Here is a 288,358-nt window from a genome sequence, read left to right as displayed (position 1 = left end):
ACAAATTACAGCTCCGTTTAACCCTTTATGAAGCCCGATCCTGATTAAGAATGGTATCTTATTACCAAAAAAAGGGTTTTATGACTACGTGCAAATTTAGGCGGCCACGCAGGCGGACAGACACATTAGTGAACGTGTCGTATCAGAAGGTGGAGATTTATGTTGGAAATATTTTCACTGTATTTGAAGTGGCTGTTACATTTTTTTTTTAGCTCTTAGGAAAAATTTTAGTCCGCATTGATAGTTACAACGAATGGGCTGAGGGTTAAGAGACGTTCAGCTTTGGTCTCATTTTATATAACATGAACTTTTGATGAATAAAATGTAAAATAGTGCACACTGTCCTTGGTCACATTAAATGGTCTGCTATTGGCTTGTACTTTGAGGACCCTGTTTTTTTTTTAACCATGTTACATATTTGATGGTTTCTCTGGTTTGTTGCTGCTGTGTTTGAGAATACACGTACTTGCGTACGAAAATCAAGGGGAAAATGTTTTCCCTCTTCAAGGGGAAGAGGAGAGAATTGTTCTTTATGTGCTTTGTTATTATTGCTGATTTTATTGAGTACACTGTTTTCATTTCCTGTGACATACAAAGATGGTCAGAGTCTTTTGTGAAAATGGAGTTTGTTTCAGTGAAGTGCTTGCTGCCAGCTGCTTTCAGTACAGTTTGGTTCTTTGATTAAGAGTTTTTTTTCACATTCAAACTGTTGTAGAATCTGTGCCAAGGCAATCAGAAAAAAAGTACTGCTGTCAAAAAAGGGAAAACACAGCGGCATGCAGCTGAAATGCAAAGAGGCTGACAGGGACGATTCTTTACTTTATTTCTATATTGAATAAATGGTTTTGGTGATGTTTACCTTTTTTCTCCACTTGCATTTAGCTTCCTGTGAACCTTCACACTTCTCTCTTGCACTCACACAGATTATGTAACCCTTCTGACCAGCTATTATTGTCAGTGCTGAGGTTCCAATACAACACACAGAGTAGATTCTGCTTTTCTTGTTCATATAAGGATGGCTCTACTAATAACAGCCTTTCGTCTACGGGAAGTACACAGCTGTGTTTTCTGCTGTTGTCTTGCTCACAGACGAAGAGCAGCAAAGGAGATGAGAGGGATTTCACTTGGAGCCTGAATTAAATTTGCGATGGGTGACAGGTGTCATGTCAGAACAGGAGCAATGTGTCAGTAAGTAATGAAGAACACCGCGGGAGCCACTTTTATTTTGTCTTCCAACTGCCATAATGCACAATACAGCAATGTTAGCTATTTAAACAAACGCCAACTGCAAAGTCACTGTTTTAAGAGTGCAATGGAGATATTCACTACTTAACTGTAACTCAAAGTGCTGTGAAAAAATATTTCCCCCTTCTTGATTTCTTGTTTTTTTGCCATGCATCCTCTTAATCATAAAAGTCCCCCTTGCCCACATTAACCAAAATAATGGACTAAATGTTAAGATCAAACAAGTTAAACATAGCTAGATGGGAAAAGGCATCAAAACCCTTATTTAACACTTAGAGACAACTTATCAATATTTTATTGATAGGTTTTTTTATGTACTTGGTGATTAAAAAAAACAAACTATAAATACATCAGTCAAGAACTATGTTATGCAGCTCGACTGATATGGGATTTTTAAGACTAATACCAATATTTGGTTATTGAAAAAGCCAATATTCCAATATTTTGGTGGATATTTTTTTAAATAAAAATATCAAATAAAAGGAAATAAACAGATTTTCCTTTCATTTGTTACGTGTATTATATATTCACTCGTTTATACTCTGCTCGACTGCTTAGCAAGTTGCATTTGTGGTGTTCAAACACGTGTGTTGCCATCAGGGACGAGGATAAACTATGGAACACCAATATTCAATTGTTGAATATGGGTGTTTCTCCCAGCTCTACGTTGCTTTTTTATTGTCATTAATCAGCTGTTATAAATGCCAATACCAATATATTAGCAGATAGGTAATATCGGCCGATAATAACATGTGACAAACAGGTCAGGCTCTATTAACTTGCACATAATCATTTTCAGTGTATGAAGAAGTCTTCACATCCTACTTAAGACTACTTAAGACCTGTGGGGGATCAAAACTGCCAACTAAGAAAGAAAGAAAGTTACATTTTATCAATGTGTTAAAAATAAATAAATAAATAAATAGACGAGGATTTGTTTTTAAAATGTAACATGGACTGATGTTTCTATGTCAATTTTCCATTACTTGTATTCCTCTTTTCTAATAATTCCCAGATTTAGCTTTTCTTTATTTTCTTCAGTAGGCAAATGATGGGACTGTCATAGGTTCAGCTTTGTACCTATTAGTTGGTCAAGAAAAGCTCAAGACAGAAATGAGTCAGGAGACTGATAGAGTAAGGTGCTGAGCTAATGTAGCTCAAAGAACAGAGAAAACAACACTCAGTACTGTAAAAAATACTAATGCTAATTAAACTAAATCATCTTGTTACGTTTCTTAATTTAATCAGTGCCAAATTATATTTGTTTTTGGTGCACTTTTGGTTTATCCATATATATATATATTTTAACTTGGTCCTCTTTACATTTACAGTTTCAATTTGTTCTCTACACCTCGCCAAGTTTTTTTCAAACTTCTTGTTCTCACTAAGTAGCCTTAATTAGGTTGATGCTGAGATTCCCACGACACATTAACAGAATTATCAAACCTTTCATTGTACAATAAATCAAAGTAGGCTTCACTGAGGACGAATCTATCCCTCTGGCTCTAATCAAATGGATTACACAACAAACAGCCAATGAGTGCGAACAGTCTAGTTCCCAACTCAATACCCAGCAGGAGCATCCTCATCACAGAGGACAGCTATCAACCTCCACAGACCGAGCACAGCAAATGTAAATGCACTCTTCCTCAGCCCGAGCTACTTGCTTTGATCTTTCGTGGTTTAAAATTCACATACGACCTGCATGCAAATTATGTTGTCACTCTATAGGAGCAAGCCCAAACAACACTTTCTGGCAATCAGCCGCAACCTATTAAACACAGTAAGTTGAAGGAAAAAGCAGCACAAGCCTTGTCAGTATATCTAGGTCAGAAGAATGCAATGTTTTCTAGTCCGTATCCACTTTCTAAGCTGTGAAGTGAGGTAGTCATAGTAGCACGAGCAACTCCACCTTAATGTACTCTTTTAGCACTGCCATATGGAAAAAATACAACACATACACACACACTATGTAATTTACAATTACAATCACCATGGTTATCACCTCTTTTAACGCAACACTTGCACTCATGGGCTTGCATACGAAGCAAAGAATTACACAAACAGAAACCAGAATTCTAACACTGAAGTAAGGAGAGGAAACAGGATGAATAGTGATGACAAGAAGTGGGAAGGAAGGCAGAGAAACACAGATCTTATTCTTGCCTTTACCTGACAGGGAATCAGAAGACATCTTTCCCTGCTGCTGCATCTTGAACGCTTGATCCAGATTGTGTGGCTGTAGAGTGAGCGAGCCAACACGCCTCACTGTGTGTGTTTTGATGACGGAGTCTGTGTAGCAGCTCGGGGAGTGAGCGAGCGAGGAGTGAGCGAGCAAACAGAGCCAGGAGAAAGGTGCGGGAGAAGAAATGAGCTGCTTTTATTGCCTCGTCAAGTGTCTCCACTCTCATTCTGACTTTCTCTCATTCCTGCTCTCACTTGCTGCGAAAGTGGATGTGTTGGACTTACACGGAGCACGTGTACTGCAGATGAAGATTTATGAGGTACACAGGGGCAGGGAAATGGGAGGAGCACGAGGAGAGAGAGGAGTTGCAAAGGTTGAAGAAGAGGAGGTGCTGAGGAGAGGAAGAAAGCAATCACCTGCTAGTGTGGGCTTACTCAGTCAGGCACTGAGACATTATTCTTTCCTCTCCTCTGTGTAACCTTGCAACGCAGAGCGCTAAGCCAGTTCACAGCTTACATGTACTGCATCACTTTGGCTGTGTGTGACAGATCCAATCTTTAGTGAAACTGCAGTCTAAATGGTATAATACCAGCATGTCTACATGAGGGCACGTAGGAAATCCACATGCACATTCTTAAGGCTTGGGGAGCTTAGTATAGTGCACAAAGAAGAGCCGCAAGTGCAGAAAGCTTTGTTCTGTTGTCTTAAGCTGATGTTTGTATGGAGACAGGTCGGTTAATGTTCTGTTGTTCAAACTCTGTCTCCAGTATGAAGCGAGATTAGAACTGAAATTCTTAACAACCTTGGCGGCTTGTAGGATGAATGACTTTTCGCTTTCACTTGATTAAAAAAAGGCGTGACCATTAGATGACATCAGATGTGCACTGACTCTACAATTCAAGGAATGCGCCATGTTTCTGAAACACTGCGGGATTTATTTGCACCTGCGAACATACCTGTTATTATGCATTAAGGCTGTCAAAACTGACCAAAAAATGTGATTTAATTGTTCTTTAAAAAACACAAACATACATAGTTTAGACTATTTGCCTCCAAATGTCTAACAACAGGAGACACGTGTGCTTATATATGTGTGTCTATGCTCACCGGTGACTTTGTTAGGTACATCTGTTCAACTGCTCATTAATGCAAATATCTAATATCTAAGCAAAAAACATGACAGTAACTCAGTCCAGGCATGTAGGCATGAGCTGCTAAATTATAAACTGAGAATCAGAATGGATCATTTAAGTGACTTTTAACGAGGCGTGCTTGTTGGTGCCAGGCGGGTCTAAATATTTTAAAAACTGCTGATCTCCTGGGATTTTCCCACACAACCATCTGTAGAGTTTACAGAAAATCAGTTTGTTCTTGGCAGTTCTTTGGGTAAAAATGCCTTGTTGGTGTCGGAGGTCAGATGAAAAATGGCCAGACTGCAGCAAGCTGAAGTCAACAGAAACTCAAATAACCGCTTGTTACTTCCAAGATATGCAGAAGAGCATCCCTGAATCCATAACATATTGAAACTTGATGCAGATGGGCTACAGGAGCAGAAGACCACAGTGGTGGCTCCCCTGTCAACTAAGGACATTAAATCAGGGGTACAGTTCTGACACAACTGGAAAAATGTTGCCTGGTCTATTGAGTCTTGATTTCTGCTGTGACATTTGGATAATAGGCTCAGAATTTGGTATAAACAACATGAAAGCGCCATCGTGCCCTGTAGCAATGGTTCAGGCTGCTACTGGTGGTGGAATGGTGTGGCTCTCTTGGTACTCAAATCACCTCAAATTGTTTTTTTTAAACGAAAAATGAGTTTCATCACTAACACGGTCAGTTTATAGATGATGTGGTGAGATTAATACACAAGGCTGATGAGTTTGCTTACAGGAATGAACCGTCAGTATGGTGCTCCATCAATTACCCGGCACTCAGTACCTCTAAAAGAAAAAAGCTGATCCTGAGCTTAAGGAGACAGAAGGAGAAACTTGTCACATTACACATGGGTGGAGACACTGTGGAGAGAGTGTCCAACTTTAAATTCTTTGGCACACACACATCCCTTCAGGATGTCACATAGAATATAAATACAGCCTCTCTGGTAAAGAAGGCTCAGAGGTGGCTCAGCTTCTTAAGGATGTTTATGAAAGCCAAAGTGTCCAAACAGCTGCTGGTGTCCTTCTTCCGTAGCTCAGTGTAAAGTGCACTCAGCTATGGAGTTTTGGTGTGGCATTCCTGCTGCAATGAGGCTGACAACAAGGCTCTTAAGAAAACCATCCAATCGGCACAGACAACCAACAACACTCACTCACACTGCACTTGAGGAGATCTACAGAAGCCCTCATGTCAGACCCCGAACATCATCAAGGACTCTTCTTATCCTGGGTGCCGCCTTTTCACTCACTTGCCCTCTGAAGGATGCTACAGATCAATAAAAGACTGCGGCTCCAGACTACAGAAAAGCCTCTGTCCAAATGCCATCAAAGTGCTCAACTCTGTCTCATAACACTCAACTCAAAACATCCTGTGCAGTATCACTAGGGGCTTCTCAGCGGATGTGTGTGTATTTCTTGTAATTCCTATGTGCGTGTGTGTGTGACCTTTCTTTCGTCATTGTTGATGATGATGCTCCCTTACTGTATTTCCTCGTTTCAGTTGGACTAACATTGCATTTCACTCAGTGTAAGAGAGATGTTTTTGACTCCTTCATGCTTTCAGGCTTTATACCACTGTACTGAAAGGCCAGCAGCCTGACCTCTAGTCAAGCCTCAGGTAAGTTTGTAGGTAAAGATATTTTGTTGAAATAAGCTGATACATTTCAGTTAACTACCATATGTTGTTGACCTTCCGATAACTGTTAAATAAAAGTTTATGTAAAAGTTTTAAAGAAAGAATAATGAGAAAGTATAACCAGCTTTGCGTCATTTGCAGCTCAAGAGCAGGGAGTTGGAAATGAATATATATTTTTCTTTTCACAAATCTATGTAAGGTTTGCTTTTTTCCCACCCCCACATCACTATTTATCATACTTCTGTTTTTTATTTGCCGCAGAACTGGAAGGTTTTTTTTTCCTCTTTGCCAACACAGATTTATTTAGCTTTGGGAAATACGTGCAAAGTTCCTCTTCCTCGGTAAAAAGTAAAAAGCCCAAAAAAATTGGGTTGAATTTGACAACTGGATTCATGTTACTTTATGTGCTACGGTTATGAAATATAAAAGCTCAGCCTTTCTAAAAGTTCCATCTTGGTCCACTGTGATAGGATATAATTTAATACAACATTAATAAAACATTTAGATTTTCTTAAAGCAAAGCTTTACAGAAAGAATTTTAATGTGAATGCATTGTTCTAAATTAAGAGCAGACTTTCTGCTCTGGGAAGCAGATCTGGAGTTCTCCCTCCCATCCCATTACTAAAGTGCGTGTGACTAATATATTCCTCCTACCTACGATGCATTCACCCGACTCCTTCACCCTGATTAGAATGTGCCACGATAGTATACATATAACAGGGTCAAAAGAAATGACTTCATTTAAACATGTTCTGGGAAACATATACAGACTCAGAGAGTCCAAATGGATTTTATTGCAGGTTAATGCAGATACAGTACAGTGCTCCTCCAGGGAATTTAAAATCAGGCAAAGAACAACATAAATAGCCCATTTTCCCCACAACTGATGAGAAACTTTTATCTCAGAATATATTAAAATTAAAATTCTCATTTTTATCAATAAATATGCACCAAACAATGTGGTGCTTACCATGCCGAGGATCCAGGCATCTAAAAAAATTGAAGATCATGTGCTATTAGTGGTAAATGTTAAATTCTGTGAATGTCACTGCATGCCATTTTGCTCACTGTCATCTCTCCATAGGTTATATATAGCCTCAGGGCTGAGCCTGTTTCTTTAATCTACCCCCGTGAATGGCAGACCGATGAACTGAGCAGACTACTGGCACAAATACAGCCAGTGTCAGTGTTTGAAAACCATATAAAAAAATATATCAGGCGAGTGTATAATGTGTTTGAGTTTTCTAACTTGTATGGGTTTGGAAACACCAGTGGACCACTTGTGCAAAAGCAACACCATATTGACATATTGACACTATGTGGTGTGCTGTGCTGAATGGTTGCACGGCCAGCAGTTTGTCGAATTCTTACTGTTCAGAGGTCATTAATAAATCGGTCCTGCATTTGCCAATTTCATAAGAAAGCAGCTTTGTTGTCTGCAGTTGAAAATGTTTAATAACTAATTTATAAGTGGGGTTTTTCCCACAGATTCCCCACAGACCTAGAGTGGTTACTGTAAGTAGTGACTTCCAGGGCTGCAGTTCCTACTATTGCCATTTAAGGCTGGCTACAGAAGCAAGTTTAAAGGTTTAAAGCAGGTGAGTTATACATTTTTTTTTGTTATTTTACGATAATGGTATAGGTTACATAAGTGGCTGGTGGTTCCTTTTGTTATTTTCATATGTACTAAAATATACTTTGAGTAGTTTGCAGTTCAAAGAGAGGTTGCAAAGATGGAAATACTTAGAGGACAGGACGAATGAAGAAAAATGTGAGAGTGCTGAGGACAGATAGAAGAAAAGATAAATAAGGGCGTGTAGAGGATTAGTAAGGCGGAAGTCAGGGCGGCTATGAAGAGGATGTGGACTTGAAAGGCAGTTGGTCCACATGACATAGCTGCGGCGGTATGTTGATGTCTAGTAGAGAAGGCAGTGGACTTTTTAACCAACGGTCTTGGCAAGTGAGTAGAGATAAAGTGCACTGGTACCAATCTTTAAGAGCAGGGCTGGAGTGACCACAGAAGGATAAAGTTGATCAGCCATACAATGAAGCGATGAGAAAGGGTTCTTGAAGCCTCAGCATGGTTTCAACCTTATAAACAGTACATTTGCATGATGACTGAAACTAACACCACTGAGGGAACAATGGGCTGGGAGGTCAGTTCCTTGATCAGCGGACAGCTGGAGCTTAAGTGAAAACCCGAAGTGATCCCCGACACAAACAAAATAATATAGTGTACTCTGTAAAGTGCCAGGATAATTGCCATGATTTATACATCGGGGAAACCAAACAACCTCTGGCTAAGTGGATGGCACAACACAGAAGAGCTACCTCGTCAGGCCAGAACTCTGCAGTCTATTCACACCTACAGGCCAGTGGACACTCTTTCAATGATGAGGATGTACACATCCTGGACAGGGAGGAACACTGGTTTGAGCGGGGAGTCATCGAGGAGGGGGCCCGAGGGTACATCTTTCACCATCTTACAATGGTATGATTGCAGCTATTCCCCAACTCTCTGTGAATGGTACTCATGACCATTGATCAGTGGTGTTTGATCAATGAGCCTTGATCAGTGGTTGTTGTCATGAGAATTTGCATATTAATGATCAAGGAACCAGTCCATTGTTCCCTCAGTGGTACTAGTTTCAGTCATCATGCAAATGTGCTGTTTAAATGTACTGTTAAGGTTGGGGAAACCTGCAGTCAGCTGAGACTGAAGAAGTCACTTGGGTGAGTGACGAAACGTTTCTCCCACAAAACGCTACATCAAGATGAACAGAATCAACTTTTGGGGATTTACTTACCTGAATGATGATGCATCAAAACTCATAAGATAGAAAGGAGGGTGGAGGAATTGTCCGTTTCACTCACTGTTTGGTCTTATTTTACTTTTCGTTTACTTTTACTTTCACTAACTGTTTGATTAGGTTTATTGCTGTATTAGCAATTATATATATTATTATATATAATTATATATTAGGTATTGCTGTTTGGTTAGAGTCAGGAAAAGATTATAGTGTGGGTTACATACAAAAAAAGATTACACTCAGACCAAAAATCTCAAATAAATAATATAGTATATAAAATGTTATGCGCAGTATTGTCATCTAAATACAGTTGATCTTGTCGCTTATCAGCTGTGAAACAATACATAAGAGAAACCTACCTTTATACTAAAATTTGAAACCACTGTGATATACTATATAATAATACAAACAATTACAATAACTAGTAAAAACACTCAATTTAATAACATATCAGCTATAAGGTACTAATCAACATAGCAAAAAAAATAAATAAATCAAAATTTGGGAAAATGCTGACTACTTGGACATCTTGTTGTCTCTGCATGTGTGCTATCCTCAGTTTATTGAATTTCTCAGCGGGAGCGTCATGTTAGAAGCGTCTGTTTCTTACAGATTACTTTTAATTATCATGTTCTGAGCTCTGCATCCAATGGAGAACTTAATCAAGCACAGGAAGGAAAAACAGCCAGCCATATGTCTCTGTGTTGACACAATTTATGACAATATTCGTGCAAGGATATAAATGGTGCTTCTTCAGTTGTCAATTAGTTAAAGGATAACTCTTAATAGTCACATGTATTAAATATTAATAGCAGAGATTTTATAGTGTCTCAGTACATTATAATAATAATGATATCATTACGTGGGACAGCTATATTAAACACTTTGTTGAATGTGTCTTATAATGAGCACACTGTGCAAGAGGGCTCATTATTGAACTTTATGTCAAAATACTTAAAGTAGCACTGACTAATACTGGGGCCAGACTCTTTAACTAATAAGAATTACACTGACTGGAAATGAATAGATTATATTTGAGCTCTATCACTGCAAAAACTACAGGCATTCATTCAGTATGACTCACATGTGATTGTTTAAGAATGATGTCGAGTCTGTTTGTGTATTAAAACACTGCCATCTAGTGAACATTTAATCAAACTGCATGATAATTATTATTTTTTGTCACAACGTGAACTGCAGTTTATATTTTATATAGCATCTTTTGTTATTGCACAACCATATTTACCAGCCAAGGCAAACACTGTATACACATGCATAAGTATGAATGTGGCTTACTAAAAAACATGGGATGTATACCTATGCATTGGTGTGGGTGTAATTACAGTTGAACAAGAGGAAATTCATTGAATTAACAGCCACACTTGCACACTACCACCAAATGGCCTAAACTCTGGACCTGACAGGCAGGATTATTTTGGCTCCACAGACACAACACCAAACTAAACCATGTCTGCAGTTCCTTTGTTGAGGCCTCATGCCGGAAACACTTTATGCACACTCAGGCTTAGTGCATACTTTGGTTTAATGAGTAAGCTTGCACGGCTGACAAATTTTTGCAAAAGTGCAAATGTGGGGTGGTACACCTATCAGATTAGCTAAAATTACCTGGTTTTGAAATTGAATGAAGTTAAATTTTAATAGTATCTGAAAGGTTACAGGCAGCATATTTGCTCATGTACACTTTGTAAAATTCATAAGGGCAACAAGACTCTTACCTGGTCTGTTCACATAATGTGCAAGTGCCGTTTATTAGAAAATTAAATAAAAAACCTTTTGGACTCATCTATGAAGATCAAGGACAGATCAGCAGCAGTTCTTTCAGCTTTTAGAATTAGGAAGGAGTGCTAAAAGTGGAAAACTGATATAACAATCAAATAGATGAACTTACCCATAGTAAGTTAGATAAAAAAGACATATTTTTATCTTTAGGTGAGGTTGTGCTAATTGGTAGTAGATGTTTTATTAACACAGGCAGAGCTAATCTGGGACACTTATGCAACATGTAGGCGTGCTGTTCTTTGTTGTGTTTCAGTTCACACTAATAAAGGATGTGCGCATGTGGACAAGTGTTACTCTAGAGCCTGACAGATAATCTATAAACTGTGGGTACACACAGATTGCTCTGATACCCTGTCTTGCTGCATGCACAGATTTCTCAGTGTGCCTATGCTTTTGGGAAGGGCTTTAAAAATACATAACTCATAACAATAAATATATTATAGGGTAATATTTCACCGTGGGCCATGGTATGTTATCTAGGTGACAGTGATTTACTAATTACTTTGGTACTGAGCTGTTTAAACATTTCTTAATGCACATAAATTACATTAAGTTAAGAAATAGGTTATTAAACCTGTATTTTACCATTATTTCATTATACACAGCATATGTATGGATGACAGGTATGGAAATATCGGAGAGAAAAGGTTTGTCCTCGAGCGGAAAAAATAATTCAAGAGATACAGCGGAATAGTATAAAATATAGATGCATTTATTACAGACAAGAGATGAGCCAATAGGTTTACAGCGAGTGTGAAGTTTAACCTTGCATAGAGGGTTTTCTTTATGCATTCACCCAAAATAGGGTGAAACTCAGTGGCCTTCTACATTATTGACATTCAGCTGGTCTCTCCTTGAAGCCTTTTGCAGATGCAAAATAGAAAAAATTGGGTCTAACAAAATACAGGGGTCAACTCAAAAACTCTCTAAAAGTTGAGACAAATTATGTAAATGCACACAGGCTACATTCCAGTGTGTTTAATTCCTGGCCCTACTGGACTGGTGGGCATAAAGAGAAGTGCTGCAGACTGTGGTTCCATAAAATTCACTTTTTTTTTCACTTCCTATATGACAATAGCAGTAAAGCATATACGCAAGGCCTTTACCATGTAGGTGAGTTAAGGCAAAGTGGAAATAAGGGGCAATTTGACTGTACTTTTTATGACTTTTATCACATTATAGGTCTTGATTATTGATTATTATTGTTATTTCATATTATTATTATTACATCTTGGTTATGTGACTTGCCACATACTATACTTTTTTTGTTTTTTTAAACTGGAGAGAATGATCTGGTAACATACCATAAAAAAGAACTGATATGCTTAAAAGCACCATAAGAGTTCTTGTCCATTTCCTTACAACAGATTACCTGAGTGGAACTTTGACTCTTTCATGTAATTTTTTTTCTTTTTACAAGCAGTGTTTGAAATCCAATCTCTGCAGTACACTTCCGGTTAAGAAGGTCAGGCCTACAAAACTTCCTTGTATTAAACGTTAATGCTACAGAGCACTTCCTGAACTTTTAAAACTCTCCAAATCCTGGAAAAAAAAAGTTAAGAGCAACAAACACACATGGCTCAGTTTCCTTGTTTGACGGCAGTCCTCGCTGAGATTAGCTTTGGCCTTAACGAAATATCAGTCATCTGGAATGGCTTCGTCCATCCATTTCATGTATGCCAAGCTGCCGTCATCTACTGCAAGACTGAGGACTTCTGGGTTCCCGTAGGGATGTATAGACCTAAAGGCACGCAAAGAATGTGTTCGTATAAACTCAAATCTGTATAAAGTGGTTCTTGATTCAATTTCCCATCACCTAGGACTAAAAGCACTGCAGTGCTTTAAAAGCCTCACAATGCTGACAGTACACTGAAGATGTGTGCATATATTGCAATTATGCAGTGTTTTTAACGCTCTAATACTGAATAGCCCGAAAACGTGAATTGTCATGTAGAATGAGCCAATCTCTAATTATAAATAGTGTGAAATATTGATGCAGAATTGCAGAAGCTGACAAGAAAAACCTCATTATCTATTACTTCTAGTTTTTTGTCCAAACATGAAAGTATCAGTGTTTGAATGTGAACGTTTGAACTGAAAATAATGTTCAGACTGAAGCCACGAACCTGGCTTTTTTCTCCCTTTAATAACTCTTCTTCACAGAGCACAAGGCACAGTGTCCAGTGTGAATTTGACAACGTGACAAGCTTACCTCACGTAGTCCACCACCTTCTGGATCCTGGAAGTCTTTGTTTTCACCAGCTGCAACAACAAACACATCTCATCTCACCAGTCTTGTATTTCGACATGCCCGAGTGCATGCTGATCACAGAAGGAATTGTCTCCGAGAGCTTACCATCAGGATTTCATTTGCATCCTGGATTTCTCCTTTCCAATAGAACCTAAAATGACAGAAAGTATTGGAACTGAAGCACTGCAGGGCTACTGACCGGAAAGTACAAGTAGACAAATGGAGCCTTCAAATTTAACAAAATAAGAGCTTTCATGCAAAGAACTAATAATAGTTTATTACACCCTACAGTGGCTGTCGGACTGTTCTTGATATGCTCCTGTGGTGTCAGGTGCAAAACCCCCTCTTTGTTTAAAAAGTGGTTTTAAAGCACAGGAATGTCAACAAGTTTTATGCTGACATTTAAGATACGAAGATAACCGAAAGCTCACGGCATACCTGCAATAACACACCACGCCAAGTCCAAGCCAAACCTGTATTTTCACCTCTATTTTGTAAACAGGTGTTAACACTGACATTTCTATTCAGTTACTCTTATTTGTCCAAAGTTCAGCTTCCTCCCCCTGCCCCCAACCTAATCGCCCCCCACCCCCCACCTTTGTGCTGTTATGCATTGACAGGAAAGCTAATCCATGCATGCAAAAACACGCCTACTTTGAAGGCTAACTGCCATTCAAGTTTCCAGTAGCCTTCCAATAAGGCTAAACAAATAAATTCAGGTGAAGCCCATTTGCTTTGTGGTTTGTGAAGAAAACAGCTTCCCCTTTGTGAACAAAGAAGCATGTGCATTCATTGTATTTATGAGCGCATACATGTGATGGACACGGTAACTAAGGGGAGCTTTTGTGATTGTGTGCCGCCTGGGTAGAGAGGCGTTTCAAAAATGGAGGTCAGGTGTAATTTACATTGTGGAGGTCTTGGAGAGAATGTTAACGCTGGCCGCCAACCGCCTTTCCATGATTGCCCTGGAAGAAAAAAACGAAAGAGAGAATGGCGAGAACGGTTGGATGTACTGGTGGAAATGAAATGAAGGGGGCTAAGAGGGAAAAGAGAAAAAAAAATCAAACACAAGCCAACAGCTGTTTGTCTATTAAAACTGGGCCCTTCATTGTCAAGACTCACGAAGCAAGCTGAAGGGGAAGGACATCTGATGGGAATTCAAGAAAAGAAAAAAAGACGGTAAACTAAATTTTATTACCACCTTTGCATTGCCCCCCTTCCCTGAGCGAGGAGCTGTGAAGGAGGTGATTTACATATATGGAAAGCGCACTGTGGCTATTTTCCATGACACGTGGTTAATAGATGGAATCTCATCTGCATGCAGCTAAAATGCCAACAAAGGGAGATGAGAGTGCAAACACAGTGCTCTGCTCCACTTGTTGGTTTGACAGAATTGTATCTCTTCTCCGAGCAGAAAAGTCAAACTTATGTCAGGGGAAATCACTTCAGTCACTTCAAATCTTTCACAAACCACAAGTCACACGCCAAAAAGGAGATGAGCATCAATACTCAGTTATTTTATTCTTTTTACAATTAGAAAAGTATTTTTCTTAAATCAGATGGGAAGATTGGAAAGGCTCTGTTTAATAAATGTGAAGCTATTTGGAACTTCTTGTTGCCTGGCAGCAAATGAAACTTCTGTTGTTGCACAGTTTTATAAAAACTAAACAAAACTAATAATTAAACAAGAAAATGTGAGCAAAAGTGCTAATTAATAAGTGTTAGAGGTGTTTCCAATTTCTTAGCTAACTGGCTGCTGGCACTTTTATAATTACTGCGCACGCCAAACAAGGGTGATAATAATGTTTTCAGCTGAACAAGAAAAGGCATAAATATTCTTTCACTTTGTGGAAACACTGAAAAAAAAAAAAACGGTGTATGACACCTTAGGAGACTGCAAAATGCAATGCAAGTGTTTAAAAAGACAAAAAAAAAAAAAAAAAGCACCATACCTGCCAACGTCCTTTGCTGTTTGCTCATTGGGAGTGTTGATGACAAGGACAGAGTAGTGCCCTGGTACATAGCTCCCTGTGCATACAGAATGAAGCTGGACCCCAATGGACCACAGCCCGGGGAACAGGCACGCCAGCAGGATCAAGAACTAGAAGGGGATTTGTGAGTGCAATAGGACAGGGCTGTCAAATGCTGACATCTCAAGACACTGCAAGAGCTGGGTAATGTTTATAAAGCCTGTCTATAATTATTATCACATTTAGATGTCAAACTTCTTTTTTTCCCTCTTTTTTCATGCTGGGATGAAGGAAACTTATAACTCAATTTAATTATCCACTGGCCTCTGTAGGGATTGCCATGTTTGGATTGGATTCAGTATTTATCCTCTTATTATTTGGCACTGTCTGTCACAGATAAATTAGTATTGGACTTGGCTTGGATACAGTGACCAATTTATAAGCTGCCCTACTTCTCCGTATAGCGCTGCTTCACAGCCCGGCACAGATGCACGTAAAATCCTCCACCTCCCCCCAAACAAGTCATTGTAAAGCAGGCAGTTTTTTTTTTTTTTATAATTTTAAATTAGCGGCCAACATTAAAGCACCAGCTGTCACCAGGGAAAGTCACAACTTTTACGAGACTTTTCGAAAACAGAAACGTTCATGTAATTCCACAAAAACAGTATCTCACCAAACACGACACGAGCAGTACGGAGCGAAAGCTCAAGACGACCTCTTTATAGCATCGCTGGAAGAGCCACTCCATCCTGCGGGCTCTGACTAATATCCTCCTCCGGAGACCGGCCAGTTTAGACAGTGCAGGGGGGACTAACTGTGCTGAACTTCGCCCATTTAAACCGCTAACACTTTCACTCGTTGTAACTAGTGTTACGACATTATTTTTTAGAACTTTGTCAGTCCTGTTTAATACGAGTTTAGTGAGTGAAAACACGCTTGCTAACGTTAAATAAGAAGGGTATACAGTAAAGTTGACAGGTAGGTTGAATGGAGAAATACAGTGACGAATCTCTGCCCCTTTCCATTGGTTGCCTATGACTTCCTGCCACGCCGGCGACCAATAAAATTGCTAGTTCACGTCCAGTGCGCTGCCTCCGGGCCTGGAGCATAATCGGCTTTATCTTGCTAGATAAACACGTCTCCCATGGATTTTACTTAAAACACTATGATAAATCCATAAATCTTTACTTTAATTTATTTCAAGCTGAAATAGAAAAATAAAGTCCTTTTGTCAGAAGACCTTTTTTCTTATTTAATCTCCTATAATGCCCTCTTATCCACAACCCCCGAAAATATATGACGTTTTATATACATCAAGCTTATAGGCTTGTTTTTATATTACCCTATCCATTTAGGGACATATTGACTTAGTTTACTATTTATTTGTCAGGCACCATGCACAAAATCACTGATCTCGCAGGACAAAAGATGACTTGTTAAAATAAAAGTACATATTCAAGATGTGTAACAAAGTCAACTATGCACAAGTATTCAAAAACAAAACAAAACAAAAACAAAAAAACCTCCAAAAAACAATCACCCACAAAGTCTGCAGAGCTGTGAAAAACCTGTTCTATTACTTCCTGATTTCATAGTTGTTGTTCTTTAGTCCCACTTGTACCTTTCAGCTCATCAAACAAATCTGAATGTTAAGATATAATGAGTTTATAAGTGCAGTTTTTAAAATTATTATTTCATGTATTAGGGGAAAACCTACCTTACCTTTGCGTGGAAAAAATACCCCCCTTTATTGTCTAAAGGCCAAGAAAAATGCCCCGCACATTTACTTTCCCAAGTGGAGCTTTACGCCTTTTGCTATACCCCTCCACTTGATAGTCATAGTTTATTAGATTTTTATTAGGGGTTTTATTTTATTTTTAGTTATTATAATCATAACAGAGAACTGGGGACTGGAAAGAGTAAGAAAAGGGAAAGAAACATTTAGAAAGAAAGTTAACAGAAGGAGAGGGAGAGAAAAATAGAGAAGAGGGATAGAGAGAGGAAAGACTGAAAATCTGAATCACCAACTGCTGAAAAGAAAACAGCAAACAAAAACAAAACAAAAACAACACAGCAGGGAAACCACAGCAACAAACAACATATGCAAAAGGAACAGTGAGTAATAAATATATTGAATGTTACTGAGCAGCACACAGTACCAGGATTACATGATATGTTTAGAGGCAGCAGCCTCTAAAGAGCGCCTGTGCATACCTGTTTGTACATCTGTTTGCACACCTGTGTGTGCTTGTATTCATAGGATTTTTTCATGTAAATGTATAATAGTGAGTGTAGGGAGCTAGATCTGGCTCCCAGACATCCAGAGGCACGAGAGCCCAAGGAGGATCATTGCAGGGACAATTGTGCCACCCACCAAGAGCTGAGGGGTACCTTCTGCACCCAGCAGCCATGGTGTAGAAGACACAGGGGCTGCAGCCCCGAACCCGCAGCCTGCCACAATCTCAAGAAACTCAAATCATTGACCTCTATTGGTCTGGACAGGGTTATAAAGCTATTTCTATGGTGTTGGGACTCCAGTGAACCGTGGTGAAAGTCATTATTCACAAATCTTAGAACAGTGGTGAAACTTCCCAGGAGTGGCTGGCATATTAAAATTACTCCAGAGTTCCAAGATGAAAACCTCTGCTGACAAAGGCTCATCTCACGTTTGCCAAAAAAATCTTGATAATCCCCAGGACTTTTGGGAAAATATCCTGTGGACTAAAGATTTCTGCTTTGTTAGCTAGGCTACCTGCTGTAATTAATGAAAAAATAATGGCTAAAATGATGGTTTTGGAGTGACCTTGTCAGACTGAAATCCAATTGAGATTCTTTAGCAGGACCTTAAACAGATTGTTCATGCTCAAAAAGCCTCCATTGTAGCTGGATAAAAACCATTCTGCAAGTAGGAATTGGCCAGAGTTCCTCCACAGCGAAAGCCTCATTGCCAGATATCGCAAATACTTGATTGCAGTTCTTGCTGCTAAGGGTGGCACAACCAGTCATTAGGTTTAGGAGACAATTACTTTTTCGACACAGAGCCGAGTAAGGTTTGCATAGCTTTTTCTTCTTAATAAATGAAATGATCATTTAAAAACTGCATTTTGTATTGACTCACTTTATCTCTGTGTAATATTAAAGTAGTTTGTTAATTAGTGTGACAAATATGCAAAAAACAAACAAGCAGATTTTCGTAGCATTGTATAAACATCCTTACTGAGCATCAACTATCCTGGCATAGTGTTGAGAAAAGATAAAAAAAAGTAAGGATCTTTACATGACAACTCTGTCATTCAGTTTGTTTTCTGATTAAGCCCTTGCCTTGTATTATCTTGTAAAATATGATACATTTTGCAACATATTTTGCATCATAAACTGTGCAATAATATGTCATGTAAAGTTGTTGACTATAGAGTACCTTGATTTGTGGCAACACTGAAATGCTGCTCGAACAAATATCACTGTGAGTGCTTTTCATAAACAAAACTGTTAAAGACATATCATGAAAGTGCTGCGTGATTGTCTGAAGAAGGCTCTTTAAGTTCTCGGCTACAGTAGAAAAGTGATCTATAAGTACCAGCATATTTACTGTTTACCTTAAACTGCTCTGTTTAGGTTCTCTACATTATCACCTGCCAATGGTGCAAACTGAACATTTGGTTGCCATAGTGCTTTTCTACATGCATGTGGTTAAAAAAGGTCAGACGAGGTTAAATCTTCAGCAACACTTGCAGCATAAAGAACAACTTTCCTCCTCGACTGACGCATTTCGGCTTATCATCGCAGACCATATGATGACTCTGAATCCTGTCAAGCATTAAAGTTTTTCTCTATACTGCAAGTGCTGCTACAGCTTAACCTCTTCAGAGTTTTTTTTTCATGCACCTTGAAAGGAGATGAAGTTCTGCCAAAAAACCTCTACTAACAAAAAACAAAACAAAAAACACAACCAAGAAACATCTTGGTTCCCATTCCTAATACCTAGAAGTTTTACGGCTGATTTAAAAATAAAATCAATATGACAACAAACTGTCCACATATAATATTAATAAGGCAGTAAAAAACAATAAAACCATCAGCATCACACCTCTAAACAACCCCCTGCACTCAACTTTAAAGAATCGAAACTAGTGCTCAGATGTTAAAATGCCAAAGACACCTTTAAGGCAAATACTTTTTCTTTTTTTGGATAGAAGGTATAGAAGGATAGGAAATGCAGTAGTGAGCCACAGGTTGGGTTTGGACCCAGGCCACTGTGTTCCAGCCACGGGATTGTGTTTGTGGAGCTAAACGAGCACCAACAAATGCTTTTTAATGTATAAAGTATACCAGCAGCCTGACAGTCTGTTGCGTTCAGTGGCATGTGGTGATAAACAAGCACATTTATTTCACATTTTCATCTTCTTAGAAAATAATCAGTACTTACAAAACACAGACACAAACAAAAATGCTGTGCCAAAGAAATCCTAATCTTACATTTTTGTGACTCACTCACACGCAGACATGCAGACGGGGATACGGGTACCGCGCGGCTTCACAGAATATGCGAGTGAGCAACGCCTCACATAACATATGCAGAAAACAAGGGGGGAAAAAAAACTTCAGTTGGCATGTGAAACTGCCAAGTCTGGTGGAAACAGTTTATAAATAGAAAAAACAGAAAGGAAATTACGTCTGCATGACACTAAATTTGTCTGCGGGGCATAAATTTAATATTAGGCCCTGACAAGATGCCGCTGATACAAATCAGTAAAAAGATTTATATACTTTTTTTCCCAAAAAAAGAAAAAGAGAAAAAGAAGCAGTTTTGTACAGGATGCCCACATGGGGGAGTTGTGGATTCATGCATCTACAAGGTCCTTGTCGCCTCCTCTACTTCCACTGTGAATAAATCAAATGCAGAGCGCTCATTTAGCTTGTATAAAACTCTCGACTAAAATGAAATGTAAATGTTCCAACACATGACTCATCTCATTCCAACCCCAGCTTTTTTTTTCTTTGACCTCTCCCACTGCTGGCTTGTGTATTTTGTTTTGCTCATCCCCGCCACTCCACCCAACCCTTTCAATTCCTCCATCGGACAAGCACAGATCAGAGCTTGAACAGCAGGGGGCGCCACAAGAGACAACGCCTCAGAACAAACCAATTTATTTCCCCGAAGCTCACGCAGGCTTCATTTGAGAGCCCATGAGAGAGCTCCAATAGAGCCACTTAAGCCACTGTTCCCCAACATGAATGAAAGAAAGCAACCAAAATAGAGCGAGATAGAGGAAGAAAGCTGAGGAGCTGGCCGAAGAGGCGTTTGATCTGCTTGTTCTAGGGCGCCACTCAAAGCCCTCCCCCCGGAGAAGCGTAGAGGCCTATTTGTCCCTTAGAAGTCTAATGTGAAAAATAAGATAAATTTTTATTTCTGTCCGTGCTTCTTGACTGTTTGTATGTAATGAGGCCACAAGGTCCACGGTACAAGAGCGAAGAGAGGGGGGGAAAAAGAAGGAGGAAAAAAAAGCACAGAAGGACGTGGCAACGGGTGCCATTTCTAATTTGCCATTAAACTGAATCGCTGAAAGAAAACAAATTATAGCCACAAGAACTGGAGAGTTTAGGAGAGAGAGAGAACAGATAACTCTGTGTGAACAAGGAAACAGGGGTTACGGAAAATGAAAACTACAGAGCTACAGTTCCAAGAATTCTGCAGCCTGTGTCTGCTGTTGTCTTCTTCCCTGTGTGGCAGTGCCATTACAGCATTGATTGAGGGTGGGAGGGGGTAGAGGTAGGGAACAGGCAGACAAAGAAACTGGACACACTACTGGACACTCAAAGGTCAGATAGGTCCTAATTGTTGGACTTTCTAGGCTGTGATTACCTAGGCTGGTCCTCCCAAAGAGGTTAATTAAAGAAGTCACAGGGGCTGGAGCAGGGAAGTGTCTCTATCACTGCTGCAAACCCCGGAGACCCCTCCATCCTCTCAGAGAGACATGGCTATCCGTCACAGCTGATTTCTGGGCTGCCTTGGCTCCTGCTGGTTCTACAGAAATCCCAGAGTGGCTGAAAACACAGGAGTGCATAGCGGCGCCACAACACTGACAAGCAGCAAAAAAGAAAAAAAAAAGAAAAAAGAAGACATCCCCTGCTGAAGTCCCTCAGGTAATGAAACCCATCCTCTCTCAAGGATCAGAAAAACACCATATCTTGTCATCTTTTGCCTATTCTCTCCCTTCTCTTTTGCCCCCTATGTCACAACCGGTGCAACACACAAAGCCCATTCCTCAGAAAACTGAACTGTCACATTATATATTTCTTCTGCACTTGTCAAAAATCTTGCAAAAAGAAAACCCAGAGCTTTTTTAGTTTTTTTTTTTTTTTTTATATCTGTAGAGCAACATAGCCACATTTTTCCAGATCCAGAGCCTGAATTTAAGCTCGGTGCTTTTCAGTGAGCAGAATGAAGGGAAGATTAAAAAAATAGAAGAGACAAGAGAGAGATGTGCAGCAGTTTTGCTTCTTTTGGTTTGAGAGAGGACAAAGTGCCCTGGAGCAGTTTTACAGGGAAAAAAAAGAAAAGTTAAACAATATAATTCTGTTCTTGCAGAGTTCACCTGCAGTGACGGCGACGGGCTTAAATCACATCACTCTCGTTTGGTCGACAGGGTGAAACCTTTCTTGAGAGCAGGCGGCCACCTCCGCCACAGAAAGACCCGGGCTTCCTTATTACACTTTCTTCACCGAGCCGTCTGCAGCATAACCGTTCCTTGTGCTGACGCAGGTAGAATGAGCTCATTCCCCCTCTCCATTCACAGGCTGAGTGCACCAAAATTCAGAGAAGGGAGAAGGCATAATAAGTTCAGGCTCCAAGTTAGTGTAGCTGCAGGCAATAACATGTGGACTTAAAGGGCTGTGTGCATGTGTGAAAGGAGGCTACAACTGCAACAGAAAAAAGAGGAAAAACCTAGTTCACTAATCCTTAAGTGTACTTTAAATATTTTTCCACGGCGGTCGCAGTGATTGATGATATCTGAATTTGAAATCATGAATTGAAATCTATAATGATTTTGGTGGGGATTTTGAAACAGGGGTTTATACTTCTCGTGTCTCCATCACTGCACATAATAAGTATTTCCTGCAAAAAATGTTTAAAGGTTCCTGTCTGCAAAATATCTGCCTGCAAAGGCAAGGTCACTTGGAAAAAAACATGCTGCTTAAAAAAAAAAAGAAAAAATCAATACACTCATTGACGCACCATCCAGTGCAGATCTAACTTTGAGCTTTGTGTGTAGTCAAGCTGGAAGTGCATGTGTGTGAGAGAGACGTTATGTTATGGAAATGCTGGAATCACCATAAAAAGGGCAGCCAGAGGCATGCTTAGGGCAACCTTTTAGAGACCGTAATCAGCCTGCCAACTGCCTTTGCTCCTATTTACCCTATTTATGAGTCACCTCTAAACCTGCAACCACTTCATCTAATCTCCCCGCCTCCGTCTTCATCCTCTCTGCAAAGAAAGCAGCAGTTCCACTCCTGGATAAAGTTTTTTCCACAACAGCTTTGTTTAGCTCAGCCTATTATTCAGACCTTCACTGCTGGTCAGCTGATAACCTCCAAGTGCTGTGAGCAATTAAGAAGACTTTGCCTCTACTGTATAGAGTCAGGAAGGAAAAGAGCCCTTTTGAGCCAGAGGAGAAATAGAGCAGTTAAGGCCAGGAGAGAACCAGGAGGAAAATGGGAACAGAGAATAAAGAGATAAGTGGGTGAAGGGATGGACAGAGGACCATTTTGTGGTCATTCAAAAGGAAATCGATGCTAATGAATGGGTTGGTTCAAGCTTTGTGGCGATAAGGAAATGACCAGCTAAAGAGGATGCTGCAGAGTGTGTGTGTGAGTATCTGTGTGTGACCAGAAACCAATAAGGATGTTTGGCATCAAGGAAGGACAACAGCAGTGTTGCAAAGTACAGCAAACACAGGTGTCCAGACCCATTAGGAAGCAGTCTAAACTAAAGGCCTGGTCAATATCTAGAGTGTTGCATTGATTAAGTGACTTTGACTGGTTTGCTGTGGTTGAAATGTTTCAGCTGATGCAGATTATTATTAGTTTCTGATAAAAACATAACACTGGTGCTGTATTGATTGAGCTTCAAAAGTCCTTTTCATATTGTAGACCATTCTATACATTCTATGTTAGAAACAAACCTGGAAGATATTGACTTAGATGATATATGTTTAATGTGGTTTAAGTCTCATCTGGAAGAAGGAAAGCAGTATATGGAATTAAACAATAATTCTACAGTGTTACTTTTGGTGTACCACAAGGATCTATTTTAGGTCCTTTACTTTTTCTATGTATATTAATATATCTCAGGCTTTTTCTTGTTTCTTTTCTTTATGCAGATGATTCTACTCTAATAGTTACTGGAACAAAACTCTTAAGGATGTTGAATTTAAATCGTCTCCAGAATGTGTTAGGAATTGGCTCAAAAAAAGCTAAAAAAAAGCTAAACAAAAAAGAAGCTTTCGTTACATAACTTTTGATAATAACAATAGAGCAATAATAAATATGTCATATGTTATTTCAAGGGCAAAACCACAAAACTTAGATGCAGTGCTACAAAATTTAAAATATAATATAATAAATATTCCATCCAAGTATATGTTTACAGTTAAGATGTAAAGAATTACTTAGCAAATTGAGGAATGTGGCTAATTTACCTTGCTGTTGCTTGGCATGTTTTCTTATCAAAAAATGTTTCAGAAAAAGGTCCAAAAATGGATCTTTATGATTACTTTTAAGTGCTCCTTATCCTGGGAGTATCATGGTCTAAATAGTTCTAAACGTGTCTGTGATATTTTGTTGGTTTGTGATGTGTATTGGAATGAAACAAAATGAATAAATCAACCATTCAACCAATAAAATAAAATAAATATGAACTCATACCAGAGTTAGAATTGAAAGAGCCAAACAAAACATGTTTGGAAAAGCCTTAGTTTTATGTCAACTTTCACACTTCTTAGTCTCATCCAACATGGACAGATTGTACTTAAAAAAAAAAGAAAGAATAAAAAAGAAAAAGCTTCGGTTTGCTCTGCCTCTCAAAATCTGTTATGTTTTGTCATGTGGAACAATACAGTGGATCTTTATCCAGCTGCAGCTTGTTCACAAACACCATCCAAGCTGCATCGTGAACATGAGAAACACCACACATTTATTTACCTTATAATAGGTTTGTTTGGCTTAACGAGATTCCCGTGGGGAGGATGACGTGGCTACGATTTGCCAAGCTAGACTGAATCAGGTGCAGCTGCCGTGCTGGGGTGAGGTTGTTCTCCAGAAAGTGCTAATTAAAGTGGGAAGGTGTTTAAAAATGCTACAAATTAGCTGTGTCCCAGTGGTATCAAGAATTTTGCAGGTTGCACGAGAGGGGAAAAAAAAGAAAACGTTTCTTAATTCTGCCTATTTATCTGCGCGTATCTGTTGGCCTCACCACATTCACAGTGCTACGATGATTAGAGTTGGGCGGGTGGAGGTTTTGCAGGAGATAACAATGGAAGCAGGAGCGGCGGAGATCAAACGATTTTTATTTCTGTTGTAACTGGGAGAAGGGGGCTCCTTCGGTGTCTCTTGTGGGACTGCTGCTCCAGATTCTGATACCCATTTTCCCTTTGTTTTCTCTCTTGGCCCTTTGAAATATTTAGCGTGAATCTGTGACTAACACATACAGACATTAAGTGTGCGCTTGTGTATGTGCTTACACATCGTCTACGGTCGCTACTCTCCCTCCAGGCGTCAGACATCAACTGTGCCTCACAACATCTGGATGTGGACAGCCTTTCCCTCAGGACATACAAGAGCACTTCTCCATTTTAGCATAGCATCCTGGGAGACTGCTTCTCTCAGCCCACCCCTTGGCCTCTCATTCTATTTTACCACTGGAGGCTCCACTGAGGAATATTCCCTCAACAACATTTCATCTCCCATTCTTTATTTTCCATCTATCTTGCTCTTTTTTGAAGCATTGCTACCACATCCTCCCCTCATGGCTTGGCCTGCCTCTCTAGAGTCTTCACCAAACAGCCACTAACAGTGTGACCTCATAGTTGACCTGTTTAAAAGGTGGCCATATTTACTGTTTGCAAAAACAGGTCAAACATGAGCTATTTGCAGGTCTTCAGTCTGGAGCATATAAAATATGACCTCCCACAAGAGCGGCACATCACAAGTCCACCATGCTGCTGTAGCTCAGCAGTCCCAGGCATGGCCTTTAACCTCAGCAGAGCGTAACCTCGACGGACCTCCCTGCAATCTGTACCACCTTGTTAGTGCACAGTCACCATCTGAGGCCTGTAGTATTAGGTATTCTAATGCATGTCTCGTTATCCATATAGATGAGAGAAGGAACAGAGCAACAGATGGCTGGGGAAAGTGGGAGTCACAAAAACAGAAATCATCCTCCAGAAATGGGAAGATCACATGCATCCTCTGCACACACCTAGAGACTCACACACGGACACACACGACACACTCCAGCACCAAATGTTTCACCACTTTCCAATTCTGCTCGATTCTTTGCAGCATCTTGGCGGTGATCCAGTCAGCCGATTGTGTGTAAAAGTTGCACAGGGGGCTGCCAGCTGAGATTTAATCTCTGCTCCCTCTCTCCACGAGCTTCCTGCTGGATCTATTATCGCCACGTCTGAGAGATATTAAAGAGTATCAATAATATGGTTATTTCGCAGATAGGAATCTTCAGAAATTATGAGCGCTCCAACGCTATGCCCTGTAGGCTTTTAAACCACCAGAACATTTTATTAACTATTTGCAAACATGGCTAGCTTCCATCGCTGGAGGAATCCCACATCCAATTTCAAAGAATTTATCTTCTCATAAAAGACATTTGCAAAGGTAATTGGGGATTTATTTATAAATGCAATGCCACTTGATTTGTTTAAGATTAGCAAGATGTGCATATATGTATACAGAAAAAAAAAATCTTGTCAGTTTATGGACCACGGCATTGCAAGCATTACCTGACATGTGTTTTTATAATTTAATAAATAAAACCAAACACATGCAAACACAAACGCGCAACAACTCTGCACTTACATTCTGTAGGAAAACCTGCCTATCATTTTTTTTTAAAGACTGATAGTCATAAATTGTTTATTAATCCCGTATAAGACATTAGGTAAGATATGCTCTTAGCTGGAAAATAGATCCATTAGTGTGTAACTGCATGAAAGGAAGGAAAAAGAGAAAGGGAAAAAAAACAACCTTAAAAGGTTTTTCTATTGCATCAGTTAGCTTATATTTGTCAGAGCTGCCTGGCAAGAGGGGAATGTCAACAGCATGAGCAAACAAGACAGAATGAGCTGCACTGTAGGTAAAGTCGAGGCTATGTACAGTATAAGGTGTTCTTTAGAATTTTCTTGGCTTGTCTACACGACATCAGCTTCATTTTTAATGCGACTCTATTCAATTCAATTCAATTCAGTCCACTTATCCAATTCAGGGTTGTGGGGAATCTGGAGCCTATCCCAGTTACCACAGGGAGAGAGGCAGGGTACACCTAGAACAGGCTGCCAGTCTGTCACAGGGCTAACACAAAGAGACAGAGAACCATTCACACTCACATTCACACCTATGAGCAATTTAGAATGACCAATTAACCTGACCCTATCTGCATGGCTTTGAACTGTGGGAGGAAGCCAAATTACCCAGTGAGAACACATTCAGATATGAGGACAACGTGCAAACTACAGAAAGTAGATTCAAACCCAGAAGTTTCTTGCTGTGAGGCTAACCACTGCACCACTACTGCCATAACACCCTGGGCATGCATGATCTCGTCAGTTCAGTTCAGATTAATTTTATTTATATAGTGCCAAATTACAACAACAGTTGCCTCAAGGCACTTTATATTGTAAGGTCAAGGTCCTCCAATAATAGAGAGGAAAACCCAACAATCAGACAATCCTATGAACAAGCACTAGGCAACAGTTGGAAGAAAATCTCACTTTTAACAGGAAGAAACCCCAAGCAGAACCAGGCTCAGCAAGGGGCAGCCATCTGTCGGTTTGGTGTGAGAGGAGGAAAACAGAACAAGAGACACGCTGTGGAAGAGAGCAAGAGTTTAATATTAACTAATGATTAAATGCAGAATGGACTATAAACACACAGAGAGTGAAAAGAGGTGAGTGAAGAAGAAACACTCCAGCCCTAGCAGACTCGGCCTATTACAGCATAACTAAGGTAGAACACAGGCCCTAACTACAAGCTTTATCAAAAAAGAAAGTTTTAAGTCTATTTTTGAAAGAAGAGGGTGTCTGTCTCTTGAATCTAAACTGGGAGATTATTCCACAGAAGAGGGGCCTGAAAGCCTCCCATTCTACTTTTAAATACCTTGAAACAACAAGTAAGCCTGCAGTCTGAGATCGAAGTGCTCTAATGTGTTGACACGATACTATGAAGATAAGATGGGGCCTGATAATTCAGGACTTTGTATGTGAAGGGATGGATTTTAAATTCAGTTCTGGATTTAACAGGAAGTTATTGAAGAGAAGCCAATATGGGATAAATGCGGTCTCTCTTTCTAGTCCTTGTCAACTGGAAGCTTTTCAAGGAGTTTGTAGGACATCCTGATAATAATGAATTACAATAGTCCAGCTTAGAAGTAATAAATGCATGAACTAGTTTTTCAGCATCAGGCTGAGACAGGATGTTTCTAATTTAAGAGATATTACACAAATAAAAAAGCAGTGGTACATATTTGTTTAATATGTGCACTGAAAGACATATGACTCCATGATTCCTCACAGTGGAGGCAAAGGTAATGCCACCCAGATTAAGTACTGGGTTATAGAGACCATGTTTTTAGAATTTTTTGGCCTGAGTGCAGTGACCTCAGTTTTATCTGAATTTGAAAGCTAAAAATTAGAGTTCATCCAGGTCTTCATGTCTTTAAGACACACGGTTTAACTAAAAACTCTATAGCCTGCTTTTCCAATGTGACACAATGAAGACGGCCGAGCTGCCCCGAGATTTGCTCTGTGCTCTGTTTTGTTCAATCTTTCCCTCGGAGGGTTTCTGCTGCCACACGCCTGCTTGGGCTACATTTAAAATGTGTTCCTTTCTGGACTCTATACAACCATGGAACGCTTGTGAACACTTACATGAGAAATAAACACACAGAGACACACACACAGCCCTCTGCATAAGTGTGCCATGCTTACCTACACACATAATCGGTAATGATTGACTTTCACATCATGTCTTCCTGCATGTGTGTCTTTAAAAATTAATAGTGAAAATGGGATTTTAATACATGTATATAAAGAGCAAATTATGTGGAAAAACGGCTTTCACTTGCTTGATCAATCATATTTACCTTGGATCGAGCTCCATGTGTTATTAATGTCTCAGATAATCAACCTGTAATGTAGGCTACATTATGAATGAGTGCAACTCATTGGCTTTGAGTAATGAAGTGAGGATGTACTTCACACTCCGAGGAAGTAGCTACGCTCCAAGTATAGCTTTTGATTCATGTGTTTGGCCTACTCCTAGCCTATTGGGACTGATACAGAGGACCATTAGTTTTGTTGTCATTGCTAAGTGCATCACACAGGAGACTTTGCTACATAGCCAGAATATTGCTTTTGCAATTTCACTTTCTTTTGGATGTATGGACTCCTGATATACAATGAGTTCATTGATTTCCACTCAAACCTTAAAATAATCCGGAAAAACCTTGCACGTAAGGACAAACTGCAAAAAAACAGCTATCAACAGTGTTTCATTTTCTCTCTCAGCTCTTTCACGTCAGTCCATCAGTGGCTCATTCCACCCACTCAATCTCATCACTTGTCAAAATATTTTGCTGACTGCGGCGATCCGGGCAATAAGTTTTGCCGGGTGATGCAGTCAATAACATCAAGTGGACTCGAGGATTGCCGCCACCGTCTCCTCATCGGCAGCGCGCGTATTGAAAATCGATGTCTATAATAATGAAAACCTTTCGCCACTCCCAGCGTTTTCTGTTTAGAGCAAAATACATCAACTGACCCACCATCGAACATATCAGTGATTCGTTGACACCTGAAGGGATTTGGCACCACTTGTTCACAGTTTACTGAAGTTTAGAGAAATAAGGGCCGTAACACAAATTCAGTCAGATGTGATAGCCTCTGACTCTGTTTACTGTGCAAATACTCTAACAGGAAAAGTTTCCCAGCCTGAGCATTCCACAAAATAAATAAATATATAAATAAAGCAAAACTTTCACAGGCTCTTTGAGAAAAAAAAGAAGAAAATCTTTGTAGAACATATTGTGGCATAAGACTGGAATAAAATCACAATCCAAGTGAAAATTAGAGATGGCAGTACTCCCCGGCTGCCCTGTAATAGGGATTTTATGTGCGGCGGTATAAAAAAGAAACGTAGTGATCTGTGGAGAAAAAAAGAGAGCGAAAAAGAGAAGAGAAATTACAAAGCGCCTCTGAGGGCCTGTCTCGTTATTATTAGTTTTAGATGAAAAACACAAGCGCTACCCGAGAGGCAGTGGCATGCAGCAGGCACGCGTTCTCTGACATTTGAAGAGGTGGCAGATTAGGAGTGGGAGATGTTGGAAAAACTGCTAAACCGCCCCACGAATGAAAGAAACGGGGACATTACGGCTGAGATAATGTTTTCTCGACACATTGCTGAGTCATGCATGAGACTGCCCCGATGACCAGATTTCCTGAAGTCAGAGCTTCAGCTACAAGCTACAAAACATACAGAAACAGCCATCAGCTCCAGTTCACCATCTTTTCCTGTAAGTGCACCATATATACTATAATGCTCATGGGATTTCCATACGTTTCCCAAAGTTAACGGGAAATTTTCAATCGTGCAGCTGAAAAAAAAGTAGTCCTGAAAGGTGTAAAGGCATGATGGGAGCTTGTGATATCTTGCCCGAAGACATGCTTTGCCAGCGTCTGTGCATAATAATGGATTGGATTTATACAGCGCTTTTCAAGGCACCCAAAGCGCTTTACAATGCCACTATTCATTCACTCTCGCATTCACACACTGGTGGAGGCAAGCTACGGTTGTAGCCACAGCTGCCCTGGGGCAGACTGACAGAAGCGAGGCTGCCATATCGCGCCATCGGCCCCTCTGGCCAACACCAGTAGGCGGTAGGGTAAAGTGTCTTGCCCAAGGACACATCGACCAGGACAGAGAGGCCAGGGATCGAACCTTCTGGTTACAGATACGCTTCCCAACCCCCTGAGCCATGGTCGCCGTTGCAGTTGAATCAGTAGTTAAAAATGTAAATTTTTAAACTTAAAGGGGAGTGAATGTGAAAAAAACAAACCATTGTCAGGCTCAGCTGTCATTGCCAGGGTTTCGTAAACAAATCTTATCAGATATTATAAAGAAAAACAACTAAAAACTCTGTCAGTCATTTTAATAAGCAGACTCAATAACACAAAATAACTTATATAATGTATTATCTAACAAATATCCAGTGCATTTACTATAACAATACACAGTCCACGGTCTTAGTTACTCAAATCCCACGTAGGTTGCTATGAAAACCCCTATGCAGCAGTTCAACCCCACCAGCATGCTAAGCAGTCAGCAGATGGTTTGCAAATATATATTTTCGTGTGAATATCAATCAAGCATTACTGGCACCAGCTTATTCCTATTTTACTTCATGTCTGCTAGACAAAAGCAAGGTACTCAGCAAGCTTCTGCTAGTCTACACATGTCAGTCATCTTGTTATGTGTTAAAAACACAATCGTGTGGGTAGTACTAAGTGTTGACTGTCAGTCATTTTAACGGAGACATAATACAGCGAAGGCAAATGGAAATATATTTTGGTTAGTAGCATAAACAGCGTGCAAAATAAGTATGGAACACTTCACAAATTTTCTAAGGAAATATGTTTCTTAAGGTGCTATTGACAAGAAATTCTCACAACCAATCCATACATGCAAAGAAATCAAACCATAGATGTCCATAAATTAGGTCATGTGTAAGAATGAGAAATGATACAGGGAAAAAGTATTGAACACATGAAGAAACGGGCAAAAAGGCATGGAAAGTCATGGCACCTGCTGCAACCTCTCAGTAATTAGGAAGCCATTATGCCAATTTGTGCAAATATCAGCTGGTTCAGTCTCACACCATCCCATGTGTTGGTTTCCCATGATGCACTGAGTATTTTTTTCTTCAGTCACCTTCTTACTCACAGTGTGTTAATAGACCTCTGTGCACTGAATCATACCTGTTATTAATCTCTGTCTCTCTTCCGCAGCATGTCTTTTATCCTGTTTTCCTTCTCTCACTCCAACCGGTTGCGACAGATGGCCCCGCCCCTCCCTGACCCTGGTTCTGCCAGAGGTTCTTCCTGTTAAAAGGGAGTTTTTCCTTCCCACTGTTGCCAAAATGCTTGCTCATAGGGAGTGATATATGATTGTTGTGTTTTTCTCTGTATGTATTATTGTAGGGTCTACCTTGCAATGAAAAGCGCCTGACGTTGTGATTTGGTGCTGTATAAATAAAATTTAAATGAACTGAATCCCACCCTTTACGCCATGTTTGCCGGTCAAAGTAACTGCATATTACCCCAAAACATCATAGCAACAGTGAAGTTGGGAACATTAGGTGGGAACATCATGGTGTGGGGCTGTATTTCAGCATATGGCACTGGCACACTTCATATAATTGAAGGACGGATGAATGGAAAAATGGACAGAGACATTCTTGATAAAAATCTGCTCCCATCTACCAGGATGATGAGGATGAAATGAGGGTGGACAGTTCAGCAAGACAATGATCCCAAACACACAGCCAAGGAAACTCTCAGTTGGTTTTAGCGAAAGAAAATAAAGCTGCTAGAATGGCCCAGCCAAGCACCTGACCTGAATCCAATTGCGAATCTCTGAAAAAAACAAAACAAAAACTAAAGCTCAGCGTTCATAGAATTCAGGGCCCATGAAGCCTTCAGGATTTGAAGGCTGTTTGTGTGGAGGAATGGGCCAAAATTACACCTGAACAATGCATGTGACTAGTTTCTCCCATACTCCTCCATACAGGAGGCGTCTTGAAGTATCATCATAAACAAAGGCCTTAAGCGTGTTCGATACTTTTCCTCCTGTGTCATTTCTCATTATTACACAGCATTTATGGACATCTGTGGTTTGATTTCTTTGCATGTGTGGACTAGATGGGTTGTTACTGACATGCAGTGAAAACTGCTGGTTTCAACTTTAGAAAATCTAGAACAACTTCAATACATATTTTAAATCAAATTTAATCATGACAGAAAACGTGACAGGAAGTAAGAGGATGAGCTGTTAATGGTGCCTTGCACTTTAACATCTATACGCCCAGTAATGAGACAAATGAATGCTAATATTCTGCACTTGTTAGATTTGTGAACATTGGTGTTTTTACCTGGAAAACGTTTGTGGCGAACACCTACTTCTGCACAGATGTGACGGAACTGAGGAATTAACTGTTTTCACATTTTGACGTGATCTGCTGTGTTGATGGGATGAACCCACACAAGCACCATTCTCTCTTTCTCACTGGCTCAGCCTTGTCAGAGTAATGCTTGCTTTGGTAAGTCTTATTTTGCCTTTATCTGGAGATGCCATCCTCCCAGATAACACATTGGAGGCAGATGTTGACAAGCTTAGCATTTAGCCATGTTAAATTGGATCTTTTTTCTTTTTAACAAGAATTTTGGTTAATAATAATACCCAACAGCAGGTGGATCCTGATGCATCAGGTCTGAGATTTTCTTCCAAAGGCCTGCTTTGAAAAGTGATATAATAGACATGGGGCCATCGTCATGTAGCAATCTATCCAGCTCACTGTAGTTTCAAACACCAATGTGAAACTCCAAGGCATTATAAAGCAGAGTACAAGTAAACTGTGTCCTAATAAACAATTAGTCTCTGACATATATTCCCTCTCAACTTAAAAGATTACGATATGCCAGCATTAGAGTTCACATCTCATTCCCAGGCTCTCTATGTGACATAGCAGCCAAGGTTAAAGCGAGGTCAAGTGAGCAAGGCCCTCAAGGCAAAGAGCGACCCATTCCCTTTTTGACAGGTTTTGTCTAGTCAGTACATAAATACTAAATTCCATGCATTATTTATAGGAAATGCAGACATAACAGCAGCCTTCACATTAGAGAATGTAACCCTGTTATCCTACCTACCGAAGAATTCTGCGAAACCGTCACCTTGTCCTTAAATGAAACTGACGTAAAGATTTTAACTAGTCATATTCCTCTAGTGAAACAGAGATGTCCTTAATAGGGCAATGTGAGCGATCAAGAAAGACAAAACATAATGTAATAATCCCCCAAAGTGGGGCGTTATAATCATTACAAACACAGCAGTCCAGTGTGTGCACGTTCACATTCACATCAAGTAAATATCATCTATTTAGATAGTGAGAAAGAACATGCTACATTAATCTTAAGTCTACATTAAACTATAGAGTAACTACTAGTATATATAAAATGTGTAGCCCTCATGCTCTCAGAGTTTCAAAGAAATGCCTTGAATTCTCCTTTAGAAGTAATGACTGTATAACGAAGGGGATCATTAAGCCTCAGCTGTGCAGTGGCTTTTACAATCTCTTAACTTGCTGTTTTGGTTTAACGGCCAGCAGTTTTACAATTCTGGACTCGATCCTGATCACTTTAATTGACTTCTTTTTAAACCATAGTACCTACTCTAGTTGTTGTTAGCAAAAGAGGTCTCTGAAAATATATCTTGATGCATTCTCAATCACCCAGGAAAGTAAATCTCCAGTACATTTGCATCATTATGCAGATGTACTGTTTATAAGATTGGGGAAACCTGCAGTCAGCTGAGACTGAAGAAGTCACTTGGATGAGTGACGAAACATTTATCCCACAAAACGCTACGTCCAGATGAACAGAATCAACTTTTGGAGGTCTCAGAAAATATTTTACGCAACTTGATGATGGCTTTAACGTGGCTGTTATATGGTGAAATCAAATTTACTGCAACTTATGAAAACACCAGCAAACATAAAAACACTACAAACGCACACAAAACTTAGACATTAGCTGCAGAAGTGAAAGAAACCCAAGGCTCTGTGGCATGGTTAAAAGAAACAGAGGATTCAGTGCTGGGTATTAATCGTATGATACATATAATACCATAGGTACATATGCTATTAGCTTGTGACTTCAGGAAGTGTTCTCTCACATTGTTGTCTTCCCCAAAACACTTTTGTTGCCTTTTCTGAGCTGTTTTTTTTTTAAATTCTGTTTTTTTTTTTTTGCTTTTGCAGCACTTTTTTTTTATTTGATGGTGTTTTCTTAATTTGCACTGAATTTGACCTTTCATGGCTACTGCACAGAGATAGCAGAAATGAGTCAGAATGAGTCATATAAGCACAAAGTTCTGGGCCACCTTCATATTGCACCTCAGGGAGCTATTTGGCCACTGAAACCCATGCACCAAAACCTGGTGCACAGGTTTTGTGCTAATGCTAATTTGGAAATCTTGAGTCCGCAGAGTGTTTTTTGACTTTTCCAGTCTGTGTTCCTAAGCACTCAGCAACCCTGCTCTGTATTTTAATGCAGTCATGTTGCCATGGTCCCTAAACACTTCCACTTCACAGTAATACCACTTAACATATTTTATTTCTTCTTGGTTAGATTATTGTAATAGTCTTTTACCAGGTATCAATCAGAAATCATTACATATAATTTAGATCCCAACTTCTCCCAAGAACCAAGAAAACTGGCCACATTATACAAGCCTTCCACTTAAGTTGCTGTTCCCGTGTTGTTGTTAACCGGTTGCGGCAGATAGCCACCCCCTCCCTCCCTCCCTCAGCCTGGTTCTGACGGAGTCAAGTCAAGTCAAGTCAAGTTTATTTATAGAGCACATTTAAAAACAACCAAGGCTGACCAAAGTGCTGTACAGTAAATACAGATAAAAATACAATAGAACACAATTTCATAAAACACCTCGCTGAGCAAATAAAAAATAAATAAACAAATAAATTAAACCTTTCTAAAAGCCAATGAAAAGAGGTGAGTTTTAAGAGCAGTTTTAAAAGTTTCTAGGCTTTTGGAGAATCTGACGTGAGGAGGTAAACTGTTCCACAGTCTGGGTGCAGCCACAGCAAACGCCCTCTCTCCCTTTGTCTTTAATTTATACCTGGGAACATCTAAAAGCATCAGATCGGCTGACCTCAAAGATCTCCTGGGGCGATAAGTACTAAGGAGTTCTGACAGGTAAGAAGGTGCAGTGCCATTTAAAACCTTAAAAGCCAGCAGTAAGATTTTAAAATCAATCCTAAAAGCAACTGGGAGCCAGTGGAGAGAGCAGAGAACCGGAGTGATGTGGTCTCTTTTTTTTGAACCGGTCAACAGGCGAGCGGCAGCGTTCTGCACCAGTTGAAGGCGATGTAGACAGGAACGATCTAGGCCAGCATAGAGGGAATTACACTAGTCCAGCCGTGAAGTAATAAAAGCATGGACCACTCTTTCTAGATCGTTCCTGCAAAGGTAAGACTTGACTTTGGCTAAAATCCGTAAATGATAAAAAGATCCCTTAACTACAGAGCTGATTTGTTTATCAAGTTTAAAAGCATTGTCAAAAATAACTCCAAGACTCTTAATGGAAGAAGTGCAATCGGAGGTTAGGGGTCCCAAAAAGTCAAGAGAGAAGTTGGGATCTTTAGGAAGCCCAAACACAATGACTTCAGTTTTGCTTTCATTAAGGTGTAAGAAGTTAAGAGTCATCCAAGTCTTAATGTCAGACAAGCAGGAGAGTAGCGGCTGCAAAGAAACATTGCAGTTTAACCTCAGAGGGAGGTAGATCTGAATATCATCGGCAAAGATGTGGAAGGACACATTATGTTTACGGAGCACATCGCCCAGAGGGAGCAAGTACAGCATAAACAACAGGGGGCCTAGTATGGACCCCTGAGGTACGCCACAGGTTAAAGGAGCTCTGGGAGATGACAGTTCACCAAGGTGAACAGAAAAACTCCTATTATTCAAATAGGACTGGAAAAACTTTAAGACAGTGCCCTTTAAACCGACACAGTGTTGAAGGCGGGCTAGCAGTATGTTGTGATCTACAGTGTCGAAGGCTGCTGTCCTTTTAACAGGAGGCTTCTTCCTGTTAAAAGGGAGTTTTTTCTTCCCACTGTCGCCAAAGTCTTGCTCATAGTGGGTCATATGGTTGTTGGATTTTTCTCTGTATGTGTTATTGTAGGTTCTACCGTATGGTATAAAGTGCCTTAAGGCGACTTGTTGTGATTTGGTGCTGTTTAAATAAAATTTATCTGAACTGAAAATTGAATAGAAATTTCACAAAGTGACTTGCTGCACTAGCAGCATCCTATTGCAGTACCATAGTCTATAATAGGTGTTTTCCAGTGAACGACTCATTCTTTCAAAAATTTTGTAAAAGCATGCGTGGCTAGGAGTTTGAGTTTATACACCTGTGCCAGTGGGGCCATATAATGTAGTTCTCCCAGGAGTTGATGAAAGAACTGAAAGAGAGGTAAAAGAAAGTAGGCTCAATGTTTACCAGGTGTATCTACCAGGTGTATACCATTCAAGTATAAAAAAGGGCTCTTTTGACACCGCTCTTTCTTTCCCTTCAATCATAGCCCAAGTCTATCTCCATAAAAACAAGCCAGGTCATCAACATTACAATAAACTGTGAACCCTGAAACATTAAGTCCATCTTTACAAACTTTCTTTTTTTCTCCCCACCGACTGTACTTTTCAAGGTCATAGATGGCATACTTTTTTGAAAATGACACCATAACTATTCATTTCTTGTGGTTTTACATTTAAGCCGAGCCTCTAGTACACTGGGCTCTGCTATCTTTTTGCATACAGAAGCATGGAAAATGGGTAGGTCACCACGGCATAACTCCTGCCTCACTGCAAATTTACCTTTTTAACAGAATTCAGTCTGGGTTGGGAATGTAAATCTCTTTTAATGTTATTCTTTTTTTTCCAGTATATATTATCAATGCTACTAATAGCAGGTCTTGGAACTCTTCAAATCCCACACACTAGACATTTAGGTAAAACTTGGGAACTAGGGAAAACTTGTCTTTATCAGCACAACATATAAAGTAACTCTGTGAAAGCACAGCAGTCTCTGTGGCATTGGTAGAAGATTGCTGTTACTGTAGCAAAATCATGTACTGCATAAAGTCCATTATGAACATTATTCCTGCAGCGGCTCGGCTGGTTCTCTTATACTGCAGCTGTTGACTTTCTCAGATGTAACAGTGGTTTTGTGTGTCTGTTACTGAGAAGAGAAGTAGGCAACAAAACACCAACTGCCAAAGTCCCATTTCTCCTTTAACACTGTAGGCGGCTGACTTGCGCCAAAATGAGAACTGTTAAAAATGAACACCATCTCTAATTGAACTGAGTGGCATCATGCAAAAAAGCATTACATCTTCTCATTGTACCACGGCAGTCCGAATGACTCTGTCTCGACAAAAAAATGCAAGCAGAAGCAGAAGGGAAGAATACTTCCAGGACTAATTTGACCTTACAGATTGGGACTTGTGGTTCTGTGATGCACCACTAAACGATCAATAGCAATACAATGCAAAGATGTCCCCAAGTTACCCGGTGAGTCAGTTCAGTATTGTACCAATTGAGCTGATGTAAAAGACATTGATGTTTCTGGTGTCAAGCACTGAAAGCTGTGGAGGTTTTCGAAGCAGAGAGTACGGTACCACTTTATGGCACGGCTTGTAGGAAAATCCTGTACTTATCCTAATTGACTTCATACACATGCATAATTAGACTGAATGCTGGTGAAATATGAAGCATGTCAATACACATCTGGGTTCTCATGCTAAGATTTTCGGCATGTGAAAAAATACACGCATGGCAGGTTGTTTGACGGGATGACATTTCTTTATGAGAATGAATCACCAGCATCAAAGCATCATCCCAGGCTCATGCCTTTTCATTTACATGGCTGTCTATCACTGACATGGCACGCATTAGCAGTGAAAGAGAGAGCGAGATCGAAGTAGGTGGAGAAAGAGACCAGTAAAGCGTTACCTTTGAGCACATCTGTGTGAGCAGACATGTAATGCAGCAAGAAAAGATGAATGTCACACAGCAGCTATGGACATACATGAGAGAACACGAGAGAGAAAAAAATAAAGTGATCGCACCGACTGTCTTAAAATCAATATAAAGATAGTGGAGATTATGAGTCGTTGAAACAAATCCAAACTTTTTCATCTCCGTGCTTCAAACCATGATATATTTTGTTAAGGTTCACAATTGAGGAAGGAGAGTACAAACCACCCATGGTCCAGAGGATCTTGGTCCAACAATGATTTTAATGAACACACGTGTGGGAAGACACTCTGTACGCAGACAGCCAGTAGTCCTCGACTTAATCAAAGCATGAACAGATATTTTATAGCATCAGGGTTTGATTTACTGACGCCCCTTCATGCGTCACAGATACATTTTATACATAGATCAGATCAACACCAGAATGACTTTTCACCTAGAAGATCATCTTCTATTTTCATGGCTTGGTACTTTCCGTTCTTATCTTAAAATGAATTGTTCCTCTTTCTTGTCGAGACATAACTGATCTCTCCTCTAAATAAATCTAACTAATATGTGTGTATGTGTTGACCTCACATGCTCTTTGTGTCACCTCTTAACTGTCTGTGTCTCGTCCTCAAATGCTCCTCAAAATAACCTGCACTTAGACTCTGCTTTCGGTTTCAGTTCTGCAAAAGGCACACTCTGCAAACCTGCAACTTCCTGTCAGCCTGCAACTTAGTCTTTCTGAAAGACACACACTGTTTCAACATCTGAATGCAATATAAACTCCAGATTATATTATTAATGCAATGGTACTGATGACAATTATTCAACAATAGCAGTAAAATAATTTCCCTGCTCCACACTCCCTCTCTCGACCTCTGGAACACCAGAGGTCGCAATACATTGTGTCCTCGCTCAGACCCTCTCTGGTGGTGTCGGACCTCGAGATCTCCAGGATCCTCGCCCCTCCTGTGGTCGCCGAGATCTTCTGTAAAGGAAACAAAACACCTTTTCCTGCACCTCCCTAACTTATCCTATCTGGGACTCTTTAATCAAAAGCCTGATCCTAATTATCTTCTTAACTTATTGACTTGTATTTATATATATTCTTCAACGTTACTCATCACCTTAAAACTCTTTAAGCCCTGCTTTTACGTCCGGTTGCTCGCTCTATTTTCCCTTATCTGATCATCAACATCCTGTGCACAAATTGTCGCTGCTGCAAGTTCCTCTACTCTAAAAGATCCAAAAGAAAACAACCATTCTAATCGATTAAGTTTAAGCATATAAGCAATTACTCCTGTATACATTTCATCATAGCTAAATGCTGCCTTGAAACAACTCCTATGTGTTAACTTCATTTTAACCTCACATTTCCTATGTTATAACCCATTTTGGTATAGCCTTTTTATTTCATTTTGCTCCTTTTAATGTAACCATACCTTCTAATTCTAGTTTATCAGACTTAACCAAAATATATGCTTTCCTTCCTCTTTGGTCCTTCTTTAAGTTCAGTCAAAAAGCTAAATGAATTTGAGGCCTTTTGCCTGGAATCAATACTGTCATGTGTGTTTCTTAACTCTGTGTCCTGTAAGCGTGTGCAATCCTTCATGAACTCATATTATCCTCACAGTAGATTGGCTAATCATAGCGCTAGCCAAAGGCTCGTGACCCTCCAGAGACAAATTTGAGCCACAACTCCTTTAAAAGCACAAAATGCAATATGTATAAAAATCATTTCTCCGTATAAGCTCCCCCTTTATCCTAAAAATACCTCCTATGTAATATCTGTATGTGTAAGCCTACATTATAACCACTACTTCTAGAAATCAAAAAGAAATCAAAGCTGTTCTACTCCTTCAACCCTCACTAATTTTCCCTCTAAGACTTATTTACAGCTTTGAAAAACCGGCATTGTATCTTCTAAACAGGATTCAGTTCTGTCATGGTCCTGGGCCATGTTGGCCCAGTATTCTTGGTTCCTTGTATTTTCGCTCCTTATTTAGGCCAGGTTTTCTGAGGTGTCCTGTTGTGGTGTTCCCTAAGTGTTTTTTCCCTTTGTGACTCTTACCCCCTTGTGCCCCTCTGTCTATTTATGAGCTCTCGTCTCTCTTTGTGTTTATTCCATGTTTCCCCCAGCCTGTTATGTCTGTGTTCTCCCCGTGCTTTCTCTCCTCCTGTCTGAACCTCTGTGTACTTCCTGTTTTACTTTGACAGTCTCTCGTCAGTATGCGTAATGTTGTGTTCACTCCTGCCCTGTCTCGTTATGTTTATCAGTATCCCCTGTGTTCCCCACCTGTGTGTAATCTCCCTGTGTTCTCTGGGTGTATTTAAGTTGTGTCTTCTGTTATGGTAGTTGCTGGTTCGTCTGTGTTGTTTCCCCTCGGTCTCCCTGCGTCTCTTGTGTATTTCCCCGGACCTCCCTGCATCCTCGTTTCTGGTTTGTGTTATTAGCTTACCCAGTTTAGGTTTCCGGTTTCTTGTTTTTCCACCAGTGCTGTTTTGTGCCCACCGTTGTAAATAAATATTCACCTGCACCAGAGCTGCCGCCTTTTGGGTCCTTTCCTACAACTCCACACGGCTTGGCCCGCAAACCGTGACAAGTTCACTTTAATCCTTTAACCTTAACTTAAAAATAACAGTTTCAGTTTTACCATATCCAAATGATCAAAAACCCAAAAGGTCCTGAAATGATCCTAAATTATTAAACAATTAAATTATTAAACCCTAAACCCCCCTTTATCTTGATACATTTCATGTGTCAAGATACTATACAAAACTTAAAAATGCTCAGTTTTCCCCACTCATGATCCAATCTATGTCATAAAAATAAACTTAAAACAGAACAGTTATCAGTCATGTGTTTCTTCAATTAATGATAACTGAGTTACATCAAAAACATTTCCCCTTTAGCATTTGGCATTCTCCCAACAATATACTATAATCCCATAATCTAACCCCAGTCAACAAATTTTCTCTGGTAAAAACAATTGTTTGTCCACATTAATTCATCCTCACTCACATGCAGTCACACATTCACTCACATGCAGTCACACCATGTATTTGCTGATAGTGGAGCTTCCCGCACGATCAGATACTCCACCCTCAGCAAAATGAGCTCAGTCATTTTTATTTTCCATAGGAAAATATTTCTTTATGCTTTTGGACTGGATTGACTCGCATAAAATCCTTTTTACAGGGACTTACGACCTTGATCAGTCCCCACAGGTAGCTCTCCTCAGCCAATTGTAATCTGGAAAGCCCCCCTTATATTTGCTCTCCCCGAGAATTTTCAGCGCCGTTATTCACTGTTGCAGGCCTGCTTAGAACAGAAATGGAAAAATAGAGCTAATTGTTAGCTCATAAAAACAAAACAAAATCACCTGACAGGTTTTCTTTAAGTGCACTGTTACAAAATAATGGGCCCCTCCCAGACATGTCCATGTTTCCTAAAACTCCCTCTATTAAAACAAAAACACCAACCCAAACCTAACTGACAAAATCAACCCATCACCACAACAACCTCAACAACCTTAAACGCACAAAAGTTTTGCCACCACATAATTTCGCCTCCTCAATACACCGAAAGTCTCATTAAAACCACACAATTTGCACACAAAAATCACCCCCTTATGCTCTTAAATTCAGCATAAGACCCCTTACGACATCATATAATCACTAAACTATAAATTCCCTCCCCCAATCTGCACTTCTCGTCTGCCATGCTTCCTCTTCTGAAAGTCACTTCCTCAGTCACACACATACAGGAAGCTCCTACGTCACCACTCACTCCAGCTAATGTGCATACTGAGTCATCTCTCAACAAGCTGTAACAACAGAAACATATGTTTAAACATTCCCAACTCATTAAATCATTTTATTAAACATTCACACCATTGTATCATTCATACAAAATTGCAAGCTGTTCTTCATTGCATATGTTTGTGTTCTTAGCCAGGTTTAATCTGTATCTATGCATTAATCTCCATGAGCTTGTCTTGTCTTTATAAGGTTAATGCATTTTCTGCTCGTGTATGTGAATTTGCATATGTTGCTTTTGCAGTGTGTCAGACTCCTGCACAATTCTCCACTTAAGCCGTCAGTTTCTTTCCCAAATCTGCTAACCCAAATTCTAAGTTCCCACCTTATTAACACCATTCCTGCTCCTTAGCCAGAAGTTAGGGCCCACTTGTCATGTCTATGGAGACATGGCGCTGTAAACAATTCAACCAGAAACTTGCCTTGGCATGTCCAGTCAAGTTAACCTACAGGTTTCTTCCGACCGCTGCCTGGGGAGAATTGATCCAGGTCTATTTAGCCCCTAAAGAAACACAACTGAGACATTTTCATTATTATCATAAGTACTTAAACTACCCGTTTCCCTTTCTCTGGTCAGAAATCCCAACTTATGTCATGTATATACGTGTAAGCAGGTCTTCATTGCTTTTCCTATGTATTTTGTCAATGTTCAGTGAGTGTAAGCTGCTTTCTTCATTGCCTCTATATGTTAACAACCTTAACAATTTGTACAATAGATTCGTACCAGTTATTTATAAGTTGAATTTCTAAAATAACAAACATATAAAAGCCACTAATATGCAAAAAGACACCATGACATTCTTTCTTTTAGTTCAGCAGCTGCCAGAGACTCTTCTAATAAAAGTGTAGCCACTTAAAATGTAGAAAAATGTAACAATACGAAAGCTGTCACTAGCAATTATTAAAACTAGAGAGATAATTATCACCCGACTCTGCTGTTCCAATCTGCTTGGCAGTGATTAACTGAATTTTAAGTCATTTTCAGCTGTACGGCTCACGACTTTGATGTGATAGTTCACTCTTAGTGCTCTCTGTTGATTTCGGCCATAGCAGGCAGCTGTTTTCAGTGAAAACGCACTAAAAACCAACTGCTCGTTACCTGCTTAATGCTAAATGGCAGAGATGACATTAGCAGCTAGCTGGTTAGCATGTTTAGCAGATGCAGTGACATATGGTATTTTCCTTCCTCAGGTGTTAGGTGCCAAAAAAACAGATCAAAAAAAGTGAGAGGATGTTGGATCTACACTGATAATTGCCATAAAAATTAATCATCGTGAAATCATGTGTGTTTTCAGTATGAACTTGTTTCACTTTTAAGCCCCATGTGGCAAAAGAGGGGAGAAAAATATCAGTTCTTGTTCAGTGGGTTTGACGAGGAATCTCTTATGCTTTTTTCCTTATTTTCTGACAGAAAATAAGGAACAAGTACAAGTGATTCCTCTGAGCCACAATCTCAGGCTTCAGACTTCTGTAAGCTCTTGGTTTCACACACTTTTTTCAACTCTTAGCTCTGTATGTCAGTGAGGAGTGAAAACCTTAATACGGTCTTCCCAGGCACACAAATCCAACTAATCAAGGCTTCACCAAGGCCCAGTATAAAATAAATGAGACTTATTTTGAACTACAAAATACAAAAAAGAAAAAAAAAAAAAGCTTATTTTGCAGAACACAGGAATTAAAATAATAAGCATCATGGGTCTTGTTTCATAATGTGAATTGCCCTCTAAAACCACTGGAGCCTACATAATGGTACTTGATAGTTTAGTAAATTTGAAGCCCCTCTTTAACTTAGAACTGAATCCAGGCTTTGTCTTCTAAATATGTCTCTAAGCCCTGAGCCAAAATAACTCCAATAAAATAAACAGGGTTATTCTCACATGTGTCACAGCTTTAGCTAGTACTCTAAGGACGAAGCAATGTGGTAAATCCATTTGTCAGCTTAGATGTTTTGGTTTGTTTCCAGTTTAGACTTAGTTTCCACTCTCTAATTTTCATTTGCATTCATTTTTAACTGTTGCTTTTGCTTATTGCGAGTTTAGAGTTACACACCAAAAATAGCTGCTCTGGTTTAGCAAATTTAGATGCGGTTAAATAAGCCTACAGCTCTTGTCAGATTAAGTAAAATGGCACTTGGCATGCCAAAGGTACCCAGTGCGTTAATATGACACTGATAAATCCTGAACACATGTGATAAGTTATGAAGGTATGATAGCCATCTTACTGTGGCCATAAGCAGGAGATGGAAGAGGAGATTTTTTGTGAATGAGATGTCAGCGGTTTTGGCATTTCAAAGAAAAGGCCGTCCGAGTCTATTTCTTGGGGAAAAAAAGTGACAAATATTATTAGGCTATACATTATCCCATGAACCCTATCAATCTTGTCTGCCATCAGCCCTGATGTCTGGATTAATAACATGGAACAATTTAGTTATGTGAGCTGGACAGATGTGACCGTGTTCACAATCTTTTTCAAAGTGGGTGAGCAAAACACTATTGATTTCTCCTCTGCAGATGGATTAAGGAACGCGTTTGGCCTACTCAGGAGAGCGGTCTTGGGATGACTTCGGTGTAAATATGAAATACTTGTGTGTGTGTGTGTGTGTGTGTGTGTGTGTGTGTGTGTGTGTGTGTGTGTGTGTGTGTGTGTGTGTGAGTATTAGTGGACAGACAGAAAGATAGATTGCTAGCTGAAAGTCTACCAGTGACATTTGGCTGTTTTCTGTCTGACATTTCTGCAGTCAAACAAACAAGGTCCAATCTGTCAAGAGCAACAGAGCAGTATATTGAGATACCTGACTAGATAAAGCTAACAGAGAGGGAGAAAAAGAGGCAGATTGTTTTAGACAGATTTTTTTTTAAGTTTAATTAAGATTATGATCGACTGCAAATGACCAATTATTTTAAAAGATGGCTAACTGCAAGAGAATCATTCAGTGTCGGTAGATATTTGATGGAAGGTTTTATGCGCATTCACAAGGACACACCAAATAACCTTAGCGTTTTTTTTACCCCCCCCCCCCCCCCCTCCCTTATTGATTTCTCTTTAACTTTTCATGTTCCAATCATTTTTTTCCCTTGTTGTCCTTCATCGCCTGATCTTGTATTTTTCATATTTCACTGCCTTCGCTTTCCTTTTCATTCAAACTGCCTGTGCACATGTGGGGAATATAATTATATTTGTGACTTGGAAATACAAGCCAAGGTTGACATATTATATAAGCGCAGTAAAATAATAAAAAAAAAAATTTAATGAAAATAAAAAATGTGTAAGATTTATATATGATGGAAATATGACCTGAATATGTACTAGAAGGATGCATAGGTTGGTTGTAATATATACCACATATTGGTTACATTTCTTTGGCAACAGATTTAGTTTTGTTATATACAATCTCTCTTTTTTTATGTCATAAAGTGTGCACGCTGAGGTAGTGACAGTGCAGATAAGTTCTAGTTGTCGGCCTGTATTTTCCTGCCTCTCTAATGCTGTCTTATTACCAGCACCCATCCCACAGAAAAAGACCTCCTTCTACCTGTGATCTTCCAGTGCTGACACTATCTTCTCAGTGTCTTTGCTTATGCTATGCAAAATGACAGCCCCAAGTCCTCTGTTCCACTGCCAGATAGCAGTGCGAGGGGGGCCGCGGCTATAAAGCAGAAAATACCGAATCACATTCAGCTAATACCCTCAGCGATGACAGCCTCCGTCTTAGTTCAGTTAAAATTTGCTGCTGCAGAGACACCAAGGGCTGTCCTACTCTAGTGGCTCTGCAAGTTTGCTACAAAAAATAACACTTTTATTGAGTTTGCATTAGGGCGAGCAAAGAAACTGTCGAAGAAAGCATCAAGGATGCAAGAGGGCGGTTTAAGTGGTGACAGTCATGAAGAAGAGGCATGTTTTGAATGATTGTTTTGTTTTGTTTTGGGGGTTTTTTTTGGGCTGTGGGGAGAATATGTTGGACAGGCTGAAGGAGCCTGGAGCACAAATGTTGCTCCGTCATGCAGGAAAGAACTAATTGGGAAAGTTTTGACGTCTGATAAAGATGATCTATTGAATTGGGGAGTGGGGATTTTCTAGGGACATAGATCAGAGTGAAGCCTCAGAATGGATGCCATTGTGGTATAGGAAGAAAAAAAAACAATGCAATTTAGAGGATACATGGGTCTAAGCAGTATTATTTGGATAACAGTTATGATTTCCTGGGTACACTTTGAGCCATCTGGAAAATCTTGCTGTAGGTACAGTCATCAAGATTGACCTTCAGTGTCAACTTAGTCACTGACAGCAAGATCCCAGCAGTGGTGGGATGATTTCCAGAAATCTTATATGGCATGCTAGAAAGATACTGAGGCTGGGTGGTAGCAGCAACACCAAGAGAACTGCCCTTATAAAAGTACACCCAGCCCCGTTGCTTGATCTAGAGCATAAAAAATATGCCTTTAATCAACAACCGTAAGTACAAAGCTTCTTTTCAAATCAGGAATACTTTGAGTCCCATAACAGCCACAGAGTGTATTGGCTGAACTGAAATAAATACTGTAGGTGATTCGAGGGTGATCTTGTGCATACACATTCTAAAGCCTTAGGTCTAAAAATAGGCTTCCCTGCTGTCCCTATGATAGGCATAGCAAGCTTACATGTTGGCAGACAAAGGCAGTCTGTGTTGGCATCAGCAGGCTAAATCAGTGGAACGTGAGGAGGACATATGTGCAAAATTGACTAGACCTGCCTTGGTTGGCTCACTATTCCTCCCACATTCTGCTTTGCAGGAAGAAGAAAAGGTAGAGAGTGGAAATATATTCTTGACCGTCTGGTGCTGTGTTCAGGTCTCCCTTAAGGTTCAGGTTTGGATCTGAGATGAGTCCAGTGGGCATGTGAGATTTGTTGTGTAGGAGGCATACAGAGCTGATGCTTTACGATCTGCATGAGTTGGCTGTTGCTGTCTCTCACCTCCTGCTTAGTAGGTGGATTGGATGATATGCCAGATTTGTCCCAGACGACTTTGTGTATGGTGCCCGCAGTCAGTGTAACAAAGCCTTGGCTGTTTAAAATGGTTGGATAAGTAGAGAGGAGCATGTCACCTTAAAGAACAGGTACAGTTTTTTCCAGGTTTATCTCATTACAACATTCATGTTCCAGATCTACATGTAAGTGTCGGAATTCTTAATGAACTGTGGACTGAAGATCTGGTTCACAGTCTGTGTAAAAATAGATTGTGATGATAGGAAGATAAAGTGCCATCAGTGTAAATGGCATATATTAACACACATCTATATATCATCTTCATGCATGCCAGTGTCACAGTGTTGAATGCAGCTCCAGTAAACTGTGACTGCAGGGAGAAACTACATTAAGAGTGTGGTGAAGACGGTATCAGTTTTATGACAACAGTGTCTAATATCTTAACAAGGTTCAGATCTGTTACCATGAACATTTGTTCAGACATCTTTCTAAAAGATGTATCCCACTGACTTCGGTGACTCGTGGCTTTTCTTCGAGTCAACAATGAGTGTTTTAACATCTACTGAATTTCATTAAACCTTTAAAGGATACTTGGTACAAGAACGTGCACAACAACATTTATTGCTGCATTTTTATTTAATACCTTCAGCGTAAGTCAAATTTTTTATGTATTCAATATTTGTTTTGTGACTAAACATCTGCAGATGAGTGGCAATCCCATCAGTGTTTCTTTGTGTTTAATGCAAATTGGAAAATGTTAGCATGCTGCTTAATACTGGGATTTACATTATCATAGCGTTTTAGCATGCCAACATGTCTGTGCGGCTCAGTAGCTTCGCTGAGACTAGCGTGCCACTCCCAAATATGTCTCTGATGGTCCCTATTCCATTTAATTATGCCCTGTCTTTATCCTTAACGGAACTTAGGCTCACAAAGCCCTCGGCTATACAATTTAGGAAAGTTTAGAAAGGCTGAATTTGATGCAAATTTTTTTCATGCATGACACACTACAGCCGTACAAAAGGGACACATTAAATTGATCCAAAGATCAGGATAACCTCCAGCCCATAAACAGGACCAAAATCCCTAACTTGGATATGTGCTGTCCTTTTGGTGTTAACAGTTACAAATACAAATACAAGTCAGCGATGCTATTAAGTAAATTGTGCCTCATGGAATACACAGTGATCAGACACAAAATGAAAACTACCTTTCTAATATTGTGTAGGTCCCCCTCGTGCCAAAACAAAACAGATCAGGACATAATCTCTTAGTGTCCCAGGGTTTCTGGCAGGAGGGTTACAGCAGTAGTTCCTTTGCATCCTGTAGGATGCACATGGACTACCAGATTGACAACTGCTCAGTACCTTTGGCTCGCTGTTCCAAAGTAGTTTTTGCAGTGTAGCGGGGAACATTGTCCTGCTGGGAGAGTACATGTCATGTTCATGAATGCCAGATTTATCAGCGGAAGGCTGCATTGTTACAGTTAGACCACACACTTTTAGACGAAAGACCCTTCAGGACAAATAAAGGCAGCTACAAGTTTGAATGCACTGTTGATCTTAATCTCAAATTCTACTATGCCAATAAGAACTTGTGTTCTTCAGTTCTTTACAAGCTATGTGTAATTAAAGGGTATAATTTCCCTGTAATTAAATTCAATTTCACTGTATTATATTTAAAATTTGAATGTATTTATATTTACATGCAAATACTTAAAGGTAGGTACACTAAAATAAGGGGTTAACAAGTCAGATTTTACAGGAAACAAAGAAATAATTATACTGCAAGTAAATTTAAGTCCTGCCTAATTTCCTGGCAATTTAAAAACAAGCAATATTTATTTACATCATAAGTATGCTGTACTTTTTGGGGATATTGTGCAGTAGTTTAACCTTCAGGAAGTTAAACTTCAGGAAATTATGTGATACTATTATAATTATTTACAGTATAATCAGTTCTATGTTTAATGTAAAAACTGGTCTTGTTTACTTTACCTTTAAGTATTTGTATGTAAATATAATTACATTGCAATTTCAAATAACATACACAAACACTCCAGGGTAATTATGTCATCTTTCTAACCATATCATGGAGCAATGTAGTAGCTCATCCAGGTCCATGATCCACAACATTTCACAGGTTATTATGTGTGAAGTTCAGAAAGACAGTGAACAGCTTTCTTGCCACTGGTTGACCGTTTGGCAGAAACTAACGGGAATTAAAATTAACAGAGAAGTCGAGGAGGCTTGAAAACAGTCATATACAGACAAATTAATCAATTTAAATTCTTAGTATGAAAATATGTAAAGCACGTCATAGCACTGACATATTACTGATGTAAGTGTGATAGGCAGGCCCACCTAACCCTTTTATGCATGGCAACAATCCGGATTTTTATTCATCTTTAGGTATGAAAAAAAGATTTTTGAAATTCCTTTTTTTTAAGCAGGTACTTTTTAAAGAGCTTTTTACATGTCCACTTAGGTGGACGGCATCACCTTTGGAGTGGGTGGCAGGGTATGGAGTGGTTTATGTGCAAGTATACAATCAACACTGACACAAATACAAGAAAACAGCCTTTGAATAGCTGTCCACTGTAGTGACCACTATGCGTGAAAGGGGTAATGTAGGAGTCAACTCCCTCCATGGTCACGGCCAATAAGATCATTGTCATTACCATCTAACAGGATGAAACTTACCTGTAACGTGTGACATTTTTCAGCCTGTCATTTCGTATTTCATGAAAGTCTTTATTTGTCAATCTAGTAAGATCGACAATCGTATGTTAAGGACTTTGCTAAATGGCTTGAACTAAAAAATAAAAAGAAAGTACATCAAGAGTGAACATTTTGAAGTGTTCATGAAGGTTATGTTACGAAAACGAAACAACAAACGTCGTCTTGACCTTTTGCACAATTTGGGTGAAGACCCATTACTTCATCACTGTGTGAAAGTTTGATAAAATTCTGACCTGTACTGTAGTACAAATAGCCAATTTGGGGATTATTGACGAATGGCCTAGCGACTCTTTGCCATGGCAGGAGCTCATTGGTCCTCAGCATAGATGAGCTAAAACTGATTGCACTGTAATCCGAATACGGTCAACAACAGAAAACAGAACTTGCCAGCTGCTTTACTGTTGAGTTAACTCGTACTTTTTGTGATAAGCCTGAGCATTACATACTTTCCAGAGCTACTTTTGTTGGCTGGGTGGATTTTGCATCCCATGACATTAGCTGGATTTTCATGGACTTTTCTTTTAATCATTATTTCACTGGTGACAAGCTATTGAATATGCATGAAAAGCTGCACTAAAAAAAACACGTCTCAGTGACAATAGACTGTAGATTACAGTCAATCCCTCAAACTGAGAGTGCAATGTGGATGTCAAAACACACAAAGGGATAAAAAAAAGAAAAAGCACATGGCAAAAACAACCAAACAAACAAACAAACACGCAAACAGGCACAAACAACACTGCAAATCCTGTCATCATCCTGTCATCTTCATACAAAGATGCATTCAGCAGGCTGTTTGGTATTTCTGGTGCAAACCTCTCAAGACATTAATGAGTAAAATGTTAGCTCATGTTGGGTGGATGGATTTTCACACTAGGCAAATTCTGCCAGAGAGGTTTCACACAGAGACATTGTTTTGTGATTCACACATACCAAAGGAACGCAGACACACACACACACACACACACACACACACATACACATGTGCGTGTGCATACGCACACAGAAATAAACACAGATTTAGGGAACACTTTGTTCGCTGGAAGTTGCATACTCGTGGGCATGGGGCTGCTGCTCTATATTCAGTGGCTGCCTATGGTTTGGATATAACTCATTTCTGAAAGCAAAAGCCTGACAGCCCACTGTGTCTCCTATTGGCTTAGTTTTGTTTTTGTTTTGCCGCTGTTCTAATATTGAATTCCCAAGCTTGCTCGCTTGAGAGCAATCTGCCTGAATTTACTGCAGCTGTAATGCCAGTTTCCCCAGGAAAGGTGACCTCCACTCCAGGTGTGGTGAATCTGTCAGAGCTTCCCTCCCACCACCATCCCTGCAATCTAATGACAACAATTTCTTTGCAGTGCATCTTCAAGGAAGTTGATTCCCTTTTGTGGCTAAAGGGATATTTCAAGATCAAGTGTGATAAAGCCTGACATAATTAGCTGCTTATTCAAACATGCACATATGGTCGTGGTATAAAAATAATCCTACACATTCATATATCAAGAGACACAGAGGATGATAGAGATGAAAAGCCTTCTTTACACATTATGCTTCTCTGATTAATGGGAAAAAAGGGGGCTGAAGGCACTGATAAAAGAATCTGTATTATTATCTCCTCATTTGATCATACTACCAACAAACAAGTGTGCAAAAGGCAGCTTGAGTGAAATTCATGTTTTGTTTTCAGTAGAAAGCAGAAGGTAATGAACCTATAACAAGACTAGATAGAAACTTGTATTTATGTTGCATTATAGATCAAAGAGTCCTGACAAAGTAGACAGATAAAAGCTTCTGAAAATGTGCCAAATTCGGAAAAAAACATCACTGTGACAATTTTACATCAACTAATAGTAAAGCTATGATTCCCCCACATGTTCCCCTCACCCCCCACCTAGTTTTTGTTGTCTCAAAGTAACCTATTTTACTGTGTGGCTACATCACTGTATACATTTTTAAGTTTGGGAAGTCACATCACCAATAGCCCAAGGTCTTGAATAATCAGGGCTCGCCTTATCTTGAAGACCTCATAGCACCATACCGCCACAGCAAAGCTTCACTCTTGTGCTTCCTAGGATATTTAAAAGTAGAATGGGAGGCAGAGCCTTCAGTTTTCAGGCCCCTCTTCTATGGAACCTGCTCCCAGTTTGGATTTGGGAGAGAGACATCCTCTCTACTTTTATAGTTAGGCTTAAAACTTTTCTTTTTGACAAAGGTGACCCTGAATTCTCCCTTAGTTAGGCTGCAAGAAGCCTAGGCTGCTAGGAATGTCACATGATGCACTGAATGTTTTTTTATTCCCTCACCTCTTTTCCCATTTTTCAATTAACGGTAATCGTCTTTTATTATTCATCTCTGCCTCTCTTCCACAGTGTGTTTTTTGTCCTGTCTCCATCCCACCACTCCCATCCAGTCATGGCAGACGGCTGTTCCTCCCTGAGCCTGCTTCTGTTGGAGGCTTCTTCCTGTTAATAGGGAGTTTTTCTTTCCTGCTGATTGTTGGGGTTTCCTCACTATTAGTGTAGGGTCTTTACCTTACAATATAAAGCGCCTTATGGCAACTGTTGTTGTGATTTGGCATCATATAAATAAAATTGAACTGCAATTAAAAGGATAGAAAATGCAGTTCTGAAAAAGATGAATTCTTAATTTGTGCAACTTAAACGACTTCTTTAAACGATTTCTGTGTTTTACTATGAATGAAGCATTAAACAATCATTTGATCATGTCATATTGATCATGGAAAACGTATGTACCAGCTGTGCCAAATGAGGGGAAAGAAGGCGACACCATCTGCGGTAAGACGATACGCTGGTTGAAGGCATTCTGAGAGAACTTCAACTCTCAGAGAGGATAAGTACAGGGAGTTTCAAGAAATATAATTATTTGTAAGTTCTGGGTATAGATGCATTTTCTTTTTTGGCACAGTACTATTAGACATAATTTACATTGGCAGGAACTAGGTCAGCATTCTCATAACATGGCTAATGATTAACACCCTTGTGGACAACCAGTAATGTGCTGACTAAGGTAAAGAACAGCAATGGACATGCTCATAACTTGAAGCCCAGAGGTGTATTATGACCACTGGTTACCATGTATCTGATGTGGAACAGGCTTCAGGGCCATGCAATGTAAAACAGGCCACTCCATTTATATCACAGGAGCTGTAAAGCTGTCACTGCCACTCCATGCTCTTCTCACATAAAGCTGATTTGTGATGGCTCCAGTCCGCCAGCCCTCAGTCTCCCTAATGATGCCGAGATCCATCACACTCATTTAATCAGGGCTGTAAGGAAAGCAAAGAAGATGTATGAGCCCATTGTGTGCCTCAAAAGGTGCTTTATAAAGTCACTCTTGTACCCTGTCCCACACCAGTGGAAATTTAGATGCTAACATAATCAGTAATTCAGTGCAGTTGAAGATGTTTTGTTCTCCTTTTGTTATCACCCGCTTGACACTAATGAGAGTGGAGCACAAACACCTCATACTCCTGAATGAATGTTAACATTTGATACAGTACAATGCCCATTCTTTAAATTCCACAAAAGAGAGGATGCGACTGAAGTCCTACAAAAAGATTACCTTCCCAATATGATCATCCCATAAAGAATTTCGACGTTTTTGATCAGGCTAATAGTAGATTTAAGCACTATAACCAAATTCAGGCACTTCTACTTCTTGGCTTCTTTATGCGTGTACACTAGTCTGGTGTTTCTATAATCAACATCTGAGTCTTTCTTTTCCTCACATCAGTTATGATAGGTGCATGCAGCGAGCATGCATGACAGCTTAATGCCTGAGGGTGGAGGCTGAGGTGGTGGACTTGGTGCACGTGGAGGACCTGGGAGTTCACCGTGCAGTCAGCTGTGCACGATGGGGAAGCTAGTGGAGAGTGCTTTAAAGAAATATGGAAATAAGTCCATAATTCTCTGTCTGTACAGCAGGAAAAGTCTTTCTCGTGACCTCAAATGAATAATCCGCCATGTGACCCGCCCTTCAACTCACACACTCACAGTGTGGTAAGACAGATAATGAAGAAAGCATGGAAAAAAGAAGAAAGCCAGCATCTTAACAAACTGCTCTGACAGAGAAGTGCGTAAAAATCAATGCAAACTTAAAAAGAACTAGGCAGAGTGATGTCTCCCCCCTTTCTTAGTGCTTTTGATTCTGAGAATAATAAATTTAAGTTATTGCTGTTAGCTTCTTTTGTTTTCACTCAAGACCATTTCAGAGGTCACTGCAGTGACTGGCTTTTACCCGTGCTTGACTGCAGACAATTCCACATCATCAGGTGCGAACATTACATCAGCAATTTAGCAGAAAGCTGCCAGTTTTATTCTGTTCTGAACCACATCATCTATGGTAGTGATTTTCAAAGCGCCCCTTGTTGATTCAGTGGTCTGAACCAGAACTGGTTCATTCAAAAGACATGTTGCCCATCGCTCAATACCACACTGGTGCTCCGACGACAAAGTCCCACTCAGTGAACTGAAACACTGCTACTGAGCTACTGTATATTCCTCATAATCAACCATATTCTCGCTGTGTATGCATGGGCTCTCTCCGGGTATTCTGGTTTCCTCCTACTGTCCAAAGAAATGACGTTAGTGGGACTGGGTTAACTGGGGATTCTACATTCCCCATAATGTGAGTGTGAGTGTAAATGATCATCTGCCTCTCTGCGTTAGCCTTGCAACACGCTGGCATTGTGTCCAAGGTGTATCCAACTTCTCACCCCATGGCAGCTGTGATAGTCCCTTACAGCACCTGCGACCCTGAACATCCTGAATTAGATAAGCAGAAGAAAATGTATGAATGGATGGTTTTAAAAAAAGCATCTAAATCTCAATATTTTAGACGGCATCTCTCAGAGTATCAGAAACGCTGTTTTTTCACATTGATCTACAGTTCTGACTGTTACTTAAGATAATGTTTTCATATTGGCATAATGACTCTCCGCTATTTCAAGTACAGTGGTACTTTAAAGTTTTGATCATGTGGCTTTCTAAGAGTAACCACCTGAAGACTTGGGCCATCATCTCTTCGGGCTACACCTATGTTCACAGAATCTGGGATTACAGTACATAGCCAACATTTGCTCCAAGGGATATACTTAATCAGTCACAGGATGCAAATAAATCAATGACCTGCATCGCTTGCTCAGTGAACGAGTGCATCCCAGTACATTAGCCTGCAACTGATGGAGAACGTGTCATTTCGGGAAGTGATTTTGCTCAGCTCGTTTCCTAAAACTGTTTGCTCTTTAAGGTGCGCAACTGTAACAACACCATCCTGTGCAGATCGTCTGTGAATGCATGGTGGATGCTGGTTGATATACTGGGGTGAGAAACTAGAGGATAGTGTGAGGAAAGAAGAGGGTTGTTAGCATTATGAGGGTGTTGGAAGTGTGCAGTCACCCAAACAAATAGCTGACTCTGTATTCCTCCAGGCAGAATTAGGTTACTTCTCCAGTGAAGCTGCCCAATATACTGTGCAATGAGGTTAGGGTCATTGACAGGCCTCAGATCATCACTTTACCTGTGTGTCACTGTGTGTGTGTGTGTGTGTGTGTGTGTGTGTGTGTGTGTGTGTGTGTGTGTGTGTGTGTGTGTGTGTGTGTGTGTGTGTGTGTGTGTGTGTGTGTGTGCAAGCATGCATTAATGAGTGTATAGCCATGATGTAAGGAAAATCAAGAAGAAAGAGAGACAGGAAGAAAAGACCGAAACAGAAATTGAAAGGGAGGTGGGTGAAAAAAGAGGAGGAACACTCAGAGTGAGACACCCACCGTCGCTGCTTGCGAGAGCTTAGCCCAGTGGGAGAGCCCATGCCACCATATTAGATTTTCTGCCTTATTGCCTCAGCCAGACTCTCTCGCCTCAGGTCACTTTCTTGTATAAAGGGACATGCATTACTCCAATCTCCTGGAAACCTCCCAGATATGTTGATCCAAGGCCAAGGCTTTAATATCAGCCAGGTAACCTCACACTGTGCACCCCAGCTTAATTCAATTCAAACAACTTTAACAACGAACGTGTCAATATTGGAAAACATTAGCTTCGATAATACATGTGTGTATATGCCATTTGAACAGTCACAGGTCCCCAGAGATCAGCGAGATTTATCTTAGCAGGGAGCTGCATCAGCAGCCACATCACCTCTCATTCAGTTCATAAAAGAGGAACACTGTTTAGCTAAAGAAGCCTCCTTCACTGTTTTTTTCCAATCAGGGCAAACTTGTTTGAATGTTTTCCAGATTGAGATCTCACTGGTTTTAAAGAAAGGAGCAAAGAACATATATAAAATAGTGATTATTTATTGCCTTTGCTATTTTGCTATCTGGTGAAACCTGAATGATTAATGAAAGGCAGTTCATATCACACATGTGCAGACTTGCAAATGATTTAACATGACGTAGCCAAACACTGCAACACTCCCGGTGCCTTCGCTATAGATTAGCTTTGCATGTAGATAAGATTGACACGTGGAGTCGCGGACGTGAAAAATATCCCAAATACTTGAAATAAAGCATGCTCATCATTTACTTTAACGTTATCCCATATATAACCTTGAACACCACGCTCATTCAGGAAATATGGTTTACAGGAAAGGATACGGCAGAACTCCTGGCCCTGTACAGTGTGTTACAGATGGGGATGCAGCACTGCAGGTTATTACTGATGTCTGGAAACAAATGAGGAAATTACGAACAAATGCTATGACTCATCTATCATATGCATCCGTGACATGCCACGGCGTGTTCTAATGCGCACGAGTCTTTCTAATCCCCTTTGTGCAAATTCATATACTGAGCTGAAACCGTGAATCAATATCTGAAGAAGCCTTAGCTACATTCAATTTGTTCGTTTAGCTGCACTGTGCCATTATCAAAGAAAAATCGTCTGCATTATGCATGTTGCATTTGAAGTCCGTGTGCTGGATGTGTACCTGGGTGAACTCAGAAAAGATGATTGAGAAGGATATACATTAAAAAAAATCCATTATCGCTCTTATCATTTGCATTTTCTTTAAACAGAGAGCCACAGCAAGGTTTTCTAACAGCAGCACCGCCAAGAAAGGAGTGACTGAACTCTCCGTGGCATGATATGCAGAGACTGGGGGAACAAAGGATGAGCAAGAAAGATGTTTGTGTGGCAAATTAAACAGAGATAAGGGTTCTCTCAAAACAGAGGAGAGAAAAGAGGCATTTGCCAAAAACCGAAGTCATTCCTAGGTCATGCAGATAGACGAAAAACAAGCTGAGACTGCAGCGGAAGCTGTATCAGCAGATAACAATAATCTGCACGGGGACTGGTAACAACCTTTTCTTTCATATATGGACAAATGGACATGTCGCTGAAGTCTGAATTCATGAATGGCATTTCCAGAGGAAAGCTTTAATGACTCAAAATTCCTGTTTTAATAGAAAAAGACTAAATTATGTAACTTAATTCGCTCTGCTACATTTAAAATCCACTGGGTTTAATCTTGGTGTAGTACAGAGACTAGTCGCAGCTATGAGACACGAGTTCCACCAGTCTCATCAGCTCTACGGTGCTGCAGTATCAGTTTGTTTAGCTGAATGTATGGAAAAGAGACGAGGGTCTGGAAGCCCAGGCTCACACTTCTATAGCACAGATCACTCTCCAGATAACATTTTAATTCAGTGCAATGATTTATGCATTTTCTACATAATAACCAATGCCAGGCCTGTAATGCATTACATTCCACTGTACAATTGCATTTCAGGTTATTAAACTTGTAATGTTTACTTTTCAAAAGGGATAGATGTATTATTTTTTAATTTTGTTTAATTATTTAGAAATGCTAAAATGCTAACTTTATTAACTGCAGCACTGTGGTGAAGCAGTATACATCAGTTTGCTTCACTAGTGGCTGCATGACTACATTAGCACTTTTTTGTCTCCTGACTAACATTAAGACAGCAAACATGTTCATGATGACTCCCGCTGATTGAATTTTAAGTCATTTATGGACAGAAGATCTAGAAAATATGACGTATGCAAATGTAGTGTCCACATCCTTCATGTGCAAATGGTTAGCCTTCCTTATAAAGTTCAATAAAGTCTTTTCAGATGGAACTCAAGCATATCTTCATAAAAAGCGGCTAGAGAGAAAAGTAAACACAACTTCCTAAACATCAGACGTCCATCAGCCAGTTTCCCCTAACCTCTAAATCAGTTTACAAGTAAAAAATGCTTGAAAGAAAAAACAAACAAACTTGAATTTAAACTGATTTTCTCCCATTTACCAACTTACTGCTTATGTTCAGTTTCGGTTTTATTTGTTACATGTACGTGTCATGGTCCTGGATCTGTTGCCCAGAGTTTTCAAGGTCTGTTGAAATATCTTTATGTTGTTAAGTTTAGATTTCTTGTATTCTTTTAGAACTTCTCCTATATCTCTTGTAGGTTATCTTTAGTATTTTCAGTGTTTCATAGTTTAGTTATTCACATTTCTAGTTCTTAGTTTCTTGTCTTAGTTAGTTCCCTCTTGTGTCCTGTTCATGTTAGTCTTTTCTCTGTATGGTCTGGTAGTGTCCCCTGTCTGTCATTCTCCCAACCACCCCTTATGTTGTCTCAAGTCTCCATTTGTCCATTGTTAGAATGTCAGTCACTTTCCTCTCATGTAGCCTCAGTGTCCCTGATTCTTGACTCCTTTTCCAGTGTAGTTTCTGTTAGCACGAGTTTTTCTATTCTGTATTTTATCTCCCTGCTTTGTTTTGTACTCAGACCACCAGCCTAAATAAACGGCTTGCTTTTGTTTACTACAGTTTACTTTTGAGTGTCTGTGTTTGGGTCCTCACATGCCGCAATATTTGAGCTGCGCACTCCGCAGCTCATGACAGCAAGTTATGACAGGGTCAGCATTACAATGAAATGTGTTTGACAAGACAAAAACCAGGTCACGCAGCATCTGAAAATTCTGCAGGATAAAAAAAACTAAAGCAATATGAGTTTAAAAACTAATATGAAAAAAAGTAGATAAATTAAAAAAAGATAAAAGAATCCATAAATAAATAAACAAACATTCCTGAATTTACACGTCCCACTTCCCATGTCTGCCTGACAGTAAAAAGTAGAGTAGCTGTTATACTGGATGGACGTGATACCTGATGATACTGTGGGCCTCACTCAGGCACTGTTGGATGTAGATGTCCTTAATGTAAGGAAGGATCTTGCCCGGCTCTCTGCCGCCTCTACCGCTCTCTGCAGTGCTTTTCGGGTTGTTGGTAGAGAAACAAACTAGCTAATGAATGCAGCTCAGTGGTTCCTACAGTAGAAAAAAGTAAGAAAGAACTTTGAGCTCTTGTCGATGAGTCCATGCTATAACCTAACTAACATTGACCTCATCTGGGCTGTAACTGGTAGTCCCAAAAGTTTTGAAAGACATTGACATCACCGAAAAGCAAAGACAAAATAAAGAAATAAAAATAATAGTGGTCTAAGGAGCTTGGAAAGAAAAGCGTCTGGACTTCTTTAAGTTGCTTGAAGACGTTTCACCTCTCATCCGAGAAGCTTCTTCAGTTCTAAGGGTCAATGGTGGAGAGTCCCAGATTTAAACCCAGTGGGAGTTTCCCCCCAAAGAGGGACAAAGGACCCCCTGATGATCCTCTACCTAATCACATCCGCCACGGTGTGAAAGTGGGTGTGTGTCCCAATCAGCCAGGGTTTCGGGTGAGCTCATTGTGAAACCTGGCCCCACCCTATCATGTGATTTCCTGAGGTCAGATGGCCCAGGATGTGAGTGGGCGTTAAGGATTCTGGGAAGGAATCTCAAAACTGGATTATGGATGGCAGACAGTTGGTGTCATTTTCTTTCCAAGCTCCTTAGACTATGATGACCTGGATGACTGAGAACCTTCACAGACAAAAATAATAGTGCAATAATCTGTCACAAATAACATTGTATTTGGTTGTGCAATGGCAGACAGTCACAAAACAGGATAAAAATAATAATAATGGACTTTTTGGTTAATCTAAACTTACTGGTTCTATGTATTATATGAAAAGGTGGTGTGGCGGTGGAGAAATTAGAACTGCTGCCTCACAACAAGAAGCTTACAGACTTGAATCTTCGTGTCAGCTGAGCAGTTTGCAGAGGTGTTGAGGAGGAAACAATGTGTTTTCGCTTTCACCCAAATTTGGACATCTTTTCATCGACGTGAGAAAACAGCTTTTCACCTTTCAAGCACATCAGATTGTTGTTCTGACGTCTGTTAGAATCATTTTCAGCATCTTTCCAAAAGGTTCTTTTCTTTTTTTTTCTCTGGGTGGCGGTACATAACTGCCATCTAAAAACTCACGTTGCGTCAACAAAACAAGCTTCCCGTAATGGTGCCACTTCCTAGAGCTGGGCGATATATCGAGTTTTTAAAACATATCGATATATTTTTATACGAGATATAAGATGTGACAATATCCTTTATATCGATATAGACTATGTTACGTTATAATTATAGTTGTGGAGCCGCAAGTTTGCCTCTCTTTCGTCCACTTTTGTCTCTACGCAACGTTACTCCGCCTCGCCTTCACTGAAGACAACTCCCCCTCCTACCCCATCGCTTCACGTGCAGGCAGCGACAAGACGGACACGGCAAATCTCCGTTAACGAGTTACTGCGCATCGCCCCATGCGTGGGGCTGGACGGCGTCAACGTGCTAACGAGCTAAACATGCTAACGAGCTAACAGCGCTAACCCTAAAATCCTTTCATTCTCTCAAAAGTTGATAGCGCGCCTTATGTATGAATTCTGGTTGTGCTTGATGGCCGCGAACCGATTTTATGTGGTACACGGCGTTCAGCAATCTGTCACAAATGTTTGAGTACGACTTTGGTAAGCTACGGAGCTGCACCGCTTGATAGATTGTCGGCGCATTACGGCTACCGAAGAGCTTCGCGGAGTGATACGTACTGTGCTTCAACGTAATATTACCGTATTGTGTGTGTATAAGGACCATAAATGGCACCTGTAAGAGACGTGGTTATGAAGTGGATTTCAAACTCCAGGCTGTCAGTCACGCAGTAAAACTTGGAAATAGAGCTGCTGTGAAATCTGTCTGTCTTTGTTATTACGCTCAGCGTCTTTTAGTTTACATTTTGACTGCACAATTGTGAGCTCTTTGTTTAGCACAAAAACAACCTTGTTTTCTTTTATTTATGGAGCATGATTATTTAATGAATGCTCATAATTTAATTTTGAGTAATTTTTCATGTACATCTGTGCTGTATGTTAATAAAAATGCCTGTGTGACATCTGGGACACAGCTTTGACTAAGAACTCTCTTTTTGTTCTTACTTTATGGCTTAAAAAAAAATATATCGAGATATATATCTTATATCGCCATCCAGCTAAAAAATATCGAGATATGAATTTTGGGTCATATCGCCCAGCCCTACCACTTCCTCTGAACTCTGATTTTTCACTGACACTAAATGCTGTCAGACACAAAAAGTATTTTCCACAGGGAAATGCTCAAAGAATGGTTAAACACAATAATAAAGATTTATTGTGCCTTAACAAAAATGTCTCAGCTGTAAATCTGTCTTGAAGTTTAATTTCTAAAAACTTTTTTCTCTCTGTGAGATTAAAAGTGTATGTAATGCTGCATAAAAGAGATATATGAGTGTCACCAGCCTCTTGTTTAGGTTCTGCTGACTCTAGATTTATGCAACACACACAGGATTTAGAGTCAACTGAAAAATGTGTCCTCTGTGAATAAAAATGAGAAGGCCATTAAATACCTCCAGGCTTAAAGCCAGTAAAAAGTGACAGTTTCAATGTCTTTCCGGCATTAATTAATAAGTAGCCTACTGAAACTTTAATTATTGGTCAATCAGAGCTCTGGCTTAGAGGGCAGCATAAAAGTCACTGTAATAATAATAAACTGTACATACCATACGAGTAAAAACAATTTCAGACCTAATAGTTGGCTTCTGAAGACAACCAAAGGTTTATGCATCCTTTACAGAGGAGACATTATGAATTTTTCTATTAAAGGCCAGCATTTTCGGGCGGTGTCACATTGACATTGGATGTTTTTTTAGTTTCTTTACTGAATGCAACTTGTAGAGCCTGTAAGCTAAATTGTATACACTTCCCCTTCAAATCCTCTCAGGCCCTCACTCAGCACTATGTAATTTCATATGAGAACCTGAAAGTGATGGGTGTACGGTAAGCGGCTGAAATGCATGTGTAGGCAGAAACCTGCCACTAATGACCAGTGTTGGTCAAGTTACTTGAAAAAAGTAATCAGTAACTAATTACTGATTACTTCCCCCCAAAAGTAATCCTGTTACTTTACTGATTACTTATTTTCAAAAGTAATTAGTTAGTTACTTTTTAAAAACATGATTTACAACCTGAATAGGTGATGAAGCGATAGATCTTTCAACCCAATTCTACTTTTTCTGCATAATCCATCATACAAAATGTAATCAAATGGAAAAGTCTCTTTTTTTTAAACTTGTTTTATCCATTTTAATCTTTTAACTTTATGCATCAAGCAAAAATTAAATTATATGCACCATTCTCTGACTTGAAGAAATTAGTTTAACATTTAAACCTATTTTCTGCACATTCCAGCACATAAAAAAAATATTTTTTGTGTTTACACTCAGTCTTTCAAATAGATGCAAGTAAAACACAGCAGAAAATAAATAAAGTCAAAGACTCAGCGGTCCTGTTGCTCTATTTTCACCTGTAAAGCAGGAGTGGGGTAGGCGGAGGTGTGCTCTGGTGCAGGTGTGGCGCAGCGGTCAGTGGAAGATTCCGCGAGTTTCTCTGTGAATTTCCCATTACGCACTCGGTGCTTGTTTAGGGTTTTTTTCACTGTAAAAAGAAGTTTTCTTCCCACGCACAACGGACGCTAATGTTTTTGTCACTTTTTATGGAATCAAACTCAAAGTAAGATCAGTACTTCCACGCTTTAAACGCTGCACGCTCATACTCTCTCCCACAATCTGTCATGGTTCTCAAGATCTGGAGAGGTCGTGGTGTGTGTATTTTTTGTCTTAACCTCTCCCACCAGGGCGGAACTGGACCTTGGTTCCCCGCCTCTGAACCCACCCTGAACACACACCTGTGGCTCATTCACACTGATCCTGGCAGACTACTTAAGATGGCAAGAGAGGCTGCTTCCTCGCTGGATCGTCACATTACCAAGTGCCTTCTAGACTCCCTGCCCGTCTTCCCTGCCGTCTGGATTTCTGTGGATGTGTGTGAGTGAGCGTGAGCTTCTTAGTGTGGACATTTTTGAGTTACGGATCAAGTGGAAGAAGAGCGTGTGTGTACCCCCGTCTTGGACCTTCCCTTCCGACCCCGCCCTACTCCCTGGAGCCCCGTGTTATCTGTTCCACTGTATATATGTATATATTCTCACTTGGTGTCACATTGCAAATAAACCCTCACCTTCTCTCTAAACTTCAGAGTCCTGCGAGTGAGTCCTCTGCCTACTAATCTGTGACACAATCGATATATGATCCATTGTTGATCTGCACACAGCTGTTGTCACGAATGTCGCACTCGCTTACGTCACTGTCATGAGGCATTCTCGCAAAAAAATCACGGTTTTAGTAACGCAGTAACGCAGCGTTCCTACGGGAAAATAACGGTAATCTAATTACCGTTTTTGCAATAGTAATCCCTTACTTTACTCGTTACTTAAAAAAAGTAATCAGATTACAGTAACGCGCCCATCTCTGCTAACGACAGCCTCAGTTCTTTCAGTAAATCCCAATACTGACTATGGGAAATCACGATGTGTCGATACACACAAAAGCGCTTCTTTTTCTGAGGCTTCCCCCCCTTCTTCACACACGCTCAGACTTTGTGATGTTGAGCCATGTGCAGGACTTTCGTCATGCGTTCTGTCATCTTGAGTTTCATCGATGAACTGTGTTGGGCAAAAAAGGCATCTTGAACATTTGAAAAATGTCTTAACAATTGTTTTTTAGTTATTTAGACACGTCCACTGCAACAATAGTGCTTAACAGTTAATCATGTAATATCTAGAATGTGAGAAATTTCACAACTTGACTAGTTGCAACAGTGGCACAGTACCACATTCAAATTCAGTAAGAACGACTTTTTCTTTCACAAAAGCAGACTGCATGGCTAGGTGCTTGAATACACCTGTAGCAATGGGATGGAAAACACTTGAATTCAAAGATTAAGAGGTATGGCCCAATACTTTTGTCCATATTGTGTATTTCATCCAGATAAAGCATCCTATTTTAGCAATAAATTCAAGCTAAACATGTTGCAATGCCCTGCAAAGCATCCCTGACATCAAAATCTGAGTTGCAAAAGTCACAGTCACGAGGAAGGTGGAATTTGAAGTCAATCGATGCATGCTGTTGTATTCAGAGAGGAAGCTTACTATGGATGGCTACTGATAGGATATGACAAGATGTGATGAATGGTCGAAAGATGTTCTTCGGATCTCTGCCTTGAAATACAAGGGGGATTTATTTATTTTTGCCTGCTCAGAGTATCCTCATCGTTTTTTGTCTTTCATAAATATGTCTGAAAACAATCCTAAGTGCTGTTTCCAGTCAGAAATCAGAACGTCAGTGACGCAGTAGCTCATCTGACTCACGATCCATCACAATTCACAGATTATTACCCGGACAACAACAAATGTGATCTTGACCTTGAGCTCAGTTTGGGTAAAGACACCATCCGTAATCTCTGTGTGTATGTTTGATAAAATTCTGACCAATACTCGAGGACGAGTAGTGATTCTTGTGAATTACAAACAGAGAAAATCTACGACCGAGTCCTCTCCATTGCATAAGCTCAATATACTTTCACTCAAATGAAGTAAAAATTGTCACTAGAATTTAACTTAATAAATGTTACATTAAGTAACCATTCTTTTTTCATAATTCAGAGAGAATTAAAGCAACACTAAGGGAAGGTCACGGACAATTATGCTGCATGCTGGAAGCTTTCTATTCAAACAAGCAACAGCCAATTTCATCCTTATGCAACTGTCAATTTTTTCACGCACAAATGAACACAGACATACAATACATACACAGTGCTGACAATACAAAAGGTAGTCAAAGCTCTGAGTGAAGTAAATGCTCTGCAATTACTTTCAGCACACAATTTTTTTGACCCCATTTGCCTCTTAGCAGGATCTTTTGAAAAACTATTTAATATACTGGAATATAAATCTTGACAGAAAGGGAAAAATAACTACAGTTAAAAATGCAGAGTTGTTCAAGATAGAGACCTTTTAATGCAATTATGTATTACAAATGCACGATGAGTTTAAGGACTTCTCTAAACAATAACATTTAGAAAAATGCTGTAGTCGGGTGTGCCCTCAAGGAGTTGCCCCTCACTGCTGTTTGCCATATGACAACCACAATTTGACAAAAGACAAAATCCTTGAAGCGTTTTCAGATTTCCAACGACATCTGCCTTTACATGTGTCTATCAACATATCAGGGTTCTGGCTCCATTGACAGCAAACTAACAAGAGGAGCTCAGGCATCATTTTGCCCATCCGTGTTCTCCAAGCCTTGTGTAGGGGAACCTGAGGCATCCCTAGACCAGTTGGAATACATAATCTCTCCTGGGGCTCCTGGGCTTCCTCCCAGTCAGACATGCCCAGAATACCTCAACAGGGAGGCTTCAGGGAGACATCCTAATCAGATGCCCCCACAACCTCAGCAGGCTCCATTCAACATAAAATAGCAACTGTTGCAAGAAGAGGTTAGGAGCTTAGATAGGGTATCACAGAATCTGAGCTCCCAAGCCTATGCCTGCACAGAAAAACTAATTTCAAAAGCTAATATCTGGAGTTTCATCCTTTCGGTCATGACCCACAGCTCGAGACTAAAGGTGAGAGCTGGAGCATAGATGGGCTGGTAAATCAGAATCAGAATCAGAATCAGAAACTTTATTGTCATTGTCATGAGAACAACGAAATTAAGAATGGTCCCCGATCATTGCATCATCCCTAGCAATATCAAAATATAAATAAAACAATAAAATTCAATAAATAAAATAGATAGAATACTTAAAATACTAATAAGATATAACAGTAAAACATTCACATACATTCCCACACACATGCTTCAGACCGTGCATAGATTAACACAAGAGTGGCGTGATGGACATTTTTTTGTAGTATTCAGATGTGTTATTGCAGTTGGATAACAGCTGTGTTTGAGTCTATTAGTCCTTGCTCTGATTGCCCTGTACCGTCTGCCTGAGGGCAACAGTTCGAACAGGGAGTGGCCAGGATGTGAGGTGTCTTTTATGATGTTTTGGGCCTTTTTAAAACAGTGGGCGTTGTGTAGAACTTCCAGTGTGGGGAGAGGGCAGCCAGTGATCTTTTGGGCGGTGTTAATGATACCTTGGAGTGCTTTCCTCTGAGCCCCTGTGCAGCTAGTGTACCAGATGCATATGCAGTAAGTTAGAACACTCTTAATGGTGGCTCTGTAGAAGGACACCAGCAGTCTCTGTGTGATGTTATTCCCAAGCTTCAGCTTCAAACTCCAAGCACGCCCACACATGGAAGCAGTATAAGTTATTGGAGAGAGAGCAGCTGAGGCTGATAAATAGATAAATTACACGAGGGACTCAATGATAATGGAAACACTGTTCCATTTGTTATGAACGGACTTTCTGCCTTGTTGTCACAAAACGGCCGGAGGCCGAGCACCAAAATTCAAACCCACGTGCAGAAAACCCAAGGCGGAGGCAAAGTAAAGGGTTTAACAAAGGTTTATTAACTAACACCAAAAAATGATGTTGATTGGATTTAAGGCTTGACACATGGGGCATGAGGGTCTTGGCCAGGTGAGTGGGATAAGCAGGGGACAGGTCCAAGAAAGCAATGGCTGTTATGAGCGGCTGTGTGCAGACAGGAATAGGACCCAAGGTGCAGACTCCGGAGACAGATGTGAACTCAAAACAGCTTTAATGTTAAACTCAAATATAACATAACTGGAAAAAATCAAAATAAACTTACACCAGAGGACTGACAGAACACACAGCTAGGTAAACGGTAGACTCCATGCGATGATGTGTTGCACTGCATGAGGCAAATGGTGGTCACACCAGATACTGACCGGTTCTGGGACCCCAGACCCCCAATAGCGCAAAAAACTGCACATTCCAGGGTGGCCTTTTGTTGTGGGCAGTCTGAGGTACACCTGTGCACTACTCATGATGTCAGATCAGCATCCTGATGTGGCACACCTGTGAGGTGGGATGGATTATCTCAATATAGCAGATGTGCCCACTACCACACATTTGGACTGATTTGTGACCACTGTTTGGGAGGGATGGTTATATTGTGTATCTGGAATGAATTTTAGGTCTCTACGTCCATCCCATGGGGAATGGGAGCAGTAACAAAGGTGTTGCGTTTATATTTTTGTTGAGTGTAGGTGAACACTGTACAGAGGGCTGTTTATCACTGTACCTAATTCCAGTTGGTAAGATAGCCAAGTTTTGTGGTGAAATGCTGTGAAATGAATGTTTAAGCATTTATGTGCTTATGTACGTCTGAAAACTTTCTATGACAGCAAAAAGGGAACTTTGTATATATTGAAAAAACAGGTATATGTTTTCATGGTAATTAGCCATGTGCTAGCCAAATGTGCTGTGGGTGGTAATACCTGGTTACAGCAAACATGTAATACTCTTGTTTAACAGTGTATTGTAGTGAGATTTAGGTAAATGCAGAAGTAGTATAGTATAGTATATTAGTATACAGTAAATTCAGTCAGCAAGGAGCTCTTTATTTTTTGGCTACATTCAAATAGATGCACACCCTCCCCCAGACTTTAGTCATAAGCAAAAAGACACTCAGTCTGCTGTCAGTCTGCCTTTAAATTGGTCAACTTGGCAGTTATGTGCAATGTGTGATTGTGATCTTATGGTGATTAATGGAGATGTTGCCAGCTTTTGGAAAGCTGTTGCTGTCTTCATACACAAATATCAGTATGAACTTCTTAAATTCATTGTCCAGCCAGAACCTCACACATTTGAAACAGAAACACCTCCACAAATAACAATGTAGGTGCTGCAGTATGCTGCTGTTTTAACTGGAAAATGAGAGACTCTCCACAACCTTGCTTCTATGTAGGAACAAGAATGCAATCACTTGGCGATGAGTTGAATCCCCTATTGTTAAAAGGCGCACTGCAGTGCTCATCAGTCCAGGCTGACTCTGACTGATTGCAGTGTTTTGGCAATCGTTTATAAGTTACACAGTAACAGTTTGCAAACCTTCATCAGTCTGAGAATAATTGCCTCAGAATGACTCCAATCAGTCTGAGTTGGATTGCAACCGTTTGGAGACCATGTGGCACGCTCGACTAGTTGGTGTCTGCAACTCTTTGCAATTGGTTCCTGAATGTAAAAATATTTACATTAGACAACTGCTGATATTTTTTCTTGGTATTAAGGAGGTTGTCACTGTAGTGTACAGATCCATAGAGCACTTTCGTAAGGATCATCTTTATCTCCTTTTGCTCTGTAGATTCTAATCAGCAAAGCCAATGTAAAAAGATAAGCCTACATTCTTGCACGCATGTGTAAAAAGTGGACACATGCGTGCAACGTGCAGCACTTCAGCGGTGTATCAGGATTGGTAGGTTGTGTTTCAGACCCAGGAACAGAGATCAGTGTTACCGTAGTCAGAGTAAAGTACAGGGCTAAGATCTGCAGATTTTTAAAAAAGAGATGAAAGACATTCTACTTACCAACATGTGAACTGAAACATTTGGAAAGTTTCATAAACTAAAACCAAACTCACAAATAAGTACCATGATGCGAATAAAACTGAATTATGTGGAGGGTTGCCACAATCTCACAATCCAGAGGCTTATCATAAAACACAGAGAAATAAAGCCTGAAGAGGAAGAACAATGCAGTACTACATCTGCAAATGGCTGTGGTAAGTGACAGCTAAAGTGGTGTTTTCAGAAAAAAAATACATATTTGAGTGTATTATTGATTTGAGTATAATTATGATGCTTAGAATCTGACTTCTCTGCAAAGATGCAACAAAGAGATCATCCACAATTGTGTGACCAGAAATAAAGAGACACGCCTGAAGTGTATCTGAATTAAGCTGTAAAACCTGCTGAAATGCTCACTTCTTATTGTCATAAAAAGCGAGGTAACACCAGTGTGAAACACATGAAAGCAACACCCCAAAATAAAAACCCGCTGCAGTGTGACTACTTGCTGTATTAAATATCCCACATCAGACTCAAAGGCATGCAAAGTGTTGCTGAGTTTGTGTCAGAGTATGTGTGAGTGAGAAAGAGACTTTGAATAAAAGGTGAGGAAAAGTAGGATCTGAGAAAGGAAAACAGTATCTAACAGCCTGCAAATCTACTAAAAAGGACAGCAAAAGTGGGGACATAGAACTCAGAGAAAACCAAACAGAAATCTATGGGAAATTTCTGTAATGCCAGACGTGGTTGTCCCACTCCTTCCCTCAAAGACCCAATCATCTGCTTTCCAACAGTCGAACCGGGGGACATTAAAGCTAATCACGTTGTTGCACTGCGGCATGCTCACAGTTGAGGTTTGCAACAGTTTCAATAGTGTGGTTGCAGGAATGTTGTAAAAATGTAGGTAAGCGTGTATTTGTTTAAGTGCTCTGGTGGGATCAGCGAGAGACACTGATCGCACCCTTAGCGCTCCCACATTAGCTGCAGACAAAGACACACAGCTGTGTAACTTTGTATGTGCGTACAAAAAGCTTTAAACCTTATATCAGGGACAAAGTCACAAAACGTTTGAAGCATATCTGGCTGGTGGTTTTATCTGTGCAGTTTATGTGACTGAAAATGCAGGTATGTTGTACAGCCTCAGATAACATAACAAAATCTAAGATCAAATGTGTCCCATAACCAAGCTTCATACAGGGGATTTGTAAACTTTCTTTCTGTAAAGGGCCCCATAAAGTCATTGATGCTGTGCTGCATACTTAAATCTGGATTAAAAGATAATGTAAGATAAGATGTGTGCTGACATTTGAATACAGTGCCAAATAATTCTGGGAAAGCTTCTCATCTGGGATATACAGGAGGACCAGTAAGGACTTTCACTTTCAGAAGAAGATGCTGGCAGCCACCTCTGAATACATCACCACTTTATTTTTCAGCAGTCCCCAAATGCATATCTTTCCTCCCCTTACCCCTCAGAGACAAGTCTTAGGGATGGGTCATTGACCTTCACAAGGGCAGTAAAATCTTAAATGTGTTGGTTAAATTTTATGATCAGTGATGTGAGCACATTCACATACAACATTCTGGTTTTTCTACTAAAATTTAGCTTTTAGGGAAATTGAACACAAATCAGTTGAGAGTTGGAAAGTCTGCAGCATACTCGTCACTGACTTTCTGGTGAATTAATTTGGTACACATCAAAATAATTTCATGTGCGCATAATGTTTGACACAAGCTGCGTGCCCATCTTTTTTAGCATTTTTTTTTTTTTTGCATACAGCCAGTCGGATCAACAAAGTGTCACTTTGATTCTGAAGTTATGCTTTGGAGTTTGAATACATTTTGGCTGCAGGTCTTATTTAGCCACACTTTGTTGAAATTGATTTTGATGATTGATGCACAGGAGTGGAGGTCAATTTGCTTCAGAGGAAAAAATATGATTCCTCGCATGAATTCTAATATATAATATCAGCTTTTTTCCATGAAAGAGGAAACTTACATGTACCTGTATGGTTACTGACATGCACATTATGGCTGTATAAATACAGAGTCAATTGGCACATTAGCTTACCTGAGTTATTGCTTTATTATTTGTTGCAGTGTCCCATATGTAGCTGGAAGCAAAGGGGAAATTAAGGTTCCATGTGTACATGTTCATCCCCTAATGTTGTCAGTTATTAAACACACACACACACACACACACACACACACACACACACACACACACACACACACACACACACACACACACACACACACACACACACACACACACACACACACACACACACACAAACATAGTGGTACTTAATCAGGCTAGTAAAAATATCTGCTTCTCACTAACAGTGGTGTAAGTGCCACCGAGTTAGGATCTACAAGATGTCTCACATTTAATGACGCATGGCTTTTTTTGTGTGACTCTGTTGCTTACTATAACAATACAGGAACTCTCATACTGCGGTAAATTCAATCAGTATCCATGTATTCATTATCAAACTACAATTGCACTTTCTCATTGAAATTCACTCCATCCCATGCTCAGATATATCCTTCTAACTGGTTTCAAGCTAATTTTATGAATATTAATAGTCCTTGTTCTCTGTGGGAAGAACCTTTGTGAGAAAAATGTGATGCCTATGTTAGTCTTTTCCCCCCACAGTGACTTAACTTCAGCTTCAGAGACTGTTAATAAGATGCGCAGAATAAAGCAAGTTGAATATTGAATGTTTGATTTTCATCTTATCTGTGCATTTTCTTTTCTTGACATTAGTCCTGAGTTCTTGAAAAGAACTTGACTCCCTTTTTGGGTTTGTGAAGATGTTTCACTTTTTCAAGAGGCTTCTTCAGTTTTAAAACCACTCACCAAAAAACTTGTTCATTTTAAACCCAAATCCCACCTTGATTCAGGTGACCTCGACAGAGTCAGCACACTTGCTTAAAATTCTAATTCTGGATATTAAAAAAATAATGACAAAATAATGAAACATTACACAGTATTTTATTTTAGAAAAAAACTAAATACAACCGTACTAATTCCACAGAAACTAAGAAGGTAAGCAGCAGACAACTGTTGCTAATCAAATGCGGTTGATAAATTGATCATCAGCAAGTATGAGCACTTCTAAAAAGCAGAGGTTTTGGCAGATTGCTGCTCTGGAGCATCAATCTGTGAAGCGTTAAAAGGCCATTGCCAAACCATCATTTTATAATTAGAAAGATTATTCACCAGTGGAAATTATTCAAAACAGTTTCCCATTTTCCCAGGAGTGGACATCCCAGGGAATTCACCCCAAGGTCAGGCAATGCTGTGCAGTATTTAGAAAAACAACATCTGCTATACTCTGCAGGTCAGAGGTTACAAGTACAAACCGCAAGAAGGTTCTTTGAAAAGACAAGACCAAAATGGAAATATCTGTGGACATGTTTGACTTTCACCAATCCCAATGCTTGCCAAACACAGTATAGTAGCACAAACATGTTAGTAAGGTGATGGAAAAGTGCTGACTTGTGCTTGTTTTGCAGCCACAGGATCTGGGCATGTGGTAGTCGTGGAGTAAACCAGTGGCATTTCTACAGTACAAGCAAGGCAGGCAGTGCTCGTCTAGGGAAAAATAAAAATGGACATTAGTTAAAACCAAAGTGAAAGCGAACCCTCTACTTTAATCTCACACTGTGCTGTCTTAAAGCTTCTTGCCTGTGTGCATTCATTCTTTACATTACTCCTATCTCTAGCATGTCTCGTTTCATTGGCATGTCCTTGTCCTGCTAACAAAAGGTTTGAGCTTGTCAAGCTGAGAGGCCAGCATATTACAGCATATTAGCTTTTTCTGGTTGTTTGCACGTGTGCATTGTGAATAAAACTCTGGTCTTTGTCAGGAGGCTGATGAGAGATTAGTGTACTAGACAAGCTGCTGATCGCTTTGCTGTCCCTGCTCTGAGATCAGTTAGGAGCTGCACTTTGTGTGGAAAAGAGCTGCAGCTAGATGAGCTTCTTTGAGTTATCTACACTAGTAAATAAAGCCTTTATGATGGAGAGGGAAGGTCACCTCTGAAAATGTTTGGTTTAATAAAACAGACAAGTTTAACTCAGACAGCACTTTCTGATTAGCATGTCTGAGAAATCACTCGGCTGAATAAATATACAAATTTTAACCAGCTGATTTGCTAAAACACTGCCAACACTTTTCATTAATATTGTGAATCCCCCTGTAGGTACATACAGTTAACTAACCCACACACTGCTTATGCCTTTTATTTCTTCTGGATGGATGCAAACTGCATTTCATTGCCTTGTACTTGAGACATGTGCAATGACAATAAAGCTGAATTCTATTCTATTCTATTCAGCTGTGATTTATTATAAATATATATAATATGCTTTGTTAAATCAAGGTTTTGGTCTGTTTTTCTGAGCTCCTTAACAGCAGTTTTTTTTCCAGATAGTAGTCACAGTTCAGCCATATTTTAAACATATAATTTTATATCACAGTAACAATTTGCCAATAATATCGTTTCATGTGTAATGAGATGCTTTCACAGGGTTTTATTTGCTAATCTTCCAGTAATGCTTCTTAGAATTCCTCCAGCACTCATCATGTCAGCTAATACTAAATATTTGGATACATAGTAAATATTTATTAAACTATAGAAGTTTTAATGTTTTACAATGTTTTAGCCAGGAATGAGTGCTGAAAGGTGACGGAATTCAGGAAACGTGCAGCAAGCTGAAGGAGGCTGTCAGTACATATAGAATAATAAAAGACAGGCAGCACAAAATCGTATTTTTTATTCTGATCGAATTTGTCATGTTAAACAGTGGAGGAAGTGGGGAGTGAGGTGGGGGTTGAGGGATACCATTACCTCTGCTTGCCTTTCTGTAATAGTCTCCACATGTCACTGGAGTGGACTCCTGTGTATACCAAAGTATCCTAGAGTCAGCTAAAGCTAATGCTTGGCCAGCACTGGGTCGTCAAATAGGACAAAGATCAAAAAACGAAAACAGAGCAGCAAATATACCAGGACATTCCATTTAATTGCAAATGAAAAGAATCAAGGTGTCACAAGGATCCAGTCAAAATCCAGATCTTAACCTGACTGAAATGCTATGGTGGGACCTTTAGAGAGTTTTGTGTAAATTAAATCCTGTGAACTAAAGAGGACTGAAGCAATGCTGTAAAGAAGTATGGGCCAAAATTCCTACAGAACAATGTGACAGACTCATGAAGTCATACAGAAAAGAATTATTTACAAGTTGTTGCTGCTAAAGATGGTTCTACAAGTTACTGAGTCATAGAGTTTACTTACTTTTTCACACACTGCTTCTGCATTTTGTATTAGTCGTCAATAAATAATAACACAGTTTATTCATTCTTTATTAAATTTTGGTTGTTTGTGTTTTATTTTTTTACTCTTTCCCTATTTTTAAACAGCGTAATATGCCTGAAGTTTTATTTACCTAATTTTAATATTTGGTAAAGACGTAATATGTAAAACCTTAGAATTGAGAAAGGGGCTCATTTGTTTTTATTAGAACTGCGTATTCCACATTGTATGATGCACTGGAAAAATAATGCTATGGTGACACCTGATCAGTAATGAGCTACAAGGTGCTTGTGTGCAGACTGAACAGCCTTATTTAAAAAACCGCACAATACTGAGTTCTCTCTGGTAGGCTCCTAGCTCAGATCCCAGCTCAGTTTCTCCTTATATGATTCTGTCTACAGTAAAGCTCAAACTCTTATAACACTATAATATAGTTCAAGATGGAAAGTCAACCATCAAACCCTCATTACATTTAATCATTACATTCAATCATGATGTTTTTCTTAAGTATTTTTATTCATCTTTAGGCATGAAAAGATGAATAAAAATCCTGATTGAGGTTGTCATAATTCATGCATGACAGGGTTAAATAACAATAATTACAATGAAACGCGTCATATGTCTATAGTAACATTAAACAGTGGGTGGCAGGGTATGAACTGACACATCAGTGTCCAATGTAGTGGTTTATGTGCAAGTATACCATCAACACTGACACAAATACAAGAAAACAGCCTTTGAATAGCTGTCCGCTGTAGTGACCACTATGCGTGAAAGGGCTAATTTCAAATAAAATACCAGGACTTTCCATTTAATTGCCTTGACATTAAGCTGTATTATAAGCTGTTCCCAACGTTTTTTATTCAACTAACATGACGTTTGCATGGAGGTCATCACTGGCGATGAGAGCTGGAGCTCTGACTTAAACCCAGCTGTTTTCAGTTGAACAGTCCACAGTTTCCATAACTGAAAGCAGACTTTATGAACAAGTGTAACCAGAAACATTTTGGGGTTTTTTGGGGTTTTTTTTGACATTCACACAATTGTGTAACAGTAATACAACCCTGAGGGTGAGACTGTCAACACAAAGCTTTACTGTCCTGAAATGTCTGTGGGAGGATTTTTAATAGAAATGACCTGAAATGTGGTGTGTGCTATTTTCTTTTCATTGGAACATGACACATTGAAAATGCAGGACTTCAACGCTTTCCCAAAATGAAAATCATGTTGGAGATGCCATTTCGACTTACTCGGGGAGATACTGTCGTGGAGGGGACAGAATAGGACTCCCAGGAACTGATCTAAAAATAGAAAACCTGCTAAAAATAGTTTGGAGGTGAACAAGAAGATGATTTTGAAGAGGAGATGATTACCCAACTTGAAACTAAAAATAGTTTTACACTTTTGGGTTGCTGTAGCTCAGGAGGTGGAGCAGGTCAACTATTAATCATTTGGGGTTTTTGGGAATATACCTCATGTATCTTTATCTTTGATGATCTCATTTATGTTTTATCTTCTATTACACATTTACATTTTGCAGTTTAACATAGAGTGTTGAAAGAAAATAACACATCCATATAACACAAGCCTGTAGTGGAAAATTACTGGATGCAATGGACAAAGAGGGGAACCAGACCATTTACCATTTTTAATTTTTATGGGTCCCAAAATATTTTGATCACACCTCATGTGAGAATAAGGGAAAACATTTTGACCAACTACCATGGAGAGAAATTTCTGTCCATAAACTACTGACAATCTATTCCAGTAAATAGTTAGTAAGATTTTTCAGTCTGCATGAATTCTTACCTCAAGTATGTTCCTTTAAACTTCTTTAGAGGACCAGTCCAGAACCATTTAGGCTAAACAGTAGAAGTTGAGTTCACCCTTTTATACCCGCCAAAAAGTGAGAGCCTTTTTTGAAATTTGAATAAAAGCCTTGTAGCTGAAATCTCCTGCCAACATCCTTCCATCAAAGGCTCTCATGGGGTCTACTTAGTTATTAGCCAGTGCTCCATATTTGTGAGGTGTCACCAGTAATAAGCAGGTTCCAGGTTACCTTTGCCTGTGTCTGTCAGGCAGGATATCAGTTCCACAGCTCCCACAAGGCCCCACTGGGACCTTCTACCTGGCAGCACCATCAATTAGCCTAACGTACAATAATGTCACACTCCATGGAGATATGGGGACACGGAGACAAGGCTGCCTGGCCTGAGATATTTTCACATATGCTGTACATACCTAGCAGGAGAAGGGGAACCGCATAATATATGTCTTGCACATAGTGGCACATGTGGATGGATGCATGCAGGGACAATTATTTGACACAGAATGCGCTGAAAGATTGTGAGACTCTTGTCTGACAAAAATAACGCTCTACCTTGGTACAAGAGCTTTATCCATCACTAAAAAGCGACACCAAAACAGCTTCATGCGTCTAATTCTAACTTTTCTCTGCGGCAGTACAAAGATGTAACATTGCAAGTATAAAGACCAATAAATGCCCTGAAAACACATTTTCATTATGAGTAGTGGGGTCTTACATAAATCAAAAAAATCTCAGCTAAGGTTAGAAGCGAGATTTCTGTGGGTGTTTTTGTTTTTCACTTGGAATGAAGAGGAGAGGATGTATTTAGAAGAAAGAGATTTATGTTCTTTTGTGCGCAAGTGAGGATTTAGAAATATCTGATGGAAATAAAATGGAAAGCTTTTTGTCACTTTACAGAATACAGTAAAATTAGAAATGCTATTTTTCCAAGGTGGTTGGTTATTTTTAGCAGTTACTAAATTGTGCTCAAATTTGCAATCAGCCACAGGTCCAACTGATGATACCTAAATGTATTTTACTTTGATTGTTGCATTTTCTTCAAGTATTTTATGTGTACAGCTATACAGCAGCACACTTAAAATACATCTGAACCAAATACACTGCTCAAAAAAATTAACGGAATGCTTTTTAGTCAGAGTATAGCATCAGGTCAGTTAAACTTCCTGGATATTGACCTGTTCAGTTAAGTAGCAGAGGGGGTTGTTAATTAGTTTCAGCTGCTTTGGTTTTCATCATCAGGGGTACCAGAGGGGCAACAATGACAAAACCCCCAAAATAGGAATGGTTTTTACATCTGGAGATGAATCAAATTCTGTTGGAGTCAGTTTCACTCCTGGTAGCATGAAGAGATACCTGGACCCTAACAAGGTTGCACAGGTAGTCTAAATCCTTGAGAATGGCACATCCATACATGCCACAACCAGAAGGCTTACTCTAACCCAAAATCCATTTCCTTACTCTTGAACAGAGTCATCCGTAAAGTGGTGCGAACAAACAGAAGTTTAAGAAGTTATATAGAAGCCCATCCGTGAGCTTAACTTGACTGTGACAGCACCAAATTGCTCCTCGCTGCATCAAATTGAACTGTGCTCAACTTTCTGCCAAAAATGCCGAGATCTCTAACCCAGCACCGCTCTGCTCTCTGGTGCTCTTCATGTCTGAGTGCTCATTTGAGATGAATGACTACTGTTCGGTTTCTCTCTCAATGTCACTCATGGTGTGAGCATTCATTTATAGAGATTGTCACAGCTGCTGCCAAAGCTGGACCCTGAGAAAAAAAGGTTTCTAGTTGTGTTTGTGTAGAGAGGATGTCACAGTTTCTGTTGTTTGGAAGGTTCAGCTTGATGTTCAGCAACTGGGTCAGGCTGCCTTGCCCTTTCATCTGAAGGGAGCCTGAATGGGCACAGGTGGAATGCATTCTTTGCAGTAAAAGTTCTCTGAGAGAGAAACTCTCCCTTTCTCCAGGAGAATTGAAGGGGTGTTTAATAATATGTGTTTTCACAGCAGCTGATTCAGAACTAACTTAAAGCTTTTGAAAATAATACAAGAATAGCTTGGTAAGTGTCCATCCATCTAAAATCAACCCCATGGGTGGCTTCGCTCAAGCACATTATTACGCTGTGTGGTTATGTGGTCTCTGTGATAGTGTCCTCCGTTAGTGTAATGGGAGGCAATAGAGGAAGTGATGTAATAGAGTCGTTCCAATCTGCTCCTTACACCCTCCAACTCAGTGACAGACTGGAGCTCAGCTGCTTTGTGTGACTTCAATCACTAACTTTAACAACCTGCTTTTTTAAAATGTATTTTTTAAATCTCTGCACGTGAGAAGTTGTTGTTATTATCAATTCTTTCCATGTACAACTTGTTTCTTGGTGGTTATGTCTTAGCAACTGACTAATCAAAGGTGTGTTTCCTTCAGATTATAAATCTCTCAATAGTGTTAACACTGTTGATGCCTTTTCGAGGATTTTTAATGGAATTACACCAATGTGCAAAAGTCTTGAGGCACCCCACATTTCTAATATTCAGAAATATTTCTTCTCGAAGGATATTCCAAATCTGTTCTTTGGATGTTGGCTGCTTTTCCATCCATTCTGTCAAGATGATTTGGCACTGTTTCAGTAATGTTGAGGTCTGGGCTCCAGGCTCTGGGTGGGGGTGTGAGGGTCCATGACTGATAGTGTTCAATGTGTGGTTTTCTATCCAGGTAAGTTTTTACTGCACTGGCAGTGTATTTGGGAACTTTGGTTCTGAAAAATAAAGCCGCTGCCAATCAGACGTCTTCCAGAAGGTAGCACATGTTGGATCTTTTCTGTGTGCTATAATTCCATCAGTTTTGAGAAGATCCCTAATATCACTGATTGAAACGTAGCCCCAATGCATGAGAGAGCTTCCACTGTGTTTTACAGATGTGGATGGTCACTGTTGTACCTCTTTCATGACCTTCTCTTTAGATATTGATGGCAGATTGAACCAAGCATTTCAAATTTGGGTCCATCACTACATAGAATTGTTGTCACTGATTTTCAGTCCTGTGTAATCGGCAAACCTTAGCGTGTTCTCCCTCAAGACACCATTGTTAAGAATTCTTAACAGTGGCGCAAAAGCCACACTTCAACTGAGAGCATTTCTGATGTGGCTTCAAGCAAATAGTATCCTCAGATTTTTTTTTACGACCCACTGCACACCATGACAAGATTTGACAGATTTTCTTTGAGAATCACCTTGTTGGAGTTTATATATAAGATTTCTAGCTACAACTTTCTAAAGCTTCTAAATATCAAAACGTGTAAAAATTGTTCCAAACCAACATGTGACTATATCCATCTTTTATATACAGTCTATGGTTAGCTATTTATTAGCAATACAGGTTTAATGAGAGGATGGTTCTACACTGTAAAAAAAAATTGTGATATAAAAGTATTTTAATGTGTATTTTACAGTTTTGTACTGTTCTTCTAGAATATCATTAAATTCACATAAATATGGTAAATGGCCTGTATTTGTATAGCACTTTTACTAGTCCCCCAAGATGCTTTACACACCCAGTCATCCACCCATTCACACACTGGTGGAGGCAAGCTACAGTTGTAGCCACAGCTGCCCTGGGGCAGACTGACAGAAGCGAGGCTGCCATATCGCGCCATCGGCCCCTCTGGCCATCACCAGTAGGCGGTAGGTGAAGTGTCTTGCCCAAGGACACATCGACTGAAATTGTTCCTAATTTAATGTTTAAAAGCACTTAAAAAATGCAAAATCCCATGTAAAATTAGGGCAACAAACTGTATTGTCATTACTGAAAATAACCGTATTTTCATGGGAAAGTTATTTTCTGTTAATTTATGGTATTATTTTGGCGCCCCAGCTGCCGGAATATTACTGTTTTTTTAGGATTTTTTTTTTTTACGGTGTAGATATGAGACCTGATATGTGTGTCTTAAAGAATATCCAGATCGAAATTATCATCAATAGAAATATTAAAAAAGTACTTTTGGAAAAATATTAGTAATTCAATTTAATTCAGTGACTGCTCCAGTCCAGGCCCAGTTAACTGATAATCAGAGGTGGGACCAAGTCATTGTTTTGCAAGTCTCAAGTAAGTCTCAAGTCTTTATCCTCAAGTCTCAAGTCAAGTCTCAAGTAATGTCAGGCAAGTCAGAGTCGAGTCTCAAGTCACTGGTGTAAAAGTCCGAGTCAAGTCACAAGTCTGAAACTTTGAATTTCAAGTCCTTTCGAGTCTTTAAAAAAAAAAAAAAAAACGAAAAAATAATGTTGCAGTTATATGCTAAATGTAAATATTAGACCATGTAATTTTAAAATCTGTGTTTTTCTCAACACATGACAAAATAGTGAACTTAGAAAATATACACAAATTGTGAAATTGCACCTCTTTAAAATGCAGCTCAATTAAACCTAGCTCCAAGAATAATTTTCACCAACAGTTCTGAGATAAGCTGCATGTTATTCTTGGATGCGGTTGTAGGACCGGCTTTAAAATCGCATGACAAAAATATCATACACATTAAAAAAAAACTGTATCACCAACATAGCCTGGACAACATTTGCTAGTTAGATGAAGTCAGCTATCTCATCGTAGCATATTTATATGCATATTTATAATCATACGGTTCTTGGAGTGAGTGCACACACTCATGAAGTTTAGTAACTTCCGGTCACTGCAACAAGTCCAGGTACAGTTTACCGACAGATGGGTGCAGGACCTTGAAACGCACCGTGTCGAACGAAAGACCATCGTACGTATCATAAGTTTACCAGTCTCACAAATCGTCGTCATAAATATACATTCCTTAACCGTTTATTAATAGGACCTTTGAGCTCAATGGTAATTAATTAGTAGTGGAAATAATTTCTGGTAGCATCACAGAAATGTAGCAGTGACAATAATACTGTATGCTGTAATCGTACTGGGCAATTAGTGATACAAAAAACCTGTTTTATCCTGTGAATAAAAGCATATGTTTTTGTCAATGTACCATAATAACAGAAGCGAAACGCAATATTGTGTCAGGACAATTCACTATTTATGCACAATAAATAAAGGAGCATAGCGCGACAATTTCTGTTCAGCGCCAGACTTGCTTGTAACCTATATCACCAATTATGTTAAGAAAAATGACGCATTAACTACAACAGCAGACTGACCTGTGTGTAAATGCTTGGAGCAGACTAACCTGTGAGCTGGAGTGTTCTGGGACGTTATATTTGATCTTTGAATGGCTGCAATCCAGACCATCCGTCGCATCTTTGTTACTTCGGAAACATGGCTTGAACAATTTCTCTTCAACGACGTAATCCGATAACAACCGATCTCTTTACCCGTCGGCTTCCCGTGGCTGTCATGCGACCGGCTATTGCAGTTAATAATACAACGGCTTCTTGACATTTTTATGTTTCTTTTTATCGCTGTGTGACTGATTTTAATTGAAAGCCTGCGTGCGCTAGTACCGCTTGCCACGAGTTCCCAGAATCCTTTGCGGTTCTACCCGTGAATGACGTCACATTTTCAATCTCTATATAATATGCATGTTAAATTTTATATTTGGGGTAAAATATCAAGTCTTTTCAAGTAAACCGGTTCAAGTCCAATTCAAGTCCCAAGTCATTGGTGTAAAAGTCCAAGTCAAGTCACAAGTCTTAGAACATTTTTTCAAGTCAAGTCTAAAGTCATAAAATTAATGACTCGAGTCTGACTCGAGTCCAAGTCATGTGACTCGAGTCCACACCTCTGCTGATAATAATAAGCAAGTATAATGGGGATCAATTTCTACTGTTTCGCTGAATAATATGGGTCTCAAATGTATTACAGTATAATATTTCTAAGCTGGATTTTTTTCTAAATGAGCTCCCACCGAAAAACTCTGCTGCGTGCTGCTTTAAAGCTGTCAAAAAATGAGAAATAGTCAGTCAGATCACAAATTCAAGGATCATGCTTTCATGATTCTGATTTATGTAGAAAGATGTCTGTCAGGTAAAGCAAAGTAAAACAACCAGCCTCAGTATTGCCTCAGTATTTCATCAACCCATTCTTATTCTCTCTTTGTATTATCATTCCAATTAAGGTGCTGACATGCCCAGAGCATTGCTAAAAGCAAGGTGAATTCTGCAAAGGAGAAAAAAAGATCTGTATTTAAAAATTAAAAATAAAATTAAACCATGGCTCTGAGAAAAGGCCAGAGAGGCAGTTTATGCTCCTGCTCTAAGGAAAATCACTACAGTAAGTCCCTGTCACTGTTCTGTCGTACACATCATTGAAACTCTTCATGTAGGATTCAAAGGACGATGGCATGATGAAACGCCTCTGGTGAGCTGCAGTACAGAAAGATTATCATAAAAGGAATTTTGAGAAAAGGGGTTGATGGATATAACAGCTAATTTTTAACATCCGCATTTATGAATAAGTGAATGACATTGCTAACTTAAATTGCCCAGCTTGCACATGATAAGAATGTAAAAAGTAAAACTACAGCAAGCAGGTAAAATAAGCAAAATTATAAAAAGCAAAACTGCTAAATTCCAGCTGTTATATGTGATTCTGTGTTGTTGTTTTTTCCACACCTTTTTCAGTTTATTTCACACCTGTTTGATAATTTCGTATTTTGCTTGTTTGATGTAAAACTGCTACAATAAAATAGTTTCTTTCTTTAAAAAAATCTTAGTTGACTCAGTATTTATACGATTCACATATTGGAACATTTGAAAAAAAAAAGATGGAGTAAGCCTTTCTAATATAACAGACTTCTTCTTAAATTAAATTGAACCCGTTAAAAGTTCTTTCTGTTCCGTGCGCATATTATATCTAACCCCGGCTCTCTTAACGGATTAAATCAGTGGCTCATATTGATTCACACAATAATTTTCTAGCTAACCAGCAAACGGGACGGGTGTCTGTGACTCCCTTCATATTTTCCTTGAGGATGTATTCATAACACTCCTTGACATCTGGCTAAGAAGCAGCCACAAAATTCTCCGTCTTGTTTAGTTGAGAAGCCAGTTTTGAACAATCTGCTCTGCTTTTCTGGCTGCACACACAAACTGCTTGTGCATTGAGTGCTATTGTGTTACTCCTTTGCTCTGGATCTGGCTCCACCAGGGGAAAGGTTGAGGTCTGCAGAGGGCTAGTTTTTCGGCCTGGGATAATTAACCCCGTCTGTGGGATTGATTCCCTGTCCATTGTTCCCTCTATGTCATGGTATTTATCCATACTTCACAAAAAATCTCTGCTGGCTTAGTGCAGTTATGTGGGTACATTTTATCATTTTGTTAGCCATTTTTAGAAAGCTGTGCAAAAACAACATCACACTAACATCTAACTCTTCCTAGTTTTTACATGCAAGCATACAATCAGGTTATTCGGTCAGCTAGTCTAGCTGTTATTGTCACTGCATAGGCAATGCTTTTTAATTAATTTCAAAGTGAGTTTTCAGAAAAAGTACTAAAGCACAGTGTGTGTTTGATTGGCTGACAACATTTCTCAGGGAGAGTTTACTGAACCTTTATTAAAGTATTTGTCTGCAGCAGTCAACAGGCTAATTTTCACTTTGATTTGAATTCATGAATATGTTTCAGGCGGGGCCACTGTAGTCCAAAGTAGACTGCTATTTTCATTTGTATTTTTAAAATGTTATTTATATTTTCATACATGGAGCCAAACATGATTGCACCGCTACTAAAGTGCTCTTGAATACTACTTCAAGAGTACTTGAATAAGGCATTTTTGTGCCTTGTGAAAGAAAAATCCAGCAAAGACCTAACACAGAAGTGAGAGATAAATATAATTAGTAAAAATGTGCTGAATCCAAATGTGAAACTTTTGGTTCAAATCATCATCAGTACAGAGAAGGTCAGAGAGGTACAAACAGTGAGTGCCTACAGCCATCTGTAAAACATGATAGAGGGTTTGTCATGGTTTGGGGCTGAATTATCTCCAGTGGTGTTGGGAATCTTGTCAAAATTGATGGAATTTTGAAAGCAGTAACGTACCGTCAAATTTGAATCCACCATGCAATACCATCTGGAAAGCATCTGATTGCTAATAGCTTCATTTTTCAACATGACAACGATCCCAAACACACTGCCAGTGCCTTAAAACAGCGGTCCCCAACCCCCGGGCCTCGGACCAGTACCAGTCCGTGAGTCGTTTGGTACCGGGCCGCGAGAGTTGAGGCTCAGGTGTGAAATGTATGGTTTTCAGGGTTTTTATCGGTTTTCAGCGTTATTTTGTTATCGTTTTGATTGTCAACTCGGTTTTCCTGGGTCTTTTTTTCGGTACCGGTACTAGTTTTATTTTGTTGTATTTATCCGCAACACCTTAAAGGCCGGTCCGTCAAAATATTGTCGGGCATAAACCGGTCCGTGGCGCAAAAAAGGTTGGAGACCGCTGCCTTAAAACATACGTGGACGGAAAAAGAAAAGAATGGAAAGCTATCAGTCATGGATTGGCCTCCCCAGATCCTGGACTTTAAGATTTTTGAATCAGTGTAGGATCATCAGGATGGAGCAAAAGGCAGCCAACATCCAAAAAACAACATGTCCTTCAAGGAGTCTGGAAAACTATTCTTGAAGAATACTTTAGGCTGTTTAAAGAAGGCTTGCCCAAGAGAGTTGAGACTATGTTTAAAAATAGTGGTGGTCACACCACCTGGGTCTGGTTCTGCTGGTTCTTTCTTTCTGTTAAACTGGAGTTTTTCCTTCCCACTATCAACAAGTGTTTGTACATAAGGAGGGTCGTCCAATTGTTTTGTGTGTTTTCTCTGTGTTATTGTAGGGTCTTTACCTTGAAATATACAGCGCCATGAGACATCTGTTGTGATTTAGTGCTGTAGTGAATTGAGTATATTGTAGTTATTAAGTACAGAATATGTCATGTATGCTTCTGAAATCGTACAGTCTTGAAAAGGGTGTAACAATGAGCTTTTTTTTTTTTTAAGTATTCTTCATTTTTACAATTAATCACAGTGGCGAGGATTTACAAAATAAAAGTGTAAAATGTCAAAAGGAAGTTCCTCTTTGTTATGTGTACATAACTGTTTCCAAATTAAAACATTTTTCCATCTGCAGCTCAGATGTCAAACTGTATATGGTGACGGTTGCTGGCTTACCAACATTTGTTGACAACAAAGGAGCATTTGTGATATAAATAGGAAAAAAAATAATCGAACCACAGTAGCTAGTTCTGTAAGCATCTGATCAATGCACAACAAAAAACAGCCTTCATGTCTTCCTCAGTATGCATTGTTATCTGACGACTATTTATTGCTTTTAGACTGAAGGTGACAGTAATGTAACTGTTTTTTTACTTCATATAATTAGATCATCAAATTCAAATAGTTACCTCAAAGTTCTGAAAAAAACATCAACACATTCTCATTACAAGGTCTTTGAAAAGCACTAACGCAGCCACTCAGTGTTACTCATTGCATTGGTTCAATCAATATAATGAGAAGAGGAGGCATAATTACCTGTCTGCATTGAAACTGCTTTGCAGTACATTGATAATTGTGCCATGTTGTAAAAAACAAAACAAAATACAAGACCGTTAGACAGCATAATATCAGTCACATTTCTAATTCCAGCTATGACTCAACTAGTGAGACTTTGGAAACCACTTTAAAAGCACCACATCATGTGGACCAACTTGGCCGTGTCTGGTTTGTTTTTGTTAAATGATCCTTTATACAAATGACTCCAAATCAGCTTGGAAATAATGTAGGTGATGTAAGGAAACACGGCATGATTGTAAAAAAAAAAAAAAAAACTATAGTAAGACCAGACCAGGCTTTTTCAAGACATTAAACATGGCATGCACTCTGCTGTTTTCCATCTTACTGTTAAGTTTTTATGATCTAAAGGCTGAATAATTTTTCACTGTCAGACTGTGCAGATTCCCTGTGCAAAGCCACTGAAATAGCTCAAATCTGTGCATCTGTTTTATGCATATTTTTTATTTTTTTGCTTTAATATGTATTGCATTTGTTTGGCGTTTCTTGGCTGCATAATAATGACTGCTGATGCACAATGGTAGAATTTCTAAAACGAAAACACGAGACAAAAGATGCGTCTAATTCAGTCAGAAAGACAGCAGCCAAAAGATGAAGCCTTTTTATAGCAAGAAAATGGCAACAGATTTCTATTTGACTTTCATAGCTCTCCTGTAAGCTGCTCCCCTGCCTTTCTGGAGACACACTGAAGATATAGGCAGGCTGTAATGTAAATCCCCCATGGGTGTTCACAGAGTGAAGCCAGGGCAACAACAATACTGTGTTGTCAGTGTCAGAGCCACTGGATAGACTATATCAAATTTAGCATTAGGGATGTGTAGGTAAAGCTTTACTGTGCAGGAGGATGAGTGCAGCAGCAGCAACGATCAGTGTACTCGCCATTTGAACAGTTTTCTTTTTGCTTTTTTGTTATTAATAGCAAAGCCCTGAGATTAGCGATTAGCTGATAGATTAGCAAAGCATGACATGGGTGCTCTGCCTGAACTAATACAATGCTCTCATTCAGGCAGGTGGCCATGCGTTTAGTTGGGTTTAATGGCTCTGCTTTCATCTGTGCGCTTACACTGCTACCATATTAAAAAGATATGCAGGGAAGGAATGCTTTTATTCTCAAATAAATGGGAGATGTAAAGCATGTTGGTAAGTCTTACTGAGATTCTCATGCCACAGTAAAATAAAATAACTACAGAATGACTACTGTGTTTTGTTTTACGCCTCTTACCTCTGCGTTGCCACCCTGTGCTTTTATTGATTTGGATTTTGCTAAGAGAATGGCACTAAATGCACTCCGTGGACAGTTCTCTAACAGGTCTTTTCAGTTGTGATCCACAATGAAAGCTGATGTGGAAAAAATAACATGGGCTTTGTCCATTCCTAAGATTAAAAATGAGACAGGACAATGCTGTAGTTGTTTAAGGTAAGGCCAATCAGTGGGCATTTGCAAAAGAAAATGAAAGTATGCAGCAGGCTTCAAGTGAAGGAAGTTCTCAAATTGCACAGGATAGCAGCTGAATTGCACAAAACAGTAGTAATGTTGCATCACCGCTCATTGACTGATCTCTGTGGGAAGAGCAAAAACGGTATTTAAAACCACCTGACACAGCCTCACAAATAAGCAAGCCACATTTTTCCCTGCCAATTCGGCACTTTTGAAGCAGCTTGAATAGACGACGCCACCAGTGAGCATGCTGTGTCAAGGCCAGACGAGAATGTATTCGCGCATCTAGTGGCTCTCCAGAGATAAGAACTCGGTCCCTGACATCGTGTGCGGTCTTTTAAGCTATGAATTGAAGAGATCGATCACAAGGCTGGCATCCTTCCCCACTGCTAGTCTTTCAAGCAGACACCCTCCCTATCGCAGCTCACACTCCTTCAGGGTAATTAGTAGATGTGCTATACACACAGACAACTGAAATGCAATCGAGGTGCACAGTTTCAAAACACCCCCGGGATCCATAGAAGATTGTTCAACGTCAGGGGTTTCTCTGGCTTTCTTATTACAGCACTGGTTCCATGTGCATGGTATGAGAACTCACTTCACATGTGGGGTTTTCAACAGGAAACAGAACTTTACTTGAAATTAAATGCAAGACAATTGCTTTTCCATGATGTTTGCTAGAGCTGCAACGAGTAATATGTTTCAGTGGCGCACGAAAGGATACAGACTCTAATGACACAGCCAAAATGTGAAAAGCAATAGATGTAGGAAACAGAAAACAATAAGGGCAATAAAATCATTCAAGCAAGAAGTGATGCCTGAACAACCGAAGAGTCTTCCATTCTTACATGCTAGCCATCACGCTAGTGCGGTGTATGGGAGAGAAATGGAAAATAAACATTTTCTCTTATGACAACAAACTAATGCATAAATGTTATTTGTGGGCCAACATTATAAAAGTTTAAAGTAATGTCAGTGTTGATAAGTCCTGAAATAATTGGTTGGTGACAACAGTAGCAATATGTTAATTGAACAACACTGGAGATATATTTATGCTACACTGTAGTGTGTGATCTTACTGAGAGAATTAAATTTAATTATTCACCCACTGGCTTCACTAATAATTGCTCTAAATGCTCTAAGAAGTGCAAATTAACATGTAGCAGTTAATTTCATTGACTTGTTCTGCATCCTTTATTTATGTTTAGCTGGTTAGGAATTCTGTTTGGTGCCAAAGTGAGCAGGGACAGGATATGAAATGTTTATTACCGCTGTCATCTAACTCTCGAGGGAGGAGTATCTGTCTGTATGGATATGTGTGTTTCTCCGATCAGCTTCATCCTTCATGAGTGCATTGCTAAGGGCCTAAGGAGGTAGAGCAGTTGAAATGAGGTCTTTGGATAAAGCCGTCCTAATATTGTGACCAACTCTTGTTTTCAGCTGACACTGGCAATGACGGCTCATTCACAACAGCTTTTAGTGACATCGTCAGTCATCGTCACACTTTCAGCCATTTGTTTGATACTGCAGTTGTCTTCTTCACTCCCTCTGGGGAGGAGACAGAACAAATGCCTTAGCAGTGGCTGCAAACACTGTATATAAAAGACTGAAGCACCAACAATGACTGTGATCAACTCATTGGTTGGTGAGATCCCATTTTGAAGGCTGCACTGGCTTCACTTTTCAAATCTTTCTTCTTTTTGGTCTCAATCACACATGTATAGAGCTTGGCTGACCTCTGGGAACCCCTGGTGTGTTTCCTGACTGGTTGTTTGAGGTTAATTAGGTGTAATAATCACAAAGAGACTGCTTCACCAAAAAATCCCTTTGTGATTGTGTTGTCTGTTAGCAGACTTCTACGGAGCCTCCCCCCCCCAAAAAAAATAAAAAATTGTGGGTTTGAAGATCCCGCAGAAAGTTTTTAATTCAAGTCCATGCACTTCCAGGTCATGGTTTTTATATAAGTGAGAGACATCTGAAGAGACTTCTTAGTACCAGTTGAAACACTTGAGGCAAAGTGTACTCTGACCTGGTGGACTTGGTTGGTAGAATACATAAACAGCTAGCTGGAGTACCCTGGATAACTTTATGGGTACCTATTGAAGTACGATAAATGCAGGATCTTTCTCAGGATCGCGCAAAAGTCCCTTGCAGGGCTCTGTAGATTGTGGCAATTGCTTGTAGTGCTTGTAAGATACCAGATGCTGCTTTTTGTCAAACCCTAGCTGGAAAAAGTTGTCCTTTTCCATCAGCCTTGTACAGCTAAAGGGGTTCAAAAGTTCAACGCAATGCAGAAATGGAGAACATTTGGTTTCAAAGCAAAATGTCTGCATTACTGTTGAAACCAACACACCTTCAGAAAGCACAACTTTTAATTTGAAGGCAAACAGTCTTTGTTTACGGTGACAGATTGGTGAGATGCTGCTTCATCCACACAAACTATGGGTGATCTGCTAGTCATCAAAGCACTCACAAGTAGGTTTTCAATAGTTTTCAGCAACCAACAGCAATGATTCACAACTGCTTAGGGAATAAACAAGCAGTAGTTACCAGGCCTTCAAAGTAAAAGTTACCAGTAATTACCAAGCTTTCTCTATACCTGTGTGACTGTGGCCTTATATACAGTGCAGCATCCTGTAAAATCATACTCATTACAGTCTGTAGTAACTACTAAATATTACTCTGCTCATGTAAAAATGGGGATAAAATGCTGAAGTTATATTTGGCTGTTTTATGAGATTATATAGCTCTGCTCTTAAAGCTAATTCCTGTTCCTTCTTTGTGCTGAGTGTAAAGAGTAGAGAGCTCTGTTCAGCAGGCTTTTTTTTTTAATGTTTGTTTGTTAATTATACACCTAAACCACATAATCTTAACAGGGACATTTTGAATGGGTACTCTGCTAATGGCAGTGAAATTACGAAATAAACTCCTTCTGTCGAAAATGTCACGCTGTCAACAGGCTGTCTCACTGCAGTTTCTGAAGATGTATAAGCTGAAAATGTAGCATCTTTCAGTTCATTGTGTTCTTTTATGCCCTTTCACTTTTGTAGCAACCTTTATATCCCTAAAAAGGAAGTTGCTATATATATTTTTGTAATAGAAAAGAGACTAAACCCCCACTTTATACTACCTACTCAGCACCAAATGGAACACAGGTACTGTTAGCAATGCAGATAAAAGGGCAGATATTTTCCCCCAAAGAGATGGTGCTCACTACACGATGGACAATTGGATGCTGTGACTGTGAGAGTCTGAGATTGTTTCTCCATTGGGAAAAAAAAGAAAGAAATAAACACAAATAATTAAACTCGTTAAAATTCAGATGATAAATTTGTGATAAGCATTTGTGTGATGAACTAAAGAGGAAAATTTGTGAACAAACTGATAAAACACTAGAATTTCACTCAATTAAAACTGTAGGACAAACTTCCCAGGATGGTCTGCATGAAAATGAAAAATGCTCCACAAGGCAACAGCAGCACACACTTACTGGTCCAATTTAAAGATTCCAAGTTGTTAACGAGGCCAAGCAGACGCTCCAGCTGCCTGTGTTGGGACACCTGTCAATTGACATGTCTTTGCCCCTTATTCATTTATCCACTTGCTATGAAGGTGGAGACTATGGAGACCACAACTGTCATTTCACCAGGCTGTAAATCTGCTTTTAATACTATAAAAATATAAAAATTTAGACATTTTAACTCTCTGGGGAGTCTGTGGGGACTGACTTCTTTTGGAGCCAGCCTCAAGCGGCACCACCTGCAATTTTTGCCACTTCCACGTTGGCTTTATTTTCCAGCTCTAGAGGTTTCCTCTTATCAAGAGCTCTATTGATGATGCGTTTTTACAGGGGGGATCTGAATTTGGATATTAGTCATATGTAGTGTTTAAAGTAAACTTTGATCTTGAGCTGCCGTAGAACAGGATGAGACATTGTTATTGTGGCCTTCAAACCAAGTTAAAAATGAGCCGAAGGACAAAGACCTGAAAGCCCAGTGAAGGATAAAGCTGACTAATATTATTTTGTTACTGTAATAAAATTACACACAATACAACCTTTGAAAATATCACTTGCTCGTTTGCTGTTATCAAATTGTATTATGTTTGTCCTTCCAGCGATCTAAGTTTTGAATGTTTCTCTCTAAATTTGTTCTGAATATGTTTGGGCTACTCTACCCATGCAGTCATGTGAAAAATTATGCACAAACTTACTGCTTCCATGGGAATTAAGAAGTAAATAGCAGCCAAGTGCTAATAACCAAATGCCCTTGATTAACTGACCACTGGCAAATGTGATCACCTCTGTTAAAGCAGACATTTTGACAGTTGGCAGGTGTGAAGCATTTGGGTGTGTTAAAAAACTGGCACTATCCTCTCAACAGTAGTAGTTTTTGTAGATTTTTATAGAAATATAGAATACAGGTTTTATAGAAAAAAAGATCAGACCTGCTAACATTAAGGCAGCTAATATTAGGCTCAACTTTCCTGAAAATCAAAATCACGTTTTTCCTCCGATATGCACTTTGATTACATTCTCAGATTCTATGAGACTTTATTTGCTAAGAGCCTGAGTTCAACAATGTTAGATCCATTTCAAAGAAAGTTTCACAAATGCTACCTAACAGCAGCTAATCGAAGCAACAAAGGAAATGTTCACTGATAGAAAAGTTCAGGAAATCCTCACCAACTTACCTTAGTACCTTTAATAAACTGATGCTATCCTGTAAAGAAGAGTGGGCCAAAACTGTTAGCAATTTACTTTTTATCTTTAATACAAATATACCTCATTATTTTAGATAACACAAACACCTCATATCACATATTTACATTTTATCAGTTATCACATTTATGTCACATCTTTTATTACACAAATAAGTGATATAGAATAGAGTGTTGAAAGAGAACGCCATACCCATGCGATACCAGGTTCTGTGTCTAGAGAGGGGTTGTTTTTCTGCTCTTCTCTTACAGGGAGATGTCCAGTAAAGAAAGTATAAGATGAACCAAGCACTGGGTCCAGCTCCATATAAGGGAAGAAGCCAAGGCTAAACCAACTTTTAAACAATGACATTAATATTCTGTTTCTGTGTCTCATAATAAAAGTGTTTACTGTTTGGGTGTGGTGCACTTTGTCTGTTTGGCATGCTGAACAGAGGAGGAGACAGTCACTGTTATTATGCTTAATAAATTAGAAAACTTGTACTTTGAGTTTTTTTTTTCTTTCTTCCACAATGATGTCAGAGTTTGATAAAATCATACAGAAATCTATGTGTTATTTCAAGTTATTAATGCTAAAGGTGTTTGCACAAGGTATTGGATCATTCCGTGCACTTAGGTATACACTTATGTGAAATTAATGCTAAAACTAACTTGGAACTTATACTAGAAATGGGGCCAATGTCCAGTCATGCAGTTATATGTCCTGATGGAGCATGGTGATGGTCTTCTTTAGTTTTCCCAAGGAACAACTCTGTGGAACAACTCTAAAATAGCTGCAGCATCATTTCTGATAAACAAAAATTCAATTTACCTCTGCATTTAGTTTGCAGCAGAAAAGTTGTTGAAAGTTGATATTATCTAAACCCTCGCCGAGCAAAGCTATAACTACGTGGCTCGACCCCAGAGACCCAAAGCTTTTTTTTTTTCTTTTCTTTGTCTGCTTAGTCTACCTTTCAAAACCAAGGACATGCTTTGTGGTACTTTATCGTGGTTGATGTTCCAAAACGTTAACAAGTTTTTCTTTTGACAAGCAGAAGGCTACTAAATGCTTCTTACAAACACAGAACCACACGCCTATAGATGTGTATGGATGCGCTGCTAGAGACAGAGACAGCGAGAGAGACACAAATGCTTCGGCGTGTGCTCCATTTATAAAATGTGAATGTTTATTAAATGTTGACAAGAACATTAAAACACAGTATCAAGATTCAGCAAAACAATCTATAGTACTTCACCAAAAATAAAAGGAAAAAAGAAAAACATAGTTAGTTCTGCGCTGGGAATGAAGGAATGGGCGGGCTGGGAGAGCGGAGATGGGAGTAGGGGAAGAAAAACAGAGCAATAAAGGGGATAGGAGTTAGGAGCGGAAAGAGCAGAGAGAGGAATTTAGGAGCCGGGGTTGGCAGCACAGGCTAAGGCAATTAAGGAGGTACAAAGTAAGAAAGGGGTTTGGGGACGTGGCGGATCGATGGAGAGGGTGCGGATACTCTGTAATGAGTGGGTTAACTGGGAATTATCAGAGCCTCTGATTTCACTTCTTTTATCATCTCTTCCATCGGAGACTTAGCAAGCTGCAGCAGCAAAGAGTGACAATGAAGGCCTTTAACACAGAGGGAAGGAGGGGTGGGGTGGTGGATCATCATGTCAAATAATACATGTCTTTACACTTAAATAACAAGGGAAACATAGCGCTAACGTATACAGTGAGCACAAAGTCATGTTGAGGCGAACAGAGAATTCGGGAGCGGGTTGTCAGGATTCGAGGGCACAAGCGCAGTTCAACACAGTACCAAGAAGGTGGTGTCCATTTTAATGGGATCACAATCACAATAAGTAATAGTTCATTATTAGAATTATGTAAATCTCTCTGTTATCAACACAAATAGCGAGGGAGGCATGTAGTACATAGGCATCACATTACTTCAGAATTCCACAGAGAGACACACCCAGCCTCCTGTTCTCTTGTCTGGCTCATGCACGTTGGGCGTGTACAAACCGACGCATGTGCATATACGTGTACACACAGAAACACTGCAGATGCACGCTTGCGCTCACGCATACCGACGCTCCGTCCGGCAAAGAGACACGCACATACTCACGATTCGCACACATACTCAACGAGCGGTCCAATTCCCTCTCCTCGAGCGACTCCGCACAGTTCCAGCTTGTCTCGGAATTGACAATAGCGCACCGCACACTCTGTGCCACAATAACATCTGCAGGCATGTGTAACGTGTCTTCGGCGCTTCTTCGATGAAAAGACGTGGCAGGAGTCCACCACCACGACGTGACATATACCGCGTGTGCACAGCCGAGGCGCTAGCAGAAACACACACAGAAACGGGATCCTTCATCAAAGCACCGGGGATGACAGAAAAACTCACAGCTGTTCCAGTGTCAGAGGTATTAAGTGCAACATTGCTTGGTGCTACACGTTAACTCACTGTCAGCTGGAGCGACACCCTTTAGCACGGATTCAAAACTGCTTCCAAGTGACTCTCCAAAGCCAAGTAATCACAAAGGTCGCAAATGTCCAGCAAGGCAGCTATTGTGCCTGAGGAGGTTCAAAAAACTCTTATCATTGTGCCTTTGACATAAAGACTGAAATTTGTGCTGCAGATTAGAGCGGGCATGTGCTTAAGGGATAATCATGTTACTCTTCTTCACTTGGATCTGGCCTAAGGAGCGCCACTCCCCACCTTTTGCTCATTTTATAAGAAGGGGGGGAAAGTTATTTTGCTCCACATGTTGCATTTTCTTCTTCTTTTTTTGAACCAGTGGATTTTGTAAAGTCTATGTGCTTGAGTTCTCTTTGTGTTGTAGCATAGTAAGAAACAGATTCTCATGCTCTAAAAGTCATACACACTGTACAATAAAATCTACAGATATTTTAAAGCTTTTATTACATCCAAAAAAAAGTTGATTCACCGACTTTAAAAAAGAGACGGGAAAAAAAAATCGGGATTGCACTGTTTTCCGCCCATGTGCTGTGAATTTTTTCTTTCCTTTTTTTTTAAAACTGACTTCATCTTTTTTTCTTTTTTTGCTTTGTTTTCTGTAGGCAGTTTGGATGTTGCCATGACTCTGAAGAAAAAAGACGGCGGTTGAGAGCGTCAAATCTTATTTTATAGCATCTTTCGCTCCGTTTGCATGACAAGATAAAACCGTATCGCACAAACCGATTCCACAATAATCATCTGGAAACAACAGAGAGAGGAAAAAAAACGTACAAAAGAGAGGACAAACAAGAAAGGGGGGCGTGAAGTTTCCTCGGGTCTCTTTCAGTGGCTCCATCAGTTTCTTCTAAGTTGTTGTCTTTTCCTGCTTTAATTCGTTACATCCCTTGCAGGCGTATTTCAGCTACTTAGTTGGACAGAGTGCAGGTAAGCCAGCCGTGCATCATGCTTAGTCTTTCTGTGCTAAACATTGTAGTCAATCGAGATGCTCTACTGAACCCGTGACAGGAAATTGATAGTGTTAGAGAACTCTGTCTGTCTCTCTCTGTCTCAGGCACACACACACACACACACACACACACACACACACACACACACACACACACACACACACACACACACACACACACACACACAAAGTGCTGGGTTACCATCTGTGAGTGCTGCATCAGTTGGCCAGTACTCAGCTGGCAGGCAGATCAGACAAAGTGCCCAATATGCTCCCTAATGGTCCAAGTCAGATGAATGACATCCTCCACTGTCTCTTCTTTCCCCCCCCATCCTTTTCTTGCACCTCTTCTTCTTCACCTACTTCATCTCCCCAGTTTGATTCACTCTGCCCCCCCCCATTCCTTCCACCAATTTAGCTCCTGTCAAATTGTTTCCTCATTTTCTCCGTCTCGCTCTCATTATCGGAGCGCCCATACTTCTCGCCACTTTCCCTGCCGGGGCTCATTCGGACAGATCAAAGATGTAAATGTGACGTAGTGCACCACTGCCCTGTCCCCTTCTCCCTGGTAAAACTTGAGAGTTTCTTTGCAGAGGGTGGGGGTGGGGTTTGCGGGGTTGAATAATTTCCATATTCTGTCTTCATGTTTTGTGAACGGGGGTTGTCTTCACATATTTTACAGGAGTGGGCAGTGGAACTGAGTGCCATGTCAGCACAGGTTAGGTCAGGTTGATGTCAGGGGACCCATTTTACTTCAGAGGGGGGCTGGACCACATTGACAGACCCGGAGCAGTGGACTGTTGTTGGTTCAGGGCTCTGGTAAGCTGTTTTTGTGAACTAAACGTTCAAAAATAAGAGCGTCCGGGTTATTTAATTTCTCAAAGAATGGGACCACGGGAAGGATTAAGGTAGCCAGGGTGACTAGTAGCTGAGTGAGCGAGGAAGAGGAGCAAAAAAAATGGAAGAGAGACATCACGAGAAAACAGCAGAGTCAACTAAAGTCAAAGATGCACGTTTTAGTGAATAAACAATATCGAGACAAGTAACTCCATCAAGCTGTCAGAAACTGTGGTTTATAATGTTTGAAAATTTTCTTCTTCTTTTTTTTTTTCCTTCTCGTGTCAGTTTCATTTATTCTCTGGGTCGCGGGTCGGGCGTATCTTAATCTCGGAGAATTTGAGGGAGTACTGCCAGCCAGTCCAGGAGGACCACTCAATGCCATCGGCATAGGAGGTGTGCTGACCGCGCAGGTACTGGCCGTTAAGGTTGGAGGTGTGGCAGTTTCGGTACCACCACGCGCCATGGTAGAAGGAGGCGCAGTTATTCTCCGAGTGGTCGTTATCTTTGTCTTTGGTGGTGAACTTCATTCCATTGTGCTTCAACAGAGAATCACCTAAAAAAAAGAAAAGAACGGCAATTAAATTTGAATGTGTCAGTACACACAAAATAGTCGTATAACTGAAGTTAATGAATAAAACAACATAGATGAATCTGTAACTTCATAAAAATATGTTCTGCATCTAAGAGTGTAATTCAACTGTAATTAAATGAAATTTAAACTGCCTTTTAAACTAAATTACAGTTTAATTATACTTGCCTACAAATACTTAAAAGTAGAAATACTAGAATAATGCGGTGACAAATCAGGTTTTTAGAAGGAACAGAGGAACAATTAGACTGTAAGTAAATTTAAGTTCTGGGTATTTTACAAGAAACGCGATCCAAATCGCACAGTTAGAACATTTTCCGTACTGCATCATTTCTTGGTAATTTTGTGGGAAAAACAAAGAACATTTTGGGTAAATGGACTGGTTCTCATCTAACGCTTTTCTACTCTTCTGAGCACTTAAAGCGCTTCACACAACTAGTGCATTCACCCATAAGCACAAGCACAATTTTCTTAGTGCTTTCTAACTAACATTCACACTCCGATGGATGCATCAGAGAGCAACTTGGGGTTAGTATCTTGTCCAAGGATATTTGGCATGCAGACGAGGGGAAGCCGGGAATCAAACCACCAACCTTCCAATCAGTAGATGACTGATCCTGCTCTACCGCCTGAGCTACAGCCACCCCCACAGCCACTTTTTCCATCGTACATTGTAAGCACACTGTACCTTTTGGAACACGGACTGTATTATGTGGTGGCAAAACTTTGCCTAACTATCAGATATTTTACAGGACACGAGGATGTTTGAACAGTCATTGTTAAAAAAGGGTTTCTCCCCATCATTATGTCACGAGACCCCATATTTTAATGGGACCTGTTTTTTCTTAATTAATTCTTAATAAAAAAAACCCCTCCATATTATGGCCCGTGGCCCAAAACGTATACCATATTTATGATGTGACATAATTAATCTGATTTCATTGCTAAATGACCATAGAAGTGAAATCAACTCAAAATTACCCACATAGTACTTAAATTTACTTACATTACAATTATGTCTTTGTTTCCTGCAAAAACCGAACTTGTTTGTGTTTGTAGGTAAATATAATTGCATTTTTGTTCAAATAAATGAAAGTGAAATTCCATTGAATTCCATCGGGATTTACTCTCTTAGTAAAGTATATATTATTAAGTGTTACTGAAATAATAGCTATCTCCTTTACATCTTTCATCAGAACATTCTTGGTTTAGAAACCTGTAATTAGACATATACACAAGCGATTAACTTCAAAAGACCTCATAACTTTCCAATTATTCTTTTTTTTGTTTTGTAGAGAGAAAGAGATAAAGGAATAAAAATACAGCTCCAGTGTCCTCCTGAGTATTTCTTGTCATTAGCTGAAGCAGTAGGTCAGACGGCTTTGTAGGCAGTTACTCAAAGGTTCTGTGGCGACCTTTTAATAACACTCCCCAAATGATTTCATTATTTCATTAGGTTGTTAATGGATACAAATCTTTCAGATGATACATGAGACATACTAAATGGTCTGTCTCACATATGTTGATGTCATGGTTTTAGGTACGGCCATATTGTTCTTCCCTCCCTCGAGGTCTGAGTGTTTTCACATCCCCTTGCCCTCTGTGCCCTCATTCCGGTTATGTCTTTGTGTTTGTTTATGTGGTGTGTGTTTACCCCTACATCTTGCCCCTCAGTCTTTTGCTAAGTCAGGGTATTTTGTCCACTTTAAGAAATTTAGTATAATAATGTAACTTTTGTAACAGCTTCAAAGAGCTTTAAAAGCGTACTTATTCTATAAGAGGGCATTCTTTCCCATAACCTCTCATTGTGATTATGGCAGTGATGAAAGACCACTGCAGGGATGTGGCGCAGCCAAGTTGCATCACCTAAGTGGACCTAATAGTGGTCTGAAAGGTCAATCTGATCCACACAGCTGAAAATATTGCTCTGACTATTTAAAGATTTATTACTGGCAAATCCTCTCACACTGACAACTGTTTTGCGAGCCGCTGCTGTAAATTCACCAGGAAAATGAAAGTAACGCCCTTGCAGATGCTGCGGTAGACCAAAAGTTTCCTGCAAATGGATGTTGAAAGAGCTCATAATGTTCAATAAACTCCCCATACATTTCCTCCACTCTTTGCCCCTTCAAATTTTTTTTTTTTTTGGAAAAAAAGCAGGCTTCACACTGTGACTAGAAATGGATAGAGGGATAAAGTGGTGAGCAGAATGAAAGAGTGCTCACCAGTCATCAGGTGAAGCCTAACAGCTCGTCAGGGCATCAAACAGCCCTTAATTTCCCAGGATGTGGCCGCACAGCTTCTTACCCTCTCACTTTGCCCTGCTCCACTTGCTATTTGGCATTACTATGGTAACCGCTCGGTAGGAAAAATAATTTGACAGGCATGTCTGATATTCACGTTGTGTGCCGCTTGATGTTAGGAGAAATTAGATAGTGGGGGAGTAGAACAAGGGAAAAAAAAATGCTTACTGGTGTCAACAGTACAATGATGTCCAGAGCTAGGAAGAAAAGGGGAAGGGTGGGGGAGGGGCGCAAAAACAGGCTCATTTACAAGGCAGAGGATGCCACTTGGGTGGCTTGGGGGCCGGCAGCCTCCTCTGATGCCCATTAAGATCCAGCTGCTCCCAGTAGAAACGAGCACCTGTCTGCTGATCAAAAGCAGCCAGAGCTATGGAAAATACTACTAATAATAACAGTAGAGCTGCTGTGGGGGAAGCTGACGTGAGAGTGTGACTATCCCGAGAGAGTTGGAGTAGCCATAATTTGACTGGATTCAAATGTCCAGCAGGCAAACGAGTTCAAGGTCAGGCTTTGAAGAGGACAGGCCTGGAGTTTTACAGGAATTTTAGCAGAGCCATAGCTGGAGGAACACCCCCCCATCCCCATCATACATACAACCCATTTTTCTCTTCCTCTTTCGCTTCATTGCCTTCTCTGTCCCTTAAATATCTCTATCCTCATTTTTATTTACCTCTTTTTCTCCCACACCTGTCCCCCTAGTTCTCCCATCCCAGTTTCCTCCAGTCGCCCTCCTTCTTATCGACTACTCTCCTCCCCGCTCTCATATCTGTCCCCATTCTCTCTCTGTCTGTTCTCAAAGCACTGCTCCCCAAAGCTTCTTTAAATTGCTTCTTCATTTCAATGGCAGCTTTTTTGTTTACGCTGCAGGTCAAGCACGGCAATTAATTGGCAGTAATTTAATCAAGGTGACAGGTAGCTGGCTTGAATCTCATGATGAGTGAGCAGAGAAACAGACACTAGCAGTCCCTCACTCTGAGCACTCTCTGCAAAGCTTAACAAGTGGACACGTCTACTGCACTGCAAAAATAATGCACAGTTATATTTGCTGGAATGCAGAATACGAGGGGCGTTGGCTGGACTTTCGCACACTGCTGTGTTTGCCATTAGGTTGAACGAAGGGGAAAAAAATAATATGTGCAAAACAAATATGGTGTATACTAATCAGAGTGCACAGTATGTCTTCCAAGAAAAGCCTTAATGAGTTCACTGAGTACACAGCACATACCTGCATTGCCTGAATAGTCTCCCACAGTCAAAGGGTATCCGTCATCATCGGCGTCCACCGAGAAGAGGCCCACTCCGAAGGTGCCGTACTGGGCGTACGCTGTGTTATTTTCAAAGTCCTCCAGGTCGATACGTAGCTCATAGTTCCCCTGTATGGACAGGGCATGGATCTGCTTTAGCCCTGCAGGGAGAAAAAAGAGCGAGACACAGACCAAAATAATCCATTACCAAGTACTGCCGTTATTCTCAGCAAGCAATATAAAGCTATTTCAGCAGCCTCTCAATGCCATACATTTTCTGGAAATAAGCTGTAACATGGTTTTTGTCCCATTTAGAGTCTCTCCCTGCATGTGTAGGGTTTCTTTCCAAAACAAGATTAGAGTTTCTTTTGTGTGGGTGTGGACTGCTCACACTGCTGAATGCTTGGAGGTTAGAGAACCCAGCTGAATCTATTGAATCCATCAGCGTTTCTCCTCTTGAATGAATGGCACCAGACACTGACCCCGCTTCAAGTGTAGTTCAAAATTGTATTAATCATGTTCGTGTATCACAAGATAATATTGGTTTATTTATAAGAACCGTGTTTATGTTTAGCATGTTGACTTTTCAGTATGGGTTTTAAGCCATTTGAATCACCAAAGTCTATTGATTACCAGTTGACATTATTTTGAAGGCTCCCAGATAAGGTGGCGATGTCCTGGATTTCTCAAAGCAGACAGGCTGCGTTTTGTATTTTATCATGTGCTTGCAAGGCTGGGCAGCCTTATCCGGGACAGTGTCTTACTTTAAGAGGAGAAGATCGTCTTTCTTCAAAAGAAGAGGGTACCAATGTCCCGTAAGTCAATTTCTAGATTATTTCCCCTTGCTGTCTTGGACAACAAGCATACTCAGCCATAAACCTATCATTTCATCATCAAAGGATGCATTATTAAATGCAAATTTCACAACATCGCTGCTCCCTGGATGATAGAAAAATACAGATTTGTAAATCCTGGGCTCACCCACAGTTGTTTTTAGAAGTACTTTTTCACAAGATGCTGTGAGAAAAACTAAGCACACCTTTACTGCTATCATAGGAATTAATCAAGATCAGTTAATCAAGTGCTGATACTCAAGTGCACTTGATTAATTGATCTGTAGCATTCACGTATGTGTTGATGCTGCCAATCTTCCAAGGACTGACTGTCCCAGAGAAACTGGAAAAAATCATTAAGCTACATTGCAGACTCTACAGGCCTCAGTTGACATTTTAAATGTTAAAGTTCATGTCAGGACAATTATATGAAGACTGAACAACCAAGGCTCAGCAAGACTTTTCCTTTGGACGGGCCAAAGTGGAGAGGTCTGTGGTCTGGTCATGATACACAGCTCCCAGTTTGGCAAAAACCAAACACAACACATCAGCACAAACACCTCATAATAAGGCTACGTTCACACTGCAGGTCTTAATGCTCAATTCCGATATTTTGATCAAATCCGATCTTTTTGTCTGCTCGTTCACGCTACAAATAAAATGCGACAGCAAACGCGCTCCAGTGTGAACGCTCAAAGCGGCCCGCATGCGCAAAAGAAGATGTCACACACAACGCGCTCTGTTTAGATCCAGAGCAAACAATATCGTTTGACTGATGGCCCTTAATATAAAGACTTCGGACTTCACGTTTCCCAATTTTTGCTTTAAGTTATTACATAATGATGTAAATAACCTACTAATGATCCTTATTGCTGTTTTAGAGAGGAGCGGTGCTTCAAAGGATAGTTGCAGATTTCTGTCAGAATCTGCAGATTATGCAGTACAAATAAAACGTTAACATTTCTCCAACGTTGTCTTCCCAGCAGGTTCACCGGATGGCCAGGAAGCGTTCGCAATGTCCTATCTGGCGCTTCTCCGGCGCTGATAATTAGCGTCTGTCTTGTGTCAGTGACGTAAAAGATGGATTTAATGCAACATGACCGTTCACACAGCAGTCGCTTTCTGAAACATCGGATATGTATCGGATTCAGTACCAAATACGAAAGTGACCCAGATCGGATTTGAAAATATCGGATTTGTGCCGTTCACACTGTCATACCATGATCGGATATGGGTCGCATAGGGTCAAAAAATTTGATGCGCTTTCGCCTGCAGTGTGAACGTAGCCTAACTGTCAAGCATGGTGATGGAAGGGTGCTGATTTGGGTTTTTTTCGCTGCCACTTGACCTGGACAGTCTGCAGTCAGTGAGGTATTCGAGACTCACATGTGAGTCAAGACTCACACTGTGGCAAATTAGGTCATGCAACAGGACAATTATCCCAAGCACAACAGCAAATCTACAAAAGAAAGGAATCAAGGTGTCACAATGACCCAGTCAAAGTCCAGACCTCAAACCAAACCAGCAGCAAACCTCAGTGGACTGAAATGATGTGTAGCAGTGATACAAAATTCCTCCACAACGAGAGACTGATAGAGTCATACAGTAAATGAATGTCAAGGTGTCGTTACCAAATGCAGTTCTAGAAGCTGTTAAATCATGGGGTGTAATTACATTTTCACAGGCCAGCATAGAGTCCTTTTCACATGACTGTAATTTGCTTTACATTTGTTCCAAATGCACTAATAAAACACTATTTAAACTCTCAGATGTCAGGGACGCAATCATTTCAATTCTTATCAGATCTGTGATATTCAAAAAAGAAAGTGAGGGAGGTATTAACAAAAAATAAGCTGCTATTATGAACACAATTTTATCTAAAGCAAGAATCAGATCAATACGTGTAACTGGGCATGAGGCGCAGATTAAGTCTGATTTTACTGACGTGTGAAGTCCCAGCTCATTAAGGCTCAGAACCAAAAGGAAGAAATGTACTAGATTGGAAATTCTTTGCAAATTAAAAATAGCATCCAAAAAGCATTTTCAGTTTCAAGAAAATCTTAAGTTGTCAATATGTTCTAAGTTTGTGTATTGCTTTCATATCCAAGACATATTCCAAAGACCTCTTTATAAACTCACAGTCCATGTTCAACCCTTTCAGCTGTTTTAGATTCATGCCTGTCATCGTTCTCTCGATCCCCCGGATGGATCTTTTAATTATCGCTAAACCCTTAAACGAACGTATGCAAGACAGAAAGTGCCAGAGGGAAAACAGGGTTGCTTCTTCCTTGCCCCCTCCTGCTCTATGTGTCCTCCCTGCTGCGTTGTAGTGATGGCGCTTCCCAGTGCAGGTTTTCCTCTCCTGAGCTGATCAAAGCTACAAGTTACACAGTGTCAGGCACAGAGAAGCAGGAAGAACTCTGTCTAGGTCCTCTTAATACCAAATACAAGGCAGGAAGACAAACAAAAGTGAACTTTGCCTCAAGAGTTTGTAAAACATCCTCCGCTATGCTTATAAGTGCACTCTGTACTGTTAGTGTTTATGTGAGAGAATAAAAAGAGAGAGGAAAAAAAATTGAAATGAGTGCATGCACCGATGGAAGAGCTTCAAAGGCTTTATGGTTTGGAATAAGAGTTGGATTTAGCGCATGTGGAGCATGCTGCAGGCTACAATTTCTGGTTTAGGGTTTGTTTTACTGTCTGTCCCGTAACATGACTCAAAATCACCATTAAAGGTACTTCACCAGAGGAAGGAAGATTTTTTTTTGTTTGTTTTTATGAACCTAAACACTGTCATTTTACCTCCTACGGCAATCATCACCTCCACAAATGAAACTCATTCTCCTTTTTAAAGCTTACAAACCTCAAACTGACTCGGCCTAATTTGAATTCCATCGCTGTCGAGAATTGCTCTCTGAGAGTGCCTCGACTGAAGTAGAGGGCTAATTTGATGACAAACACAGCTGAAAGAACCCATTATTATTCAGAGACAGAAGCTCGCAGTCTGGGCCCAGGCACTTAGTTTGGATTTAATCTAGCCCAATGGGAGGTTGATCCCGTTCTTTTCATTTTCACAGTAGATCAGCAAATTGGAGCTGGAGAATCAGTTATTAATACAGTCATAGGCAGGTAACATCATGCGTGCGGGTTTCCAGTGAATAGTTAAAAGTTTTATACGAGTATACAAATGCTCGGGATTACACAGCAGTAAAAACACAGCGAGAACGCGACACACATTAATTGTTTTCTACATGCCTTCAGACAGAAAAACCCGGCACATTCACAGAAATATTTTTTGTGTCATAACCCTTTGAGAAAAAGTATCAATCCACACAAACACCTAAGGGAAAAGTACCCCAGAGTGATTTGACAAACTTCAAAAGAAAGACTTAGGATGTTTTCTCTTTCAGGTGGGGGGAATGCCAGATGCAACACAACTCTATTTAAAGACTCTACGGCTTCCAACTGTATTTACATAACTTTAATTCAGTCCCTAATTAAAGCCCCAGAGAATCTCAGCAAGACTCCAATTCAGAATAATTAAAGAGGAAGACAAGTGAAATAACAACAGAGACTTCTTTGGTTAAAATCTAAATGCTCAGGTGTAACTCTCTCTGTTAATTAAATGTTATTGTTAGGTTATTTAAAAATGGATTCTGGTACATGGGAGGATTTTGAGGTGTTTTGCTTCAGTATTAACATGCTGATTGCTCTGCTGGGGCAGTGATTCTCTCTCTTCTCGCTGATTTGCCATTTAAGAGAAGCAAAGGAGGCAGTCAGAAAACTTGTCCTCCTGTCCTCCTGCGCGCTTCACACGAGCAATTAGGGCATGCTTTCTTTGTTCCCTTTGTTCTAGCTATAGTGGCATATCATTATCTATTTTGATGTACTGTATCCTTTCTGCAGCCCGTTAATATTAAAATGTTACAACTGACCAGAGACTAAACCCATGTATATATACATGGGAAATGCAATAATTAGATCTTCAGTACAAATAGCTGAAAATAAATGTGGTTTTCTATAACAATGCCAAAAAAAGAGAAAAGATACAAAATGATTTTATTTCAGAGCCAGTAAAATATTTAGATTTGAATTGCTTTTCTTGTATAGAAGCGGAATGAGATCGGTGAGGTCAAGGTTGGTAGTGCTACATTGTGGAAGCCTGTGAGGCTGAAAAATGAAGCTAATGCCAAAAAACTGCAGTTGCTCAACTGACCATAGGCGACCTGCTCTTCCGTAGACTCACATGTTAACATAGTACAAACATTTTCTGCTAAAGTCACCTCCACAAAGGATGATGCTTCCGAGCTCATCTGTTTGCAGCTATAGCGGTTGCTGCACAGCAAGAGTGTCCTAGTTTTAAATGCACATGCAGGCTAAGCTCCTTTCTCTGTGGATTTTGCATGTTTTCGCTGTGTGGGTTTTCTCCAGGGATTCTGGCTTTCTCCCACATATCTGTTAGATTAAATGGTAAATCTAGGTGTGGATATGAGAATGAATGAGAGCGTGAATGGTTTTCTCTCACCCATCCAGAATGTATCCCTCTTTTTGCCCTATGACAGTTGGGATAGGCTACACCCCTCCAAAACCCCAAATTTTAAGTCTTAAAGTTTTGCATTATTAGAGATGCGGTCACTTTGAGTGACAGGCTGCCTGCTGGGCACCTAACCCAAGTCACTCAGGTATCACTAATCAGCAGTTATATGTTTCTATGTCACGCAGCCATACTGTCTGTGGATGTACAGCTGTCACCCGAGGGTGTGAGGGAAGTTGTATCTTTGTCCTAATTGGTCACAAAACAGAGTACTGGACAGATATGATAGCAGTTCTAGAAGAACGTAGGAGATCAAGATTCAGTAGGGTTCAGCCTCTGGGCATTATTGAAATGTGTACCAATTTCATGGCTACCCATCTGATAGTTGCTGAGAGATTTCAGTTTGGACTAAAGTGGTGGACTGACAGACTGACAACTATTCTATTTAAATATAAAACATTTCAAATTACCAACAGAACACAAGCTGTCTGTTAGTACACTCTTGGTTTTGCGCTACTGAACAGAGTTGGCTGGGAAAAGAAATTCAAAAATGTTCTGGTACGTCAGAAAACATTAGACAAACTGGATGATGTAGTCATGAAAAAGAAATTACACTAGTTATACTATAAGTCCAATGTGGAACTTTCTCCTACTTCAAACACCAATAACAAGGTAGGGTAGACTGGTTAGTCCTGTTAGTGAGGTTTCATAGAAAGCTCCTGTACTACGTTGTCCCTGAGAGGTGAGATGCACTGCAACTTAAGAAAAAAGCAGCAAACAGAAAGATGCTGGAAAAGCAAACAGGAAGTTTAATGAAAGACAACAGAAACAGTAAAAGACACAAAAAAAAAAAACAAAAAAAAACAACAACAAAACTTTAAGAGACATCAGAAGTAGAAAAAAAACCAATGGACACAATGGAAGTGTTTTTGGGGAGACATTAATGTGACGGAACAGCTGTAGAAATGAGAGAAACAACGCATGAAAAGGATTTAAGCACCAAGACACGTTTAAAAGAAGCAGAGGATTCTTTGCTGTTGTGAGACAGAAAAAGAAGCAAGGTAATGTGTGTTTTAATCATGATTTATTTATTACTGTAGACACATATTTGCTATTAGGCGTTTACTATTAGCTTGTCACGGTTGTGAGACACGTTATTGTCTTTCCCCCCCAAAAAACCACAAATACAGTGTTTTGTGATTTGGTTTTTTTTTTTTGTGAACTTTTGCAGCATTTTTCCTATTTGCTGGTGTTTTCAAAAGTTACAGCCCTTTCAAGGCCACCTTGGATAACATCAAGTTTTGATTCCTTTTACTATAAATGTTTAAATCAAACATTCCTGCATATCAGAAATGAATGTGAGCTTACTGAAAGTATCGCCATCACCAACAAAGCAAGGACATCGATACCAGCTTCTATGATGCTAGAAAAATGTCCTGGTGAGGTAATCTACCCCCTCCTACTAATGCTATCCAGCGCTTCAAACACAATATAAATGAGTAGCAATGTTCCTTAACCTTTCTTCATAAGATGGATCTCTACATTATACAAAACTACCCGTATAGGGATAATTACTCTGTGTAATGAAAAGAGGACAAATAATACTGGCAAAATCCTCTTATTTTGAACAATCAATGTGTTTACTGACAGGGAATCTCATTTAGAGTGTGCCTGATTGCACAATGATGGAAGAACAATCTATAAGCGTTCTTTGCTTTTCAATTATCGATGTCCTTATTTCTTTTTCACAATGTCTTTACCAACAAAGTTGCAAAGCTAAAAAGTTCTGCGCCCTAAACATCTTCATCCAGCTGACTGCACATCAGGTAAACAGAAGACAAAGAGTCTTCTCTGCTAAATATATGAAAAGCAGACCAACGTTAAACTTAAAACACACAAATATGGAAGCCAGCTATCGATCCTCTTTGGCGATAAATGTATGAAAATGACAATAGAAATGATATATATAACCCGCAATACCTCATTAAACTAGGTCATGGTAATCTATAACTCATTTTCACAACAGGTTTCTGGGATATAGGACAAATTTAGCTTGTTTAGAACAAGAAGACAATAATTTGTCTTTTTTTTAAAATCTTTTATTCATTCTGAGAGGGCATGTTCCGCTTCTCCCAAACTAAAAGGAAGCAAAGCTCAAGCCTTCCTGACATTGATTAAACCATTACCATCAGAGGCTCTCGCTCCCTAAATGTGATTTTAGAGCTAATGAGACTGACATCAATGGTTTGATTAAAAATGCAGAAGACCTCTGTGAGATGCCTTTGTGATACTTGCTAAAAGGGCTAAATATTAATGATTTATTTCCTTTTATTTGAAAAATGTGTAGGGGAATGTATTTGATGCTTTTAGGGTTAAAGTCCTGCTCTCAGAGTCTCAGTGCCGTGCACGCAGCTCTACGGGGCATAAAAGAAAAAGAATTTAAAAAACCCCCCAGATCTCTAAACCCAACAGAGGAATGATTACACTTCTCTCTGCCGTTTGTGACATTTCTCGAAGTTAATTATTCATCATGCTTTTCTCCCTCTGTTGCTGGGGGGCAGCTCCTGAGACTGTTTCAGTAGAAAAAGGAGAAAAGGAGCAGCACTCTTCCATCTCCTCCTCCTCCTCCTCCTCTAACCCTCCCACGATAACTCAACCCCTCCCTCATGTTGTCTTTCTTTTACTCCATCGCTGTCTTTTCCTTATTCTTCCTGTCAAGCAGTTTTATTCTACAGAGATTGTGGATGTTGGGGGTGGGAGCGGACGCTCGAAGAGGAGCGGTTATTTCCATAGCCACAAGGACAGTTCTTCTGCCCTTTGCCATCAGAGGCTAGGCTGGTTGAAGGGTTTGCGAACACGCGTCTAGTGAAAAAGCTTGCTGTCGTCTCCTCTTAGGGAATACAAAGGGCTTGCTATCGTTGGTTCTCCCCTTGTCATCAAAAGATAGGAGTGGAGGGAGAAAAACAGAGACAGGTGTGCGCTGAACTCTCTGACTTGCTGCTCCCTCCGAGCCAACTGTGACATTTGGTGGGACACAAAAGCAAAAGAATTTTATGATTAACTGTCACACCTCTGACATTGCTTTGCCTGTTTGAAAACTTTCCTCTTGCAAATTCGAATCAGTCAGTTGTTCTAGAAACTTGATATTATTTATCATAAACAGGAAGATGGCATGTGGACGCTTTAAAAATGTATGCTAATTAATACATGTTCTCTGGTTATACTGGAACTGGAAAGTGGAAAATCTTTTCCCCTTACACACTCATATTTTTGGATGTTCCGACTGCCTCTAGATCAAATGAGATATGGTCTGAAACGTGGGGGCTAACATGGTCCTAGATCTTTCAGGCTTGGTAAGAAGCCTTACACACACACCCTGCTTTTAACCGATCGAACAAGTGCACATGAGCCTGATTTAACAATATTCAAAAGCATTTCGAGAGTGAATACAGAATATTCTTTAGCTGAACGAACACTTCAGTAGTACTATTTATTCAGCAACAAACACACGGTAGCGTTCCCCAGGCTGAGTCTAACTTGGGAATAATGATCTTGGGAATGTTTGTTCACTTTGCCCACAGCGCCCTCATTACTGCTGCTAGGAGTCACTTGCTTCATCTTTGAAGATAGATACATTTTGCAATATATTATTAATACATATTGTTTCCTTTGAGTCTTATGGGTTTCTGAATAGACAAAAGCTCACTGAGCCGCATATTCAAGACCTCCAGCATTTTCACTGAATTAAATTCTGCGGCTTTAATGGAAGTTGTCTCGCGGTGCCCGCAGATGGAGGTGGTTCAGCATGGCTGCAGGTGTGAAGATGTGGCTCTGCAGAATCGATAAATGGTTTGTAGGATGACAGCATAAAAAAAAAAAGAATTACACTGCTAATCCATGACACTCGACACTGAAGCGTGACATCACTAAATGAAGTTGTAAACTGGGAGGATATTTCTTACTATTTCAAGGTCAAGGGTCATATTTAATTAGGCAGAGTTGACACACAAAGCTATAGAATGAAGGATCACGACGGGTGGCAATGCTGTTAGTCTGGCAGCCCAACAGAGCTGTTGAGTGGCAGAGATGAGCAAAAGAGTCTTATTGCAGTGTTCCAATACAACGTATAATTAAATGCTAATCCGCTGCAAAATATGTGTACTTTAAAATTCTCTTTCTCAATCAGGGGCATCTCATACTGCAGTAAAACAGTTTTAAGTGGGAATTGGTCTTTTTTTATCTGCTTCAAAAAGCAATATTAAAAGTGACCTTGTTGCATAATGTGAAAATATTATAATATAAATCAGCTGGTCTTTCTAAATTGCACAGATAAAAGCCAGTTGTGATATTACCATCTTTTTATTTTTTGTTTAAATCTCTGGTGTGTGTTAGTGGTTGCTGACTAACTTGATCGCAAGTACTACTGCCATGCACATGATGGAAAATTAATGGGATACCACTGAAGTGGTATTCAATGATGTACAAGTAAAACAAAATGCAAATACAGAATTTAACTATTTAAGAATGGTTTGCTATCAGTTTCAGTATAACGTGTGATAAAACAGGAACTGTATATATAACGAATATAACAAACACACAGGCAAGAAAGCAGAGGAAGTTTAAAGGTTTAAACAAATGATCATGCAGGATTAATATTATATGTTCAACAGACAGGAAAAACAAACAAACACACACAAAAAAACCTACCATGTCGTCAAATAACGAAACACTAGTTTTCTGATCCAACACAACAAATACTGCATAGATTGTTATTTAATCTAATTTTATGCTAATAAACTGGAATCTGTCTACCAATTATTTTTTACTTTTACCTCATGTTTAAATAATGTATCTGTAACATTAATTAATATTTTTCCCCAAATTTGTTCATAATTATTTTTTATTATTTTAGTATTATTTGACAAAAGTCAAGCATGTTTAACTGTGTATTAAAAACTACTTCTCTAACATTTACTGACAGTCAACAGATGATTAATTAGTTATCTAACCTGTTCCCCATTTTTCATGTTATTTAATCATTTATTAACTTTTTAGTAAATAGTTTGAACTGCAACTTGTAGCTCTCAGTTATAATTACCATATCAAAATGTTGGGATGTTATTGGTAATTTTCAGTAAAATGACAAAGGTGGTGTTACATGATTACCATACCATGCCGCACAAGTGCTACACACAAAATTGAATAAAATTGAACATCATAAAAAACTACAAAAACAACTATAACACAATTTCAATTTTTAAAATTGGCCAACGTAGGTGACCGTCTAATGTGCAGAGTATGTAGGAGCAAATAGTGAGATGATCTGAGAGATCAGACAGGAGTGCAGGGGTAAAGCAGCTGAGGTAAGGCGGGGCTATACCATTTAAGGATTTACAAACAAATACAAGAACTTGAAATGGACTCTAAAGTTCACAGACAGTGGAGCAAAGTCAGAACATGTGTAATGTGCTCTTCTTTTTATGTGTTCCCAATCAAAAAGCATCATTTTGAACCAACCGGAAGAAGGGCTAACTCCAACACAAAGTGCGACCCAGCAATCAAACCAAGACGTAATAATGGCATGTATTACTGTCTCCAAAGATTTTATCTCTTTGTTTATTTCCTTCATATCATGTTAATGTCTACTTATGTTGTCTTTCCTACTGCGTACATGAAGCCACCATAACTGCAAATATCTCCACTTCTGTATTTGAGCTCTGCTGAAATCTCTGAAAAACAATGAGTACCTGCCGCTGCTGCTAGTGACAGCTCACAGTAAGACACTAACTTTGCTACGAGTCTGCTCATGTTGCTTATAATGTAGCTTGAACAGTTTAATTGCATGTTTGCATTGTATGGTTCAGCTACTGCTAGCGAGCTTGATTTGGAGCTCTTCCAATGCAAACTGCTGTCTGTTTCGCAAAGCTCTTCCTCCACCCAATGCATTTTCTCATCATGACTATTATTAATGACTGGGTATGTTTTTTTTAAATAGATGAGGACAGGCAAAGGTTGATGTAACAGGTGAGATGCAAAGCTAATTGGCAGGTCACAATGATGTACTGTGATGTAGTCATGGCAGTGAGTCTTGAAAACATTAAAACTAATGGCGTTTTCCTATCCAAATAACCTCTCCGCTATAGTTCAACCAAGCAACCGTAGCAATCAGCAGTGCATTAAGAATACATAGCTCATATACTGTTACTGTCTGATACACAAACAGAAGGATTTATAATCTTAAGATAGGTAATAATTATTTCACTTCATTACTGGCTGGCTCTGTGCTTATTTCCTTTACTTCATGACAGTGTTTTACCATTAAGATCCATGTGATCCTGATATGATATGTGATGCATAAAACATTGCACTTGCTCAAAGAATAATTCATGCAGACCAAACAGAGGACAGAACAAGGATGTCAAAATGTCTGCTATAATAATACATGTGCCTGTGATTACTGATAGTAATCTTATTGCACATGTTAGCATTCACATGGATAAAGAAGTAACTTTCAATATCAGAGGTGCTATTGTTAACACATTTTTGACCAACTAAGCCTATATGAACTAATCCTATCCTAATTAAATGTAAATAGAATATCAGATATCAAATATCACTTTGCAATTTCATTTTCATTGCAGTATCAGCAAAAAAAAAAAGACTATTCGTGCATTTTCTTCTCCTTATCTAACTGCTGAAATTAAAAGTGGCCTTTTTTTGACAAGAAATACAACACTCAGTTGTCTGACAGTGACCTTAAAATTAATAGGCCATTTCCCAACTAATTCATTCTGACTAAAATCCAGCTGAAGATCAAGCACACCTATAAGTCAGCAGAGCTAGCAGTGAAAGCAAGGTGCCATAGGTTTGACTGCCATTCAGTAGGGAATTAGTGCCTTTGATGGCACAAGTGTAGATAACGGGTTATTCAGGGATATGATTAATTAGGATTACTGTTCTCTGGTTTGAGGCACACAAACTGATCTGAACTGTAACAGAAGAACTAACATCATTAGAATGCACACAGCGTTAGGCCGGCCATGGGTGATGCTCATTATATTTTAGCTCTGTGTTTTTAGAAAAAAATGCATTGTGTAAAATCCCAAATGTTCTGTACCATCAACTTTTTATACTAAACATGCACCACTTTAAGTGTACTGTATGTGGAGGACATGGTTTGTCATAACATATTAAACACTTAACAAGGAAAGGAGGTAAAAAAAAATGCTACTACAGTGGCAGAACCTCTGCTGATTTCTGAATGTATTGTTTTATTAACACTTAAGGCAAAGGATGACTACCTGTGATTCTGCTCATTATTGCTTTCATTTATTTCATTTAAGGTGTTTTGTTTTTCTATTCATTTCCACCTTTTTGTCTGTGAATTTCAATTCCATTACAATTTTGGTTTATTTGCCTAATGATTTGTTTTCATTTGGTTGTTTGCTCTTTCAGGATGTTTAATTTTTTAAATTTACTTTGATTTACTCACAGCACTTCACTTCACAGAGTATTTCAAGGACAGCGTTAGTGTGCAAGGAGGCTGAATGTTATCCTTTTGGACCATTTCAGATGTATTTTTCCCAAACCATGAGAGTGCCAAACATAAATCTTCAAAATTGCTGCTGAGGTCCCTGCCACAGCCAAGACAGCTCGCTTGTTTATCCGACTTAAACGGGATTCATTTTTTTTACTGATAAGAAGGTCAGGTAAAACGCTGCGATACAACAAATTTAAATCTCTGAAGTCATGCTGATTTTAATGTTGGCTCGCGTCACATAAGATTAATTTATCCACCTCACATAGATGTCAGTATTAGATTTCGGGTTTGCTTTCAACCTCACGCTTTTGTGAAACGAAACACTTCCAAATGCCATCCACCGGGCAAAATAAAGGAAAGGATTTTGCTCAAGTGGCAAGATTAGAGTCATAAAATCATGAGAGAGAAGAATGAGAGCCAACAACCCATCACATCTGATATCATCAGAAATTAACCTTCGGGGTGGAAAAGACTGAGCCAAGAGTGGTGAAGGGAGACACAGAGGGAAGGTGGAGGAGAGGAAAAGAGGCAGGTAGACAAATGCTGAGAGATTTGGCAGGCCTTCAAGGATGTAATTCTAGGAGAAGACCACATTAATATTTAGAGGTGCTCTCAGGTAAAACAAAATGAGCAGAGCAGCCCCAGCTTGACAGGAAGGACTGGCAACAGACGGCATGAAGATCCACTGGGTGCGGAGTATTCACACAAGAATAATGCTTTAAGGTTTTCCAGCGGAAGATGCAATTTTCTAACAAGCTAAATAGGATGTTTAAAAGGTCACATACAGGTTAACAAGCAGTCCAAAATTGTGAAACTCATTGAAATTAGGCGCTGAAATTAACATACCTAATGTTTCATTTTTCCACATAGTGTAGAAAAACTTCCTTTGATGAATTAATTTAAATAATATATAATTTCTGATAGCATATTCTAAAAATTGCGCAGTTATGGTTATAGTTTATTTATATATGTTTGCATATACCCTCTTGCAAAAGTTTCACAACTACAACATATAATTTTCTCAATTGTGTTATTTATCGAACATTTTCCCCCGAAATTTGTGTTGTAATGGAGATGACATCGTGTGGCAGCATGACAGCATGTGATGGAAATGATATGTGACACCCAATATTGTTGGACAATGTTCAGTTTAATTATCCCTGACACAAAGTAACATCAATTTTGAAATGGATAACTTGTGATTTTAACTTACGCTATCAGGTTTGATTTGGTATTTCAAAAGTAAATTAAGCAAAACAGTTTAACAATCAAAAGCTGTAAATTTATACAGCTTGAAATGACATTTAATGCTCTGAGCACAACATTTATGAAGTTTGGAATTAGTGAGTTGAGCTTCAAAATCAAATCAGATTGAAACTATGCTTTACAAAGTTTGAAACTGTTAACTTCAAAATTAAGCAAGACCAAAAAATCCCTTCCTCTGAGCTTTAAAAGTGAGCTTAAATGTAATTTACTATAATATACTACTGTTGTAGTTTAATTTTTAACTTCACTACCATACAATATGGGTATATGAATGTAAAGGACTTTGTTAATTGTTTATTTTAATATACAATATTTCCAGTTATATCAGCAGCTATTGTCCTTCTTACTTGTACATTCAAAGGAAATGTGAGCTCTTTGAAAATTTATTGAAAATTGACCTTGATTTGTTCTTATTTAGGATCCTTCTAGGGAAGCTTACCCCGTTTTCCACCCATGTGCCCCCCCCCGACACATACCATACCATATATCTGTAAACTGTCAGTTTTGGATTATGCTGCCAAAATGATCTTTATTATTTATTATATAATTATACAGATATCCGGTCTTTAAGTGATGACGTGACGAATCCTACTTCCGGGCCTAAAGTAGTCTGCGTTTAATATGGCTTTTGTGTTGTTAACACGTTTAATGTTTTGTATTTTCTTCTATTTAATCTCAAAAAGCTCCTAAAACAGTCAGTGATCACTGTTGACCTCCCTCGGCTTTTATTACCACTAATCATTTATTTAAGCTCAGTTTTTAAAACCTTAGGATGTAACTACAGCCCAGCCCATGCAGCAGTATATGAATGACTAACCTCGTATTGTGGATGGATTATCTCAGTTGTTCTCCTGGTTGAAGTTTGGTCCTTTTACAGCATCCTGCCATGCGATTACATTTGTTCCTGACCACCGAGAACACTCACGTTAACATATTATTAAACATATTATTATTATATTATATTATGTTTATATTATGCTAACATAGCTGTGTCGCTAGCGGTCACGTAGCACATCATTATATACCAGCTAGCCAAACTTCAGTAACCCTACAAACGTCACTGCTGTTTAGTTTTCTGTCTTCATTTATGTTGGAAGTGATAACAGAGCTGTACGTTTTAATTTGTTTCCAAAACCCCGCAGTCAGGACATGCTATATTGTATTTAGATAGAAGCTAGCGAGCTAACTCCCTGCTAACTTCTAACTCCGTTAAATGTCATAAATTCCGTTTTCATGGATGCCTGGATGTTAAACTCAATTGTTACACTTGGTAGAACAGAACGCTGATCATTTTATTAAAGATGAAAGACTTTAGACAGTTTTTCAACTCTCAGTAATGCCATAGTGATCGTTTGATATATGGACCTGGAGCGGAGTTTAGGCCCAGACACGGCTAGTGACATCAGACTTAAAGACCAGATATGTCCCTTTAAAGCCCAGAGAATGAATAGGAGGAAATCCAACTAGGGAGAAAGATTGTATTAGATAAGAAGAAGAAAAAGCGTCTGAAAGCGTAACGGGGAGGGAGAGAGGGTTCTTATTCAGCAAAGCATGAACTGCATGGAGTAGATTACTGAAACGCCACTGAAATGAAAGCTTTGATCAGATGCACATGACACAATTCTGGGCTAAGCATGGGCACTGTGCAAAGCATCTCTCTGATTCCAAGGTCAAAGTAATGAGAGGCTTGAGAGGGAAAGTGTCCAACAGGGCAACACATCTTCAGACCCTCCAGCACTGTTTGGTTGTAATGAGGTTGCTGAAAGGTCACCGCTAATTAAGCACCAGGCGCCATTAGAAATCTTTGACTTTTCAAGAAGTCAGTGCACTCAGTTGTCATATGGACAGAAAGATTTTTTTTCTGACCGTTAAGCAAATAAAAAAAGAAAAAATCCCTGCCTAATTGAAAATGAAGGCTAAAACAGAAGCCAAATTGAGGTATTTTAAAGGAAGTTTGCATAATGACCGATACTGACCTACAAAAGTGCTATAGATGCAGAATATTCCCAAGAATGTTCTCGGTTAATGATGAGATAATGACAATCGAGAGATTCTCAACGAGACAGGAACCCTTACTGTCTAAAGTAGCACTAGACTGTCTGACATATGTTTAATTCAGTGAGAGAAACCTACTCTTCACAGTTACCATAGCCTCCTCCCTTATTTAGACTCTTGTTCACAATGCACAAGCGCAAAGCGAGGATGAGACCCTGCAGAAGTGTGTGCTTATCTTGGCTCAGAGGAGTTGAAGCAGTGCTTGAATTCATAAATTGTTAATCTATATGTTGTTCTGTTGTCTAATGTCTGACCAGGCATGAACAATGACGCACGGCTATGTGTACTCGAAAGCTGTTATGTGCTTTTTAATTGAAAGCCCTCAAGAAAAGCAAGACAAATGATGAAATGAATTATTGCATGAAACAAAATTGGAAATGGAATTATATGGTGAGAAGCTGGGTCCTCAAAGACCTTTCCGTCACTGTCATTAAGGGGATCTATTCAGTAATTCCTCAATAAAATTTTCAATCGTCCCATCTGTGCTCGTTCGACATTCTTTTATGAGCAGATTCTGCTCATAAAGATTGTACATCAACTGGAAGGTAAAAAATCCCTTTCCCCTTTTAAAGATCCTTCTGTGCTGCATGGACCACACCAGACTCTGGTACCAGCACAAGTAGAGAGGTGGAGCAATATACCTGTAGGCTGGTAAAGAGAGGCTTCAAATAAAGTACCTGGGTCTTGTGGAGAGGAGCTCGAATAGCTATCGTCCTCATACATATCGAAATTACTGGGAGAATTGCTCCAAATTGCAGCTATCTCCACTTCAGCACTGCAATCTTGTGCAGATGGAGTGTCTGCCAGGGTACAGCTGCACCAATCAGAGACAGTGTACCCTCCTGAAGGAAGCACAGGCAGAGCTGGAGGCCAAAGCATCATTGTGTCAGCGTCAGGAGTGATTGGCAAGGCCTCGGTTGCTTGGCTGACTGGTTCCCCGGACAGCCAACATCACTATGTCAGACTCACTGAAGAGGAATCATACTCTTGAATAATTGATTGAATATGAACGCAGTATTGGAGGAGCTTTAACTGAAAACACTTACAAGTGTTTTAAATAATAGATTGCAGGGGATTGTAGTCTTTATTTCCCTTTGTCATATGGGATATGGTATCATATGATATTTCACTGTATTTTCAGGCAGCTGGGTTCCAGAGTAATCTTAATCAGATCCCCTGGGTTGAACTGCACTCTCTAGCTTGTGCTGCCACATTAATCAACATGCATTGAAATCAGAGGCGGAGCCAGACATTTGAAACACCCGGGGCTTAGCCCAAAGAGTAGTATGCATGTGGGATTTTTTTTTTTTTTTTTTTGGGGGGGGGGGGGGGGGGGGGGTGTAGAAATGACTAAAAGATTAATAGGCTCTGTTCAAAAAAGAATGACTTCATATAGGGAAAAATATATATCACATGTGCAGGACACCTTAAACTAGTTTTTTAATTAAGCAGCAAGGCAGAACAAGGTCAGGGCTGTATCAAGACACGAGGACTAAACCCCAATTCAACCAGACCCAGAACTGATCCAGAATTAAAACAGGACTACAACAGTTCAAAATCAGGACTACTGAGGACTTAACCAAGACAGAACCAGAATCAGAACTAGATGATAGCACTAAAAATCATCATAGACCTGCACTACACTTATTTTTTAATTCTACCAAAGTCCACTATTTAGATTGAGAAAAGTTTATATAATTATTTAGCCTTGTTGTGCAAACAAGCCTGCAGAACTTAATAAATACAGAATTTGAAAAATAACAAACCTAAAAAGAAACACTAGGTACGAGATACATGAGGACCTATGATACGGTGATACTTTTGGTAAACAACCATTTGACTAACATGTGTGTCTCACCTGCTCTTGTTCATCTGTTCTGTCCTCGTTCTCCTCTCTCTCCCTCTTTGTGCTGACAATCATCAAATATACAGTTGAAACCAGATATTTACTCTTCAGATAAAAACACTTTTTTAATTGTAACATCAAATCAGACTAAATGTTTATTTTTTTAGATTGATAAATATAAAAACATATTTGTTAACTTTAAGAGTAAAGAGAGAAACTATCTGTATTTCTTAATTGCAAATGGCACCAAATTGTATTCAAACTTGAGCCACATTTATGGAGCTCCACAGTTCTTTTCCTGGTGTTTTGGTTGATATCTCTTGATTTTCCCATGTCACAGAAACAGGCTCTGTGTTTTGCCTTATATGCATCCACAGCTGTGCCACCAATTTACTCACATGGACTCTACTAACCTATCAGAAGCTTCTTCAGCTCAGAATGGAATCGTCTGGAGTTTTCTTATTAATTAACAATAAATTTAGTGTACATGTACTCCTAAATTTGATGAAAGTGATAAAAATAGCTCTGTCTCTCTTTATTCTGAAATTTAACTAATTCAAAATATATTTCAATATTTATCTAAAACAAAAATTTACTCTAAATTGATGTTGTACAGTAAAAATGTTTTATGTTTTCTCCCTAAAGTGTATGTAAATATCTGGTTACAAATGTGAATATCCTGCTGTGTACTGAAATCCCTCTTGTTTTGCATAGAAATATACTGAACAACATACAAAGCATAATATATAAAATAACATTTACCTGAGTTTTTTCTTTGAAAGAACCCTCGAATGTCCATTCTTATATTTCAGTACATAACTGAAACCGATTTAGTCGGGGAGGGTAAGAACTGAAAATATGAAATAAACACACGTAAGCTAAGACTCTCTAAAAAAAATAGCATTTGTTCGGCTTTTCATTTTGCCATTTGTTGATTCACTTGAAGAGCAAGTAACGTAATATTGGTCAAGTGATCAGTTTCATATCAATCTTTCGTGACGCACCGTCATATTTACATTATTTATACGGTACGAATGATTTGCTTTGGTACCTGGTCAAACTTAAGCTCTCCTTAGTATGGCTGGCTCCGTCTCTCCAACAGCGCACTCACGGGCAGCAGCTGCCCCGCCCCCTCGCTCAGTCGCTTAGTGCCTGAGCTTGGATCATACCAATATCAGGGGGGGATTCACGCACAGTCGTAAATTCCCACAGTGTGCACTATGTGCTTCGAATATTGTGTGTACTTTTTGTTTTATACAGTTGTCAGCCAGGCATCTAACTATGAAAAAATTACACTCCAAAATACCCCGGGCTTCTGACAAAACAACCCGGGCTTAAGCCCCGTAAGCCACCCCCACGCTCCGCCCCTGATTGAAATGCATTTAGCGCACAAATGCAAATGTAGTAGATTTCCTAGTAGACTGCAAGATGTAGTCTAAGTGGTGTGTTCCAAGAAATGCAGAGTAGCTAGAATTGAGGTTTCAAGAAACACATGCTCATCACATACATATAAAAGTGAGTAGTATCAAATATCTGAGTATGAATTAAATGATTTGTAATTCCAAAGGACAAGGATCTACAGAGAGATGTACAGCTTAAATACTGAGAGAGAAACATTGATCTGAAACGCAACATCTTGGTTGAAAGAGATTAATGTAAGTCAGTTCAATGAGCACACTGAAGGCTACGAAGGAGGCAAAACAGAGCTTCCACACACCCACACTAAAAGACACAAGTCAATGACCTGAGACAGACATCATTTATCTAGCGCAGTATATGCATTTTAAGTGTATTGTACCTTTCCAAGGCTTTATGCTCTTCTTTCCGAGTGTTAAGTGAATAGTTAGGGACCAAAGTAATACATGTACTTTATAAAGCCCCTTTCATATGGAGCCAATTATTATGGCAGCAACTGTATGAAACACTGTTGCAGAAACACTCTTAAAATTGTACAATGTGTCACAGTGAGGAATTAAATATAGTGTTAGCAAACTGCCGTGGTTGTACTAACTCATGAAATGGTTTTCTGGAATATAATTACTAGCGGGTACGGCTGGAGGGAGGAAATCTGCAGGGTAGAAAGCCAATGGCAGTAAAAAACACAGACCCACTGCTGGTGGGCAGATACTGGAGGTAAAGAGCTGCACAATGCACTGAAAAAAACACTCGGCTTCATCCATACGTGATCAAAGTAAGAATTCTAATGCGTATGTTGTTGCGAAAGACTTAGTGGATATAGAATTAGCATTACTCTGCATAATTCCAAATGCCTGACTCTTTAATGATAAAGTGTGAATCTGGGCTGATCGGGAAAAGACAAAGATGACATTAGGATCTGGGGAAATTAAGAGTAAAGGTTCCTCAGACTGTTCAGTAAATTACTGTTGTGGGAACAAATCTGGGAGTAACAACTGTATGATGGGCCAGGTTAGATGTTTTTTTTGTTTTGCTTTTAAAGACTTGGCAGTATGCAAGGCACACCCTAAGTCAAAGAACACCTCAGCTAAATAATGAGTGATCCCCGCATGTGAAAATAATTTGTTTGTGTTTTCAGCGTTGTTAAATGAATCGATCGGTGTCGGTATATTTAATGATGACGCTACAAGCTACGGGCTTTTAACAATAATTACAGAAGAACAACATACCGTGTTTATAAGGTGGGAGTATTTACCCAAAGGTGGGAGTGATAAATGGATTCACTGTGCTTATTATCGTTTAATGGCATGCAAACAAAATTTTATTTCTTTATATAAAAAATACACTAAAAAAACAAAACACAATAGTGTTTGATTAATGAACCACAGAAAGGTTAACAGCTAACTACCTCATAGTTGTCTTCAAAAAAATCCCACTAATATATTCTTATATATAAACTGGCAACTTGTTTCTTAGTGGAGACTGGAGGATTAAATGTCACCTGCTGTAAATAACGCAGGCTTCTGAATTTAAGATTTGCCTCCTCAGGCAGAACAAATCATCTAGCGACGAGTTCTGCATTATAGAAAAGACAAATGGCAAATTATATATAACATTTTTAATGTCCAATCATTCATACAGTATGGTTATGGGGGCTATTGTGCGAAGCAGAGAGAATGAAGAGTTTTCACAGCTATGCAAAAGGAGTTTTTTTAGAAACAATGGAAGCGACACATGGGGGATGGATGGTGAGCGCCTGGTGGAATAATGAGGCTATTTATTCCCTCTAACGGGAACAGTGAGAGTTCAGGGGTAGACTGTGTAGAGCCTTCTAGAGAGTTTCTCTAAGCGGCAACCTTCCTGTAAGGTACAGTAGTTTCAAATCGTCTTCTTATGCACATTATGTTTATGCATGTATGCGTATTTTACTTGTGCAATGCAACACCCCTGGCAAGAATATGCATTCGTATAGGGGTGAAATTCTGGGAGCAGTCAAATATTAACTTTGTTCATTATAAAGAAAAAAAAATCTGATCTAACTTTTCTTAGTTTTCAGCTTTAGTCTCTCTTTTAATTCCCTTTATACGTCTCTTTCATCTTCACAACCCACTGGATTTTCCTCCTTAACCACTGCTTTCTTCTCTTCCTCCACTGTGAGCTGTTCTGATCGACGCTTGTTTTCTTTTCTGGTTATTTCAACACCTATATGTACATTTTTTCAACCTTACTATCTTTCTAACTCCTTTAATGTCTAAATATATAATCTGCTTCATGAGCATGGGCACAGTAGGGTGTCCAGCCAAAATCCCTTCACTTCAAATGAGGTTAAGGCGTCGCGTATCCGTTAAAGACTGGAGCAATAAATCTTCCAGAGCACAATCAATCAGCAATCCATCCTCCTTTGTCCACTAACTGGTGGGCAGCAGGAGATACTGACCCCTGACCTTGCTGCTGTCAGTAGCCCTACCACTGCTGAGAGAAGATGCAGGACCACATGACTGGAGTGTTTGACAGATTGTCAGAGTTGAAGAAACGATCTACTGCAATTGTTTTTATCTGGGTTCATAGCTTCTCTCAGAACAGGTCTACTTGTAGTGTAATTGGAGTTGCTGTCTGCCTGACCTTTCCAGTTCCGTCTTGGACTGCAGCGTTGTGCAAAGTAAAGAAAAGGGCCAGCTTTATAACTTGTCCCTATTAGTTGATCAAATGTTTGTTCAAACCCATGAAAACTTCCCTGGCTTATTGCAACAGCAAGAAACTGTCCACAGTCAAAATGATGGGTGGGGGAAAAAGTACGCGCGCGCACACACACACACACACACACACACACACACACACACACACACACACACACACACACACACACAAAGAGCAAAATGAGCTGTCATCCTCATGGGAATAGTGGTGTTCTTTGAGCTGTGCTCTCTTTGTTGATACAGTCCTCCTTTAGATTTTCTACTGGGTGATGAGAATATAAATACAAGCTTCAGGATGCAGCATTGTGATACATGCGCGCTGTGGAGGATAACTGTGTGTAAGGACGTGCTTATGCACGAATGTGTGGGAAAGAAAAAAGATGAGGAGGAATGAAAAAAAAAACAGGGACATACTGTAGGTAGAAAAAGTGAAGATGTGCACTGAATATAATGGGTGTATTGTGACATACAATACTTTAACCGTGTGAATCATGCTCCCCAATTCTTGCATTCATGCTTGAATGTGTGTGAACAGTGTGTCTATAAATTCCTTGTTTTGTGTCTTGGGCATATGTGCTTAAGAGTCTGTGGTAAAAGTATTCGCTGCCATGTACAATGCTTCGCCACTATTCCTACAGACACCTTGATTTCCAAATGGAAAACAGTCAAGTTTTCTTTTCTTGTCCTTATCCCTAAGAATGTCTGTTTCTGGAGTGGGCTGATAATAGCTATATAACAGTTTTAGCCAGCTCCTGAACTCTGTGTGGGGTAGCTTTTGATGCTCTGACACCACCCTCAATGCAGTCATTGTAAAGCTCTCCCAAGTTCTCAAAGATAAAAATGTCCTGACCATCCACTTCCCTTTCATCAGCTTCCAGTTATCTTTACATTACATTGAATATGAACTTTCTGTGGCTTACTTGTCTATGACTGTGATCTGGACAACTGTCAAGTCAGCAGTCTTCCCCGTGATTGTGGCTGTGTGCACTGAACTAGACCGAGAGATAAATAGTATTAGTACTGTTTGAATAGTAATTTTCTCACCCTCATGAAATATTTTGAGATACTGGATTTCCGATTTTAATGAGCACTAAGCCACAATCATCATCAAAATTCAAACAAAAAAAAGGTTTGAATTTTTTTTTTTACTCTACATGCGATGAATATGAGATATGTTGAAGTTTACTTTTTTAATTAAACTAGGCAAAAGAATTTTCTGTTTTTTGAGAGGCACTAGAATGCAGCTTTATATATATGTAACAAACATCTATTGCTTGATCATAAGAGTTCAATTACAGCACTTGCATGTGCCCCACTCGTTAAAGGTGAGCAATATGTAAAGTGGTTCACACAATTTTCGAATTGCGTGCAATTTTAGTGACAGACAGAAGAAAGGACTGTAGAGGAGGAAAAAAAGACTTTATTTTTTTTTTAAATTTCTTCCCAGTGGCTGCTGTAAGTGTATCTTGAGGTAGGCAACCAAGGAATGTTAGATCACAACAAGGCACTCTTCGAATAAAGGACGACTTCCAGGCAGAGCAGTCGAGATGCATGGGTCTTATTAAATTCTACGCTCGCGCTGCTGGGGACCATCGCAAAAATGATGTGACATTCTCTGGGCGTGCTTAGGAAATAAAGGCTCATAGAATACTTGGAATAAACAAATTTAGTGGTGCTTAAAGATAATAATAAAAATCTCAGCTGAGGCTACAAAGTGCAATCCTCGAATTTCTGAAAACATTTCTTTTCAGACATCTTTTTAAAAGTGCAAATAGCATTGATTTGTATCTTAATATTATTATAATTCATTCTTTTTTATTAAATTGTTGACATTTTGCCTCATTTCCTCCTAGATTTTCATAAATTTGCTGCAAATGAAACCCCCCTATATTTTGCCTTTAGTCTTCAAAGTCTTCTGATCTCGTACGTGAAAGAATGGGTCATTGTAAAGCGCTCACTGAATTTTAGCGTGGACGATAGTTCATTAAATTTCCTCCCTACATAACAATAAAACTACAATCGACTCCAAGTAGTGTGTTTAGGAACCCCAGTGCTGCATCACATCACTGCTGTACATCACTTTTCTTTCTACATCTGCTCTGACATTAACATCAGCACAAAAACTGTGCTGGGAGCTTCATGGCATGGCTTTATAAGGCCGACCAGCTCCTGTAGGTGTATTGTGTAGGAGGTTCAGTACTTTGGTCCGTATTGTGTATAATAGTTGCACAGTCAGACCCCTACATTCTATTTCAACATGAGTAACCATTTTAATCCCTAAGCCAAAATTTATGTGAAATAATATCACACAGTAATAATTCCTGCTCTAAATTCTAGCTTTGCAGACTCTGATTTGCATCTCTTGTTATAAGATATGACATAAATTGTCAGAGAAACAAGGACACGATCCATAACATTACCATCCACTTTTAGTTCGAACAGCCTGAGGCTGAAGCTGTTTTTTTCTTTTTTTATAAAGAAGGAATTTAATAAAGCTTATTTTCAGCTCACAGCTTCTACAGCTGGCTTATTAAACAGCTGAGTAACTGCATTAACATTTTTGTCTTGGATTTATGAAAGCCTTGGTCAAGATTTTTTTCTTAAGTGCTTTTATTCTTCTCAGGACATGAAAAAAAATGTTTAACTCTTTTTTTTTCAAAAATATGTTTTTTTATAAAGTTATAAACTTGTCCACTCCAGTGGACTACATGCGCCTGAGCACTTAGCATGAAATACTGTGAATTTACTGTAAAAATTAATTACCTTGTGTTCTATTGTAAATATACAAACACTTGTTTGCTTGTATCCTTTGAAAAACATCTCAGCAATTTTTTTGGAACTTTCAACTCATAAGGCCCCAATGTTTAGACGTAAATAACAAAACCAATCAACAGTCCTAGCTATGAATCCTACACCTGAATATGGCAAACTATCTCCAACAAGAGAAACATTTTTGAGTCTACACAGTTCTATAACGATGCAGGACAGTATTACCAAGCCCTTAGTAGCATGCTGGAAGAAAACACAAACTGACATCTTAGTCTCTGCATCTCCAAACAGTTCTATGTTCATCACACCTAGGCTGTGCGAAAGTTTGCAACGCATCCAGGGCACAATGGCACACAGCATTGCATGCAGATGTATTTGGTCTTCCGTGTGCACACAACATCATGGCACCTGTTTGCATTTTTCACCTCGGTCAGTTGGGGCCAGTGATATCCTGTGGCAAACCTGACCTCACAGGCTACTTTGGTGACTGCTCTCCACTTCACGGGTTGTGGGGTCCCACTGGGTCTTCCTCTTTTGCATTGCTGGAGGGAGAATCTCTTCTCTTGTTACTGACAGTTCTTTCCCATACAAGTTGGTGTTGTATGTTATATTATCAATTAGATCTGCTGGAAACAGATGTCTGAAGAAATCTATGGGATCCTTCCCCTCCACATTCAATTTCCACTCTCCTAGAAAAGGAGGCAAGTCTCCAACCAAGTCATTGTCTTGGACTTTCCAAATATTTTTGCGGGCTTGAGTATGGTCAGGTGCCATGTACCCATCTCCCACAGCTCCCTGATCATACTGACCTTCCTCTTCATCCTGCCCCTCATCGTTCTCACTTTCTGCATCCTGACTGTCTGTGTCTTCATCATCCGTAGTTCCTATGTCTCTGTTCTGCTCTGGCAGCCACTCTCATCATCACTGGACTTATCACTGAACTCCTCATCACTGCACTCATCAATGAAATCATCATCACTGGAGCTGGATGGAATTTCCTGGACTATTCTGTACGCTGCCTTATTCTTTGCTGCATTTGAAGTCTACAAAATATGATAAAATAATTATTATAGTAACTCAAACTACAGCTGATCGGCACAGAAATATATATTTTAAATGAGTAGCTTATAAATGTAACAATTATATGCTTAATTATAACCAAAACAGTCCCAAAAAACAGTGAGACAATTTATGACTTATGTTAAAAAAATATAGTGGGTAATGCATGATGTCCACTACAGTGGACACATGGTTAATTGTAGTTTTCTACATATTAGACATAACAATTTCTTATTCCAAACAGATAATATCCTTCCCTAGATGTTACTGCATATCATCATATTTTTTTTACCTGTTGGGCTCTTTTAGCATAGAAGGATTGACAGGATATGCCAGCAGTGGTCGGCAGGGGTGACAGTTTGTCTGCCATCTTTGATTCAGAGGAAATTTACTTGCAGTTGCACTAACTGAACACTGAATTGACCTCAATGGAGCATGGCAGCAGAGAGCACTCTAGAGGCTAATATGCAGTTCCACCATAGAAACCAATGCATTAAAGAGATATGTACGTTTTAGTAGCTGTCCACTCCAGTGACCACTATGCATCAGAGGGTTAAAACAATCTATAAGGGCTAAATGTGCTCCCTGCAGGATGGGGCAGACAGATTTTTGCCAGAAAGCGGGTATTGTGACAGCGGTGACAGCGATCAGCATCTCCGCAGGAAAAAAAAGGAAGGAGCAGCACGGTGCATCTGTGTGGGTGGGCTGCAATGCTTGGAAATCCAATGGGACAAGGCCAATGTAGGAGTGTGTAAACAGTCCCCTCTAGAACAGCTTGGTCTAAACCGAGAAATTTTCATGGCAGCCACAGTGTGAAGTATGAAGGCTGTGGTGAAAGCTGAGTCTCAGATAAGACCAGTGTGCCCACAGTTGTAGTCACTGAAAAGAGCAGTGAGGAGAACACACATCCCTGGAGAATGCCAGAACTGGATGCAAGTTTCCCTACTTTCTCTTCACTCCATCCTGTTTTTTTTTGGGGAGGGGGGGGGGGGGGGGTTATGGAAGTTTGTGATCCAAAGGTTGAAGTGGAACATTGTGTGCAAGCTGCGGGAGTGAATTTTAAGCAGTGGGAGTGCCAGGACAAGAACTGGGACTGATGCATAAAAATTATGAACAGTGCTCTAAGCATTGCCTAAGTAGTCAACTTTTTTTAAAACCTAGAAGATAAGTGAACCCGGCACAGGGCTTGTGATGTGCTTTACACCGACTTGTACTACAGATGTGAGGCAGGACCCTGTGATGCAGGATTACATGTGTGTGGCAGGCCCATAGAACAATTTGGAGAAAGAATTTGAGTATTTGATTATTTTTGCTGCAGAGCTGTGACTGGAGCTAGTTGGTCACCACAAGGACACGTGAAGTAAAATTAGCTGGAGCTGTAAGTTGTGCAGTTGAATGGCTTGGTGCCAGGAAGAGGTACGAGCTTTGATTTTTTAGTTAATCAGCGGTGCATCTTTTGCATGCCCACTAAGCTTCATCAGACCCATTTCCCCACTGTATTTACTGTAGGCTTTGCAGACTTTATCTTTTGCCTGTGAGCCGAAAGAAGATGAGTGATGAGAGGGTCTAAAAGCTGCTGAAGAACAGGGCAGTATACATCCTTTAATACTCCGTGACAGTAGGTTGCCCAGTGGGATTCTTCATATACTGTGTGGATTTGTGCAGTTCTTTGCTGAAATTTGCTCTGTTAAAATCCCCTGAAATAATGAGAAGAGAGTTTTGGTTTCTTCTTCATACTGGCTATCTGGGCAGCCACACACTGCAGTGCAGCACTCACATCAGCTTGTGGCAGGATGTAAACACTCGCCAAAATAACAGGGAAAAACTCCTGCGGTGGATAAAATGGCTTAACGTTAATGGAAAGAGCTTAACAGTGAGGGCAACAGATTTGATTTTACATTGTTATATCAATAAAACCGACTTTTTCTCATATAAAAGCTGATTCTATCTTCTCTTAATACACACTCCTTGAAGTATAAAGCCAAGGCAAGCAGGTATCATACAGGTCCAAGTCTCAAACAGAGGACTGCATCTCCTGATGTATTTCTGCCCCTCAGAAATGTTGAAAATCACAGAGCAGTACAAGTTTCTGCATCATGCAGTTTGTGATTTTATAATTGCCAGTTTCTTTACATGACAAAGCAGCTGGATTCTCAGAGCTGTATTCACGAGGAAAGCCACAGTTGGGTTGGACCAATCAGCATCTTCTTAAATCTGATAAAAGGCAGATTGTTTATCTAATCAACTGTTAAAGGTAAATTGACTTTTATATATATTCTTTTTCTTTTAATCCTATTAGTAAATGAGGGGAAATTTGGGATTGCCTATGAAGACTTAAGCATGAAAACTGGAGGAGCTGGTATCAAACCACTAACCATCCAAAGTTACATTTTCTGAAATAAGAATGAAAAATAAATAAATAAAATCCTGCTAGTGTCAGTTGTATGCAATCTAACATGCTAAAAAGTAATCTAATGAAATCCTAACTGTGGTTTTATTTTTGTTTTCTCTTTGTCACGCTGTGCCTTGTGGTACATTGACGTGGTTGGTTTTTTATCAGCTTGCGGTAGACAGTGATACTGTAAATGGACTTTTGGCCAAATGGCCCGCTGTGTGCCTGCTCTTATTCAAGCAGCTCTGCACAACTTTTCAGATGGTTCTGTGTACCAGCTGCCACATCAGATTAGTGTCTTCTTAGAGATGCCTCTTGCTTTACAGATTATTCTTGCAGGGACATTTAAATGTGCACTGATTAGTGAAATATAAGCTGCAAAGGGGTTGCAGTATAAAAGGAATGAACATCTATTTTAAATTGGGGTGCACCGATTTTATATTTGAATTGGCTAATGGACTGATCATGAACTCTAAACGCTGTGGTATAGGATATTGGTGAAAATGAGCTTTCCACTTAACTCAGTTTTATAGTATGTTGTTTTCTATACTGCATTTAGCACATTTATATTCTTGGATATATTTATTTGCCATATTTTTATTTGCCAAGTCAGGAAATAAATATCCAAGTTAAGCCTGCTGAATTACATGGATTACAGCTTATTATTACAGCTTACTGGTATCAGATCAACACTGATATCAGATCATTATCCATTATCTGCAGATACCTTGAGCTGATACATTAAGCCAGCACTGAATGGTATCGGGATTGTTATTGTATTAGGAACAGTACATCTCTGAAGAAGCTTCTCGGATGAGAGGTGAAATGCCTTCAAGCAAGTTAAAGAAGTCCAGACGCTTTTCTTTGCAAGCTCCTTTGACTACGATGACCTGGATGACTGAGAACCTTCACAGACATACATCTCTGATTGTAAATTAATAAATGGATAACTGGAATTCAGTCCAGCAGTTGCATGAAAAGAAATGAAAAGCTGTTGTTTTTACAGGCAGTTACCAAAAACTAGAATTCCATTTTGTCATTGATTAAGCAGTTTAAGCTCCACTGGATAATGAAATGAGTACTGCTCAAGAATGTTGTGTTTCTGTTTTCTTTAATAGAGATGAGGAAACCAAAACAAATTCATGCTCATTTCAACAATAAAATATGCAGATGCATGTATATGTAAGAGAACACTTGGAAAGTTGTTAATGCTTTCATTTACGTACTTTAAATCATTCACTTGGAGTGTTTAGATTGTATGTAATGTAATTCTGAGCAAGCTTATTCTGGGATTTATTCCAATTAGACCTTCACATCCTTAACAATGTGAGCAAAAGTGTCTTCCTGAGCTACTACTACACAGCTTTTAAGTTATATAATATTTTCTTTGTTCAAAAGAAAAAGTAAAACATTAAAATTATTCTAGGTGTACTTTAAGGAAGTGGAGGCAGGAGAGAAGACATGACTGTGACAACAGATCGTTTGTCTATACTTTTAATGCTGGGTTTGACACTGCAGACCAAGTTCTGTTATTGTAATAGGCCATCTGGAAAACTAGGTTGGTTCCTTTGGGACCACGTTAAACTGTTTCAGGACCTATATTACAGGTAGACAAGCCTACATCAGCATCGGCGACCAGGTGTCTAATAGATTTGATTGTGACAATGGAATTGCTTGACCCAGTTTTATGCTCTTTATACTTACTCCTCCGGGAGTTTATTCAGCAATATGTTGGTTTTACCTTTATACACACAACATGTGGGAAGCATTTTTCTGTCAGGCATAAATTTTATTAGTTATCTTTTACTTTGACATTAACTGTACCTTTATAACTACAGATGTTTGACGTCAGTGTAAAGAAGGTTTAAAGAATACAACAGAATCAAGAGACAAATGCTAATGTAACATAAATAATATAATATAAAACTCGACAGTCATTATGAAACTCAGTTAGCAGATTGTTTCAAATCACCAGTGTGAATGACAGTTTGTCATAAATAGAAAAAGAGCTAATCCCAAGTGGAAAAGGCTGTTGCACTCTTTCTTTGGATTGACACAAATTAAAATGTTAGACTAATTGACACATATGCTGGTGCACAGATGATAATATACAGTGTATGTCTATCTAGGTGACCATAGTACTGGGTTGAAGGACCTTTTGCATTCAGAACTACTTCATGGCACAGACTCACCTTCAACAAGGTGCTGCTGGAAACCTTCCTTAGAGATTTTGGTCCTACGGAAACGACAGCATCACACAGTTGCTGCACATTCATGTATGAATCTCCCATTCCGGCACATCCCAAAGGTGCTCTATGTCTGCACTTGTCAGCCAAAGTACTCAGGTTGGCTACGGTGCTTAAAAATGCTCAGCTGGCACTAAGAGGCCCATTGCGTGCCAAGAAAAAAATCCCCCAGACCACCAGCCTCAACTGCTGACACAAGGCGGGATGGATGTTTTTACACCAAAGTGTGACCCTAGCATCCGAATGTCGCAGCAGAAAGCGAGGTCAATTCAATCTTCTATTTCTTTTCCATTGTTTTTTGCAGTGTTGATTCATATTTTCTGTTCTTAGCTGACAGGAGCGGCAGTCGGTGTGGTCTTCTGCTGCTGTTGTTCATCGGCTCCAAGGTTTCAACCTGTTCTGAATACTTTGTTGTGACGAGTGGTTATTTTTAGTCACTGTTGCCTTCCTTTCAGACTAAAGCAGCCTGGCCATTCTCTTCAGACCTCTGGCATCAACAAGCCATTTTTACTCAGAGAGCTGCCGCTCACTGGATATTTTCTATTTTTCGGACCATTCTCTGTAAACCCCAGAGACGGTCCTGTGGGAAAATCCCTGGAAATCAGCAGCTACTGAAATAATAAGGCTGAGATTTCAGGTGTATCTTATTAAGTGGCCGGTGAATATTTATATTTATATCAATTTATCCAAAATTTTTCCAAAATGTATCACTATTATCATACTATCAGTAGTTCAGTAAATACAATGAAACTCATGCTAATGAGAAATGTACAAAACCTCCGAGGTGGTGGGTGGTAGCTGTGAGCAGTGCTGGTTTCGGAGGAAGGAGTTGCAATGATTTTTTTTAGGCTCCAGGCGAGCATGAATCCATTTTTCATTTTTGCCATCGATGATCGGGGGGGGGGGGGGGGGGGGGTGACTAGAAAACAGCCCAGCCTGAATGACCAAGGCTGTGCTGAAAGGTTCAAAGTAATTTGTAGCCTCATTCAAATTCAGTCTGCTAAAACCTGAGCTTTCCATATTCCCACTATACTTCCACTGTGTGCCATCTCACCAGATCCCTACCCACGTTTATTTTTTTATTTTTTTATGGGCTGCGCTTTGTAATGGCCTCAGGTCAGCAAAGAGACCTAGATCTCCATTAATTCACATAAATTCTGCAAAAGCTGTGAACCACACACAAGCATTCCTATGTCCAGCAAGGACATAGCGTGGAGGTGGTGAAGTGCCTAAAACCACGTACGCCCATATCATGTTGTTGGTCTGCAGTGCTGCCTATTTACACACTATGAGTTATTAATTCTTATTGACACTCATCATGTATCATAATCGATAGAAGTCTACGCTTTCCTTATGAGTTTATGGTTTCAGTTGCTAATTTAAAGATGAATTTGATACTAAATGGTGTTCATTTTGTAAATTACGCTTCTATTTAGAGCACAAATGGGCAGAAACTCTGGGTACCCTCTGGGCCTTGTGATTCACGAGCCACATTTGCGGCACAAAGGGAAAAAAATCATTTACAGTACGTTACAATTAATCTACAGTACATAGCGTGCCTAAAAAGCTGAGCTGCCCACAGATGCTTATGTTGTGTTACTCTTTCGTGCATATGTGTGTGCGTTTGAGTGAAGAGAGCTCTAATCTAGAGAGCCGATGGCAGAATATCTCAGCTGTGGTAAGCACGTCCATGACCTTGACTGTGAATGTGTGCTTTTACACAAATAGATTTCTTCGAGCGCCACTTACTCTGCCAGTCTGAACTTGAGCAAACTGTTGTGAGGTGGTTACCCGCACTTACTACGATGATAGCTCATTAACACCTGGCTGCTCAACCTTTCTAAAATGAGCTGCCCTTTTTTTTTTTTTTCAGAATTAGTGATGCACTCAGAAAATATACGAAGCAGGTCACTGTTCTCCATGGATGACATATTGTTTTTTTTAATAAAAACACAGATTTATAGGAAAAAGACTTTATAGGTTTCACAATGACTTTGGCTGATGTTAAGAGCTGACGCCATGTAGCAATTACTGATATCCTATAAAGACGCTGACTATGACTGCGAAAAAAGTGATTAGATGTCGCCACAGAATTTAATTCTACAGCCGGAAATGTTTCTAATTTAGTCAGCTATCACGAATTTGCCCTCATCCTTGTGAGAAACTTGCTTTTAGACCATGATGTGCATGGATCCTCCTTCGCAACTCCCCCTCCCCACAAAGAAATATTTTGGTACATTTAATGAGAAGTGGTGTGAAGGCAAAGAATTTGGCTTCGGAAAAGTCGATAATTTCACAGTCGAATGAATTCTTTTGTTGGCATTCTTTCGCCTGTCAAGTTTTAAGGGGAGGCATAGACTAATATGCCTGGCTGCCAGTGAGAAATATAAGGATTTGGAAAAGGCGCTGGTTGAAAAAATACTTGTTTTAAGCAGACGGTGACCACTGAAAAAGCTGCAATAATAATTACACTGTTGTGTGTTTTGGCATATGAAAAACCAAAAATATTGTTATTGCATTGCAGGTCTTTTGGCCTGTGTTGTTCTGAGTGGCTATCACAATAAAACATCCTTGTAGTTCTTTCTCTCTGTTACCGCAGCATTTTTCATTGTCAGTAATACAGCTATTGCTGCTCTGTTGATGCTATGAAGGGTCAAACTCATCTCTATCTGTCGGCCTCTTCTTGGGTGTCTCTTTCATCTTGCTCCATCACCTGACATGACTAAGTGTTTTTCTCTCTTTTACTTTTTTGTCAACTCACAAGATGACCAACATTTATATACTGTGTGAAATCTCCTTCCCCCGAGCTTGGCTCACCATCCTCGGCAGTCTTGCGCATGAGTCATACATTGCGGAACACACACACGCACACACCTGAGCCACTTACCCAGCCAGTGTTCTCCGGTGATCTTGCCAAATCCCTCACGATAAGATTCCCATCCTCTGAAGAAGTTGACTGAGCCGTCCTCCCTGCGCTGAATCACCTACACAGTCAAGACAGCAAGACAAGAGTTCAGGGGTCAGATGAGATTCATCACACGCAGTGTGCTTCATCATCCATTGTGATGACTCATTCTGAGCCCCTCTGTTGGTCGCTGAGCTCATCCAGAACTAAACTAAATGAACTCATAAATGCTTGCTCTTTCACAAATGAATAATGCAAACACTCTTCCCACTAAAAAGGCAATTTGTCGGAAGATAATAAAAGGAATCCATTAAATCTTGACTGACTTTGAATCAAATTGCAGGGGAATCTGCATATGTAATTGAAAAGAAAAAAAAATCCCAGAAAAGAGATGATATTCATAAAATGATAATTCTAAATACACACAGAAAGATGAAATTGCTTTTCACCATGTATCATAAAAGTCTCTAAAAACAGTGGTGCACAGTGAAATTATATGATGAGCTTTTTATAGCATCCCTTCCAGTATGAGAAACAAGGAAAACCTTAGCAGATACTTAGCGATTTAGCTTAGCCATATGCATGTGTGAGGGTGCAGCATCTGTAGCGCCAAATGAAACACTCTATCTATTACAAGTGCTGACATCCCAAGCATCAGGCCCAAGATGAAAGGAAATTGGAAATGTGCTTCAGAAGAGAAATGCATGCAGATGGAAAACGGTCTAGGACCTACTGTTGGAGACCATGTAAATGGCAAAATGACAAAAGAAATTCCCTGAGACAGTATATATTCAGCATGACTAATTCCCAAGCATACCACAAGGTACCAGATGGCACCAACAGCCATGTTTGCTTTTAACATCCGCACAGACAAAGAAACCCTGCTGAGCGACGGTTACGTCCTAATCATCTTCATCCTGATAATTGTCTACAAAATTGTCTTAATCTTCATTACTGAATCATCATCATCACTTATCACTGCAGGAATTTTTCTCCCCATTCTAGATCGATATGTTCTCTAATACTGGTAGCTGCCCCAGTTCATCTGAAGTCAGTAATGGAAATGTGGGTTTTTATTTATTTATTGCTATAACTTACATAAAGCTGTAAACAAAAATCTTTAAAAATGTCTGTCAGTTAATCGCTTATTATTATTATTATTATTTGTTTTTAACAAGACTAGATCATTTCCTAATACTATGTGACACTAAAGTGTTTGAGACATTGTACTGAAGCAGGATAAAACAGGAGCTCTAACACTATAGCTCAGAAATATCAAACACATGGTCCACCAAAGACTCTAATCTGTCCCACTGGATGACTTTGGAAAATGCATTTACATACGTTTTACAGCTTTACCTACTCATAAAGACCTTCCTTACAGCCATTCAAAACATTTTATGATTTTTTCTATGGGCTTACAGTAAAAAAAGAAAAAAACATTCTGTCAATCATTAAATAAAATCAACAATTATTACAGGACAGTGAGTGATTTAATGTTGAGCTAACAGAACTTTTACAGAGTCACTGCTTACGACTTAAGCCAAGAATATACATATTTCACAATAAAACAGCATCGTTTTTCTTTTCATGGGATTCATTTAAAGTAGAAAAATAAAGACTCATGCAACATAGCCACTGTTTATCCTCTTTTCAGTAGAAACTAAACAGCTGTTTTTTTCTTTTGCCTCTAAACATGCATTATAAACAGTGTAGCTCATTGTTTTGCAAGGACTGCATAGATCTGAAACTACCATTTACTCAAAGTGAAACAAAGGGATTTGTATCAGCACTTCCATAAGACTGTCTTTCCTCTGGTTGTGGCACATTAGACCATCGAGCAAGTGTCTCAGCTGCCAGTAATGATGGCAGTGATTGCACTTCTTAATTTCCACAAGATGACATGAAGAAATGTTGCTGCTTATAATAACTCTGAATCTACTAATTAAGATAAGATAAGATAGAACTTTATTAATCCCTCGGGTGGGTTCCTCTGGGAAATTCGACTTCCAAAAAGCACAGCAACGACCGAAGTTACAGTTACAGTTAATTAGTATGAAAGCAGTGTGACTGACTGCCACTAGTAGGAGTGATGTGTTCTTTATTTATTTATTCATTTATTTAGTGCAGCCAGCCTTTTATTTGTCTTAGATGTCATAGACAGCAAAAAACATTTAATTTACGGCTTTGAGGTTGTTCCAAGAGTTCTTTCCAAAGAGCCCGTCCAGCCCTCTGTTTTTGCTTGGGTTGTGACGGCAGCATTTAGCCTTTGGGAGAAGCCAAAGCCAGCTGGTCAAAGGTCATCTGAACTCCTGCCTTCAGCATTCTGACACATGCACCATTGGTAATCCTCAATGTGCAGAGTGCAGCAGATCTTGGCGATGTCCCGAATCCCGGCCATCATCACTGACTGTTCCCACAATGGCAGTGATTTTTGCAGGTGGATGATAGCAATGCGAGATCTCTTGGTCCTGCTCATGAGAAACCTTCTCGGAATTAACTTTTTGAAGTGGCCGTTCAACGGGTGAGCCAGGAACTTGCACAACTTGACCAAGATTCTCAGATAAGTATCTTAACTCTCTTTACTGTGCACTGTACAGTCTCTGTTGTGCCTAAACACGACTCCTATCTTAAATTACATCACAAATTATTTTAAATTTTTAAATCATATCCCACAGATATTGCATCTTTGTATGGTGATGCTCTCCCTGACCTTTACTGTAGCCACCATTAGCTCTTCCTCAGCATTTAGTTTCTCTCGGCCTTCATTCAGCCACTTTTGTTACTTGACCTTATGTTTAACCTTATGTTCCTTTTCTGCTAAATATTAAAAATCTGTCATCCACCATATTTGACAGAGAAGGTGAGATTTCTTACTAGAATGTAGGCATGGAATTTCTGACAAATATGTTTTTTTGGTGTTTGATGTGATTGAAGAACACATGTTTCTTAACCAAGGAAAGAATTCTGCGATCATCCATTTTATCTGTCTTCTTGCCATCTTTTAGACATCATGGTGTTAATGCACTGGGTAGTTCACTCCTTTGAGTTTAGCCAGTGGTTGCTTGTGGTTTGAACAAAAAGGCATGGAGTTCAGATAAAAGTCATTCACCAACTTGTGGTCTTTAACCCTCTACAGCGAAACCTGTGTCGGGTGTCAGATGGTTGTTTTGCAATATGTTATCAACTTCTTTAACTCCTGAACCACTTGCTCAATTGAAAGAGTTCCAACAGTTCCTCAAAGCAGTGACTCTGTGCTTTTCAGTGGTAATAGGGTGATTACGGGAAACCCAGGAACAGTGTCACAGCAGCACCGCAAAGACGGAGGTTGGTTGCGAGACAGTAGTGTGAGTGTTTGTGATGGAGCTCTACAGAACACAGACATTTTATGAGACATTTGTCTTCTTTTCACCATGTTTCTGTGGTGCCGTGTCTGGGATAACCGCAATGACGCTAATATCACTGAAAAAGAGTTAATGCTTTCAAGAGCCGTTAACATTTTTCGACTGTGCTAGTGGATCAAGAGTTACAGTAGTTTGACCCAAACCTTGACCAGAAACCTTTTAATAGCTGAATACAAGAGTGAGAGTGTTCACAAACACAACACATACCAGCCACTATGAAAAGCAGCAGTACTCTATCTACCTCAGGTCAAGTCTTGGGGTAGTAAAGCCTAGTAAAAAAGTACATTCCTATAAATAGTTCAACAACATATATGCTTTAATCAGTTATATTTATCAGAAACATCTTAACCTAACCTCCCCTAGCCTTGCACATTGGTTTATGCCAGATGCTTCAACTGTCACAGTCTGGCTGGGGCAGACTGTATGTGTTGCAGAAGAGGACTCAAACGCAGACCAAAACGTGACGTGGATTAACAAAACAAGCCGTTTATTGAGGCTAGAAACAAGGGTACCAAACAATAGGGCATAGGTGAACACGAAACACTAACCTAAACTGGGTGAACTAAAACTAAACATGAAAAAACCTTAAGCATAGTGAACTGCCAGAGATACCTGGAGATGAGACATGGATGAGCAGACGACCTGACAAATGACATGCAAAAACAGAGGACTTAAATACACACATGAGGTGATCAGGGGAAGTGGAGACACATGAGGAAACAGCTGACTAACATGAACCTAATGACAGGAGCAGTGAAGCTAAATACAAAGAACCAAGAACACATGACTCCTTCCAAAATAAAACAGGAAACATAATGAAACGCAGACATGACAACCAGAACTTGACAACGTAAGACACAGACATGAAACACATGAAGAGCAGGGGAGACTTAACATGGGTTGGAAACACGAGGGGGAATTAATAAGAACTAAAATCACCTAGGCATGGTAACAAATGAACTTAGAAAACCTGAAGGGCTTAACATAAACTATAAACATCAAAATAAACTAAAACTCAAAACACTGGGTCATAAGACCCAGGACCGTGACATCATAAGCAAGTGATTGAGCTCCTTCTACTCTTACAGGTAAGTTCTACTGACATTAACACACCGCCACCCCCCGTTTCTTCACCTTCCACTAACTATCACTTAAATAATACTACCAAAAATAAAATATATAATTTTGTATCAGTCCCCCATTAAATTAATAATAATAATAATACTGGGAAATGTAACAGAATCCCTGATCTCCATCACACGCCTTTTTAAAGTGACTCCTAAACTTTTTTCCCTCTAACAGATTAATTTGGGTTTTCACTTGCATCGACATCTCCTTGGACCTCATATTGAGAGTTGTGGTGAACAGTAACTAAATGCAAGTTCAGCACTTGGAATAAACTCCAGGTCTTTTGTCTTCTTAATTTGGAATTCACCTGGGCATAAAACTCTATCTAAATCTATCTGTCAACTGTCTAATTATTCTTGAGCCCCAGATGCCTAAACAGTTAATGCAGCTCATTAATTCAACCCCACGAATTAAATGTGAAAGACTTGCGACCTGGCCAGGGTGTACCCTGCCTCTCGCTATGACAGTCTTCACATATATCAGAGAGCAAGGCAGAGCTTTTTTCACAGACAGCTCCCCCTCAGTCTGAATGGCAACTCTAAATAAACTCTCCATGAGCCATGTGTGCAGTTTTTGGTTTGTGAACTACGGTTGAAATGACAGATAGCTCTCCAAGAAAGATTTAATAACCAAGTGTCCAATTTTATTTTGAACCCTTGCAGTTTGGGTTCCATGTGTTTTAAAGGGCCACGACTACCACCCACTTTGTTAAATATTGATGCAAAACAGAAATTAAAATTAAAGCTGAAACCTGGCACTCCACTGCTGCGCATATAACTGTCCAAATACTGTCTCGACTGTAAATAATATTATTAATCATTCATACACAGGGTTAGAGTGTAGCTCATTTCCACATCCCAGCAGCTGAAAGCACAGATGGATGGATGGCAAATGCACTATAATTCAGTTCTATTATTATTAACACATATTGTACATTTTGTGTCAGAAAGGAGTTAATGACAGTCATGTTGTGTTAACATGTTCTGCTTACTACAATTACCACATGGTGTCAAGCGTATGCAGGGAAGCTGTCTGAAAATAGCAGACATGTAATCTCTGGGATTTAAGCTGCGTTTTCCGCATTTCCAAGACTCTGAAAGTTTGAACTTTTACTTGAAATAATAGCTTGGAAAATTCACACACCAGTGGTGACACAGCTGCCATGCATGGCAGATGACCTGCTATCAGGAACAACTTTAGTGGTCAAAGGAAACCTCTGAAAGTGGAGCGGCTGAAGATCAAACTGTCATCCACGAAAACCTGATCTGCAACCTGAGCTACTATACATAACCCGAGCTCATATTCATAAATGTTCATCTTACATTTGATACAAAAGCAGCTAATATTTAACCCTGTAACACCAAATCTATCATGTTTAATACATGTGTTTTGTGAGATTTCCAGACCTCTACATCATCAGTGTGATTTTGTTTTCTGGAAAAACGGGAATAAATTACACAAAAATGTCAGATGTCGCAAAAATTACACAAATGAAAAAATAAATCTGCAAGTTTCTCCTTTTTAAAAAAAACAAAACTTTTCACTCATTAAAAAAAGGCTTTACAGGATAAAGACTTTTGAAAAAAATGATATTAATTGCTGTAACATTGGCTTATAATGTAAATTATGTACAAAAAATAAATAAATAAAAATAGAAATTGTGGTATTTTGTGTTACAGCAGTGAAGCAAATGTGTCGTTGAAAAAAATGACTTTTATTTTCCCGTTACCTCTCAAATGAAATCTGTCTAGCTGCTTACATGCTTACATATAACACACATGTCGGATAAAAGATAGACATGAGAGATTTACACCATGCTTTCAAACATCTGTCCCGCTGACACTGAAACATAAAGGGAAAAACTGCTCGGGTGAAATGAAGGCACTGCTTTAGAATTCATTTTGTTAGCTCCTATACAAAAGGTCAGCAGCCATCCTTGGAGCTGATGTTCGAGTCTTCATTAACCTTTCCCACTAGCTCTGTAATTCAGGGGTTGCTGTCTGACACAAAATCAGAGATACTGGTGTACCAGCTACCCCGATACTGTGAATCACTTCTGCAGCATTGGTGAGTGGTCACGTGGAGCAGTACTCTACAAAAGCAGGATAACCAACAAGCAGTTCAGTTCATATCAGGGTTAACATACTTGTCTTGCTAGCCATGTCTCCCTCCACAGCCAGTATTCTTGTAAGACTCGAGAGCCCATCTGAGGTTTAATTGCATGTTGACCCTGAAGGCCAGAATCTCTCTCTGTGTGTGTATCTTCCCTGGAGACATGAACCTCTGCAGAGACACCAATCATTTTCTTTCACATGTTTGAGGAGGGAAAGGCACTGATCAACACTGGGAGGTGGAATGAAGCGAGGCTTTTTGGAGAGGGGAAAAAAAATGTGTAGAGATGTTAAAGTGGGTGCTTGATCGTGTAGTCAATCTGAACCTTTGTCTGTATGAGTACAGATACATTTGAAACACTGCTAATTTGCTTCTAAACACAACCAATGAGTTTAAATATTCATGTACTTATTTATTTTACATATATATTCCAGTCATTGTAACGCATTTGTGTTCTATTATGACATAATGAGTGTTAAATAGGTTACAGTCAACATTTGTTCCCATTACTCTGATTCCTCGGCTTCACTGTCTTTTCCAGCTACGGAGCTCTTTTCTCTTTTACCAGGTAAAGTTTAAACAATTCAACAGGTTGTTACAAATTCCACCATTTCCACTACCTGGAGAGAATATAAACAAAGTGCGCTGTCTGTTTTGGATGCAAAATCGACCCTTCATTTTCCCAGGAGATTGAGTACCTGGTGTCAGATATAATTGCGCAGTGAAAGAGCGACTCGAAGGGAACCAATCTAAATGCCATTGGTGTTTTTTTATTTTTTATTTTTTTAACTCTATAGCCATTAAATTTAGCAATCAACATTTACTTCATGGTGATAAAAGCAAAAATGTGTCTATTCCCACTCTAATTTTGAAGTCAATGAGTAATACAAACTTTCTGTCTCTGGCCTCTTTCATCGCTGACATGTCTGAGTAAAGAATGTGCAGAAATTTGAGGCCAGTGACGGTCAGCTGCCTCTTTATCCTGAATATGTTTTCTCCTGTTGATGTGTTCCTGGACCTCGCACTATGAATCATCCATCCTAGTGGAGCTCTTCACTCCCCTGATTTGATTTATAGCATCCAGCACTAAATTCAGCACCTCACACTTCACTCATCCACATGCACACAGAGTCTGAGTGAGGCTGTGACTGACTGCTGTCTGCTCTGATCCCTACATTATGATCATTAATGCAGAACTTTCTCCGAACACTGGTCAGCACTGTGTCAGAACGCATTGTAAAAGAATTTTTGTGTCACAAAAATTCCCCCCAAACCCCCACAGCTTTTCATCCGCACCTTCAAAAAACAGGAAATGGAATCAGTCACCCAGTTCAGAGTGTATGCCTCTTCACACGCTCACACACACACACACACACACACACACACACACACACACACACACACACACACACACACACACACACACACACACACACACACACACACAGTTTCCACTAGGATGCAGCTTAACATCCCAAATGACAAATCCTCACACACAATGTCTGGCTAGAGGGCTGTACCTGACATCAAAGTTGTTTCTGCTAAGGTCAGAAGCTGACTTGTTCTATGTGGGTGAGGGGCAGGCAGTGCTCCCGCCGTACACAGACTGAGAACTGCAGTTATGATACAGCAGCAGTTTTATTAAAGGGTTCAGCAACGGATGCTGGGGTTTACTAACACAACATAAAGTATATAACCACCCTAAAGCGAAGTTACAAAGCCCACTGTGAATACAGGCTGGGATCACAACAATAAGTCAATATTAAAGGAAACTTGAGACAAAAAAACCAAAAGTATCATAGCATAGTACAATCAATTCTTTAAGTAAGTAACTGTTATAAATCAAGTTCCCTGAATGGATTATTAAGGTTCATCCCTCATGCATTATTGATTTATTTATTTATTTCAATAAAGGCTCACTTCTCTTCCCTTCATCTGAAGACTCCCCGAGCAAGCTATAGGAATTGCCAGTCCATGCCGTCAAACTATATGTTTTGCTAAAAGGCAGTGAAACCCAGCGTTGATTTGTAAATGCACAGGGGGGGCTATTCTGATAAATCAGAGGACAGGCAGTAAAATAAAAAAAATAAAAAAATCCACAGTCCCTCCACCACATCGGACGAGACCTAGGTGCCAGCTGTTAAGTCTAAACAAAACTGTCATTCTCAAACAAAGCCTTAAGACAGATAAACCCATGTTTGGAAGCTTTTATTAATGCACTTACAGCAAGGTAGCACACAGCTCTGCCGTGACACAAACACACCACAGACGGAGAAAATAGTGCATCTGTGAATGACAGTCAAATGCACTGAGCTGAAATGAAACAGTGCACATGGATAATATGAGCCTTGAGCTGCCTGTGTTAAATAAACCTGTTCCCGATTGCCAACTCTGTTGGCCCTACCTACACAAGTTTGATGGGATTCTTCCCTTAGGAATATTAGAATAAAATTTTGAGACTGCCACTAGTACACTGTAGTTCCAAAGAGAAAATAATCAGCTATGGCACTGAGCTGTTTATTATTGTCTCCAGGTGCGCGCGCGCACACACACACACACACACACACACACACACACACACACACACACACACACACACACACACACACACACACACACACACACACACACACACACACACATATATATAGCTGGATTATACCTATGTGGATATACTAACAGGGTATTATTTTGTTTATGACAGTATGTCACAGGGTACAAGTCAGAATTGCAGTGGCAACAGCTGTATTTTTGTTAACTCAGTGGAGTGGATCTTTGTTCCCTTTTTTTTTTCCTTATTTTTTGAGGAGCAGTTATTTACAAGGCTGTACAGATGAAGAAAAATAGCTTTGAGGGTGCCAGCAGTTCCTGTAACATGTATTGTCAGAGTGTCTGTGTCACCAAATCAACATCATTTAAGTATTAGACATGTAAAAGTCAAGTTCACTTGACACCTCTTTGAAAAAAAAGTAACCCCTGCATTTAGGGACTCTGGGTTTAGGGCCTGCAGCCACTGGCTAGACACAGACACACACACATGCAAAAAAAAAATAAAAATAAATCAAGACTAGCATCAGGCCAACATCTAAATGCTCTATGCAAATACAGTCAGTAGTTTTAGGAGGACCGTTTAAACAGGCAAACAAGAAATGCAGTGAAAAAAACCAAACAAAAAAACAATGGCCGAAACAACGTTAATAAGCAAATCTCCACTCCTTAATGACCATCTCACCCAACACACGGGCTATTGCACAGGCATGATTACATTAAGCTCCCTGTAATCTCTGCAGTAGATGGAGGCTACTTAACAAGCTGCCTTAAGCTCTTCAGCAGGCTTTCTGTCAACTACTGGGAGCCTGCAGCGTGCACAGACGGACACCCTGACTGACAGACCAGAACACAGGGAAGAATCAACACAAGCACTCAAAAGCTGATTCTGGGAGATTTACAGCCTGGCATGTGACTGGGTGGAAAAAAGGCATTATGCCAATAGCTTGTTAGCTCTTGGCATATAGGCTACATGCTGTGAGCACACTATGTTTATATGTTTGGTGCTTTGGCAACAGATGTCACTTGCTCTGCTCACTACCTGAAGGTAAATGGTAACATCTTCCTGAGCGCTTAATATATCTGCTATAAAGGCAAACTGAATCACACAGGAATGATCTTTTTTTTTTTTTTTTAAAGCAGCATTTATGGAAAACAGACACAATGTGGAAATAGCCAAGATAGACATGTAGACAGGAGGAAAATAAGATAAATAAAATAAATACACAAAACATGACTTGATGCTAATAAAATCAGCTCCAAAAGCAGCTCCGTGCTCCTTTTCATAAGATGGATCAAAACAGACTGGTAGAGGAGCTTCTAACAGTTTGATTACATTGTTAAGAATATTGATGATATAGTGACAAATTCAACACTGTCTGATGAAAGCACTCATAAATCCACAACAGTCTGCACAATTGCTATCTTCAAAGAGGAGTGCAAACATCTGCTGGTGAATGTTTTATAATCCTATCAGAAAGACAGATGTGCTCCAAACACAGCAGCAGCAAATGAGAACAGAAGGACAAACACAATCCACAAGCATTTTTTTATTTTATTTTATTTTTTTTCACTCCTGCTTACACACATATTTCTGCATTTACATGTGCTTAAGTAAAAAAGATTATTCTTGGCTTGCAGGGGTAACCTGATTTCAGAAACATCATATAAATAAGAAATCTGTTTTTCCCTTTTTTGGGTGGGGTGAAAGGATTAAGAGAAACCGGGTTAACACAGGTAGATCTCTGCTAGGGCTTGTAAACATTCTTCTAAAGTCTGCATGTAGACAAAGATCAAGGGCAGTACAAGACTTTGGGATTTAGCATCACACTGGTGTGGCGCGTGCCAAGATACAAGAAGCTAAAACTGATTTATTTATTAAAGCCAGTATAAGCTTTACTTATATAAAGTGCTGTGCAAAAGTCTAAAGCCAGCCCTTGTTGTTTTATATTTTGCATTCAAAGAGCTAAAAACAAATTTATTAAAAAAAAAAGAAAAGAAAAAAAAAAAACAACAAAAAAACAAAGCAGTGGTTTTTCTATTTTGTCATTTGAAATTTGTTATTTAGCCACTTAACACTGAATTCTGAATCATTCCAGCATAAAAATGGACCTAACTCAAGGAGGGACTATTGTTGTGTCTGCACGACAGAAACCTGCGCCAAAAAGACAAAGAACGAAACTGTTTTAGTCTGTTGTAATAACACATAATTTGTTCCCACCGCTTTAGTTATATCTATGAAGAATGCCAAGGCTTGCACAGTTTGCACCAACAAGGTAATTGCCAAAGAGCTGTTAGCTAAACACTTGTCATAACTCAAGATGACATCCAGTGTGTCCTTAGAGGACAAAACAAGAGGTGGCAGACAAAAAAACAAACAAACAAAAAAAAAAAAAAACACAGCAAATGAACACTATCTGAAAGTCATGCTCTTAAGAAAGTCCAGCAAAGACCTGACACAGGACCTGAGAAATACATCTGGCCCTTCATTTGGTTCATCTACTATTCACTCAGTGCAAGGATGGCTGTCAAGAAGCCATTCATAAGGAAGGGGAAACAGGCAGAAAAGGTGCACACATGCCAATTTACACAAGAACTAGACTGAAAATCAGTGGCAACGGGTCATACGGAGTGATGGATCCAAATTTGAAAATTCTGTAAGTACTGAGGAGGTCAGGAGAGAAGTGAAACAGCATCTACAGCCATCTGTAAAACACAGTGACGGCTGTCATGGATTGAGGCTACATTACATTCAGTGGTGTTGGATACGTTGTTAAAATTGGTTGAATTATGAACCCATGAAAGTACCATTAGATTTTGATCCAGCATTTGGAAAACATCTGATTGTCAGTGACCTCATTTTTCGTGCTTTCAACACACTGCCAATGCTGTAAAATACCTGAAGAGAAAAATACACGATGGGACACTAGCAGTCTTGGCTTCCCCAGAGCCCGGACCTTAACATTACTGAAGCAGTGTGGGATCATCACGACAATGACTGGAACAAAATGGAGCCAACATTCAAAGAAGAGCTTTGAATGTCCTTGAAAATTCTGAAGACTACTTAAAGAAGCTGTACGACCTCTGTTTCTGCCTTACTTCATGTATTGCTATGTGTTTCCAAGCAAAACAGAAAGAAATGAAAAGTGGCTCGAGATGAGGCTTGAGGCTTTTCCATTAAACGGTAGCAGCAGCTATATCAAGAGTCCTGTTCGCGTGCTTGCTCAGATAGGAAATGTAGAATTAGCAAATGTTTGTGCAGCATCTCTCCCACAGCCGTCTAACCTTCCCCATTCCCAAAAAACACTCATCCCAGCCTAATGGCAGTAATATCCTAAAGGACATGTCTGACTCTGCCTGCTGTAATGCTTCCAGTGGACAGCTCATGCTCTGTCTCAGCACCACAATATTATTTCTTTATGTCAGATATTTAGGGTGAAAACAGAGGTTTGCTTCATTGTCGAGAAAAGTAAATTGAATTTGGATAGAGTGACTGTTGAGTGTGCAAACTAAACATTAAAAAGAAAAATGCATGCTTTAAACAGAAGTGAGATTGTACTCGTAGGTTTTCAATTCTGTGCCTTACAGATCATTTAGAGATATGAAACAACTGGAGAAACTTCCATCCTGGATTTGCTTTATTTTTCAAACCAATAAACTAACAGGCATGAAATATTGAAGAACCTGCGAGTCAGATAGAGATGCTGAAAAGCCTATAGCGTCGCCTCCGACATGCTCAAAAAGGCACTCTAAGCCTCCTGAGGAGTGATACAACATGCACACAATCGTACATTCAATCTCAAAAACTTTTACATTTCAGTTCTTAGCTGAATTGAATATTTGAGAGTGATTGCAGTGCTTTCGATAAAAGCACCATTTGATAATGCAGACCCGCAGAGCACTTTGATATATCTACTCTCATTAATTATTTATGCTGTGGTCATTTTTAGGCCCTTCCTTTTAACAAATAAAATAGTAATAATAGAAGACATTACCCTAACCCGTGAGAATGTGTTTAAATGGCATTTGAAATCACCCTTTTGCAGATGGCAATGCTTGCCCAAAGGATTACTCTGGCTATATATATATATATATATATATATATATATGTACAGGCATCTCTGTTTCTTTGATTATTTGTATAGATAGTTGAACACTTCATAACTTATTTTTATGAGTGCTGAGTGTGTGTTTTGGGAGCAGGTAATGACAGCTTTCTTCTTTTATGTCCTATCTGCCATCATCCCTCCTACCTCTGTTGTCCAACAGTCTCTGGGGCATGAGTTATGGCAGTGAGGAAATACTGACCAATTTCCTCTGACAACCATTCACATCAACCTGCATGAAATGTCTCTTCTCTTCTCTTCTCTTCTCTTCTCTTCTCTTCTCTTCTCTTCTCTTCTCTTCTCTTCTCTTCTCTTCTCTTCTCTTCTCTTCTCTTCTCTTCTCTTCTCTTCTCTTCTCTTCAAGCACTAAAATACACTAATGGTGGTTACTGTGTACTATACTAGCCCTATCCAAGATGCGCACCTCTGTCAAAACTAGTATGTTAACTCTGACTAACAATATCATTATGATTTATCAACATAGATTTGATCTGATACATCTTTTTTTGCTGCTGCTCATTGATTTTTATCCTGTTTAGCGTCTTCTCTTTAAAAAAAAAAATGTAAAAAACACATTTATATCTATTTGACATATGAGTCATCGTGCTATAGAGGATACTCCCTGCAGTGCGGGAAACTCATATTCTGCATAGTATCTTACAGTCGAGAAAACTCAGCATGTTATTCTAGTTATTGATTTGTCTTTCGTATAAAGGTACCACCACTCTACTCACTTGACAGTTACTAAAACCCTACATTTAGTCTTTATCTACAATTTTCTATCTCAGTCTCTGAATCAACCTGGTACACGGCCATTTTTTTCCCATGCAGCCTCTAAACTCTTTATTTATTGATTGTGTAAAAGGCTGTTGTTTTTTTTCCAGTTATTACATGTTTTAATTATAGTAAAAAAACAAACAAACAAAAACCTTTCTCTAAGTATTCACCACGTTACAACCTACTTTACAGCATCTGCAGTTTGCAAGCAGCCAATTTAGTTCAATTCAATTCAGTTTTACTTATAAATGGCCAAATCACAGCTGCAGTCACCCCAGGGGGACTATTGTAAGGTAAAGGCTTCTACATTAAGCCATTAAGACCCAACAGAGAAAAAACTGGCTGTTTCTTTTGCACACTTGTGTGTTTTTGTTTTATTATTTTTTTATTTTAAGTGAGATTTTCCTGTATGTAACGAGACCGCAGCTTTAATGCATCCGGTTCCTGAAACTGCAATGGCTCCCAAATTTGTTAGCTATGTAATGCATTGTTTTCCTTTGGTTTTTATTGCGCAAAATAAAAAAATAAAAAAACTGGCGTTACTTGATTAAAACTTGGCTGTCAGTGAATTTTCTAACCCTCAGTGAAAACCAAACCAAAATCCTATATGTTTTTTATTAACCCTGTTCATTGCCAGGCAGCTCAGTTCACAAATTTGACTCCATCCCTCAGATCTCTAACTTCATGCTGTAAACTTCATGTAAAGAACCTTGTTATAATCTTGACTTCTGCTCCCAAATTAGATTTGCCGATTAAATCTGTCGTCAATGCTGGCTTCTCTCAGTCAAGACTCTTAGCTAAAGCCAAACCCTTCTGTTCTTTTAAAACCTTGAAAAGGTGGTCAACACCTTTATCACACCCAGGCTGGATTAATGCAATTCCTTATATCCTAGAGTGATCAACACTGCTTCACTAAGAGTTTTCAAATCTCAATTAAAAATTCATCTTTTCTCTTTAACCTTTTAATTTTAGTTCAATTTTTAACTGTCTCATTCTTATTTTCAAATATGCTTTTAATTTTGCTTGTAATTATCCTCTGTGATTTTAATTATCTCCCATTTCTGTTTTGCAGTAAACTCCACCCTAATTGTTTTATTAATTATAATTATAATTAATTATATGTGTATCCTAATATTATCACAGCATATTTGTAGTTTGACACAGTACCAATATTTTATTCTCATAACCAGATTATTACAAAAATCACCCTTCATAGTGTGGACAGCTTGATGGAAAAAGTAGACACTAGAATTTAACTATGTGTTATTATTAATGTATAGTTTCAGAAGAAGTTAACCCCTTAAAAAAAGAAGCAAATCTGAGATTCGTGATGTTAGAAATAGTGGATTTTGTGGGTGGCTGTGTTGGTTTGGTCTGATTATGAGTCATGCATGGCATTATGGAACACATTTTCTTTGAACATGCTGCCATTTAAAACAGCTGGTGGTCTCTAATTTTTGCCCTTTTTTCTAAAGGCAAATCTTATAGGGTGCTATTAGAACAATGAAACAGAAATCGTCCAGGCGAACCCACACATTAACGCCCTCCAAATGCTAAAACTATGGGAACTGCTATTGGTGATATCCGGTGAACATATTTGTCTGCTGTATTAAGGTACAGACAAGTGAACAGACCCTGAAAATACATTCTTCTAAAGGTCATCACTGACTGATGCTACAGCTCTGCTGACTGACATCTAAATCTATGTAAGACAGCTGTACAATTAACAAGGCTCCCTAAAGGTCACCTTTTCACTGCAAATACTGCAGAACAGAAACATTTGATTGCATTTGAATTATCCATTTCAAAGTACGGGGAGCGATCTAATTCCTTTTCACTTATGGTATTATTTTTTTTAAATCCCTGCATCCTTGTTATCACTCTTCCTCCCTTTTGGATTCTGATGTTTTCATCAAGCCCACTCCCTTCTTTGTCTCCTCCGAGTCCCACTCGCTCTCCTCTGTTCCCTCCCTTCTGCGAGTAACCTGCTCATCTTTCAGTGTGTCTGCAGCAGCCTCTGCAACAGTGCTACAGTATGTCAGTATGCTAATGAGGTGGCAGCATATGGCTCATTCCTTATTTAAGCTCAGCCGTCAGACAGGCACTAAGCCACTCAACTCACCATGCATCTCCTCTCCCTACCTGCCCCAGTTGGATCACACCACACTGATCTCTTAATGAGGCTCAAGCGTTATCACAATCAGCTCAACACACCAGGCCGGATCAGTAACTGCTATATTATCACCTCAATCGGAGCTGTTAATCCTTTTATAGGACCATACGCAAAGTCTGCTCACTTTGACACTGCTGCATCTTTCGGAAAACGGACGGGAACTCTGACAGGAAAGCACGTTCACGTTCAGAAACTGTTTTTGTGGAAGTATGCTCGCTTTAATGCACAAACAGTAATTCATGCACAGACACACGAACACATACACCCTCCCACTCACACACACACATACAAGCTGCTATCCACTGACAGGCTGGTATGTAGCTCTATTCCATCATGCTGGGCTAAGCACTCTGTCACTCTGACAGTCTGGCTTTATTTGATGATAGGAGGGTACGACCTTGCCTATCTCACGCAGTTAGTCACTGGTTTACAAGTGCACACACATGCACGCACAATTCACTGACATGCCGATTAAACAGCGACTTGAGCTGATATTTTATATGTGCTTATGTCACTGTCGCGGATGTGGAAAGCAAACTCAGACGCAGTATAATAGGATACCTATTTCAGACTACATTTGCCTTTGCTGTGCTTCTTTTCCTTATTACAGTTTTTCTCAAATGTTAAAACACAAAAGCCAATCCTGTAACCCAAATGACCAGTAGTCTAAACACATTTACTAAATGTAGCCACCATATTCCAGTACCATAAACACATGTCACATGAAGACACAAGTCACAAAACACAACCCTCTGTACTCATAAATCTAAACACATTTTTCCTTGCTAAAACACATGTTGCAAAACAACTCTGCTCATATTCTCAAATGAAAGCCCATGTGATGCAAAATGCTTGCCACAGTCACCAATCTTTGAACACAGGGAACACACCTGGCGTCATTCACTACACACAATGACTCAAAATTGAAGACACTTGTTGCTAATGCTGTACCCACATGTAAAAGCAAGTTCAGAGTGCACAGTATGCTGAAGGTTCCAAACAAACACAATGGATGAAGGCAGAGTCAGGGGAAGAGGAATTTGATGCAGAGGAGGGAGAAGAGCTGGCCCTGGAAGAAGAGGGGCAGGCCAATGAGGAAGAGGAGTTCAAATGAGAGGAGGAAGAGGAGCGACCAACGAGGAAGAGGAGAAGGCCAACATGGGAGAGGAGAAGGTCCAGGAGGGAGAGCAAGACAACCTCGCACCATCATTACGGACGAGATGCGAGCAACAGCTCAGCGACATGATGCCGCACAGTGATTGTGGTGTGTGTGTGGTGTGAATAACGTAAATAAAAAAACTTCACACCCTGTTCATGTTTTCAAGATTACTGTTGTGTGCAATAGATTCTGTTTTTGCATTGAGTTGTGTTACAGTAGTGTACGTACATGCAGGATTTTCTATAGATTTATACTACTCATATGAAACTCACAAATCTAAATGCCTAATCCTCTGCAGAGATCTACGACGATCCGTTACTGTATAGCTTCTAAAATATGCATTGGCAGTTATGAAACAAAGAACCTTCTCACAAATTGAGCATTGTGTTTTCAATTGTTTTGCTGTAGTGTGTAATGCTGTGTATAGTGTTTACAGTTTTGACAGCTTCGAGCTGCTCTCTTGGTGTGGGAGTTTGAGTTTTGCAGTGGGAAGGTGTGGTTGTGTTTATGTAGCTTTAGAGAAGGGTGTTGTGTTTGGACATTGGGGGACCTGGTGGTAACGTTTGTGACATGTGTTTTAGCATTTGAGAAAAACTGTAAGCTTGACAATGTGCATAATGACTGTAGCGGCATAATACGTCCGCCAGTATAAACAGTCAATTAGTGCGTAAAATGCAGACAATATAGCTGTGATTGCAGCCACAGACTGCGAGCAAAGTAGTTTGGAGGTTTGAAACTGTGCGCTCTCCTTTAAACCTTTGAAAGTTCTGCACACATTCAGGAGGAAAGCCTTCAAAGAGTTTTAACTATCCATTTAAAAAAAAGAATAAACAAGGCAGCATTGCACCCTAACCTTTATAAATGGGAGAGATTTAATTATTCCCTTAAAGGATGTAGAAGACTTTTAATGCTGCTTATGTTACTTTGCGAGAAGCAGAAATCTTTTTCTTTAACAGCTCATTGAATAGATTTTTTTTAACTATCCATTCAAATACATGGGACAGAGCTGAAAAACTGGGCTCTTGGTTTTACTTACAAGTATCACAACCTATTACAGTGGGGCAAAAAAGTATTTAGTCAGCCACCGATTGTGCAAGTTCCCCCACCTAAAATGATGACAGAGGTCAGTAATTTGCACCAGAGGTACACTTCAACTGTGAGAGACAGAATGTGAAAAAAAAATCCATGAATCCACATGGTAGGATTTGTAAAGAATTTATTCGTAAATCAGGGTGGAAAATAAGTATTTGGTCAATAACAAAAATACAACTCAATACTTTGTAACATAACCTTTGTTGGCAATAACAGAGGTCAAACGTTTACTATAGGTCTTTACCAGGTTTGCACACACAGTAGCTGGTATTTTGGCCCATTCCTCCATGCAGATCTTCTCGAGAGCAGTGATGTTTTGGGGCTGTCGCCGAGCAACACGGACTTTCAACTCCCGCCACAGATTTTCTATGGGGTTGAGGTCTGGAGACTGGCTAGGCCACTCCAGGACTTTCAAATGCTTCTTACGGAGCCACTCCTTTGTTGCCCGGGCGGTGTGTTTTGGATTATTGTCATGTTGGAAGACCCAGCCTCGTTTCATCTTCAAAGTTCTCACTGATGGAAGGAGGTTTTGGCTCAAAATCTCACGATACATGGCCCCATTCATTCTGTCCTTAACACGGATCAGTCGTCCTGTCCCCTTGGCAGAAAAACAGCCCCATAGCATGATGTTTCCACCCCCATGCTTCACAGTAGGTATGGTGTTCTTGGGATGCAACTCAGTATTCTTCTTCCTCCAAACACGACGAGTTGAGTTTATACCAAAAAGTTCTACTTTGGTTTCATCTGACCACATGACATTCTCCCAATCCTCTGCTGTATCATCCATGTGCTCTCTGGCAAACTTCAGACGGGCCTGGACATGCACTGGCTTCAGCAGCGGAACACGTCTGGCACTGCGGGATTTGATTCCCTGCCGTTGTAGTGTGTTACTGATGGTGACCTTTGTTACTTTGGTCCCAGCTCTCTGCAGGTCATTCACCAGGTCCCCCCGTGTGGTTCTGGGATCTTTGCTCACCGTTCTCATGATCATTTTGACCCCACGGGATGAGATCTTGCGTGGAGCCCCAGATCGAAGGAGATTATCAGTGGTCTTGTATGTCTTCCATTTTCTGATGATTGCTCCCACAGTTGATTTTTTCACACCAAGCTGCTTGCCTATTGCAGATTCACTCTTTCCAGTCTGGTGCAGGTCTACAATACTTTTCCTGGTGTCCTTCGAAAGCTCTTTGGTCTTGGCCATGGCGGAGTTTGGAGTCTGACTGTTTGAGGCTGTGGACAGGTGTCTTTTATACAGATGATGAGTTCAAACAGGTGCCATTCATACAGGTAACGAGTGGGGGACAGAAAAGCTTCTTACAGAAGACGTTACAGGTCTGTGAGAGCCAGAGATTTTCCTTGTTTGAGGTGACCAAATACTTATTTTCCACCCTAATTTACGAATAAATTCTTTACAAATCCTACCATGTGAATTCATGGATTTTTTTTTTCACATTCTGTCTCTCACAGTTGAAGTGTACCTCTGGTGCAAATTACTGACCTCTGTCATCATTTTAGGTGGGGGAACTTGCACAATCGGTGGCTGACTAAATACTTTTTTGCCCCACTGTATATATCAAAATATTGGATTGTGCAGCTTCAGTTTCAGAGTCTTAGTCCTCCATTAAAAACTGCTCTGCTTTCCTGACAGCTGCTACATTATGCTTTAGAACAAATAGACATAAATGGCTCTAACCAGTAAGAGTGTGTGCGTGTGCCTCCGTGTGTGTTTTGTGTGAGATACATCTAAACCACGCTTCCAAATATAACCTCAAACATCCCTGTGTAAATGTTTGTTCACCTCGCTTGTCTTTCATTCCCCAAAGATGCAGTGCATCCAGTATACAGTCTCACTTAAACCGTGATGTTTGCTTTAACAAGGCCAGACAGCTGACATGTATTTGATCAAAGAAAAACCACATTCTTAGGAAACAAAAATATCTCTTTTTTTTTCTTAATTAAATACAAAATATTACTGTACAAAGACAAGATTGCAAGAATTACAAAGCGAAAAACACACAATCAGTGCAGGAATTTGTCAGCTATAATGAAAACATTTTCTCCGGTGAGTTTGATGCACAGCGAATGGAATTACGCATAAAGTCAGATGCTGTAATATGCTTTCTTTGTATTTTTTCTACAAGAAATCTCAGCACGGGCAAAGCAAAAGAGTATCTGAATCTCTACTCATGATGACAGCACTTACTTAACCTTTATTGAGCATTTACAAAACAAAAGGTGTCATCATCTTCTGCTGTGACTGCCCCTGTAATACTGGCTTTCCTTTTCTGCTTTATTCATTTGATATTGTCACCTAAATTATGAGTCACGAATATTATGTTTTTGAAATTAAAAGCAAATCATGAGCAGGAAACCTCTGTTTTAGTAATTAGACAATACTTTTGGATATAAAATGTCACAACTTCATAATTTTACCAGAGTTTAGACATGTATCTATGTGAAAATTCTTGAGCTACAGTACTGTGCAAATATACGCTGATATACAGCATATATATATATATATATATATATATATATATATATATATATATATATATATATATGTATATATATCAGGCCAACAGAGTGCGAAGTCTCTTAGGCAGCTTTCTTTAAGTAGTCTTCAGGAACAGTTCTCCAGGCTTCTTGAAGACCTTCAAAGCCTTTTAAAGGGATGTTTGCTGCCTTTTTGTTCCAATTTTAATAATAATGTTGAGGGGTGGGCTCTGACGAGGCCAATCCATGACTCATATTGTTCCATTGTGGGTTCTTCTGACTTCCTTGTCATGCTGAAAAATGAAGCCATTGCCAATCAGACTTTTCTGTGTTCATAATTCCACCCATTGCCCATCACTCCATAAAACATGGTACCAATGATCTTGAGTCCAGTTCTTGTGTAATTTGGCATATGTCAGCCTTTCCCCCCCGTTTTACTTCCTTAAAAATGGCTTCTTGACACCCTTCCACTGACACCATTTCTAATGAGGCTTCAGTGAAAAGTAGATGGATCAGCCAAAGAGCCCGATGCTTCTATCAAGTCATGTCTCAGGTCTTTGCTGGATTTTCTCCTGTTTCTTATGGACATGATCGTGAGATCCTGTTCATCTGCTGTACTTAGTTTCTTTTAGAACTGCCACATCATATTTTGTCTCCAACTCTTTTCAGATTTTTTAAGGACACATTGTAAATCATGCGAAGACATTTCTCAGCCAATAGGTCTTTGGGAATCAGCTTGTTAGTGCAAAAATGTTATCTTATACCTGTCAAACTACGTTACCTTTGTCATATTTAGGAGATTCAGCTAATAAACTGGGAAGAGATTATGTGTTTTTGCAGTAGTAAAAAGTACCTAAAGATACAATACAATTTAAATAGTTTCTTTGCTGTTGTATGTTATGTGTATGCACAAGAGCGGTTCATCCCTTGAGTTAGGTGATGTTTTTATGCTTAAATGCTTCTTAGATCAGTGTTAAGTAGCTAACACCAACAACAAAAAGATCAAGTACAATTACTGGAGTAATTTAAAAAGCAGGTAATGTCCAAAGAAAGACTTTGAAAGGCCTTCAGAAAGTGTGGAGAACTATTGCACAAGACCACTTTAACAAAATTGGAAGGAATTTCGACTCCTTAGGAAATCATAAAGAATTAAGGGGGGCAGCTGGGAAAGGCATCAGCCCTCTGCGACCCTGAATTGGATAAGCAGAGGAAAATACATGGATGGATGGATGGGGTGACTCAAGACGTTTGCATGGTACTGTATGGCACAAAATATATTTTATTTATATTTCATATTTCATTCATATATGCTTCAACCACCAAATTATAATCAGTTTTTTTAAAAGTAAAGACTTTCCCAAATTTGAAAAAATCTCAAGGTGTTCATGACATATTGCACACATTGCTTCGTCCAGTAACTGTTAACTTTATATTTAACCAGCAACATTTAATAAGTCCATCGTTGTCCAAAAAAATATTGCAAAACTTCCCTCAAGACAAGGGTTAGGTAATCGGTTCATACATGCAGATTTTAAAAAGCAGACCTAATAAAATGACCTTCTAGTACCTTGCATTCCCTGAATACATCTTGATTACTACCCTAGCGCACCAAAAGAGTGAATGTTGCTCCCTCGGGGAGAGACACACAGGGGTTAAAAGCTGTGTGTGGGTGTGTGCTCACTGTGATACAAAAGTGTGTTTTTCTCTGACTCACCGTCCAGCCTCCACCGTCTGTCGTCATGTCACAGTAGACCTGGAAGCCTGAAGGGTGGTGAATAGGAAACACAGAATAGATGCCATCTTCTCTCTGTCCACTGGCATACAGATCACCACAGTCACGGGGACGTGAGCCTGGGGACATGCAAAAACAGCGAGTCATTAAATAAATTGGCTCTAATATGGATTTCAAAGGCAAAGCATGCACTTGTACACGAGTCTTGCTTTGCCTTCCATTTAAATCCAGGCACTGCCACTGACACACGGACACAGGAATTGTAAAGGAACAGTTTGAGTGTTGTGAAAAAAAGATTGATGATGAGATCGACGAGCAGGTGATGGATGACAAAAGTGGAACAAAACACACTGTAAGTCTGTCAAAGACGAAATTATGGGAGGAAAAATATGAAAAGCAAGTAGGTTAAATGAAGCTGGGAAGACACGAGGGTGGAGTGCAGATATACAGCACCGTGATGCGAGATAATACAAGTAGCTGGGAAAGGAATAATCAAAAGGAAGTTAGAGAAAAAGAAGGATATCTTAGTGAGGAGGTATATACATTTGAGGGATATAAAACAGACAAGGAGGCAGAAAGATTGGAGAGAAGTATATAACAGGCAGAATTCGAGATGAGTTAGTGAAGAGGAGACGTGACAGTGACAGAGAGAGCTTGTAAGCCACAGCAGAGCAGAATAGTAGCACCCTTGTCTGTGACTGAGAAACCCTTCTTACACAAGGGATACAAAATCTATTCACCAGGAAGCAGGAGAGAAACTCTGTGATGAGGACAGTGTTATAGATTATGCCTTCACCGGGTCAAACCCCTGAATTTAAAACAGCCAGGAGACTTCTTAAAAAGACCATACAAGATTTTTTTTTACAGAACCCTACATGATAGGAAATGTTTGCTCTCCCCGAAGCTTTTCAGTTTCTCCGTGTAAGCCTCGGCTAATAAGATCCGAACTTTCATCACCGTCACACATAAATGGTAACATTTCCTACTTCTTTTCATTACTGGAAACTGGGGGTGTCTAGGTTCGATAGAAGAGTCGCTATTTAGAATTCTCTAACACAGTCATTTCTTTTTCAGCTTAATCATCCCTTAGAGCCGAGAAAATTTCCTTCCAAGTAACACCTTCATTGATTGCACTTACACTCTAGGTCTGCTTTTACTTGACCTGCTTTATGGCTGCAAGATATTTAATACAAAAGCATACAATGGAAGCAATAAATGAATGGGAATCACTCGTTTTCAAATCTTTCTCCAAGACTTAGTGACACAGGCTTTACATTCACAACTTTAGATGTCTTATAGTTGTATGCATATGTCTGTGCATCTATCATCAAATTACATGTTCTGTTAATTATTTTTTTAAATACAACCCCACTGCATTAGATATATATGTGGCCCTTTCATTGAATGCAATTATTTTTTTTTTTAATTTAGTAAACGCAGAAAATTAAACAGTAATTGTGGCATGCACAGAAAGTTATCAGTCTAATGAGTCATGGGAATGCCCCATTAGATATTCCAAAATGCAAGCATATTTTGGAATAAATAAGAACATTACTTGCAGATCACTTACACATACTCACACACAAGTTTTATCAGATCTACCCAGAACCACCTTACATGGGAAGAAGTACTGGGACGTCTACACATTACATCTACAGATCGGCCATAGGCATCACAAAGCTCCCGGCACAGGTTTTGTGCTGATGTTAATGCCAGAAGAGTTTGGGACTCAGCAGTTTCTGTAGTTTTTATAAGATTTCAGTTTGCGCAGGGTGCCGCCGGTGCATCGAGCCACCTGGGGGGCTCTTCGACTGGTGGGGGAGGTTGTTACATCTTGCAGGAGCTCTCCTCTCTTCAGGACCTCACTCTGCAGGAGGGGGAGATACAGGAGAGGTGGAGGAAGATCTCAGCCTGGGCGTCTATTGTCTCATGTAGTCTGGAACATGAGTGGATGACGGGGTGGGTGCAGTTTTCTCTGTGGTGGGGTCGGGTGGGCTGTCCCGGGCTCTGTGAGGCCAGGCGGCGCTGCTGTACTGGGCCCCGGTCCGGATGGGCCTGGGCCCCCTTTCCCTGGCGGGTTGCGGAGTGTGGGGGTGCGGGGGAGCTGGCTCGGCCTGGGGCTCGTTCACTCTGGCACAGCTGGCTGCCGGCGGAGCTCACGGGCACGTCACTGCAACCCCTCCTGGCTTCTGCTCCACGGCTGCTGAGTGAGCCCTCATCTGGGACTCTCCTCAGCTCTTTCTGGGACAGTGGCGCGGCTGCCCCTCTGTTGGTCTTCCTTGGTCTCTTGTGTTCTGGGGGCCTCTGGATGTCTGGAGTTTTGATCTCCTCCATACCTGCTTCATGCCCTGGAGGACGGGGCTGTGGCTCCCCACACCCTCTAGCAGATCATTACATGAAGGAACCTTTTAAAAACAAGTGTGTTCATGCTCACAGGTGTACACACGGGTGCTCACACACACAAACTACACCCTTTTTGGCTCCTACCTTAAAGCACCCTGTGCGCTGTCGATCTTACGTGCTGCACAATAATGTTTAGTATTTACTGTTATATTCCCATAGATCATCATGATGTTGTTTATCTCTTGTTAAATGCTTGTTTTCTTTTTTCTTTCTCAACAGGTGATCCAGGTGATTGATTTATGTATTTTTTGTCTGCTTATTTTGTTGGTTTTTGTTTTTTGCCCTTTATCCCCGTCCCTCTTCTCTGCTGTTTTTTCCCCCTCTTTCTTTCTCCCTTTTCTTTTCCTCATTCAAGTCTGTCCCATCTCTAGCAAGTGAAAATAAAAACTAAAATAAACAATAAAAGGTGAATCAAATAGACCATTACGGCAAGGCTGGGACGGTCCATTTGGTAAAGTAAATCCGTTGGGCATCTTTCTTTGCCTTTAGACAACAATTCTGATGGCAAAAGAGCCAAACGGGACAGGCAAAAAAAAAAAGATTTCAGTTTGCAATAACATCACTTAAAATTTTAGTTGATCAAGAAATGTCTAGTATAGAACAAATTTCACCAAATGACTTGTTGCAACTGTGCCATCAAATTTCAGTATCGCTTTCAAATCAATAAGCTCTTTTGTGAAGGCAGACTTGCATGCGCGTGCTTGACTTTATACACCTCTGGCAATGAGACTGAAACCTGTGTTTCAGTCTCACTAACGCTAAACATTTAATGATGTTTAGCGTTACTGTGAAAGCTTCAGCTCAGGAAGTTGTTTCAGCATATTGAGGTGAGTTTTGGATCATCTACCTGTTTTGAATTAGCCAGCCTCCTTTCAATCTCTGTTTCTTAATTTAAAATTTGCACTGTTATACTTAGATTTATCAGAATACATTTTTCAATTAGTCCTGAAGGTCTGCTACAAAACACCAAAGAAGAACATTTCTCTAAATATATTTGATGATTGTGGGCAAAGAACCTTTTTATCAACAGCATGTACGGCTTATTGAGATGACGATTTTCATACTTCAGACATCTGCGATGAGACTGTAGGTTTTTTTCTTTTATCTAGTGACTCATCCATGTAAACCTTGTCAATGCACTGAAATTGCACAATGAAATGGTGTAGCACTTCTCCTGTGTCAGCTAAACCTTCCTGCAGGTTTTTTGCAGTCATTAAGGAGTCTTTGCTTTGCATTTCCTGCCCACTATTTCTTTGTTTTGTTTCAATCAAAGAATTTGTTTCAATCATTTCTTAAAAACTTTTTGGAATGTCTTTTATAGCATTTCTGTACTTTGTAGGCACAAATTTGCTTCATTTGCAGGGTTCTGAGTTGCTTAGGTGATCATGTGGTTGTTGATTATTACTATAAGGATTTTAAAAAAATCTACTTCATCAACTTTAAAACATAATGTCGCCCAGATCTCTACAGATCTTTTAGAAACATTACCTATAATGTTAAAATGTACCATTGCCTATAACATGTACAATATATCGACTTTCTGGTTTCTGAATCTATTTTAGCGGCAAAGTAACCACTATAGTTTTTCCATAAATGTAAGCTTCCAGTTGGTTCAGTTGTTGGGGGAATATTCCCAGCCATGGATTTGAAACAACATTGGCGTCTAATGCAGTAGAGACGTGTAACAATACAGCAAGTCGAGCTCGCTGAGAGCTGCAGAGCAGGACTAATAGAGCGGTTTGATCAGAAACCCTGCTGCATGCAGGGACGGACTTCAGTGCTGTCAGTTTTGCATTCATATATCTTTGAAAATCTAATATGTTCTTTTGGGAATATAGAGCAAACAGTACTGACATGAATTATTAAAACATTCACACCCATATGGAAAAGATGTACAAAAAGATGTACTCAGTTTGAATTTCAGCAGTTTGTCTTCACCATATCTACATGCCTAAATGCACTGAGTTGCTGTTATATGATTGGTTATATGAATATTTGCGTTAAAATGTGGTTCAACAGGTCTGTCTAGTACATGTACTACATATGCTTTTCTGTTGCTTTTCAACATGAGAACTTACATATGGGCACACAGCCAGTCAAAGATCACTTTTTGCCTAAAGACTGCATGTAAATCTATTAAATCTGTATCTGGTTTTAACATTTAGTATGTAAATCCAAATTTTTGGAGTTGGACTTAACCACCACAAGAGTTACTAATGCTAGTAATAATAAAAATAATCAATGTAGTTAACGAGTATGGGTGGTTAGGTGGAAAAAAAATCATTTTTGATGCTCTGTGGTGCTGTTTTGCTGTCTATCCTAGTTTAGATGTTTTTGCTCCACACACAGGAAAAAAAAAACCAAACAAACCCCAAAACAATCCAAAAAAGAAGAAACACTGATTTACCACCGGCAGCTTTGATGTACTTTATCTTGACAGTAACTCTAGGGGTTAAAAGCAGTAAAACCCAGCATCAAACTGCATTTCAGGATTTCACAAGCTTAATGTAGAGCATATTTATAGTCTATAAGCACATGTAAACATACCATTTAGCTATTTTGAAGCCTACTGGTTCACAGCATTGTGCCAAACTCTACTTTTGAAATTTCTGGGAGCACAGGTGCAGGAGCAAAGCAGGTGGAGCTGGATGCAGCTTGGAAGAGAGGCTGAATACATTATTACTAGGAGGAATGTGGAATAAGCAGATGGAGTCAGGGTGAGCTTCAGTAATGACCGGTCACATGTGCGTCCCTCTTCCTCTTCAAGAAATAGATCAAATAATAAGAGAGAAACAGGAGCCTACCATGAACATATCTGCAACATGTTAAAAAGCGAAGAGCAATCATGTCTTTTTTTTTTTTTTAATTACCTCCTTGCTCAAAAAGATCCTGTATCCTCTGCATTTCTCTTTGCTTTTTAACATGTTGCAGTGAGCTTGCATAAAAGGATGGATTCAGTTGGAAATGAGTTTTTTTTGTTGTGCTGGTACCTCTTGTAAAAATTTTTAATGAAGTTATGGGATAAGATCAGAAAAGCTATACTGCATTTATCCCAAATTTGGAAAAAAAACAACAACAAATTTTTAATGACACCAGTTTAAAAATTAATAATTAATTGACAATAAGTAATCTAATTTGTTCTGCAGCTTCTATACAAAAAAACTAATTCCAAACATTTCAGACCTGAATTTCTGGCTCCTTCTTTTGTGTATGACTTAGCAATACGCACGTAGCGTGGCTAGCATTACTTTTATGATAACCATTATTATTAGATGGTAAATTTACAGTTAATGCAACTTTAATGAATAATTATTGTATTCCTAACAATAAAATTGTAATAAATGCCAAAGTTAAATGGTTTTAACGTCATAATTTATGTGTATTCTCAATTTTTCCAAATGTAAACATTGTGATCTTGTGAAACTTCAGCAGAGACCTGTGCTATGAAGCAGGATTTGTATCAGGCAACATTTATGTTGCAGACCTAAACTGCATATAAGAGCTCAGTCTTGGGAAATCAGTAAGAAATACAGATTCTGACCACCAACTTTACCCTGCTTTTTCTCTGGTTGCTGTTAGTAATTTTCAAACATTTTTGTTGTTCTTTGAGCCTTATCATATGATCCCATTTCAATACCTATTTCAACTTATGCCAAACTGGAAGGCAGTCTAAGCTTATGTTTAAATTATGTTTTATTTTATTAATTTTTTTTCACTTGCTCTCAGACCTTTAAACACCACTGGGGCTGTAGCTGAAAGAATAATGTTACAACTGTCTTACATACATCTAAACATTAATTTAATGGAATACGTAATTGTAATCTGTCAGATTCCCCTGTGTCTTAATAATGGAGCTGCAGTACTGATAAGTCTATTAACTTACACAGCCTGCAATTTGGCTGGCTTTCCTTGCTACTAACATGTAAGACTTTATTAATATAGCAGTGCTTTTTCCATTCTTAAGGACTAAAGTGCTAAATGCACATGAACGTTCACACAGCACTGTTAATACACTGCTTTGTTTTATTGTCATATTGTAGTATTGTAGTTTGGGACTGTTATATGCTGCCAACACTACCTCTTTCATTTGAATGAGCTCCATTTTTGGACTGACAAACAAGGGCTTGATAACTGCCTGTGTGTAACTGCTTAGCCTGATAAAATATATTAGGGTTAGTGAAGCCAGGATAAAGAAAAGATATCCTTGGTAATGTCGAACTTTCTTCACAGCACACCCCTCTGGAGATTATGATGCTAAACCAAACAGTAAGTGGAGGTGAAAGTAAACAGCAAGTGAAAACAAAACTAAACACTGAGTGAAGCAGAAGCAGGAGTGAAGCAAATAATCTTGGTAAATACACTACACAATGTTTTGTCTCTACAAAGACTTGCACACATCAGTTACCACTCTACAATAACCACCTGGACCATCTTCTACCAACCAAAATTTAATAAGTTAGTAACTTTTAAAGATGCGGTTTTATTGTTTGTTAACAGAAAAGAACTAGGAACTAAAGTTTCACTAAATTTCAACTTCCCACTATTAAAATCCTGCACTTTTTTTTTCTTTTGAAAATTTGTCCTGTTTGTAAAAATATCAGAAGTCGTCTTGCACACTGCTCTAGATGATTAGTCTGCAGAGCATGGAGTCTGCCTCTGTAGAGTGACATTTAGAAAAATGCTTAACACCAGTCTTAATTAATAAAGTTCCTAATATGTCATGCGTTCAAATTATGCACAGCAAGTCTGAAATTAGCAACTGTAGATCATTTCTGCTGCAGTGCGATGACTACTGGTATTAAGTTGGTGAAAGATGCTGCGCTCATCAACTGCAGTATCAGTATGTACATTAATTTGAGACTACGGTTCACCATATTACATATTTAGATGACAGCGTAGGCTGAAAAACTTCCTCGGTGTGAATAAAATACTATACTGCATCAAATACCAAGATGTGCCACCATCTGAAAGAGGTCACATACAAAGAGGTTTTTCTTTTCTTTCATTTTCTTCCTTGTCACCAAATAGGCACAGATTTAAAAGGAAAAAAAAGACTAATGCCTGTTTAAAGTGACATAAAAAGCACGGAAAAATGGAGCCTCAAGCTTAAACATCCTTTCAAAGAATCTAGTCGGTTCAGTATGTGAAGCTCTGTCCAGGGTGCTGAACCCTGAAGCTGGTCGATCAGTTAGCATGAATGCCTTTTCTACTCTTGACATTTGTATAGCTACAAGTTAAGCACCATTAAAACAGCTTTCTGTGAAGCACTATGTGTGAGTGTGTGTTTTTAACTTGAAAAATACACAAAAATTTCACATCGCAATAAATTAAAAAGCAAATAACAGACAGACGTTCTTTTAGGTCTTTCCACTCCTGTAAAATTCTTAATATAGGGCAGGCGGTTTTATTTTTAATTATTTTTGATTTTGCCATTATTAGACAGTGCAGTTACAGACAGGAAAGCAGGTAGAGAGAGATGATGGGTGAGTGGGTGGGGAAAGAAACGCAACACAAGGCTCCATGTCAGCATTAATCCAATCCAATCCAATCCAATCCAATTTTATTTATAAAGCACTTTAAAATACCCAGCACAGGAACAAAGTGCTGTACAGAAAATAATTTAAAACAATAGAATAACAGAAAACAGCAAATAAATAAATAAAACACATAAAACATAAAATTAAAACAGCCCTATATTAAAACAAAAACAAGATAAAACAGCATCGAATCACCTAAAAACAACTGAAATAAAAATAAAAACCAACATCTCACGTGGTGTCAAAGGTGGGTTTTCAAGAGTGACTTAAAAACAGATAAAGAACTGACCTGTCTAATCTCTAAAGGAAGCTCGTTCCACAGTTTTGGAGCTGCTACAGCAAAAGCACGATCTCCTCTAAGTTTACGCCCAGTCCTGGGTACATTCAGGAGCAGCTGATCAGCTGACCTGAGAGAGCGGGTGGGTGTATAAGGCTGTAGCAGCTCAGAGAGATACGATGGGGCTAGGCCATGGAGGGCTTTAAAAGTAAATAAAAGAATTTTAAAATGAATCCTAAAAGAAATGGGCAGCCAGTGAAATGAAGCTAAAACAGGGGAAATGTGCTCAAACTTTCGAGTGCCAGTTAAAAGACGAGCTGCGGCATTTTGCACCCTCTGTAGATGACTAATATATGAAGCAATATAAAATGCATTACAGTAATCCAGCCGAGTGCTAACAAAGGCGTGGATCACTGTCTCAAAGTGCTGCCGTGGCTTTATTTTTCCCAGCTGCCTGAGGTGAAAGAAGCTAGATTTTACCATCAAACTTCAGATCACAGTCCACTTTGACCCCCAGGTTTGTGACAGTTGGCTTAACATACTGGGCCAGGGAATCTACATACACATTGGGGGTCTCAGTGGGGCTACCAAAAACCATCACCTCTGTCTTTTTATCACTGAATTTAAAAAAGTTAACAGACATCCAAGTCTTAATGTCATTGAGACACTGAAGTAATGGCTGTGTAAGGTATCTGCCTTTTTTCTTTAGTTAAAAAGAAAAAAGTTAAACCCGAGATTCTACAGTTTAGCTTCCCAGCATATGGCTGCCTGCTCAACCTGTGAACTAAACCAGTGCTATGGGATTTCTAAGCATGTATTTTAATTATCTTTACTCTGCATTTATACTCTATACCTTGGCGCTATTAAAAAGAGGTAGACTATAACAGACGTTTTGTGCTTTAAGATGCTTTGATGTCAAACTGTCATTGCCTACACCCTTACAGGCAATGACAGTTATGCGTTATGGTACGCTATTATTCCAATTTTAAGACAAGAGTTGGTCATTTTTCTGCTTTTTTTAACAGGATCTAACATATATTATGTTATGGGAAAGATTGTAAGAATGGATTTGTTGGAAATACACACACCAGAATTTTTCTGGAACGCTCATCCTAAATGATAGATGAAGTAAACAGGAGTAATAAATAAATTAAATAATTCTCCTGTATTCCCTTATATCAGTGGGACAAAGAATAGTACATTCAGGCATGAAGCATATCTGCAGACTGTATTCTTCTTTCTTCCAAAAAGCATGTGAGTCCCAAAACACAAAATGTTTTTTTCCAACATAAAAATGTATGCACATTTTAAATTGGCTTTAAACTTTTCTTTTAGCAAAAAAAAAAATAAAAAAATCTTGCATTGGTAAATTTTATGCAAAGTGGTGAAATTACTCATGTGGAAAACTATTAATAATGAGCGATAACGCGTGACAAATATTTGACTGAACTCAACACCTGTTTTTAGGCTCCACCGTAAGAAAACTGGAGAGAGGCAGCAGCCTGCGAGCTACTCCAGCAGGCACAACAGGGCTGATGTAATCATCACTACAACCCCGTACTGGATGTAAACCAGAAACGGAATTAGGAAAAACATATACCTTGTACATGATGACTCCTTAATTTGAACAGGCATAATCACAGTAACGCAAATACATGTACAATTTAATATGATGGAAGTTATCGAATAAATAGCACCTTGTGGGTCTTATTTTGACTCTCTCTCTTTGACTCTTTAGAGTTTGAAAGTATTTTTCCTTCAAACTGAGTGGGGGGAAATCTATGCGTGTCACGGCCGAGGCCGCCTCAAAAGGGAAAGGACTCAAATGCTCGTAAGTAGTTTCAGTGACAACTTTTGTTTTCTCAGTAAGTGTTCACAATCAGGAAAACTGGGATGTGACTTTAACAAGTGCTAAATGCCACAATTAAACCAAAAGGGTTTTAAGCAGCCTGGGCTAAGAAAGCAATCTGGTTGTTGGTCTGTGGAAACAGCTGTTCCGGGGATTGGGCTGGAGGGAGAGTCAAACTGGGTCCAGGGCAAGGGTCAGAGTCACTGTAAATAGAGTACAGACGTTCAGGTATGGTTCGGGAGAGATACGGGCAAGCTATTCGTTCTGAATCTTCCTTAGTACTGCGTACTTGCCGTGGGTGGTCTGTAGTGGCATGAAGGGGTGAGTGGGCCAGGTGAGTGGTCCGAAATTACTGGCGTTGAGGCAGGGAGGCAGGCAGGTGAGTCGGGTGAACAGCCCGTGGGACTGTCAGGAGGTCCAGCGTCCGGATTGGAGCTCTTTGGCGGAGATTTGTGTCTGGCAACTTGGTGCGTGGTAGGGTTAGCTGAGAATCTGGCGAAGAGAGGTTGAGTGTGCTGGCCTTATGAGTCCCCGGCTTCATTACCCACAGGTGCGAGCAATCAGCAGAACACTGAGGCCCCTCCCAGGGGTGGAGATGCCGGCTCGGTGGGAGACACAGGACTATGACAATGCGGCTCATAAATTGACTAATGATCTCCTGACTGAATAGGAGAATTTAATGTTTTTGTCTCGGATGTTGTTGCCATTAATATATAGCCAGGAGACAGTAGATTAAAGCCAAACTGAAGTGTATTACATATTGTTGGATGACAACTCTTGCCATCATCATGAAACAATATACTGGCACACTGGTTAAAACCTTCGGCGCCATGGACAGAGCCTTAGCGCGGCGTCCTCTGAACTGAACCTTGAGTTGACTGTGAGTTTCTGAGTTTTGACTATGAATTTTGTCACAGATTAAATTTTAAAGAATATATAATGTTTCCAATAGTGTTATTCAACCTAAAGACCTGCTTTCCAATTAACAGTGACGCTTAAATGGATTCCAGATCAAATTGATTATAACTGTTAAGTATTAGTATTTATATTAAATGTATTATAGATACATTTGTAAAATGCGATACATTAAATATAAAAATTCTGAACATCGTTGACCCACTTACCAAAAATATAACAGTATATATGTTATATTTGTAAAAATAAATAAATATGGTACTTGGATTTAATTTAGAAACCCATCATCAGCATCAAGGAGAACTTACTCAGCTGCAACAGTTAGGTTGATGATGTTACAAGCCTGCAATATATTAATATTAAAGTATATAATAAATATACTAAATATTAGTCATGACTTTTTTATAAAGCATTCTAGAGCATAAGCAAAACTTGAACTTCAAAATATCCCTTTGTTATGCAATTCCTAGACGATGCCTACTTCTTTATGTCTACAGATTTATGTAAACACCTGCACCTTCTCAAATTGTACCTCTAAGACACAAATGGTTGCTCTTTTATTCTGGCATCGTACCCGCTATACACGGGCAGCTTTCAATCTGTGACCTTGGCTACCTAAGACAGCGCAAATCCAACAGGGGGATGCCACTGGGTGTACTATGCCTGGTTGAAAGCCTTCCAATGGGATGATGCCTCAGGCCCTTCTCTGCCTTTCAGCAACACAGCCCGGTGGCCATGCAAGTCATCTCTCATGCTGAGAGCGAGAAAAAAAAATCCACATCTCTACCAAGGCCAGTGGATAATGTGGATGAGGTGGATGAGATGTAGCTCAGAGAAACATATTGATATCACGAGGAGATGCTGGATTGAATAAATATGTGGGAAGACCGATGGTAGACGCACGTCTGTGGAATAAAATTTTGATGAATGGTGGAGATGGAAGAAGAGAAGGACTGATCGTGACGGGGAGCAGAATAGAGTTTGAAAAGGTCAAATGTGTCGATGTATACATTACATATACAGAGACAAAGGTAAAAACAGAATATAAGAAAAAGAAAACCTTACATACACTCAACAAAAATATAAACGCAACACTTTTGTTTTTGCTCCCATTCCCCATGGGATCGACGTAGAGACCTAAAATTCATTCCAGATACACAATACAACCATCCCTCCCAAACAGTGGTCACAAATCAGTCCAAATGTGTGGTAGTGGGCACATCTGCCATATTGAGATAATCCATCCCACCTCACAGGTGTGCCACATCAGGATGCTGATCTGACATCATGAGTAGTGCACAGGTGTACCTCAGACTGCCCACAACAAAAGGCCACCCTGGAATGTGCAGTTTTGTCTCACAGCAAAATGCCACAGATGCCACAAGCAATGAGGGAGCGTGCAATTGGCATTCTGACAGCAGGAATGTCAACCAGATCTGTCGCCCGTGCATTGAATGTTCATTTCTCAACCATAAGCCGTCTCCACAGGCGTTTCAGAGAATATGGCAGCACATCCAACCGGCCTCACAACCGCAGACCTCGTGTAACCACACCAGCCCAGGACCTCCACATCCAGCAGGTTCACCTCCAAGATCGTCTGAGACCAGCCACCCAGACAGCTGCTGGAACAATTGGTTTGCACAACCAAACAATTTCTGCACAAACTGTCAGAAACCGTCTCAGGGACGCTCAACTGCATGCCCGTCGTCCTCATCGGGGTCTTGACCTGACTCCAGCTCGTCGCCGTAACAGACTTGTGTGGGCAAATGCTTACATTCGATGGCGTCTGGCACGTTGGAGAGGTGTGCGCTTCACGGATGAATCATGGTTCACATTGTTCAGGGCAGATGGCAGCTGAGAATGTCCCAGTTCTTGCATGGCCAGCATACTCACCGGACATGTCACCCATTGAGCATGTTCGGGATGTGCTTGACCGTATACGACAGCGTGTACCAGTTCCCACGAATATCCAACAACCTCGCACAGCCATTGAAGTGGAGTGGACCAACATTCCACAGGCCACAATTGACAATCTGATAGACTCCATGCGACGATGTGTTGCACTGCATGAGGCAAATGGTGGTCACACCAGATACTGACCGGTTCTGGGTCCCCAGACCCCCAATAGCGCAAAAAACTGCACATTCCAGGGTGGCCTTTTGTTGTGGGCAGTCTGAGGTACACCTGTGCACTACTCATGATGTCAGATCAGCATCCTGATGTGGCACACCTGTGAGGTGGGATGGATTATTTCAATATGGCAGATGTGCCCACTACCACACATTTGGACTGATTTGTGACCACTGTTTGGGAGGGATGGTTATATTGTGTATCTGGAATGAATTTTAGGTCTCTACGTCCATCCCATGGGGAATGGGAGCAGTAACAAAGGTGTTGCGTTTATATTTTTGTTGAGTGTATAAGAATCCAAGCCCACAGGACAGATACATAAAGTCCAACCATGCTTCATTTCTCTTACCGTTGGAGCAGCCCTTGAAGCGGGCACCTCTGACTGGTGCCCTTTGTAAGTCAGCCTTGACACGTGCCTTCAGACCCACATTCTCCTTCTGCATGGCATTAAGAGCATCACTAACCGAGTTCACTACCTTCACCATGTTGATCTGGCTGTCTGACAGCAGCTGCAACACACAAACAGGGAATGACAGAGAAAAACACTTAAATATATGTTGCGTTACACTCGTAATTACAATGCAAATGCACACAAGCCAGTCGTCTCTATTTACTTTGAACATTTTTAAACTGTCTACTCTGCACATTGCTTCAGACCATTTCCCAAAGCTTTCCGAGGGTTTTTTACTACCTCCTAGACAGCCAGGCTTCTTCTACCTTTTTGAACATGTCATACACATTACTGTTTAGATATGCATAGTAAAACTGAATGTGAGTCTTAAAGTAAAATGTGGTTCTTGAAGTTTTCATAAAAGAAATCTGTTTTGGACCCTCTTAAGGGCTGGAATTTATTCGGTTATAAACAATCAATTGAGCATGACATTAGTTCTGGCAAGCTGCAGAGTTGAGCTCAGCCAGCAATCCCCGCAGATCAGCTGATGTCAGTGCCAGCCAACATTAGCTGATATGGTAAATATAAAATGATTAATGCTATTTAAGCCTCATCAACCTGCATACAGGCAAGCCCCTTTGCAATCCCACTTCCACCTTCATGCTCAGTGTCTTTAATCTATCTTTGCCTCCTGCTTTCCATGTCCATAAATGGAAGGGGAGGAGGTGTGTGCTCTCCCATACTTAATCTTTCTACAAATGCAAATAGAACAGCTGGGGAGTCCCAGAACAGAGCCATACCTCCAAATATGAATTAATGCATATGGAATAGCAATGCTACTTAGACTGTTTCCTGACAGAAATGTATTTACACTCTGGCAGCATAACAAACCCCTCTTCAGAAAAGTGTGCACTGTCAGTGGTTTCTGCACTGGATTCAAATACCATGTGAAAACAATACACGTACTACACATTATCTGGAAGGCAGGAGCTAACCAGGTGCAGAGTCCAAGTGCAGTAACATAATTTATCCTCAAATGAAATAATGCCATTCCCTTTAATCTCCTCATATTTGTCAGTACAACTATAGATACAGCTACATAAGGAAGATTTATGAATTTCATCACTACCAAAGTGGACTGAAGAGTCTACACTGTTCCAAAAAATAGTAATGTCAAATGATTTTACTGTGTATTTTACAGTTGTGTACTGTTTTTCTAGAATATCATTACATTTACATAAGTAGACTGTGATCTGACACGTCAAATGTAAAATAACATAACATCACTGTAAATGTAATAAAACACAATTTACTTGTTTGTTAAATATATTTTGTTGTACATATGCATATTTAGATCGTAAAAATACATCCAGAAATGTCTCCCATCATGCCTTGGGACATGTGCTGCTGTTTAGATGTTCTTGTTCTACTGTTTATGGTTACGTTACTTTTAACTGTTATCTTGAATGTTGTGTTTACGCCGTGGTGCAGAGTCACTGACAGTTGTTGTTTTGTAGAGAGAGTGCTGTACCATGAGTGACTTCTGTTGTGCTGTTGTTGAACCTTGAGGCACATTGTAGCACCGGCAAGTGTTTCAATAAGGAGCTCCCCCTACCAGCTTGGGGTTAAATAACAAGCTCAATCTCTCTCTGTGAGCTACTTTGTTAAGATTTCTCTGCATGCCACAATGTAAAACATTGCACGGACACGCTGTGCTAATTATATATTTTGAAAAAAGAAATGTAGAGGTAGGAATTGCAATTAATATAAATAACATGACGCTAAGCATTGGCCAATGAATGTGAACTAACAACAAGGTTGTGGGTAACGCTGCGACCGTAGGAAAAAACTCTAATATGAAGGCATTTTACTGTGCATTTTACAGTAATGCTCTGTTCTTCTAGAATATCATTAAAGTTACGTAAATAGACTTTAACTTCACATTTTGAATGTAAATTAACGTTAAATCACTGTAATGTAATACAACATAATTGTCATGATTATTAAATGTATCTGTCTGTACATATGCATATTTAGATTGTTAAAATACATTCACAAATGTATCATGATTTCACAAATATCTGTCCGTTATTTGAAAGATTGAACTGTTGAATTCAAATGTAATGCTATGGAAAAGTATATAACATGATCCCTATAAGCTTGTGTTACATCACATAAGTATTATTATCGTTGCTAGTTAGGCCGTTCATGGCTCAAGAGTTGGCAGTTCGCCATGTGATCAGAAGATTGGCGGTTCGCGCCCCGGCTCGGACACTCGCCGTCGTTGTGTCCGTGGTCAAGACTCTTCACCTACCGCCTACTAGTGATAGCCAAAGGGGCCGATGGAGCGATATGGCAACCTCGCCTCTGTCAGTCTGTCCCAGGGCATGCAATCAATTATTATTTAAGCTAACTGTATATTTCTGTACATTTACGTATTATGATTCATATTTCCACATTCAGTGACCTTGTTTATAGGTAATTTCATTGTTTGATCGCGTAAAAATGTTCCTAATTTAATGTCTAAAAGCACTTGGAAAAGGCAGAATCCCATGTCAAATTAGCGCAACAAACTCTATTTTCATTATTGAAAATAACCGTATTTTTATGGAACAGTTATTTTCTGTTATTTTACGGTCGTATTTTGGCGCCCCAGCTGCCGGAATATTACCGTTGTTTTAGGATGTTTTTTTAACAGTGTAGCTTTGAAAGATGCATTTATAATTACCCGCTTCATAAACCCAAACTAAAATGTTATATTCTCTGAACTTTTCCAATGTAAAATCAATGTTACATATGCAGACTTTGAAATTCCTCCTTTGTCTTCTCAAGGATGATCTAGATGTTATGGTTGAATATTTCTAGCAGTCCAATTTCTATAATTGGGATTCGTATGTTAAATGCAAGACTCGATGTATTTTACCACGTTCATGTTGGCTCTTTTCCAGGTTGGACTCAGAATATGTGTTGGTAATGCTTCCCAGCAATCAACTATGCTGTGAAACACAAAGAGCCCTGTGGGAAGGATGCTGATGAATATGTATGCTAGGACTTGCAAAGATCAGTGTAACCTCTCTGATCTGCCACGGCCACATACCTGCAGCCCTTAATGTGCTTTTCATTGCAGAAAGGTTGTTTTCACACATTGCCCTAGTTGGCCAAAGTGTATGCACAGCCAGGACTTAAGCTCCATTTGAGAACACTGCACACTATATTGTGCAGACAGGAGAAATAGTCTGGCTGTTATTTGTACACGGACACAATCCTCATCTCATTCCCTCTCTTTCATCTTACCTGTACCCAAATGCACACATGCACACCCACAAACACACACCGAGACCTGCAGTGTTCAAAGACATGTATAGGGGATTCAGAATCTTCTATCAAACGTATGTCTGTGCAGCTATATTTGGGTCCTAAAACTGCATTAGCTAGAAACCCCAGTGGCCATTCCCTGCCCTCAATAACCATGCAACACACCTCTGAGGCACAGCAACCTAAAATGAAATAATATCACGGTGACACTGGGGGTTTAACTCACGCACAAACACAACACAAAGTTGCAAACAAAAAGACACATTTACATGCATGCCTCCATGTCAGTGCAAAGAGGACGCATGCCTTTTGTTCAATGAAACTTTTTAGACTTTCCGCTGAAGCCACTAAGTCATACTTACTTTGATATAATTCGGAAAGCAGATTTTAAACATCTGATATCTCAGTTTGTCAAGTGCTTTACAATCCCAGTTGACTCTGATTGAATTAGGAGTACATGGGCTGAAGACCTCGGCGTTCCTCTGTCTGAGGACCAATGGTCAAACTTTTTTACCAATATTCAGAAAGGCTCAATAAACGCCAGATATAAATTAATCCAGTTTAAAGTCATTCACAGATCACATTTTTCTAAACTTAAACTTAACCGGATCTATAATTCTGTGTCCCACTTATGTGATACAAGTAATATCGGTGAAGGTTCCCTTGCACATCTATTTTGGCATTGACCTGTCTTGAAAGCTTTTTGGAGCCAAATTCTTACGTGGTTTTCAAACCAATTTAGGAAAAAAGTACCACTTGATGGTACACTGGCTATACTTGGATCATTTGCATCAATCGAATCTTTTTCCTTTTCACAAAAACAGATAATTACAATGGGCATGCTGGTGGCAAAGAAACGTATGCTTTTACAGTGGCGGTCTTCTTCGGCCCCGTGTTTTAAAAGGTGGCTTAATGAGACGGTGTCTGTGGCCAGGGTGGAACAGATAAGTGATAGAAAGGGGAAACTGGCGAGTTTTTGTATGATTTGGCAGCCATTTCTAGAATTCTTAAAAATGAACTGCTCATAATTCATGCCTCACACCCCGCGTGAATTTTCTTATTTTATTTTATTTTACTCTTTATTTAGTTAATATTGCTATATTTTTTCCTCCTCTTTTTTCTTCCTTTTTCCATGCTTATAAGTTCACAAATGCTAAATGTAGTAATTGTCCTAAGTTGAATCTGTATAAGCATGCTGTGTTTAATTTAAAAGCAAAAAAAAAAAGAAGAAGACGCATGCCTTCCATACAGGTATCACTTACTCTACACCTAGACTAGATACAAGAAAGACAGTTTGATGTGTACAACTGCAAGTGCAGGGACAGGTCCGTACTTACTTCGACAATGATGCAGCTTGTAATTTTGCCTCTGTTCACCACTAGAGTGGATTTGAAATCAAATGTCAAGATGTAATCGACGTGCAGACTTTCAGCTTTAATTTAAGGGCTTTAACAAGTATACCAGACCTCAATTTTAAAGGGGCTGAAAAGCAATTGGTGAATTTACTGACAAGGAGATTCATAGCAAAGTAAGGTCTGTCCCTCATGATCCTATGCCAAATTAAACAGACTAGTACATGCCCATGCTACAGTACTGCTGGGCCTGTTTGCACTGTTGGCTGTAAAATTGATATGATGTGACCCTTTTTATATTTTATAAAGTGTTGAAAAATTCGTGATTTTAGCCGGCTGCTAAGCAGTTGCTAGGCAGCATGATGGTGTCATAATACCTGATGTAGACAAAACCTTCAGAGGTCTAAGATGAACCTGTGTGGCAAGTTTGGTTGGTCAGCTATTGATTGTCTAGAAGGAGTGTGTGGACAGACAAAGACTTTATATATTAAGAGCTAGAATTAATTTAAAGATTTGAACTTGATTTGGTGACTGGTGACAGGTACTATCAATACGAGGTCCAAAGAGACCACAGGGAGGGAAGTTAGGCCATTATTAGGGTGAAAAATTCAGAGAGACAGCTAAATAGCCAAATTCTTAATAAGGCTTGAGAGATTGTTATTTCAGGGTCACAGAATTGTTTCTTTGGTTAAGAATAACCCTTTTATGATATTGAGTCAAGTCAAAAAGGTCGGCTTGGACATGGCCAGAATATGTTTAAAAGAGTGTGTGTAGTCTTTGGATGAATAAAACTTGTATCAGAATGATGGGAAGCAGAACCTATAGGGATGGAAAGAGATCTAATGATGTGAAGCATACCATATCATCTGTCAAACATGGTGTGAAGGCAATCTTCTAGCATGCAAATGTATGGTTGCCAATTGAACCTGTGACTAGAATATATTTATGATGAAACTGCTTCTAGAAATAGCAGGATAAAGTCAAAGGTGTACTGGGCAATGCTCAGTCAAATGCTGCAAAACTGATCAGGCAGTGCTTCACAATACAAATGGTTAATGACCCAAAGCATATTGCAAAAGCAACCCCATTGTGTGGTCAGAAAAATTCATTTTTAAAAATGAGAAAGGTAGGGAAATTATCAAAGATTTGAGTTACCCTGTAAATGTTGTTTTTGTGCACATTTAACATTATTACTGGTGTTGTCTTTAAAAGTTAATTGTGTTTGTTTGTACGTACCAAAAACAGAGGATTGTCTGTGGTCTTAATGCTAAGCCTTGACTGACACATCAATTAGGATCATGAAGTAATTACCTCTCATTAGGCAGCCTTTGCACAGTCTTACAAAATCAGTTACACCACAGCACTCAACACATGGAGCCTTGTTTCATGAGTCAAGGTTAAAGTCAAATTGTTAGTAAGTGTTCCTATTTAGAGCTTAACACAATTCAGACGATAATGTGCAGTGCACTCGCACTCAAAATCAGCTTCTTTGCTTCTCACCATCGATAAAATCCACTCTCATCTGATGCTTTGTTTCTTAAAACTGCAAACTTAAATGCTGACCTGCTGAAACTTTGTGGCAAAACACAATAAAGAGTCCGTTCTCATCCCTGGGGTGCCGAGTCACAGAACAGAGAGGCACAGCAAGGCTAGAAAGGGCAATTACAAAATGTCATTTAGTCACCATCTGCATAATATGACATCTTCACTTCACAAAGTCACCCTCTTCTCCTTTTGCAAATTAGAAATAATTTAAACTCTCAGCCATATCTGTCTATTCCGAACCTCAGATATAATTTCAAACAGGTCTAAAATGCAAAAGGAAAACATTAAGATTTTGTTTTGCGCTCAAGCGGCGTAATCAGTGACAGTTCATTTGCAGACAACCGGGGTAGTATACAAATGGTTCCACAAAGTATTTCCAATGAAAAAGGAAACACCTGTAACTTACTGTAACACATCTTACTACATATCTTTAGTTAACAGGCCTGTGAGTTTACGGTGTGAGAAAGTACTTGTCCCCTTTCCTGTTTTTTTTTTTGCATCTTTGTCACACTTACATATTTCAGATCATTAAACAACTTTCAATATTAGACAAAGATAACCCATGTAAACACAAAAATGCAGTTTTAAAATAATCATTTTATCTTTTAAGGGGGAAAAAGTTACATATACTTTTCACAGATATGCCAACATCTTATGTGAAAGCAATTCAGCAGTGCTTAAATTGACCATCAACAAGGGCTTGACGTAATTCGTTGTATTAAAGTGTTTCATAAATGTTAGGCCGACCTCTTCCTATCCTGTATCCATTTAATTAAACAGTCAGCGATTCTAGATATATGAGGCCTCTGAAGCAAAGAAACGATGAATAAAAGATTACCCTGATGATTGAGAGAGCCTTCATACATAAACAGGATGTTTTCATATCAAATATGAGTAATATCTGATAAGGATTTTGATTTTTTCTATATGTAGCTTGCTGTTGGGGTGGAGTGCAAAGAGCCCAGCTATGCCATTAAATCACTGTTAATGAAATAAAGACGTGCAATGGCTCTTCAACATTTCTCTGCTATACTTGTCCTAAGTCTCACTTGCGAAATAGGCCCACACATGCATAAATAAGTACTGCATTTCATTTCTGTCTCAGAGTTGTTTTCCACAGTACTAGAAATTCATGATGTCTTGTGTTTTGTTACAAAATATTAGATTTAACAAAAACAGTCATCAGTTCTAATTTTAATCCACTGAATTAAATGATCCCATTCATGTTAGAGGCAAATGACCTATTGTTACTGACTGTATTTTGGATATTTTTAAAAGCTTAATATGGTATATTAACAAATTTCCCACGTGTGGGACTAATAAAGGTTATCTTAGCATTTGTATTGTTTCAATTATTTCTTAAAACATACATTTTCCTTATTCCTTTTAAACTGTTAATTGCAATTGATTTTTTTATGATGTCATCAATACCTACTGTTAATAGAGCATAGTCACACAGACCAAGAAACTGGTTGGTAACTGTAATCTATTAAATTAATATAAACCCAGTCACACAGGCTTAGAGACCAGTCAGCGACCCCCTGGAAACCAACTTTTCCTAGGAAAATGTGCATTCCCCAACCGGTTAACAAGTGGTGGGAACCAGTTGCTTGCTGTAGTGCTGTAGCTCAGTGAAACTGGACACAAAGATGCATATGCACACCTACTTGCTAAGCAGTTGTGAAACTATAAAGAGTGTTATGCAGGAAATGAAGGCCATTTTGCCTTCAAAGTAAAAGTTGCTCCTTTATGAAACATGTTGGCTTCAGGAGGAAAAGAAAAATGTTTATTATAAAAGAAAACAGTTTGTATTTCCAGTTTAAGTTATGTTTTTTTTTTTTTCAAATTTCACTACAGCTCAGTTGTTAGTTAACGCATATTCATGAGAAGTTAAGTGTCATCTATGCAATTTGTGAGAGACCGAATCACAAGGAGGATTTTAGTGTGGCGCCTTCTTTGTAGCTGATTTGATCCAACGACAGCTGGCAGCCTTCCACAATCAATAAACAACCAATTACTAGTCTTAGTTTTACTGATTGTGACTGAGGCTTTAGCTTTTCAAGCTCTTTAAATCTTATTTCTGGCAGAAAATATTAAACTCCTCAGCTATTTGCAGTACTTGCATCAACTTTAATGAACATCTTGAGCAATACGGTTTTCTATTGCTGAGTTTTGCTTGTCAACAACATTAAAATTCCACAGGCACATAATTCAGTTTAAACTGTGACCTGTGGTTCAAGGATATCAGCAAGTCATACTCTTCCTTGTTGCTTTTTCCTCATTGAGTTTTTGCAGTCATATATTGTGCCAAACATTATATTTAGGCTCATTTTGTGGGCGCTGGAGTTCTGTTAATGGGCCATAGCCTTCAGTTTTTACGGTTACTTTGTACATCATAGCTTATGCACAGGGCTGCCACTGCTGGTCAGATCTAAAAATAAAATACATTAAAAATGTTTAATGTAATTCATACCGCTGCTGACAGGTTCTAACTTAATACAAAAAAAAGATTAATGGAGACAACCCCTAACGGTAAGAACACTTCACAGGAAATAAAGATCTACACTGCAGTAGTGTGAGGGTGTTGCACTGGAGTGCTTTGGGACTTGGGTAATTTACAATAAGAACTAAAAAGTTAGCTTGACTTTTGGTCCCTGCGGTAACCAGAAGTGTAATCTTCAGTTACAGCGTACAACTATGTTATATAAATGACAGAAGGCAAAATCAGTGAGTTGGCGCTTGAGAAAAGGGTGCAAGAATATTAAGCACTATAGTTATATTTTTTAGTACGTAAAGCTTAAACCTACAGATAAGTAATTTGGTGTGACACCTTTATGTGTATGTGTAATAAAGACCTAAATAGAAATGTAACCTTTCTGACAGTATTCATTCTGGCTTGTTATAACATCATAGCATTGAGGCTGGTGAGGCCACACCAATGAAAGTAATAAATCACATGTGTCTGAATGAAGCTGTAGCTAGAAGTTATAGGCATCACCTCACTGCATATGTGAATTTCAGCAATGAAGCAAACTGGAGTCCACCAGGGTTCTGTTCATGGCCCTTAAATATTTTCCAAATGAATACTCACTGCCGTACTCTGAACAAGTAAGCAACTGGGTTGTCAAAGAAAAATCACCTCTCAGATACTAATGGACGACCAGTTTAGATACTAATTTATGATAGTCTTCTCTTCCTCCAGCTAACGGACAACTTCACATAGCACCACCGTGGGCAGTGAGGCGCACAGCCCCTCCCCTCACTGGCAGCTGAAGTAGCTGAGGCTCATAACACTGAGTTACTCTTCATGAGGAATTCTGAGAGGTCAGTAAAGCTCCCATTCCAACAACACTGAAGTATTAAATAGTTATCATTAACGTTAACCTGGCTGACGGACACGTTAATTTTACTCATTTCACCATTCGCAACTGCCTGACAGTAACATTAGCTGTCTTTTATCATTAAGGTAGCTGCCAAAGGCTACAGCTCAGTAATAAAACAATAATGTTAACATTGGAGCCTTGGCAGCTAACATTATCATTCCTGCCTGTCTGTAACATTAATAGAGAGTGTTAATTTAACAGGGTACCATGATTATTTGTGCCTAAAAACAACAGAAACAGTGGCACTCTATCCTAACAACTGTATTTGATCAGCAGCAAAAATATGATGCTAAATGGGAATGGGTACTGAAATCTGATATTAAACAGGCTCCAGGGCAAAACGATTTAAGTATCAGTAAGCTCCAATGTTATCTGTATTATTTTCAATACTGGAAAAAATTAAGAAAATAGATTTACTATTGGTACATAAAAGTTATCTTTCACATTTTATCTGACCTCCTCTGTTACTGATTAAGCCATTAATCCAAGGCATTTCCCCTGTTCCCTATCCTGAGGACAGTTGTCTCTTTATCTCTCTCAGAGCCTGCATGTGAGGGGCGAGGGGAGCTCTGTCTCGCACATACCACACAGATCCTGGTCTTTGTGCAGATGGAGGAGAGAATGAAATGCTCAAAAGTGCGGTTGCACTTTGCTAGAGTCGATGCCGACAGTGTTGTCACAAATGCAACAGATCTTTTGCTTGTAAAGGTGGGAACATGAGAAATCTGTCAAAACATTCAGCAAAAGTGTTCAGAGGCAGAACTGCAGAGTTTTCGACTGCCTAGCTTGTAGTTCATCTGCTCTTGCTCCAGATGTGTTATGCTAGCAGCCTGTTATGCACGCACATCTAAATAATCAGTTATCTAAAATGTGAACATGGGCTAATGAACAAAGTGTTATGGATATGTGCATTCATTATCAGGTGGTCAAAACGTCATTGCTCACAATTCTAAATCTTAAATTCCCAATTAAAGTTTTTAGATTAGAGTAACACTACAGCACAGTAAACGCTGTCAAATTTAGCTACGTTTTTCAAATTAAGGAAAGAAAATTGAACTAACGAGAAGTACCGCCTGTGTTCTGCTGGTGCTGAAACCTGACCATGAGCTGGATGTATTGCCTCATTGCTATATCCCTATATTTCACGAGCCTTTCCCATCACAGTGATTTATTTGGATGCAAATACGGGGGCTTTGGCGTACCTTTCTATTTGAGGCTGCAAGCACTTACTGTGAAAAATGAATGTCAGTTTTTCAATGATCGAAAAAGATTGGTCCTAAACCCGCTGCAATCACATTTCCCTGTACATCAGGTGATGTGGAAGGGCCTCTCCCTATGTAGCTGGGTGAAACTGTTCTTCAGGGGGCTTGCAGTGCACACAGAGCCATTACTAACACTGGCACAGTCAGCTCTGTGTCATCGTATAAATCAGACGTCTTGGCCACAGGTGGCCCATAGATCACATAGTCACACCACAGTGTCAGGCAGAAACAGCGGATGTGCGCACCACATGCCTTGCTTCCAAAGAGGAAATCAATCACTTGGACTGTCTAAGCTGCTAGTACCACCTCCACTTAGCCTCAGTACCCACTGCACGATGCCACCCACACCAGAAATTAACAGGAGCAAAGGCAATGGACCGTTTTACGTTCTCTTTGTGTGCTCAATCAGCACCCATGTTTTCTTAGCCAACAGGTCCAGAGCAGACTCATCTAGGGAGTTTCTGGGTGATTTTTATACAATGTTGATCTGTGAGCTTTAAAGGTCTGGCTTAACAAAAAAAGAAAAGAAAAAGAAAAGAAAGAAAAAAAAGAAAAAGAAAGGGGGACTGGCAGAAGCAGAATGAATTCAGTAGTTTGAGCTATATGGCTGGCAGCTATGAAATCTATTTACTGCAGAGTAGAGAGACTGAGCCTGATGGGCCAAAATTAAGACCATGTAGTGTGAAGATTCTCCACGCACATTTGGGAAATGTATCATCAATAAATCAATGTGGACAGTCGAAACTAAAAGGTGTCTAATTATGTTTACATCCAATGCTCAGTCTGACTTACACACTGGGAAACATTATGTTGTTTTACTGCATTAATGTGCAAATGTGTTTGCTGTTTCTTGAAACATGATGGGCATTTTCTTCCCCCCGTGACCTCGTCTTCAAACACTACAGTGAGCGAGTTGTACCCAGTGGAACATGAGCCCTATTTGCACTTCAAATTAGCTGTTATTTGGCTTTAACAGTCTAAAAAGAAATTGACACAGTCTACTTGGCATTTGATTAGTCAGTGATGGTGTTTGGATTCTCTAGTCGGGAAAAGGAAGTAACTAAATAACACCAGAAAGTCCAATGCTGTCTCACGCTCCTGAAGGTGGTGTCACAATCGATACATATTGATAGATGTGTCACAATCCAGTCCTTGAACACCTCAGTACAGTACTTAAAGTCAGGACTTGGGTGTTGCCCAAGGGTTTAGGAGCATTGCTTTAAATACAGTTCACAAATTGGTTCATTGATTAAGAAAACAACAACAACAACTAAACAAACAATCAAATCAAAACTGATAGTTTTCCCACAAACTGCATGAATTTCCCTTTCTTCTTAAGAAATAAAACCCTTTCTAATCTTCTATGTGCCAAAATAAGTACAAAAAAATTGAAGATGCTTACTACTCTGGATGGTTTCATATATTTATACTTCAACTAAAAGCTGTGATGAAAGAGGTATTGATCTTTACATCACACTGAGGTATAAGGAATGTTTCTCTGCTTATGCGTCTCACCTGTATGAGGCGTCCCTGTTCCGTTTGCAGTGTGTTAAGGTCTTGCCCGAGGCTGCTCTGCCCCCTGCGTAGAGATTCATAGTCCATTTTCAGTTGGCCTGCGTGGGCTGACAGCTTGGCCACCTCCTCAGCCAGACTGACAAGCAGAGCCCGATCCTGTCCTTTCACAGACTTCAAGTCGGAGTCGTGGTCGGTCAGTGAGTGGAGCAATGAGGTCTGCACACCCTCCAGTCGCATAAAGTTACTGTTGTAATCCGGACAGTTGGGGTCAATGAAGATGTTAATGCGAGAGCCATCGCCTCTCTCAACAGTGACCAGGGCATTGGCTTCATCCTGGTTGGTAGAAATGTGGGGTAGGCCATCAGACATGGGTGGAGCCTGATAGTGATTCATGAAAAGGATGGTGCCAGTTACAGTGACAGCCAGCAATACAGCCACGAAGAGAAGGATAGTGCAGAGCAGGTAGCTGCAGCTCATCCTCTGTAAGTCAGAAAGAAGAGAGGGAGAAAGGTAGGCAGAGAAAAGGTATGTTTTAGAAAAGTAAATGCAATTACACCAAAAATGACATTTTAAAAAAAGCTGAGTTATTCAAAAAGAAATGACTTTCTTCAATCACCGGGGCCATAGTTTTAAGTAATGTAACCATATTTCCGTGATAAAGTGTAGTTTTGAATTATTTATGCAGCAAAAAAAAAAAAAAAAAGATCCCATCAACTGTCGGCCTTATTAAAACTCAAAGAGACAATTTCTGTCCAAAGACCCTGCTTATCATTGGAGTGGTGATGCAGTGTGGGGGAGGATACTAGCCTCATACATGTCTGGAAACCACTCAGGGACCTGAGAGCTCCTTCTTTTCAGTTCTAACATGGAGAAGAAAACAAGAAAACATGAAGAAATTGGAGCTACTGAGAAAGAGTAAAGCAAAGACGATGTGGACGGCCAGTCGGATGCAAATAAATGAGCAGAAACCACTTAGAGAAAAGATGGAGGAACTGTACCGGTAACATAGTCTTCAATAATTGGGCTATAAAATGTTTTTTTTATGATGGCCCACTTAGGTTAAGCAATGGATAGGAGAAAGCACTATGGCCCGCCTATATGAATGATTAATAGTTCCTAGCTCCCCAATATCTTTCTAACAAATGAATCACCAGTTGATGTCTAAGTGATTTTTGTTTTTTATTTTCTACAGTCTGTATTTTTTTTTGTTCTCAATGACTGTATGTGGGCTTTGGTTTATGTTAGCATGTGAAAGTGAGAGTGAGCACATTAATATGTAAATTGGCTGTACAAAGCACCGCGAAGCACACTAATAGACAGCTAATGGCCTGCTTTACGAGAGAGGTTTACAGTTCTTTTAATGTGAGGAAAATCAATTGTGTTGTGCAGGAAGTACTCCTATCAACTTTGTTTACCCACAGTCTTTGGATAGAAGACATAAAACGTTGTTACTGCCTGGATATGTGCAGGTGTACATGGGATGCCAATTTTGTAAACCTGAAGCACACAAGACACACAACCAATATGACTACTTCAACCGCACTTGGCTTATTTTATTATTTTCTTTTTAATTCCTGTCTCCAGTAGAATCTGTTGATTACATTTAGTGAAATTTCATGAATCATTGCTTACTAAAGCACCTTAATGTGGCTTTTGTTTTTGAGATACCATTCACATGTGTGTGATCACTGTCGCTGCAAAAACTCTCTTGCGTAAATTTTTTTTAAATGAGTTGCTGTACAGATGTAATGATAAACAATGTTGTTAAAACTACTGACAGCTAAAGTGTCAGAGGGTACCAGGCCTCCATACTTTCTAATACCCAATTTGATTTAGCATCAGAGGGATGGGATGCTTCAGAACATGCTATAAGGCATCATCCTACAGGGCATGGGCAACCATGCCCTGACAGGTAAAAATGATGAGGATCTCAACATTAGTAGGTTAAGGGTGTTAACTGGTGTACAGGTATGGTAAAAAGAAAGTACACCCTCTTTCAATAGTAAGGTTTTACACATTGGGACAAAATAAAAAAGTCCATAGCAGATTTTGAAATGGGAAAAAAGATGCTCTCAGATGAACAACATGTGACATATTTCACTATGACATTATTTATTTAACCAAAAATTAGCCAAAATGCAGGAACTGAAAAAAAAACAAAAACCTTTACTGCTTTAAGAGGGTAAGAAGCAATCAGGTGCTGCTAATCAAATACACTTGATTAACTAATCATCAAAAAGTGTGAGCACTTGAGTAAAAGCAGCAGTTTTGTGGGTCTGAGGCATTCAGTTGTTTTAACACAAAGCCAAGGAAGAAAGACATTAGCAATGATCTTTAAGAAACAGTTGCTACTTTATTACGGTCTTATATCCTCCCCATTTGTTTGGGAAGGTAATGAGCCTATTTCCAAAGGACCACAAAAAACCAAAGCGCTACATCTCAGACTTTTTAAGCCTCAGTTAGCTCAATAAATTATAATGCTCATAGAAAAAAAAGGTTACATTTGCAAAGCTGTTTCCTTTGGACACACAAGATGAAAGTGGAAATTTTTGGCTTTAATGCACACCAATATGTTTGGCAAAAACCAAACACAGCATGTCAGCATAAACACATCAAGCCAGCTGTCAAGCATGGTGGTGGAGGCATGTTGATTCGGACTAGTTTTTTTTAGCCACAGGACCTGAGCACTTTGCAGTCCCTTAGTTAAATGGTAAATGGACTGGTTCTTATATAGCGCTTTTCTACTCTATCCGAGCACTCAAAGCGCTTTATGCAGCTAATTCATTCACCCAATCACACCAGCAATTCTAAGCTTAAGTGCCTAACATTCATACACATTCACACTCCGATGGATGCATTGGAGAGCAACATGGGGTTGACATGCAGACTGGAGCAGCCTGGGATCGAACCACTGACCTTCTGGTTAGTGGCTGATCCGCTCTGCGGAGCTACTTGTTGACCTTGAACTCACACATATTCTAGAGTCAAATGTGGGAGCTTCTGTGTGACAAATAAACTTGGGCAAAAGTGGGTTGGCAAACAGGACAATAATAATAATATTTCCAAGACACCAGCAAATCTACAGCGAAATGGCTGAAAAAGAACAGAACCAAGATGTCAAAGTCCAGACCTAAACTTGACAGAACTCCTATCCGGTCGTTAAGTCTGACGTCACTAGCCGTGTCTGGGCCTAAACTCTGCTGCAGGTCCATATATCAAACGATCACTATGGCATTACTGAGAGTTGAAAAACTGTCTAAAGTCTTTCATCTTTAATAAAATGATCAGACTTCTGTTCTACCAGGTGTAACAATTGAGTTTAACATCCAAGCATCAATGAAAACAGAATTTATGACATTTAACGGAGTTAGAAGTTAGCAGGAAGTTAGCTCGCTAGCTTCTATCTAAATGCAATATATAGCATGTCAAGACTGCGGGGTTTTGGAAACAAATTAAAGCGTACAGCTCTGTTATCACTTCCAACATAAATGAAGACAGAAAACTAAACAGCAGTGACGTTTGTAGGGTTACTGAAGTTTGGCTAGCTGGTATATAATGATGTGCTATGTGACCGCTAGCGACTCAGCTATGTTAGCGTAATATAAACAAGCTAACTTTTTTCCCACTCGATAAAAGTTAACGTTAGTGTTCTCGGTGGTCAGGAACAAATGTAATCGCATGGCAGGATGCTGTAAAAGGACCAAACTTCAGCCAGGAGAACAACTGAGATAATCCATCCACAATAGGAGGTTAGTCATTCATATACTGCTGCATGGACTGGGCTGTAGTTACATCCTAAGGTTTGAAAAACTGAGCTTATATAAATGATTAGTGGTAATAAAAGCCGAGGGAGGTCAACAGTGATCACTGACTGTTTTAGGAGCTTTTTGAGATTAAATAGAAGAAAATACAAAGCATTAAACATGTTAACAACACAAAAGCCATATTAAACGCAGACTACTTTAGGCCCGGAAGTAGGATTCGTCACGTCATCACTTAACGACTGGATAGCAGGGCCCTAAGAGAGCTGTGCATAAATGAATCCCAACAAACCTCAATAAAGTCAGACAACATTGTAATGAATGGGCTCAAATTCCTCCACAATGATGTGACAGACTAAAGCCATCTAGTTACTGTTGCTAAAAGTTCTGAATCTTCTGGTGTACTAATTTTTCAAATGTACTTTTTTTTTAGTTAAATAAGTAATGAGACCGTATAATGTGTCTTCTGTTGTTATCTAATTTAAGAGCTGGTGATGACCAGATAATTTTTTATTATGTCCTAATATGTAATATTTTGCAACATACTGCATACTGTACAACTAGACACTAGATACACTACACACATTTATGCCACTTAATGTTCACTGCATATATGCACATGGACACATAGTTGCATGGAGACCTACATAATTTGACCATAATGCTTTTTTGGGAAAAAGAACATAAAAAAAACTGGCGCATTGCTTTATTTTTTCACCCATATACATCATCGTAGAAATGAGCTCCAGGGGAATAATACTGCACATAGCATTTTTTTTTCGTTTGCTTGCTCTAATTCAACATGTAGGCCTTATGACTATACTTAGAATTTACCTTAAAATCTTTCATTACATATCAAAACTGTGTTTCTCTTTTTTCCAGTTTGTATGAGGTGCGGCTCAGTGATTTTAACTCACTGGGCTTGGCTGTGTCTATGGATGTGTGTGCAGAGGGGTGTCTGTGTCGTACATAATGTGTATAATGGCCTTGCTCTGCAGAATGACAGCAACGTAACATTAGAACGGTTTGCCTGAGTACTATCGCTAGCGGGCCAAGACATCAGTGAAAGCTATCACTGGCACTACACTAAATATTCATTGCTAGCACACTGATTATTAACGTAGAATGGAAAAGATATATGATAGTCATAGTTATGCTGACAGGCAGACCTCTATACATTAAAACATATTCAGAACACAGAGGAGTAGATGTGTTTCATGCATGTTGAACCGTAACTAGACAATGATCGAATCTGTAATAATAATTTAGTCTTGAAAAATTAAGGCTAATATAATATAATTATATTATATATAATATAATATAATATAATTATATGCCAATTATAATTGGCATATAATATATAAATGTGGAGAGACTCCCAACTCGACCTAACTAGTTGCCAACTGGTTTCTATAAAAGAACGTGCCTATGTTACGTTGCCATGAAATTGCTGTTGTACAATAATCCTATTTTTTTAGGAATCTCTACTTTTGTGTTTACCAGTTCATTTATGGTAAATGAGCTGGTTTTTACATAGTGCTTTTCTACTCTGAGCACTCAGAGCACTTCATATAACATGTCTCATTCACACACATTTATATAAGAACTTTTTTCTACATCTAAGTGCTTGCTATCTAACATTCAACTCTGTGTCTTATTAAGTGTTATTAATCTAATTCAGTCTTATTGAGTCTGTCTTATTGCTGCTCTATTGCTGGTTTGATGAACCAAAGTTGCTTTGATCACTCATACACATACCTGCCGTTCGTCTTCAAAGAAACATTTTCAAAGGGCAACAAAACCACAAATTCATTGCACATGGTTGCAGTAACTTTGGTGTTGCTGCAATCTCAAACCACCATTTTCCCTAACGTGACTGCAGAATCTGTTTTTCATGTTTATGAATACAACAATGAATCAACAAAAGTGCAGTTCAGTGTTAAAGTTCTGTGTTTTGCTAATCTGTCAATCCAGATTTCACCCTCCTGCCCACAGACACTGCATTGTTGGGAAGCATTTGCTGAAATACTGCTGAAAACCTCTCAGTTCACTGATAGAGACACAGTCCTTGTAGAAGTGTGTTACTCAGCACCATCTCGAAATGCCCATAGACACTTATTTGAAAAGTTTTTTGAACCATTACCAAAAATCATCAAAATTGCATGTTGTGAAGACAGGACACAACTCACTCAGTGTGTCACAGTCAACAGTGCTTTATTATAGTTCTTTTTGGATACCCTGGCAGTTACCCACTGCTCCACCCCACCCCTGCACAAACCACACTTCACCACACACGTATTCCATCAAATCAAATTAAAAAAAAAAAGATTAAAAGGTTTGCTGACTTTTTTTTGTTAAGGCCTTTTTTCTCCTGGGAAGTTCTACTGCTTTGGATGTCAATTTTTCCTACAACTTACAATGTCAATAAAAGACGAGGTCACTTAACAATAACATAATTATGTGTCATTATAGGATGTTTGCTCAAACAAGTACAGGATGAGGATTTATTTATTTTTCAACAGAAGAATAATCACAGGAAATGCACTCATTCTTCTGTTTACAGGTAATATTTTGGTCTGTAGAAACGCACTGGCTCAACAACAAGGTGGTTATTCAGTTAAGTTGATCTTATAATTTTATGATTTTATTTTTTTATTGTGCTGTGGCAAACAATGTTCCCAGTAATAAACATGGCATAGGGATAAGACAACAGAAAAGAAATAGAAAACAGAGCAAGTGTAAAAAGAAATTAACTAACCAGGCATCTTTTCCACTTTAGAAACAAAGGTGGCTAATTTAACCTTTTTTTATGCATTATTAACCAACCAAAATGTTTCTGGAGCCAGAGATTTTCTTTTGCATTGTGTTTTGATGGTCAGTAAAAAATGAAATGAAACAGCAACCTGCTTCATGCCCCATTGGAGTACGCGGTCTCCCACCTCAGGTTGAGATTTGTAGTGGCATAATGACAGTGAGAACAGGATGCAAGCAGCCTCTTAACAGTTAGGTTTTTTTTGTAAATGAGACTCTCGATCTCACAGCAGGAGACAACTCTGTAATTAGTGGCTGACTTTCACGTCCTCTCCTTTCTGTACTCAAGCCACACCATGGGATTTGAGAGGAGAACTGGGGAATTCTGATAGATAGATCGGAAAGAAGAGGCAGAGAATTAGAGAGAATTCCTCTCTGTGGAAATGATGTCCTCCCACGCAGGAGAACTGGCAGACAGTTCTTGGACAAAAGGTTTTGCCTGCTCATTAGATAAGCAGGAAACTAGCAAAACTCTTCCAAGCATCCTCGCTCTCTCGTCCTCTCTCCCTCTTCTCAAAACACAAACACGCACATGCTGACACAAATCGATGTATACACAGAAGACATTCACGTTGGAGCTGCCAAACTAATACACGCAGAAAGGTACAAAAATATTTTGAAGCTAAACTGGCATGCACGGACTGGTTTTAAAAGAAGTCATGTTCACCATTTCCACCCTCCTTTCATTCACTGGCGGTTTGAATCTGACTCATAACAGCATTCAGTGCAGTTTCTTCATTATAATCTGCTATACAATCAGGCTCCATTTCCCAGTGTAGCCATGACCTCCCCTCTCAGTTCAGAGTATCTGCAGGGTCTTATCCATCTTCCTCTTGTGCGTCTGGGTATTTGAGCTGAGGTTGTGCAATTGCTGCTTCTCAGTGGCAAAATATAATGTGTTACACACAACGATTCATTTCTAAAGGAGTGAGATAGTGGCTGGTGATTAAAAAAATAATTGTCGGTGAAACATAATCTCCTCCACAGGTGAGCAAGTAACTATTCAATGTCTGCCCCTGATTTGGCTAAAAAGGAGGATGGTGGATGGTAGTGTATACAGCAGTGCACGTAGTATAGAGGAAGAAATAAGGGGATTTAATTTGTGTCATTATAATATTATACATTATATCAGTTTGGATTATTTTTATTTAGCCATTTCTATCCACTTCAGTGTTTGCTAGTCCCCATATCAACTTACATATTATTCTGCAGAAATCTAATTCAAACTCTAGCCAAAATAATTTGTTTGATTTGTGTAAATTCAACCAGTTAAAAAGACAAATTGCTCAAGTATACATGTGCGTACATGTTGTGATAACGGGGCCTTACCTTAGCTGGGGTCTCCCTGGCTGTTTCTGAATCTGACCAGCGATGTTTGAGTTGAGAGGAGCTGGGCACACATTCACAGAACGTCTGCATGGGACAAACAGATAGGGCCACTAGTGTTGGCGTTTGTTCAAGTCACATGTGCAATCAAGCATGCGTGCACATGCAAACAAACACACACATACATGCATAGACGCACAGGCTTTGGATATATACTCCTGAAAACAAGTAAAGGAATACTTTTTAATCAGGGTTTAGCATCAAGTCAATTAAACTTGTAGGATATTGATCTGGCAGCAGAGGTTTGGTGTTAATGAAATTAAAAACAGGTGCACTAGAGGGGTAACAATGAGCACCCACAATAGGAATGGTTTTACAGGTGGAGGCCACTGACTTTTTCCCTCCTCATCCCTTCTGACTGTTTGGCTAGGGCCAGTGTCACTACTGGTACTGTGAGCTGAAATCTGGACCGTACAGAGGGTGCAAAGGTCCTAGCACATTGGACCTTGAGGGGATTGAGGGGATTTCAAGAGACAGGCAGTTATTCTAAGGGAGCCGGACAGAGCCATAGAAGGTCCTTAACCCATCAGCATGACCAGCATCTACTCCTTTTTGCAAGGAGGAACAGGATGATCACTGTCAGAACTACAAAATGACCTCCAACAGACCACTGGTGTTAATGTGTCTGAGAAAACAATCAGAAAAAGACTTTATGAGGAACCTACATCCTCTAAAGGGCTTCATGGTCACTGCAGAGCACAATGAAACCAGATTGGCATTTGCCATAGAATACCACAATTGGTGCCAAAACTTGCACCCTGTGCTTCTCATAGATCACAGCAGGTTCACCCTCAGCACACCTGAAAGAGTCTGGATAACCATGGTGAATGTTATACTGCCTGTAACGTCATTCAGCATGACTGGGTTGGTAGTAGGTCACTGATCATCAGGGGAGGAATAACCATGGAAGGACGCACAGACCTCTACAGCCAATGGGCAACGGCACCCTGACTGGCATTAGGTATCGAGATGAAATCTTTGGACCCACTGTCAGACCTCATCCTGGTGCAGTGGGTCCTGGATTCCACCTGGTGTCCAACAATGCTCAGCCTCACGTGGTAGGAGTGTGCAGGCTGTTCCTGGAGATTGAAGGAATTGATACCAATGACTGTACCCCCACACTCGCCAGACCTAAATCTAATCGAACACCTCTGGAACTTTATGTTTTAGGCCGTCCAACGCTGCCAGGTTGCACCTCAGACTGTTCAGGTCTGTCAAAATGGAGTCTGCTGCATCATTTTTCCACTTTGATTTTCGGGATGTCCGAATTCAGCCTTCTGTACAGTAGATTCATCATTTTCATTTCCATCAAGTGATGTGGCATCCTGTCATTCCACATTACCCAATCCAATGTCAGTATAAATATTCAGCATGACTTTTCAAACGTTTCCTTTACATCTCAAACGTATCATTAAATTCAGTTTTTATGACAGGTTCAATTTCCAGAAATCATGGACAGAGTTTCTTCTATAATAGAAAATATCAAAAAGTAACTTTTAATTAACTGCATGCGGGGAAAACACTGTGTGCAAGCAGCACTTATTCATACAGGTAAATGTGTGCAGTGTGAAATTTGAACATGCTTCAGGATACAGTATGTGCCTAGTGCTGCTTATATGTGTGTTTGTCTAGCGGTTCTAGCTGCTACACAGATAAAACCAGAGTAATTACGGAAGTGTGAGCTTTCTAACTGCTTCCAGAGACCACGTTATTCCATGACCTTAAACACTACTCCTCCCCCACTGGAATTGCTCAATTAGCTAGGGACAATAACCCCAACACAAAAGCACACATCCCCAATCCCAGCTGAGTACTTAAGAATGGATGCAGCAAACATTAGCAATTAATATATCAAAATGAGTTTTCTATCCAAGCCTGGTGTCATAAGATTTTCATTAGTGAATTTATATGACTAAGACTATATGTCTTTACACCTGTTATGAGCAGTATTATAAGATCACTTTAGAGCTGTACTAATTTTCAGTAACCAGGGGGTGAAGTAAGTTGGGTTTGGTTAAGTTTTGCTTTGGTTTGGCAAAGAACCACTGACTCTTATATTCAGCAGACATGGCATGTCCACCCTCCCACACTCATTTTTTACCTCTGGTTTGGCCTTAGAACTATTTGTGTGCTAATTGTTAAGCTAACTTGATTTGTCTGACTGTTGTGATGCTCATAACTCATATGGTGGTTTTGCAGACACATGACTTCTAACGACATACCATTAACTTGCTCTGTTTTTGAACATGTGGCCAAGTGATTAAGGCCCCAGTCACACAAACCTAGAGACCCATCTACAACCAACTAAAAACCACTGGTCATCAGGGAAAAATATGTATTCCCCTACCAGCTGGTGAGTGGTTGCTGGAGGTTGATGGCAGTTGCTGGGAAATCGACTGCTAAAAGCCCCAGTCACCTACATCTGCTGACAAGTCAATGACTCCCTGACACTAAAGAAAGATGTGGCAAAAGCCTCTTTGGAATTGCTTTGGTTGGTCGGAGATTGGCACAGTCATCCAAAGTCCACAAAAAAACCCCAAAACAAACGTGGAAAAACACTGAGCAGCTACTTTTAAGGTTGTAGTGAAACTGTGAAAAGTGCGACACAAAATAGACACAGAGAACTTTTCCCATCAAAATAAAAGTCCACTTTTTCAAGTAGCTTAGCTAGCAGTTTGCAAGTGATTGCAGATAAGTTTGCAACCAATTTCACCTAGTGTCAGTCAACAACCATATGGAAAAGAAATAGTAAAAACTTATAAAAGACTTGCATAAGATGTGGCCTACTCCATATAGTGAATCATATAAGGTTTTACTCGTGAAAGTGGCCACTTTCTCATTACTTTCATATATTGTTTTAGTAAGTATCCAAAAAATACAAGTTCAATTTATATAATTTTTCAAGGGATCTTATATCTGTTTTCACTCTTGTATGTTTTTCATACAAGTTTCACACAAGACAGATACAAACTTTATAAGATTTATATATATCTTTTCCATATGGGCAACCTCGGGCAACTACTTGTCAACCAATGACAGAATACACATTTTACACTTGCAGCTGGTGGCAGCAAGACGCTCAATATGGCTAACTCTGGAGCAATGGGCTTATGACCTCAAATGAGAAATCTCTAAACATTAAGCTTTCTAAATGTGGAAATGGCTGCTTATGGGGGGCAAGTGTGGCAGCTATACAAAGCCACACAGTTACTGTGTGGGCCTTCTGAAAAAGCCACACTTAAAAGAGTCTTGAAATCCACTTAAAGTTGGGAGACTGCTGATAATTCTCTCAGATTAATGCAGGTATGATGGATGCCTTGAGCTTTTTAATGTTAATATTTCAAATATAGTAGCTGTGAAAGTGCATGTTGTAAACATGCAAACAGCAGTTACATGTATGCAGTTGTGCAGCGTTGCTTGCCTTTGTGTATTTTTTGTCAGCTGCGACTTGCCGCGTATGCTACTCACACAGTCATTGTTATCTCGGCTAACCAATAGCTCACCTTTTTGCTCTAAGCATTCATTTCCAGTGTGTAAGACAGCAAGAAAGAAATAAAGGAAGGTAGTGAGAGAGAGAAAAAAGTTAAGGGTGGGTGGATGGGGGAAGCGGGAGATTTGAGAGAGGTGTGCAGAATTCTAATGAGCAGCCTTAGGGTCAGTGATAGAAATCTATGTCTGTTCTGCCTAAAACATTGCAGCTGTCTGTGCAGTACACAGAGAGCTACAGAGCTGCGTTACTAAATAAACACAGACTCCACAGTGATATGACCAACGCACTAACAAATCAGCTACATAGTAGAGTGAAAGCTACTGAATTTGTGTGTCTTACAAATTCATTTTAGTAATAAAAAGCAGGCAAATGTGTTGTGAGTATACAAAATGCGTAAATGCTTGTGTGCACCAACACACATGGGCACAACGTGTACTCCAGTTTTGTTGCAAAAGGGAAAAAAATTTATAAAAACATCACATGTGAACACATACACACAGAACAAAAGCTTATGTGTTGCAGCTGCAACCCACTTAGATTCCTGAGACTCTGCCTTTCCATTATACTGAGCAGCATGGATCAGAGCTTTAGTTTGTTCATTCCCCTGCCTGCTAATGCTCACATTGGGGTTTCATGCTGCCCGTGCACACAAACATATACGCACGTGCCCCACAGTGACACACCAATATCTGTGGAGCTTCTTGTTGGCAGTGGTCCCAGCTTGGGCATGACTGCTTGGCAGTGTTTGTCTAGTCCAAAACTGACTCCACAAGCTCCACCAGCGGAGAGGATTTACACTTAATGGAATATTTGGGCTTTTTATTGGTTGGACCTTACAAGCAGAATCCTATCTGATGAGGCACGTCTCGATAAGACAGAGAGGGCTCAGACTTATCCCGGGCGTGCCTGAATGTGTACGTGTGTGCTTTTTCAATAAGCGTACCTATGTATTTGCATGAGTGCATGGATAGTGTGTGAATATAAATATTTTAGGCCAGTATCCCCAGTCTATCTAAGAATATTTGGATTGTGTGAACGTGTTGTTCTTGGGATAATTAGTTCGCTTTGCAGAATACCTTTGCGTGAGACTGTGTGACAGGGACTTTAGCAAGGTGTGTTTTAGCCTAGTGCTCACTAAGCTGATGGAGTAAAAGAGGCTTTGCATATATTCACTTGTGGGCTTACAAATCATTTAATGGGACTTGCAGATTGGTAAATGAGGGGACAGAATGATGAAAAAAGCAGAAAAAGGGGGTATATAAAGCAGGATGAAAAGCAGAAGGATATTGTGTAGGGGTGAAAGCCCTTACATAGTTCAGCAGTGTTTCATATAAGAGATTATCTACTTAAGTGTGCATTCTCTGTAGACACTGCTATACCAAACAACACTCAAAACCAAACGGAAACTTTATTAGTGATAAAATAATGACTAAGTGTATAAATTTGTGCCATTCCTCCAAAATAAATTGTGATGTTCTCTAGCTTGTAATCAGATCTTAAGAAGATAAACTATAATACACCTTGAAATCTATAATGAGACAGATTAGTATTAAAAATATACATTTAATCTAACATTTTAATACCTTAATAACAATTCATGCAGTTATTTCAACAAGTTATTTTCCAAACCCACAAGGAAATATTAATACCCAAAATAATGACTTAAAGTAATTTGATTACATGTAGATATATTATACAATGTAAAACATTACATTTAACAGAATCTCATCAAAACAAATCTACTTGATTGGTATACATTCAGTCTATATGAAGCTTTTTTTCCTTAATGATTATTTATCTGAATAGATACACTTTTGATTTTATATACATTTGTATCAGCTGTGTTTTACTCACACAATTGCGTCCTGTTTATGAGGGCATTGAATCATTTTTGAGTGTATTTTACATTAAAATATGGCAATGTAAAATCACAAAGAACTCATTAAGTTCTTGGATTTTAAAGATAATTTGGGGCTGTTTTAAATGGGAGTTAATCCGAATCTTTTCTTTTTTTAAATTTACGGTCATTTATTTCTTGAGGGTTTGTTTTGTTTTTTTTCTCTCTGAGGATTCAAATGTCACAACCCAACAAAATAAACATTGTCTAATCATTAATTCAGGGACTTACATTTAAAATTCAACAAGTTCTGAGGCCGGCCTTGCCAGAATAATGATGATTAATGGTCTTACAGATGCTTACCTGAGATGAAAGGAAGCTTCCAACTTTAACTAAAAGAAAAGACACCCCAAAGCTGCACTGTATCATGTCTGCAGATGATCTGCTATCATCATCTACTTACAGAAGTCAGCCAGAGTGTCAGTATGGGGGTAGAACTTACTGTACCCAGTCACTGGTCCAAATGTTAAGCTATCTGTTGAGTCCCAGTAAACCACCACCCAATATCCATCTTTCATGGATCTTGTCCTTCCCATTGTTATTTATGCAGGACTGAAGATGTATGGAAGTAATCATATTAACAAATATCTAGCAGGGTGAAATTGATTAGGTGCTGGTGTCCTTAAAATAATGGTTTTGTGTGTTTTATGATGGCACAACTATAGTTTTGTTACGGAGAGCTGAGTTAACCCCCTGACCTTAGAAGACCAATATCCACTGCAGCACAGCATCCCCTCAGAGAGAGAGTGAACATGACCACTTGCCACCCGATAGCACTCAACCATCACATCTTTTACTCATGCACTGCCATACATGTACACACACACACACACACACACACACACACACACACACACACACACACACACACACACACACACACACACACACACACACATGCATGCACATATCCTCTAACACGAGTAAAGGAGCAAACGCTACATTTGTCTTGTGCCATCAGCATCAAAATCTGATCTCCTTGCCAAGGTCAAATTTTTAAGATGTAGGATACCCCCTTTGTGCGAACGCAGTCGCAAAACATAGACATACACAGAGAGATAGATGGGCAGACACACACATGCATGGACACACACACACAAGTAAGGGGACCCAGTAGTGCTATTTGAGCTACAGTCATTAGTCATTCTGCAGGGTAGCTGTACCATGAAGCAGGACACCAGTATCCCTAACATGCATGTATTATTTATGAGTGCCTGTACGGTTTACACGTAGTGATATATGCAAATGTATACATTAAGGAGACGCAGCTCTTCATTTTTGCCTATTTGAGGAAGTGTCTGCCTTCTTATCACGCTGCTATTAAAGTAGCAACACTGTGGGGTGGAGATTCATCTTGCTTTTTAATGATGCGTCTTATTTGTGTGCGTGCGCATGTGTGTGTCTGCATGAAGTTCATAAGGGTATCAGTGAATGTGCTTGTGCATCCAGGTAGGAGTGTACTTGCGTGCCCAGGTAAGTGTGTTTCTTGTCCTTGCATGATTGTGCTTGTGCACTTAACTGTTCTTGCAACAGCAATCACAACTCTAAGTGGCCTGCAATTTCAAAGAGAAAAATTGAAGTGGGAGTAGAAAGGACGAAGAAAGACAAGCAATTTGGTGAAGTTCAGCTGTGAGGAGTCCTTGATGAGAATTATTTTGATTATTCCTGACGAGAGTAACAGGAAAAGCACTATAAATCTATCCTTTTCACTCCACAATAATTTATTGAATGGTGAAGGTGTGCCTTTACCAAAGATATTCTTGTGTTTGTGTGTGCAATTAGGATGCTGTTGCTGTCAACAAAGCATGACTGGTGCATGTATAACCTCCAATAGAATACACCCCTCTTGATGTGCATATGTGCATGAGCATTATGTTTTTGACATTTTATGCAATCATGCTCAAATCCTCCTTACTTGACCTGCGTCTTGCACATTAAAGTTTAATTTCAAGTCAAGACAAGTCAGGTTTATTTGTGAAGCCCAATCTCACATTCACTGTCTTCTTTGTCATCATATCACCAAAGCAAGGCCTGGTTGCTTTTGTTCTGAAAAAGGAATGAAAAACTTAAAGAACGAGGGGATGTCAGTGACATGGAACAAAAAAAATCAAAGAGAAAAGTGAAAATTATGAGTTGAAATGTCTTAGAAGTCGAAGAAAACTCACAGAAATCACGGAAAATTAACATAATATTGCAAAAATTGTAGGCTGAGCTTTTGAAATATGATGTTTTCTGTCTGCAAAAAAGACCCATATGGTAGAGACATGATTTTTAAAGAAATTTCAAATCATTTTCTTTTATTAAAAACTCTTTAAGATGTTTGAAACTTACTGCTTTGACACATTTCTCATTCAATATGTAATATTTCCCTACCTCATACTGATAGGCTTTATGTGTTTAACAATTGCAAGCAACACTTTTTTTTTATCACTAAACGACAGCATAGGACATATAGGTCTTACAAGACATAAAGTAGATGTAAAATATTTACTTAAAGTTCATATTTTGTCTCCATTTGGTTAGTCTCACATAACCTGTGAGAGAAGAGGTAACAATATATGCCTTTTGAAACTGAAAGCCCTTTTTCAATCTTGCTGTTTCACTTCATGCTTACAAAGAAGCCGTTCTGACCTTACGGTGATTGCGTGCTTTATAATCGTGGCTGCAGTGATATGTTTTTGCATTCCAGTGTGTGCGTCTCAGGGACAGTTGGTGACAGAGTCAGTCTCTGTGTGGCCAATTGCAGTGTGAGCTCCAAGGACAGGCAGTGGAGGGTAGAGCGGGTGATTTGTCTCTTAGGATTGAACTCATCCCCCTGCTCTCCTGCTGGCCTCTCCTTCCTCTTCTTTCTCTGCATGCTGTCTTATTTTGAAGGTGAAGAACATTTCTTGCAGTGTTTGCATGCATTCATTTTAGCTGATGCAGCATATTGTCTTTTCCGAATTTAGAGTTTGTGTAGCGTGCACAGTTACACAAGGTCACAGATCCTCAAATAAGCCATTAACATTCACATACGGATATTGTATGTTAAACAAAGCGCTACAGCACAATTTACATATTTGCTTTAGCCCAACGGAGATATAAATACTTATACTGTATATTTTATATATACTATTCTGACCATATAAAACATTTTAAACATTATCATAAAAACTATTCCTTAGGCCTTGGTACTATATTATGCATTTTATTATGACTTTTTAAGTTTATTTTTACCTGGGGATTTTTTTTCTAATCAGTCTGGAGTGGCTGTCTGGGACCAACCAAAGTTCTACGTTGCTCTAATATTGTGATTTCTAGCCAGGATTTGTCTTAGAGGCATTCAGTCATAATCCCACAGATGGTAGCTTCACACCATTGGCTCTTCAGCCAAACACATATGCCAAATGTGTCTGACCCTGTGTTCTGTCTCCGACTAAGTAGGAATACAGCATCAACAACCAGCAGAATTAAGAAAATATATGCGTATATACATATAAACTGCTCATAAAGGGTAATATAATATTTTTGCGAGTCATTAGCTAGGGAATCCAAAGAAAGTGCACCATTTTCATCAATCATGAGCTTTACACAGAGCTGCTCCTTTCAAATCATTGTGGCCTACCATGAAGACACAGCAAATAAACTAATCTCTTATTATATTTAGCACTCTGTAGCATAATCATTTTTGTTGTTTTTAGTTGGAGAAGATTATATTATTTTCTCAAAACTTTATAATCTGTGCTCTACGTATTAGGAATTTCTATTCTGATTTTGAATCATTGGAAAATCACAGAAAAATCAGACAGGCATAAAAAAGCTAGACTGTACACATTGGAGTAAATGCTCACCACTCTATAGCTAATCACGTCTGCTATTGCTTTTTTGCAACTTAGCTTGATATATGAAAACTGTGCTAAGAGGTAAAATAGAAACTCTTTTCATTAAAGTGCAGAAGAACTGTAAAAAAATGGCTAATGCTAGTGTATGGAAACCAAATTGCTCTTTAATAACTCTATCAAGGTTTTATAATGATATATTACTTAAGAATGGGATGTTATGTTAACCAATCAAGTGCAATGACTTGCATTTCTATGCTTTTTGCACTGAGAAAGACTAAGCACAGCAAGGGCATTATTAAGATCTGTGAGTCCTTGACCTCACTTTCAATCCTTAACAGTGGATAACAGTGTATTTCTTAAACATCTTGTAATATTGATGTTAGGTTTTAGTATGAAATGCTTACTGAGTTACTTCCAGCACAAGTGTAGACAGTAACTCGTATTATTTATCATAACATAAATAACTGTAAGACTACAGAAGGTACCTTCTGATATGTTGCTATAATATCTTTTTATTAAAGATCTAAAGAACAGATTTGTTGTTAAAGATATACCCATTAAGTTTAATTGTCTCCCTGACATTTGTACCTTTTCACATTTTCTTTGAAAGTGACATCCTCTACAACAAATAACCAAACTTCTTCAATGTTCTGCATTAGAAAAGAGTATGTGTTTGTGTTCGACTATGATCATGTATGTGTGAACACACCTGTTCATTAAGGTCAATTTCCTGGAGTCCTAAATCTGATTTTCCCTCCTCAAAAGTGAATGTGAAAAGATTATTACTGGCTTCGGTCTTGTTAGCCTTTACAAAGCTTCCCAGAAAGCAAACACAGTAGTACTGCTGCTGGCACTACTCATAAATACCAAAGCAATTTTGTCAATAGGGCCTTTACTGTAATGGAAACATTCTAAATTTCGGTGCACAATAACCCTTCAGAAGCTATGGGCAATAAGTGGAGCACGTACTGCAGAATGGGGATATGCATGCATCGTTAAGGGGCTCTTCATGTAGAGTGCGGGGGTTTGATCGCTGCCTTTATAAGGTGTAGTATCGGTCACAGGAAAATGTTTGTGTTATTGTATAACTTATTGAGAATGACACAGTTTCAGCATCAGTAAGGGCATATTTTTAGATTTAAAGCTATCAAAGGGCAAACAAATGGAAAAGGAATAGTCTTACGAGCAAATACATATTGCATGGTAAAGCAATACCCTAGCAATGAGTCAAAACAAAGCAAAGCAATGGCATTATGCATAAAACAGTGCTGCAGCAAAAATAAAAGCGCTGCAAGCACTGTTTTCCACTCCACGAGGAAAGCAGTAGTACCCACCTTAGTGAAAAATGGGAAATAAAGTAAAACCCTAATGGCTTGCCCAGGGTTGGTATGGAGTATATACTGCTCAAAAATTGTGATGAGTTAAATAATCAAACTAAAAAATCTTTACTGACATATAATTTGTTGAAAACCAAAAGTCATAACAAGAGCCAGTGGAAACCAAAATCAGCAAATCTTTAAATATTGCATTTAAAATAAGTTAATGTTGTTCACATGTTCCCTTAACATTTTTAGTGGTATGTTTTAATATATTTCTTAACCATATAACATATTTATGTTCATGTATAATAACAATCTTACTAAATTAGTGTTCTGATTTGTGGTAAAACATTTTCCCTCGTGGTGAATTTGATTTGTTTTTGTTGCAAAACTCCTGTTAGATATATCCAAGCATCCCATTTGTTCAATATGGTTTGAAATAACTATTTGCACTTGAATCCGGGAACAACACTGCATACAACAATTTTTTGTATGTACTGTTAAGCTGTTCCATTAACAGTTACTGAAGCCAGTTAATGCAATCCGAATTGCAACCTAGCATATTTTACTTTACTTGGGCTAGTGCTCAAATAAGAAAAAAAAAGTGATGAGGTGGAAAAAATGAAATGCAGGCCACACCATTTGAAATAGAGCACTTTTTTTCCTTTTACATTACTCTGAAAACTTGGATCAAAAGTCACCAGCCTGAATCTTTGGGACTGAGAAGCAGACAAATATGAGAGCAGAAGCACACTTGCTCTCTGGCTGTTTGTAATAGGAACTGTCACACAACTGTCACTTTTCCTGTGAATGAACTAGGGCTGTGTCAAAAAAAGTACTCCAAATGAACAGTCAGAATACAGCAAGGACTAAATAAATGTAGAGTGACTGCATAAACAGACCAATTGAGTGTGGTTAGCTAGTGCTAGACATCAGTCATGCTCAGGAAGTAGCAGACAAGCTTTTCACTGTATTTACTGAACTAGAACTATAATAACTCAAACTCACCTCATGTCTGGCAGGTTTTTCATACCAACTTCTTGCAAGGGCTAGTGTAGGTTCAGAAGTGACAGGAAAATAACCATATGGTATCCTAATGCTACTAGCTTACTGTTAGCTAGCAAAAACAAATCTTAATATGAGTTTCTAGATTACACATCGACTTGAGTTAAGACTGGCAACTGGAAATCAAATGGATCAAATTAAAAAACTTAACTTAGTTTAATTTTGACTAATTAAACAAGACGATGCAGTCCTTACAGCATGCCAATTCTCCAATTTCAAAACAACAGTAAGGTGGCAAACCTATAGATTTGACCCATTCTCAAAATAAGGAAACTTTAAAAGGAAGACACACAAGAACTTAATTAATGGAGTTCTCTGCTGACAATTTCTCTGGAGTTACGAGATTAAACTGCTTCATTAGTGTCTGGGGAGAAAACAGACAGACGAGAAAGGCAGACCTTGGGGGGGGGGGGGGGGGGGGGGGGGGGGAGAGAAATGGGGAGACGGAGAAAGAGTAAGAGCCTGCTTTGTTAGTGTTTGAAAGAGCCACTTTCAAGGCAGTAATTATGACGCAGAAAGAATGTAATTATTTTCCCAGAATGCCAGAGGGCTTTCAAGTACCTCTTAATAGTGATGGGTGACAATCTAATAGACTACAGATATAAGTGGTGCACGAGGCTTAATTGGTGTTTAAATGTAAGTGACTTGTCTGAACACATCTAGGCTCTTTCCTAAATGTGTCGACTGCGCCTGCACCTTATGATCCAGCCTGACATGATGTGACAAATTTGATCAGAGAAAAGCGAGCGTTTTAAGACTGATTAAGCCGCTGTCACATTTTGCACTTCCCTGGAGATTCCTGTTTAGTGCCAAATTCACAATCAGATGTAGAAACTCGATGTGAATAGAGATCGTCACGGGTCACTTGAGAAAGTTAAGTTTCAGATGGCACATGTTGGCTAGGAAAATGAGCCAAACGTAAGACGCTCTAAGTTACCAAGAAGGAACTCAGCTGCATTACTTCATGGTATTTGGATGACCAGCTTTTCTATTTTAATTAATTGTGATTTGGGGATTTATGCTTTACAGGGAAGCACAGTATCTCCCTCTAAATGACTTTTCACACATGGGCTGAAGTGTCAAAATAAATGATTCACTATAATGGATAAACCACTTTGCACCTTGTTGCTGCTTTTCTCACTGCACTAGTGTGAACATGGCTTATGAGAACAGAGGCATTCTCTGTATAAGCCCGGTGGGAAAACTGCAGTGATGAGTTAAAATGTCTGGACTCCTAATGGAGGGAGAACACACCACACAATTTTGTTTTTTTTTACTTGAGCCTCTGTCAGCTTACATTTGAGCACTGTCTTCACACAGTCATTTCCTTTCCTCGCTACTCTGCTAAAACGTTGATTCGAGAAGCTTAGTAGTCTGACTGAAATCATAAATCCATTTTTATTCATTTCCAGATTTTCATTTTGGAAGATCTATTATAAAAGGGGGGAAAAAACTATTGAAAGCTCAATACATACAGCACGCAGTGACATTTCGAGTAAGCCACAGCACCAAAGTGTTGTAGCTTGTAGCTCTAAGAAAATCTGCTCTGAAGCAGAGAGTGGGTTGTGAGGCTTGTGACAGATGTGAACAGCAAGCTGAACTTTATTTTAATAAACACTGTAGAGGGATGTGTTTGCCACCACCCCCAATACCCTGATCACCATTTGACCCATGGCCCGGCTCACAGCCAACTTCTAATTGTGACAAGGCGCATATGGCACACAATTATTCAGAATAATCTGTTACCATGGTGACAGCTGACCCTGATGGCGACTGATGCATGCTCTTTATGTTAGGCTCCGTGGTCAGAGGCAGTTTTTGCCTCTTTGCCCTCCTAATGTGCTGCGGATTAGAGATGTACATTATCACTTTAATCTTCTCTTTAACCCCTTCCATCGGCCTCGCAGCCCCAGCAGAGAGACGCCTACAGCCACTCAGCGGAGCTGCATATGGCCACAAATGACGTGTGTTTTCCTGCTTATGTGTTTCATGAAAGCCTAATATAAACATACGATTTCATTCTCCCCATAGTGCCATCCTATCTCAGTAATCCACTTCACTCGTCATCTCCATCAACTCCCTTTGGTGTCTCTAAGTGTATGCTCATGATATAAATATACCAAGCTGCTGTTAAGCTCTTACTTACTCTGTCTCTCCCTAAGACAGTCATCTTTCACAAAACAGATAAACAAGCCTTCCACTCGGGAGGTGTATATAACTTACTGGTGAGGTATTCCCTCCCCTTCACCTGCATGAGTCATAATTTTTTTAGTAATGGCAAAATAATTTGTTTTGAGCTTAAAAATGTCAAAACTGAATTTTCCTCAGATCAGTGACAACAGTCAAAAAGCCATTGCAAAGTATATTAGGTAAAGATTATGATTTTATTACAGTAATAATTTTGTTTCAAAGATAGGAGTCATTTTTTATCACATTTTCCCAGTGATGCTCATGCATCAATGGCACACACTTGATGCCAAGACTTGAATCGAGTTAAATTGTTAAGTGGATTAGAAACAAATGCTATTAGGGCAGAATTCTTCCATTAGACAGGGAAGTCAGGAACATTGTTCTATAAGTTTCTCAGGTTCATTTATTGATAATATATGGAAGATATCTAAGCCACTGCAGCTTTGTGACCCCTGACACGTCTCACTACAAGCTGACAGCAACTGTTATACCCCACGTAACAGAAATCCCCACAGCAATAACACCACAGCCACCTAAAATAGAAAATACACAATCATCACTTTCTCTTCAGCTGATGACTGGCAATACCTTAACCCTGGAGTTAAAAGTCAGTCTGTCAGAACAAAGGTTAGTGACCCCAAATCCCCCCACCATCTCTTCTCCTAAACTTGTCATTCCTTCATCCTCCTCTCCTACATCCATTCCTCTTGACCACCCTGCCCCATAGTGCTAAAGAGTTTCTCTCTGCATCTTCAACACATGCAATAAATCAATGTGAGCTGAGTGGCTGTAGAAATAGTGTGAGTCTGATTGATTTCTTATGTTAGCACATTATAGGAGCCTGTGAGGGGGCTGCCAGATTTCATTCCCCAAGTGAGAGAGGCTGTGCGAGAGAGAAAATAAGTTCAAAGTATGGTGGGAATTAAAGAAAGACACTGTTAGCTAAAGAACAATTTTCAAGACTTGTCTGTGATTATATGACAATTATGCTACAGTCTAGTCGCAAATTAAGGGTTGTCAAAAAAAGAAATAGACTCTCAGTTTTATTCTTTACTTTTCGCTGCTTTTTCTCCAAACCCTACATCTTTTATAAAAACACCAGACTTCAAACTTTTCTGTTAGATATGTGACAGAAAAGTTTAGCCGGCTTCCCTGGAGCATTTAAGAGCTGGGTGTCTCAGCTCCTGCTCCTTCTCTCCATTCACCCAACTCCATGGTATTTGTTTGCTTTGGCTTTCATTTCATTTTATCAACTGATAAAACACATCAGCACACCTCATGGAGTACTATAGTTTTCTATTAAATGTGGTTAATACATTGTTAAATTCTGGTGCAAGTAGTGTCTTTTCCATTATTTGTCATGGCCCTTTAGTTGTACTGTGACAAATTTGGGGGCTCATCTGGGATTTGAACCTGGAGCCTCTCCAAAAATGTTGGCGGATGAATGTCAGGTATGTGTTGTTTAGTGTAAAACCTAAAGCAACCAGGCCAAAAGCCGCCCAACCAATAACATGATGCCACCAGTTCAGAGGTCCCAGGTTCAAATCCTGGACGAGCCCCCAAATTTGTCACAGTTAGTCAAGTGCCATGACAAATAATAGGAGAGAAATGACTTAAACCAAAATTTACCTTTTTATTAACCAAATAAAGTAGACAAACATCGTGCTTCATGAGGTGTGCTAATCAGCGTTTTCATCGTAACACTAGTTGGATGGGTGATTGAATGTTAAATATATATGGCTTTGGATGTTGTGATAACCTTAAACAACCAGGCCAAAGCCCACAAAACAAATAATATGGTGTTGGGTGAATGGAGAGATGGAGCAAAAGCTGAGACACCAAGCTCTTAAATGCTCTGGGAAGACTGGCCAGGTGTTTCCTGTTGTACTGATTAACTCTGCCTACCAGACAACACAAATGAACAAACAGCCGTAACACATCATGCCCTGACCAAGACAGAGGGCTGTCACAGATCCAGTCCAGTTCCGTCGCGTGTAAACTTAATTCATTAGTGATTCTGTAAGGAAACTTTAAATAAAGGTGGCAGACAAATGGCTGAGACACTGCTGTGCTGACAGACTTTCTAAAGGCTTTTACAATATCACACAAACCTAGACTGGAAGCACTTGTACCTGATAATCTGACAGCTTGTCTGGAAAATGTCAATTTAAGATTACTAAAGCAAGGTCAAGATGAAAGTAAAAAGAAACTTTTACAAGTGTATAGATTTTAAATTGTGCTTTTACATGCCATCCATGAGACACAAAAATAGATGAATGAAATTAAATAATACTAAAAACACAAGGATAGGGGGATATAGAGGGCAGATAATGCTCAGAGAGAATGCAAAGATAGTCTTAAGATTCTGTTTTGAACTGTTTGATAGTCAGGGACTGAATGCTGCAGTGTTTGGGCCATACATCTTCTAAGTCCTTGGATAAAATAACAAGCACTCCAGCAGAATAACAAAACTAAGACATCAGTTTCAGCAGAGAATAATAAAATCCCCTCTGGCACAATTTAAACAAAACACTAACATTAAAAGCCTGAAAACTATTTATACTATTTCCTGTATGGATGTTGTATTAGATTGCTATTATTCTACAGGTGGCTATCAAGTCTACGCCAATAAACACTGTGAGAGCCAAGTCAGACAAAATGCCAGTAAAGGACACTGCTTGCCTTTCACACAACAAGAAAATACAAAACCTCTGCCCAGCTGGTTGTTTTTATGCATCATAGAGTTGAATTTATTTTTATGAAGTCATGGTTTCTCAAAGACAAACTGTAACATTTATGGTGAGATCTCAACAGTTCATCCCATATGACCAAGGTTATGAGCAAATATGTGCAGAGTCAGTCTGCAGATATTTGCTCATGGAAGCTCATAAAAGTGGTACTTTCCTTTACTACTGTGTTACCAAGGTAAAGGTAAAGGTAACATGGTAAACTTTACACACAGAGAAGATTATCAGCAAACTATCAGCTTAACTCGTGTTTACCTTTGCCACACAGATGTCTCACTTTAACCAGGTTGGATCACCAAGGTCATCCCAGCGCTATTCTCGACCGGGTTAACTTCAGAGGATCAGACCAGCAGCTCACTACTGATTAAATTACAGTCATCATTCCCACAGGACTGACAGGAAGACCATCGGAAATATTTGCAGATCAGATTTTAAATGTCAAATCATAATTTGTGTGTAACTATAACACCATTTTCCCGGTGCTTTGTTCATAATTATCATAATGGAGTTTGCAATTATGTACTTCTACCTCTTTCACATGAAAATGGTTTTTGCTGAATAGGTAAATCTAAATCTAACACAGCCTGCTCTGTGATGTTAGTTATTCAGAGCACCTAATGCTAGGCTCAGTGAAGCCAGATCAACCAAAGTGAGTCAGTCCAAGATGAACTTGCTGGTCCATGCTAAGCATTAACATTACAAGCTTATTACGGACTACAGACTCCATGTCAAAATGTATTGCATGTGATATTGAGTATTAGGAATATTGTAGAATTCTATGCCTATTATCTGCTGTTTCCTGGATATTTGTGTCCATTCACGAGCTGCTTTAGCTACCGAGCTTTAGATGTGTACATTTTACTGTAGCTGGTTTTCCTGTAATGTTTTGCATTACTAAAGAGTCTGTGTGTCCGGTTTCATGCACAGTAGGTGTCTGCATGAGTGAGTGTTTGTTTCTCTGAGGAATATGTTGTTCTGTTGATGCCAAATTCCACAGCATCAGCAGAACGAGTGGTCTGCAGTACTCAACATTTCCATATCCAATCACATTCAGGATATAGTATTGCAGAGACGTGCAGAATTTCACCAAAGGAGACAAGACAAACCACATATAATAATTATGCTCTTGTCTAGTGAAGCCATACGAGGGGCTCAAAAACTGCTCTGAAATGAGATGTAAGTTGACATAAAGCATAATGGTTTTCTTTTTGGTGATTAAAAAAATGCAAGGTAGATGATGTATGACAAAGCCCATTTCAGCAGCTCTGTGTCTGTGTGATTTTTTTTTAAATGGGCTGAGAACAATAATATGTTTCTTCCCAAAGATATAGTAAATCCAGCTATGTGGGCTAGGGAGGGATTTTTAAAAAAAACAAAACGCAACAACAATCATTCTCCTACATTTTTTTTGACAGATTTAATGTTTGAATCACTTAAAAGGAGGGTTTTGGAATAACAACAAGCCATGGGAGTGAGGCCTACAATCCTCATTTATTCAAATGTGCCACTTTCCCCCAGCACATCTGAATAATGGCACACAGTCTGCCAGATTGAATTTTTGATGATGAATAAATAATGGATGTTAGTGGATAAGTCTGTTAATACATTAGCCATGAGTTTGTCATAACTGTTTAATTGGATAGCTGCAATAAATACATTTCTGCATACCCCCCTGCCTCCCTCTGTGTCTGATTAGTCCTGGATAGATTTCATGGATCAAATCTATTTTATTTATTTATTTTTTATTCCTCTCCTAAAACTGTTCTCACTTCCAATACCTTTTGGGATACTCATATCACTCACCTAACCTCTCTCTTGGTGTTTTCTTCATATCCTACTAATCACAAACGTAAAACATAACTGACTTAAAATATAGTTAGCGGGAACTCTTCTACTATTAATGACTGATACCAAAGATGCTTTACTGCTTGCGGTCAGTGCCATCCTTGCAGAAAATGTGATGTACATTTTAAAGGAAGGGATTGGGCTTGGTTTGGTGCAGGATCTAATTAATTCTCATTTCTTATTATCTTGTAAAAGCCGGTCCTTGAAACTAAAAAAAAAAAAAAAAGTCGGTGGCTATTAACCATCCACTGAGTGTGTTTGGGCTTGGGCTTGGTTTGGTGCAGGATCTAATTAATTCTCATTTCTTATTATCTTGTAAAAGCCGGTCCTTGAAACTAAAAAAAAAAAAAAAAAGTCGGTGGCTATTAACCATCCACTGAGTGTGTTTTTTCTGACACATTTAACTGAATGGATAAGGAATTACATTTCCAAGCCAATTCATAAGTCAAGAATACTACCTAATTAGAACAAGGTTTTCTTAGCCTCCATCCTTGTTGTCAATTAATGCTGCTATTAACCTTGAGACATCTGATGGCGCATGGCCCATAATGACGCTATTATGTTTCCTCCGTTAGCTTAAGCAAGTCATCAGCAGGTAAATATATGAAGCTGGTTTGCTGTGGAATTGCCTTTACTTGGCTCAGAGAAGAACCAATAATGTGATTTTGGAGAGATGGCTGCACGAGAGAGAGCAAAGTATCTCGATCACGTGTGCTCTGGCAGTAAAAAGAGGCCCCCAGTACACAAGCACAGGAACAGATGACACTCTTTAGCATTACTATTTTAAAAATCAGCTGTTGCTTGCTCCGAGGCATTCTCCATATTCAGCTTAGTTTATGTTAAGACTGCATTATCATCCTCTTACCCCCTGCTCTCCTATGCTTTTTCTGCTCCAGGTCCAGTGGCCAGCAGATGGATTTCTTGATTAAACTTCCCTGTATATCATAAATTATTTACTAGATTTTCAAATGAATTCGCTCAATTAATTCACTGTTCAGGCTTCATTTTTAGTTTGATGCATCAGAAAGGAAAAATGCATAGGTGACTTGTTTTGTGTGCTTCCATGTGTGATGATATTTAATAGTTGATTAATGATGAGGGAGCATCAAGACAAAAAAAAGCCCATTATGTGGTGTTGTGGAGCGATGTATGTTCGCTTAAAAGAAGGGTCCTAATCTCACATCTCTATTTTATCAAGACGCTAGCGTGACATGAACAGAGCTCTTTAACTCTTACATTGAAATCGCCAGGAGGAAATTGGACATTTCTCACTGCAGATATAAAGATAGGGTCCAATCTGTCAGGGAAACGAGCCCGGCTAGTTGTCCTCTGCGATGACTGAACTCTGTAATACATGCACACGCTGCATCGCTCTCATCCCTCACCCCACCGCTCGTTTCACATCTAGCCCACTCTTTTCCTCCCATCTCCACACACCTCTCATCTGCCTCGCTCTGCTGCCTCTCACAGGTGATTTCCAATGCATTTTTAATGCTGAATTAGCAGGGAGGTGAATGATCAGCTGCATATTAGTGATATTATAGTCTCTTGGAATAAAATAAAACATTTTCTTTCCTTTAAAGTGTTCCTTTTTTAATCTTCATGACTTTTTTTGCTACATATGCTGCAGGACCAGCAAAGGTCCAACAGATGTACTTTTCATGTCCTTCCCTGCCTGCTTTCCTCTCCCCCCAAGTCTTTTCCTGGACTCTTAGCTCTTCTACTGTAAAACCCTACCCATCAGGTCAGCTTGTTGACAGGTTTGTCAATACGTGCTCTGGCTGGTAGAGAGTAACCTTGGCCTCTTTCTTAATGCTCGCATTTACTTTTTCTCACAACTGTTCAAAAACATACAACAGGCCACCACCATCATCATCATGTACACACGTTGTGTTTGCCCACACACATTTAAGGACATGCAAGTGCACTGAGTCACGTGCACCTTCGGGCATACACACTTGACCCAAAGCGTATGTAGTGCACAAAATCAACATAATCACCAGAACCATGAATCAATTAGGTACAGTTATTCCCTATTACAGCTGTTTTCCTGGATGCGAGTGAGCCCTTGGTGATGCTTTGGGGCATCTGCAATGAGCCTTGTAACTGATCCAAGAGTTGACTGTGTGGCAAAAGACTGCGTTCCCTCCCCAAAAGCAATGTGTGGTATATCTGATAACAGCCCTTTGTTGATGGTACGTGGGATTTTGAGCAGCTGGAATATATCTGCGTCATCTTGCAAAGGTACATGTGCCCCCAGCTAGCCCGCTGTCTGCGCAACACTGATCTGGGACTGTCTATGATTCATTCGCTCCAACCCTCCTGTGTCATTTTTACTCCACTTTGGGTTACTCTTTTGTTTCTTTACTCTAGGTCTTGTTTTCATTCTTCTTCATCAAATTCTGTTTTCATTTGTGTTCCTGTCCTTCCTGGATAATGGCTCTTTTTTCTCCGAAGGCCTTGTTAGCCAGCTTGCAGCACTAGAGATCTGAAAGTCTGCACATTCATGTGAATAAGAAATATATACACTGAGAAAGTGAGAAAAAAATATAGAAATAAGGGGTGAAAAGCACACAGGAAAGCAGTTCCCATGTTTAACCTTCAGATGAGCAAAGGCCTATCTTCATAGAGCTACGCATCCCAGCATACATTTCTATTCTGAATATCCACTAGCTCACCAATATTGTGGATCTGTAGTCTTGTTTGAAAAATGGTGCAGGCATTCCAGATGTGACCTGTTTTATGTCCTTTTTGAATATCGCCTAGAGGCCCTTCCTGGACTTTTTACCAACAAGCAGTTTGTTTACAAAAACGTCGTATTAGAACAAAAGATGACAGAAATACTTATAAAAAGAGTAGGAAACATGAGAACATTAAACACAATCATGAGACAGACTCATAATCTTAATCCTACCATGAACTAGCCAAATTACAATTTAACCATAGGGTTGTATTTGTGTATTATCTATTTGTCAGTATATTGGTACTGGCATTTACAACAGTGGAAAATTGAAAATTAATTACACAGTTATCCATCAGAAGGCGCTCTGCAACTTCTCTGTTTTCAACACCACAAAAATAACAACTAGCTAATGCTAGCAGACTATAAGACATGAGTGATATACGACTTGTCATGACAACAAAGAAAGATGATCTTTATGTCATTATTGTAAGAACTTAATACACATAACTAGGGATGGGTACCAGTGGTTCTGACATAAACGGTAGACCGAAAAGCAGCGCACATTTCGGTGCTTTATTCCTGAGCTGTGATACACTTTAGATTCTAGCCAATCATTTTACGTTTCTGAGGATAGTAGGCGGGTCCAGGTACGTACGTTCTTTTAGAGCAGAGCTACATATTAAAAACGCCCAAGGCCAAGCGGTCAAAAGTCTGGCTGTACTTCACAGCAAAAGATGCAAACTCAGCAGCCTGCAACAAGTGCTTTAAGCTGATACTGTGATACTGTGCAAAGAGGTAACACCTCGAATCTGATGAAACACCTGGCGACGCATAGCGTTTTTTTAAAAGCCGAAAAATGCGCGTATTTGATAGCTTGCTGCGAGACCTCACACCGAGCACATCTACTGTGGGTGTGGTGCCTGTTATCGGACCCGGAGTTAGCAACATCCCCCAAAAACCCAAAGAGGAGAGTCCTGGCCCCTAGCCCTGCCAGTGTAGCAGAAATGATGAGGATGATGATGGCAGCAGCAGCCGTTCTTCTCTGCGTGAGTAGCTTAATGTTGTTTGTGTGTAATTTACGTTGAGTAGGCTAACCACGTTATTACATTAATGCATGTAAGGTGAACTAGCAAACACCGTCGTAGTTACATGCGGCTGTCTTCTTGTTTGATGGCAGATGCTCCCTTCACCCTGGCCAAAAAGGCTAAAATGACCAAAGAAAAAGTGGAAAACAGTTAAACATGAGAGGTTTTTGGACAAAGTTTGTGTTTTTTCCATTGTTTAAGCACTGCTTCCAGCCCAGAGTGATGCCATAAATCCCCTATAGCTGCAGAAAAGGGTAACATTGTTATCTTTTTACAAAAAAACAGCTGAACATGAGAGGTTTTTGGAACAATTTTGTGTTCTCCATTCTTTAAGCACCGGTTTGAGCACCGGTTTGAGCACCGGTTTGAGCACCGTTTAAGCACCGGCACCGTTTCAAAAGTACCGGTTTGGCACCGGTATCGGATAAAACCTAAACGATACCCATCCCTACACATAACCAATATTTTGAAAAAATACAGCCTATTATGTATTGGATTTTGAAAACTCCAAATATGGGAGTGGTTCTTATATAGTGCCATTTGAGTACTTAAGCGCTTAAGTGGCTTTATACAATATGTCTCATCTGCATAAGTACTTCCTATCCAGTATTCGGACACACATTCAGAGTCCGATGAACGCATCAGGATCAGCTCGGGGTTCAGATTGGATTGGATTCTGGTTCTTCAGGGACTGAACCACCAACATTCTACATTGAAATACATACATAAATATTTTTTTTTATTCAATTAAAAAAAAAATAACTCAACATATTAAGACTACCTGTTTACAACCATTTTGTAACTAAAAAAGTTGGAAATATTATTAAAAAAAATATAAAAAAACAACATGCATCTGCTTTTTATTTCCATAGCAATTTGGTAACCAATATTTTGGCCACCTCTGGCCTCATTGCTCATTATGACCCTTCAGTATTTTGCAGCTGAACAGTGACCATTTCTATTGCTGTAACCATGGAGTGTGCTGGGATGCTACACAAAATGTCTCTGTCTGTGTCGGAAACCTAAACAAAACTGCATGCCGCTCCATTACGACACTCAATCACTTTCTATGAGAAAGCACTCTTCACTTATATAACAACTTGACAGTAATGGCTCATTACCTCTTTGATCCACCAACACACAGGGTCCTCTCACACATTCATACCTTCATTCTAACAATAGTCCTACACTCCTGTGAACCACTTAGGCTTTGAACCCACAATTCAACAATACTAAAACAATGGAAAGCATCTATAGAGCATGGATGTGTTTATAGCTGGAAGGAAGCTGATATTGCACCGATACAAAGAATAAAAACAGAGAGAGGCAATTAGAAAAGCATTTGTGTGAGAAGAGACGTACCCACAGGAAGATGAGAAACAGCAAAAAATTAAGGCTTTGAAATTCATTATAGTACACGCGCCAGTTTATAGGGGATGTTGCTATGAAGAGCAAAGTGAAATCAGTGACACCGAGGGACTGTTTTTGTTTTCTTCTTGATAAATAGAGTTACTATATCTATTCTGTCCCCCTCCCCCAACTAAGTTTGAAAGGATTGATAAAAGTAAGTCATCACACAAGAGAAACATGCATAGACCCTCGCATGAAAATGTCAAACTATAAGTACTTTCATGTACTGTACAGTTCTTAACACAGCCTAATTTGAGATGTTTACAGTACAGACAAAAGCGCCCACATGTAAAGACAGAGAAAGCAACTTCCACATTATCATTGTAATTGATGCGCTGAAGTTGACTGAAAGCAGAATGTGTAGCTATTATTGTATCCGTATCGGTGATGTGACAAATACACGAAGCCCTTTGGTGTCAGGTGCTTCCTCGATGCCAAGCCAGAGCAAGGCAGGGGAGACCAAGGCCGAGGTTGTTAGAGCTGTAGTCCTGCCACAGCAAGACCCCCCACAGGGAAATCACAGGCCCAGTGATCCAGGGAAGTCTCTCTGCTCTGTTTTGCTCCAGTCCACATGGCCTCCTATACCTCTGGCCAGCTCAGCAGGTTCATTATTTCGACAAGGGTACCCACAGAAGCAGCAAGCCCACATCTGTCACGGAGACGGCACGCATTTACAATCTTCAGCCCTCAACATACTGTTATGCTGATGATTAAAGTATCATGGCATGGCTGTATAGAACATATACTTCACATGTGTCTGCTTCCACTGTAGCGTTGTTATTAGGGCCGAACAATTAATCAAAGTCACGATATGAAAGGCCGCAATTTTCCAATCGCAAATGCTGCCCTATTAAACACAAATAAGCCGTAGCGAGTAAAAGTTTAAACTATGATGACAACTGCAAATTCTTTCTGTTACAGTTAATAAATGTTAAATCTTTGCATATCCTAGCTATCATCCTAGCTAGTATGCTAACTGTGGGCATGCCAGCAGTTTTAATTTGATCATTAATTAGCAGCGGGGAATGTAAGTACAGCCACGACTCTCTTTTAGTCATGTTTTTGGTCTTTACCAAATCCTTTGGGAAGTAGCTGACTTTTTACAGGCTGCACTCATCTATATTTTCACTCTTTTTCACTAATTATGGCTTTTGGTTTAAAAGGCTCTACAGAGAAGAGGAGATTAATAATTCTCTGTATTGATCGCTATGTGGGAAAGGTTTTGCTGCCATTTCACGCATTCTTTATATGGAAAAAAAGAATAATTACCATTTTTGTACAGTGATCATGGCAATTTCATGTGTTTGTTTGTCGAGTGTAAATGGCTTCTCAGTTGTACGCACATTACTGTTTTGAACTCGTCACATGAACGCTATAAATCGGGACCTGAACGATTCAGAGCTGCAAAGAAGCGTGCTTTGTGATTGCAGATATCAAGATTACCATCAGTTGCCTCTTAACAGCTGCTTGTCGTTATTATCACGGAGTAGCCACTCTGCAATCGTGTTGTGCTGTTATCCAGAAATCTAAAGGCACTTTGGAACTTCTTCATTATGTTTGAATGCTACTGAGCAATGTCAAGCATGAGACTACTGTTGATTGGCACACCCCCTCCCATTGACCAGAAGATATTGCACGTTTCCCTTCCATTAAAAACTGAGGTTAAGGTGCTTAAAAAATACATATGATACATATTCCATTAGTACATGAGTAAGATTACTTAGTGATTGCACTCACTTCGGGGCACTTCAGTTTAACGTACAGGACGGAAATAAAATAATCACACAGTTACTTAGAAATAAAAAAATTTCCACTATTGCTGTAGGCGTAAATCAGTGTGTGCATGAAGTGCTACAGAGCCTGACTCTTGTGCCACAGTTGCGTGTGGGTACAACATCTAATTAAGTGAGTTAGTGCAGTTTGATAAATACCAGCAGAGGTGTCGACATAATTTGTGATATGGGTTGCTGCTGAGTCTGTTTTTGATACTTGTGTGTGATAAACATAGTGTGTGTGTGCACATATCTTTGCATGTATGTGTTGCACATCATCCTCCTTCATATAGCTTTCCTTCATGATGTTTTGGAGATAGATAGACTTCCTAACTATTGTTACACGCTTTGCTGACTCATTGATTCCATTTCTTGACTTTGATCAGTTTGTGTTGGTTGTGGTTCTAAAGTGAAGCTTAGGGTGTAAGAGCTGACAAACTGTCAGATATATTCCATGGTTTTCTAGTCATAAACAAAAAGTTTTTTTTCCTCAATGCTTTGGAAAGTTTAGAGAATGTTATTGATTATCTCCAGCCCAAGTGGGCAACCCCACTGGGCTTATCTCCCTTTAAAGCTGTACTGTGTGCGTGTTTCTGCATCATGTGTGGTAAAGATGAGAAATATACAGACATATCCTATGTGCAGTACATTTATATATACCATAGGTGTTAGCACATGTGTATGCACTTATATCACACTATGAAATTTAAAAAGAAAATGCCCCTTAACCTGCTATAAGAATCACATCACAGTAACTAATATACAAATCTATAAATCTGATATAGAAAGGGAGTTTTTCCTTCCCACTGTTGCCAACGTGCTTGCTCATGGGGGTGCATATGATTGTTGGGTCTTTCTTTGTGTGTATTATTTTAGGGTCTACTTTACAATATAAAGCACCTTGAGGTGACTGTTGCCTTGACTTTTCTCAGCTCTGACTTTTTTCATCAAAAAAGCCTAATATGAATGCTCCGCTATTGTGCTCGCTCGAAATTCTCCCAAGTTAATAGCACATCCAACCATGTGGCCACAGTCACACAGTTGCTTTGTATCTGGCGAAGATTTCAAAGCCGGTTTTTAAGTCGCACTTGAATCTCCGCTTTACTCTAAATGGCACCCATCTGTTACAAAAGGGCACAGATGACAGCCCACCTACAGCAACGACTCAAATATGCAGAGTTACCAGACAAATACCAGGCGATGTTTTGTAATATCAAGACAAACAGAGACCGCAAGAGATCTCTATTACCTGATCCCTCCCCACTGGGTCTGAAATGACTGTGTCAATAGCACGAGACTGGAGATAAAAGATTGGTATTACTGCTAAAGATTGCAGGGAGAGACTGGCTGACAGAAAAAGAGGGATGGGGTGGGGGTGGCAGAGAGAATGGCTATGTCTGCCTGTGTGTGATAGTAACATAACAAGTGCCGAAGAAAGAGACAGATTGATGTAGGGAGGAGTGGGACAGATTGGAGCATTAGGCATTCTTATTTCCCACAACATCTCCTCTCACCCAGTGTTGAAGTTATGGATAACATTCGGCTTTTTCACAATATTAGAGTCATTCAGATTTTTCTTTTTTAAATCTAAACATGACTCTTCACTTTTCATTCATTCATCAACAACACCCCCCCCCCCAACCTCAGTTTAGTTTACTGATCAGACACAGAGAGGCTAGCATTGCAGAACACACACACACACACACACTCAACACATTAAAACCCAGGGCAGGCTATCTGGTGTTCACGTGACCTTTAAGTGCTTATAAAATAGACAGGGGAGCTTGTAGGCAATAAAACGCTGGCTTCGACTTCACTTATAAGCAGGTTACATGAAGATCTGCCAGCTGTAACATACAACACATTAAACTCATCTCGGTATCAGTCCATACTCATGCAGCAAGACTCAAACACAGGCCCACAGTGCCACCATGCAAGTGACTCTGACTGAGCCCTGAAATCTACAGGAGAGCAGCAAGCCACACATCCAACACCTAAGCAGTATTAGAAATGTGCCAAAGTCGAGCGTCTTTCTAACAATTGGAATGGCACCATTCGCAATTCACAGTACAAAAAACAAAACAAAAACATTCTAAAAACACATATTATTGATTAGTCTCACTGGGATAATAATGTTGTCGTATATTTTAAAAAAAATCTATTGTGCGATTTATGTGAGCTGATTTCCTTTGAAACAAATCAAAGGTGCGTCAGCAATGGAAAGGTCGCCAAACTGCAGGCTCACGTCAGATTTGCTCTTACTGTCTCAGATTTCTCTGAGGAACTTTTCAGCACTTTCACATTTCTTATTAAAAGCCATCTACATTTTTAGAAACAAGGAAAGGAAAACGTGTGTTTTCTCCTTTCTGTGTGTTTTGCAAAGGCCACAAGCTGCATCAGTGCCCCGAAATCCGATCCCTTGTTCCCGAGGAGACCTTTCTCTCTCTCGCCTCCTCTCTCTGTCTCTTTCTCTCTCTCATTGGCTGTCAATAACCCTCTACTGACCTTGTGAAAACACATTGACTATTCCCCAAAGTAAGCCTTTCGTGCATGCAACACCATACACGTCCGACCCTGTCCCAGTTCACCCGAGCGGGAGACAGGCTGAACTCAAGACTGTCGGGAGGATGTCTGTGAGCCAAGTTTCGGCATTTTCAACAAGACAAACGGGATTTTCAGACAAGCGAGCAGCTTGCAGCCCGAAGTAATCTGACAATATGTGGTGAGGATGCAGCCGAGATGCGCAATTATCTCCTGCAGTGATTTTCACCTATTCCCCTTAATTAATGTATTTCTAAGTAGGGCTAACTAACACGTTCGCGCGCTGTGACACATTAAAATAAAAAAATAAATAAAAAGTAGCCGTGGGGACCGTGTGATCCGCGGGTGGGTTGAAACATTATGACAGGAACAGAAGTGCTAAAGCTCGGGGAGTCGGGAATAACAGCTCATCTGCAGCTTCTGTCTCTACAGTGCAGTGATTCGCCCGAGAGGCACATCACCAAATTCAGCGTGGTAACACTGCAGCAAGCAGATGCACCACTCCTCATAATAATAATAATAATAATAATAATAATAATAATAATAATAATAATAATAATAATAATAGTAATTTAAAAAAGCCCACAGATCGAGTGGAGAATGTGCGGAACATACCTGGTTTTTATGCCGAGTTCCATCTTCGAGTTCAGAAGAGCTGTTCATGATTCCCCATCGGTCATTTACCATCACACGAAGAATCGGCGCATCGAATCCGCCTGTGTTTCGGGGCGGCAGGGAATAAGCCCACTCTTTTTAAGTCTTTACCTGCGATTCAGCCTACTCCATGAGAAAGAAAAATGGGGGTACTGGACGTAGAAAAACGGACAAGGCAAAAGTACTTATGTGGCACTTGCACACATTACGCACCAAGGGAACTTAGACTAAATTCCTCCAGACTTTCCTGCTTCTGTATCCAATATTCCAATTAGAAAGAGTTTTCTTCTATTACAATCGCCTGGAAATTAAAAACAGATTCACAAACGCGATTATTTTGCATTTAACAATTTTTTTTTTAAAAAGAGCAACCTCTCCCCCCAAAAATTTATCTTGATCAAGCACCAAGCGCAGTCCTTTTAGTCCACAAAAAGAAATCGACAAAAATCTTTGTTCGCTCAGATTGCTTGGTGCATTCTGACCTTTGCGTCCACCCACTCCCGTTATCCGGACACTTTGAGGCGCCAGGTTGGCCAAGACTGTTTCCACTTATCACTGAACAGGTAGAGAGAAGATGGGGAGAGAGTTGCAGAGCCGCCGCGTCCTTTCCACTTCTCCAGAAACCCTCCAATAACGGAGCCGCTGGACGGATACTCTTGCTCTTTTTCTTTTCTGCGCCAGGCTGATCTATCTGGGAATTTCACACAATGCCGTTGACAAGACGTGTTGCGGTGAGATTAGCGTGCTCCGCTTGCGAGCTCCGCACGGGGCGCTCCGTGCCTCCGACTGTCAATCAGCGCGTCCCTTCGGTACGTGCGGCGCGCTCCAGGGCAACGTTCCACCCCAGTACCGCCCTGCCCTCGATAGATGTGCCACCGCCTCACCGCCTACTGCTTCACTTCCACCTCAGCGCAAACCCTCCTATCCCGCTGCAACCCAAACAGAAGCAGATCATAGATTATATATATATATATTTCTAATCTGGAGACAACAGACTGTAGGCGGTTAAACACAATCCTGAGAACAGATTGCTGATGGAATCCTCCTTGTGGAAATCTAATAAAGGTTGCTTCATATTTCAGAGATTGTCACAGCACCCTTTGAACATTATTGCACCCAGTGTCTGACTGGATTTTAATGACTAGACGTAAGATTACCTAGGATTTCTAATTGGTGTGACAGCCGTTAGAAGTGTGTGTGTGTGTGTGTGGGGGGGGGGGGGCTCTTTGGGAGTTAAAGGCAGAAGAACCTCAGTGAGGTATATAAAAAAAGAGGGAGATGAATCAGAATATTAAACTGAAGCTACTACCTCATTTATTTCACAGAAGTCAGACGACTAGAGCCCTTTCCTGGATTAACACAAGTTTGTGTTGTGTTTCAAGCTTAGTGGACATCAAATCCCAAACATAAAAATCCAGGCCAGTTTTTAAAAAAGGGGTGGCAAATTAAAAGAAAAACATACATACAGCGTCTCAGTTTGGTGTTGACATCACTACAGTTTGCATGCACGTCTGTACTGACTCTGCACTCGACCTGAGAGATTGAACTCAATTCATCCAAAGAGATTTGGACAGTTTCAATGATGGTTATGAGAAGCGCTGTTGGTTCAAAAGCTTCCACAGCTCCGGCCAGTGACTCAAACCATTCAGTGAACACTTTTGCCATAGGGAAGGGGGTACTGTCATCCTCAAATAGGCTACTCCCATGAGGGAAGAAATGTTTTGTCACAGAATAAAGGTGGCCACTCGGTACAGCTTTGCAGTGGTTTGCAGTGACACTTCCTGATGCCAGCAAAATTCCTCCCATACCATCACAGAGCCATTGGATCCTCTTGCTGCTGGGGTCAAGCCTTTATGTCCATGGGCATTCTCTTGGTGCATGACATGCATTCGCCCACACACTGAGAAGTTGGTGATGGATGACTCATCTCACCATATCACCTTCTCTTTGCATCTCTGCAGAACAATGCTGACTTCTAAAGTGTGCATTCATCTTAAAATTGAGTTTTTCCACTTAAAGCTCGGTATAAAAAAATTTCTCTGTATTTGAAGAATTTATTGACTAGTCTTGCTTGCAGTTTAATCACGCCACTGACATTTTCTAAGGTAGAGTTGATCCTCTGTTTTTCCATGCATATGGCACTAATGCACAAGTATCAAGGTCTGTAAACGCGCACTTTCCCATCTCTGTTTCTGACTCTGGTGTCTGCCATAGTTCTAAATGCACTGTATCTACTGACACACCAGTCAGCTGAACACAGAGCGTGATTAGCTGTTAATTGCCCAATTGTGTCATGCGATGAATCTGTGTGGAATCATTTGCATATTTTGTGTTGTGCCATTCTTTCATTCAGCCTTTTCCTTTCATTCCCACCTGTAGTAAAGTGACTATGTAGCGGCAACCAAATAAAAGGAAAATCATATGAATTGCCACTATGAAGGGGGGAAATGATAATAAGGGAAAAATGTGCACTTGACTCGTTTGGTTCTTTTGGAAGCAGTTTTTACAAAAAAAAAAAAAAAAAAAAAAAACACCATTAAAAGAAAGCTCAGCTGGTTAACATAATAGCTCTACTATTTGAACTCCAGTTATGAATTGATGAACGTTCCTAAAAATCAATTTTCTCTTCAACATTTTTCCCACCTCAGACCACCACCACCCTTCTCTTTTCCACGCAGTCGATACGGTCAATAAGATGGGCCTCAATACTGGCCTTGTTTCTGCTCATTTAAGAAAGTGTGATAAACTGATGATTAGAGATCTGATAATTAGTGCAGGGGGCAAAGCAGGAGTGACATTACTCAACCCTGTGATAAAGATGCAGTTGCTGGCAGAGGAGTGAGGATGGGTTGAGGGGAATAATGAGTCGTTGCTAAACAATGTACATTGTTAGCAGATCTGACACCCACCAGTTAATTGAGGGTATTGTTAACCTTTACATATTGTTTGGGTCAAATTGGACCTGTCCTGACATTTAGCAGGATTAAAAATACCTTGAATGTCATCCTTTTAGCCTTAATTTTGGTGACTTTTCCTAAAGTGACCCAAAATACACAAAAACTATTTGAAAGTTTGACACTGTTGTGCAGGGGCTAGCTGACCTGGGTCGAAACTGACCTATATACTGTAAACTGAGATGGATTTCAAGAAAATGGTGGTTTTAAAGAATCTTGAGACTTTGACGTGGCACACGTCTGTGTTTTTTTTATGGGAAAGTGATGACAAAATTTGAGGTGTCACACGATTTTTCAGTCTTCCCACCACATTTGCCCAAGTTCCTGCAGTCATAGGGACCTGCTGGTCTTTGAGCATTCATGGGGGAACCTCCAAAGAGTTAAACAGTAAACATAGAAGTGATCATAGATAGTGCACAAAGGCAACAGATGTGCTACAGTAGTCAGAAGGTCCCCTGAAACAGATATGAGACCTGAAATAGGGCAGTCATGTTGGTGCACGAGCTATCACTGTCAACTCATACTAAGAAAGTTCCTGGTTCAAATCTAGGCAGAGCCTGTTTAAACTTTGCATGTTCTCCCCCAAGTAAAGAAATGCATGTTAGGCTAATTGGTGATTCTAAATCGGCCATGGGTATGAGGTAAATAAAGTCCTTGAATTGCACAGAATGTAGTGCTGTATTAATGTATAGTTAAAGTCTGAATTGTAGTTAAAAGTGGTTTAAGTGGTCAGTGAGATTAGATATAAATGCAAACATATTTGCTCTTGCTAAATAAAGCATCTGAAATATAATAAAATAATCTAAAACTAAACCAATCAGAGTTCTTTTTTTCTGAGCTGAGATCAAACTGAGAGCTTCGTGAGATTAAAGACAGAGACGAGAGATCCCAAGAGGGGCTGGAAAGTCCTAAGATTATAATGCACCTGAGCTGCCATTTCAGTGAGTGTGTGGGAAACACGTGAGAAATCCCATAAATGTAAGGTTTCCTCCCACTGCTTTAAATATGTTAATTTGAAATAAGCATGTTTTGTGTTTTCAGTGATTCTTAATGTTGAATTAATAATAATGATTACAGTACAGATGGTTGTTCTGAGGATTTTTGTGATATAGCAGTGAGGATATAGCAGTGAGTGCACACCAGCTGTAACGGTTATACAACAATGTAGTTATGTAACAAGCTCCAACAGTTTCAGAATTGTTTTGCCATTTTTACATACAATAAAATATATTTAAGTTGTTACAGCTATCATGTTCTCATTTCTTAGGTAAATCAAGACATGATACATGATAGCATACTATAAAGGTATGAAATAGGAAAAGTATGTAAAGGTTAAGGTTGCATGGTTCGTCATGAATGTCTTGAAAATAATGCTATGATACGCAGCAGACTTGCTCTTTTTTGTAGCTCTTTCAATTCAGATAAGGTTTCATTAAATTAGTGGTGAAGATTAAGTCCGTCACACAGATTCTTATAAATCTTTCAAGGACAGTATGCAACTTCACCCTTTCCAGTTCATTTTAAACCAACGAGACGACTACAAATCAACATGGAAAAGGAATTTTGAACTCTCGTGTGAAATAACTTTTTCCGTTTTGGCAGAACACATTGTGCTCATGCAGGAACCTATCTGACATATTAGAAAACCACAATAGCACTGGAGAATTGTGGTTTAAAGTTTTTAAAGTTTGGTCCTGCATTTTTCTGAAAAGACATATTTGCCACTTTTTTGTTAATAATTATTGGAGGATTGGTGGTGTGAATTCCTTCAATCTAAGGCTTCGTAGGGCGATTAATAAAGAAAGAATGGGGGAAAAGCTTGTAGTTTTTAATGTTACACATTAATTCTAGTTTTCCTTTAATCTGTTTAGCTATTTAAAAATACATGTGTATGTATGTTTTTAATAATATGCAATATGCATATGTGAATTCAAATCCACAAACTGTCATGCATGGAAAACTGGTTGTAAAACACACATATCTCTGTGTAATTGTATTTGAATACATGCATGCTCAATGACATTGGCTATGTGGATGAACATAATAACATGTAAGTGCAACATGCACAATAGAAAGAGCATATGTACAGTCACTGGACACTTGTTGCGTAAAGGCTGTGGCACTTAAATGATGCTCAGTTGGCACTAAGGGCCCCAAAATGTGCCAAGAGATATCCACCACACCATTACACCACCAGCACCAACAGCCTGAAGAGTTGATACAAGGCTGGATGGATGCTTTCATTATGCCAAATTCACACCGTACCATCCAAATGCCACAAGAGACTCATTACCAAGCAACGTCTTTCCAATCTTCTGTGGTCCAATGTGTGAACTGTAGCTTCAGCTACAGGTGCGGTCTTCTGCTGCCCTTCTGTTTTATGGTCGTGTTGTGTATTCAGAGATGCTCTGCTGCACACCTTGGCTGTAATGGGTGACTGTTTATCAAACATTTAAACATACTGAATTGCTGCCGTGCAATTGGTTGATTGGGTACTACATATTTAATGAGCAGGTTAACAGTAAATATGCTTTTCATTGTTACAGCCAAATCTTCTATGTTTCTCCTATTTTTTTATTTTGTCATTCCCAATGTGTTTTTTTTCCCCTCACAATCTGTGCAGCCTTTGAGTACTCCTAAAAAAACATCAAGCTCACCATTCAAGATAACATGTGATGACATGTTGGCAGGGGCATCACATGTTTTTCAAATGTACAAATTTCGGTGAAGTATTTTTATGCAAACAGACATGAATTATGTCTGTTTTGACACAAAGTCAGGTGACATGATATCCTTTAGGCATTCGCAAACAGCTTCAAGAGAGTGTGTCATATATCATAACATGTAAAAACAGACATACAGTATCGACTCGTGCTTACTGGAACAAAAGGCAGTTAACACCAAATGTCTTTTTACACCCTGGTGTCGTGGTAACCACTTGATGAAAAACAAGGAATGTGCAAACATTGCACATTTGCTTACAAACTGCAGGGGTGTTCAATTTAGCCCATATCCTTCCGGGCTTTTGACAAAATATTGCAATAATATAGCAATTTATTTCACAAGGAATGAGCCATGAATTTAATATCGAGGGAAGAGACTTAACAGAGGGCTGCCAGAAATGCAGCAGAGCGGCTAAAGTTAGAATCTTGGTCATCCCATCAGTTGTGTCTTTGACTGGAAACGTGCATGCTTTCATTTATGTGCATTCATCTGTGTGCTTAGTTCTGGTTTCATCTCTGAATGTCACTGAAATCTGATCAGCTACATCTACAAAGACATCCAGAAATCTCCTGGAAAAGCTGTTTATCTCTAAAATTAACCCAAACTATACAGCCATTTATTGGCATTGGTTTCCTAACATCCATTGTGCTTTTTGTTATGTTTCATACTTCATTCATTGTTGCTGTCTGAGATTTTCTCCTCTTGGATGTTCTTTCTTTCTTTCTTTCTTCCTTTCTTTTTTTTATTTTCACGCATGGAGTGGCAGTGGGACAAATGCACAGAACTGTGAAGATCCAACAGCGTGAACTGCCCTTCCCAAAATACCAAGTCTATAATTTGTAAAGTGACAGAGATGCAAAAAAAAAAAAAAGAAAAAAGAAAAGATGTGTGTGAAGGCTTGCATGGTTATAAAAAAAATATGAGGGACGTTATGACACTGTGGTTTAATGTAGATAATTGAACAGCACTCATTACTAAACAAGAAAAGAACACCTAGTAAAACGCATATATGCACATACAGATGTGCACAGTTTAATAATACATTCAATTAGCAATGGCTCGCACGGTTATATACTAAAAAGGTTCACGCTTACACAAAAGGGCACACAACGATTAACGGTAGGTGGTATCAAAGGTGTCAGTTCCTATACTCTCATCAAAGGAATTCCATGAAAAATCAATAAGGAGCACAAACAAATGCTGTGCAGACGGGGTGAAAAATCTCTGGTGTTATTAATGTATAATGCCGGTCTTTCTCAAAGTCTCCAGAGGAGGGGCAAAAACCACTCACACCTCTGAAGTGCAAAGTCAAAGGCAGTCTTGCATCTCTCCCCGGCTCCCTCTGTTAATTCCCTAACTTAGCCCGAGGTTAGCCAAAGGTGTGGGACAAGATGGAGGTTACTGATACATCAGACTCTTTGCAGTCTTCGCTCTGCCCTATTCCTTTTTTCAGCTGCAATATCAACCCCGTGGGGCAGAACTATTTCATCAAACGCAGCGCACACGCAGCCAACTGCAAACACACATTCTTGAGCACTGGAGGTCCAGTGAGTACAAATTCAGATTGAGGTGACATTTACTAATGAGGCTAATTAGGCACAAATCTGGGAGTTGGAACTACATAAGTGGTGGTGGTGCTGATGATGATCACAAAAGAGACTGTAATGATTATGATCTTGGAAATATGGTGGGAGACTTCTGTATCTAAGCTATTAACTATGATTATGCTCTCTGTGTGTGATGTTTTACAGTATCCGTAGCCTGATTATGCTCCACGCGTAGCTGTGGTCCATTTATGAGTCAGGTGTCCCTTCGATCCACGCTTTCAATCTGAGAGCTAATGTTGTATAACTTATATACTCCGTGTTTTGCCATCTATGTCTTGTTTGCACGGTGTTTACCTTTTGGCTCCCTGTTAGAATGTCTCGGTGAGCTGCTGGGTTGTGTTTGCTGAATGGTTTGTAATTATCCGCAGGCCTCCCATGGGCAATGCTTCGGGGCACCTTTACAAGTTTGCAGTACTCTGATTAACCCCTTTTTACTTGAAGCTACTGCTCTTTGCAGGATGTTTGAAAACACAGTTTTCACATTTAGTTTGAGAGATGCAGATAGTAGAAAGTAGGAGTATTCATAAAAACCAACCCACCCTTCTGCTTTAATACACACTCACCTCTCAGCCTCTGACTTCCCAGTTTACTTTCCTAAGCAACTCATTGATGTGTATATGCAAAAACAAGCACACCTACCAAAACACACACAAGTATTTGACTCTGATGAATCCTGTAATATGTAAAGTCTCTTAATGTATGTGGGACTCAGCTCTCAGAGTGGTTTAAATCCAATCTGTACCTCTTTAAGGGATTGGGCATTAAGTAGGAAGGAAGTAATCCAAAAATACTTCATCTCGTAGGGCCATATAACTCCATTGAGTATCTTTACCCCCTACAAGGACGACCCTGTATATCTGAAGTAGTTCAAGACTTAATATGACTCATATAATGCCCTTAAATCTCTTTGATGCCCCAAATTGCACATGTTTAGCTGTTTTCCTCTGTGGAACACGATTAAGTCTACCTAAGGCTTTTTCTTTTTTTTTTTTAAAAAAGGGAAAAAAAGAAAATAGAAACCAGTGGCCTCCTTTCCCAATATACTGTCAGCTTTTCTTCTGCCTTGTGTTTACAGGTGTTAGAACTAAACACACAGGCTTCAGCATCACATGCTCACAGTTACCTGATGAAGGCTATTTATTTCCCCAAAAGACAGACGGATACCTCATTTTACCATTTAACCTTACAACGTCCTTAAGCTGTAGGTAGCTCCTGGGTAGGAAAGGATGCCCCACTATTTTTTTTAGCCCCTGAAATCTCCTGTGAGTGTAATCTGCACAAAGTGAAAGAGACATTAAATAACACAAGGATTTCCTTAATACTCCTGGGTCATTACATTTGGAAAGAAAATGCTTCTCTTTTAATGTGGACCGCCCACCCAAATCTCATTTTAAAACATGGTGTGGCTGAAGTGAAAATTAACTTTGCATGTGAGGTGAATTGGTAAAGTCTACAATAATGCTAGATCAGGATGTATCTCCCCAAAACAACAGATGGCTGAGGGTGGTTGCTCTTATTACATTCATGGTATATGCAAATGGTAGACACTCAGATTTTCTTTCATTTCAGGATCATAGATTACAGTTCTGATTGCCATCACAGGACACAGAAACTATGTGTTTCTGCGTGTTTCTTTGTAGTAGCTGGGTGTGGCGTATGGTGCCAGAGCATATGAATTGGATGGGCAACCAACTTTGTCAGCAGGCCATTTGTATGAAACCACTTTGCTATGAATTAAAAACAAAAGAAAACTGAAATACTCATATTGTCACATAGGTGCATAAGTGCAACTATACTTGCACCCTATGTCAACAAAACAAAGGTTATAAATTAAAATACACAGCAAAAATGTAAATGTATATTTAAAATAGTACTACAAGAGTCAATATTACATGATTAATAAACCTATATAAATTTACAGGCCACACAACAAATCTATAGATAAATAAGCTCCTTTAAACTACGTCACAAATCTTATTACAACCATACACGGACAGTGCCCTCACAGAGAAATGTAGCCACGGTTCTAGAAGTGCAAAAATATCAGTGTTAGATTGCAAAGGCAAAGGTAGGACACAAGCAGGAGGGAGAGAAGTTTTCTTTAAGTGCAGAAATGGATCAATGAACTCACCGCACACTAGGACGATGGGCTGTGAGTACAGAATATCTTCAACACATTTCCATTTGTTTTGCAATTTTTGAGTGAGGTCATGCTTTTAAACTACCCTAGGAGCTGCTCGGCCTTGGAAACCCACACTGTTAAGCTCCCAGGTGCACAGTTTTTTTTGTGCTGATGTTAAGGCTAGAGGAGGCTTGGAAGTCTGAGGTTATTAAGTCACTTTGTGGGTGAGTTGGTTGCTCAGTTTGCACCACGTTTTAGGGCACACTGCACGCCCTGCTGAAGTATGCCAAGTTTTCAGTTAATATTTATTTTGGAATCACATTTTTTGTGCAGAATTACTATTTTAAGCCTGGTAAACTTTGCTACTGTTGATATAAAGATACATTTTAAAAATCAGTTCACTTCTAACTTTTCTGTTTTGTGACACAACACTTGTTCCCTTAACTTCAGTGCCATTTATGTGCTTGAATGAGTCATAGGTCAGTGTAAAGTAGCCTAACAGGACAAAAGCATTCCTCCAAAAATGGTCAAGTACAAGAGCTGAACTGAAAGTGAATGAAAAAGCAGCCAGTGCCCCAAGAAAAACTTTTAAAGTCTTACAGAAGGCCTGGAGAACTATTGCTCACGACCACTTTAAAAAAAAATTACAAGAAAGTCTGACTCCTTGGAAACAAAATGTGTCTCAAGACTTCTGCACAGTACTGTAAGGGAGTGTAGCCACACACATCAGGAACTGTGAATTATTCATGCAACATAATACACAACCAAGATGTTTGTCATAAATTTGTCATTTCTTTGACCAAAGGCTTTTTGTTTTCTTGATTCTCTAGGAGTTGTAGTTTTCTGTTTTGTCTCTCAGTAGTAGTAGTGTCTCATAGTGCCGTATTATTCAAAACATGTCAGGCTTTGGTTCTTGATTTAGTAAAAATGTTTTTGACACCCTGTTATGCTTATTAACTTTAGCAAATTAATGTAACTTATATAACGGTTGATTCATTACTACACTGAGTGTGTGCTTTCTGGGTTTAGTTGCCTGTACAACATGATTTTTCCCCCCTGAATATCTTTATTTTTTATATTCATGAACACACCGAGGTCCTGCTAAATAAATGTCTATACTTATATAACAATGAGTGTCAGTCGTGTTTACTGCGAGGCTAAAATGGAAACATTATGTATATAACACAATGCACTTGTATCCTGCATCCACTTTCAACTTAACCTGAAGCTTTGCAACAGTCAGATGTGCACTGCATAGACTGCTGATGAAACAATTCAGTTCATAGCACTAAATCACAACAACCGTTGCCTTGAGATGCTTTATATTTTAAGGTAAAGACTCAACAATAATACAGACAAAATCCCAGACGACCCCCTATGGTGACAGCGGGAAGGAAAACCTCCCTGGCAGAACCAGACTCGGGGAGGGGCAGCCATCTACAGCGACTGTTTTGGGGTGAGAGGAGCGAGAAAGAAACAAGTTTGTATGTTAGTATTTATTACAGTGAGTTTCTCTTGAGCTATTTCCTTTTGTCATCATTGGTAATTGCCCACTGCTAAGAGTTTTCGGTCACTGTATTAGCATATATTTACTGGCTTCCTGTTTTAATTTGAAGTCTCTGACTTCAGTTAGTTGCATTTCTGTTTCCAGTAGTTTTATGTCAAACCTGTCAGTAATGAGTCTACGTATATGTTTATGCCTGCAGCTTTGATTTGCTCGATCGTATTGTTTCTTTGCTTAAGGTGTTCAGGCATCATTTCTTGTTTCCCATGTTTCAAGTCTTTTTCTTGTTTCTTTGTTTACTTTGCCTTCTGGTCTGTTTATTGGATTTTGACTTTTGCTCACTGAACTGTTTGCCTGCCTCACTGTCTGTGACCATCTCCTGTTTTTGGATTAAAGATTTGGAATTTGGACTTTAACTCTGTTCTCAGGGTGGCCTGTGTTTGGATCCTCCTCCTGTGGAATTGTTGGACTATGCCTGCACCAGTGAATGAAGAAAATATTAATGTTCACACAGTCATGTGTCATGTTTATGAATTTGAATGCAATCATCGCATTTTATTGTATTATTACTGTAAATGTGAAATTGATTTTAGCTGCATGGCTTTTTAATATTTTCACAGCAGAGTCCTGCATCATTGACGGGTCAGGCTAATTATGAATACACATAAACATCCTCCTGAACACATGAATTTAATTTTCTGTTCTATCTTTTTTTCTCATTTGACTGTGAAGAATCAAATAGGTTATATAATGTGTGTGGGATTTTTAATGATGACAGTTCTCACATGGAGCTGTGTGTCATTTGGCCTAATGGGAACAACTGGCCAACTCTCTTTGCAGGACCATCAAAGTCGTGCCTCGTGTCTGATTACACAGCACAGAGGACAGATGTTTATCTGTCAGCTGTGATGTTCGACATGTTGTAGCTCATCACAGAAACGGTTTGCTCGCTAACATAAGCCGAATGCCATGAAATGTAGTTAAATAGCATTGCAGTCATTCACCTTGGGATTCATTAGCATAATTCCACCTTTAATTGATTTATTGGGGGGCTGTTTTGTTGTCCTTTTGGATGAGATGAACCTGATTAAGGTGATCCATTTGTCAGGTCTGACCGTTGGGCTCTATGTATCAATGTGTATTGTACATGTTCTAGCCATTTGAGCAAATTGTTATGCAGGTAATATTATCTAGGTCCCACAACAAGCACAATAGCAGCAACAAAATCAATTCGGATCTGTTTATAGTTAAATAATAGCCATGTTTTTGTGCCCTTCTCTCTCATACGTTATTAAGGACCAATGTAATGTGTATGTTGTGTCTACGGCATGTATTCCAGAATTGAACGTTTGTGGTCATCACCAGAATTTTGCGGTGTTGCACCATGTGACCGCAGAGCTCTGGAAATGAATAAGCTGTAGTTTGTGCGAGAGAGTCTCTCCTGTGCCGATATGCAGTAATGTGTGTGAATTATCAAGGTAGAGAGATGAAATTCTTCACTCCGCCTGTGTCAGTGCACTTTCAGGTGAAACCAAAGAGCCTGAACCAAAGAGAAGAATGAAAATGATATATAATAATCATAATATCACAGTCTTGCTGCTTGAAGTATCAGAGCTATTGGAGATGATTGCAGATAGGTCAGGACAGAATGTCAACCTATTGAATTCATTCCTGACTTGAAGGAAAGGTAAAACAGCACCTTGATCAAAGAGGGGTGTGTGGGTTGAGTTGCCATGGATGAAAGAGGATCCAACTCTTTAATCTTTTGGTGTAGAAAAACATATCTATCCATACACAAAAACTGTAAATTACTTATGTTGGGAGCAAGCCAAAGGTGAAAGGCTCTGTTCTCCTAAAAGCTTTGGCTGACCCTAATATATCTGGGGTTGTGTCTATTTTGAATCTCGACAGTATTATATTTAATACCAAGAAATAATATCAAGTTTTTGAATAATTTATGCTTGCCTAAAAAGGCTGAATGCTCTTATTGCTTGCTTGTGGTTATACTCTGCCACCAGTCAGTGATTAATATCTAAATTTGGACGTAGCTCACTCCCTCAAGAATTGTGTTCAAATACTTAACTCGGTACTTTGGGAGTGAGAACAGAAATCCTCTGTTTGATGCGCCCGTACTAAACATAGTGCAAATGTTCATATTAAATAAATCTGCACAGTATTCACTTTATTTCCACAGACTATCCAAAGGCAACAAATAATGCATAATTCGAGATGAGCCAAAGCCGAAAAACACCATAAAAATATTACGAGTCCACCCAATTAATGTGCTTCAAACAAGTATTGATGAAATTCATGACAAATAATCAAATTTGATTAAATATTTTAATAGCCCACACAGAGAACATCAAAGAAACAAACAAAAGAAAGATCTCCACCGTAAAAAAACGCAGAGTATTTTATAAATTAAAGGTGAACTTAATAAATTTTAAACATCATGGTTTCTTTAGGTTTTGGGATACTCTCATGTAAGAGAAACTGTGTATAAATAAAATATAAAAAACTGTTTGTAGTCCTACAGGAGGCTGTGCAAAGTCTAATAAATTTTCTCAAGTCATGTCACTTGGCAATGTCAGCAGGGGTGGAACAAGTGCTGTAAATTTTTAATTGAAAGCAAAAACGGAGGTTAGAAAGAATGAGCTTACCAGACATCTGTAGCCTACAGCTCATATGTGCTTGACATGATTTGATTATACCATTGTGGGCATGTGTTACTAGTAGCCCAGGATCATACCACAGACTGAAAAGAAATGAATAAAATACATTAACATTTGATAATGCACTACAGTCTTGATGACATCTCTAAACTTGCAATCACAGCACATGAAATGCAGAAGATTTGCAGTGAAATCAGTTTAATTAATCCAGTGGATTTTCTGTAAGTGGCCCTAGCTCTATCCATTGGGGCTAACAATTCCTACACTGTCTCATGGAATTTTGTTATAAATATTTAATTTATTGCAATTATTAATCCCTGGCTCTCTCTACTATAATTTTCCACTAGTCCTGTCTATCTGCTTTCATCTCTTTCCCCTCACTCCCAGTAATTCGCAGCAGATGGTCCATGAGCCTGGCTCTTTTGAAGGTTTCTTCCAGTTGAAAGGGAGTTTTTTTTATTGCCACTGTCACCAATTGCTCACTCACGGGAGCACATCTGATTGTTGGGGTTTTCTCTCTATTATTGTAGGTCTTTATCTTACAATAAGTAAAGTAATATGAGGTGATTGTTATTGTGAATTGGTGCTATATAAATAAAATTGAATTGAATTCTGTTAATGAATATAGATACCAAAAAGCTGAAAGTTGTCAATACGGGATTCTGAAAATGTCCGTGACCATTGTTTGTTACTTTTTCTTTGTGAATTTTCATTTTGTAGTAAACTGTGACTTTATCCACGTGTATGTGTTTTTGTCACAGTTTGCCGAGGCAAACTGCGTGGAGTGTGAAGAGTGGACCCAGGTGCAGACATTCTAAAAGTCAAACGTAACTGATGATGAGCCGTTTATTAAGGCAGACAGAACAGTACAAAATAAAAGGGCAAAAACAACGCAAACTAAGCAATAACCTAAACTGGGTAAACTAGAAAGGAAACCTGTGACAAACCCTGGCAAACAGAAAAACAAACAAAACTCTAAACATGTATCCTCACATGATGATGAGGATATATGAAAACCTGAACGCAGGTCATGGCATGGGAACAACGCAGACAATCTAACAAAGACTGAATGAGAAGGCACAGACTAAATACACACAGGAGGCTAATGAGAGAAGTGGGAACACATGGGGGAAACAGCTGACAACATGAACATAAGGACGTCACAGTGGAAGAGTAAAACTAAACACGATGAACACAGGAACGCAAGACCTCTTCAAAATAAAACAGGAAACATAAGACGCAGACATGAAACACATGAAGGGCAAGGGAGACTTAACAGGGGTGGAAGACACAAGGGGAATCTAATGACAAAGAACTATAACAACCTAGGCATGATAAAAATGAACTTAGAAAACTTGAAGGGCTTAAACATAAACCATAAACTAAAACTTAAAATGCTGGGTCAAAAGACCCAGGATCGTGACCGTTTTAACTTGCTGTGTAGTTAGGATTAGGCTAAAAAACATGTAAAATGAAGAAAAAACAACAACACTCTGCTTAGTTAAGTTTCCACACCAAACTAAAGCTAATTAAAAGAATGTGGATTGGGTAAAAATGCTATTTTTAACATTTTTCCAAGCTCCCTTTTGGGGTTGCCTGTGTGATTAAATTACCTCACATATGCTCACATAAATCACACTTCTAATTGTTTTTTTTTTTTCAAACACATGGTAACCTTTACAGAACAATTTGTGTCCATCTACATGGACTTTTGTGACATTACATTTTGGCCACATGAGTTTTAGATAAAGCCTCTGCCAGTAAAGTTGTGATTGTTTATCTGTTTCCTCTGTGTTTGGACTTGCACTAGATTGAGACATCCTCAGCAAGATTGGTTTCTGCTGATGCTACGTGTGCACCCACTACTGACCGGCCGGTTGCTCGTCGTTCTCCCTAAATCAACAATCTTCTTTGTCTTTGTCACAATAAGGTCCATATGGCTCACACCACATCACTCCATCAAGCTGTCAGTCTCCTCCCCGAACTCAAACCCCTGCTTAGCTATCCTGCAGAGTCATTTGAGGCATTCTGTCAAAGACACGATGAGCCCTGGTTTCATTTGAAGTCTACAGTGTGCAGTGTGAACATGAAAGGAGACAGGAATTTTTCCTGTGGGGCTGCAAAGCTATTTACCAGCTGTTCAGGCACACAGTGGTGTGACTGCAGAAACCCCTGTCTCCCATGTAGTCAAGTGTTATTATTGTGTTTGTGGATACTGTGGTTAAAACTAGTGTGGAGCAAAAATGAATAATAGCAGTATCCTCATAGAGGAAGTAGGACGCAGTGTTGAACTGGTATTGCAATACAAAGCAAATATTTCCACTGACGCACAATATGTGCCAATGCCTATTGTGTATAGGCACATATCCATTAATAAATTGTATCAGTGTGCAACTTAAACAAAGATTACATTGTATACACCAGGTAGCACTAATGACGAAAACTCAGGATCATAAATACATGGACTATATGCTTTACTGCTTTATTGTGCAAAGTTTTATTGAAGCACTCTGACGTTTCGGGTGATGTGTGTATTCAAGTGCTGTACCAAGAAAAGGCAAATTGGAAACAAATTGCATGGGAAGACTAAAAGGAAGAAAGAAATCCATTCTAAATGTGGAAGTGATTACAATACTCATGGAAGATAAAAGATGCATTTCGGGTATCTGGAGCAGATGGAGCGGCTCTCATAAACCGTCTCTCGAAGCACTTAGTTTATCACGGGTGGATTACAAACGGCTCTGTCCCCTTGTTGAATGCTTTCTTAGTGGGAGACTGTGAGCATACATTGTGTTATCTCATCTCGATTTCGCTTTCTGGCTTGCAAATACTGCCATTTCCCCCCCCACGAGAGTAAACAAAAACAAAATGGGATCTCTCACAGACATAAACCCGAGTAGATCGGAAGTCAGTTGAGCTCGGAAAGCCACAATATCCATAGTAGCTGCTATTTCTTGATCAGTCCTTCCCTGCTGTGTCCCGGAGGAGTGTAAGAGTTGCACTGTCATTGCAATCCTTAGATAGCTTTCACATTACATGTAGTCATTTGATTTATTGCTATAATAAAGCTGCTTTAAAGCTGCTTTAATGTTTGGGATTGCATACCGCACACTGCATATGCAGCACTGCCTTCCTCCAAAGTTTGAAAACAGAAAACTTTAATCATTATGTATGCAAATTGACTTGAGCTAAACACCACAGCCAAACAATGCCAAATATATCTTGCTTAACTCTCACTTTGTATACGCTTCATTCGACAGTGGGGAACTCGGGTAAAGGAGAGGAGGAAATGATCGTCTACTGCTGACAAGGCTGTCATGCAGCCAAACTGCTATACTGTACAGTCTCAAAACTGGAGTGGTTAAATTAAAGAGTGTAATAAAACAAATTCAGGAAGCAAATCATTTTGGAACTGAACACAAAGAGAATACATGAAGCAACAATTATCCAAGTTAAACATTTTATAGAAATACATACACACACATATCTAAAGGCAATTAACTTAAGATGTCTTCTGATTTTTTACAGTCAGACTTTCTGTTTTGCAACTAGATAAGTCACCTCATTATGTTTATTAGAACGAAAGCAGATTAAAACACATTCCCACGTGCTTCACTATGCAGATGTGGAGCCCGGTCCATGTACTTTCCACGCTCCATGACCGAAAGAGTGTTTAGGGACAATAAACAGTGTAAAAGTAATAGTCTCAATTACTAGTACAGCAAACTTCAAATTAGTAATAATCTGTACCAGAAGATACAATCTCAAAAGAGCTAGAAATGACAGCTGGTTACATTCTACTTTAGGGTTGCTTTATAGTCCAATCATCCTATTGCATCCCATTACAACAATGGCATCTCTGCTGGGCAGCAGAGGAGCCTACAATTACTTTAGTGCTATCCACCCTTCGTAATGTAGCAAAACTGTGGTCTAAAGCTGCAGAACCCCTCCTCCCCCAAAACCCAAACAAAACACACACACACACAGGTGAAATAGAAGCATGCACACTGGGAGTTTATTTCTCATTTCGAGGATGAAGAAATATTTGCACGTCGACATAAAATGCTGATCGACAATACTTGGTAGCCAGTAATTACAGTAATGTGGCAGCTAAAAAGTTATAAGGTCATGAGATTTAAAGCCTCTTTATATTTTATTTAACTTGCATTTATAGTTCTACTGATTCATCTTTTTTTTCTGAATAAAATGTCTCTTCACTGACCCCCTCCCACCAACACGCTGACAAAAACGCCCGGCGGAACAAAGTTAAGGAGACGAGACAAACGAGCGTCTCCACAAATGCAGTCACATTAAGCTCTGATTTAAAAATCAATCCGGCAGTCAGAAATATCCTCCTCCTGTTTTCCTCTCATTTGATGATGATTATGATGGATCCATGCAACTGCTCCACACACACCAACTTCAACGCGTGCAGAAGTTAATATGCCAACTTGTGCGAGGACGCCTGTGCAGGCCCAGACACGTCTGTGCTGCAGCACTGCTTATGTGTGGAGGTGTGATATGAAACGATGGCTTTCCAGATACGATTTATTATCAAGCTCAGCACAATGACAATATTAATTTAATGCCTCAACGGTGAAATTAGATAAAAATCTCCTTGACTGATGAGCTATCACCATTACCTAACCTTATCACCATCGTCCGTCCCTGGCATCACTGTCCATCGGCTCACCTCTATTATACATAGATAAAAACGAGATTAAATATTGAAACACATCAAAACAAAAAATTTGCTCTGTATAGCGTCTGCATATCCTTGCGTGTGCTGGGGTTCGTGTAAATTTCCTCTTAAGTGAGTTTGAAGCTCAGTGAGAATGTGTATGTCGCTGCCAATTTTTTGTGAATGAACTATCTACACATGCACCCTTCAGATGGATTTCTAGTGGACTTCAAAGAACAGGAGTGACTACTCATCTGTGGTTTCTGCTGTTTATGTTCCCGTCTGCAACCAAGTTCAATCCCTGCTTTAAGGGTTAATAACTTTTGTGATACTGAGAGATCCATAGCCACTAGGCATTCTGCATGCTTTGGCTTCTTCTAAAGTAAGTTACTATTCAAGGACGAGCAGCAGGAGTCTTCAAATACAAGAACGGGTATGGTATAGCAAAAAAAAAGAAAAAAAGCTACTGAAAAACATGTTGTAGATAAAAAAAAAATCCCTCTTCCAAGACAGTTTAGAGTTTAGCTTTGAATGAGGCAACAGTCTGTTTTGTAGCAGGATTAAATCTAGGCATCCAGACAGGCATAAATTCACCCGCCTTTCCTCTTTCTTTAAAAAAAAATAGGTCTGTGCAAGTGACAAATAAAAACATCTTATAACAATAGTTGGTCATAAAATGACTGAATGAGTGTATATTTTGGACTAACATTTACATAAGTTATCTGATTAAATTGTTCCATAAGATTTGTTATGTTTTTATGCAGAAAATGTCACTTCCTGTCTCCATCAGTGTTTGCGTGTCCTCTTGCCTCTTTTTTAACTGCCTAATTATTTTACAGTGATGAATGGTACCAAGAACACATCACCTGTCATCCTGTTAAGAGGTTTTTACAAGTACAGCAAAAGCACGAGGCGCAATCTGCTCAGGTTCATCCTCTAGAATCCTATTACAATATTACATGTTAAATTTATTATTTTAAAAGAAAAAAAAATACTTACAAAACACTCTTGTAATATTTTACCCAAAGGACAAGGAGATGTCTAATAGGATTAATTATACCTCAAGGACCAAGTAAAAAATGAAAGTTGTAATTAAGAGGAGAAGTGGGAAAGTTCAAATCTGACAAGCTTTGTTTGAAAATATCTAATAGTCTAATGCTGAGGTGTTAAAAATAAGGCCCGGGGGCAAGAACCAGACAGCAGAGACTTCACTGCAGTGCTTTGGGATGTGAGTGCATAGATTTTAAACTGTTAATTGTATTTTCATACATTTTATAGCTCCCTCACAGCATTCATCCTAACTTAACTGAGTTCACTAATAGACAAACAACTAAATGATGGAAAAGTTCCTGTTTTTCTAATATTTGCTATAGAAGTATTTAATAATTTATTTATTTTTATTGTAGGTCCATGATAAAAACAAACAACCACAAAAAAAACATTAAAAATAAAGGACAGTCTGGGTTCTGAGATACACAAATCTCTTTTGTAATTTTACAGGTCTGTCATGAAGAAAACTGAAATGCATTGTTAGACATATATTACAAACAAATTGCACGACTGCACTGCTATTTCTTATATTAAGACATGTCTTAATATATGTAATACATGTTCAATTAAAATGTCTTTACACTTTTAGAAAAGGGAATTTAACTGATCCAACCCATCAATGTGAGCTACACCAGTTGCATGTGATCCAGGATGTATGATTAGTTGGACATCCCTATTCTCCCTAGTCCGAGTGGTAGTCTAGTTGTTTAATCAGGTTAGGTTTAACATTTGACAAGACAAATATAAAATATGAAACTAACCCTTTCTACTCTGGTTGCTGTTTTAACTATAAAAGTCATTATATACTGTATTAAGAGAAACCGACCTACAAAGACATTCACAGAGACAGGTCCCTTTACACATGTTATGTATGAATCTGTCCTACAAATGACTAATCTGACTAACAAGCCTTGGAATGTCCCCTAAAAAAGTCTTTATTAATATTTCATTGTACAACATTTTGATGTAACTTTGAAACCGATTTAATTTGACTAAAACAAGGACACTTACACACCAGCAACACAAAAACGCCCAATGACATCTGTGCTGCTTTTCCACAACCGAGATCAAGGGCAAAATCACATCATCAAATCAAAAAGGATGCAGAAAAAATATAGAGAAAACAATCCTGCACCCAAACAGGGAGTCCAGTAAATAAAATAGTTTGATGCATGCAATGAGCTGCCTTGGGATGGTGAAAATCAATTACGTCGGGGTCTGTTGGGTGTTTGGGGGGGATGTGTGCTGTTCCCTCCTGATAAGAACATTTCTTTGCTTGATTTGGTTATGCCAAGAGAAGATTATCGCCTGGCAGGAGCAGCAGTAGGCCTTACTCATTAAGTGGTGGGTTATTGCCAGTGCTCAACATCAGAGCCAAGGTTTTAGTACATTGTAATGGGGGCTGGGTAAACACTCAAACACACTGGGATTTTTGGCCTGCTGTAGTTTTGTAAAGCTAAATTGCCTGCTTATATCAAGGATTAGTTATTAACCTTGATCCCAGTGGCAGGGGTGAACTCGTCACTTATGTAGTGCGCGGACATATCGTGACATTGCAGTTAGCGTAGAGACTTGAAACAAGGCATCTTTTATTCTTTAAAAGAATGAGACACGGGTCATTATATTGGCTTGGCTGATACTGTTAGCCATTGTTTCCTTTTAAATGATTTGTGGGATTTGGGGATTTTTTTTCTTTTTTTCTCCACAGCAGGGTTTATTTGAACTAGCAGAGAATCCATGGATGAATCATGTTGCCAAACAAGCTGTCCATTTGTGGTGCAAGATGATAATTGGTCTCACATGAGCTAACGGTAGCTTGGTGATACTTTTCTGTCAATTAAATCATTTCATGTAAACACTTTCTGGCCTTTCTAGCCTGCTGTAAATCTATACTCGAAGGATTGCCGTGAGCAAACTTCTCCAAAATCTGGCAAACAGAGTGCAAAATTAGAAAATAATCAAGTTACTGTAAAAAAAAAAAAAAGTTTGTAAAATTAAGCTGGGTGATATTTGCAGGTATGGTCTTCAGACATGTTTGGTACAGCAGTTATAGTTGCATTAGACAGGATCCCAGGAATGAAAAAGCCTGTCATGTGTAATTGGTGTGTGTGGCACTGTGCTGAGCCACAGGGACCCAGAGTAAATATAACCTGACAGTGTGAAAAAAGGGAGAGAAAAGGCCCTTTTGATCCCTTATTCATCTCTACCCTGTCACTGATAAGGCTGGCGGGGTTGGACGATGGGAGGATGATTTTCCCTGAGGAGAGGGAGATGCAACGCAACAGTGTCACAATACAGACTTGAAGAGGCACACGGGGAGGGGCAAAGGGACAAGATTGAACAATAATGCTAAAGTATGAGCAATTATTAAAGCATTTTAATGTGGAAATACAGGGCAAAGCAGGAGATGATTAATTACCTTTACTCCTGAATAAAGTGTTTCACATAGTGGATATATACGCTGAGGGACTCTTTCCAACTGGAGCCAACTACAAACACACTCTAAATATGAAAAAGCAGTGCTTTTGTCTTTTTCCATGGGTTCCAGTATGTTGTATTCAGTACAAATGAGAAAGGGAAGGCTTGAGTGTGTGTTAAGAAAGACAAAAAAAGTAGAGAAAGGGAGAAAAGGGGAGAAGTGGAGAGACACAGTTGTTCATTCAAGCATAATTCCATTACAGTTGGTGGCTGCTGTGAAGAGAAACCATTAGAGGTGTAATCAGGATGGATGGATGAGAATAAGGACAAGAGACTATGCGCGAGAGGAGATATAAAGCTGATCCTATGTGATTGAGCCATAGCCTATGACCCATAACTCCCCCAGGTAGGGAAAAGGACTATCAGGGAATGAAATGACACCTGTCACTGCAGGTAATAGCAGCATCAACTCTTTTTTGCAAATGCTTTCTTCCCATCACTATCTCTCCATCTCCTTTTTCTCTTCTGTCACCCTCTTACCATTTTTTCTTCTCTCTTGTTATACACTGCATGCCATCAGTATCACAAAGAGATAGGTTAGCAGTTTTACGTAAAACTGCAGCAGTTTTAATGAGTTCACATAAACCACTACAATCTATGGAGACTGCACATTAAGTGATAACATTTTGATTCTGTGTCTGAATCGATTCTGTGCTGGTTTTGACTCTCGTATTTTTAACATGCTGTATCATTTTGCCCCTTATTTTTATTAGTGTCAGTGTGCCCTGCTATAAGCTTCATCTAAGCTATTTTTGCAGTGCTTTTTATGTGTAGCATGTCTCTAACCTAAGTCCATGGTCTCACAAGTTTTCAAACACTGATATTTTAACAATTTAGAAAATCACTGTCAACCTCAAATAGGATTTTGATATAGGGATCAAGCGAGTTACAAATGTACCTGTGCCATACTGACTGACCCTTAAGTGGTTCTATTCAACTCCATTCCTTCACTAGCACATGAGTATTTGTTTTTTACATCTTAGTTTTGTCCAGTTTTTGCGATGTTACTATGTATATTTATATGGTAAATGTGGTTTTTGATGGATGCTCAGAGCTACACATGATTTCCATGCTTGGGGAAGAATTTGGACTGGTCATACCGCTCAGAGGTGCCTCTGTGGTCACTTGCTTTTGGGAACTGAACGTGTATGTGAACCCAAAAATGGCTTAAGAAGCCAATGGGCACTTTGACATAATGCTCAGTGATTGTGTCATAAAGTGACGTGGATGTGCTGAGTAGCCTGCAAAAAGGTCCTTCTTATTATGACCATGGAAAACGAGTAAATGACAGGCCTTCAGGTTTGGAATAAGGCTTTCGCTGCACAATTTTTATGGCCAAAAAGTTGCTGCCTTAACAAAATAATTCACATATCTATGGAAAATCTGAAAAGAAAAATACAAGAGAATGATGCAAATGGGAAAAAAAATGCCAGAAATACTTTTTTTATCCAAGCAAAATGACTTCTATTAAAAACAGTTTCAGGAAGATGATTATATAAGTTGTTATTTGAGAATTATTACATATTAGGCATTTTATAATCGCTGTTCTCTCTGGACATTGTGACAGTTATTACATCAGCCTTTACAAGGATTAAAAGGTGGGAGAGAGATTCATACTTTCTAATAATATTCTCACAATTAGACTGAAACTATATAAAAAATAAGTGGTTATCCCTTATAATAGTAGAATAAATATCCCACTATAAAAACCATTAAGCATACCTCAAGAATCAGGATTTAGTTTCTAGTGGGATAGAAAAGAACCAACAATAACAAAAATTACTGAATTACTGAAAAATGAAATATATTTTTGCAGGTTACTAAAGAAGGTAACCTAATGAAATGAGATATCATTCTCTATGTGTATCACAGAGAAAGCCATAGAGCTGGAAAAGTATACTTAACAGAATTTCTCCAAGTAGTCTGTTTCAAAAGGTATTTTTTATGAATCTCTTTAAACCATTTGAAAAAAAAAAGTGTAAAACTTTCAAAACCCAAATTCTGTCTGTAAAAATTTCAACACTGTAGCCCATCTGTTGGAAATGTGGAAAGCCCTTGACTTTCTCTAACACTGAATAGGGGAGAAAGCAAGATGAGGTATGTTAAAAGTAGGGCTGTCAAATGATTAAAATTTTTAATCAGATTAATCACAGCCTAAAAATTAATTAATCATGATTAATCACAACTCGAAATATGACCAAAATGTGTGCAAACATACGGACAGATAGCGGATTTTTACACACTTGTTAGTGTTATTTAATGCTAAGACCACGCTGAGTGGCCTGCGTTCACTCAGCGTGGTCTGACGTAGGCTGGGTGTTGTGCTGGAAGCGAATTCATCACAGCCTAAAAATTTATTAATCGCAACTCGAAATATATGTGTATATGTGTGTATATATGTGTAAAAATCGGGACAGATAGTGGTTTTTAACACACTTGTTTGTTTTATTTATTATTAATTGTGAGTACAAGCAGTACAAGCAGAACAGGGCTTCAAATAATTGTGAGGGATTTTTACTGAATGTTTTCCACCCGTTTAAATCTAGCACATTGTTTTATCCATATACATCTTCAAGTTCACAGAACATAGGCCTAATTCAACAGGCAAAATGTGGAGGCAGGAGTGGCCAGGTATCTGCGAGCAAGGCGGGCCAGCTGGCTGTGGGCTCCTGCATGAGCTGCCCACCACTGTAAGGGACAGTCCTCTAAGGCAGTGCAGGGCTCTGCTCTGTAGCGCTGTATGGCTCTGTCCTGCTGTACCTCCTCCTCTGACTCAGAGTCAGAGTCCATCTGCAGCAGGCTCAGCCTCTTCTTGGCTGGACCTTCTTCTGCAGTGTGTGATCTTCTAGGAGAGTCTTCATGCAGCATGCCTGCCAGTGTGGTCCACACTGCTTCTCTGTCAGTCTTGGGCACACTGCGTAGGTCTTTAAAACGTGGGTCCAGTGCAGTTGCGATCTGGAGCCATGCATAGTTGGTATGTTCCTGGCGGGAAGCAAGGTCTTCCTTAAACTTCTCTTTAAACCTCACCACATATGCAGGGTCCTCATCAGTTACTTCCATGACACGGCGCAGGTGGCAGAAGGCTGGTAGAACTACAGAGCAGGAGACGTAGGCCTCTCCTCCCAGCAGTTCAGTCACATATCTGCAGTGGAATACACACACACACACACACACACACACACACACACACACACACACACACACACACACACACACACACAGAGAGAGAGATAAGACAGCAAATTAAAAAAAGCTTTTCAATACTAGGTAATATTAATAAAATATTTGATTTCATTTATTTTTTAAATAAGACATTTTCATAATAACAAAACTGATTTAAGATGTATGTTTGATACATTTAATCTAAACCTACAATTATGGTCACAATGACAGGCTCACCTGCAGGGCTCTAGAAGTGTCTCCAGTCTCTGGAGTTTGTCCCACTCTGGAGGCGTCAGGAGGACAAGTTTATGCTTTTGTTTATCCAGAGTTGCGGTTACTGCAGTTTGGTTGCGGATCAAGCGCTTCACCATCTCCAGCGTGGAGTTCCAGCGCGTAGGCACGTCCTGGGCCAACGGCTCCTGCTTGCGCCCCAGTGACACCTGCTCTGCGTTCAGCTCTGCTGTGTTTGCTGGGCTGTGCTTAAAATGGCCAACAATTTTGCGGCATTTGGCCAGCGCAGTGACAAAGCCACTGTCTGCGAGACTCACTGTGATGCATCTCTGTAGAATGTGCGCGGTACACGGCATGTGATTGAATGGCATGATGCGAGCCGCGGCGATCATATTGCGCGCACTGTCCGTGCCTACTGTTGTCACCTTCTCCTCAATTCTCCACCTGCGAGCAACAGTCTGGAACTGCTCTGCACAAGCCTCCGCAAAGTGCCGCTCTTCCGTTTTCATTATAGTCAGCGCAAAGGATGTCAGACCCCAGGCTTCAGTGATTAAATGCGCAGTAACTCCCAGGTAATTGTCATTACTCAATGATGTCCAGTGGTCTCCTGTCAGAGCCACGCATTCTGTGTGAACTAAAGCCTCTTCTTTTTTCTTTTTCTCCGTTTCATACAGTTCGTGGATTCGAATTGTTATTGTGCTTCTCGCTGGGGGCTTGTAGGACGCGTCCTGAGATGCAACCTTTAAAACATCCGCAAAGCCCTTGTCCTCCACAATGCTTAGCGGTCTGCAGTCCTTTGCTATCCATTTGGCTATATTGTCGGTCAGTTTGTCCAAAGAAGACTTACCGAGTGGCCTGCGTTCACTAAGAGTGGTCTGACGCAGGCCGGGTGAAGCTGCTGCCCCGACAAACGCGTGTTTGGCATTAAGGTGGTATTTTAAGGTCGAATTTGAACGGTGAAATTGAAACTCTTTACTACAGTGAGTGCAAATTACAACGCGTTTGTTTATTGTCCCATCTATGTTCTTCTTGTATTTAAATTCCCCATCCAGAAGGCCATCCGCTTCCTGCTTCTCCATTTTCAGTGGCGCGGTAAACAAATCAAGTGGAATTATGGGAGCGACTTATCTGCGTGTTGCGCTAAATAGTTAAATATTCTAACGTAATTAATTCCAAAATTTAATTATCGCAATTAACGCGTTAATTTCGACAGCTATAGTTAAAAGAAATCAATCTACACACTATAGACCCCTTGGGTTCCACGTCTGTGCTCCATTTTCTCCATAAGACATGGTGCTGAATCTAAACTAAAATCCAGGGTTATGTGATGCATAGAGTTGAGTTTGTGGTTTGTGGTAGTCCAGTGCTTCTAGAAAGCTGGCTCCTCTATATAAAAAGATGGCCATGTAAGACCATAATTAGATAACACTAACAGATAGAGGCAAATTTAGGAACGTTTCTTAAATTTTCCTTATACCCAGTGTTGGTTAAGTTACTTGAAAAAAGTAATTAGCTACTAATAAACTGATTACTTCTATAAAAAAGTAATCCCATTACTTTCCTGATTACTCATTTTCAAAAGTAATTAGTTACTGTTTAAAAACATGATACACAACCTAAATATGTAATAAAGCAATAGACCTTACAGCCCAATTCTATTTTTTCTGCATAATCCATCATATAAAATTGAATCAAATGAAAAAGTCTCTTTTTAAAATTTGTTTTATTAGTTTTAATCTTTTAACTTTATGCACATTGCATCAAGCAAAAATTAAAATATATGTAACATTCTCTGACTTGGAGAAATTTGTTTAGCATTTAAACCTATTTTCTGCATATTCCAGCATATAAAATAAAATATTTTTTTTGTGTTTACACTCACTCTTTGAAATAAATGCAAGTAAAACATACCTGTTTAGCTGGAGTGGGGCCGTCTGAGGTTTTGGATGTGGTAATGTCACTGGAGGGATCCGGGGGTTTCTCTGTGAATTTCACATTCCTGATTTGAAGTTTAATTTTTTGCTGTAGAAAGAAGTTTTCTTCCCACACAGAGTGAACAGCGGAGGCTGATGTTCCTGTCAATTTTTACAGAATCAAACTCTAAGTAAGGTCAGTAGTTCCAAGCTTTAAACGCTGCATGGTCGTACTCTCTCCCACACTCCATATCATCCATTGTTGATCTACACACGTCTGTCTCTGCCACGCGCTTACGTCATTGTCATGAGACACTCACAAAATCTTGGTTTAGTAACGCAGCGTGCTTACGTGAAAGTAACAGTAATCTAATTACTTTTTTGCAATAGTAATCCCTTACTTTAGTTGTTACTTGAAAAAGGTAATTGGATTACAGTAACGCGTTACTGCCCATCTCTGCTTATACCTGAATGGGATAGCTAATTCACAGCAGAACAGTCTTGGAACAGCACAGGAAAAGTCCATAAAATCATGAGGACTAATCCACAGCCTAAATGCCCCACAAAAGATCTGGTCAAGAAAGGAAAGAGAAAACGACAATACGAGTGTGGAGTGTGGTGAAAGTAATCAGGTTATCTTGCATTCTAGCTTGTAGTGCATATCTCTGTCCATCTGTTTGTCTTCCTTGTCTTTTGTCATCTCTGGGGCTGCGTTTGGTCACTTTGAGGCAGGCAACTGTGAGAGTTAATTATAACTATTTACTATATTTGATGAACCTTTGCACAGGGGTCCAGACAATATACAGGTGGCACTCCTCACTGGCTCATTGGTAACTTTACAATAACACAATTAATATTGATCACAAAGGAGTGCAGTGGGACCACTATGTTGTCAGACCCATAAGCCATGCAAAATTTACATGGCTTATGGGTCATGTAGGAACCCTTTAGTATGCCAGAAGTTTTTGCTTAGTGCCCCCTGGAGGCCAACGCTGGCTCTCAGAGTAGACACTGGCTATAAATCGCAATGTGTGGGGTGCTCCAATATGGACATGACTTCCACTGTGTGGTTTACAGACAGACATTACAGAATAGAGGGTTTCAAATATACCTGCTCGAATTCTGACTGAGTCATTTGAGGATCTCTGTCCAGTGGCTGTACAAGAAAGATTTAGCTGGGGAGAAGCATCAGTATCAGATGACTCATTCTCAGCTGGCAAAGGAGAAATGGGTAGTGGGTTGACTTACTTGGTGCTGTTTTCCACCACAGACTGATTCATTTGGCTGTAATCCACAGCTCTAGGGCAGCTGTCTTATCTTCATGGATTGATGAGTTCTACTTGCATCTAATCACATTTTCAAAGAACTACTGTCTGAGAGTGAATAAAGAGTTCAGGATAAATGCAAACACAAAAACACAATGTTAATGCAGAGCTTAGTGACAATTACACAATACAAATAAGATCAAGAGAAAACATACTGTATGAAACCTGAAATGCTGTGTTTTGAGCATCAAATTAATATAAAGCATGAGAAAACCTTTTGTCTTCTCATGTGAAAGGAACACCAGACATTGTTTTCTAATGATGTGACATCAGAGTCATGTATGATGCATATTGATTAAGCAGATAGATTGTATGACTCCTATCACGTCTAATCATAATTCCCACAAAATGACAATGGTTGGATCCTCCACTGGGAGATGAAAGATACTGGTTAATGAGTTGTTCTTCTTTTATTCCTTTTTGTTTTTGCCATAATTTTGAAATGCTCTCACAGATATGAAAAAATGAAAGCTTGACTGTGTAACCAGTGGAAAAAAGGGTTTCTCTTTCTTTCTTTCTTTCTTTTTCTTAGACATTGATAAATAGATCAGGTAGCTAAAATGGTTAACACAGGATTATACCCGGCAACAGAAAACAGAGGAAGCACAGGTGGGCATTTTCTCTCTGCAGTTAGTTTTTGAACTAAACAAAAGGTCACACTGAGTTGGCAAGAAACGTTTAAGATTAGCAAAATGTTCTGACAAAAAATAGAAAGTGGAAACATTGTTTGCTTATCACCTCGTGCTTATATTAGTGAGTATGTTAAAACAGAAGCAATCCAGCCTTCAAAACAGTGCCACGAGGGGAGGGGTAAGGTTAAGTTGTCTATTGCCACTTTAATAATGTTAACATTTGATTTTGAAATGTCTCATTTGTCTGTGCATTTGTCCCCAGATTTTTGGTAGTGTAAACACTTTATGTGTCAAATACAAGGAAAATATACCCCAAGTACAAAATGCAGTTTTTAAATGAGGATTTCATTTCTTAAAGACAAAAAAAAAACTATCCAAATCTACCTGTCCCTGTGAAAAAGAGTCATTGCTTCCTGAGCCTAATAACTGGTTGTGCCACCCTTGGGACCTTGTTCTCCAATGAGTCAGAGTATGAACGTCTGTGAAAGTTAGACTGTTTAATTCATCCACATTGGAGGGTATTCAAGCATGAACAGAATGTTTAAGGTCATACAAAAGCATGTGAATGAGATTTAAGTCCGGCAACTCCGAAACCTTCATTTTCTTTTTCTTTTGCCATTCAGAGATGGTGTTGGTGGTGTGTTTAAGATCATAGTTGCATTCTGCATAATCTAAGTGTGCTTGACCCTCATGGCACAATCTGATGGCTGGACATTCTCCTTCAGGATTTTCTGGTAGAGAGCAGAATTCATGGTTCCAATACTTACAGCAAGTCGTCCTGAAGCCAAATGCTTTTTCCACACAGGACCAAGCAGATTTGTATGTTATTCTTTTCTCATAATACATGAAATCATCATTCAAAAACTGCATTTTGTATATGTTTGATGGTCTGAAATATGAAGTGTGAAAAATATGTAAAAAAGTAAGAAATCAGGAATGGGGCAAATACTTTTTACTGCACTGTATATGTATGTTAATTATGAAAATACTTTTCTTTGTAAGCCATTGCCAAATAAATGCAGTGTTGGATGAATCACAGAATAACAAGCCGTTTGACCTTTAGCAGAGGTGATACACTTTAATTAAATTGTAATAGTACAGTAATATATCGTAATAGTACAGAAACAGGTGTGTTTTAGCCGCCCACTTATGATCCACTGTCCAGTGTCCCGAGATATATTTTAAAAACCAACTGAAAAGATGGTATATGGCTAATGCAGGTTGTTGTCAGACTTTCACATAGTGTGAATCAGTTATAAAGCATATTTTAAGCATTAGCTACCTGGATGATTTGAAAGGCACTAGCTTCTTATCTTATAATCGCTTTCAGAATACTAATAACTAACCAACTCTCAACTTCCAGGTATATCAAATTCCTATGTTTTTACAATTTTTGTGGATAAAATAGGGCAAAATACACTTTCTTTTTTGCTTCTGAAAAGCTGCCAGAATGCTGTGGCTCAGAAGACACTTTTGTGTAATTTTCACACTCTGACTTTGAAGTCAGGGCTCTTACTAGAGTGCCTAATACGTGGCCATGAACAATATAACTTCTGGAGAGCATAATTCCTCCTCTGGTAATGCAGGTAGTTGCTAATGTAGGTTTGTGTCTTTGGCACCTCACTTTTTTTTTCTTCTTTTTTTTCAAATTTAGTGAACGTCAAAAGCCAAGGCTTATTTTTGAAGTCTTAGGGAAAGTGTTCCAAGGCACTGCTCAGTTTGTTCAGTATATACCACCTTGCTTTCAGGTGTTCTGTTCAGCAGACATTTCTTTAAGCCTGGCAGGCCTAAAGGGGCTCTGTTGCAACCATACTGAAAAAAAACATCGAAAATAAAATCATCTAATGAGAACTGTTCACAATTATCCGTCCTGATTTGGAATTCATGATATCGTAATTAAACGTATTGTTGATTAGGTGGTACAGGTGGAACATTCCTGCATACAGTACTTGTTGGTTGCTGGTGACTCTAGACAGCAGTTTAGCTTTATATTGTATGAATGGGTGCACTTTAAGCGATTCGTCAAACCAATAAAGGTCAAAGTTATTAACACAGTGGGACTAAATGGGTCACAGTGGTCCCTGAGACAATTATGAAAGTTGACCTATGTAAGCCACTTGTCTAAGACTCTCGTGTGGCCTGGCGTTGTTATACCACACAGTGTCTTCAGCTGTGACGTGGTGATTCATTCAAAGTCTGGTGTTTTACAGCTGGGATTAACAGTATTCTGTTCTGTCTTTGTCAGACTGATGTCAAATTTATATTCTTTGTTTATATTTCTTTTGCATTTCATATAAAATGAAGACAACTTTGTTTGAACCTCAGTTGCTTTGTGGTCATATCTGGCTTAGCATGGCTTCCCAGACTTTTTTTTTTTTGACAATAATGAGTCAGTTATTGCTATTGCGTTACATAAAGGTAGGGGATTTTCAAATATTTTATTTCTTAAGTTAAATTGTTAGATTTGCTTAAGCTAGCTTTTGAATTCTCTGGCTTGACAGCTTTTTAGAAGGGATGGATTGCAGGGATTGCAGTATATCTCGTAAAGCAAAATGATTTCTTCATTAGGCATCTCATTTGTTACTTTTTATGCAAAGTGCTCACAGGCTCCTGTAGTCGCAGTAGAAATGATGATCTGCATTAGACAGCAACCGGTGTCTAGAACTTACATTTACTCACATCCCGACCTTAGTCAAGCCTGGAAAAGGATATTGTAGCAGGTTCTCCTTAGTGACAACAGACGGGCTCCTAGTGCAGGCATTAATCTTTTAATAGTAGGTTATACACATAATTTCATTTTCTTTAAAATCTTCCCTGATATTTTATAACTGTGTATGACCCAGTTATATATACACTTAAAAAAAAGACTTTTATGTCAATACTTGTAGTTGTAATAGGTAATAATAATAATAATAATAATGGATTGCATTTATATAGCGCTTTTTGGGGCCCTCAAAGCGCTTTACAATTCCACTAGTCATTCACTCTCACATTCACACACTGGTGGAGGCAAGCTACAGTTGTAGCCACAGCTGCCCTGGGGCAGACTGACAGAAGTGAGGCTGCCATATCGCGCCATCGGCCCCTCTGGCCATCACCAGTAGGCGGTAGGTGAAGTGTCTTGGTGAAGGAAAACAACGACCGAAACTGTCCGAGCCAGGGCTCGAACCGGCAACCTTCCGGTTACAAGACGAACTGCCAACTGTTTGAGTCACGATCCAGCAACACGATCGAGTGACAGCAGTTTCTGAAGTGTGTTGCTAAAAAGTGAGTGAGTGAGGTAGCTGCTAACAAATAGACCATCATCTGTTCTGAATGCAGCATTCTGAAATTGCATGTAGAGGGCAAAGATGTTTCAGCTTGCTTTAATACTTTGAATGTGCTTTTATGCAATTTGTTATAGCCTGTATTTGTATTTCTCCTGACAACAAATGTTGTAATGTAATACAACATTTCAAAAGAAGGAATCTCCTCAAGTCCCCTTGATGGTACTGAAATGTGCTTGAACAAGCAATTGGACCTCTTATTCCATGATCAATATCACAGGCTGTGAAGGATTCTAAGGATGAATTAATAATACAGTTTCTTTGTAAAATAATACATGGACCTACACAAGGAAAAAAAAAAGTAATGGTCACATATGGATGAAAAACGTGACACACTGGAGAGCCACTAAATCACTTCACCTCATTACAATCATGCATAATGTATAAAAGATTGGGTTAGAAAACATTTCTTCCCTCTGTGTAGTCATGTGTTTGTGCTTGTTTTCTATGTTGTTTTTCTCTGACCTGAAACATGCTCTCAGGAGGTGCAGCAGCCATATATTCACCGATGCCTGGAGGCCTTGAACCTAATTGGTCTCAGAGCCCATGTCATTTCACAAGTTTTACCGTAATTTACACTGGTTAACTAATCCCTCGGAGGGCTTTTGGGTGTGGAGGAACATTCTCTCCACATTTTGTCATGTTTAGTATTTACCTTTGTTTTTCTTAGACACCTTTTGACCTCTAATTTCCCAGCAGCATATACTGATCAATATGTAAGAAAAATGATGATAACCTCAGTCTGACCTCGCTCTTTGAATCCAACCAGAAGGAAATGACTGTCTGTAGGGGAAAGTGTACATTTACTGTATTTTTACACCAATTTATTATAGCAGTAGTTTTCTTTTACAGTAACTACAGTGCTAACCTCTGCCTCCAGAAGACATTGAAGTCATATTTTGTATGTATATACAGGACAGTGAAATAACTTTTGACTTTGTAGTTCATGATGGTTTCATTGAAGGCCATTAACCAGATCATTACAAAGTTTGGCATTGTAGTGTTTTGTTTCTCATATTACACAACATTCATGGTTTGTGTTGGACTGCTGATTCTATTTAGTTGTAAATTTTATGAGAAAAGAGAATATTTACATAAAAAGTTTGCATACAAGTGCAGTTAAACCAAGAGACTGTGGTGGTGCATCTAGCAAAAGTATCACTATCCAAAAACATATGGACAGGTGCCAGCTAGATTTACCAGCATGGACACTGCTTTTCGTTGTGCATGCTATTTACGCTCTAACAACATTTTGTCAAAATATTACAGTACTTGGCCTAAAATTAACATTTTACCATAATAATGGATTGGATTTATATAGCGCTTTTCAAGGCACCCAAAGCGCTTTACAATGCCACTATTCATTCACTCTCGCATTCATACACTGGTGGAGGCAGCTACGGTTGTAGCCACAGCTGCCCTGGGGCAGACTGACAGAAGCGAGGCTGCCATTTCGCGCCATCGGCCCCTCTGGCCAACACCAGTAGGCGGTAGGGTAAAGTGTCTTGCCCAAGGACACAACGACCGAGACAGAGAGCCCAGGGATCGAACTGGCGACCTTCTGGTTACAGATACGCTTCCCAACCCCCTGAGCCACGGTCGCCCCACCATGTACTGTTTTTTTAGTATTTCCCTTATAATGTCAATGTAATTGTTTATTAAAGTAAAATTATTACCGTACTGTAGGTCTGTCTCTATAAAATACAATTCTTTGAAACAAATGTGCTCACCAATGTACCATGAATTCAGCTGCTTGTCTTTCCTGGACTTTGACAAGATAAAAAAAAACCCCAAAAACCTCTGTTAGATTTCCTCTGCTCCTTGCACCACTTGGTTGTAGAAATCCAGCTTCTGTATGTTTAACATTTCAAGACCACAAAGGTGAAGAATGGTTGGTGGAAGTCATAAATTCTCGTGAGTCTGCCTGCGTAAAACTTTCCCTAATCCAGGTGGTCACTAAAACATTTTTATGCCCTTACAGTGTGTTGACTGTTTTCTAAATGAGACAATGGGACATCAAGCAAAATGATTTTCAGAAGAGTTACGTTTTTAGGTCTGACTCAACAGAAGCCAATTTTACAGTAACCTGTGTTTAATGTTATGTTTTTCTTTTCCTGAAAGGTATCAGCGTATATGGTATTTACAAATACTGAAAGAAATTTCTTGTTACCTTGTAGTTTTATGGTATGTAAGATCGATGTTATGTGTAATTTAATCTCGATTGGAAGACATTTAAGGAATATTTCCCATACCACAATTGTTGGCATTAGTTTTAAGCTGTTTTAAGCATCTCTCTCTCTCGTTTTTTGCATGTGTTGAGAATACCTAGAATACTATTTATGCCTGAACATAATTCACAATTTCACCTATGTTCTTGAAGTCAGGGAAAGATAGCATCTTCACATAATGCAACGTTAAATGGCCTGTAAAACAGCAGCTCAGAAACCTGACAGCAACAATATGTAGCTGAAATTAGAAAAGCCTTGTCAAGACTTGTCAGGTTGGGCATCTATTCTAACAGAGATTGCAGAGGCAATGATCGTACGTTGATGATGCACAGCTGTGAGCCATTATCATTCCCCCCAATACATAGACACACACACACACACACACACACACACACACACACACACACACACACACACACACACACACACACACACATAAACACACTATCCAATGAGAGAGAAAGAGCGTCAGATAGAGAGGCATCCCAGGCTTCTGTAGAGTGAAGACATTTAGGATTCATTTCATCATAAGATCACAAGCCATCATATGAACACAGCTCTATAGAAAGGTACAAAGGGGGTAACATCTGAGCGAGCTGCAGACTGGCAGTGAGGAAAAACCTCAGAAAGCAGAGGGGGAAAAAAGAGGAAAAACTAAGAGGTGAGAAGAAGAGAGAGAGGTTAAAAGCACCCACGGCCGGACAGTGGGGAAGTGGTCAGTGTAATGTTACCGACCTTTTCATTAGAAGATTAAAGACTTTTGTGCACCTAAGTCTTTAGCGAGGTTTATAATAGACTCGACCCTAACAATGACACCCAGAGGTACAAATTGTTAAGATGGAGATATTTGACTCATATTAGGCAGAATTATATATGGTATTTAACTTTTATGTAATGCAGTTAAAGAATAAAGCAGTTTAAATTTAATACTATGCACCTCAGTCATATATGGCTTTTAAAAGTTGGAAGGCGATGAGGTGGTTATTCAATAAATCACAAATAGCAGTAGTCACTTATTCCTGCAAGTACTTTCCTAAAAGTGTTGAAATCTGATTCTTATGAGAAAAGTTGACAGAACATTGACATTTTGTGATTGTGAGAAGGTCTTTTTTTTATTGTAATTTAAACCCTTAAGTCCTACTTGTCATAGGTGATGACACTAATTGTAGCATTTGGAGATCAAACCTGACTTAAAAATAATGAAAAACATGAGTAGTTTTTGATGCATGTCATTTGGAAGATTACTTTTCCTTCTCTCGTTCAGCCCCATTGTATTCATTTGAACTTCGCCAACTTAAAGCTATTGGATGCCGCCCGGAACGTCTGTTCAGGAAAACAGGACTTACTATTCATAAGGACATGTATCTCAGTCATATGCAGCACTATAAAGAAGCTATTTATCATGCTAAACAATTGCCTTCTACTTGTGATATGGTCAATTGTTCTAACTGCATTTTTTTCTCCTACACAACTGTCATCCAAATTTGGATTACCTACAATTATTCAGCTATCTTCCATAATTACTAAGTTAAAGTCATCATCGTGTAAACTTGATCCACTGCCAACTAATTTTGTTAAACTTCACTCCCCTCTCTTGGCTCATTGGTTGTTAATATCATACACTCCTGTCTTATATCTGGTTCTGTTCCATCTTCTCTTAAAACTGCAATAATAACTCCAATATTGAAAAAGAAGGTTCAGACTCTTCCAATCTAAATAACTTCAGGCCAATTTCAAATTTGCCTTTCCAAGCCAAAATTCTGGAAAAGATATTGGCTGCACAGGTTCATAGACACCTCACTGGAAATAACATTTACGACCAGTTTCAGTCTGGCTTCCATTCATTTCATACTACAGAAACAGCTCTCGTAGAAATCACAAATGATCTTCTGCTTGCAGCTGACTCTGGACTCATCACCTATCTATCACTGATACTATCTCCCACCGCATGCTTCTTCATAGATTAGCATCTATTAACGTCAATGGTTTGGCACTCGCCTTACTTTGCATCTCTCTGGCCGTTTGTTTAGTTACTCACTCACAGATCACAATCTACTCCAGTTAATTCCGGTGTACCCCAAGGCTCTGTCCTGGGTCCTTTACTTTTTATCATCTATCTCCTACCCCTAGGTAACATTTTCAGAAAACATAACATCCAGTTTCACTGCTATACAGACACCCAGATCTACTTATCTTCCAAACTCACAGCTACTCTCCCACCCACACTCATTCTGACTGTTTAAGTGAAATCAAGGTCTGGTTTACTCACTTTCTTAATAATAAATCGCAATTAATGGCAATAAAACAAAAATTATTTTAATAGGCACCAAATCAAAACTGACTAAAGTTCCAACTAGACATTTTTCACTATCCATTGATAACTCTGTTGTCATGCCCTCCCCTCAGGTTAAGAGTCTTGGTGTCATCCTCGATAGCACATATAAATAATATCACTCAGTCTTCCTATTTTCATCTTCATAATATTAACTGCCTTTGTCCTTCACTCGCTCCAAACAGTACCGCCATACTTGTCAATGCTCTTGTCACATCCTGTTTAGATTACTGTCATTCTCTTCTCTATGGTCTACCTCATAAATCCCTTCATAAATTGCAATTAGTTCAGAATATAGCTGCACGTATTATATCCAGAACTAGATCCACTGAACATATAACACCTGTTCTTAAAAAGCCCACTTGCTTCCAATTCACCTCCATGTCAATTTCAAAATCCTGCTTCTTACTTTTAAAGTGCTTCATAATCTTGCTCCTGCATATTTATCTGATCTTCTCCATACATACACACCTCCTCGTACACTTCGCTCTTCTTCAGCTTCCCTTCTGTCTGTTCCACCTGCTCGCCTGACTACCACAGGACTCATTATTATTATTATTAATAATATTATTATTATCATTATTATCATTATTACTATCATTATTATTATTACTTGTGTGAACATGCTTGTGAACATAAAAAAACAGACGCCTTTGGGTTACAGTTAGGGTTTGACCTATTACGACTTACATCTCATTGTAAGTTAACACTTACAATCTGAACTATCACTCTGAACTACCCTACTTAGTCATCCTCAAATCAGGACCATCAACAGCTGTCAGTCATGCTGGCAAATCTCTCAGTCCTTTCTGGATGGATACAAAGGTTCTCTCACTCACACTAATATCTTGTACTCTTAATTAGACAACATCTCTGTTTCCTTTCCAGAAACTCCCCAGTGCATGGTTCTCAAACTTTTTTCTAACATGCCCTATTTCAGAAAAAAGTTTATAAACAGAAAAAAGAAGATCCAAGTTGAATTAAATAAAGGTCAGTACAACAGCACCAGAACACTCTTTTATTTTCCGTAAAAGGAGAAAAAAATATTCCGCTTATTTATTTAACCTGGTTATCGATGCACCCCTGTGGTGCTTATACTTACACTTACCCACTAGGATTTTCTGTTTTCAACTGGTGTATGAATCATCTTGTGTAAGGTGTTTTCTATTCTGTACTGCATAGTTCACTTTCAAGTAGCACTCAGATAGTGCAAACCTTCGCTAAGGCAGCTCCCTCTCTGTGCAGTATTTACTTTTAAGGGAATAGTATTGTAATTTGTATATATACATTTGTTCTTTCTTCTTTTCAAATTAATTTTAAGATGTTTGTAGTGCAGTAAAAATAACATGTTTTAGGGTAAACTTGAAAGAAATGCAGATGTGAAATGAAAACGTTAGATCAGAGATCAAATGTGTTTTGGATTCAAACTACAATTTGATATTTAGAATCCCCACATCCGTATCATTTCCAAACTGTTGCCAATACACACAAAGGCAGTAGAATTTTTAAGGATAGTTTTAAAGACTGAATACTTTTAATGGAAGTATGACCTTTTTTAACTTTGAAAGTAGGTTCAAAGTTCAGAGGTTCAAAGTACTGTGTAAAAATCTCAAAATATCATTCCCTATATGTCTATATGTTGTCAATACAAACAATGGCAGTAAGTAACATCGTTTTAAATAACTCTATACAGCATTATTATAAGTCTGGCCTTCATATCTGTTGACCTCGAAGGATATCAGAGGTCATACAAGCTTCATACAAAGCATATACAAAGTTTAAAATCTTTATATCTTACATTCTGTATGTTCACATTACACACCACACTTATGAGAATCATTTCAAGTTCTGAGCCTTTTTTTTTTGTCAATTTTTGATAAATAAAGATGACCTTGAAGATCTTGGTGCATGTAAGCCAAATTTTAATGTTTTTGTTAACATGACTCCACTGTACACCTTTGCATCATTCATTTAAAACCTTTTGAGCTTTTATGTTTACAAACAGACACGATGAAATGCACCAGTTGTGTTACAGTCCAGCTCTGATGCACCACCAAATTTCATAAGTGACACAAAAAATGTGTTAAGAACAAAGCAGATGAAGAGGGCAGGAATGCATTCAGATTTTACACATATTATGTCAAACTCTACTTTTAATAATAATAATAATAATAATAATAATAATAATAAAGACCCAAATCCATAAAGGGAGGAGTCTACTGCAATTGATAGGACAGGAATTGCACAGCCTGCAAATGTAAGGTGACCTTGGGTTTCTGAAAAGCGCCCTCAAATAAAATGTGTTATTATTATTATTATTTCTTGTGTTGCCATGATCAAAGCCTTTGTGCCAGCCTTTTCTAGGCACTAGTGGACACACCTGCTGTAGTAGTGGCCACTTTACTGTCTTCGAAACACTAGATTATTGGTTCAAGCCCTTGTAAGGACACATGTCCAGTAAGGGTTCCCAGCCAATGCTACCCAAGTCTATGTCAGAACAGGTAACACATAGCAAACACCATACAGGCTCAGATGTCGCTGAGCTTAATAATTAGATCACATCAGATGTTGGTGAAGCAGGATTTATTAATGCATGTGTGTGTGCATACATATTTATATGTTAAAACATATTTATAATTCATATTACAACATATTATTATTTATTTAATAATTCTGTCAAGGATAGACACAAGGGAAGGGAAGCTTGTTATTGATTATTACATACAGGAAAAAAAAAACCAAAACAAAAGAAAAACCAGTTGACTCTGTTTTGCAACTGAAGCTTTTAGCACAATTCACAATGCTGCTCACAGACAAGGTCTTACACAGGGGTGGCTCCGCTCAGCTTTGAAAGGTCTTCATGCTTTTAGCCTTCACTTGAATTTGGCAGCCAGTTCCAGCCCTTTTGATACAAATTCACCCTGGCCAAGTTCACACATAAAAAGATCTTGAGCACATGCTTTCGGATTAACTTTTCATAAGGTTACCAACTGGAGAAAAGAATGCTACTCAAGCGTTGCCAAGAAATTTTTATTCTTTCATCTACCCTAATAAATTTTAAACATATTTAGTGGCTCAAATAACAGTTGCAAACACAAGCTCTACTACTTCAGGTCTTTTTTTTTATTACATCCCATGTTTTGACTTCTAGCACTGTTAGTGGCATACCGGAGAACATGGTGGAGTATTTAGCAGCTAAACAGAAAAAGAAAGGAGGATAAATGCTGCTATTACTTTGGATATTGGATGAACTATGGGACTTCCTTTGACACATATCAAAAAGAAAGGCAAGTATTTAATAACAAATGTGGGGGTAATATGTCAACGCTGTTTACATCCCAGTTTTGCTGATCCCAAATGGCCAAGACAGCCATTAATTCAAGTTTCAAAATAAAACAACAGGGGGTAGGAATGCATTTTAACAAGAGTGAAGTTTGGCACCAAGCAGTGATCCTCATGAACCCGTGAATCTTGACAATCACAATAAATTTTTGCATCTGAAGACAAAAGAGGATCTAAAGACATGATAAAAATCCCTTATTTAGAGCCTTCCTTGGACTTGACAGGGAGACATAAATGCAACACTACAGATTTCAGCCGTATCTCTGCTGACCTGCTGAGACACGGAAAGACAATTATAGGGGAGGAAGATGACAAGCTTGTCAGCATGACGGCTCACTATGAATTCCATTTGTCCTCCAAGCCTATTCACCGTGAGTCACACCTGATTGAACCTCCACAGGGGAATGAAGAGCAGCCTTTATAGCAGACTTACTCTGCCTGTTTGCTTTAGATCTACATGTTGTGATACATATTTGTATGCAGCGGGGATACTATAAATATAGGGTTTCATTATGCACATACAAGCACTTACAGCCTTCGGAACTGACTTAAATAACTCACCGTGAAATGCAAACACTAAAATGAACAGAAATGCCACCGGAAACTGAAAAAGAAAGAAGAAAGAAAAGCAACACAAATAGCAATGGGGAAGTTTGTTAAGAATGCTTAAGGATTACAGCGCCTATGTGCAATTAGTACAGATGAGTCACAGAATTTGCAAAGATGCCAGTAGTTATATTACTACAAAGCACATAAAATAAAATAAGCAAACCAAAAAAACATGTAAGAAAAATAAAACAAAGAAAACAACAGTCGGGTTCCAGAGGCATTGATTAAAATTTAATTAAATGAATTAAATTATTCTAGCATAAAATGTAGATACATGACTATGAATAGAAGGTCGCTGTTTCTTGAAGGCACAAATTAAATTATTTACAAGGAAATTAATATGCCTACAAGGTTTGAGGGGTGGTATGGTAAGCAGATGGTGAGCGATGCACCTTAGATGTACAGGATTAAAACATCAAGATCTGTTAACCTGCAAACCATAGGTCTGAGTTTAAGCTTAGGCAGGAGGACAACCTGATTAGCTTTCCAAATATGCACCGTGCTTGTGCCCTCCCTCAAAGCATGTGCTTTAAAGTGTCTAAAAGGTCATAATTTCAAATATATTTTTAGAGAAAAAAAATGATTTGACTGTTAGCAGTTTCCTTAAGATTGAATTGACCCTCTCCATAACTTAGTGTTCAATGACTCATATTTCACAGAGGGCATAAAATTGCGATAAAAGAGCTCCTTAGAGTTTTCAAATAACCAGCTTTAAGACAGTGACTGTGATTGAAATCACACATGAAGATGTGAGAACGAGGCCAAAGGAAGATCTGTGCATACGACTCTAGGATGTGTGCTGCTTAAAACCTTTAATATCTGCAAATGCATGTCTTTTATTGGCTGTATTCTGTGCTTTGAGACTCGCTAATGAATACATTGTAGATGTTTACAAGAGAACTGCACACAGTCCCACAAAGCCTGTATCCTTCAACGCTCCCCAAGGTTGCCACTGGACCAGCTGTTCATATAAACTTAACAGGTGTTTCTCTTTCCTGAGATCCTCACTAACTTCATACTATTTTTTCCTCATTTTCTTCTTCACCAAATATCAAGGTGCATTTCCCATATCACTTATTGCCCTCATTTAAGCAGTCCATTATGTCACCCAGTATAAGATGCTTACTCTGTCTGTCTAGCTATGTATATTATACCGATTTGTCTGCAGATACAGATTTTGTTCCAATATACCTCATATGTGTTTGACAAGAAAAACAGGAAACGAGCAGGCACGCACATTATGACAGTTCATTACATGAACCCTCAGGCATTTTAGCAACATGCTGGAATGCACAATATGCTGCCCACAATCCAAAAACGTTTCATTTCACCACACGTCCTTTTATTTATGTCTTTTTAAATAAATGGACTTATAGCCAGTGTACTTTTAAAGCACAGTTTGATTTCATTCCTCACTCACCACTTAAAAAGTGAAGGTTTTCACATTGAATTCTAGGTTCAGTAATCTACAATGTCTACATGTTTGAAACCGCTGCCATTATCAGAACTGTCTTAAAAGTGTAACTTGAACCATGGCTGTAACCAGCTGTGCAGTCACACAGGTGTGGGCCATGGTCATTTTTGTGTAGGCTTTTACTTTGAAAAGACATGGGGATTCAATTATGTTATGATGAGTTATGATTTGGTTGTATTGTCTGGTTTTGGCATGAGGAACGAATGAGAGTAGGACCAGAGTCACTGGGCGTGTAACTTTTTCCTTTGTGCTATTTTAACGTCAAGTGAAGGGAAAATCTTTTGATTTATAAATTTTTTGTTGTTCATACAACGCTTATCTTCCATACATACACAGTTTCTTCAACCAAAGACATAAAGCAATACAAAATAAAGTCAATTTTGTACACAACACAAAATTTGTTGTGTTGACTGTAACGGAGTTATAGGACTTTGTCTCTATAAAAGTGTAGACTTTGGTGCGGGTCGCCCGAGCACAGGTGCTACACCTTAAACATGACACAATAAGAGAAAAAAGTTCTGAACTTTACTCATTTGGTTATAACCCTGATTGGAACACAAATGATCACACAAAAGCCTCATGAAATATTGTGAAAAAATACAGGTGCAATATGCCAAAACAGAGTAAGAAGGACATGGTTGAAATAAACTGGCCACATTTGGTAAACAAAAAGAAAATCAGATGTGATTGCATGTTGTAAATCAACCTGGCTTAGCCAGAGCCGAAATATAATGACTTCCATCTAACCATGGCACCTTTACTTTTATATTGTTTCAGCGTTAGACTATTTTCTATTTCAATTAATTTAATCTTCATATACATAAATATTGTTGACATGGAAAAAAGGGCCTATCTATTCTATCTCAGCATCAAGCAATATTTTCATTTCCTTGTGTATGTTTGTATTTTGCCTCCCTCATTCCTTCTGTCTAAAATAATTACATCCAGCCATCTGTTACAAATTGCTTCCCAAAACAATGGTTAAGTTTTTTTGTTTTGTTTTGTTTTGCTTTGCTTTGCTTTTTTTTTTGGCACGAGCTCATGACATGTGCAGTATTTATTTAAGAACGCAATGTAAACATTATCTCTCATTTCCAAGTTTCATCATTTTGTATTGACATTTCTGGATGGATGGTTGGATTTCTGTGCTCTTTTGCGTTTTAACATGGCAAAAGTGGGGGTTATACGAGACAATTGCAAAATATCACAGCATCATCATATATTTGCACCCCACTGCCCACAAAACCACAAAGTTTTTCTACCATAAAAATGCAATCAATCGAAGCTCCAACCCTGTGCCTTCTATGTATTGTTATTGTACATCACCGATTGAGTCCGAGTTTTGCATACCCTTGAGAGAACAGAAGCTGTTAACTGCTGTTTTAGTGGCTCTATCAGTGGGCTGTAACGAGGACATAAACATTGTATAATAAGATATTCTGTTTTGGTGTGTTCTTTTTTTTAAAATGCTCAGCCATTTCCTGTGCCCTCAAATCTTTAAATTATGCATGGAAGTGCAATCGCTATTATGTGTTTCTGATTAGTATTTTTTTAAGTAAATGGCCGTTTTGTGAGCGCGTATCCTCCCTGAGGAAAAAAAAAGAAGTCTAGATGAGTTTTAAGAGAAGCCGAACAAACCGTTTTGCTGTGTAGAAACCTCAGTGTGACTCTTTGTCAGAGGGAGAAAAAAGAAGTTGAAAGGGATGGGGAGGGAGGACGAGCAGAGAATTACTGAGGATTCTCACAAATTGTTTGGCCGGACCGACTTGTCAGAAAGCTGGGTGAAGGGGGCTCCAGATGAAAGTATTAAGATCAGCCCTGAGTTTTGCAATTGTGTTTTCGCCACATTCAGCAGCTTCCACCACATGAGACTTTAAGCTTCAGTGGAAAAAAAGAGAAAGAAATAAGGAGTTTCATGACCACTTGATAGTCTGTATGTAAAACAATTTCCCCCCAATAAATGGCTTTACTATTGCATTAGCGCCACAGACGTTTCCACTATTTGCAGCTTTCGAGTGACTACTCCCTAGTAACATAAATACCGGCCAGAATGTGCACATATGCATATTTGCGTTCTGCTTGATTTGGGGGAGCTACTGGAAACAGTAGAAGCATCTGTTAGACCCTGTAATCCATCCAGATTTTAGCCCTGTGAGCATCTGCTGCAGCACACTCCAAGAGAGAATCTGTGCTAGAGAAGAAGAGAGAAGAGGAGCCGTATGAAAGCAAGAGAAATAAAGAAAGTTGGGAATGAGGAAATGTATCATTTGTACCTGTAATAGTACTTTAAGTATGATAATAGTTAACCATATAGTTGAGATTTATGCGCAACACAATGGCAAATGCGTTCCTAGCAAATCTGGTATAACTAAAAGTTTTGGTAATACTCATTGCTATGAGATGGCAGAGGCACACTTCTGTCTTCGACCACTGCGATGCGAGCCTGTGCCACGCCAGCTGTCGTGGTCATTACAAGGTGGCAGCAGTGCCAACCTCTTGGTCGGCCAGCAGCTGCCTTAGCAATGTGGACCTCTCAGATTAAGGCTGGACCCAATCTGCACTGATCTGTTCGAGGAAACAGATGACGATGAAGGGACAAACAGCTAGAAACAGAGACAGCGCAACTAATCCGGAGAGCAATCAGACCACGCGCACACACACAAACACAAAAAAAAACCTCATCACACAAAATTACTGCAAATGCTGCAGATGCCTTTAATGTGGAGATGAAGCAATGAGCAATGTGTTCTCGGTTAATTTAGAGTCTTTTAGGGTGATTCTGGGGCTTAATAGCAATTGTTACACCTGTCGAAGATGCGTCTACGGTACGGGAGGTATTCATTTACACACCAGAAATTGTTTTTGTACCATAGTTAAATTTATGCCTGATGAAGGGAATGTGTCTGTGTGAGATAGCACTTGCTTACTATCCCTTCTGGGGTGCTGATGAAAACATTTTTTTTTCCAATGCTTCTAACCGAGAGAGAGAATATAAACAAACAGCTGTGCAGCACCAGTGACACCTCTGTTTTTACTGAAAAAACACTCTTAAATATCAGCTTGCTCTCACCTCTTCCAAAAGTAGAACGTCTATTTATTTTTTGTTTTGGTAGAGAACAGTATTATATCAATTTTTCTAGTAGTCTTTTCAGAAAGAATCCTCTACAAAGATGACTTTGGGAACCACTACAGAAAAAAAACGTGTTTTGTGTGTGGAGATATTTTAGCATACTTTACGATTGTCTTGATTTTGTTTTTGTCATTGAGAATGAATCCTTTATCTTTTTTTCTCTCAACAGGTGTTGATTTTATAAAAAACATTGGATACCCATATTGCATCTGATCAGCTTGGTGGACACTACAATGCAAAAGTCTTGAGCCATCCCACATTTCTTTATGCTTTCCTATGAAAAATAGATACATTTTAACTAGGATTGCGTTTAACTGGCTGAACATCTAGCCACAAATCACGACAGAGCCTCCGCTGCAATGTACAGATGGCTGTAGAAATTCACTGCTGTGCCTCTCTCCTGACCTCCTTCATGATTTGAACCAAAAATCTCAAATTTGGACTCAGCCCTCCACAGTTCTTGTGTAATTTGCCATGCAGCCTCTTCTCCTTGTTTCCCTTTCCTAAAAATGAGTGATAAAGCAGGGAATGTCCAAAGAAAAGCTTTGTAATACTTTCAGAAAGCCTGGAGAACTATTGCTTAAGACAACTTTAAAAAAAGGAGGGGGAGGAGTGGCTCAAGACACGATTTTAACCATATCTTGAAATTTTGAAATGTTCTTTCTCTAAAGCACATAAATGACTTTTATTCATAGTAGTATTATTATGGTGTACCCTACTATGCAGCAGCTATAAAATTATAAGCGTGTGCATGTCTGTCAGCTAACTTGACATTTCAATGAGAATAATAAACCCAGCTTTATGCAAATGCAAATAAAAATATTAGCCTTTATAATTGGCAGTCTGCAAATATGGTCTCAATCTAGACTGATATCCAATGACACGGCTAATAGTGGATTCATAGACAGGAGTGACCTTCACCAGCAATGATAAAATATGAATATTTCTCTTTAGGCTGTTGAGCTGCTTGCATGTTTTCTTGTGGAGAAGGCATTAAAAGGGGATGTTGAGGGGAATACTAACAAGAATCAGTGGCTTGCACTGCATATAGGAAATGAGTGAGTGGTGCAGAAATCAATAAAAAGTCAGCAAGCCCTATTCAGACAGTGGGCTCATCAATTTTAATTGTGGTGGATATACAGTCATCTGCTTTTACAGCATTAATCCAGTGAGTTCTAGGTCAAAAGATTTTGATTCTGCTCACACTGATACGAGCCATAATACACAAATGAGTCATGGATTAATGTGATTGGACACTGGAATCGGCTGTAACTGCTTGTACTGTCCGGCTAAAATCCAACCCAAAACAAAAAGTAGGTGAGAAACTTTTGTTCTAGTCACAGCAGAAGGTTTGCTACAGTCAAATCTATAGCAAACTTTTTTCTATTATTGTTGGCTATAAAATTTCAACTGTTTGTCGTTCCCCTTGCCCTATTTTTCACTGCAGTCATTTCTTGTCCTACAGAGTCATGCTCTTCTAATATGCACACAATTTGGTTTTGTATTGTTAGCGAGACCTTCCCTTTCCCTTTTTTCAGAAGTGATCCTGAGCAAGTGCAAGTGGATTTCTTCTACAAAATAACTCTGCTGCCTGATGGCCCAGTAGCCATAGTTTAATTTGGGTTTTTAACCTTGTCCATAACTTGTTATTAACCAATAAGTTATTGATCTCTTAGCCCAGAGAAGGGAAGCAAGAGGGTAAACTCTTCCTTATCTCTAGCATGATAAGCTTCTGCAATGTTCTTTCATTTGATGTTTTCCTAGCACACAACTTTTCTGGTCTTTTATCACCACAGATTCAACTTTTTAAAAAATTGGCTGGCATCAAATTCAGCATCACCTTTTTAAATTAATATATACAATTAAACAAAAGGTTCTCACTTTCGATGCGTGTTTTGTTGTCTACGTAGAAGATATAGGGTTTTAATGAGTTTCAAATTGATTGCTTTTTGTTTTTATATATATTTTATGTAGTGTCCTGACTTTTATCCAAAGAGGGTTGTGCAGCATCTAATAATTAAACAAGCTTTGCCCCCAATGAACAACATTTTTTAATTAGATTTATGAAACAATATTACAGCCAAATGTGGCAGAAACTCGTGACTGCTGAATTGAGTGAAACAGTGAGTTAGTTCTTTAGGTTTGTCTATAAAGCGCAATTAAAAAACATGTTTTTTGTGCTTTTTTTTAATAGCTTCCACATTATACACTATAAATCTATTAATATGTTTGATTACTGTAGATGATGTCTTTCTATGTGTCTGTATTTTCACTGTGTCTTAACAGTATTGACCTGTAAAAGACATGAACACAGGTGGCAAGCATGCCCTCTTGCTGCCTCTTGCTTGAAAGTGACTTAATTTGGTATCACAATTCCCTTTAAATATTTCAATACAGGCAAACAAGAAACTATTCTCAAAGTGAAATGGAAATTTTTACAATCACACAATTTTAACCAGTGGTTTGAATCCGAGTCTGGCATTTACTCCTTAGATAACCGTTTGCCTACACACCCAAATTAAGACTTCATAGAAGAAGATAAAATGACATGTTAAATGACATATGGATTCCTTAAAATGCATCCATATGTGAGTCCATTTGTTTAATGTTAATTTTATTTAATTCACTTTAATTTAATCTGTGTAATGAATGAATTACTATTATTAGTTTTAATAGAGGCAGTGTGTGTGGTTTACTATCTGCCCTGCTCAGATTTCATAGTCGACTCTGTGTGTTATTTACTTTGCCTTGTTTAGTATCATTGTTTTCAGCACAACCTCACGTGTCTGAATTTACAGTTATGTTTTCATTTTGACATACTGTATTAACACAGTTGATCTAAAAAAAAAAATTTGGGATTGGATGGGGAAAACACACGTTTCAGTCAGCTGAGCCCACAATTCAGATAGGAGAAGACGGAGGAAAATTGTGATTTTTCTATTTTAAAAAATGTGGAGATTTTGCAGAAAAGGTCCTGCACAGGGACCCCAGAATGCTAGGAAAGGTAAAATAGCCACTGTGCTTACTAGCCACTTCATCAAGAGTACAGGTTAGACTTATTTCAGCTAGCATATAAGGGAGTGCAATGAAATAGTGCTTTCAAATGGTTACACTGCTCATGAAGTAAGGATAAATTAATAATACTGACTCATCTGCTCTATATCCTTTCAGGTGCACCTGGGGAATCCCCATCTGTTGGGTTTCCTGATCAAGGTGCCGCTACTCAAGTCAGGAGACAGGTGAACTGCTGGAAACCTGCTGAGAGACCTTCTGTCTGGGACTGACAAGATCACAACTGTGTAATTGTTGTGATGAGTGTCTTTGTCAAATCAGCCACAAGGACAAAAAAATGTAACACACATTTATTTACAAGTTGTTTTTCTGCCTAAACCTAAGCTGCATGTAACATACATCAGAATATTATAAAGGGACAGTCATGTTCAGCAGTGGCAGCTATCATGTGCTGCTTCCATCTCTTATGGGTCTTTATTAAAAGGTAGTGACAAACTTCCTGTATGGTTGTTTCGGTTGGAGGACTTACATAATTAAATTTTTTAAATATCAGGCTGAAAGTAATACAGGTAACCCCTCAAATGTGTAAACAAAACCATGTTACTTCAAAGAACTATTTATTATAGCTAAATGGCAGTGTCAGTGCTGAGGAATACTTATCCCATCCCTGGAGACATTGCTCCGTCTCATAGCTGTCCAAGTAGCAGCTCCACTCCACAGCTGCAGAAAATGTTGACTTTTCTGTTTTATCAGGCAGTAACCCTTAGGTGACCCAAATGTAGTGCACTTGAGTGTTTTTGTACACGCATTATTATGACGAATATGATTGAACATCTGGATGAATGGATGAGAGAAAGTCTCTTATGGTTGACAGAAAACACGATGTTGCCAGAAGTGTTTCTCGGGTAAAATCTTTCCCCAGACTAGTAAATCCTAGTTCAAACAAGGCTACAAGTCTGAAGCCCAGTTTACAGTAGATTAACCACCCAACCTAATTCTAGCACCAGTTTTACACATTAAGAGGATTGGAAGAAGAAATCTTCTTGTTCTGTATTAGCTCAGTGATAGAAGGGGATCACAGATGAAACATACTGCATGTACAAGGTTAAAAAGTGGTTGTGCATAAATGCTATTTGTATGGCACAAGTTTCGCCTCTTGTCTTAATAGGCTGCATCCAAATATGCGCTGGTGCTCCTCAGTCACATCCCCATCCATCAAACGGCAGGAGATTCTCCAGACAGGGTTCACTCTTTTACCCATCTGTCAATCAGTGCCCACAGGCACACAGCCCAGGCTCCTCCTGCCAGACCACACAACACCTGCCACCTAATTGCTTGGCCACAAAAGCCCAACCTTCACCTGGATTCTTGGGCCACATGCCCTAACACTATCGGGAACCCAGCATTGAGCGTCTTACACTGCTTGATTTTTGGGACTGTGGATATCACTGCTCACTTATAGGTCAAACACATACTGCAAACACAAAGCGAGTGCATTGTATTCATGAGCAACGTTGTAACCAGTGGAGGGTTGCATTAAAAGAAATCATTTTTCATCTTTCATTAGCTAAGTATGATGGATTGGTGTGTCCTATTTGTTATATTTTACCTCCTCTGGTGTTCAAACCATATGAAAAAGCTCAGTGGTAGGTGGGAACAAATAGCTAACACGTAAATCCTTAAGAAAGCTGAGAAAACTAAGAGCAGACTGCGGGATACTGAATCATACTGAATCTGAAAAAGTGTACCAGCTGTCTCAGCAGAGTTTCTACATGAACTGTGAACCTGCAGGTACTTTCTTAATAAATAGCTCCTGGATAACTCTGAATGCTAAATGGAGCACAGGAACTTTACATTAATTTCTCATTATGTCACTGGGAATTAGTTTTCCATGAAATAAAGAACCCAAATATATTAGCCCCTGACTTTTTTGGGCCGTTGTTTGTTTTGTAACTTACATTTTTGTCCTGACCCTAAACATTCGTGTGAGTACAGTTTAGCTTGCAGTAAACAGCCTGGTACATCATTTTATGCAATCTTTGAATAGCACATAATTATAATGAGATGTTTCACAAAAGACCTTATATAATATAGAAAAATGATGATTAGGATGTGATGAGTAAGATTTTAATTTCCAGTTTATAAAATGTCATTTGCTCAGCAATCCCTACCTTTGACAACAATGTCTCATCTTCCTCTCCTGCTGTGTCTTTCTTGTATGTTTGTCCATATCCCTGTGCCACAAATGTATGTTTTTTTTCTCTCTGCCAATTAAAAATCGTTACTCCATTTCACTCACCCCTCTGCTGTAGGGCTGCCTAGAAGCTGAAGTGCCATGCTGGCAATGTTATATCTGCACCTTGAGCATGAGGAGGAAAAATCCATACATTAAAAGTCATGTGATGTCATTATGTTCTTATTACTGAGCGAGTGTATGGGTGTTGTCTGCTGGAAGTACATGAAAAATTACAAGTAACGTCTTTGACATTGTGTATTAACCTGCCTATCATATTTAATTGCTCATTAATTGAATATGTCAGAACACCATGCTGGCCCACGTTAACCTCTTGGTAAATCCTACTGGAGTGAAGGCTGCATCCTCTCTTCTAGCATGTAGCAGGAGCCAGGGCAGCCAGAAGCAGAGATGCACTGCAGCACACGGAACAAAAAGAAGCAGAAAAGTAACTAAGAAAAATAATCTGAGTGAAAATAAGTCCTCTTTTTCTTGAAGTGTTCTGGAGTAACAGTATAAGTGACTGAGAGGTGGGGAAGCTGTCTGTCAGAGTGAATTTACCGCTACGTTATGGCGTTGGCATGTCTATCTAATATCTAAGTGGGTATATTTTTCTTGTGTTGTGCAAATTGAAGATGCTGAATCACTACTGTGCTGTATACATGTGTACAGCATGTACAGTATGGAGGACATATTTTTTGGGGTCTATAGGAGAATTTCATCTTGAAAGCTAGCTAAAGCTCTGTTTTGTTGTACATAAAAGGCTATTGTAGTACCAAATGTGTTCTGTAAAACGTATTTCTTAAAAATATGTTCAGTTTTTTGCGAGAGGTAAAAATGTGCACAGAAAGCCCACAAAATGTATTAAGTAAGATATCTGGGGAGAGAAAGGGAGTTTGTTATATTGAAATAAATTTCAGTAGATGATTTAACATACAAAAACAAGTGGATTTCATGGTCATTAAATGATAATTCATGGTTTGAAAAGTGCTAAAAAACAAAAAAAAGCTAATGTTGTAAACACTCCATGGGATAGTTCATAACTAACGTAAAATCACTAAAACAGTGCTTATTAGATGAAAAGGTTAATTGGCCTGATGTAATTAAAAATACATGAACCAATGCAATTACTAGTATTTTATTGTTGTGGGTTTTCTTTGATACCTTCTGAAGGACGTGGCGAACTGCCCAACGCTCTGATCATTCCATTCACCGGAGAAGGAACACACCCATTCCATCTTTCCCCCTGGTGAAACACTTGGATGTGGTAAGATTAACAGATCCCACATTCTATTGATGGCTGTTATTACTGGGTACACCCACAGAGAGCAAACTCACTTAACACCTGACTAAATACTTTTCTATCTGGAGAAACAGGCAGTGATGCAGTAATAACTAATATTTGCTCAGTTGCCAGAGTATATAATTACTGACTTGTACAGAATTTAATGAAATTAAGAAAGAGAATTTTAGTGTTATTAAATTTTATTATTCTTATGAAATTGTGGCCATTTTGTTGCATTGTTCATTTTTCAGATTTAACACATATGCCAGTGTAAGAGCGCTACGGCAGAATGGCAATATTTTATTTTATTTTATTTCAGTGTTTGGTAAATGGAATCTTTTAAGCTGTTCATTTGTGTTTTCTTTAACTTTGTGTCGCAACCTTCCAGCTATTCACTAATCTTGCGCATTTTAGCATCTGTCTCTTGAGCCTGTACTTTGGCCCAGTATACTGTAGCTTAATCAGACTGGTTGGTGAGGGCATTACAATAGTTACATAACCATGCCATTAAACTGACACTTTGGATGAGGTGAAATAGCTATCAAATATATAGACCGGTGTAGATTAATTGGATTTCTACCCACAAGTGAAATTGAATCATTTTTACTTGATGCTCTGTAGAGGTTCAAGTTTGTGAAGTTAAATAGATTTAACACACGAACATCTGAAGGCAGCTGCTTTTCAACACAGACTGTTTTTAACTTGTTGTGTGGACTGTAAAATGTGTTAAATGCACGAACTGCAGTTTTACGCCATTACAACACATTGACGTAAATCCTAATGGGATGTGAAATACAAAAATTTGTAATGACCTTATAATCTGTGCCACTGTTTACTAGACTGCTGCAGTTTATATTTTGATGATAATGTTCATATTTACTTTGTATTTATGATCTGCACATGAACTCAGAATTCCAACTTTTTGCCAACTTTTTTGTCACGGGCCACCGGGGCAGACCGTGTGGAGTGAGTGGAGGACCCAAGAGCAAACAGAGGTGAGGACACAAAAACCGGACTTAACAGAAGGCGAGCCTGTATTTAGGGCCGAAAACTTAAGGAACAAGGCAGCAAAGCAACTGAGGGAAAACCTGAACATAGACTGGGAAAACTATGGCTAAACAAAGTACAAACTAGGACTAGTTAAGGCTGGGAAACTATGACAAGGGGTAGGGGAGATAACACAGACGACGCGACACAGACTGTAAGAAACACAGAGACTAAATACACATGAGGGATGATCAGGGGAAGTGGCCACACATGGGAACGCAGCTGACACACATGAACTTAACGACAGGACAGGAGGAGTGAGCTGAATACACAGACAGTGAATGCAGGCCTTCAAAGTAAAACAGGAAACATGAGACATGAACCGGGGAGACGTAGTACAGGGGGAGGTGACATAACTGACAGCATGAACTTGACAGTACAAGACACACAGACATAAACACACGAAGGGCAAGGGAGACGTAATGCAAGGGTGACATAATTACAAAAAGGGCTGGACTACCTTAAAGAACCTAAGCAAACAATAAACATCAAAATAGGTTAAGCATAACACACTGGGTCACACGACCCAGGACCATGACACCACCCCCCCCACCAAGGGCCGGCTCCAGACAGCCCAAACCAAAAGAAACAGACCACCGAGCCCGGGCGGGCGGCGGGGGACCAGGACGGAGGGACCAGAACAAGAGAAAAAAAAAAAGCCAACAGAAAACACTGGAGCACGTGACAACAGGCCAGACATAGTTCAGGGGGTCGGCCCGGAGGGCGGCAACACACCAGCCCACAGTTTACGAGTTCAGGCAGCCGACCCGGGGGTTGGCAACCCAACAGGCCACGCCATCCCCCATCAGGAGGCCGTCCATGTGAGAGGCAGTGGCGGTGCGGTTCGGGAGGCCGACCCGGAGCCCGCGGGCACAAGAGTTCGAGGGTCATACGGTCGGGGGGCCGACCAGGCGGGCGCCACAGGTGACAGAGCCGGTCAGGAGGCCAGCCGTGTGGGTGGCAACGGCGGCGGCGAAGGGGACGGCGGAGCAGCTCAGGGGGCCGACCGCGCGGAAGGCAGCGGTGGCTCTCCAGTGTCAGGCGCACTGGCCGAGGCCCGGTGGGCACAGGACCAGTCGAGGCAGGACCAGACGACGGCGAAGCAGGAGCTGACGCAGAGGTTGGACCAGGCGACGGCGAAGCAGGAGCTGAAGCTGGACCAGGCGAAGCAGGAGCAGAAGCCGGATCAGGCGAAGCAGAAGCAGAAGATGGCTGGACGGGCTCCTCGGGCCCTCCAGCTGACGTGGCACGAGGCCGGTGCGGTTCTCCTGAACCCCCAGCTGACAAGGAAGGTTGCTGGACGGGCTCCTCGGGCCCTCCAGCTGACGTGGCTTGAGGCCGGATGGGCTCCTCGGGCCCCCCAGCAGACGTGGCATGGTGCTGGACGGGCTCCTCGGGCCCTCCAGCCGACGTGGCTTGAGGCCGGATGGGCTCCTCGGGCCCTCCAGCCGGAAGAGACGGCTGAAGCAGAAAGCAGTCTGAGGCGGAGAGAAAGCTCACGCCATTCCTAGCAGGCTGCTTCCCAGCCTGTACAGCTGACGTGGAAGGAAGCTGAACGGGCTCCTCGGGCCCTCCAGCTGACACGGCGTGAGGCTGAAGGGGCTCCTCGGGCCCTCCAGCTGGAAGAGACGGCTGAAGCAGAAGGCAGCCTGAGGCGGAGAGAAAGCTCACGCCATTCCTAGCAGGCTGCTTCTCAGCCTGTACAGCAGACGTGGAAGGAAGCTGAACGGGCTCCTCGGGCCCTCCAGCTGACACGGCGTGAGGCTGAAGGGGCTCCTCGGGCCCTCCAGCTGGAAGAGACGGCTGAAGCAGAAGGCAGCCTGAGGCGGAGAGAAAGCTCACGCCATTCCTAGCAGGCTGCTTCTCAGCCTGTACAGCAGACGTGGAAGGAAGCTGAACGGGCTCCTCGGGCCCTCCAGCTGGCGAGGCACGAAGCAGTGGGGGTGCTGCGAGGTGCCGAGGCGGCACACCCAGGCATCCAGCCACAGGTGCAGGTCGGGCTGCGAACTGGGCAGGGAGCTGAGCCGCTGACTGGGCAGGGAGCTGAGCCGGTAACCGGGCAGGGAGCTGAAGTGGACATGGAGGTGTTTGTGTCAGGGCCTGCACAAGTGGCTGAGCAAACATCAGAGCGGGATGCCGACCTGGAAGCTGAGCAGGTAGCCGGGCTGAAGCCTGTGGCGAAACAGACCGCTGGGACATAACTCCACGCTCTGAGAGGGCAGGTGAAGAACTGTCCTTAGCACCCGCAATCTTCAAACAGGGGTCAAGAAAGTGAACGCTTTTAATGTTCACAGTACCGGCGTTAGACTCTGCGAACACGATGTCTCCTGAGTCAACAGTCTTAGAATCTTTAAACTCAGAGTTCATTGTGTCCGGCTTGATGTGAGAAAACTTGGTCACATGGACGACATTCACATGGCTGCTAGTGGAATTATTGCCTAGGGGTACGTTTCCAGTGTCAAGATCAGTAACACATACAATGTTATTCGTCATGTCACAGAAAACCAAAGTAGACTGCACTTCAATCTCAGCTTTGGGAACATTAGCTTCATGGGGTGTGGCTGAGGGAGCAACACCTGAAACAGAACCTTGTCCTTTTAAGCCATTAACGTGGCTTCTGCTGCCCTTGGCTGCCCTCGCTGTGGAGCTAAACACAGTTTCTTCTGACTCATAACATGACTTCGACAGAGTGTCGCTCAGGGAAAAAGTCAGGTCAGCTAACACAGTTTGCTCATCTCCCACAGCATCCAGAACACAGTCCAGGTTATCCATAGACCCTCTAGCATGAGTCATGACTGTCTCAGGCCGAGCATGTTCAGACACACAATACACCTTCTTGGCTAACGTGCCCATGTACTCACTGTTTATCAGTTCGCCACCTGGTCTCAGGTCCTGGACTGAATTATTCCTGGCAGAGGTGGAAACAGGTGCCCTGCCCTCACGGAATGGAGGTGGGTTAATTACTGGGTCTAAGTTCCTATGCCTAGAATTCACAGTGGCGTCCTCACCAACTAGAGTGGGTTCATGGTCACAATTCTCAGACGCATTCAACTGGGAGTCAAAAGGCTCAGTTATATAAGCCACACAGGAAACAGTCTCTGGTTTCTCTAAATCATTAACATGGTATCGAATTTCCTTATCTGCTCCCTCAGAACAGGTAGACACAGCCCTGCCATCCTCGCTACATGACACTGGCAGGGTTTCTGTTGGCGCTTGTACGGCCACATGAAGAGCTTCTACATCAAAATTCCTGGAAACCCCACTTAATGGTTCACGCTCAGTGTTGCTCACATTTCCAGCAACAAGAATGCCCCCAGACTCATCATCAGTGATTGAGTGGTGGTTAACACAGGTCACACATGGAAACGCTAAACATTCATGTTGAGACACTCTACAACCCTTGGGGGGCCTCTCTAGCTGTTTAATTTCAGTCTTGCTGCTCGTAGTGTTACTATCAGCTGGTCCATTTACAGTCTCTTTAGTCTTGGCCGGTAAAACAGCTATTTGCACGGACTCTGGCTCTTTGATACGATCGCCTCTCTTATGGCTGAGCCCGCAAGGCAGCAGTTCAGTAGTGGGCATAATCTCGCCCATGGAAAAGACACGTGGAGCAAAAGCACAGTCACTCACCTCCATGTCGGAAGGGGCACGAGATGAAACGAGACCCTCCCCAACCTCCAGCTGCCGAGCGGCGCCACGGTGACGTCGCCGTCGCCTCTTCCCTGAAGGCGACGCGGTGACGGAAGCTCCGGTTGCAGGGGAAGTGAAAGGGGGCAGGCCCTGGCAGCTCCGCGGGCCCCCAAGAGCCAGGCGCGTTCCCCGAAAGACTTGCTCATAGTCGGGGGTCAGCCACGGCTTCCACCGGAGCTTCTCCTCCAGCTCCGCGAGAACCACCTGCTCCCGTTCAGCAACGTCCTGGGCAGTGATTTGTGGGGACATCTCCTCAGAGCCGAAAATCACTGCTGACGCGGACTCGGAGGCGACTTCGGCCAGCGGTTCCAGCCCAGGCGACTGCTCTGACGACACCCCGGACTCTGGCTGCGCTGACGTGCGGCGGCGACGAGGGCGCCGCTTCCTCCTAGCAACGGCTGTTGACACAACATTGATAGCCGTGACGGCTGGCTCCTCGTCCTCCGACCACATCCGTGCCAGAAAGGAGGCTGGAGAAGCGAAGTCCAAACGAAACGGCGAGGGTGAGCGGCTCGTGTACGAAGGAATGGATGGTAGCGACCCCAGGTTGCGCCCGAGTCTCAGTGAGCCAACCTTAATCACCCCGGAGCCGCAAGATGGTGGAGGCGGTGATGGGGAAGTTGCGTGACAGCGGAACGGTGGTGACGCAGCCCGTGCGCTGGGCGCCTGCTCCTGAGGATGGGGTTGGAGGATGGTGCGGAGGTAATCAGAAATCAGGGGGGGTAGCGCCTCCCATAGCCAGGGGAACACGGTTACGCTCACCCGCAATGGGTGAAGCAACTCCTCCGTATCCTCCTCCCTGGAACGCTGCATCCACTGACAGCATAGCGCTTCCACTGCCTGAACGACCTCCCTTCTCTGTGTCGCTGGGTCCATACTGGTCGCGTCGTACTGTCACGGGCCACCGGGGCAGACCGTGTGGAGTGAGTGGAGGACCCAAGAGCAAACAGAGGTGAGGACACAAAAACCGGACTTAACAGAAGGCGAGCCTGTATTTAGGGCCGAAAACTTAAGGAACAAGGCAGCAAAGCAACTGAGGGAAAACCTGAACATAGACTGGGAAAACTATGGCTAAACAAAGTACAAACTAGGACTAGTTAAGGCTGGGAAACTATGACAAGGGGTAGGGGAGATAACACAGACGACGCGACACAGACTGTAAGAAACACAGAGACTAAATACACATGAGGGATGATCAGGGGAAGTGGCCACACATGGGAACGCAGCTGACACACATGAACTTAACGACAGGACAGGAGGAGTGAGCTGAATACACAGACAGTGAATGCAGGCCTTCAAAGTAAAACAGGAAACATGAGACATGAACCGGGGAGACGTAGTACAGGGGGAGGTGACATAACTGACAGCATGAACTTGACAGTACAAGACACACAGACATAAACACACGAAGGGCAAGGGAGACGTAATGCAAGGGTGACATAATTACAAAAAGGGCTGGACTACCTTAAAGAACCTAAGCAAACAATAAACATCAAAATAGGTTAAGCATAACACACTGGGTCACACGACCCAGGACCATGACATTTTTTCCCTGAACATACGCTGACAGAGCAGGATCAATCCACTAACTGTGGAGCTTAAAGCAAAGCTTCAACAGATCCCGCACAGGTGTGTAGATATGTGTACTTACAGGACTAATCAAATGGCTTTAATCTATTTGCATGTGAGAGCCTTCATCATAGACTGGAATGTGATGGGAATTTTGTTTAGTCTTCACTTTTTTTCGGAGTGTTGGGAACTAGCCAGTTTCTTGAATGACACTTGTTTATGTCCTGTTTTAGCTGTTTAAAAAAAAGCTTTAATTTTTCAGCTGACAGCTTCTGGATCCACCTTAAACTTGTCTCAAAGCAACAAGACAAACCAAAGCAAACAAATCTACCGAAAATTACATTCCTCCCAGTTCCCACACTTGAGCCAGACATTTTCTGTAAGCTGCTGATTGTCGGGGGACTTAGTGTATGCTGTCTGGCTGCAGCTGTTCTGCACCCCAGGGATTTCAGGTCTAATCTGTCAGGTGCATGCCGAAGCATTTCTTTATCAACTTTATCAATAACAGTGCAGCACTGCCAGGGCAACACGGAGAGGGGCGGCCAATAGCCAGTGCTTTGCTTTGGAGCATACAATAATTGCTCAGCCTCTCCTACAAAGAGCCTGGCACAGGAAGGCGTTTTAATACCGCCTACTGCAAACTAAAAACACATTTGGCTGTTTTTCTTCGCTAAAACATATAAATAATATTGTGCGTGTTAGTCCTGTTGGAAGATAGATGAAGATGATGATGAATATTTTGTGTGGATGTTTTTCTATTTTAGAAGGGAAAAAGATTTGAATCTAAGAACAGTGATATAACAGAGTAGGCCTTTAAAACAAGTCTGGACCGCCTTTTATAATTAAGAAATTAAACGGTTCATGATTTTAAGTGATACTGCGGCCAGGACGCTCTAGGCCGGAGGTCGATGATTGATTTTGTAATCGTATCACCAGACCTGTGACCATATGTTCTGGACACTCGGGTAAAGAGAGGGGCTGAGCTGTCAACTGATCACCACCTGGTGGTGAGTTGGATCAGGAGGACGCTGGACAGACCTGGTGCACCTAAACGCGTAGTGAGGGTGTGCTGGGAACGCCTAGCAGAGACCCCAGTCCGCGAGATCTTCAACGCACACCTCCAGCACAGCTTCAACAGCATTCCGATGGAGACTGGGGACCGAATGGACCATGTTCAGCATCTCCATTGCTGAAGCTGCTGCATTGAGCTGTGGCCGCAAGGTGGTTGGTGCCTGTCGTGGTGGTAATCCCCGAACCAAATGGTGGACACCAGAGGTGAAGGGAGCCACCAGGCTTAAGAAGGAGTCTTATCGGGCTTGGTTAGCCTGTGGGACTCCGGAGGCAGCTGACAGGTACCGACAGGCCAAGCAGAATGCGGCTCGGGCAGTGGCTGAAGCAAAAACTCGGGTGTGGGAGAAGTTCGGAGAGGCCATTGAAAAAGACTTTCGGACTGCCTCGAAGAGATTCTGGCAAACCGTCAGGTGTCTCAGGAGGGGAAAGCGGTGCTCTACCTGCACTGTGTATAGTGCTGGCGGAGCGCTGCTGACGTCGACTGAGAAAATTGTCAGGCGGTGGAAGGAATACTTCGAGAACCTCCTTAATCCCACTGACACGTTCTGTTGGCTTCATCAGGTGATGGTCTCCAGCTCACACTGGAACGGTTTGCAGCCGAGGTTGAAGCAGCGGGAACGAGGATCAGCACCTCCAGTTCTGAGGCCATGGTTCTCAGCCGGAAAAGGGTGGAGTGCCGGGGATGAGTTCCTGCCCTAAGTGGAGGAGTTCAAGTATCTCGGGGTCTTGTTCGCGAGTCATGGGAGAAGGGAGCCGGAGATCGACAGACGGATTGGTGCTGCAGCCGCAGTGATGTGGACGCTGCACCGGTCCGTTGTGGTGAAGAGAGTGTAAAAGCCCTACCCTCACCTATGGCCATGAGCCGTGGGTAGTGACCGAAAGAACGAGATCGCGGACACAAGCGGCGGAAATGAGCTTCCTCTGAAGGGTGGCTGACCTCTCAGACCTCACAGACCCAGGACACGCTGGAGAGATTATGTCTCTCGGCTGGCCTGGGAACGCCTGGGTGTTCCCCCGGATGAGCTACAGGAGGTGGCTGGGGAGAGGGAGGTCTGGGCCTCTCTGCTTAGGCTGCTGCCCCCGCGACCCGGCCCCGGATAAAGCGGAAGAAGATAGATGGATGGATGATATTAAGTGGTTAATGCTATTTTTTAAGCAAAGGTATGTGTTTTATAAATTAAAGTGCTATTTATCAAATTAAAAAACAACTTGGATGCACTGCAGCTGGCCAAAATCAGCAGGCCTACATGTTCAGGTGAATCACGCATTAATCATAATATTTTTCTTCAGAAAACAAAGCAGAACATCAGCGCCTCATTTATTTCAATATCGACTCACTCAAAAACAACGCTGACAGTCAAAGATGGGATTTAAGACTATCATCCAAGATTAATCACTCTTGCAAGGAATATTGAGATAAGAAAATTTTGTGAAAGTGTTTCAGTCAGAAGGCTTGTAAAAAAAAAAGATGGAAACACGATGACCAACTGTGAAAACTAAAATATGACAGGTGAGTCATAGTATAGTCAGGTGTGTCTTCCCTGAACAAAGATGCATTATAAAGAGCTATTGCATGTGGTATAAAAGATTTCCTGGGTCTGTCCTTGTGGCAGTGGAGCTGAATCCGTCTATTAGAGAAGGTGCTCCACTTCCTGAGCAGGATTACCCATGATGAATAGCACTTTGTTCAATGACCTCCTCTCCACCACAGCTTCAATTGTCCAGTTTGCCACAAAACCAGTGTTCCTGATCAGTTTATCTATTCTGTTGGTGTTACCAGCTCTAGTGCTGTTTCCCCAGCAGACCAAATACACTGCACTTGCCACAACACACGGATCTCCAACATTTTGCTGTTCATGTTGAAGGGTCTCAGCTTCTTTAGAGCATGCTCATCCCCTTCTTGCATATAACTGCTAACTGCTGTGTTGATCTTCCTGCATGTTGCTTATGAGGATACCCAGGTGAACCAGATGAACATCGCATCCCATGATAGACACAGGTCATGTAATTGTCATCTTCATTCTGAAATCGGTCACCATCTGCCTGGTTTTCTTCACATTCAGGAGGATTGCTCTCAGACTGCACTACTGCTCTGTACTCATCCTCTTGCCCATCACTTTATATCCAATGCAGAATCATCAGAGTACTTCTGAGCTGGGGTTGTGCTGAAAGACTAAAGCAAGCATTTTCTGCCTTGCTAAGCTTGTTAGTCATCAGCTTGTGACCAATCATCTAATGCTACTTAATTTGCAAGGACAAAATGTTAACATTTTATTAATACTTCCTAATACAACCAGACCTTTAGTTTACCTTCAATAGACAGTATGATTGCAGTCCAATTCAAACCTGCTTAGAACTAAAACATGAGAGATCTGTCGTCCTTTTACAAGAAAGATCCTAATTTTCAGTGCTTCACTATCACACAGTGCATGCAAGACGATTTTCAATGGACCTTTTTCCCCTTTGCATATGTGACCTTTCAGAGACATGTTATGTCAAAATAGTGAAGAAAGAGGAAACCCTTATTAAATGGAATGATACGCCAAGGAAAATCAAAGCTCGGGAACAGATGTCAGTTGACCAGTAAATTGTACAAGTCCTATCTAATTGTTCCATATGACAGCACTTGCTGCCCACATCGTGATATAATAGCAGCACAGATAAAATTGCCTAGGCACATAAATTTTCATTCCTGAGACGCTTTATTTAGTTATATGAACCCTGTGGCTCCTGTTTGACTGTGATACATTATTAAAGTAAAACAGAGGACTAAGGTCTGCAGTTGGAAGAAACAATTTCAGTGCTTCTCACCAGTTACATGTTAATGAGTTTCAAAGATCCAAAATATAATGAAAAAAAAAACTTTTCTATTATTCATGAGCACACAAAACACATTAAAAAAAGCTATTTTGAGATTAATAAGGATTTCAAAAAGAAATGTAATGCGAATGTATGTCCTCTTGTATGTTGTGTTATATGTATAGACAAGAATCCATATGAATAAATTAGCTCCATCTGTCCATCACACAAAAGACCTCCACATTATAAACTGATTTACTGGTTGTGTCACATGCATGATTCATCAAATACAAGGTCCTCTGTGAAATCTCAGGAATCGTGTCTTTAATTTATGGTCTAATAACAAGGGACTTCTATTCATATTGGCTTTTCTGATTTAATGCGAATGTGTGATTGGAGCGGCTACAGCTAGAGTACACTGAGCCAAATCAAGTATGAACACACTGCCATGGTGTCTTGAGGTAACCACAATGAGGCCAGTTTAAAACTAGTTATTGATCCTGGGCTAATTTGCACCTTTCAAGACAAACTACTGCTTGATGTCTCTCAGCTCTTAAGTAATAAATGGAGAGCTTTTTGGGGGAGGGGGTGAGTAACAAGATGATGTGATCAGGAATTGGAGCACCACAGACAAACCAAAGGGGAAGCACAAGAAAAGGACATTAGGTAGCGAGCTGGATGCTTTCTCATTCTCTATCTGGAAGCTCAGGAAAATCTTTAGAACACAATGGCAGAATAGTGAATTATAAACGGCCTGAGGTGTTACACCCAAATGCATCCCAGCTGCCATATGAATTATTCTGGCTCCACTGTTACCACAGGATTTGGAAAACAACAAAAGACTTTAAAGCAGGTCTGAAAGACGAGTCGATGCATACATGTATAAAGGATGGTGGGGGAAAACTGAACTACAATTCCAGTAGGTTATGAACAAAAATAGAGCGCTCAGTCAATGGAAGGAATAACACGGGAGGAAGAGGAACCTGCTGTCCCACTGTCCCAAGTTATTTATTTTTTCATTAGCGTATGACTGATGCAACAAAGAGAATGAAAAAACATCAAACTCTCAGATCAAAAGGCAGAGAATTGACCCAAAGTACATAGGCATTTTAGAAATTAGCCTCATCCACACTTTGCAGTCAAAATACATAATACTCAGTGACAAATGTTTTCTTGGATATAAAGAGTGCACTGGGACTCATTACTTAAATGTTTATTTGCATGCAGCACCCCATGGCGAATATTTTTCCCATACCTTGCACAGTTTTTTAGCTACGCAAATTTTTTTTTTTAAAAACTATTTAAATGAACATTAAAAAAATATGGAAAGGATTTCCACATCATTAAATTGCTTTAGCACTGCTGCAATTTTGTTATTCCAACTTAATGTACTTGAATTGGATTAATTAATGATGAATCAACTTAATTTAACTGACCTGAGTCAAACATCGCTAATTGTTGATATTATTAAAGCATGCTAAAATATAGCGTTTACGGAACATGCTAGCCATCTGTGGCCATTATGGTGAAATGCAAAGCAGCCAGCAGTGGGCTTTTTGGGTTACAAAGGGTTACATTTGAGCTTGAGTTTAGATCTATATTGTTTGGTTGTCTGTGAAGGTTCTCAGTCATCCAGGTCATCGTAGTCAAAGGAGCTTGCAAAGAAAGGCGTCTGGACTTCTTTAAGTTACTTGAAGACGTTTCACCTCTCATCCGAGAAGCTTCTTCAGTTCTAAGGTCAAATGGTGGAGAGTCCCAGATATAAACCTAGTGGGAGTATCCCCCCACAGGGGGACAAAAGGACCCCCTGATGATCCTCTAATCGCCTGAGACAAGGTGTGAAACTGGGTGTAGGTCCCAATCAGCCCGAGTTTCCCTTACCAGCTGATAAGGGAAGATGCACGGTGGTCCTAAACACTACAGATTACCACAAAGATCACTACTCTCCTCAGTGACAACAATACCTACGAAGCCTTAAAGCGAGACCCCACAGGCAGCTACAAAAAGAAAGTTATAGCTTGTCTTCAAGACTTTGAAAAGGACAAAATTATTGACCGCCTTACATATCACCGCCTTTACCCAGGGGATGCCATACCCTGCATTTACGGACTTCCTAAAATCCACAAGGAAGCTGTCCCACTCAGACCCATAGTCAGTAGCATAAACTCAGCCACTTATAACATTGCTAAACACCTTGCTACCATCCTTGCTCCTCCCTCTCGTGGGGAACACCCCACACCACATCAAGAACTCCATGACTTCACCGACAAGGTCCAGAAACTTACCCTGGATCCAGATGAAACCATGGTGTCCTTTGATGTAGTCTCTCTCTTCACTTGCATACCCACCATGGAGGCAGTGGAGACTGTCAGAAAACAACTACAAGAAGACAGCTCCTTGGAGGACAGGACCAACTTCACACCCGATCAGATTTGCACACTGTTAGACCTCTGCCTTACCACAACATATTTCAAATACAACAAAGGCTTTTACAGACAAAAACATGGCTGTGCCATGGGCTCCCCCGTGTCACCTATTGTAGCCAACCTTTACATGGAGGAAGTGGAAAGGAAGGCTCTTGGCTCTTTGGACATCTGGACATCTGGACTCACAACTCCAACAGTTTTATCGCCGATCTCCGACTCATCCCAGAGATCTCCAGAACACCGGAGGCTGCCCACTCTCCCCGGCCGGGCGGAAGTGCACGCAGACGGCGCCGAGATCGTAAACAAAGGCGAGGTAGGCGCGGAGGGCTACGGGCTAAGCTAAAGCTAACACCACACCGGCTGCCTTTACCCAGTATTTTCCTCGCCAATGTCCGTTCTCTGGCAAACAAAATGGATGAGATACGGCTCTCCATCTCTAACAACAGACGGATTATGGACTCAAATGTCATGTTTTTCACCGAAACATGGTTGAACAACAGCTGCCCGGACAATGCTATCGAGTTAGCAGGACGCCACACACACCGAGCCGACAGGCTAGCAGATGACTCCGGCAAGACCAGAGGTGGAGGTTTGTGCATTTATATTAACAATGCTTGGTGCATGAACTCCACTACTACTGAGAGTCACTGCTCACCTAATGCGGAGTTTCTAATGGTCAAATGCAGACCTTATTATCTCCCCAGAGAACTCACTTCAATCATACTCACTGCCGTGTATATCCCCCCCGACGCTAATGCTAGGTTAGCCATGAAAGAACTTTCTGCAGCCATTAACAAACACCAGAATAAACACCCCGAGGCTGCTTTTATTGTTGCTGGCGACTTCAACCACACCAACTTAAAGACAGTCCTCCCCAGATTCCACCAACATGTCTCCTGCCACACCAGAGGAGACAAGACTTTAGACCATGTGTATTCCAACCTGGCTGGAGCCTACAAAGCCACACCCCTCCCCCACATTGGACAATCGGACCAGCTCTCCCTGTTCCTCACACCTAGGTATTCACCACTCATCCAACGTGTGAAACCTGCTGTGAGGACAATTAAAGTGTGGCCAGAGGGGACAGACGCAGTGCTCCAGGACAGATTTAAAAACACAGACTGGAATATGTTCACCCACACAGACCTGGACCAGTACGCCTCATCTGTACTGGATTACATCTCCGAAACCACAGACAGTGTCACCACCCAGAAACGGATCACCATGTACCCCAACCAGAAGCCTTGGATGAACCGGGATGTTCGTCTCCTCCTGAAGGCCCGCAACACCGCCTTTAGGTCAGGAGATGCACACGCCTACAGCACAGCCAGGGCTAATCTAAAGAAGGGCATCAAAAAAGCCAAACACCATTACAAAAAGAAGGTAGAAGAACACTTCTCCAACTCCAACCCCCGACGCATGTGGCAAGGACTCCAGACCATTACAGACTACAGGACCACCAAACCCTCCCCCGCATCCTCTGATGTCTCCTTCCTCAACGAGCTCAACAACTTTTATGCTCGTTTTGAGCGAGGGAACCCCACAACCACAACCAAAGCAGACATGACGCCAGACCACCAACCTCTGACTCTCTCCCCCACCGATGTAGGAGCGGTGCTGAGCAGGATCAATGTCCACAAGGCTGCAGGTCCAGATGGCATCCCCGGGCGTGTTCTCAGAGCGTGTTCTGGGGAGCTTGCAGGAGTGCTCACAGACATATTCAATCTGTCCTTGGCCCACGCTGTGGTACCGGCCTGCTTCAAATCCACCTCCATCGTCCCGATACCCAAAAACTCCAACCCATCTTGCCTCAATGACTACCGCCCAGTAGCACTCACCCCCATCATCACTAAGTGCTTAGAGCAGCTGGTCCTAGCACACTTCAAATCCTGTCTCCCCCCCACCCTGGACCCCCACCAATTCGCATACCGCCAGAACAGGAGCACAGAGGATGCAGTCTCCATCGCACTGCACTCTGTCCTCTCACACCTGGACAACAACAACACCTACGCCAGAATGCTGTTTATAGACTTCAGTTCAGCATTCAACACAATCCACCCCTCACAACTCATCAGGAAACTGACAGACCTGGGCATCAGCTCCCTCATCTGCAAATGGTTACTGGACTTCCTGACCAACCGCCCCCAACATGTCCGGCTGGATAACCACTGCTCATCTACCATCACAATGAACACCGGTGTACCACAAGGCTGTGTGATGAGCCCTTTCCTCTACTCCCTCTTCACCCACGACTGCAGACCTGCTGATGGTTCCAACACCATCATTAAGTTTGCAGATGACACCACGGTGATTGGCCTCATCAGTGACAACGATGAGGCCGCCTACAGGGAGGAGGTGGATCGTCTGGCTGAGTGGTGCGACACAAACAACCTGCTGCTTAACACCGAGAAGACCAAGGAGCTCATCGTGGACTACAGGAGGAATGCTGACCCACATCCACCCATCCACATTAAGGGGACGGCTGTGGAGCGTGTGAGCAGCTTCAAGTTCCTGGGAGTCCACATCTCCGAGGATCTCACCTGGACGACCAACTGCTCCAAGCTGGTCAAGAAGGCTCACCAGCGCCTCTTCTTCTTGAGGACCCTGAGGAAGAACCACCTGTCCTCAGACATCCTGGTGAACTTCTATCATTGCACCATCGAGAGCATCCTGACCAACTGTATAACAGTCTGGTACGGGAACTGCTCTGCCTCGGACCGGAAGGCGTTGCAGAGGGTCGTGAAAACTGCCCAGCGCATCGCCGGAGCACCACTTCCTGCCATAAAAGACATCTACAGGAAGCGGTGTCTGAAAAGGGCTGGGAAAATCATCAAAGACCCCAGTCACCCATCACATGGACTCTTCACCCTCCTGCCCTCTGGGAGGCGCCACAGGAGCCTCCGGACTAAGACCACCAGGTACCGGAACAGCTTCTTCCCCACAGCTGTCAGACTCCTGAACTCTGCCTCCTGACATCTGACCCACGTTAAACTCATGGACTGAACATACACACACCCACAATGGACAACTGTACCCTCAAACACACAATAATAACATGGAGTGAACCACCACTCACAACCACTAGCACTTTATATAGCCTCTGTAGAAACTATCTACACCCTCACTTATCTTAACTGCACTACTGTATAGCTCTGTGTAAATAATCATTCTGTACATTCAATAATCTTTAATCCTACAACTGTTTACAACTTGCATAGTTCCCATTTCTGTATAGCTGTATATCTCAGATTTCTGTAAAGTTATTTATTTCATATTCTGTATAGTTTTTCATATTTATATCCTGTTCATAGCCTGTACATAGCTTGTACTCACTACAGCCTTTACATACTTAGTTATAGAATATTCACAACATACTTCATACCGTGTACATTATAACATACCATAATAGACCCATTTCTGTAGTATACTTACATATCTATACTATTGCTAATATATATTGTAATATATCTATATCACTAAAGCACTTCTGGATGGATGCAAACTGCATTTCGTTGCCCTGTACCTGTGCATGTGCAATGACAATAAAGTTGAATTCTATTCTATTCTATTCTATTCTCTTTCAAAGGAAGAGTACCCAGCCACTGGTACAGATATGTGGACGACACCTGGGTCAAAATCAAGACACAAGAAGTGGAATCCTTCACTGCGCACATTAACGCTGTGGATAAAAACATCAAGTTCACCAGGGAAGACACAAAGGACAACTGTTTACCTTTCCTGGACTGCGCTGTGCACATTGAAGAGAACTGCAAACTCAACATCGAAGTTTACCGGAAGCCCACACACACGGACCAGTACCTCCTGTTCGACTCCCATCACCCTCTGGAACACAAACTTAGAGTAATTAGGACCCTACACCACCGGGCAGAACATGTTCCCTCTAAGCCTGAAGGAAAAAAGAAGGAACACATGCATGTAAAAGAAGCACTCAAAACGTGCGGCTATCCTAAATGGGCGTTCTTAAAGTCAGCAAAGAGGCACAGAAAAGAAGATCAGACACCAGTGAGGGAGGATAAGAAAGACAGACGCAACAACATTGTCATACCCTATGTAGCCGGTGTATCAGAAAAACTCAGGAGAGTTTTCTCCAAGCACGACATCCCAGTGTATTTCAGACCCAGCAACACGCTCAGACAAAAACTGGTTCACCCGAAAGACAAAACGCCAAAACACAGACTTAACAATGTGGTGTATGCTGTACAGTGCAGCGAGGAATGCTCAGACCTCTACATTGGAGAGACCAAACAGCCACTTCACAAGCGCATGGCACAACACAGAAGAGCCACCTCCACAGGACAAGACTCAGCAGTCCATCTGCCTCTAAAGGTCAAAGGACACTCTTTCGAGGATGCCAATGTTCACATTTTGGACAGAGAGGACAGATGGTTTGAAAGAGGAGTGAAAGAAGCCATCTATGTCCACTGTGAGCGACCATCTTTGAACAGAGGCGGGGGTTTACGACACCAACTCTCTGCCATCTATAATCCAGTTTTGAGATCCCTTCCCAGATGCCTTAACGCCCACTCACATCCTGGGCCATCTGATCTCAGGAATTCGCATGATAAGGTGGGGCCAGGTTTCACAATGAACTCACCCAAAACTCGGGCTGATTGGGACCCACACCCAGTTTCACAACTTGTCTCAGGCGATTAGAGGATCATCAGGGGGTCCTTTTGTCCCCCTGTGGGGGGTTACTCCCACTAGGTTTATATCTGGGACTCTCCACCATTTGACCTTAGAACTGAAGAAGCTTCTCGGATGAGAGGTGAAACGTCTTCAAGTAACTTAAAGAAGTCCAGACGCCTTTCTTTGCAAGCTCCTTTGACTATATTGTTTGGTTATTAGTTAAAAGGGTCACCTATACTTCAGTGTTGTTGAATGTTGATAGGCTACTGAAACAAAAGACATGTTTTTAACATCAACCCAGATAATTAAACTCACAAAGGCTTAATTTTGTTTTCATTTTCAGCTTTTATTCAAGTTGTTTGTTTGTTTGTTTGTCTTTTATTTCTTTTTTTATAACTTTTTTTATAACTGCACTCACTGAGACTGACTAGGTTACGGTTTGGAAGGAGGAGGCTCATGAAGATAGCTTGAAGATGAGATCTGTAACCGTCCTGTGATAGCAAACTCAGGCCAAAGGCTATAGGGGTGCTAGATTCAAACGCCAGGTTTTTGAATTTGATACAACCAGCTCGAGGCAACCTGTGGAGGAAATGATAGAGGAAAACCTGAAATATTTTTTTAGGTTAAAGCTAAAATTTGAAAGGCTAAGCAAGGGGAAGCACAGATGGGAGATGACAAGAAGCTGAACAAAGTGCCAGAAGGTGTCCACTATCCCTTTGGGGGATGTCCTGCTATACTAAGTGTACAAATTTGGGGCGTTTAAGATTAAACAGTCCTGGATGTCTGGGTTTGAGTTACAGCAGAGATGTCACTGAGAATATAAATAGTCTACAAATGGAAGAAAAA

General features: G+C 39.9%; 3 protein-coding genes, 1 long non-coding RNA gene and 1 pseudogene across 6 annotated transcripts; 1 reads left to right on the top strand and 4 right to left on the bottom strand.

Annotated features, from left to right (window-relative positions):
* Positions 1–11,521: 11,521 nt before the first annotated feature.
* LOC146666331 (protein CutA homolog) lies at positions 11,522–16,057 on the bottom strand. 2 transcript variants are annotated; one of them, XM_085411342.1, is made up of 6 exons: positions 15,725–16,057; positions 15,034–15,182; positions 13,987–14,046; positions 13,187–13,232; positions 13,043–13,092; positions 11,522–12,571 (listed from the first exon to the last, which is right to left on the bottom strand). In XM_085411342.1, the coding sequence occupies exons 1-6, from the start codon at positions 15,797–15,799 to the stop codon at positions 12,469–12,471; spliced, it is 483 nt and encodes a 160-aa protein (XP_085267468.1). In that variant the 5' UTR covers positions 15,800–16,057; the 3' UTR covers positions 11,522–12,468. The 2 variants fall into 2 exon arrangements, with proteins under 2 accessions (XP_085267468.1, XP_085267467.1); XM_085411341.1 differs by lacking the exon at positions 13,987–14,046 and having other exon boundaries at positions 15,725–15,948.
* A 77,033-nt stretch (positions 16,058–93,090) lies between these two features.
* On the top strand, positions 93,091–95,838 carry LOC146666330 (uncharacterized). The gene is made up of 2 exons (XR_014912761.1): positions 93,091–93,628; positions 94,287–95,838. It is a non-coding gene; the product is annotated as an uncharacterized LOC146666330 (long non-coding RNA).
* Positions 95,727–219,062, bottom strand: fibcd1b (fibrinogen C domain containing 1b). 2 transcript variants are annotated; one of them, XM_085414279.1, is made up of 8 exons: positions 218,199–219,062; positions 189,662–189,745; positions 181,761–182,240; positions 169,347–169,506; positions 155,869–156,005; positions 133,146–133,242; positions 99,588–99,767; positions 95,727–96,023 (listed from the first exon to the last, which is right to left on the bottom strand). In XM_085414279.1, exons 1-8 carry the CDS (start codon positions 218,268–218,270, stop codon positions 95,758–95,760), a joined length of 1,476 nt encoding a protein of 491 aa, XP_085270405.1. In that variant the 5' UTR covers positions 218,271–219,062; the 3' UTR covers positions 95,727–95,757. The 2 variants fall into 2 exon arrangements, with proteins under 2 accessions (XP_085270405.1, XP_085270406.1); XM_085414280.1 differs by lacking the exon at positions 189,662–189,745.
* On the bottom strand, positions 124,527–126,168 carry LOC146666329 (uncharacterized; annotated as a pseudogene).
* A 23,559-nt stretch (positions 219,063–242,621) lies between the features above and the next one.
* LOC146666327 (E3 SUMO-protein ligase ZBED1-like) lies at positions 242,622–244,562 on the bottom strand. Its single transcript, XM_085411340.1, has 2 exons — positions 243,429–244,562; positions 242,622–243,171 (listed from the first exon to the last, which is right to left on the bottom strand). Exons 1-2 carry the CDS (start codon positions 244,499–244,501, stop codon positions 242,622–242,624), a joined length of 1,623 nt encoding a protein of 540 aa, XP_085267466.1. The 5' UTR covers positions 244,502–244,562.
* Between the last annotated feature and the right edge of the window lie 43,796 nt (positions 244,563–288,358).

This window comes from Rhamphochromis longiceps, linkage group LG7 (assembly GCF_057381845.1).
Source record: "Rhamphochromis longiceps isolate RC_006_pf linkage group LG7, R_longiceps_female_GT1.1, whole genome shotgun sequence".
Classification (NCBI taxonomy): domain Eukaryota; kingdom Metazoa; phylum Chordata; class Actinopteri; order Cichliformes; family Cichlidae; genus Rhamphochromis; species Rhamphochromis longiceps.
Note: the sequence above shows the minus strand (reverse complement) of the source record. Positions and strands in the feature narration are given on the sequence as shown.

Bases quoted from the DNA above. Each gene is read 5' to 3' on its own strand.
- LOC146666331 (XM_085411342.1), bottom strand. From the start codon at position 15,799: ATGGAGTGGCTCTTCCAGCGATGCTATAAAGAGGTCGTCTTGAGCTTT. The intron at 14,047-15,033 runs GTATGGTGCTTT...TTTTTCTTCCAG, and splicing joins ACAGCAAAGGACGTTGGCAG to GGCAATCATGGAAAGGCGGT. The intron at 13,233-13,986 runs GTAAATTACACC...CTGTCATTTTAG, and splicing joins CTCTCCAAGACCTCCACAAT to GTTCTATTGGAAAGGAGAAA.
- fibcd1b (XM_085414279.1), bottom strand. From the start codon at position 218,270: ATGGTAAATGACCGATGGGGAATCATGAACAGCTCTTCTGAACTCGAA. The intron at 133,243-155,868 runs GTGAGTCAGAGA...TTGACTGTGTAG, and splicing joins CAGACGGTGGAGGCTGGACG to GTGATTCAGCGCAGGGAGGA. The intron at 99,768-133,145 runs GTAAGTGGCTCA...TTCTCCCTGCAG, and splicing joins CACCGGAGAACACTGGCTGG to GGCTAAAGCAGATCCATGCC.
- LOC146666327 (XM_085411340.1), bottom strand. From the start codon at position 244,501: ATGGAGAAGCAGGAAGCGGATGGCCTTCTGGATGGGGAATTTAAATAC. The intron at 243,172-243,428 runs GTGAGCCTGTCA...ATTCCACTGCAG, and splicing joins ACACTTCTAGAGCCCTGCAG to ATATGTGACTGAACTGCTGG.